Source organism: Phoenix dactylifera, chromosome 1 (assembly GCF_051530095.1).
Source record: "Phoenix dactylifera cultivar Ajwa chromosome 1, Ajwa_hap1_PhDact_Kaust_v1.1, whole genome shotgun sequence".
NCBI lineage: Eukaryota > Viridiplantae > Streptophyta > Magnoliopsida > Arecales > Arecaceae > Phoenix > Phoenix dactylifera.
The window spans coordinates 577,303-860,221 of NC_143190.1; the positions used below are offsets into that span (position 1 = coordinate 577,303).

The 282,919-nt window shown below is 38.4% G+C and overlaps 19 protein-coding genes, 1 long non-coding RNA gene, 4 other non-coding genes and 1 pseudogene across 42 annotated transcripts; 3 read left to right on the forward strand and 22 right to left on the reverse strand.

Annotated features, from left to right (window-relative positions):
• Nucleotides 1-4,575: 4,575 nt before the first annotated feature.
• On the reverse strand, nt 4,576-6,097 carry LOC148714989 (uncharacterized; annotated as a pseudogene).
• A 931-nt stretch (nt 6,098-7,028) lies between these two features.
• LOC103723037 (small ribosomal subunit protein uS13z/uS13y/uS13x-like) lies at nt 7,029-13,794 on the reverse strand. The gene is made up of 4 exons (XM_008813825.6): nt 13,658-13,794; nt 13,389-13,549; nt 12,716-12,904; nt 7,029-7,325 (listed from the first exon to the last, which is right to left on the reverse strand). Exons 1-4 carry the CDS (start codon nt 13,658-13,660, stop codon nt 7,220-7,222), a joined length of 459 nt encoding a protein of 152 aa, XP_008812047.1. The 5' UTR covers nt 13,661-13,794; the 3' UTR covers nt 7,029-7,219.
• A 5,299-nt stretch (nt 13,795-19,093) lies between these two features.
• LOC103699290 (cysteine synthase) lies at nt 19,094-25,092 on the reverse strand. Of its 5 annotated transcripts, none has more exons than XR_005506580.2 (12): nt 24,808-24,947; nt 24,494-24,547; nt 24,250-24,359; nt 24,106-24,163; nt 23,370-23,633; nt 23,152-23,289; nt 22,945-22,996; nt 21,648-21,727; nt 21,378-21,437; nt 21,122-21,202; nt 20,307-20,642; nt 19,094-19,528 (listed from the first exon to the last, which is right to left on the reverse strand). XR_005506580.2 is itself a non-coding variant. In XM_039114598.3 (11 exons), the coding sequence occupies exons 2-11, from the start codon at nt 24,533-24,535 to the stop codon at nt 19,436-19,438; spliced, it is 978 nt and encodes a 325-aa protein (XP_038970526.1). In that variant the 5' UTR covers nt 24,536-24,604; nt 24,808-25,092; the 3' UTR covers nt 19,094-19,435. The 5 variants fall into 5 exon arrangements, 2 of the variants coding, with proteins under 2 accessions (XP_038970526.1, XP_038970525.1); XR_015975239.1 differs by having other exon boundaries at nt 20,249-20,642; XR_015975244.1 differs by having other exon boundaries at nt 20,249-20,642; nt 24,494-24,604; nt 24,808-24,910.
• A 1,744-nt stretch (nt 25,093-26,836) lies between these two features.
• Nucleotides 26,837-33,451, reverse strand: LOC103712118 (cysteine synthase). The gene is made up of 11 exons (XM_008798536.5): nt 33,331-33,451; nt 32,749-32,802; nt 32,549-32,658; nt 32,405-32,462; nt 31,717-31,980; nt 31,499-31,636; nt 31,293-31,344; nt 28,655-28,734; nt 28,367-28,426; nt 28,115-28,195; nt 26,837-27,090 (listed from the first exon to the last, which is right to left on the reverse strand). The coding sequence occupies exons 2-11, from the start codon at nt 32,788-32,790 to the stop codon at nt 26,992-26,994; spliced, it is 984 nt and encodes a 327-aa protein (XP_008796758.4). The 5' UTR covers nt 32,791-32,802; nt 33,331-33,451; the 3' UTR covers nt 26,837-26,991.
• Nucleotides 33,452-39,542: 6,091 nt separating this feature from the next.
• Nucleotides 39,543-45,039, reverse strand: LOC103712119 (putative aldo-keto reductase 1). The gene is made up of 7 exons (XM_008798538.6): nt 44,784-45,039; nt 44,494-44,661; nt 44,180-44,383; nt 43,882-44,054; nt 42,240-42,336; nt 41,952-42,105; nt 39,543-39,896 (listed from the first exon to the last, which is right to left on the reverse strand). The coding sequence occupies exons 1-7, from the start codon at nt 44,841-44,843 to the stop codon at nt 39,703-39,705; spliced, it is 1,050 nt and encodes a 349-aa protein (XP_008796760.3). The 5' UTR covers nt 44,844-45,039; the 3' UTR covers nt 39,543-39,702.
• A 4,128-nt stretch (nt 45,040-49,167) lies between these two features.
• On the reverse strand, nt 49,168-80,397 carry LOC103712121 (uncharacterized). Of its 4 annotated transcripts, none has more exons than XM_008798539.6 (10): nt 80,041-80,397; nt 77,409-79,912; nt 77,077-77,206; nt 76,686-76,774; nt 73,534-73,772; nt 69,774-69,860; nt 69,198-69,297; nt 58,301-60,709; nt 49,700-49,948; nt 49,168-49,615 (listed from the first exon to the last, which is right to left on the reverse strand). In XM_008798539.6, the coding sequence occupies exons 2-8, from the start codon at nt 79,788-79,790 to the stop codon at nt 58,721-58,723; spliced, it is 5,016 nt and encodes a 1,671-aa protein (XP_008796761.4). In that variant the 5' UTR covers nt 79,791-79,912; nt 80,041-80,397; the 3' UTR covers nt 49,168-49,615; nt 49,700-49,948; nt 58,301-58,720. The 4 variants fall into 4 exon arrangements, with proteins under 4 accessions (XP_008796761.4, XP_008796763.4, XP_088571927.2 ...); XM_008798541.6 differs by having other exon boundaries at nt 49,168-49,607; nt 80,041-80,382; XM_088715801.2 differs by having other exon boundaries at nt 49,168-49,607; nt 49,700-49,952; nt 80,041-80,382.
• Nucleotides 80,398-80,774: 377 nt separating this feature from the next.
• FDC1 (2Fe-2S ferredoxin-like superfamily protein) lies at nt 80,775-100,662 on the reverse strand. 2 transcript variants are annotated; one of them, XM_088715859.2, is made up of 2 exons: nt 99,951-100,662; nt 80,775-80,791 (listed from the first exon to the last, which is right to left on the reverse strand). In XM_088715859.2, the coding sequence occupies exon 1, from the start codon at nt 100,400-100,402 to the stop codon at nt 99,965-99,967; it is 438 nt and encodes a 145-aa protein (XP_088571985.2). In that variant the 5' UTR covers nt 100,403-100,662; the 3' UTR covers nt 80,775-80,791; nt 99,951-99,964. The 2 variants fall into 2 exon arrangements, with proteins under 2 accessions (XP_088571985.2, XP_008796768.4); XM_008798546.6 differs by lacking the exon at nt 80,775-80,791 and adding an exon at nt 99,641-99,856 and having other exon boundaries at nt 99,951-100,661.
• On the forward strand, nt 83,595-87,944 carry LOC103712122 (FRIGIDA-like protein 4a). Its single transcript, XM_008798545.6, has 3 exons — nt 83,595-84,740; nt 86,582-86,757; nt 87,096-87,944. The coding sequence occupies exons 1-3, from the start codon at nt 83,657-83,659 to the stop codon at nt 87,636-87,638; spliced, it is 1,803 nt and encodes a 600-aa protein (XP_008796767.4). The 5' UTR covers nt 83,595-83,656; the 3' UTR covers nt 87,639-87,944.
• Nucleotides 100,663-101,062: 400 nt separating the features above from the next.
• Nucleotides 101,063-102,452, reverse strand: LOC103712124 (late embryogenesis abundant protein 31-like). 2 transcript variants are annotated; one of them, XM_026806580.4, is made up of 2 exons: nt 101,948-102,452; nt 101,063-101,873 (listed from the first exon to the last, which is right to left on the reverse strand). In XM_026806580.4, the coding sequence occupies exons 1-2, from the start codon at nt 102,037-102,039 to the stop codon at nt 101,360-101,362; spliced, it is 606 nt and encodes a 201-aa protein (XP_026662381.2). In that variant the 5' UTR covers nt 102,040-102,452; the 3' UTR covers nt 101,063-101,359. The 2 variants fall into 2 exon arrangements, with proteins under 2 accessions (XP_026662381.2, XP_008796769.5); XM_008798547.6 differs by having other exon boundaries at nt 101,063-101,794; nt 101,948-102,144.
• Nucleotides 102,453-106,392: 3,940 nt separating this feature from the next.
• LOC103712125 (Lactoylglutathione lyase / glyoxalase I family protein) lies at nt 106,393-110,062 on the reverse strand. 2 transcript variants are annotated; one of them, XM_008798548.6, is made up of 4 exons: nt 109,833-110,048; nt 109,491-109,742; nt 109,304-109,379; nt 106,393-106,825 (listed from the first exon to the last, which is right to left on the reverse strand). In XM_008798548.6, the coding sequence occupies exons 1-4, from the start codon at nt 109,914-109,916 to the stop codon at nt 106,788-106,790; spliced, it is 450 nt and encodes a 149-aa protein (XP_008796770.3). In that variant the 5' UTR covers nt 109,917-110,048; the 3' UTR covers nt 106,393-106,787. The 2 variants fall into 2 exon arrangements, with proteins under 2 accessions (XP_008796770.3, XP_088571969.2); XM_088715843.2 differs by having other exon boundaries at nt 106,733-109,110; nt 109,833-110,062.
• Nucleotides 110,063-114,151: 4,089 nt separating this feature from the next.
• On the reverse strand, nt 114,152-119,419 carry LOC103712126 (ARF guanine-nucleotide exchange factor GNOM-like). Its single transcript, XM_008798549.6, has 2 exons — nt 118,176-119,419; nt 114,152-118,078 (listed from the first exon to the last, which is right to left on the reverse strand). Exons 1-2 carry the CDS (start codon nt 118,926-118,928, stop codon nt 114,476-114,478), a joined length of 4,356 nt encoding a protein of 1,451 aa, XP_008796771.4. The 5' UTR covers nt 118,929-119,419; the 3' UTR covers nt 114,152-114,475.
• A 3,398-nt stretch (nt 119,420-122,817) lies between these two features.
• Nucleotides 122,818-132,333, reverse strand: LOC103712127 (ARM repeat superfamily protein). Of its 3 annotated transcripts, none has more exons than XM_008798550.6 (6): nt 131,969-132,298; nt 131,811-131,877; nt 125,268-125,375; nt 125,087-125,185; nt 123,816-123,941; nt 122,818-123,210 (listed from the first exon to the last, which is right to left on the reverse strand). In XM_008798550.6, the coding sequence occupies exons 1-6, from the start codon at nt 132,167-132,169 to the stop codon at nt 123,047-123,049; spliced, it is 765 nt and encodes a 254-aa protein (XP_008796772.5). In that variant the 5' UTR covers nt 132,170-132,298; the 3' UTR covers nt 122,818-123,046. The 3 variants fall into 3 exon arrangements, with proteins under 3 accessions (XP_008796772.5, XP_026662397.4, XP_088571952.2); XM_026806596.4 differs by lacking the exon at nt 122,818-123,210 and adding an exon at nt 123,266-123,548 and having other exon boundaries at nt 131,969-132,314; XM_088715826.2 differs by lacking the exons at nt 122,818-123,210; nt 123,816-123,941 and adding an exon at nt 123,959-124,302 and having other exon boundaries at nt 131,969-132,333.
• A 130-nt stretch (nt 132,334-132,463) lies between these two features.
• On the reverse strand, nt 132,464-134,033 carry LOC103712129 (uncharacterized). The gene has a single exon (XM_008798552.6). The coding sequence runs from the start codon at nt 133,602-133,604 to the stop codon at nt 133,233-133,235; it is 372 nt and encodes a 123-aa protein (XP_008796774.1). The 5' UTR covers nt 133,605-134,033; the 3' UTR covers nt 132,464-133,232.
• An 11,945-nt stretch (nt 134,034-145,978) lies between these two features.
• LOC103712130 (Major facilitator superfamily protein) lies at nt 145,979-171,549 on the reverse strand. Of its 4 annotated transcripts, XM_088715869.2 has the most exons (10): nt 164,230-164,342; nt 163,769-163,872; nt 157,510-157,772; nt 157,125-157,189; nt 156,873-157,035; nt 156,225-156,373; nt 155,887-156,138; nt 147,846-148,014; nt 147,672-147,764; nt 145,979-146,638 (listed from the first exon to the last, which is right to left on the reverse strand). In XM_088715869.2, the coding sequence occupies exons 2-10, from the start codon at nt 163,776-163,778 to the stop codon at nt 146,345-146,347; spliced, it is 1,458 nt and encodes a 485-aa protein (XP_088571995.2). In that variant the 5' UTR covers nt 163,779-163,872; nt 164,230-164,342; the 3' UTR covers nt 145,979-146,344. The 4 variants fall into 4 exon arrangements, with proteins under 4 accessions (XP_088571995.2, XP_038970522.3, XP_008796775.5 ...); XM_039114594.3 differs by lacking the exons at nt 163,769-163,872; nt 164,230-164,342 and adding an exon at nt 171,331-171,549; XM_008798553.6 differs by lacking the exon at nt 163,769-163,872 and having other exon boundaries at nt 164,230-164,638.
• A 5,586-nt stretch (nt 171,550-177,135) lies between these two features.
• On the forward strand, nt 177,136-184,988 carry LOC103712131 (uncharacterized). Its single transcript, XM_008798556.6, has 7 exons — nt 177,136-177,748; nt 178,465-178,612; nt 179,272-179,463; nt 182,299-182,427; nt 183,383-183,552; nt 183,783-183,913; nt 184,653-184,988. Exons 1-7 carry the CDS (start codon nt 177,529-177,531, stop codon nt 184,731-184,733), a joined length of 1,071 nt encoding a protein of 356 aa, XP_008796778.1. The 5' UTR covers nt 177,136-177,528; the 3' UTR covers nt 184,734-184,988.
• Nucleotides 184,989-185,675: 687 nt separating this feature from the next.
• Nucleotides 185,676-198,430, reverse strand: LOC103712132 (WPP domain-associated protein-like). Of its 2 annotated transcripts, none has more exons than XM_008798557.6 (6): nt 198,171-198,430; nt 194,761-197,093; nt 193,032-193,158; nt 191,593-191,694; nt 186,426-186,504; nt 185,676-186,224 (listed from the first exon to the last, which is right to left on the reverse strand). In XM_008798557.6, exons 1-5 carry the CDS (start codon nt 198,186-198,188, stop codon nt 186,451-186,453), a joined length of 2,634 nt encoding a protein of 877 aa, XP_008796779.3. In that variant the 5' UTR covers nt 198,189-198,430; the 3' UTR covers nt 185,676-186,224; nt 186,426-186,450. The 2 variants fall into 2 exon arrangements, with proteins under 2 accessions (XP_008796779.3, XP_088572000.1); XM_088715874.2 differs by having other exon boundaries at nt 194,761-197,089; nt 198,171-198,243.
• A 2,095-nt stretch (nt 198,431-200,525) lies between these two features.
• Nucleotides 200,526-202,647, forward strand: LOC120104115 (uncharacterized). The gene is made up of 3 exons (XR_005506592.3): nt 200,526-200,664; nt 201,287-201,355; nt 202,414-202,647. It is a non-coding gene; the product is annotated as an uncharacterized LOC120104115 (long non-coding RNA).
• A 5,654-nt stretch (nt 202,648-208,301) lies between these two features.
• LOC103712133 (uncharacterized) lies at nt 208,302-225,565 on the reverse strand. Of its 3 annotated transcripts, XM_008798559.6 has the most exons (10): nt 224,331-225,565; nt 220,368-220,497; nt 219,742-220,229; nt 219,557-219,637; nt 219,261-219,359; nt 216,970-217,083; nt 216,770-216,853; nt 215,923-216,065; nt 211,874-211,945; nt 208,302-209,380 (listed from the first exon to the last, which is right to left on the reverse strand). In XM_008798559.6, the coding sequence occupies exons 1-10, from the start codon at nt 224,649-224,651 to the stop codon at nt 209,335-209,337; spliced, it is 1,578 nt and encodes a 525-aa protein (XP_008796781.2). In that variant the 5' UTR covers nt 224,652-225,565; the 3' UTR covers nt 208,302-209,334. The 3 variants fall into 3 exon arrangements, with proteins under 3 accessions (XP_008796781.2, XP_008796780.2, XP_008796784.2); XM_008798558.6 differs by lacking the exon at nt 215,923-216,065 and having other exon boundaries at nt 224,331-225,562; XM_008798562.6 differs by lacking the exons at nt 208,302-209,380; nt 211,874-211,945 and having other exon boundaries at nt 216,040-216,416; nt 224,331-225,562.
• Nucleotides 225,566-229,293: 3,728 nt separating this feature from the next.
• On the reverse strand, nt 229,294-234,878 carry LOC103711376 (ferredoxin--NADP reductase, root isozyme, chloroplastic). Its single transcript, XM_039114593.3, has 6 exons — nt 234,678-234,878; nt 234,483-234,539; nt 232,043-232,381; nt 230,981-231,200; nt 230,036-230,276; nt 229,294-229,953 (listed from the first exon to the last, which is right to left on the reverse strand). Exons 1-6 carry the CDS (start codon nt 234,699-234,701, stop codon nt 229,695-229,697), a joined length of 1,140 nt encoding a protein of 379 aa, XP_038970521.3. The 5' UTR covers nt 234,702-234,878; the 3' UTR covers nt 229,294-229,694.
• Nucleotides 234,879-236,866: 1,988 nt separating this feature from the next.
• On the reverse strand, nt 236,867-240,935 carry LOC103712136 (RNA methyltransferase family protein). Its single transcript, XM_008798564.5, has 3 exons — nt 240,189-240,935; nt 238,784-239,029; nt 236,867-237,225 (listed from the first exon to the last, which is right to left on the reverse strand). Exons 1-3 carry the CDS (start codon nt 240,867-240,869, stop codon nt 237,094-237,096), a joined length of 1,059 nt encoding a protein of 352 aa, XP_008796786.3. The 5' UTR covers nt 240,870-240,935; the 3' UTR covers nt 236,867-237,093.
• An 8,345-nt stretch (nt 240,936-249,280) lies between these two features.
• Nucleotides 249,281-249,422, reverse strand: LOC113461960 (small nucleolar RNA F1/F2/snoR5a). The gene has a single exon (XR_003384212.3). It is a non-coding gene; the product is annotated as a small nucleolar RNA F1/F2/snoR5a (small nucleolar RNA).
• Nucleotides 249,423-249,480: 58 nt separating this feature from the next.
• LOC113462052 (small nucleolar RNA Z196/R39/R59 family) lies at nt 249,481-249,565 on the reverse strand. The gene has a single exon (XR_003384284.4). It is a non-coding gene; the product is annotated as a small nucleolar RNA Z196/R39/R59 family (small nucleolar RNA).
• A 247-nt stretch (nt 249,566-249,812) lies between these two features.
• Nucleotides 249,813-249,902, reverse strand: LOC113462051 (small nucleolar RNA Z195/SNORD33/SNORD32 family). Its single transcript, XR_003384283.4, has one exon. It is a non-coding gene; the product is annotated as a small nucleolar RNA Z195/SNORD33/SNORD32 family (small nucleolar RNA).
• Nucleotides 249,903-249,997: 95 nt separating this feature from the next.
• LOC113462053 (small nucleolar RNA U31b) lies at nt 249,998-250,085 on the reverse strand. Its single transcript, XR_003384285.4, has one exon. It is a non-coding gene; the product is annotated as a small nucleolar RNA U31b (small nucleolar RNA).
• A 594-nt stretch (nt 250,086-250,679) lies between these two features.
• Nucleotides 250,680-279,846, reverse strand: LOC103703647 (uncharacterized). Its single transcript, XM_008786569.5, has 9 exons — nt 279,503-279,846; nt 278,785-278,856; nt 275,428-275,517; nt 271,457-271,499; nt 260,188-260,294; nt 256,777-256,872; nt 251,814-252,004; nt 251,641-251,710; nt 250,680-251,031 (listed from the first exon to the last, which is right to left on the reverse strand). Exons 1-9 carry the CDS (start codon nt 279,671-279,673, stop codon nt 250,924-250,926), a joined length of 948 nt encoding a protein of 315 aa, XP_008784791.4. The 5' UTR covers nt 279,674-279,846; the 3' UTR covers nt 250,680-250,923.
• Nucleotides 279,847-282,919: the final 3,073 nt, after the last annotated feature.

A 282,919-nucleotide genomic window follows, 5' to 3' on the forward strand; every position in this document is an offset into this window, starting at 1 on the left:
TATAGATATAGATAATGACTACCTAATATACATCAAATATTTGATTCTACTTGTAATTCTCTTTAATCTTATATAATAGTCATAAATTTTAAAAGAAATAACGGACTATATTAATATGTTTTTCATTAATTAGTGATATCTTTGATAAGCGGTCACAAACTTTCACCATCCAAATTATTTCTATATTAATATCCATATACTTTCACCATCTGATATGCATTCATATCCATTTACAAGAAAACTAGATATAAATTCTATTTGATTAATATGTATATATGATTGATTTTTGCATAATTAAAACAAATACACATGAATATAATAGCATCCAATCCGTATCTGATCTATTTTTAGCCTTGAGTATAGAGGTGTTGTCGTTGAGGCAACCCCCGGTTCACATAGTTGACAAAGACGCATTTGAAGCTCGTTTTAAGTTTACAATTTATTTTAACGCTCAACTGCTAAACAAGCCAAAATTAAAAGCTCAAAATTAGTAAAAGCTCAAGCTTTATCCCTGCCGAAGTTATATTTATTAGAGAAAAAGAAAATCAAACCCGTACACTTATAGTCAAGCTCTCCTTCAGCTCATCAAATATTCTTCCATATCTAACAAGACAAGATTATATAACTTAAAGCTTGACTAGGCTCAACTTGTTTCTAGCTCCAATCCAAATAAAAAAATTTGTATGAAAGTGGTTAATTACTTACTTGCAGTGAATTACTATACAAACACAAATTTAAAAATCTATTGTTCTACTAAATTGCACACTATATGAACCAAATGAGTTAGAGGGAAATTTTGTGAAAAAAAAGTAGAGGAAAAAATAAGTGAAATCCAAATCCTCAACAAGTAATATCCCTATTTAGCCAATCATTCCATTTGGTTTAGGTAACTAGTAAATAAGCAACCTCAAGCTTAGACATGTATTGGGTACTACCTAACTTCCTTGTAGCCATTGCAAAAGCACATCATTATTTATGGCATAGGCATGCTAGATTATTCCAAAACTTTGATATTTTGAAGGACATTGATGTGGTCCAACAAGGCATCACGCAGTAGGATAATATAAATAGAATGGAACAATATCGCACTTTTTCAATAAATCATTATGACTACATAGATTGCATGCATATAAAATAGATGCATATCTGCAAAGATGGTAAAATAATACAGACAATATATGAAGAAGAAGAGCACAGGTATCTGTAAGAATTGGACAGAGTACCCACATTTGGTAAGCCCTCCAACAATTACCTAGAAGTCACTTCTTTGTCTTAATCTCTCTCTTGTTCCTTCTCTCCCTACCTCTTTTATCTAGGAAGCACACTACATTTACCAGCACTTCTCTTGGACACTCTCCAACCATGGCATTCACCTATTGTAGTGTCTGTTATTTCTACTCCACCTTCCACCCCCTCTCCTATGTATGATAAGAGGGGCCGCTGCCACCCTAGGGTAGCAATTTTAGGATACTTGTGCCGCCAGCCTGGTTTCTAGGAATGTCGTGGCCCATTAGGATGGAATCCTAGTGCTAGTGGCCAACCAACGATAAACCCTTGGAGTTGGTCACCACCTAGAAAACCCTAATTCTAGCTGACCATCCCTAGGGTTTGTAGAGCCAGTCAACCACCCAAGGTTAGCCCTAGGAGTCAGCTATTCCAGTAAACTATGATACATGGATAAGTTTCAGTCTTGGTTCAAAATATGAGCTCAATTGGATTATTACGTCAACCTACATGAACCAATCTCTAGATCTTGTTCTCCTGCTCAAAAGGAATTAAGCTCAAGATTGGTGAGACTCAAGAGGGATCATAGAAGGTCAAGATTGATAGACAAGTGTGGGAATCCAAGATCAACTTGGATATCTAATCTACCATAGGTTATCTTACTGAATAGGTGCGTTACATTCATAACGAAGCAAGGTTGGACCAAACTTCCTATATGTAAAGATATCTAAGCACTCCAAGCCCTAGCAGACAGAGAAGTCCTCCTTTATGCATAGCAATTATTTTGGTATTAGTCCCTCCACTTTTCTTTACCTTCCATTGTCCATTGGAAAAAGTCATTGCACCATCAAACCCATGCCAACCAATCTAATAGCCCGTCAAAACCTTGAATTACATTTAGACATTATAAAAATCTAATGCATGCTAAAAGCAGCTTTGAATATCATTTTATTATATCTAAAATAAATAATAATTATACATGACTCGCTTGGTACCATGACTCACTTCTCTAATGTGTCCTTGTTCTGATATGAATAAACTGTTATACATGGATTCGTTGTTGGAACAATTCTTATTCTCACTTGTGACAGGGAACAATAAATTTCTATCAAAGTCAAAGTCGAAGGTATCATTGTCGGTACAAGGATTTGGCCATATACTTAGCTGTTGACCATTCAGCATAAAACATACGGACTATACTAGTACAGAGACAACTACTCTTATTACTATGAGAAAATAGTCATTGTGATCTGGTATCAGACACCATACATAATGGCAGATATATCAGTGCGACGACCAACCTTACCTTTTTAGTTGCGAACCAATTTTAGATATCCAAAATGATCCAATTATTCTTGTAAAAATTACTCTCAGTCCACTTAGTCATTCTACAGAGGTGATACTTATAGCCTCTTTTTATGCTCTGAGGCCAACAACATGCGACATGACTCAATTTTGTTTGTGACTGTGTGTACATATAAAGAAGAGAGGGCCATGATCTCTCAACTTCTGTTATATGAAATATGCAAGTAATTTTCAAAGTGAATACATACACTTGATTTCTTGTAAAGAAATGACCATATTCATGGGACGACTGGCTAGCAGGAAACAGTACATGGGATAGACAAGGGACAACGATGTCCCACCTTTTTATTAATTTGGTCCCGGAGCAATGTCCCACTTGTAACGGACATGTCTCAAAACTCCTCGGTGGCAAGTGGAGGGAGAAGATGGGTCTTGGAATTGTTCTCGCCCCAAGTGCTTGGGACAAGTGGCCTTGCTTGTTGCCAACTCCTGCACCACCATTAGCCATTAGGCCGAAGAGGGCGAAAGAGAATTCCACCTCGCATCACTTTGCATATGCTGCTACCCCTGCTGATTAACAGTAGCCTGTTTGTGGTCCCATGAATGCCCTTCTTTACGTTGCTATGGAAGAAGGCATCACAATGCACCTGTTCTGATCTCATCACACCAAAGCAACATGCATGTCTGGCATCAAAAGTTCTTTAACAGTTATTGATGTTAAATCTGGATGAGCAGAACTTTGGAAAAATTTAGTGTCAGTAATATAGCTGATAGCATTACCCCAATGGGTGATGTTTGTACTCAGTCCCCTACAATAATACCAAATTGAATCAGAAAGACAAATAATATACTTCTAAATTAATAATATACTATACATGAAGTAAACTACATACTCAAGCATGAGCAACTTCAAATTTCTTCTTTGTACATTTTGAGTTTTGAATATGAGTATTCTCTAAAAGACCAATAGCAACCAATTTTCCAATAACATCAGCAAAACATAGAGAAAAATAGTATTCATAAGTAAAACCAAATAATTAATAGCTAAAAAGATTACAAGACCAGTTATTTTTTGTACCACTGAGATAGATATGATTATTGACTCATTCGCTAATTCATCATAATTTATAAAGTAGAATTTGTGCGGAGGTGGAGATATCCTATATTCTGGTATCTTTTTCAATTTTGCGGTCAACAAGAAAATAATCTTCTTAGCATTCTTTATTGGGTGATACATTCCATTGGTGTGTGCAACTTTCAAATTAGTAATGAAATATATCTACCCTTCTTCAATAAGCATACAAATTTTTTGCACAATGTTTTTCGTGATTACAGCATGCATGTGATTATCCTATCAAATCAACATATCCAAAAATATGGTATTAATAATTATCACACCCAAATTTTAAGAATATAAAAAATGAAAAAAAAATCTGAAATTAGAAAGCAGAAAGGTACCTCTTCATTAATAAATGACATATCCAAACTTATAAGCTCATTATTGTTCTTTATATTAATTGAATCCTACATTCTGTCAATTCTAACTTCGATATTCTAGTCATCTACTTCACCTGTTAATTCATTTAGTAAATTGCACTGCATCTTTGAGTTGATTAAGAACTTATAATTAATATGCATTAAAGTGTAACAAAAAACAATTAGACTAATCACAAAATCGAAATAAAAAAAATTGACATGTAATATAAAGAATAGAGCATAAAATATCAACCCGTATAAGGTAATTTCTTTTATGTTTGATTGTAATTTACTACGAATCTCATACATTAATGGTAGCAGGCAGATTAAAAAAAAACTCTTTAGATAATATTCCTCATGGAACAATAATCATTAGAATACTCACCATTATCAATCAACACTTTTATCACTCTACACAATGCAACATATAGCTGTTTGTAACTCAATACAGGTCTTGGCAAACATATCCTAACTTGCTTTAGTGATTGACCTTGACTCTTATTAATAGTCATAGAGAAACACACAGCAAGAGGAAACTGTCTATATTTTAATATGAAAGGTCATTTGGATTCAGTTAGAGATAGGACCACTCTTGGAATAAACACATGATCACTAACTAATATTACTTCCACTGATAATTTCAGCTTCCATAACTTTAGAAGACAATCTTGTAATTACCAATCTATTACCATTACAAAGGCTAGGCACTTTGATTCAAATTCTCAATAATATTACAGGAATTTCTACCTTTAACTTCAGCTCATGATTTCAAAATCCAGAAAATTTCAGAGTATGAAGAAACTCCGTAGGATACAAAAGATCTTATTCTGCACAATTAGATGATGTTTTGCAAATTAAATTTGCATTAGGTAAACTTCCTCTGCAGATATTGAAGAAGCTATCCTCTCGTTTATTGCAACAATAATTTTATTAGTGGGTGCAAATATAGCCCTCTCTTTCAATATTCTCTGTCCAGCAATTTTGAACTTGAATCAGAACAAATACTATAGATTATATCATTACTTGCATCATTTTGTGGTACGACAGACCAAATCTGGTGGAAATTCAACCAAATACTCTCCATCTCCTTCACCAACATCATCATTTCCAAATTTTAGCATCCAGCCACTGAATTAAAAAATATCTCAAGTACTCGTGATAGAAGCTTCACCGTTCATCAATTTCATATTAGTTTGTAGTTTAAATATATGACAATGATCCCGCAGATATGATCTATTAATAGAAGCTTGAACAATATGTTCTCTTTGACTCTTAGAAACAACAAGCAAATTTTGTCTAAAATCTCCGCCAAGAAGGACTACCTTTCCTCCAAAAGGTTTATAAGCATTCTTAGGATCTACATGGTGCAATATGTCCCTTAAACTTCTCCTCCATAGCTTCGAAACAGTACTTATGAGCCATTGAGGTTTCATCCCAAATAATAATACTTGCATTTACCATTAACTCTGTAGCATGACTACTGTATTTAATCTCACAAACTGAACTCACTAAAAGCTATAGGAATACAAAATCTTGAATGTGCAGTCCTCCCACCAAGTAGCAGTAAAGCAGCGATACCAGGAGATAAAACAGCTGACGTAATTTTTCTCTAGTTCCAACTACAGCTAGACTAATCCTATAAAGGTAGGTTTTTCCAATGCCACCATATCCATAAATAAAAAACAAACCACCACTATTAGCTGAAATTGCCCCCAAGACAGTTTCGTAGCTAGTCCCTGGGATTCGATTTCCTTGAGTAGAAACTGTTCGTGTCAGCAAGAGGAACAAATCCTTTATCTCAAGAAGTTCTTGCCACCCTGAAAGTTGCTAGGTTTTAAGAGGTCTCTTTGCAAATAATCATAAAGGGAATATCGAGTGGTATGTTTTCACTTGAGCTCCCTCTCTCTTAATGATTCATGAGTCTGGAATTAAATGCTATGGTTGAATTGTATCTGTAACATATGCAGTTAAATAATTAAGAAAATAATAATTTGGAATGTATATGTTTGTGTGCATGTTTGTATGTATATGTACACACATATATGCATATACGTATATATTGAATTAGATTGCTTGAGGACTAACAATTCATGTTTTCAAGTTTTAGGACCATACAAAACATTGGAATAAAAGTGTGTCAGGCAGCCAATCCAATCACAGGCTCAAGTGGGTCCCTTCAAAGCTGGGCCGGAAAGAAGCTGGCCACCGGTAATCATAGCAGAGTGGACAAATTTCCTTGGAGCCCCAAATGAGAGTACCCAGAGACGAGGGGGTGGCTCAGAGACCACCCTCTATTTTGTTTTTTTTTGGGCAGGGGTAGCTCAGAGACAATCCCAAGCTATGTTTTTGTATCAAGTGGAAAAGGAGGAATCATTTTTGTATCAAGTGGAAAAGGAGGAATCAATAATAAAGGAGTTGGAATGGCAACATCCATCCAAGTTAATTTTAACACAACCTATATGGGGGATATCCAGCGAAAAGAAGTCAAGTGGTGGAAGAGAGTACCTGACAAGAAGCTATGAAGTTGATCATTCCACGAGCTGACTTCTAAATGTCCCGGAGTAAATAAGAGAGTATACTGGCGGAGAGATAAAACAGGGGATGGATGGATGGTGAAGCAGCTCGGCCATCACTTGCAGGCAAAGCCTTCATTACGATTCCAATTCCTGTTTCCTTCAATGAACAAATCTACAGTTGGATTAATTACAGTTCGCATCTCAGAGTGACATGGTGCCGAACCAAGAAGCAGTAACATTAATAAGCTTGCCTTCCCTGAAGCTAAAGAATAAACTTCCCAGCAGCAGATACTCATGATCCAAATACCAAGATCTCCCTGTCGCTTCGCACAAGGCGACAACACGGGAATGATGTTCCACATCCAAAACAATATAACAGGAAGTGACAGAAACATATAAAAAAGAAGTCATCACAAACGATACCCAAATGTTCCACATCCAAAAGATCACAGACCAAAACAAAAGTTGACCAACTCACACCTCGTCCAGAAAAAAAAGTTCATCAAATTGTCATCATCACCGCAAGCACACTGATAATATTTTATTTATCAAAACTGTTATCTAAGAATATATCTAAAATATATCCATAAGTAGTTCACATCCAAGTAAAATGAGAGAAAAAAAAACACTACCAGACATCAAGGTTCAAAATTAAAACAATAAGAACATGTCTAAAAAGCAGATATAGAAGGCTATGCTCATCGCTTCTTTGACACACCAACAGTCTTTCCCCTTCTGCCAGTAGTCTTTGTGTGCTGACCACGGACACGAAGACCCCAATAGTGCCTCAAACCACGGTGGTTCCTGCAGCAGAAAAAATTGTGCATAAACATCTTGTACACAGGCATGAATTCTTGAAAAGAACTCGATTCTTTTTTTTTAAATTTCTTTTAAGTCGACTGGTTCAAGTAGAGTCTCATAAATGCATCCTATGAGATGAAAGCAATAACTAAAGACGACCAAATATCAAACAATGATTGAATGACCATTGACTTCTTCAGTTCATTTTACTACAACAATTTGAGATACAAAAGTCTCTTAGCTTCCAGTGAGAGATCAAAGACTTCAACAGAAACAAGAAGCGGGGGTGCAAACGTATCCTATTTCTGAATATCAGATGCCCTGCAGTACCTAGCCGATGGCTGATTACATGCCTATGATATTGCTTCCACATTGATGTGCCAACAGAGTCCGTGAAAACAGAAAACAACGATGCTCACAAGTGCTCCTATCATTTGCAATTCAAAGTTCAGAAAGTACTCAACGAAACTCAGAGAAGGGTCAACTCTTCGAGGGTAGCAAGACCAACCAACTCAGCTGCCTAGCTTGTCCAGAAATATACACAGGTTGAGCGTCAGCGGGATCAAATACAGCTCTACATGTCAATACTATTGACATATATTTGGTAATAGCCACTTCAACATCATACTACCACTCTGTCCACCACCGGCCACCACATGATATCATTCCCTCAAATGTTCTCATTCCACACCTTAGAACCCCTGACCTCCTTGGCAATTTACTTAGGAGCTTTAACAACAGGCCTTGCCATCAAGAACAAATTGAGTCCAGACTACTTAACATACTCAGTCCTCTGTTGATAATGCACCTACTAACAGTTGTAAGAATAAAATACTGTATATACATGCGTACATACATATATATGCATATATATGTATATATATTATTTTGTAATAGCAAACATTACTTTTGTTTTACCTTGGCCAATTGCAGCAAAGACATGTTTGGATAGTTATATCTTACAAAATACCTTAATTCCATGAGTCAAGAACTTCTCGTAGATGTTACTTGCTTCCATAGTATTGTGGCAAACTCTCACTTCTGAGCCATGCATTTCACTCATCCAACTCTAAAGTCCACACCAGATTGTATATTTCTACATGGCATCACAAGGGCAACAAACACCAGATTTCATATTTCTAGGTAGCAACATGAGGGGATACCACCACTAGATAATCCATCTGGTCTAGTAACCTCCTTGTGCAGTCAACAATGAATGACAACAAGGAAGATTCCACCACAACTTTTTGCCCACTAATTTAGCCAAAACAGCCTTCCACACGTGATATATTGTTAAACCCCACTTAGCAACAACAAAAAAACCAAAACCAAAAAAAAGAAAAGAAAAATCAGTTGATTCTATCATTCCAATAATATATAGGCACGCATTTCCTCTCTCTCTCTGGAAAATTCCTAAAGGGAAGTTAAACAAATGGCTCAAACTGTTAATCTTATAATTGTTTCCAATAAAACAGAAAAACCTCTGAATCTGGAACACCCTGCTCACCAAACATATGCAAAATATCACTTCTAACTTGGGTTTTTTTCTGGTCCACACTAAATGGCCAAGCCCACACAATGGATTAGACGTAACATGTCAACCCATGACATCGTTAGCATATACACGAGAGAGAGAGAGAGAGAGACCAAAATCAGCAAGGGAAAAAGAAACCATGATTTTAAATTTCACACGGAAACAAAATGATCTAGCTGGAAGTTAGGTAAAAATCAACCCCTGTTCAAATGAAAATAATCAGATCAAAAGAAAGCATCGGAGCAACTTTGCAGTGTATATTAGTGGCTGGTCTCATTTTTTTGGCCATTTTCTCTTTTTTTCCTTCCTTTTAAGTCAAGAGAGAGGAAGTTTGCTAAAGAGAGTTATATCATTTCATGAAAAAATTTCTCAAGTCTTAAATTTGATCTTGCAATTTTCAAGTAGGATCTTCAAGCATTTGAGTGTTGATTTCCAATAATTTTGGGGAAAATCTCATTCATTGTTAATAATATGACTAAAATTGAAATACAAATTTCTATTAAAATAAGAAAATTGGAAAAATCACATCACTGTTAATAATATGACTAAAATTGAAATACAGATTTCTACTAAAATAAGAAAATAAAAATTTCACTATTTCATGATTTTCGTTAGTATTTTATGCAGGCTGCAGGTTCTGTGCATCCAGCATATTTCAAGCAAAACCATGTTGAGCTCTAAATGGTGGCTAATGTTTATTAGCACGTTATAGTTCTATAAATTTCAACATTCTTCTAATTTTTAGAGATCAACCATGTGTCTTCATCATATTCTCATACAGTCTTCAATCAAATATTAATTCATTGAAAAATTGTTAAAAATCACATCCGATGTTATCTGGCTTAGAAAACTGACTACCACACAGGAAGAAAGCAAGCAAGATTAGCACAAAAAATGGAGAATATTGCGTTAAATATCAGAAAAGGTGACATGAGCCCACATGGATGAAATCTGTGAGGAAAAATAGAAACGATTGCACTATTACTAGAGGTATTCTTAATGGTAAACTAGAAACCCATACTAGATAATGACTTAATTATCAAGATGACCAATACAAATCCCATAACCAAGTTTCCAAACCCTGACAAGACCAATATCATGTTACTACCTTACTGCATAGGCAATTGTTCTCTCTTCCAATTAATTACATTCGAATGCAACTTCAGGGATTCCTCATAATCAAGAACATTTAAAACATCACGAACGAAGCAAGAAACATTTTATATCAATGTCAACTTGTAACTCAACTATGTTGGGAGATTTTATGAATACTTGTAGGATTTGCTTGGATGTGCCATCAAATCAAGATGATTTGTAAAAGAAATTATTTTTCTTGTAAATAACAAAGTTTTTAAATTGTATTTAGGAGTATCCAAGAGACTTATTATCTCTTAAAATTTGAATTAAAAACTTCTACAATATTATATTTCAAATGCTTCACATCATTAGTTTCTACAGGTTCAGGTCAAGGTTCTTTCTAATAATTAAATTTATGAATATTTCAGAAAGACATGTATGTGATTTAGGAGAAACTGTAGACATATACCTAGAATAACTAAGATTAAGAATAGATTAGTCTGCAAAAGGCTTTTTTTTAAACCAAAAGAAAAAGAGAAAGAACTCACAGATCCATCATCAATTAACCCCTCAACCAAAATCCAGGCCAAAACCGTAAAGTGAATATTTCCTTATTACAAAAGTAAGATAGACATTCTTAAGAAAAAAGGGATCCATGACAAAGGTAACATCACAGACTAATGTACAACAATAACCAACAATCTTACTGCATAGGCAATTGTAGTCTCTTAATTAATTACATTCACATGCAACTTCCAGGATTCCTCATACTTGAGAACAATTAAAACATAATGAACAAAGCAAGAAACATTTTATATCAACAATGTCAATTTGCAACTCAACTATGTTGGGAGATTTTGTGAATACTTGTAGGATTTGCTTTGATGTACCATGGTTGGCGGAACCATCATGAACCATTTGGCTCGAGGCATTCTGAGCCGTACCAGGGGCGCACCAGGATGATTCCATTATCGAAACCAAGACCCCGTTGCCGGAGGCGGAGAAGGAAAAGGAAGAAAAGAGAGCGGAGGGAGAAGAAGGAAGAGAGAGGCCAGCCGGGGAGTCTCCGCATGGATAAGGCAGAGGGCGAGGAGAAGCAGAGGCGGGGCTCCGCCTTCGGTCTCCTATTTCGTTCGAAACAGAGGCCCGGGGCCCATTTTATTTTTGCGGATTTTAAGTTGAAGTAAATGAAATAGGTAATGGGTTTGCCAACTTCAATTTTAAATCGGCAAAAATAAAAGGAGCCCCCTCTGGGCCCCTGCTTCGAACGAAACAAGAGACCGAAGGCGGAGCCCCGCCTCCGCATCTCCCTAGTCTCTACCTCCACGCGGAGGCTCCCCGGCCTCTGCAGGAGGCGGATCCCTGGCCTCCGCCGGCCAGCCTCGGTCGGCCTCTCTCTTCCTCTCCCTCCCACCCCCGCTCTCTTTTTCTCTTTTCTTCTCTCATGTTCTCCCTCTCTCCTGCCTTTGCATCTCCCTAGTCTCTACCTCCACGCGGAGGCTCCCCGGCCTCTGCCGGCTAGGCGGAGGAGGCGGATCTTCGGCCTCCGCCGGCCAGCCTCGGTTAGCCTCTCTCTTCCTCTCCCTCCCTCCCCCGCTCTCTTTCTCTCTTTTCTTCTCTCATGTTCTCCCTCTCTCCCGCCTCCATTGTGTTGGTACTAGGCCGACAAGGCATGGCGCGGGGCCGTACCGACCCATGACTCCGGGCAACCGGTACGGAGCCTAGAACTGGCACAGCAAATGTTAGGATGTATCATAAAATCAAGATGACTCGTAAAAAATTCATTTTCTTGTAAAGAACAAAGTTTTTTTTAAGATATATTTAGAAGTATCCATGAGACTTAAATATCTTTATAATGTTGAATTTAAAACTTCTATACTGTTATATTTCAAATGTTTAGCATTATTACTTTCTACAGTTTCATGTCAAGGTTCTTCCTAATAATTAAATTTATGAAGATTTCAGAAAGACAGGTAAGCGATTTCGGAGAAACTATAGACATAGACCTAGGGTAACAAAGATTAAGTATAGATTAGTCTGCAACAAGCTTTTCTTTATTAATGAAAAGAAAGCAAGAAAAGAACTCACAGATGCACCATCAATCAACTCCTCAACCAAAATCAAGGCCAAAACCTTGAAATGAATGTTTCCCTTATCACAAAAGTTAAATATGTATTTTTAAGAAAAAAGGGATCCATAATGAAGGTAACATCACATACCGATGAACAACAACAACCACCAACTTACGTTTTTTTTTTTTTTTGTGATAAACCAACAACATAAGTTTATTGGGCTACCTTATACCAACAAGAAAAACGAGAGATGATACCTATGCAAGTATATATGTAAAAAGGAACGTTACCAGAATTTATTCGTGCGTGATTAGATAAATTTCAAGCACAGATCTGGGACTGCTAAGTGAACAAAAAGGTCTCAATGGGGATCAAATAACAGCTAACAGCTAAAGATTCAAACAACACATACTGAAAAACATGCAAGGAGAAATAATACATGAAATGGAAGAAACAGAACAAACACTATATAAAGAGTGCCTGCAAGCCACAACTTCTGAGACGAGAATGCAACACCTGAACTTAAATTTTTCACACCTAACCAATTCCAAAAAATCCAACCATTTCTCAAGACTTGTTGCCAAAGCATAGAAACAGATACCACAGAAGCTACATATATTATAAGGATTTATAACATCAACGTGCCCAGAAACTGAAAAATGAATTATAAGCAACAGCAACACATAAAATAAGTTGTCTGACTTATAAACCTTATCTTTTTCAGTCGCTCCAAATCATCCCTCAGCTTCATGTCCAAAGCATTGGAGACAACCTGCGAGTACCGACCATCCTTGTAGTCCTTCTTCCTGTTCAAGAACCAATCTGGGATCTTGAACTGGCGAGGGTTCGCAACAACCGTCATGAGGTTCTCAAGCTCAGCCGCTGAGAGCTCCCCAGCCCTACAAAAAACAGAACAACAAGAAGAAAATTACAACGCATATGTGTAAAATAAATACAAAAGAACAAAAGGTAAACCAGGATTCGGTAACGTAGCTGCATTCAGGATATTGCTTGTCAAGAAAGAAGCGGGAAAAAAAGAACATTTTTCTTACAGAAAATTACAAAACCGGGGTCCCCAAATAAGCACCCAAGACAACCAAAAAAGATTAAAGCAAGAACTTCGGGAATAAAAGAAGAATCAATAACGTATACGAAACATCAGGGAGCCAGAAAAGTATTTCGATAAAGCAGATGAGGAGGAAAAATACTGCAATCTGACCAAGAGACAGATTTCCATTTCCAAAACATGACAGCAATAGCATTTTCATTGAAAAAGAAAAAGGAAAAAGAAAGAAAAAAAAAGAAGCCGACGGATCGGTTGGACTTCAACCAAACCCTACAGATATCGTAAGATCACGCGCTGAGAAGAAGAGAGATGTTTACCTCTTGTTCATGTCGACGTCGGCCTTCTTGCAGACGATGTTGGCGAATCGGCGGCCGATACCCTTGATGGAGGTGAGGGCGATCGTGATCTTGTGTTTTCCATCCACGTTCGTGTTCAGAACACGAAGGATGTGCTGGAAATCCTCGTTCGCAATCAGCGACTGCGCCAAAAGACAAGAAACAAACGATCAATCGACCCAAAATCGATCCAAAGAATCTCGAGACATTGGAGGAACTATGATGATCTCTTCGGGACAAGAAAGACCGACCATGGCGACGGCTACGGCGATGGCGACGGCGACGGCGACGGCGCGGGCGGCGGCGAGGGTTTCCTTTCAATTTCTCTCTCTCTCTCTCCCTCTCTCTCTCTCACCACGCGCGCGGGCCGGTGTATAAACCCTAGCGCGGTGTAGGATTCTGCGTTTGGACGGCTGAGATTCCTCTGATGGTTTAGGGCGTGGTGAAGCGAACGGTTTTACTGGGGAGCCCACTTTATGGCTGAAAGTTTTCTTGGGCCGGGGCAGCCCATAACGGCATGAGCCAACTTTCCCTTGCCAGAGTACATCTGGCAATCTACTTTCTAAGCGATAAATGAAGTGTGACATATTATTATTCTACAAACTAAGTGTGAAATACATTTTCTTGCACAAACTGAGGCAAAGCAAAGAAAAAGGAGGAGAATTTTGTTTTGAACCAAAAGGAGCTATGTCGCCACCAAGATGGTAGTACGGTTGGAACGGAGCTAAGATTCTATCGGAGTGGCCCAGGTTCAAAACGTGCGGACGTCGATTAAATGTGGAGATCGGATGCCCCCGTCGGGTCTGTCCGGTGGAGTCGCCATCTGGTCTACCGGTACTGAGGTAGCGCTGGGGTGACATACTCATACGTAGGGCAACCTACGGATCGGAGAGAGTGTGAGTAAGGATGGTCATCCCGTCTACCCGCATCGAACATTTTCTAGTGAAAAAGAGGTCCAGTGAGGACTGCTAAGCGGGCGGAGTTTTCACCTCCCCCTTTTATTTTTTAAAAAAAATAAAGGAGCTATGTCATATGAAGGAAGAAAGCATGCATGATTGGACATTATCATTTATTCTAAAAGGAAAGTGGAAAAGACGGGGGCTTCTCAAACTCTCTTGTGCAAGCTGCAAACTTTTCAATAATATCAGTGGATTTACTGTTGATAGCATGATATTCTCCATGCGGCTAATTGCTTTTCCGATTCATCTTATGAAAGCTTTGGTTCTTCTGAAAGTTCCTCAACCATCTGAAAACTGATGACTCAAATCTTTTTCCAAAGTATGAATTTCTCCATGAACTTCATTACATCTTGAAGAAGTTGCTTTCTTGGTTTCCAACGATAAATTAATCTACACATGCCATATGAGAATAGAGTTCTTCTCTTGCCTCTTTCTACAGGGGCCTACGCTACTAAGTCCAGAAGGCTTCCATCTCCTTTTTTTTTTTTGTTTCTTTTTTAACTTATTTCAGCTAATCCAAAGACATCCTCCAATTGTTTCTTCAAGTCAGAAACATTAATAACAACGGAAGATAAGACATGATAGAAGTTAATAGTATCATCCTTACGAGCTCTATATTCTCGATGACTAAAGGAGATAAATTTAGAAATGACCCTTTGAATAAAGAAAAGAAGCAACTTTTTCGCAGCTTGGAAATACATTGTCATTAGGAACATCCTATGGTAGTGCACTGAATAAAGAAAACCCTGTGGTCCTTCAAGAATCCCTTCATGTATTATTTTTGTGATACGTATGAGACTTGATGATTACCAGAATGTAGGTACTAGAGAATAGTTAGCGCTAGGTACTAAAACTATTAGAGAAGTGAAACTAGATGTGGATATGTGTTGGCGCTAGAGATGGATAATTACCAAATCGATTATAATATCATGTACAAATGGTGGGATGTAATTAGAAAGAAAGACCTTTTGGCCAATTAGACACCCATTGTTATCTTTATCTTTATCTTTACTTTATTCTTGCATTTACCTTTAATCTGTTTTAGTTATCATAGTTTATTCATAGACTTTAAAGTAGAATCATAGCCATAGGTATAACCTACCTCCACCTCTTTTAGATAGGTAGTGTTATAGTAGTGAAGATTTTTAAGGTTCAAGATATTAAGATTGCAATATCAAACCCTCGCCTTCTTTTTGCTTTTGACATTGGTGACACACTCGTGCATTTACTCTAACCTGCTAGGAATGCATGCCCTAGTCTTCCCACCTAATGAAGGATCCAGTGGCGAACATGTCTTCTCTAGTATGTCCATTGAGATCGTTCAGGTAGCTGTCTTCATGCCATCGAGAAACATCACGACTACCAGGGAGTCCACTACACCATGTCGATGCGCTTTAAAGTTCTCAAGCCATATTATCTAGACAAGTTCCTCTGGCCCTGCATGGAGTTGAAGTCTTTTGTGACCAAACTACTCTACTTTTTCTAGAAAGCCTAGCTTTAAAAGTCATGTTCCACAAGTGGAGATGATCCATCCATCTGATGATTTCTTGTAGGATATGGTCATGCAGCTCAAGTTTTACATGGATGGGAGCTAGCATGACCCATTGGAGGCATTTGCCTATTAAGTGGCTACCATATTGCCACTTGTGAAACAACATAAGATATCTTTCGATTTGGTAACAGCACGAGTCAAAAAGCTTATTTCTATTATCGAAGGTCGATATTATGCATCATAGCACGCTTTGATGCACATTATGGTGTACTTGGCCGATCATAACCTTGGAGAGGGCAATTGAGCCCATCAAGTTTTATAATATGAAAATGTCCAAGATCCTTAGAAAGCCTAACTTTGGCATTCCAGCATACCAAAAGCACAAGACCAAAGACTATCTTATGGAGTCCTCAGGATTTATAGACCCAAATGAGGAAGAAATTATCCTGCAAATGAATATAGGACCATGCCTGACCGAATGAGTCTGTACTTTGGTCAATATTAGATGAACATTCAAACCTAGGGTTTCTTGCCATTTTGATTTGAAAATATCTATTGGCGGAAATGTTAGTGGAACCACATCGACATGAGCCTTTACTGTAATAATTGGTCATTCCCTAATTGTAATAGATAGGGGGTGATGCTACTATCACTTTATGGTATTATCTACTTCTATTGCAAGGAACAATCCTACCAATGGATGCCACCAAGTCCTTTCTAGCTGATACACACACCAAGTTCAAATGTTGGGAGGCAACATTGAGAGGATGTTTTTGGGAAAGGTTTTATGTGGTTTGGAATTCGATCATTCAGATTATCGAGAATCTTCACATTGACTATGAATGAAGTGCATCCTTGTGATATCCATGGAAGGATGGGAATAGGAGTCTCGAGTTCGGTTGAGAAGCGGAGTCATAAATAAAGCAATGTTATTGATAACAATAAAGTAAACGATAGTGATTAGCTACTAAAAATGATCCAGTCATATATTGTTTTCGGCCAAAAGGTTGATACATCAATTAATACTTAAGTCGGAGATTACAAGATGAGGGCACTCACAAGTTTTTAGCTATGTCCTTGATGTGCTCCCACTTATGTTGTAACTTTTCGACCATCTCATTAGCCTCGCTCATCCTAGAGAGAAGTTCAAAAAGATGAGAGATGTAGTTACCAAGCTGGGCTCGTGTTTCGTCTAGAGCCTTAAACTTCGCTTTGTTATTTCTCTCTTGCTTAGCTCGAGTCATCTCTAGAGCTTTCAATTTGTCATGAGCTTTGGTTAGCCGAGTCTTCAAAAAAGTAATCAAGTACTTGGTCGACCAAATCTCATCCTAGAGGTTGTCGTAGGTATTCTAGCTTGGTTTGAGTAAATCTTCGAGAATGACTACTACAAACTAGAGCACCTCTTTCTATGAGGTTTCTTGGTCAACCTCCTCGATAACTAAGGCTATTGCTTGGTGGGTCCAGGTGAAGCAAGAAAGCCAAGTCCTCAAGTTGGTCAAGTTTACTATTTAACCAATGGGTGGATCAGAGGCTACAACACAGTGTCAACAACTTTGAGGGTTGGCTAGGTCATTAAGATCAAGATCGATGACACTCCATATTGCTCTCCTAGCCTTAAGAACTTTGGCTAGAGGATTGGATGGGATGGAGATGTTGACCGAGAAGGGTATGGCTAAGTGTGCAACTAGCCTAGCTTTTATTTGGGCAAGTGAGCTGATGATAGAGCGACCACGACACTACTAGCCTGCAGGTTGGATGACTCGTTAGATTGAGACTATAGGTAACATGGAAGACAAAAGTTAATTTCTTACCATAACCTCCTGGCTAGTGGCCAAAGAGCTTGAGAACAAGAACTTGGAAGTTGACTCTAGAATGATCTGTATGAGGAATGGACACTAATGGAGGCTCTAATGTGTCTACCTGGTCAGCCTCGGCTACCATTTTCTGACCCTATAGGGATGATTGAGGCTCTGACTAGGGTCCTCGAGTGACCCAATTTGTGCTAGCTAGTCGGGTGAATGGACTGGGTCTTGTGTTGGTTGGTCGAGCAAATCAACTAGAACCTTGGGTAGATATGCTAGTTTCTCTTGAAGTCCAAGAAGTTCTTGGTGGGATTCGACTAGTAGATGGGTGTCAACATTGGCAAAATCACTAGCTCTAGGCAAGGGTTTGTTTGACCCCACATTGTCCTACTAAATCACTAAGGAGTTGGAGGGTGCTTTTCCACTGAAGCTACCAATTCACCTCCATCTAGGGGCCGATGTGCTAGTTGGCCTAGGTTTGCTAACCATAGCCTTCTTCTGTTTTGGGGCTAATGGATCAACAAAGTGAGAAGGTTAAGTTAGTAAAAAAATGATATGAAGCAAATCACAATGAACTCGCCCTTGTAGCAGCAATCTATAGAGACCGCTCTCGCGAAAGCCCGCAATGCCAGTCTGGGCAATAATACCTAGTTAGGATAACTGAGTCATTCATTGTGGACCCAATGAGAACTACTGAATCAACAAACTTGAATCCAGCCATTGGCTTATCGAGCTGATGTCTAGCCAACCATGTATTTTGCCTCAAATTTTGCTCTCAAATTAAGGTCAGTCTTTCTTCCCCACTCCTCATTAACATATCTTTGAGACTCAACATATCTACTATTATATATATATATATATATATATATATATATATATATATATATATATATATATCAAAATATTAGGTCAAAACTATTTGTGTACATAGTAGATGAAACTATGAAATAGCCTACGTATCTACAAAATGTTGACCATATTTATATTTTAAAACTAATGCTCATGCAACATGGCTAGTTTATCAAAATGCCCTCAAAGTGGATGAAGTGATATATAAAGTCAAAGAATTTGCTCAAACATGTGACTATTTTGAGAGAGAGTAATTAACCAATGGTTGTAATCAAAAGAACACAGGGCAAGCAAATTGTTGTCATTTGCTATCTATGGGTAAATCAGTCATAATTTATGTCTATAGATAAATTAGTGAAAATTTATGTCTAGTTATGTATCACAAAAATGAAATATCCAGGGATATCAACATGGGGAACATAAGCACGAAGATTTGAATGAAAAGTCAATATTTTATGGAATCCCTTGGATGGTTAAGATTCTACAATTGCGGATGGGATGAATTTATTGGATTTTGTCAAAATATTAATTCATATGTTTAACTTAAAAGCACTAAAAATTCACCCATTATTCAGATTCCAATCATTTATAAAAAACTCTAGCTTAGATTCATCAAGATCATTGCATATGACAAATAATAGTTAGTAATGATAGATTTTACTGGCAAATTTATGCACTTCTTGTGCCCTTACAATTGAAATACTATAGCCAATTAACCAAGGCAGGTAAAGCAAGTGCCTTATTGCGTACCAACAAAGTCAAGGAAATTACAGTAAATCCTTAACTTCAATGTCCGAGACTCAGTCTTGAATTCATCCACTTATACTTTTATTCTGGTATAACCACCCATGCAAGAACCTTCTGTAAAATCACTCTCATAAAATTATCGAGATGGAAATTCCACAATGATGACAGAAAAAATCATCCTCAGGGTTCAAAGACCATGCTCTCAGTTTCTTTCTTTATAGATTGGAAGAGGGATGTCGAAAGATAACGCTCACCAAAGCTTGGGAAAACAACCTGCACTCATAAAGAGAATATTGATCAGTAGCTGGCTTTTTTTGTTTGTTGAGAAAAAATCATGAGCTGGCTATAACATGGATCATACACTAAGCAATCATGAAGTCATTTTAGAAAGGGTCAGCAACAGAACTACAATCTTATGTTCTACAATTACTACTGATCAAGAAATTGCATTTACAAGCCTAGCTATTGGTTGATCCAACAGTTGCAGATACAAGCTTCCAGCTGAACCATAGAAGCATTTGGAAGAAAATGGTGATCAGTTAATACAATACCGAGGCTGCACTTAACATATCACGTTCTGGACCCTATGTTAAAGTTTGTACCTCTCTTGCATCTTGTACATACAGTACACAAGAAGATGGCAGAACTACTGCTGATGAACTTTTTACAAAATCTAAATGGTAAAGACTTTCTAGATAAATGTCGAAGGTAAATATTGTAGACTATGCAAGCAATGCCAAGCTCTAAAGATCCATACATGCAAGCCTGTGATGAACCATGGACATTATCAACAAGTTGATGGATGATTAACTCTGATGAACATAAAACTACCAAAGTAGACAAGAAGGAATGGTGTTGCTACTGGAAACAGTTACAGAAATCATATATGTAATGAATGAACATATTATATAACATCACCAATTCAATCACTGCAACATCAGAAAGATTTCAACAAAATCTGATCTAAATAAATAGAGGGGATCACAATATTACCAAGGGATTATCGAACAAGAGGATGAGTAAGGCTTTATTGAGGAGCAGGCTTATGCACCTTGGACTTCTTGGATAGCCGAGACTTTCCGGTCAGGCCTATGGATGGATCCTTTTAGATCTACGGGCCGGCCGTTCACATGAGCATAGGGAATCTATACTCGAGCGTTCGACTTGGCCCCTGACAGGATAGGTGAGGAATCACTCTTGATCTGATCTATTGGGGCCTACAACTTCGCCGAGCCGACTAGCATCCCTTTCCACTGCGCATTTTTCAAACAAAGAGACGACTATAGGATCGAATTCGCTTTCCGTGGTGAACTGGTCGTCCCATACCTTCTTCGTGTCTCATGTGTGTGGAACCAGGTCTTTTTCCGCCGGTTGTCTGCATACATACCTGCGTGTGGAATTTTGAGAGGTTTGCAAGACAGGCTAAGAATGGACAGGTGGTTTTGGGGGAATCTAGAGAGCTGAATTAGAACGGGGAGAAGCTATATCCCCATCTCGTAGTCCTACCCCTATGGCACCTAAAGTTAGCTAGGCTCTTTGATAGAATAATGGGGATATATGGATACATTTGAATGATTTGGGTGTTGCAAACTGGTCACCAAAGCATCACCATACCGCTAAGTATTCAAGCAGCATTTTTCAGGTACCTAAACTCCTAAAATTTTATCTATATTTTTTAAGAAAGACAAAATGGTGATGCTGGCTCTTAATTATATTTTGCTTAATAGTCAGTGAGAACAGAACCAGTATTCCATGTTATAGTGACAAATTTATTTGTTTAACTATTAGGTTTTACCATGAAATTCTCAAGGAATACTGATAGCATAGGAAAAGAAAACAGTAGAAATCAGAAAGTTAAGAGCTTACAACTATAAGTTTCCCCTCATTTTCTGGTCTCTGTGCAATCCTAATAGCAGCAGCTGCAGCAGCTCCAGATGATATTCCACCCTGCAATGAGTATACCTCTTACTGTAAGCAGCAGAAGAATCAAAAGAGGGTTAAATAGGTGAAAAGCATATAGACTGCAGAACCCTTGCAGCTAAATATGAGGACTGAAAAGAGAATCCAGGATAACATGAACTATAATAGAAAAATTAAACTATAATAGTATTGACAAACTTACCAACAGCCCTTCTTTCAAGGCTAGAAGCTTTGCTGTTTCAATCGCTTCATCACTTGAGACCTGGACATTCACATCATCACAGAAAAATTACAGTGATTCACGCTAAAAATTTGAGAATAACAAAAAACAGTTGATAGATGACATCGCTTCACAAAGATAATTACAAGCAGAAACAGAAGTTATAACTAGTTACCAACATGCTGACCAGCCAATCAAGTATCAAAGAATACAACCATTCAACCCAAAAACTAGGTGGTCTTTAAGGCTTACTTGGATAACTTCATCAATGAGATTGACATCCAAAACACCAGGAATAAAGCCAGCTCCTATACCCTGGATTTTATGGGGACCTGGTCATTTAAAAAGAAGAGAAGTAGAAATCTTGTCAGATCCATGTTATAATTGTCAAAAGAAGAAATACTAAAGATGACTCTAAAATTTATGAGAATCATGCTCTTTGTATGCTGGAGCAATAACTTCCTCCTATTATTACATCTTGAAACAGAAGATAATGAACGTGCATTTGTCATGACACAGGAACCAAATGATTATGGGAGCATCAGAGACATAACAATAGCAATTAAGAGAAGCAAATTCACCAACAAATTGTCTATTGTGTTCATATACCAGCCAGAACAATTCAAGCCTCCTAATCATGCCAACAACCATGAATCACAACAGTACTAACCAAGGTCCGCCGTACCGGTACCGGTCGGCGTACCGGTGGCCGGCCGGACCGGTACGGTACCGGTCCGGTCCGGTCCGTACCGGCCGGTACCGGTGGTTTCAAAAACCACAGCGCGCGGCGCTGTGGTTCTTAAAAAAAAAAAAAAAAATCGTACCGGTGCGAACCGGCCGGTTCGCACCGGTACGGGCTCCGAACCGGCCGGTACGGGCCCAAACCGGCCGTACCGGCCGGTTCGGATAAAAAACCGGAAAATACCGGTTTTTTATCCGTTCCGGTACCGGTCTAGGACCGGACCGGTACGTACCGGCCCGTACCGGCCGGTACGGGCCGGTACGGCATTCCATGGTACTAACTACTAAGGCAAATAATCAGAAACATCTGATGCTACAACTTTTAGACAAATATAGGTCCCCTGCCAAGCAATATGTCTCTTTTTGTGATAAAGGGTTATATGAGCTTAGCAAATCAAATTCATCAAGAAATTAGTTTCTGAATTGAGGTGGAAAGGCTACCAATAAGCATAACCAATAAGCCTACCCAATTAGGTTTAGCCAACCATAAGGTAAATTTTTTTAAGAAAAATAAAAATAGGAAAAATAGTTTTTGATTCCTTTTCTTATTTTATACAACATAGTTAAAGGACAGCCCAATACACAAGGCTCCTCCAATTGCGGGGTATGGGGAAGGTCAAACGTCACCTATCATGCTGGGCACGTGCAATATCCAAGTTCCTCAATAAATGATATATTTGCAATATGTCTATGCAAAATTACAGCAAAAGTACAGATGCAAGCAACTGATCCAATATTTGCTTCATATGCTACAATAGAAATTAATGGAGCCAAAAGTACAAAAGTGAACTAAGATGCATCGACTCACCAGGTTTTCCTCCAGATAAAACTGCACTTTCAACTGGTTCCACACCATATAGCTAAATCAAAAGAAAAGAGATGCCATGCAACAAGGAAATTAGTAGATGTTAAAATTCTAGAACATAAAATGTGCCGCACCAAAAGTATACTCCATCGAGAGCTGCAATATGGAACTAGTTGGTGACATAGATCACCCAAATGGTGATGAACTGACCTTGATGTCTGGATTTTGCTCTTTAAGGTATCTTCCTGATCCAGTAAGCGTACCCCCTGTACCAATACCAGACACAAGGGCATCAATTTTGCCCCCAGTTCCTTTCCAGATCTCTGGTCCAGTTGTCTCATAATGAATCTACAAGCAGAAGGTAAAGTATATAGATGCCTTCTTTTGAAAGGTAAATTTTGTAAGACCATTTCTATTCTCTACGTTACCTTTGGGTTAGCAGGATTTTCAAACTGCTGAAGGATGTAAGAGTTGGGTGTCTTTGCAGCCAACTCTTCTGCCTTCTGAACAGCACCTTTCATGCCCAAAGTTGGATCCGTGAGGACCAATTCGGCACCAAAAGCTTTGAGAATGATCCTTCTCTCAAGACTCATGGAGGCTGGCATTGTAAGTATGAGCCTATAACCCTTTGCAGCTGCAATGAAGGCCAACCCTATGCCGGTATTACCACTAGTAGGTTCGATCAGGACACTCTACAAACGTTGCACAACAAAAGGAACACATCAGCCAAGTCAATCATTGCATTAATCTTTCCAGTTTCTGTTCTTTGCAGCAGCAGGCACCTCAATATTTTCAGAGCATAATTCCTTTGTACTCTGGATATAGATCGATCATTTAGTACACACAGATAAATTGATTATACTAAATCACTAGTTATTTTTTTACACAGCATGTAAAAAATTAATCACAGCATGTAGATCAAGATTTCTGCATTAGTTCTGATTTTAAGGTCAAGAATCTAAAAGGAGGGTGTGTTTGTTATGTATCCAGTTACATGAATCATGAATATATATCAGTGATGACCTTTTAACTAGTGAATATATATCAGTGATGACCTTTTAACTAGTGATGACCTTTTAATTACACTCTAAATCGTAACCAGCTAGTTTTCGCTTTTCTTGGTTTTGTTGAAGTTAAACAGAATAATTTGATCAAATTGCTAACCTTTCCTGGCGAGATAAGTCCTTGCTCCTCTGCATCGGTAATCATGCTATATCCAATCCTGTCCACCAAAAAAAATACATGAGCACAAAAAAACCTCAAATCATCTGTGCCGAATGGATGAAGGAAATGATGAACGGCAATCACCTGTCTTTGACGCTGGAGCAGGGTTCCATCATCTCTAACTTAGCAGCAATACGCGCCACGCAGCCGGTCGTAACATTGTTTAGGTACACCAACGGGGTCTTACCAATCAACTAGTTCATTAAATCAATAACCATTTGGTAAACCAGGTGCGAAAAAACGCCAGGACCAAACACTAGACGAATAAGAACAAATGCAGCGGAAGAGGAAGAAGAAGAAGAAGAAGGACATGAATTAGAAAGCTTACTTCGGTGACGTCCTTGGCGATAGTGGGACTAACTTCGCCCATCGTTCAGAGCAGCTGCAACAGGGCAAAAATAGAAACACAATATAGCAAACCCTCAACTCTTCTTACAATCTACAAATAAGAAGAAAAGAAACCAATGGAACTTCAAGAAGCCAAAATTTACGAAACAAACTTCAAAAACTCGGGATGTAATTTTGGAAACTTTTTTTTCTTTTCACTTTAAATGTTAATTCTTCAATTACAAGGACAGATGGTGAAATCAATGGAAAAAGATGCCGGAAAATTAGATGGAAAGTAAGATATCAAGCGAATACCGAGAATCCAGGAACCAGTAGCGACGAGAATGAAAGCGGAGGAGGAGGCCAAAGCAGAGAAAAGCGGCCTCTGGAAATCCCAAGGGCCGGATTTTATTTCCAAGGATCTCACTTCAATTCGGGGTCCAATTCTCTTACCCACAAGAGAAACGTGTCACGCTAGGATTGGGTAACGTTATTGGGCCTCACAACATCATGCTTTATTCGTAACGGAATCAGTAGAAGCCGATCCTACGGTTTTTTAATTGGTAACTAAAAAAATCTAAAAATGGAAAAAAAGCGTGTCCAACGCCATGCGGATAGGACAGATACGTAACGAAAGCTGGCTCAGCTCAGCAGCTGTGTCGCTTCAAACACCAATGACCTAGATTTTTGATGACGCGTCAATATCGCATCATATGTACCGTGTATGGTGGGAGGATAAGATGACGGTGGGTCCCACCACCTATGCTGCCGGAGAAGAGCTCGAAAGACTGTTTGCTGTTCGGGGGCTAAAATGTTTCTAATTGATTTAAAGATACGCCTTCTTTTACTAGGTGCACTAACCAGGTGCCTAGCATTTCATTTCTCCGCTTTTGTAATTAGAGACACGGGAGCCAATCTAGCGGAGCTGGGAGTGACCTTAGACCCCGCAAGGAGTTGGACTTTGGGCCCCTGAGCGTGCATTGAATCTGGACGCCTCGCCCTTTCGCGGATGGAATTTCTCTGTTTTTTCCTCGATATTTTTTTTTCTGACAGGGATTTAAATCGTCTGGCCTGGCGGCTGGCGAGGAGCTTCCGCTTTCAGGCTTGGATGTTGTGGCTGTCGATAGGAATGCTAAGAGATTTTTATATAACATTAATATTTTTTTGAATATATTTTTTAATTGAAAGCATAGAATTAATAATATTGCTTATTGGACTACATCTAGCTATACGATGAAGAGTGAGAAAAAAGAGTAGAAATGAGAAACTTTTCTTCTTCCTTCAAACTACCAAAGCAAGGAAGTAGAAACTTTGGAGCCATCTGCTATTATAACAGTAAATAATGGTTTCTACGCTGATCCAAGATACCGGCATCAACAGAACTTTGGCATAGATATAGTAATAAGGCCTCTCTCTCTCTCTCTCTCTTACTCTCTCCTTGGAGAAATTGATTTCCTCTTAAGCTTCCAAGTCTTGGCTGTTGACCGATGATGTAGCTTGCGTACATTGTTAACCGAATACGCCAACATGATGGAGAAATGAAGTGTTTTATGCGCTTGTCCCATGCTGAGCCGCCTACCATTGACTTTTAAGAAAGAAGTAGATATTGTCGAATCTTGCTGATGTGTGATCTTTCCTGTATATCATCTTTTCTATCATTGGCTTTGTAAAAATTACTCTTAGCCTACTATGAGTTTAAGAATGATCTGAGAAATTAACTCCAACCACCACCATATTTCTGTTTTAAAACCAATGTTCATGCTACATGACTAGTTTATCAAAATGCCCTTAAAGTGGATGAGACGCATAAAGCCAAAGAATTTGCTTAAACATATGCCTGCTTTAAGAGAGAGTAATCAATCGATGGTTGTAATCAGAAGAGCACAGGGCAGGCATAATGTTCTCATTTGCTATCTTTGGATAAATTAATGATAATTTATGCCTAGTTATGTATCTGAAAAACTAAATATTCAGGGATATCAATGTGGGTAAAATAAGCAAGAAGATTTAAATGAAAAGTCGATATTTTATGGAATTCCTTGGAGGTTTAAGATTCTACAATTGTTGATGGGATAAATTTATTGGATTTTGTCAAAATATTGACTCATATGTTTAATTTAAAAGAAGCACTAAAGATTCACCCATTATTCAGATTCCAATCATTTATTAAAAACTCTAGCTTAGATGCATCAAGCTCATTGCATATGCCAAATAATAGTAAGTAATGATAGATTTTACTGGCAAATTTATGCACTTCTAGTGCCCTTACAATTGAAATACTATGGCCAATTAACCAAGGCAGGTAAAGCAAGTGCCTTATTGCGTACCAACAAAGTCAAGGAAATTGCAGTAAATCCTTCATTTCATTGTCTGAGGCCCGGTCTTGAATTCGTCCGCTCATACTTTTATTCTGGTACAACCATCCATGCAAGAACCTTTCGTAAAATCACTCTCATGAAATTATTGAGATGGAAATTCCACAATGATGACAGCAAAAGATCACCGTCGGGGTTCAAAATCCATGCTCTCAGCTTCTTTCTTTATCGATTGGAAGAGGGGTGTCGAAAGATAACGCTCACCAAAGCTTGGGAAAACAACCTGCACTCATAAAGAGAATATTGATCAGTAGCTGGCTTTTTTTGTTTCTTCTTTTTAAAAAATCATTAGCTGGCTATAATATGGATCATACAGAAAGCAATTGTGAAGTCATGTTAGAAAGGCGGTCAGCAACAGAACTATATGTTCTACAATTACTTGTAATCGGGAAATCGCATTTACAAGCCCAGCTATTGGTTGATCCAAGAGTTGCAGGTACAAGCTTCCAGCTGAACCATGGAAGCATTTGGAAGAAAATAGTGATCAGTTTATACAATGCCCAGGCTGCAGTACTTACTATATCATGTTCTGGACCCTATGTTAAGTTTTCACCTCTCTTGCGTCTCGTACATACACTACACAAGAAGACAGCAGAACTGCTGCTGGTAAACTTTATATAAATCTAAATGATAAAGACTTTTTAGATAAATGTCGGAGGTAAATACTGCAAACTATGCAAGCAATGCCAAGTTCTAAAGATCCATACATGCATGATTGTGATGAAGATATTATCAGCAAGTTGATGGATGATTAAAATCTCTGAGGAGTATAAAACTACAAAAGTAGACAGGAAGTAATGATGTCGCCGCTGAAAACAGTTAAGGAAATCAAATATGTAACGATTGAGCAGGTTACGTGACACCACCTATTCAATCACCGCAACATGATTCAAACAAGAGTTCTTCTAAATACAAGGAGGGCATGAAAATATTACATGATACATGGCTACCTTTAAATGTGTTCGAAACTGGTCGCCCAAGCACCACAATAGTGCTAAGCTTTCAAGCAGCATTTTGTGTGTCTGAACTCGTAAAATTTTATCTATATTTTTTAAGAAAGACAAAATGGTGCTGCTGGCTCCTAAATGTATTTTGCTTAATAGTCAGTGAGAACAGAACCAATATTCCATGTCATAGCGACAAATTTATTTGCTTAACTATTAGGTTCTAGTCTCCAACGAAATTCTCAAGGAATACTGATAGGATAAGAAAAGAAAACAGAAGAAATCAGAAAGTTAAGAGCTTACAACTATGAGTTTCCCCTCATTTTCTGGTCTCTGTGCAATCTTAATAGCAGCAGCTGCAGCAGCTCCAGATGATATTCCAACCTGCAATGAGTATGCCTCTTACTGTAAGCAGCAGAAGAATCAATAAGGGGTTAAATACATGAAAAGCATAGATTGCAGAACCCTCATTGTGGATAAGAGGACTGAAAAGAGAAGCTGGGATAATATAAATATAATAGAAACATTAAACTATAATAGGATTGACAAACCTACCAACAACCCTTCTTTCAAGGCTAGAAGCTTTGCCGTTTCAATAGCTTCATCACTTGAGACCTGGGCAATCACAACATCACAGAAAAAACTAAGGTGATTCATGCTAAAAATTTGAGAATAACAAGAAACAGTTGATAGACGACACCATCTATCACTTCACTAAGATAATTACAAGAAGAAATGAAAAGTATAACTAGTTAGCAAATGCTAACCAGCCTATCAAGTATCAAAGAATACAATGTATAGAAACTCCGTTCAAATCAAAACTAGGTGGCCTTTAAGGCTCACTTGGATAACTTCATCAATGAGATTGACATCCAAAACACCAGGAATAAATCCAGCTCCTATACCCTGGATTTTATGTGGACCTGGTCATTTTAAAAGAAGAGGAGAAGAAATTTTGTCAGATTCATGTTATAATTGTAAAAAATAAGAAACCGTTAACTTAAAATGGCTTAAAATTTATGAGAATCATGCTTTCTAAACATTAGAACAATATGTTCCTCTTGTTTATACATCTTCAAACAGAAGATAATTGAGTGCATTTGTCATGACAGAGGAACCGAACATGGGAGTATTAGAAACATAACAATAGAAAGTAAGAGAAGCAAGTTCACCAACAAATTGTCTACTATGTTAATATAGCAGCCAGAACAATTCAGATCTCCTAAGCGTGCCAACAACGATGAATCACAGCAGCACCAAAGCATGTAATCAAAAACATCTGATGCTACAAGTTTTAGACCAACATAGGTCCCCTAGCAAGCAATCTCTCTCTTTTTGTGATAGAGGGATACATTATCTCAGCAAATCAAATCCATCAAGAAACTAGTTTCAGAGTTGAGGTGGGAAGGCTACTAAGAAGCCCTACCCAGTTAGGTTTAGCCAATAGTAGGGTAAAAAAGTTTTAAGACAAATAAAACAGGAAAAAAATCTTTGAACCTCTCAAGAACCCGTACTGTACCGTGCCGACATAGTGCTAGTGTAGCACCAATACGGGGTCCTGTACCGAGACGGCGAACCTTGTTTTCAATAATGAATTTACTCACCATAATAATGTTGAAAGAGATCCTTTTTTATAGAGATTGGTCAAGGATGTAAATAGCGAAATAACTTTGCAAAATATCATTTTTCTTGTATCTCTCAACAAATAATTTTGAAAAACACATAGGGCCTATTTGGTTAGGGGTAATCTGGCATGAAAAATAAATCCCTTGTAAATGTACTCTCCCCAGGTGGTGTCCTCCTCTTTCCAGCAACAACATTCTCTCTCCTTGGTCAAGTCCAAAGACAACATCTTCAATAATTCCTGCAAAAGCATTTCACAAACTAATAAGCAACAACAGCATCCTTGTCATCCCCCATCAGTGATGTCTTGTCTCTCTCTTAGGAGTGTTATTGTCTACCTCAGCTACCTTAACATAGAGAATAGTAAAGGAAGATGCATGGGGCAAAGGAGGATCAGGTGCTTTAAGGACTGATGTGGCCCAAATCTGATTAGCCAACCATGGGCCAACATATGGCATCAAAAGAAACCTATTTTAGTTGGACTTGAGTTCGAAGGAGGGCTGATCCAGATAAGAAAAGCCAAGAGTCAGTTTTCTACTGGATTTTGAACTCTAAAGTCCAAATCTGGTAGGACAAAGACTATTCATCTATAAAGAGGGGCTCCATACACCAAGTACGCATATAAACATATACCACATACTCTACTATACTCCCCATTCTTTTACAGGTCTTGTCCTTCTGCTGTGCCTTAGAGCCCTTTCCTCTAACTTAAGCACTGGGGGGCCTCCGACCAGATCAACTCCGACAACCATTGAGCTCTTCTTATTTTCCTGGGTGTATGTCATCAACTGTAGAACATTACCTCTCCTTCCCATGTGGATCTACCAATGACCTTCCACCTTTCAAATCAGGTATTCGCAGCAATAGGTTGGATTTTGATTTATTTTCTTATTTTATATAATCTAGTTAAAGAATGCCCACTACACAAGGCTCCCAGCATTTTGGGAGTTCGGGAGGGGCAGACGTACGTAGCCTTACCCCTACATGCGAACAAACTAGTTTCAGGTTTCGAACCTGGGACCTTCAGGTCATAATGAGGCAACCTTACCTTTCACCAAGGCTCACCCTCTATTTTATATTATGTAGTTACTAATAGGAAAATAAATTATCTGATCTGCACAATTCAAATAGACCACTCAAATCAGCATTAGGGAGTTAGAGAATTTTCTTTTAAAAAACATAAACATTTTAATATGATCTACCCATCAATGTTTTACATGTGATGGGTCAAATAATTTGTCCCAGTTGACCTCTCAGGCTTTAAAATGGCTAAACCTAAGAGACAATATAAACCAACACCAAGAGAAATATTGGTGATACTTCAAAAATGCTGAACACGGAAATGTATTTCCTTTTTTGTCTTTTACATAGTCTTAGTTCTACAAAATTTAATATCTTCATTACCCAAGTATCAGAGACTTTCTTATATACAAATGTCAACTATTTTCTTTTGTCAGTTTATTTTTTAACCTATTCAAGAATTCAAGTAAAAGATTTTAGAATTAGGCCAAAAGAGATGTTCAGGGACTGAAATGATCAAGGATAACAGTATCAAATTTACCTACTTTGTCCTTTCTATTACTTTCTCCAAGATTACGTTACAAACAAAAAATATGCAGTCACAAAAAAATAAAAGAGGTATGCACAAGAACAGTAAAAGTGGGGAATCTTGCAGAAATCAAGCCTTTCGAATGTGTTCCAAATGTCAAGGTGGGCACGTGCACCATCCAAGTTCCCCGAAAAATTATATACTTGCAATGTGTCTATGCAAGAGACTGGTCCAATATTTGCTTCATATGCTACAACATAAATTAATGCAGCCCAAAGTACAAAAGAAAACCAAGATGCATCAGCTCACCAGGTTTTCCTCCAGATAAAACTGCACTTTCAGCTGGTTCCACACCATATAGCTAAATCAAAGGAAAAGACATGCCATGCAACAAGGAGTTAGTAGATGGTAAAATTCTAGAACATAAAATGTGCGGCACCAAAAATATACTTCACCAAGAGCTGCAATATGGAACTAGTTGGTAACATAGATCACCCAAATGGTGAAGAACTTACCCTGACTTCAGGATTTTGCTCTTTAAGGTATCTTCCTGATCCAGTAATCGTACCCCCTGTACCAATACCAGACACAAGGGCATCAATTTTGCCCCCAGTTCCCTTCCAGATCTCCGGTCCAGTTGTCTCATAATGAATCTACAAGCACAAAGTGAAGTATATAGATGCCTCCTTTTGAAAGGTAAATTTTGTAAGATCGTTTCTATTCTCTACATTACCTTTGGGTTAGTAGGATTTTCAAACTGCTGAAGGATGTATGAATTGGGAGTCTTTGCAGCCAACTCTTCTGCCTTCTGAACAGCACCTTTGATGCCCAAAGTTGGATCCGTGAGGACCAATTCGGCACCAAAAGCTTTGAGAACCATCCTTCTCTCAAGGCTCATAGAGGCCGGCATTGTAAGTATGAGCCTATAACCCTTTGCAGCTGCCATGAAGGCCAACGCTATGCCGGTATTACCACTAGTAGGTTCAATCAGGATGCTCTACAAATGTTGCACAACAAAAGGAACACATCAGCCAACTCAATCATTGCATTAATCTTTCCAGTTTCTGTTCTTTGCAGCAGCAGGCACCTCAATATTTTCAGAGCATAATTCCTTTGTACTCTGGATATAGATCAATTATTTAAAACCAAATGCATAGATAAACTAATTATTCTAAATCACTAGTTAACGAACAATGCTTGAACAATCACTGCATGTAGATCAATATTTATGCATTAGTTGTGATTTTAAGGCCAAGAATCTAAAAAGTAGGGTGTGTTTGTTACGTATCCAGTTACATGAATTATGAATATATATCAGTGATGACCTTTTAACTAGCGAATATCCACAAAGATTGAATTACACTCTAAATCGTAAGTCGTAACCAGCTAGTTAAACAGAATAATTTGATCAAATTGCTAACCTTTCCTGGCGAGATAAGTCCTTTCTCCTCTGCATCGGTAATCATGCTATATCCAATCCTGTCCACCAAAAAAATTACATGAGCACAAAAAAACCTCAAATCATCTGTGCCGAATGGATGAAGGAAATGATGAACGGCAATCACCTGTCTTTGACGCTGGAGCAGGGTTCCATCATCTCTAACTTAGCAGCAATACGCGCCACGCAGCCGGTCGTAACATTGTTTAGGTACACCAACGGGGTGTTACCAATCAACTAGTTCATTAAACCAATAACCATTTGGTAAACTAAGTGCGAATAAATGCTAGGAAGAATAACTACATGAATAAGAATTAGAAAGCTTACTTCAGCGACGTCCTTGGCGATTGCAGGACCTACTTCTCCCATCGTTCAGAGCAACTGCAGCAGGGGGAAAAATGAATACAAAATATAACAAACCCTCAATTCTCCTTGCAATCTAGAAATAAGAAGGAACTAATTTGGTCATGAAAAAAATAATAGTTTGTTGGAACACATAACACATGAAATCAAACCCATGCTTTCTGCAAACAAACGGTATTATGTATATAGAAAAACCAGAACAATGCTAGATGTTAAACAGATCAAAAAAATTGAACTTCCTTAAAGAACGACAATTCTAATCATCAGAACATATAATTGGAAATACAGCTACAAATTGAAAAAAAAATAAATCAAGTATATAAAAAAAAATTGTGTAAGAGGGAGGGGAAAAAAAACACGCATCAGAAACCTTGAGAATGCATGGGGGAAAGTTTCGCTAATAAAAACGCCTCCGATCGTCAAAAGATTTACAAAATAAACTTGAAGAAGTCGAGATGTAACGCTGGACGAACCCCCCCTTTAACGTTATTTCTTCAGTTAAAGGAAAAAAGATGCCAGAGAGAAAGAAAGAAGCCAAGCGAATACCGAGAATCCAACAACCAGCAGCAATGGTAATGCAGGCGGAGGAAGAGGAGGAGGTAGCAATGAAAAAACCTCGGCGTCTTGAAGCCAGAACTGATCGGGCCTCACAAAGATTATGCTATATTTACAGCGGAGGAAGAAGCCAAGCCTCAGATACGTAGCCAAAACTGGCTCAGCTCAGCAGCTGTGCTAACTCAAACACCAAGCACCTAGATTTTTGATGACGCGTCAATATCGCTTTATATGTATGGTAGGAACATGAGACTGACGGTGGGTCCCACCACCTATGCTGCCGGAGAAGAGGTCGAAAGACTGTTTGGTGTTTGGGAGATGATAGGACGGCGTTAGGAGCAGGGGCTAAAATGTTTCTATTGATTTGAAGATACGCCCTTTTTTTTTAGCTAGGTCCAAATTTGTAATTAGAGAGACGGGAGTAAATCTAGCGGAGCCGGGAGTGACCTTAGACCCGCGAGGGTTTGGACTTTGGGCTGTGGAACGTGCATTGAATCTGGACGCAAGGGTTTGGACTTGGGGCTCTAGGACGTGCATTCAATGTCGACGCAAGGACTGGACTTTGGACTCTCGAACGTGCATTGAATCTAGACGTCTTCACGAAATTTTCCTTTTTTTCCATTTTTTTTAATCTTGCATGAATTTATATCGTCTAGCCTAGCAGCTGGCGACGATGGGAACGGAAATTATATGGGGTGGGCAACCGAGAAATCAATATCAAACGGGCTTCCTAATATGAAACTGGCTTCCTATTTTTCTGCGTTGCCTCTGGTGCCCATCTTAAAAAAAAAAAAAAAAATCAAAATTCGAAAATTCCTGCTACTAACAGATTAGCTAGTCTCATGATTAAAATAATAAAAAAAAGAAAGTCACACGTCACATTATCTTTTTTCTATCTTTCCAAAACAAGCTTTTTACCGATACATACTACATGATCGGATAATACACACCAAACAAATTAGTCATCCAGCAAGCTAATACATACGTTTAGATAAATCGATACATAGTTTTTAGAACATAGTATTCACCGGTGCACAGTATATGAATAAGTAATACATATTTAACAAATTAGTCATTTAGCAATCCGATATATACCTTCAAGTAAATTGATATATAGTTTCTAAAATATAATGTTCACCAGTATTTACTACATAGCTGGCTAGTATACACTCGTTGATTTTTTGATACATACTGCAAGCTTCTTTGATATACACTAGTAGTAATCAAGTATATACTTTTAGGTAAATCGGTATGCAGTTTTCATAGCATACTTTTTACTACTACATTCGATATGGTTAGATGATACACACCAAGCAAATTAGACATCTAGCAAGTTAATATATATACCTGTAGATAAATCAATACATACTTTTCAGAATATGATGTTCATCAGTATCAGTACACAATTTTATAATTTTGTATAATACAAGAAAATGTATACATATTCTTTCAAAGATCTTGAAAAAAAAGAAGGATTTGGAGGAGGAGAAAGAGATTCAAGAGAAAAAGGAAGACCTCATAGATGGGAGAGACGGCTTGGTTAAAAAAAGGATAGATTGAGAGACTTGATAAGCAAAAAATAAGATGCAAATGGTCTCTCTTGGCACGTGCATTTTTTTTTATTTTTTTTGTTTTATGTTACAGGACTAACTCGCTTCATTAGTAGGAGTTCTCTCCTTATTTAACTCTTGGATTTCCTCTTTAAGACAAGTGCTAGGAGAAACGTGGTAAATTAGGAGTCCGACCCTATATGACATACTATAATGCCTACCTTATATGATTTTTGTTCACGGTGATGTATGGTGGTCGATTAAAATAGTTGAATGCATTTATGGGTTGAAAAATATCATTTTCTGTTTTTTTTCCATTTAATGATGCAAAGAGGTCTTAATTTATATTACTGGAATTTATCCGATCGCGCCCAGCCAAATATAGCCCATACTAACATACATCAGAATTTATTTTAGTTGTTTTAATTTGATCTAAACTGTTGTTCACAATAAGCTTCTAATAAGGTGATGGGATATATTTGTGATGATTACATAAAGACTAAAATCTCTACTACAAGATCTCCAAGCTTTTGCTAGTACGAATTCCAAGTCTAGACTATTCTTTATTCCTAGTGATCCTATTTGTCTAAAAAAAATAAAAAAAAGATATAACTACACAGCCCGGTAAGTAAACATTATATTACCTTACTAGATTAAGCATAAGTTTTTGCAAGAATCAATACATTATATAGAGAAAATAATAATTATTGCAGGATAGAATATTTCATAATACCACATGATAAAACAAGTTGTAAAACCAATCATGCACGCATAAATCATCAATATTTCATATACATGGTTCCATAAATAAAATCATAAATCATTTACCATTTAACCATGCCATAGATCAAATTACTTCTCTTAGACTAAATGCTAAGGTCACTATGATATCCCTAAAAGGGTTGTAATTGATAAAATACCAACTACTATTATCCATTGGCAGGGTCATATGCCAACTACTATTATTCGCTGATAAATCATATACCAACTACTATTATCTACTGGTAGGATCATGTATCAACTACTATTACCCACTAACAAGATCGTATGGAACTAACTTCATATGTCGATCTACCCTACTTTTAGGGGCCATACATAGCAATCTAAGTGCCTTTTGCTATAGTTCTTAAATTATATTTTCTGAATTTATATGTTATTAAAGCATATTTTCTTAAATTGTAATTTCTCAAAATATATGCTCTTAAATCATACATAAATAAATAGGTTGAAAAGAATTAAATTATATTATTAAGTTCATAATCCTTAAATCCTTAATAGTAAAAATAACAGTCATGGAATCATTATTTCATGATAAATCATAAATTCTATAATATCATATGCGCATTCCTTAATTTTAAAAAAAATATAATATCATCAATATTTAATATTATTTTTATATTGTTTATAAATCATAAGCATGAAAATATATGAAAATCTGAAAACTAATAAAGAGTACCATGATTACTTACCTCTTTTATCTTAGACACTCAAAGGACGATTGGCCAAATGACGGTGTTTGACAGCTTTGGATTGGTCAAGTCTAAACAACTTGATCAATAAATCATGAAGCATGGACTTGATCAAAGCTGAGATCGTTCGATAGAATTCATCAATGGCCAATAAGGTCGGGATGATCGGTATGATAAGTTACTCTAGCAGTAGGACCCAACATTTATTGATCAAGTCCATGCTTCATCTATTGATCTAAGGGAAAGGATCACTAGCCGGCCCCGACATGCTAAAGATCGTGATGACCATCATTGGGGAGCTAAGATCGTTGTCACCGGTTATCGAAAAGTCACCCAACCCTCGTGTGGAAAAGGATCACTGCAAACCCCCCTTTTCCTCCATAGATTTCCCATGGAACCTCCCGATCATCCGCAAATTGACGGTTGAGACGATGATCCAGGCCGATGGCTGCCGATTGAGAACGAAATGGTGGTCCACTGGCGGAGATTAAACAGGGGAGAGGGTCGCCAGAGCCCTCCATTTTTGCCTTCGCTCATGTTCGGAAGAAAGTTGGAAGGAGAAAGAGGGAACGAATTTCAAGTTTTGGGTTTCGACCCAAAATATGAAATCTGATTAGTTCAATAAAAAAAGAGGAAAATTTGCATTTGAGTTCCTGAAGAAGTATTTTGATCCCTGTCATAAAAGTTATTACACAAAGGTCCTTGGATAATTATTTTATCCCTATAATGAAGTTTTCTTACATAGTGGTTCTCTGATAATTATGTTATGGTCTCTATCATATAGTTTTATTGCATAAAAATCTTTAAATATGCCATTGTAAATTTTCTGCTACTCTCATATTTGGATTGAATAATAATGTGTTGTTTAATTTGTTTACGTGCAAATAAAATATTGTAGGCATGATATCATGATCTTAATGATTAATTATTTATATATTCATGCTATGATTTGTATGCAAAGTTGATTGATACTATTTATAAAGGATGAAAAATTTTATTTTGATTGCTCGGTGTGATCGCAAAATTGACCTCGAGCATGAAAAACTAGAAATTATCTATAATATATAGTTTTGGATAAATATAATTAATCTAATAAAGTTTTAAAAATATCATAACTGCGTCTAAGCTATTGAAATATTGAGTCGTTTCTAAAGGAGCATCTTCATCTTCGAGACAACTGAGATGGTAGGAGTGTGCATTAGATCAAGTGGCACTTTCATACCCAAATTGTAGTATTTGCTTGCACCCAATGTGCATGTCTTGTTAGGTTCAACAGTGATGATGATAAATCATTAATCGGATTAGCCACTAGCATGTTATAACACTCGCCTAAAGGAGAGACATAATGATGCACCTAGTTGCATGCCAAAGTTATATGCAAAAATTTAAATTACTTTGGATAAAGTTTAATTGTTATTTAGTATCATTAATCGATGATAATATGAGCATGTATTATTTGCAGTATTAATTCTCACAATCATTGATAGCAGCATAGGAAACTTTTCTTTCTTAATGGATCAAATTTCTTGGAATGGAATAACGCCACATTAGAATGTGTTGACTTTTACCTAGCATTCCGAGTGGATGAACCTTCACCACTTGCGGATGAAAGTACACCAAAATAGTAGATTTTTTTGGAGAAGCATTGCGATTGTCGCAGCTTGCTCCTAATGAAATCCAATATGTCTAGGCACATTAAAGGATCCATCTCTTCATGTGAGAAGGCACACAATTTTTGGATGCTGTGGAGCAGCAATTTATAAGCTCTGATAAGGCTAAAGCCCGCACCCTAATGACGAGATTAGTCTTCATGAGATATACAGGCAAAATTGATATATAGAATGCATTATGGAGATGAGAGATATTGCAGCGCAGTTAAATAATATTAAGGTTTCCATATCTGATGTATTCTTAATCCACTTTATTCTCAATTCTTTTCTATTTGAGTACGATCTCTTTATGGTCTCCTATGATCCACATAATAAGGATTAGACAGTTAATGAACTACTAATCAAAGATGTGCAAGAGGAGGAGAGATTGAGAGAGGAGAAGATAGAGAATGTGAACTTTGCTTTACATCAGGTTAGTAGAAGTGCAGGTAAACAAAAAGGTACACCCAAATAAAATAGAAAAAAACATTAGTTATGGTATCAGGTGAAGCCAGCAATAAAGTTAGTAAATGCTTCTTCTGCAGAAAGAACGAACATCTAAAGAAAAACTGCATAAAGCATGAATAATGGCTGCAAAAGAAAGATACCCTTTACTCTTATATGTGTTTTGAATCCAATTTAATAAATATTTCAAATTCTAAATGATGGATTGACTCTGGTGCATCTGTGCACATTGCCAACAGCTTGCATGGCTTCCTATCAAGGTCTTCAACTGAAAGTGAATGATCCATTGTCCCCGAAAATCAAGCACATTCACATGTCAAAGTAGTTGGATGCTACAGGATTGTCTTGAATTCTGGATTTGTCTTAGATTTAAATAGGACCTTTTATGTTCCTTTTTTCAGAAATTTAGTTTTTGTTCTTGCTTGGGATAAAATTGATTTTCATGTTTTTTCTAAAAACTTTAGATTTGATTTAATAAAGAATTCTATAATTGTTGGTTTTGGTTTGCTATGTAATGATTTTTACAAACTTCTTTTAGAAACTACCTCTAACCTCTATCATTTCGACACTGCCTTCATCTATTGTCACCACTGCATCCACCATTGTTGTCACCACCACTATTATTACCGTTATCACCACTAATAACACCACTACCATCATTATTGCCACTATCAACATCATCACCATCAATGTTGCAAACGTAGTATCACCTTTTAGCACTATCAACCGTCCCACCACCACCATCACTAGCACCATCAAATATTAGAAGCAAGATTGATTTTTAAGTTTTTTGTGTTTATAAAATAAAATAAGCAACCATACCAAAAATATCGATACTTTGCATAAATAAAAGTAATTTTTATTTTTATTTGCATTTATCGTACAGTCAAATCTTTATCATTGACATCGTTGGACCGATGGTCTAGGACACCCACTTACCACTTAATATGCAGTTTGAGGATCCTCAGACGAGATTTAGGATTGCAGATCTCTTGAAACCCCAACATCATATGCATTTAAAACCTACCTCACTATTGAAAGACTTATGCTGCTCCTGACCGAATAATAAATTATTCTAAGAGGCAAATTTCCATCTAATTTTACTGAAGTTCGAAATCACAGATCATGGAATTGTTATCAAGTTGCTCCTATGTTTGGCACCATTACATCAGTCTTTCAGGTCACAATATTCATCGACAACAGTTCAGAAGCCTGAATTGCAAGAACATGTTAAGAAGATAAATTATCAGCTTTTGTAGGAGTGTTTGCTAACTGCCACACATATGACAAGAAAGCTCCAGCAGTTCTAGGACCTGCGACTTCGTTGGCCGGCAAAGCAGTGGAAATTTCTTTCAAGTCCTCTTTGGTAAGTTTGACTTTTAGAGAGCCAATGTTGTCATCCAAGTTCTTGATCTTGGTAGTGCCTGCAGAAATGTATGATGAAGACAACTAATATTATTGACCACCTTTTTTTGGGGGGTTAAGCAAGAAAATTTTCAAGCATTTCTTCAAAAGAAACTTAGAAAAGGACATTGTTAAAAAAAATGCATCCAAAATTCCCTATTGTCTCATCACTTATTTAAGTTGTAGTATATGTTTCTAGAGCCTCTATAGTGGGATAATAGGCACATGCATGGATTCTCCTTACTTTGGAGGTTTTCATGGATAATAATTAGGATTAACAATTTATGGAAGTCATGGTTATTGCCTGTTGTTGGGCTCAGGATAGAGATAAATATAGCCATCGATAGTGTTCTAAAGCTACTTAATTAAGTACTCAAGAAATTTGATCTCAAATTTGAAGAAAGGCAAACTTGACATTAAGATGATGGTAGCCATTGGAGGTCACCTGAAAAAAATTCAGCCAACAGCTTTGAGTAGGCAACAGATCAAGGCTGCCCTTCAACTTCACAATCAGGAGTATTTCCCTTTGGATTAGAGTTTCTTGGATATGCTGGTTGTTTTAAGACTTCCACTTTGAACTTTTGGAAGCATACCTTCTAAGAAAACTCATTTTAACAAGTTCTCTGAAATCACTATTATTACTATTACCGTTACTGTCACCATTATGGTGATTATGATTATGATTATGATTATGAGTATTATTCCAATTATTATTATTATGATGACGATGATGATAATCATCATCATCTACTGGATTGGAAGCAACTGAACGACACATGCACTAAATGACAATAGAATAGTGGAAAATCTGGATAGCTTGTTTCCTTTCAATTATGTGACGTTGCTTCTTTTGGTGTCATGGATTGTGGATGCAGTCCTGCTGGTGGTGACCCTGCTAATTTTTATAGTTTGTTTTTCTTTTGTCTATATATTTTCTCTATCTAATTCTTATCAAATCGTAGTAAGTCTTGACGTTGAAGTCATAACATGTGACATGAGAAACAGTGCCACAAAACTAGCTACAGTTGAGCGTTCAGATATATCCTTGGAGAATCATGAAAAAACAGAGGAAGCCTGGGGGACAACTTGGATGGATGTCTAAAAGAAGGATTTGGAAACAAGTAGTGGAGAAGAATCCATAAAGCCAAACCGCAAATTGATAAATTAATTATTTAGTTTGTTACTCTTATAGTTTCTCTTCTCTGAGGCTGAAGACATCTATGATGCTCCTTTAGGTGAAAAGGCAGTGGATGAAGTGGTAGTTTTATAATTTGTATCTTTGAATCTCAGCAAAAAGAGCTCCAATAGTGTGTTGGCCAAGTAGGCCACTCAACCATGTTCACTCTCGATGGGTGATTGACTTAGACTCCGTTTCTTACGTGGAGCACGGGAGTTCGATTTCAGTAGGGTTCTTTACTATCTGGAATTTGAGTTCCTATTGTGACAGGACTTCTGATCAAGATCTGCTGCTGTCTGGGGTCATGCTCACGATCGAGCTGCTGCAATGCTCTCTGCTGCACGACCCCTTTTCCAACATAATATACACTCCTTTTTCTTCCCAAATTTGATCATTTTTCAACAGAATTGTGATAAAAGTTATTACAAATACTCCAAGGTACATTTTAGTGCAGTTAGAATTCAAGAACCATTTACTTTGTCCCAAGCATTTTCTCTTTCCAGTACTCTACTGATTTTTCAAATATATGCAATGCTATGTCAAAAAAAAAAAAAAAAAAAAAAGAACTATTTAGGGACCAAAAATACCATTATTTACTTAATTTCAGAAATATAATCTACCACTATAAATGATAAATATGCTTTTGTGTGCATTATTTTGGACTTGTCATTGCTACGTGCTTCCAACAAATGCCAGAATCTTACAAATTTGAAAAGTAATTTAAAATTCTAATATTGTCAGAAAGGAGATTCCATGGAACCTATTGAATATATAGGCTGGTACCAACAGATAATAACTAGCTCAAGAAGGTACGTCATGTCCTCCTTGAATCGATAGATAACATCTTTCTTTATACATTATAAGATTGACTTTAGATTACAAAGAACAGAAAGAATACCTGGGATAGGAACAACATCATTCCCTTGATGCAGAAGCCAAGCTAGAGCTAGGTTAGCAGTGCTACAATGATGCTTTGCAGCCAAGTTTGCCAAGCGTGCATATAGAATCTTGTTCTTCTCTAAGTTATCTCCTGAGAACCTTGGATGGTAAGCCTAATAAAAAATATTGATAAGTAATGGGCTAAGCAAGCCCCTCCTCCTATAGAAGGATCTGACTTCAAGCATAAAAGCATACTGAGATAACAGTAACACTAATTCAAGAAAAGAAAGTCTAATCAAAATCATACCAATAGACTTTCAGCAGGCAAGCTTTCTACACTCGCTTTCCCAGCAAAAAAACCAATGCCAAGAGGGCTATATGTAACTATTCCAATGCCAAGGTTCCTGGTTGTCAAAAAGTGCCAGACGTGTTTATATCTCATAATCTGCCAAATTACCAGAACAAGATTCATGCTGTACAATAATTTCATATAGTTTAAAATCGTTAAACATGGGCATTCAGGAATCAAATAGATAACACATAAATGAGGAGAATGAAGTAAACTAACTAATAACCTGCCAAAATGACCATATATTCTTTCCAGAAATACACTTTAATAAATCTAACAGTATTCCAGCTTGCATGTGTGAGGCGTACAAATGTTAACCATAAGCCCTACTCCTCCATCCGTAATCTACCATGTCACCAAATTTAAAATTTAAAGTTACTCAATTCTACCACTACCACCATTATTTTCCATCATCCACCTACTTCATTTAATGCCTTCCTTTTATCATGAAACCATGACACCTCCACAAACCCACATTGTAGCTGCATATGTCAACCTTGTAGATAGCAAGAGAAATAGAGCTAGAGAATAGGCTCCATGTCTTCATGTTGATGCATGTATTGTTATAAGGTTGCCTTTGTAATCATCTAAGTCTCTTACAAGTATTGAAAAATCTTTTCTTGCCCCAGAGAGTTCTGGTTGTCCTTCTTCTATATCTAATGTGCGGTCAAGAGCTAGCCCGAACCTAGTGCTGCACTTATCGAGAAGAGGATTTTTTGGCTTGCAGTGTCCACTCCTCTCCACATGATATCAAATCCATAAGGGTGGTCATTAGTGCATTATAAGACTCCTTTTGTGAATAGAAGCAATCGGTTCTCTAGTAATTGATTTAAGCAGGTATTTTGGTAAGTTTGCTGTTCAAATTTTAAATAACTCTAGCTAAAAATATGAAGGACATGCATACAATCTTATCTTGTTGAAGAAGATCTGCAGGAGTTTCTTGGTGTACTTGGTCTGTAAAGACATGTGAGAATATGGGGGCTCTGAATATAAATAGAGAATGGCAATTTCAGGCCAGTGTCAGCTTGAGAAGGGGAATTTTGGGTATGCGAGATTCACATTTCTCCACAGGACAATCCTTGCGATTTGAAACAACCAATGCTGGTCTTGAGTATCATTTCTTGCCATAATTTCGATCGTAAGCACAATTAAATGGAAATGCCTAAAGTTGGAGTCTTGCAACATATAAAAGTCTTCTTGATACTCGACCCAAAAGCTTCCTTTCCTTCTAGTTGTTAAAACGATGCTGCGCTAACCATGAACCACTAGGAGAGCAAATCTTACAAAGATACTTAAAAAAATTATATAATGTAGATGGGTAGCAACAGAAACTAGCAACCTTTTACATATTGTTCTGTTTTGCAGCTTTATCAGGTGATCATAGACTACAGAATGGAGCAATGCATTCCAGTAATCGGTTAATTCTACGTTTCCTGTGATATGATGATTTTGCATTATGCCAATGAGTTAGTGTTATATCAGATCAGTGCAGTAACCAAAACTTCAAATAACAAAGCTAAACAATGTTGCTGCAAAACTAATACGCATATCGAAAAGAAGAAACAAAAACAAAAGCTCAAGAGCAGAATCCAAACTGGACCTGCAGAGCGGGACGATTTCCTCCTCGATATCGCGGGTCCAGAGAGACCACTCCATCTGAACAGCAGTGATAGGATGCACAGCATGGGCACGCCGAATGGTGTCCGGGCTGGCCTCCGACAGCCCGACGTACTTCACTTTTCCCTCTTCCACCAACTTCTTTAGCTCCCCCATCTATCAAGCAGCCCCCACAAGAAAATTGGTTCAATTTTTTTCATCATCATCATCATCCCCCCCTCCAAAAAAGAAAGGGGCAATCTCATGCAGAAAAGACACAAGATTTCAGAGCCGGTGCTTACAGTATCTTCAATGGGAACGGACGGATCGACCCGGTGCTGATAGTAGAGATCGATGTACTCCACGCCCAAGCGCAGGAGGCTCGCCTCACAGCATGCGCGCACATAATCCGGCGCTCCCTTGATCTCGAGAACATCATTCTCATACTTGGCGATGCCAAATTTTGTGGCTAACTGGATCTTTTCTCGAGGTAATTGCTTCAATGCCTGCAAGCATTCAAGATTTCCAGCTCTAATTCCAAAACCCAAAATCTAGTTCCTTCATCGGAGATAGAAATAGAGAGAGGCAGGAAAAAAAAAAGAAGAAAAGCTCAGACCTTTCCGACCAATATCTCGTTGCTACCACCTCCGTAAACGTCGGCGGTGTCGAAAAAGGTGATCCCTTTGTTGAAGGCATCCTGGACGATGGAGATCCCGGACTCGTCGGTCACCGGCGCGTTGAAGATTCCGGTAAGACCGCAGCACCCGAAACCCAACCTGGATACCTGAAAAAGGACGGAAAGCTAACAACTTTTTTCCGAAGAACTGTCCAAAAGAAGAAGAGAGAAGAGAACATCGCAGTAGTAGCAGCATGGGATGGGAGATTAGAGAAAGAAAAAGAGCTGACCTCTAGTCCCTGGGATCCCAACTTCACTGTGGGAAATTTGGTTTGGGTCCCCTTCTCCATGGCTTTCCACACGGTGAATCTGTGACTGTGGGATACTTTCGAGTTGAACTTGGAAGAAAAGTTTGCCGAAAAGACAAAAGTCAGCGCTTCCTCTCGGGTGGTGGTGGATTTTCCAGCGATGGAGTACCGCAGTATCTAACGAGTCCAAGAAGTAAGCAGCGAGTTCGTTGAAGAGTCGAAAGCAACTTAACGAGTCGACCCAGTCTTCTAACGAGTCGGCTTCCTAAGTATCAAAAACGAAAGATAAAGTGCTGTAAAAATAAAAACAAGTTTAAGATAATTCACAATGTTTACGGGTCAACTCTTAAAAATTTAGATATCATATATTTTGTGTTTTATAAATTAAAATTTTTAGAGAGGATTCTCAAAGTTTTCATGAGAGGACAGTTGTGGCAAACAAAGATAACATGAACAAAAAAATTTTGGGCACCGATTATAACAAATCTAATAATTTTATGATGTTGCTTCTACTTTAGGTCATCATCCAAAAATCTCAAGAGATTAACAATTCAGGTTCTCTCATAGACGGTCTTATTTAGTGATATGAGTGTAATAGGTCAACATTTGCCCTAATTTACCGTACATAGAGAAACCCCCAGACACAAAAGTAATTGAATTAGTTGATATATATGTACTATAATCTAAGGTTCAGATTAAAGTGTATTGAGAAGGAAGTGGAGCTGAAGTATGGCGATCAACTTCATAGTGATTTTGTATATAATGAAGATGATCTAGTGATTAGTTAGTTTTGAGAGAAATAGTAACAAATAGAGCTGGATGATCAAAGATCGCCTTTTCAACAGATTATTTTCATAGCTGAATGCAGAGTATTAGGTAGAGCGATACGTGCTATGATCACAACCAGACAAGCAACCTTACAAGTTAGGAAGGGGTTGATCATTATTGTAAGGCTCTTTGTCTAAAACTATGTCATGGAATTTATTATATTGGGTTCGACACGACCAAACAGCTGTGGCCAAAAGGTTTTCTCCTCCATCATTGCTCTCTTGCTCACAAATCAATGCGTGACTTCACGTGGTGTTTGGAGTGGCTCCTCTCCGGTTGGAAACACTAGATGCAAAAATCTTTGTGCCCGGGGCTCCTTCCCTCTGAAAACACTTTCTAAATGCTGTCCGCTACCGCCTCGGTGAGAGAGAATAATAAATTTAAAGAAGATGATTTAAATGACATTTGATAAGCTCTAGTTGTTTCTCTCCAACAGTGTTTACAACTCGACAAAAATCTTTTATAGGAGGGTGTTAGTTCTCAATAATTTAGTGAAGAAGAAGAGACTTCTTAAACCATCCATTTCCTAAGCACTTTCCCAGTTAGCTTGGATGGAAATCGGGCATCACACTTCTTCTTCCACCAGTTCAGTTCTTTGTAGTAGAACGGCTTTTTTTCTTTTTTTTTTCTGAAAGAGATCGAACGTGCCAGCACAAAATTCAGAATAAATTTATTTTAAAAAAGAATTGGAAGGAAAAAAACAAATTTATTTTGAAAAAAATAAAGATTGAAATAAGACATTCAACCCATAAAGAAGTCTAAAAGTTTCTCCATTATGCCTCTCTTCCTCATCTCAAAAATTTTGATATATCTCTCTTCACCATTGCAAACAAAAATACCAACATCTTCCGCTAAAAGACAAAAATATTAATACCCCATTCAAACTAAAAAAATAAACTCAAATATATTTAGTTTAAGGCTCGATCTAACTTAACATGTATCTGAATCCTCAAATTATTAAAATTAATGGCTAACTAATAAAAATCCTAATGAGATTAGGACTTCGGCAATGATTCTCATCAATTTCCTTACTAAAACTATAGAACTTTCAAGTCATTCAGCCATGGGCAGTTAAAGATGTTCTCAACCCCAAACTATTCTAAGCTGAGGAGATTGAGTAAGCACCTTTTAGTAGCAAGTTCTCCATGAGACCGTTGTGTATGTGCCAGACAATGGCAGGCATACCTCATGAGGATATGTCATTTTGGAGGCGATTATTTTAGAATATGTCATTAATTTCTCTAATTTTACAGTAACTCAGCGATGTGGAGCGATCTAGTACTGCAGCATAGGTAGAAATGCCATGAGGCTAATTTGTCTTGGCATTGTTTTAATAGAAAATCCTATTTGCAGCAGAACCAAAACAATGCCTAAAATGAGTGGTAGGTGTCGTGAACTGTTGGTTGTTAGCTCATAGCTGGAGATATTCTTATTTATAAATAATTCTTTTTTGATTTTTTATTTTTAATCAACTTTACTGGCCTACCCTTGTCTTTGGAACAAATGTTACATCATGACATTGATAATGATGTGTGAGCAGAGGGGAGTATGAAGAGGAAGACATCATGCCATCAGAATATAACAATTGCACAAAAGTACAACTTCAGCCATGATTAACAGTTGGATGAGATACAGCTGAAACTGGTCAATCTCAGCATAACTAGGCCAAAATTGATTGCCGAAACTTACTGAGTTTTAGGTGAAACCAACTGATATAAGTCAAGTTTCTCATCCTTTTGGGGCCATTAGCTCATTGGTTCATATTGATTGGTTAACTAGTGTCAATTTGGTCATGTGTTTCGTTTTCTTTCCTTTTCAAAGTTAAAAAAAAGACAAAATGAAAAATTCAACATCAACAATTTTTCCTAGAAAATAAAACATAAACTTTAGGAATTTCAAAGATTGAAGCACTTTGACAGTAGCTTGCTTGTTTTTTTTTTATTATTTTACCTTTTTTGATGTAAACTTGGACCAAAACCATTAAGATTTATGAAATCGAAACTCATTAGGCTCAACCAAGTCCAAACCAAATCCATATTAGGGATGTGAGTTGATCAAAGATAAATTGATGAATGTATATATCCTGACCATTATCAAGAGCACAATTCTCACACTTGATTAAATCACCGACTCGTGAATCTGCCGAACCATTGCAACTCACAAATAATGTTATCTGGATTTAGTAGGATTTAATGAATTCTATACATATGCATGCTGCCTTTTCCTATTTATACCTTTCAAATGTATTATGGTATCTTTCTAAATTAAGAATTACAAGCATTATTGTGCTTACAATGTATGGCATGGGGTTTAGCTTTCATCGATTGGAATGCATGTTATCAAAAGAAAACATGATGCATTTCCCAATGAAAATTTTCCATCTATAAATTAGTAAATTAATTAAAAAGCATTGTATCCATGAAAGGCAAAAATCATGATCACGAACATACATAGAATTTTAAACATGGTAAAGTTATAAGGAGGTGAATTGCTATCATTGATCAGGATTGAATTATTTAAAGTTTTAAACATTTATCAGATGACCAAAAGATAGCGAAACTTATGAAAGATAGAGACATCAAAAGCTTTCAAAAGGATGCAAGCAATATAATTAATCTTTTGATAAGTTGTGAAAAATGGCGGATTGCACGCGTGACAGACTTACGAGTAGCTAATGTGCAAGTCCTTTTTTGTCTTTAGCTTGCAAGACAATTTCAAATCCTTTCTTTTTTTTTTCAGAAAGAGGAGAAGATGGTATCCTTCATGCTAAGAGTAGGATTCAAGCTTTTCTTTTTTCCCTGAAGAGTGGTGGAAGTGCCACCTTCTTGAGACAAACTCAGAACCTCTCCTAGCAGAAGCACTGAGGAGAGAGGGTGCCAACTTCAATTTTCAATGTGGAAAGAAGCAACAAACATCCTTATAAAATAACCGATGTCAAAATTTCCCAATTTATGAATTCCTATCATGCAAAACCTCATAAAAAAGGGATCGTAACATAGCTGGCCTTTGAGTATTCAAAGGACAAACTTCCATTTATTTGGAATCTCCATGATTCTATTGAAAGAGTCCCATGACCTAAAAAATGGAAAATCACAGTAATTCATAAAATACCAAACAAATCTTAACAATTTCATAAGACATATTACATCTAGCATATGCTAGTCTTTTTTGAATGCGTAAAATCTTTGGTAGTAGCCATGTGCACCTGCAAATGCACTCTGACTACTAGAAACAAATATTTATAGAAGAATTGATGCTTTGAGCTGTTGTTCTTAAATTCTGGTATTTCTACATATTTTTTTTGTGCATCAAATGTGGAGCTTTACCTGTTTCTTATACTTGCTTATTTTAGCTTGATAGTAGGAGTTTCTTTAAATTTTTATTTTTAAGGACCTATATTTAGTCTCTGGCATTAACTATTTGAGGATTATCCAATGAACATTTAACTAGCTCATAGATAATGTTCAGGCAAAGTGCTTACTGGAACTTCAGCAATTGATTGCAATAGTTGGGGATCTAACATGCTTACATGTCCTCGTAGTCCAAGCTCAGATCTGAATAGAACTTTATCAAAAGATTCACATGTACAGGTACTCTGACCATTTGGTACAAGGATGTTCTGACAATATAATTGCAGGCCGTGGAGACTGATATAAGAAACACAAAGTCGCAAATTAATTTATGTACAAGTAGAAAATGAGTAAGGAATTTCTTCATAAAACAGCATTTCATCCTCTGCAAAATTACAAGCACGATTTTCTGAATTGAGCAGCCATATTAATTCCTGCAAAACTGACTGCCTCGTACCAAACTGGGCAAGTTAACCATTATAGGTAGCTAGTCAACAGTGTGTGTCAGATCAAGTCATCCTTGTGCCGTAATACTGGCTACACTTACTAAGAATTGTCCCAAAATCTGTACAGCCGCTAGAGTTTGTGCTGGAGATCTCTAGCTTTTATCAGTGCCTCTCTCAAATCCCTGCATATCTGGATAGTGTTTAAATGAGATTGATAAGGCCATCTAATTAATTGATGAAATAAATGTGAAAATGGTATATCACTTGACCATACCTTTAGATAAAAAGAATTAACTTTTCTCACTCTACAGGAATTACAAGTTTGAATGCTCGAGTAGATAGGCAAATCTGAGATGATATTGCCATTGGGAACAAGAGATGCAACTTATCCATATCGCAAAGAAGAACTAATAATTAGAAATTCTGCAGCCTCTGTCAAACAATGATCCACTGCAATCTACTATCCAAATGCCTGGCAGCTAAGCATAAGAACACAGAGCTCCATCTGCAGCAAATCACCAATCTATCTGACCACAAATCATTATACTGGTTAAGATTATGAATTGAATAAAGAAGCTAAAATTGCATAGCAAAAGGAAAACGCTAGAAGAGATAACTGGAAAAAGCAAATATAGAAATCCATGGTAGTAAAGTATCAAGCAAGTTCGGGTACAATTATTGATATTTATAAGGGCCAGAGATGAAAACAAGCAGAGTTGACATATCCAAAAAGTTTCCTAATATCCACAACCATTGGACATGGCAACATACAAAAATCTAGGCACAGGGACACAGGACATATATGTATGATATTATATATTATATATATGGGGTGTGTCTATGTATATAACATGCTTGGTTCTTTTGATGCTTAACCCAGAAAAAAGAGAAATATTTAGAATCGTAGATGCTATTTAACAATAAATTAATGGAATAGCCATGAGGTTGCAACTTTTCTAATTTATTTTGGAGAATCATTTAAGATGTGCAAAGCTACTTAAAATGATAATTAACAACAATAACTTTATATTCAAAATATAATAACATTTCACTTGACATGTTCATATAATTACAATAACTTTGTATTAAAAATATAATGATGCATTGCTTAACATGTCCGTATAATTTTGATAACTTCATATTAGAAGTACAAGGACACTTTGCTTGAAGTGTCCAGTATTTAAAACTAGGAGTCCCCAACATGACATTTTTTAAGTGCCAAGTTTCAAGACACGTTTTTCTAACATCAACAAGAGACTTCAAAATGGAGTATCCAATCGTGTCATATTGTGTCCTGCCATGACCAAGTGCCTAGATGTGTCGACGCTTCTAGACTACTTAAAAGTGGAGTGTCCAGGTAACATAGATGAAAGCACCATGCCTTGGTGTATAATCTCCAATTAAGGCTAGAGTATTTGACTGAAACCCATTTATCCAACTTAAGTCATACCAGAGCTACCTGAACCAACTAATTGGATACATGAGTCAAAGTAAGAAAGTAGCAAAACTTACCTACTGGCAAGTTGTTTCCAATTTGTTTGAGAGCAAATTGGCCAATTAAATCAGAATCCTATATAAATTGAATCTATTAATATCTAAAAACATGTTATACAAGTGAAGCTAGAACGATTTTAAAGATTTGGTCCCAAATACTTCCTAATGAAAAATCAATGATATATCTCTCAAAATAAAAATCCAAACTATCGATCATGATCTATATCTAAATTGGCTAGAAACTAAAAATTCTCCTACTATAAGGTCTTTTACTCATGCATCCAATGGATTCAAAATAGGCAATTTTTCAATATCATATTATGTTTTAATTTGATTTGTAGTCTAGAGTATCCAAATCAACAAAATTTTAACTCGTAAATGTTTCAAATTATGTTGATCAAGATCAACAAGTCAATAATATATTTTTGCTCTCTAGCTATATTGTCACCATTCATTTTGTGCACTGTTGAAACATAGGTAAAAGACTTGCAAAAAAAATGAGAATAAATTTCTAGGCGATTTAGAAATTGCAGATCAACATGTGGATTTTCACAAGGAAGCACTTGATTCCAAAAGCTTAAGAAGTATTCTAGCTTCATTTCTATGTTACATTATTTATATTATCTTTCTTTTAGATAATTACACAGAAACACCTAACCCTAGCCAAAAATCGATCTCCGCCATTAGGGCTGAAAGTGGATTGGTTAATATCTGCTTGAATTCATTTTCGTATTCGAATGTATTTGAATACGGATAGAAATTTGAGCATCCGACTAGTATTCATATCCATATCCATATATATCAAAAAAAAATAGATATTGGATATGAATAGATAACTACCCGGCCTGTATCCAAATATTCAATTCTATTTGCAACCCTATTTAATTTTATACAGCATGCATGGACTCTTAAGAAAAATAAATGACCACATTAACATGCTTTTAACTTGATTTATTGTTTAGTAATATCTTTGATTCTATGGTCATAAAGTTTAATTATCTGACTTATATTAGTATTTATATCCATATTTCCAGTATCTGATTTGTATCCGTATTCATTTAAAATAAATATAGATATAAATTTATGCATCCAACTAACAAAATAAATATGGATCGGGTATCCATATTTGTATTTGTTAAATAAAATAAATATGGATATGGATATACTAATGCCGATCTGGTTTTAGCCTTATGAATACCATCTTACCACTTTTGTCCCCACTTCTTTCTTTCCTCTTCCCTATCTCCACATTCTACCTTTTCTCTCACCCTCCCATCCTTATCTTCACCAACACCTCAACCTGGCCTCATCACCAGTCTTGGTCCCATCTTGTGGTAACCATGTGATGCTTGACATTACCACCTCATCAACGATGACCTCAGATCAGTCAAAGCCCGAACATCCTACCTTGCAGTTATTCAGCGCCCCCATTTCCTCATGTATCATCTCTGCATCTCCTGTGGTCCTGCCCCCATGGCATTACATTGTTGTGGCCAGCTATGACTTCTTTATCTCATACACCTCCTCTTCTTCCTATTCTTCCTACTTTCATTTGTCAACTAGTCAGGTTTGAGTTAGCCCAGTTGATCACATAGTGGCTCATGTTTGGGTTAGCCCAGTTGATTACATAGTGGTTCAGGTCATCTGGTTTAGGTCATGTTGGCCTTGATACTAGAAGATGAGTAAAGGGTAGCATGATTCACACCTAATCTAATTGATGCACTTCCAGCCCTATTTTAATTTTGTCATTCATCCTAACAAGCAAATTCGATGAAATGAGACACCATTGGGACTAATTCAAGTATGTGCTTGCATAAGTTGGTCTTTGTCATGTGCAATACATGGTTTCGTCCAAGTCCACCAGATGTATTTATCAATGTTTAAAAGGTTTCTGTAGTTTGTAAGCAGGTAGGGGACCACATAGTACTCAAGCATAAGAGACTACAGAGGAACCTAAATGGCATGTTTGAAAAATAGGGAAAAAAATGTAAAATCATACAGTAACTAGAATGCCATACATAAATCAAAAAGTAAAGAAAAGTAAGGAACATAAGTGAAACACTTCTAGATAACCTATATTAGTGTATTATCATCTATCACCTAAAAGAACATGCATGATAACTCAAATTAATTTAACAAGGAACTTCGCAAAATGACAAACAACCAACCAAAAATAAACAAAATTATAGCTATATAGGTGTTGGGACACCAATAAGAAAGATCTATGATGGTTCTAAACCCGACTATCTCATCAACTAACACCTTAACTTGACCTGATTAACGTCTGATAATTTAACAGTCCAAATTCAGCCAGCTAGACCTGTGAAGGTCTAGATAGGTAGCTTGGGGGGAGGGGGGAGGGGGGAGGGGGGGGGGGGGGGGGTGGCTCCATGAGTTGCCTTTTAAAGAATTCTATTTCAGAAAACAGAGAAATGTTCAGCTTATGGTTATCATAGGAGGATTGGCTTTTCAGATAGTTATATGTAAAACATTTAATAAATGCAAGTAGAAATGGGCAACTCGCTTGTATGGCTTTCATAGTAAATATATGCTTGACTTTCAGTGTTTCAAGTAGTTGAATGTTCATTAGGAGTTCTTGGCCTTGCAGTATATAGCTATAATGATTTGTGCTGCTTGGATGTTAATATCTATTTTTAGGTCATAGTTTATCTTGGAACCGAACCATGGATGACCAATGTAGAAATCTAAGCAAATAAAGATGACTAGAGAGGTCCTTAAAGGAGGTGTCATGCTTAATAACAAAAAGGTTTCATTTTTTTGGCTAGAACAGATAAGTTGACCAAGCCAGAATTGACCATCCGTTTCAGGTTTTAGCTAGTTTTAATAATGTTACCTAGACACTCCATTTTTAAGGTTTGTGGAAGTGTCAGCACTTTGGACACTTGAACATGGTAGGACATGAAATTATCCAGCTAACATCCACTTTGAAGTGTCATGCTGCGAACATTTGGCACAATGGACATACCATACGATCAGTATGCTATCGTACACATCCTATATCGAGACCCCCTTTTGTCACTTTTTATTATGGTGCCACCCAAAACCAGACAGTGTCGGTTGGTACGATATGATACACACCTAGGTTTGGGGCGGAATGGTTCAATGTGGGGCCTATACCTACCCAATTGAAGTTTTCATAATGGTTCTGACCCTGTATGGTATGGTACACCCCGAACTGGGCGGTTCAGAGTAGTATGGCAAACATTGGCTAGATATTTCAAGGAAATGCTGTTATATTTTTAATTTAAAGTTATCACAATTATGAACACTTTAAACGAAATGTTATTATATCTTTAGTCTAAAGTTATCACAGTTAGTTATTAATTTAAGTATTTTAACACATCTTAGATTACCTTAAATGAACCTAACAAATAAATTAAAACTTCTTCCCTTTTCAATCTATTTTTCGTATGAGCATAAAAATGATGGTTTACATTACATAGATGTGCGCCTTTGTACACATATATATGCCATCTCCCAACCCCAAATTTTTGGAGGCTCTTGTTTACGGCACTCGAGAACACTCGGACACTTGGCACCTGTGCAAACTTTTGAGGTTAACACTAGTTTCCTTTAGTTTCGATGGTATCAACTAGTTACTATTAAATTAGACCCAAATTGGTTATACATGGTAAACAAAGTGATCATTTGGTTAGTGTCATTTGGGATCATTTTTTGATTGCTTCATTATTTCAAGTATATATGGGTCTGCTATGTCAATTCTAGGTTGTTTTTTAACCTTTTTGAGTTAAAAGAAGGTGTTTTGACTCATATCATAACACCTTAAGTAATTTTAAAGCTTTCCAAGGGTAAACATCATCTACCATGTATTATTTGCAAGTACAACTAAATAAGTGGATGTTTATCCACCTAAATATTAGACAAGTAGCAAAGGAAGAAAAATTCTTCAAAATTTCTTTGTGATTACTTTAATATATTTTATCGGCAAAGAAACACCGGAAATTAAAACAAGAAAGTTAAGAAAACGATGATATTTAAAATTTATTAATTTTATTCAAAAGTCTAAGTATGAGAAAAGAATGAATTTCCTTAATACTGAACTGGAGAAGATGAATTACCAAGAGGTACCCTTGATTCATGTAGAGTAAATCATGGCCCTCAAGAAAAATCCTCAAAAGGCTAAACATAGACCTAATGTACGCCATACCATACTGCACAAGATGGTATAGGACATACAGTACCATACCAGTACGTGATACAGAGGGTGTACCGACACTTGGTACATTGAATCGGCCTCCATACTAATTGTACCGACACAGTAACAAGGTGGCACCGGTACGAGGTCTAATACCAAGACAACATACCTTGCATGGACCTTTTTGCAATTTTTAACAGCACTGGAAATAGTTGAGCTTTTAATTCCAACAAAATTTGAGAGACCCGCAACCCCCCCCCCCCCCCCCCCAAAAACAACCACAAGGAGACTTTGGAATTTTTGAGGAAAGAGAAACTACTTTTGAAGGAGTATATTTTGAGCCACCTCCGAGGAGATTTACAAGATTATGAGTTTTGGTATGTGAATTTGAGCTTGAATCTCATAATCAGTTGGATGAGATACAGCTGAAACTGATCAATCTCAGCAGAACTAGCCAAAACTGATTGCCAAAACTTACCATTAAAACTGAGTTTCAGCTGAAACCAACTGATATAAGTCAAATTTCTCATCATTTTGGGGCCATTAGCTCATTGTTCATATTGATTGGTTAACTAGTGTCAATTTGGCCATGTGTTTCTTTTTCTTTCCTTTTCAAAGTTAAAAGAAGACAAAATGAAAAATTCAACATCAACAATTTTTCCTAGAAAATAAAACATAAACTTTAGGAATTTCAAAGATTGAAGCCCTTTGATAGTGGCTTGCTTGTTTTTTTTTACTATTTTACCTTTTCTGATGTAAAATTGAACCAAAACCATTGAGATTTATGAAATTGAAACTCAATAGGCTCAACCAAGACCAAACCGAACCCCAATTAGGGATGTGACTTGATCGAAGATAAATTGATGAATACACATATCCCGACCATTATCAAGAGCACAATTCTCATACTTGATTAAATCACCGACATGTGAATCTGCCAAACCATTGTAACTCACAAATAATAGGCCAATCCATAACGTTATGTGGATTTAATAGGATTTAATGAATTCTATACATATTCATGCCATCTTTTCCTACTTATACCTTTCAAATGTATTATGGTTTCTTTCCAAATTAAGAATTACAAGCATTATTGTGCTTACAATGTATGGCATGGGGTTTAGCTTTCATCGATTGAAATGCATGTTATCAAAAGAAAACATGATGCATTTCCCAATGCAAATCGTCCATCGATAAATTAGTAAATTAATTAAAAAGCATTCTATCCATGAAAGGAAAAAATCTTGATAACGAACATCTATAGAATTTAACATGGTAAAGTTATGGAGGTGAATTGCTATCATTGATCAGGATTGAATTATTCAAAGTTTTAAACATTTATCAGATGACCAAAAGACAGCTAAACTTATGAAGGATAGAGACATCAAAAACTTTCCAAATGATGCAAGCAATATAATTAATCTTTTGATAAATTGTGAAAAATGGTGGATTGCATGAGTGACAGACTTACGAGTCTAATGTGCAAGTCCTTTTTTGTCTTTTATTTGTGAGACAAAATTTCAAATCTTTTCTATTTTTTAAGAAAAAGGAGAAGATGATATCCTTCATGCTAAGAATAAGATTCAAACTTTTCTTTTTTCCCTGAATAGTGGTGGAAGTGCCACCTTCTTGAGACAAACTCACCTCTCCTAGCACAAGCACTAAGGAGAGAGGGTGCCAACTTCAATTTTCAATGTGGAAAGAAGCAACAAACATCCTTATAAAATAAACGATGTCAAAATTTTCCAATTTAAGAATTTCTATCATGAAAAACTTCATAAAAAAGGGATCGTAATATAGCTCAACTTTAAGTATTCAAAGGACAAATTCCCATTTATTTGGAATCTCCATAATTCTATTGAAAGAGTCCCATACCCTTAAAAATGGAAAATAATAGTAATTTATAAAATACCAAAAAATCTTAACAATTTCATAAGACATATTACATCTAGCATATGCTAGTCTTTTTTGAATGCCTAAAATCTTTGGTACCAGCCATGTGCACTTGCATATGCACTCTGACTACTAGAAACAAATATTTATAGAAGAATTGATGCTTTGAGCTGTTGCTCTTAATTTCTGGTATTTCTACATATTTTTTTTGTGCATCAAATGTGGAATTTTACCTGTTTCTACGACTTGCTTATTTTATCTTAATAGTAGGACTGCAAAGCACCTTCAAAGTAGGTGCCCTAAAAGTAAACAAAGTACTGACCTATTGAACCATACAGCTCAGCATGGGGAGTACAGTACAGAACCAGTAGGGTACTGAGACTTGGCACACCCCCCATACTGAGTGTTTTTGCAGAGGTATGTCCTGTACAGATACTTGGTACCGGTGGTACCAATTGCTCATTGGTAGGAGGTTTGGTATCAAGACTATTAACCTCGGCACCAACTTGTTGAAGTTATGCGGCTCCAAGAAAATGTGCCTTCAAGAGACGCATTATTGGTAAGCAATCTAATGGCCGTTAGATTGTCACCTTCCATTTTCACTTCCCAATGCATCCTTCAGCCATGTTGTTAAAGGCATGCCTAAGATGTAAGATGCAGCAAAGCGCCAGCTCAGCAACTTGCCTTAGTCAAAGTGAGGCATGTTCAAGTAGGCAACCAAAAGGTGCCCAAGCCACAAATCTTGCTGAAGTTGTAAGGCCCTCAAATGATGCACTTTCAAGAGATGCACCATCGGATAAGAATCTGCTGATACAGGGGCCTTTGGATGTTGAGAGGCCAATAAGTTCTTGTCCAAAACAAGAGGCTCTTTAGCCTGGAGAAGAAAAGAAGCAGCAGAAGGAAAGGAGAACAAGAGAGCAATACAGTTATGACATATTTTATCTATCACATAGGGTTGTCTACAATCAATTATTTACATGTCTGTAACAAGACAACACATATGGTACAACTAAAGTGAATGATGACATGGTCGGTGTAGTTTGTGAGATCATGGGAGGACCAAATACTAGGATTCAGTGGTATAATTTAAAATGAGAACTTTTACTCAGCTCAGTGTTCTTAATTCAAGCCATTGTGGATACTTTATACTAGAATAATGGGAAGAAATTGATAGACATACAACAGAAAAAACAAGGATTTTCATATGTACTTAACTTTCAAGTAATCCACTCCAATTAAGATTGCAACTAGCAATGCATAAATTAATTATAATCATTTGTCAACTGATAACCATGAAAGTTAGTGCCTTACCAAAAAAATGTTTAACTCCCTATGCAAAAGAAGCACAAGAAGCTCATCTGAAGATGTCTCAGGAGTGATGGTAAATAAATTCTAACAGAAACTTGATCATTACTGAGATAGATAATGCTATCAGTCACCATAAAATGCTGTATCTTCAATGAGCCATCCATTCTTAGAGTACACAATTACTGTAGAGTTTCATTTCTAACTGCTAAATAAAGTCAATGAAAGATGGCATAAACTGTTGCTATCTAATTATCACCTAGAATAATCACAGCCTGAAACGAGACAATTTCCCTGCTTGGGGTCCATTAACCACCTCATAGATCTCATACTCAAAGGTATCAAGCCCACTGGCAAACAGTCACATCCCATGCAATTACATAGATGAGAGTCAAAATTCTAATATTATCCTGTAAAATGCTCATATCAGCATCCATTATTGGAGTCGGAGCCATTGTCTAACTTTGTCAGCACCTCCGAAGCACAGTGAACGGAACCTAGGCCACCAGAAAGAAAAGTACTGACAGGAGCTACCTCATCTTTTAGAATACTAATATCATTTGCAGCTTCATAACAAACTCGATCAGGTTCAAATGGAACATCAACAGCAGGCTCACTTGACCTTGTTAAATTAGGCTGAAAAATATGAATGCTAGCATCTGGTGTCAAAGAACAAGCCACATCAGTATACTGGGATTTACCCAGTACCTCAGAATTCATATTTCCACAAGATAAGATGTTTGGTTCACAAGCAGCACCCTTAATTTCACCAACTCTGACCGACATCTCATGCTGAGCAGAATTTTCACCCAAACCACAAGGACTTTGTTCAAACAAACCAGAGTTTCTTTCATGGAAGTTTTTCAGCATATCCCCACCTTTAGAAGGAACACACTCAGAAACAGAAGATAAATGCAAGGTTTTGAGGGAGTCATGATTTTCATGATGAGGCTTACCAGTGGCAACATAATGAGACAAATTATGACATCCAATTGTTTTGTCAAGCAACTTAGAATCATGCGGAGCAAATCTCTCATCAGAAACTTGAACACTATTGTCATTAGTAGGACAGATACTGACTATATCAAAATCATGAGTTAAGCTAATCCCAGGAGAAGTAAGACTTTCTTTTCCGTCAGCAATATTCAAAAGTCTACCGGCATTCACTATAGCATAAGGCTCAGAATCCTCAACATTTGCATAGGTTTCACCTTCAACAGCTGCAAATTCAGTTTTCACCTCATGAATTTCAGGCACTGCATCCGCATTAATAGCATGAATATCAGGCTGTGCAGAAATTAGAAGAGATTCTTTTGCCACAGTAACTATGGTTCCATCAAAATCTCCAGGTTTAGAGCATCCAGAGCTTTCATCAAAAGCTACCAAGTTTCGTTCGGAAGTAGGAACTGGATCATCAACACCATGATTTCCATCCAAAATAAGCTCACTAGATTCTTGAAAGCTACTCGCTACTGAAAATGAAGATTTAGATTTGCCAGTCTCCTCAGGTCTGCAGTGATGAGTATGATCTGAGCTACACCTCATGGAGCAGACTGGAAGTTGTAGATTATTCCCTGTACATTCTTGCAGTGTAGGAGCAACAATTTCCGCAGATGTGAAATGAGCCTCAACATTATGTTGCAACTGATTACCATCTATGTCAGGAATAGTAGGTTCAGTATTCTCTCCAGCTTCTTGCAAGGTGCATAAAGTACTGTATGGAGACATGCATTTTGCTTCAGTATTTTGTAATAAAGAATCATTAATGTCATGCAGCTTCGCTACCATACCAGCATTTACAATCTTGACTTCATGATTATCATCCATGGTAACCTTACAAGATAAAGCAGTGTCCGGTTCAATTGAAAAATTTTCTTGAGATTGAGCTTCAGCCACAGGATCATCTTGATAGAAAGAATCGTGATGAACATGCAAGTCTACAACATCTGTGGTCTCTGAAGATTTATATTTTGGAGTTTGAACTTCAGATCCATGAGCATCGGAAGATACAGGTAGCACCTCAGAAGCAGAGTCAACACAACCACCACAATCAGGGGAGCTAGTTCCTACATCTTTCACTTGATGTTCATGATGGTCACCATTAGAACCACGGAAGTTGGTCTTAGGAATAGAGAGTGCAGGAGATTCATTTGCCACCTCAAGCATCTGATGCTGCTTTATATCAGATTCAACCTTGTCAGCGACACAAGCAGTTCTATGTTGTTCATCTGAATGTTTTTTAAACAATGGCTTCTGTAGCAGACCAGTACCAGGGAAAACCAACATATTTATGGACTTAGCTTCTCTCTCTTGCGGAATTTCAAGAGGCTTAAAGCCAAAAACTGTAGTCCAGGTGTCTTTCATTTCAGATATAGCAGGTATTACCAGTTTTTCAACATTGAGAGAGCAAAGAGCCTGAAAATAAGATAAAAAAAATATTTCCACAAGAAAAGAAAATTTATGAAGAATCAGAGATATAACCAAAGAGTATGAAGTATAACTAATTTCATAGCAACACGTCTCATCTGAAGGGGGTGGGGAATATATCTAAAAAAATTACAAATTGACTATAAGAACTGTAGAAATAGCCAAAATCATATATGATTTTAAAGCCCCATAACGAAGATCCTTGAAGGCATCCTACATCATCACAGTACTGCAAGGACAGAATCAGACTTCAGGAAATGCCTGAGATGATAAATTGAAAATAAGATTGTAGAAAAAGCACAAATTTTGAAATCCTGCAAGTATGTTAGTCTATTAGGATATAGTCATGTATATCTGAATTCAACAACTTTATCAAATAAACATAAGGAATCAATTACCCATCTTAGGTATAAGTCACTGCATGGATTAGAGACCATTTGGTAACTAAAACATACATGCTCGTTTGCATTTTCAGAAGCCCTGTCAATTCCCTAACACGGCCACATGTTGAGAATTGATTCTACTTTTTCCTACAATTCACACCCACGACTCAAAAAAGCTGATCTTAGCAGTGCCCTTCTACTTGCAATTTGCAAGCCCCGGTCCAACACAATAATAATCAGCAGACTCAGGAAAGATAAGCAATCGTGACCTTAAGTTCTAAACAAATAACAAACACTGAAAGTTGAGTTTCAGAGGACGGAAAAAGGATCAACCTTACAAACATTGAGTGCAAAACATGTGTCATACTTAATATAACAATGGAGATACATAAGGAACAGAATTTTTGATTAGCAAAAAGAAGATAAGAATTCAATATTGAATCATTGAACAGAAGAGTTGCATTTAGCCCCTCAAACTCTTGATGGAGATAGTAGTTGAAAAGATGGAGTCAAAAATGAACTTCTAAAAGAAAATAAGAAAAAAAAAGAGATATTATTCAGTAACCTTCCAAACCCATAACATAACCATACATAGGGGTCTTCACAAAAAGATACCTTGTTGAACTGCATATTTAACTAAAGTATATAGAAAATCATTCTGATCACCCTATTGCCTTATTGAATAAATTATAGGCCCTTCAAAGTCGATTCTACAGATACCCTTGACTGCTCAAGCAATGATCTTGCAGATATCCTCTTGTAAATCTTGAATATGTTGAGTGAAGTCATCAACTAGGGTGCTAACAATGTGATATTATAGGTTAAAATACTAGCTTGAAATGTTGATTTTACTAGAAGCAAGACCAAAGTCTTGAAGGGTTACTCTGGTTTGATCATACTTTTTAAATGATAAGCGCCACAAAAAATGAAATTTGTCCCTAAATTGGCCATAAACTCTCAAAAGTAGCTTGGGACAATTATGTCTCCGTGCAACAAGATACAATGGAATAGAGTTCCATGATAAGACAATAACACTTGCAAGAAATAAGCAGTCATATAAAATGTGTTAAAGCGTGCTATGAAGCAATTTAAAAGCTGGACCCTGTACCGGGACCATACTAATACGATATAGCAGACCCCCACACCAGCACATCGTACACTTCTGGTGTTGGCACGACACTCGCACCATGTTTTAAGTCTAGATACCATATTGATATGAAGTTTTTCTATACCTTCCGGTATTGCTGGAACTTAAAACCTTGCTATGAAGAGTGTCATGTTGGATAAACATTTATACGACAATAAGAATAGAATCATATCCAACTCTTCGTTGATAATTCAACAAAATTTGACAAGAAAATCCAACGGGCAAACTTTTCCATGGTCGTTCTGATTTTGGCAAGGACTATACAAACTTGGAGTTTAATTTGTTTTATCCAACAACATCCACAACAAGGTACACCGTACCGATACCGGTAGGTGTACCAGTCGCCTACCGGACCGGTATGGTTCCCGTTCGAACTGGTTTAAACCGGTACCGAACCGGCCAGTTCTTCCATGCGGAAGTGCGTACGGACTCTCGCGCACGGGCAGACGTGGGTGCAAACTCTCGCGCACGAGCGGACGCGCGCGAGGACTTTAAATGCCAAGAGTGGCACTAAATGCCACTCTATGGCATTAAATACACCGAGCGAGCCTGTTGTTAACCAAGCGTTTCGCGCGGGCGTGGTTCAGAGCGCAGGAAACCGCATGTGGGCATGGTTCCGAGCGCGTGAAACCGCGCACAACGCGGTTCCCAGCTCGCGCCCATGCGAGCGCAGTTCCCAGCGCATGGGCGAGCGTACTGGTGCAAATCGGTCTAGTTCGCACCAATATCGGGCTTGTACTGCTTGGTTTTGGCCCTTTTGGGGCCGGAACCGTTTTCCACAGCTGCACCGGACCAGTCCGATACAGGCTGAACCGGCCGATACGGGCCAGTTCAGCATACCATGATCCACAACAAAGTCCAAACTTTCTAAAAACTACACTGCAAGCTCAACAAATTCTATAATTTGCATTAGTCCTCTTTTAAAGTGACCAACTACACATCTTGCTAGTGAGTCCTTAGTAGAGAGCTCCGGCAAATAAGTTTCTATCACAAAGGCAATCTCCTCAAATTTGTTCTGGACATGCCACTTGCATAGTAGAAAAAGGAAGAAGGGGTGATTTGCTCGATGCAATTGCATTTCAAAAATTAACGTGCAAATAGAAGTAAATTGAATTGAAAAATCCTTCCCTTGGTACGAAAATTCTCTCAAAATATTTTATTAATATGTTAAAAAGCTACCCCTTACAATACATTAGATGCATATTTATAGGACATGGTCTTCTAACCCTAATTCAGGCATTAAACGTAATACAGAATCATACTCGAAATAGGACTCAACAATAAGAAAACATGCTAGAGTTATTCTATTACACATATGGAAACTTGGTTAACATTCAATATTGTCCCTAATGGAAAGTTCATAAAAAAATCCGGCCAAAAACTCTAAATCCCGTGAGCAAGTTTGGCATGATCTAGCAAGTCATCTGGTTGTACCCAATGTTGCATCAATTACCCTGAGTTGGAGAGAATTTGCTCTCAAATTCAATTCTTCATCAAATGTATCACCATGGTATGGCATGAGGAGCTGGACATTAAAAACATCATAGGTGCGAATATGACTCGGTAGCTTCAAGTGGTAGACATTATCGCTAATCTTCTCTATAATCTCACAAGGTCCAACCTTACGAGGAGTAAGTTTTCCCTGCTCTCTAGTTGGTAGGCGGTCCCTAGTAATGATAGCCCACACATAGTCACCAACCTCGAATATCACCCATCGCTATGCTCATCAACATGCTCCTTGTAACTCCTATTAATTCTTCAATCTTCTCATACACCTGGGCTTGTATATCTTGAAGCTTTTGCACCATATCTTCAGCTCATATGCTAGTTCATCCTAGTTGTGGGATTGGCACGACGTCCAAAGCACATCTTAAGTTCCAACCATACACAATCTGAAAAGGACTGAAATTTGTCAATTTATTGATGAATCTAATGAATGCAAATTTTGCTTGGGTAAGTGTCTAATACCTCAGATTCTTACAAATCAAAATTCATAGTGTGTTGCCCAAACTCTTGTTCACCACCTCAGTCTGCCCATCTATCTACACTGATAAATGAAAGAGTTATTCCTAGTCTCTGCCATAAGCTCCTCCAAAAATACCAACTTGGGGTCTCGGTCTGAGGTGATTAAAATCGGAACTCCATGTACCCATACCACCTCTTGAAAGAATACTTATGTAATGACAGATGCATCCATTGTCTTCCTATATGCAATGAAACAGACCATCTTGAAAAACAATCCACCACCACAAAGACTGACTTAAAGCCACGTTGACTCCTTGGGAGCCCCAATACAAAGTCTATGCTGATGTAGGTCCATGGTGCATCTAGCATTGGCAATGGCATGTATAATCCAGCATTTGTTGTTGTCCCTTTAGACACCAGGCACAGATGGCATCGCTCAGACATATCTCTTTACAACCCTCCTTAGCTTAGGCCAATAATATTGTATGGACACAAGCTAATATGTCTTGTCACGAACGCCGTGGCCCTCTCTATGCAGCTCTTGTAGGATTTTATGCCTCAATGAACAATTCAGATTTTCGGAACACATAGGCAAGTCCCTTTAAAAAAGAAGCCCTCTTGTAACTAAAAGTCATCCTGCTGTTAAGCTTGCACTTCATTGAGAATGCCAGCAAAGTATGGATTGGTAGCCAATATATCTTTGAAAATATCAAAACCTACTATAGTAGCACACATGGTGGTAAACAAACAAGTACAGCAGCTCAAAGCATCAATTACCTGGTTTTGTGCATGTGATTTGTGCCGAAGCATGAACATAAGCTCCTACAAATAATGTGACCACTTAGCATGACGTAAACTAAGCTTGTCTGGGCCATAGAGATATTTGAGACCCTTATGGTCAGAATATAAAATGAACTCCTAATACAAAAGATAGTGCCAGTAATGCCTGAGTGTCTGCACCATAGCATAAAACTCGATATTGTAAATGGATAATTAAGCACGAATCTACTCAACTTCTGGCTGAAATAAATGATTGGCCTCCCCTTCTGGCTCAAGATTGCCCCAATAACCACGTTGGAGGCATCACAATCCACTTTGAAGACTTGCTCAAAATCTAGTAAAGCCAATATCGGAGCATTGATACCCTCACCTTAATCTCCATGAAGCTCTATGTAGCATCAGGGGTGAACACAAATTGACCCGCCTTCTTAATGCAATCCATATATGGAGCCATAATTATGCTGAATTGCAAATGAATATGCAGAAGAAGGAAGACAACCCATGGAAACTCAAATTGACCCGCCTTCTTCTAGCCAATCAACAATAGCCTACACCTTGGACTAGTCCAGAATAACACCATCTCCAAATATAACATATCCCAAAAATAATACTTTATTAACCATAATGATGTAGTACTTCACAATGTTATATAACTTCTCTTTGCGAAATGTCTGTAGCAAGGTCTGCCATATCAGTACCGGTCGGCGTACTGGTGGCGGCCTGGACCGGTACGGTACCAGTCCGGCCGGTCCAGTCCCGTACCACTTTCGAATTCCACGCTGATCCAACATTGATTCACGCTAATCTCATACCGGTTCCATACCAGTCCGTACCGGTTTTCCAACGATAAGCTACCGATATCGGATTTCATGCTGATTCGGTACCGATCCCAAGCTGAATTGGTCCGTACTGGCCCGTACCGGCCAGTACGGACCGGTTTGGTAAACCTTGGTCCGTAGTATCTCACGCAAGTGGTACATATGCTCCTTTGCACTTCGACTACATATGAGTATATCATCAAAATAAACAACTGCACGCCTTCCACTGTATGGTTTCAACACCTTGTTCATGACCCTGATGAGTGTACTAGGTGCAGTTGATACCCCTCACATGTTTTGAAGGTTGTTTTCCGCTCATCCCCTAGCCTTATCCTTGATACCCGCTCTTTAGATCTACCTTTGAAAACACCTTACCTCTAGATAGCCGATCTAACATATCGTCTAACCTTGGATTTGGGAAGCGATACTTACCTATTATTTTGTTTATGGCCCCGCTATCTACACATATGCGCCAAGTTCCATCCCTCTTAGGAGTTAGGAGGGCTGGACTCATGGTCTGTTGAACTGGCCCGTACCGGCCGGTTCAGCACGTACCGCACCGATACCGACCCCCACCGGTGCGGTACAACCGCATAAAATGGTTCGGGGCCGAAACCGAGCGGAGAAGAAGAAAGAAGAGAAAGAGGAGAAGAAGAAAGAAGAGGAAGAAAGAAGAGGAAGAGAAAGAGGAGAAGAAGAGGAGGAGAAGAAGATGGTTCGACGTACCTCAAGCCGACCCCCTTTCGAGCACACCGACACGCGCGCGGCCCTCCCAACAGTTCCTTCCTTGCTCGCGGGAGAAGGGGGGAAAGAGAGGAAAAGAGAGAAGAGAGGGAAAGAAAGGAGAGGAGAGAGCTCGGGAAGGAGGAAGAAGAAGGGAAGAAAAAAAAAAGAAAAGAAAAAAAATCTTTCCATGCGCGGGGCAGCGCGCCCGCGCCGGCGCAAGCAGGAAATCGCTCGTGCCCGCGTGCGATTCCACATGCAGGGGACCTCTCTCCCGCGCGGTTCCCCACGCCCACGCACAGGGCAGCGAGCCCACAGCATCGCGCACGAGCGCGAGCCCACGCGGCCTCAAAAATAATGCCACAGAGTGGCATTTACTAAAACGCGTCTGCGCACGCACGTCAGGCATTTTTTTTTCATTCCGGTTCGGCATCAGGTCCATCTGGTACCAAACCGGTACCGGAGCCCACTAGTTCAATCGGCTCGACAGACACTGGCTGGATTGCACTAGGGCTCATTCTCCCGTATATACCCTCTCTCTAGAAACTCATTCACTTGCCTGGACAACTCCGCATGCTCTATAGGGCTCATTTGATAGTAGACTTGATTTGAGAGACTAGCTCCAAGAACCAAGTCAATGTTGTGTTGGATATCTCGAAGTGGGATATAACCTAGATGGCAACTCCTTCAGAAAGATATCAGCAAACTCCTGAATAAAGGGTTGAGCTATCTCTGGAACACCACTATTTTCTATGGGTTCCTTTCCCGATAAAACCATGACCATGCTAGACTCTAAAGCAACCTCAGTAAATTGTGCTTGAGAAAGAAAACTGCTACCCCCCTGGGTTGTGGCTTAGATATCACTTCCTTGGATGGTACAAAAACAATTTTGGTCCCATTAATGACAAATGAGTAAGTGTTCTTCCTTCCGTCATGCATTACACCTTTGTCATACTGCCAAGGACGTCCCAGTAGAAGATGACAAGCATCCATCGCCACAACATCACACCAAGCTCGATCTTTATACTTGTTGCCAATAAAGAATGATACCAAATACCTCTTTGACACGACAACCTCACTACCTTGCTTTAACCAGACTAGCTAATACAGATGCTGATGCTTTTCTTTGTTCATCTGCAACTTGGTAACATCCTCTTCTGATACTAGATTATCACAACTACCACTATCAACAACCATCTTGCATACCTTTTTCCTAATTGTGTACGTAGTGTGAAAGATGTTATCCTGCAGCCAATCATCCTCTGTCTCATATTGTGGTGCAAGGTAAGTTTATCAAACGACCAAAGATTCCCTGACATCTCCAAGTGCAATCTCCTCTAGTTCATCCCCATAGTCATCAAAAGTAGGCATGGCTTCATGACTTGTAGGTTCCTCTTCCTCATCTTCAACAATCAATAATTGCTTCCCTTCTCGCCCCTTTGCCTTCTTACAATCTGTAGCTCTATGGCCTAGTTCTCCACACTAGAAGCATCATGTCCGACCTCGTGCATTTTGAATTGGCTACAGAATTTGATTCTGAGTTGTATTTGATGTTGTGGTACCTTAGGAATAGTAGAACTACCTCTTGTAAAATCTCATTCAGTTGCTTTAGCCATCCTGCGACATCGATACTTTTCGGTTTCTTTGTAACTTCTACTACTGAGCATACTGATGTACCGAGTTGTATGGAGGCGTACCAAGGTGTGTATCAATCCGTACCAAAATGTACCGACCTGTATCGAAGCGTACCGAGATAAAAATTGAGAAAATTGGTTGGAAGCTATTTTGGTATAGGGTGCGTATCGTACCGTACCAACCAACTAGTAACGTACCGATACGGAACTAGATACCGAGATTACGAACCTTGGCAATGCTGCTGCAAATGATCTAGCATGCGAAGTAGGGTCTCTGAACGTATCCAAATCCAAATTGTATTTTGGATCCTATTCTGCACGGCCACGGCATAACCCATACAGATATCCTTTGTCTGAGGTGTCATATACAAGTGGCTACTGCCCTCCACAGCGTCAGCCAGATTTTGTTGCGTCGATCTTCCCTCGGATGGGATGGTCGGCCCAGTATCCAATCTCTGATTGGTATCAAGGTGGCTAGCCAAAAGGCTCAGATTATGGATGGAGGGGTGGGCATATTATCCGAATGGATTCAAACTCCAGGCACGGACTATGATCAGGAATCTAATATCTATGAGCGACATAGATGCTCCATGTGGATACTAAATGTTGCACGAATTATGTACTTCAAATCAATTTGACATTTATTTTTTCAAATATAGTACTCATTAATTCTTTATATCAATTATCTTAGAATTACATTCACTAATCAATCATACGGTCAATCGACACCAACATGACATAAAAAAATATCAAAATAGACTTGAAATTATAATTCAAACAACCACAATATCTCAAATATTGCCCCAAAACCAAAAAATATTGAAAAAAAAAAAAAAATTGAGTAAAACCTTGTTGTGGATAGCCTCAAAAGGTAGAAAAATACCCAACTGCTATAGTGCTGATAACTATTATCAATTTAGTGGCACGCAAAAGGAAAAACAAGAGAGCGCCTTGACCAAAATGAAAACAAAATATATTGGCTACACTACTCTTCTTTGAAATGGTAGTAAAATCAAGGTTACATACCGATTCAATTCCATTTATAAGTCGACGACACATCCCTTGGCGCCTATACATATCTCTTGTCCCGATAAAAGGCATTTCTGCCAGCCTGGTTCCATGAATTCTATTTTAACACAGAAAATAAAAGAAATAGAAATTCAGATAATGAATGAAAAAAATGATAATTTAAACTGAATGTTTAAAGAAATAGCACATTTAGGGAATAGCTTCAAACATAATGACTATAGGAGAATTCACACGAAGGTAAAGATCCAAGTCCTTAGTTAAGCAAACCCATCTTTCATTAAGGCCCACTGAATGAATTCTGCAATGAGGAGTAAAAACTCCCCCCTAAATGGCCTCAAAATTTTATTTCAGAACCAGATGAGACACAATGGGAAAAGCTTATTATTTGCACCAATACTTCACTTCTGAAAACAAACTGTACTAAAGAATTTTAAGCATGAAACCATCTGAACAATCTTTTTACTTCATGTGTAAATGATTACAATCCCAGAAGATCTAAAATCCATCTTCATGTATTCTGCTGTCAATATATCTTCACCACAAAAGAAACATAAATACAAAAAAATCACCAACCTGATAGATGCTACAGAGATTATTTCATCCCCTCGCTCCAAAATAAAAGTATAGAAGCCACTATAGTTCAGCCGATTGAAATTTGACCTACAGAAGCAAGTGATTGAGGGTGTCACAATAGCTTGATAGTATAGAATTGTGAAAGAAATATGGCACCAGCAAAGAGCAATTTCTGATGACTCCAGAGAGTGAATAAAGTGATTAACTACAGGGTGAGAAAGCAAAATTAGTTATTATGTGGTTATATATTTAACGATTACTAATTAATATGAAGAGGGAAAAAATCATTTTACAATCAAATAAAATACATGGTGTTTCATGTTTTGCAGCTCTATTTCAGTCTGTCAGGGTCCAGTCCTATTCGCCTTGTACTTTGTGGTTTCACGAAAAACTTTGAATCCATACTAGCATTACTAAATAATTAACAAACCAAAGTGAAATACGAAAATTCCGCATGCTGTCTCTGTGGAAAGTAGCTGTCTCAGCCCTCAAAGTTAGTTTAGTTTCTCTTTATTTTATTTCTATTTTAATAATCAGATATCTTCCTAACTAATTTTGCAGAAGACTGCATCTGATTATACAATTAGTTAGTCATGTAGCTGTACGTGATGATGTGATTAAGGAGAAGAGTTTCTTCCTCAAGACCAAAAGGAGGGAATAGCCCTAAAAGTAAAGTATAGCTTGCTATGTTTTGCTCTGACTTTGGTCTTAAAAGTCTTATGTACAGTTTCATTGCTCGAGAAAGTTATTTGCAATTTCTACATGATGACGAGGTGAAAAAAAAATTAAATCTCCTAATGGATTATATGATGATATTATTATTATTGGACAAGATTCAAAAGCTCATTTTTTCGACAAAATGAGTTTCATTTTTGAGTTTCAACAGATTTAGTTGAAAATCATATAAACTATTTTTATTAATTTTGTTGTGGCAGTCAAAAGAAATAACCTTTTAAAAAAAATAAATGTCAATATCTTCAGACTGTAGTATACCATTTTCCATTTGATGGAAAACTAAGAAATCACAATTTAAATGATTATTAATATAGCCAAATTTATGTCAAAAAAATTACAAAAACTATTTGGAACCTCAAGAGCAGTGCTTCCAAATCTTCTCAAAACTTGTAAAATAAGTGCAATCTAGAGGAAGCACTTCAGAAATATAAAAGGCAAAGATACAGCAAAAAATAGCATAAATAATTCATGTATACAATTAAATCCTCAATCAGAAAAAAAAAAATCACTCTCATGACTTAATTTCAGCCAAAGCTCCTAAATCATAACCTCTTTAAGATCTGGTATAGTCAAATTCAAACCATATTAGTTTCGTTTCAAATTTCTGGTGAAACTTGAAATGTTGCATCAGAGACTCTATAAGTTAAACTAAACAATGTTTACATGATGGCCACCGACTCAGTATTGATGACCTAAAACCTTAAGATGATAGCACTCACACATGGTACGCCGTACCATACTGAATTGGATAATACAGGGTGTATCATAGCATACCGGTTCAATACTAATACATAGTATGGAGGGTGTACCGACACTCGATATGCCGAATCGGCCCCGTACCGTACCATACCGATACAGTGATGGCATGGCACAAGTACAGAGCCCGGTACCAAGATGGCATACCTTGCATGCTTAGGGCTGATAGCAAGGAGTGGGCAGGTGCTATTCGGGCAGATTCAACTTCGAGCTAGGCTTTGCTGACTTGAAAGTCCAGGTGGAAGTAGGAATGTTGAACCAACCCAAATCGAACTAACGCCGACCTACAACAGTCCGACCGTGTACATCAGTTCGGGTTACAAATCAGCCCGAATCCAATGCTTTGAATCTGATTCTTTTTCTTCATTGAGACATCTGCGCCACTTCGAGAGCCTTCAAGAGATCTCTCCAGCTCTCTCCACTCTCACCAACACACAATCCCTCCTTCATTGCGTCTGACTCACCGTCAGCAATTGTCCCTCATCTAGGGTCTCATCTTGACGTCGATCCATGCACGATTGCTCCCAGACCTCATCCTCATCGACAATGTCTCCACTCTCACCTCCACCCCACTCCCCGCAACATTAAACCATCCTCTCTCTCTCTAAAGTGAGCGGAGGCCTCCCCCTTGTCTCCCTTTTCTCCTTCCTCCTCCCTTCCCTCTCCCTTGCCTGGGGTTTCATCTTGACATCAATCAGCACATGATTGCTCCCCAATTGTTCCCCGACCTCATCCTCGTCGACAACATAATCACCCGTCTCCACCCTGCTCCCCGATGGCATCAAAGCATTCTCTCTTTCAGGTGAGCGGAGGCCCCTCTCTCCCTCTCTCCCCTCCCCCTCCTCTCTCTCTCCCCCCTTCCTCTCCTTCTCTCCCGCCTCTCCCTCCCTCGCTCTCGTCCTACTACTCCCTCTACATGTTTCGCGGTGCTCTGGCACGGTAAGGTACGGACTCGTACCATACCATACCGGTAGCCAACCAGTATAGGTCACAGCACCAATTTGGCAAAACCTAGATAATAGGCTACGTTTTTTTCATAGTCTATGGATTAATTTACAAGAAGTTAATTTCTCAAAACTTTTTTAGTTATATTATAAGCTGTTTTGTAATTAGAAACTAAACATTTTAACAACAAATACACTACAAAACCTGTTCCATCTATTCTTTTTCAAAATTACGAGCCATTAGGTCAACATCTAAAGGCTCAAAACACTCACTACATAAAGTTATATATATTTATTATAAAAAATACTATTATATATATACTCTCCTCTATGACCAAACAAGTTAAGGAGTTCTGACTAGAACTTAACCTGACCTACAGGTCAGTGTTGGCTGACCTATACCATGAGTCGAGTCCAGGTTGGATCATCTAGTAAATGGGTCCAGGACAAGATTGCCACCCCTAACTATAAGTAATACCTTAGATGCCTTTAGTGATGGAAAATAAAAATTTTAACATCTCAAGAAAGAAATTGTAAAGAACATGGATTCAAAAATCGCCAAAATAGGATGGTACCATCTGTACCCTACTATTTCAACACAAAATCAGCACTAGTATGGATGTTGGGACACCAAAACATCCATACTCGTACAGAGCAGCCATATTAGTTTGTACCAATACATAACAATGGTATCATACCAACTGTACCAATCGATTCCAACAGTTTTTCATTCTTTTTGATGTTGTCGGTTTTGGCATATATGTCAAAACTGTAAGATACCGAAAATGTTTCATTCTGATTGAAAAATGGTACAAATTTCTGTACTAGTATATAAAACCTTGTTAAAGATACAAATATCCTGGAATAGTCAGGAAATGGAAGATGGCAAGTCTTCAGCAACCATATGATAAACAAGGCACAGAACCAAGCTATAGTACAAATTACAAATCCTGCAAAATATAAAAATAGAACATATGATAATAAAGCTGGTCGTGGGCCGGACTTGGGCACACAAAAGGTCAAATTTTGAATAGGCCCAGCCCGAAGCCCGATTAAAAATGGATAGAGTTTAGGCCCGAGACCTAGCCCATGATCAGCTCTATATGATAAGCATATTGTACAGAAATTGCTTGAAGCAAGAAAAGTAAAGCTACAATATGCTACTTTGACATCTTGGGGAGACAATAATCTTAAAGGTATTGAAAGACTAAAAGTAATGTTTAAAGAATATGGAGTAATCGAGTTCAGTAACAAAAAGATATAACATATATACTGAATTGTTTATGTCAAATATTTGCTTTTCTAAGAGTGCAACCAATACTTACCCACAATTATAAACAACATTATGAATAAGATTGATGCTGCTTCGCTGATCTATGATGGGTATGAAGCACTCATCCATGACTGCAAGAGCAACAGCAATCTTGGAGTTGCATTCAGCCCATTGGGACGGCACGAACTGAGATTCAGGAGTATCCTCGTCAAAACGATGAATAATACTCCATGAAAATCCTGCTTCCAAATCATTCTTGACCCCCAGAATCTTGTGCAATTGTTTATACACCTGTAGCAGTAAAGAGAGGTGTATCAGAGTGACCCTTATATTGCATAAGGCAGTTTCACGGTAGAGAAGAATGGTTCCACTAAAGTTCAATAGAAGCAGAATATGGGTCCCTGTTGCAAAATTACAAGAATAAACATAGCCAACAAAATGCAGGTTACCAAATGCCAGAATGAAACTAGTTTTTTCTTTTATATCCAATTGTTGTTCTTAGGTATATCAAACCAATTTGGACAAGGCATTTGACAATGAAATTTTTCCAGTTAAAGATGGCACGTTGATATCACATAACAAAGAGGAAAGCCCGTGCATTTTTTTTCAAATTTGGGAGTTGGAATAATCAACTGACAGAGGATCAACTGAAAAGATGGATCCAGATGTTGGAATGATAATAAGAAAACAAGCATCAAAGCATTTTAGGTATCTCAATAAAATCCTCGAACATGGATTGTAACCTATAAAATAGTTAGCTTTGTAAACATGGTTGTGATCCCATCAACCAATGAAATGTTTGTGTTACTCTTTATTGCGATCAAATTTTCTTTTATTTATGTCAATTATTCTGCAAGTATGATGCATGTAATTAATAGTCTAATTCAAGAGGAAAAACAATAGCAGATGATTGTGATCCAATCATGTTTGCTGGGTATGACCAAGGTCTGAAATACCATTATACAAAGGCACATGGTTACAGCACAGTATAGTATGTACTGCAGTACAACCCCGTAACTACTCATGCTTTACCCAGGGTTTGAAATATCTTTGTATGATAGAGTATTGTACATCCTCAAATATGCCTCGATACATCTTAGATAGGGGAAGTCTTGTACCGTAATGGTCACTTTTCAAATCTTGTGTTTGAATGATTCAAGTGAAAGGAGTATTTGGTGAATGCCAGTGATCCCATCATCCAATGAAAAGTTGTTATTTGATTTGTTGCAATCAGATTACTTTATTGTTTAAATTGATTAATACAACTTCCATTTTTTTAAGTTTATCTCTAAAACAATATCTGAAGGGCGAGAGAACTAATAGGGGTGTATAACTACTGATGAGAATGGTGTGTTTACTAGAGAGGTTACCATTTTAATGCAATAGCTTCAACCAAGGTTCTCATCTTACAAATAGTAGACAGGAGTATTTTACACAGGTTGTGACAAATTACAATATCTCTTTTTACTTGAGTCACAAGAGATCTTCAAGTTCATCGATGACAAAACTAATACGTATGCACATGCAATGCACATTAAACGAAAAGGCTAAAAGGCTTATTTAAAATAATCAGTAAAGAAACATTTAAGTTTTATTTTGGAACTCTAATATTTTCTTTAATTTTATGTAACATTTAATGACTTACGAAGACCAGGCTGCTCATAAAGTGAGTGGTGAAATTACTTGCACAGAATGGAAAGATTCTAAAATTATTATCGTTAGTTCGTTACTGTATGGTGATTACACCGTAGCTTCTATATGCAAACAATTTATCAAGCTTTTGAGGTGCATCCACAAATAAATGGTAAATAAGATTTTTAGCACGAACCAACACCAAAAACCACAAGTCTGCATATATGGAAACAAGGAGAAATAATTTGCACAATAAGCGCCTTTAACAAACATGTTAATTCAAGATTTCCATACAAGTCCTATATTGTGCATATGAAAAGCTAATATGGTTTGAGGTGGTCCACATGGGTTAGGGCAATTAGCATGTACTAAAAATTTATTAAGAATTAAGTGGTTTTCATGCCCATACTCAAGCATATGTTTCCTACAAACCCAAAGCACATTTAATAATAAATTTAAGATAACAACTTGTTTACACCACACCCTAACCTATAGCGGGAGCCCAAAGGCTGGTTAGATAGCGGCTACGTAGCAGCACCAAGAGCTGAGTAATAATAATAAGAGGCTCTAACCATCGTAAAGCACGAGTATTAAGGTCTGATTCAACAAGACAAAAGTAGAGGACAATAATCAGAGTCAAGAGTGTTTGATAGGACTACTTACAACACATTTCAATCAATGATATAAAGAGAGTATCAGAAATCTCATCCTACCATAATTTAACCCATAGCCTCAAAAACCGATCTACACAGCTTCATATGCACAATAGCCTCCCTAGCTGCTTTGCATAAGGTTTAGGCAGCCTGTACACACCCAAATGGCCCACATAAGCCTAAACCACATATGCGAATTCTCTCCTCCTCATCCACCTTCTCTACAGTTTTTATCATTTTTTTGATTTTTTACTGACTTATTTCTAGTTTTCAAATGTCCATTAATATAAATTCATTTAAATTTAAAAACAAGCCACATGGGCATCTGCCTAAGCAGCATTTTTCTCAGGTACAATCTGCTATCTTGGGCATCTAAACATTTGCTGCTTTTAGAAAGCTTGACTTCAACAAATCTATGATGACACTTGGTGATTATTGTCAGATTTTTCCAAATTATTTGCAATACCAAAAGCTTAGCTCCATTCTATGAAGGAAATAATGCAGCATCCATTTTGTAAAGAAGCTCCTCTGATCTTTCATAACTCATAAAATCCAGCAAGTATTATGTTTCAGTTATGTGCAAGATGTTGGAGGAAAGCAAACCATCACTGAGTTAGGCCAGAAAACAATCCTGACTTGTATATAAACAAACAACTAACATAATAATTACTTGACGCTGCATACCGAAGAATGAGTACTTGGAAATGGATGCTATAGAATTTCAAGTTATGCAGGAGCTAGCAGCCCTAGGTTAGTACACAAGTATATAGAATATCTAAAATAGTTCCATAATTCTGCTAGAGACGTTCAAGATTTGCTACAAGAGATTTAAAGAATTAATGGAAGAATATAATTGCCATAATATGAACCTAATAGACTGGGATAATAAACATCAGTAGCATAAAATTATCAGGCATACCTTTCTGCAGCTCACCCCACAAAATGAAGTTTCAGAATAATTGGAACCAACAGAGATAGCGTCTGCCTCAGGAATACAATGTTGATGATCTACAAAATATACCGATAAAATTTAATCATATTTTGCACTTTATCAAGCAAGGTTCGCCATCTCGGTACCAGGCCTATACCGTACCATTCTATTATAGTGTCAGCACGCGGTCTGGTATGATACAGCTCGGTATATCGAGTGTTGGTATGATACGGTACAGCATGCTGGTTTGGTACCGGCATGATATGGTACATCCAGTATGGTACAGTACCGATTGGAATGGCAAATCTTGCTATCAAGGTTTAAAAAATAGAAAAATTATAAAGAACATGCAATTGAGAATATGATCAAGAATGCTCACATTTTTTTCCACATTGCACACACAAGAGTAATGGAAAGGGAGGTAAATCACTTTCTTGAACAGCAGGAGAAACTAACCCACAAAACCTGCATGAACAGTTTGTACAGTGCCAATCTCCAGCAGGTAGCATCTACAAAAAGAATGTTTAGGAACTCAATGAAAACAAATAGACTACTCCAAACAAGACAAGGATGAGAGTGATGCTGTAGGAAATATGAAAAAGAAAATAAAAGGTACACAAATTTAGGTAACCTTCTTTTTCCCACTCCTCTCAATTTCTTTTGATATCATAAACAGTTATGCCAATGTATAGAGTGCTTATTTTCCTGTACCTCAATGCCCAAGCAGTCCAGGTGGAAAGTTGAAGGGCAACCATCACAACAGATCAAGTCACCACCATCTCCACAGATGCCACAGGTATCATCATTTGGATCATCATCATTAATATCTACATTGTAGTATCCCTGCCTTTCAGATTCATCCTGTTTTTCCCATGCATTTAGTTGACACTGCAACAGTGAAAGTCCGGAGTCCTCCACATATACATTTTGGTATGGTTGATGCAGTTTGCTACCAGCATGAAGCTCAAACTTCGATACAGTAAGAATTTTACTACAGCAACTGCAACGAATGCCCTCTCTAGTGATCCATCCCTGCAGCTTTGCTCGTGTTTTCTTCTTGTTCATGTACTTCACTTTTCCATTTTCAGGCACCACTCCCAAATCTATCATCCATGAGAGAACCGTCCGTTTCCAGGCATATGGAACATAATCATCAATCTCAACCTCTGCGTCTTGGTTAGCACCACGAGCCAACAGAGCACACCCTCTCTGTTTATTTCTTCCTGTTTGAAGATGTTTATGAGCTGTGGAGACACCGATGCATGAAGTGCAGTTTGACTTTTTTCTCCCTTTAATTCCTGCAATTTTATCTTGTAAAGGTCTATTGAGGTCACTCATCTTAGATGTTTCCTTTGTCTTTCTGTTTCTGCTGTCTCCAAGCCTGTTTTCAGATTCTTCAAGCCTCGGCTTATGTCCTCTCTTGTTCACCACCTTCCTCCTCAGCATGCTCAGTTCCTTCACTGTTATGGCAGGAGACTGAAAACTTGTCCCTTCAAAGTTGGGATTGCTCGCAGAATGCAAATTAGATGACTTTTCAATTAAATCCTTGCACTCATCATCACATGCACAATTTAATTGATCCTGAAACACCTCATAAGCCTTTGTAATTGACCAATATCCAGTCCCTTGGGGAGATACATAAACGGCATCTTCATATTTTCTATTTCTTCTGGGCCTTAGGTCGATCCTCCAACCAGCATTCAAAAGCATCTTCCTTATCTGATCTCTAATCTTCTGCTTAGCAGTATTACGACCCACACTTGCTTCACTGATACTCTGCTTGGTTGGAAGAGGGGTCTTTAAACTAGAGCTACTCTCCCCTTTAACCACATGGTCTGTCTTGCTATTTGACCCATCCAAATTCTCTGATTCTCCTTGCAGAGATACAATTTTTCGCTCGGACTTTGGCTTATGGAGTTTGTTTTTCTCATATGAAGGAATTTTTTCCTTGTTCAACTGAATTTTACCTATTGCATTGGTGGAAGTTGATTTGTCAAGAACTTTTTTTTCTCCAGAAGGGGAAGATTGCGTGGATATATCTGTAGAACTTGATTCTCTTTGTGGGGATAAAATTTGTTGCTCTGATTTAGGCTCACGAACTTTATCTTTCTCTGATGAAGAAACTTTTCCCTTGTGCAACTGCTTTTTGCTTGGCATATCTGTGGAACTTGATTTTTTCAGAACTTTTCTGTCTGCAGAAAGGGAAGATTGCATAGACATATCCAGTTTAGCAATGCTGGGAGAACCTAGAGACTTTGATCTTTCTTCACCACCCCTTTGGTTATGGACTTTCTCAAGCCCAGACACCTTCTTGTTACTTGGTAAAAACCTCAGAACACCTCCTTTGCCTTGAATCCTGACACCTTTCTGGAGCGAGATACCACCCACCAGTCTCTTGTCAGCGGCTGCAGTACCACTTTTATGTTTTGACGTCCGATGAGTTTGACAACCCAGACGTTCCTTCCACCTGATATTTTCGGCTTCTGACTTGCTAATCTTGCCCCTCTCAATAAGATTAGAGAGCATCTGTTTTTGTTTCATGTTATCGCACTCCATACCAGCAGGAACAGTTGGTTTAGAGCCTGGAGACCGACAAATGCAGATCTCTCCTCTTTCATTACCACGTTTCGAAGAATCAATTTTCAACTTTTTGTCACCCATTACCTCAATTTTATCTCTTCCACATTTCAAAGAATCCATTTTGATTTTTTGCAGCGGGATTTCAGCATCAGGTGCTTCTCTCCTCTTTCTCTTTAAAGCTAAATCGGTAATTCTTTTCTTACCAGCGACCACTTCTTCCCTTTGCTTCTCAGCATCGGACCTCATACCCTTCTTTCTATGTACGAAAATCTCGTCTTTCTGATTCATCCGCACCATATCTTTCTTCTTTCCAACACTGAAGCCGTCTACATTCTGATCACCTCCGTGATCAATCTTCCGGCGAGGACAGATCAGAAACTCATCCGACTCCGAATCACTTAGTATCAGCCTCCTCTTCTTCTTCTCCTTCCTGATAACCTTGGGTCCGCATGCAGCGTCCGAAGGCCCTCCCCCCTTCTTCCCAATGCCCCTCTCTTTCTCCTCGCAAGACATCCCAATTCAACTCAACCTAATCTCAATACGCAGATGAAAACAATCACTCGAAAACCAAATCCAAGCGAGAAAACCGATCGAAACGAGAAATCAAGAAGCCCGTACGGCCGCCTCCATCCATCCTGCCCCCAATCGATCAATCAATTCAAAACCAAAGGGAAAAAAAATATCGGAAGCAATAGAACAGATCAAAAAATCTAATAGAAGCCCGAAATCGAAACAAAAATCAAGAAGAAACAAATCGCCGTACCTCGAATTCCAGCAGATTTCGAGAGGATACAATAGATCCAAAACGAGGAAAGGGGAGAACAGAGAGAGGAAATCAAGACCCGGGAGGGGAGAGAGAGAGAGAGAGACGAGGAAACGGGGATTTGGGGGCTCTTTGGGGAGGTTTTAAACACTCGGTTTGGAACATTGAAGTTGGGCTTGGAGCCTCTCCTGCCTCCGGGCCGGGGCTGGGGTTTTTTTCGTGCATAAAAGTGTTTTGGCCCCTGGTGTCTCGCGTCTCTTCGGTTTCTTTCTTTCCCTCCAAGTTCCGCGCTTCGGCGTGGCCGGAGGATGGACCTGGAGCCCCCGTTTCACCAGCGGCTCCAACCAGAAATTTCTCAGGAAAAGTAACAAAAACAGTTGAAGGGACATGATGGATGGCTCTGATATCCCATGTCGACTATCTTGATGCTTTGGCAAAGATTTTCCCTTTTAATTTTACATATTCGACTGGAATTTTGAGTTTTTAAATCGCAATTCTAGCCATTAGTAACCTATCATTGATACAGTCTTTCTAAGCAAAAAATATATGACACGTAATTTTTGATTATTGAGACCTAGAGCCGGCAAGCAGACTGCGTTGGGTCAGATACTGATTGGATCAATATACATGAGATCAAAAATTTATTAACATGATTCCGATCTTTAACACCATTCCAATCCATCTATCAAAAAAATTAAAAATACAAATTCAAAAACCCGATTTTTTCGGTAAATAGGTAATCCAGCCCGGCCTGCAAAAGCCATTATTAAACCAATCATATCAAATTAAACTGATTTAACATATTAAATAGATTTTACTAAATTAAATAAATTTAGAACGGATTAAACAAGATGAATTAAATAAGCTAAATAAATTTTTAAAAAAATAAAAAAAATCATAAACAGATTAATCAAGTCTACCAATTATCAAACAAGTCAAAGTAGATTAAATGAGTCAAAGATCAACCCCAGAACCCAAACCGTTTTAATAAGTGGGTCTAAATAGATCGACTCATTTATGATCTTAACCTATTTATGTAAATCCAAACTTGCTCAAAATGGGTCAGTTGCAAGTCGGGTCATAAATTGTCATCCTGATTAAGACAAACAGTCTCTTCTGTATAAAGAACTAAGTTTTTTTAAATTTTTATCATTCAGTTGATCACCATATACTTAAGGATGATTATAGCTTTTAAATTTTTGTTATTAAGTGGCAAGTGTTTTAAAGAAAAACAGAAAGGAATGAATAAGTTCATCTAAGTAATATGTTATATAAAAAATTACAGCATCTCTTCGCGAGAAATACCATGGTGATCACCTTGGCAATAAGTCGGTTGTCCTCCCTCGATTCGAGAGTATACCTATTATAGCCAGCATCTTTGCATCTATGGCTATCTACATAATAATTTAGGTACCCCCCTTTAGATGAGATATTCGATCTTGTCTTTCTATTGTCTACATTCCTCGGTATCGTGGTTGTAGTTATCATAAAACTGGCAATACTTGTTTCGATTCCTTTCACTAGGGCTGCTTCTCATTTTTCTAAGCTAGTGCATGAAGTCCTTGATTTCCATCAAGATCTTTTGAGGAGGGCGTATCTCTCAGATCCCTACGGGATGTATCCTAATAGCTTATCAAGTCGCTTCTTGGCTTTCAACTCTAATTTTTGTTGAACCTCTGCTCATCTCATCCCTTGTGCTTCTTCTCAGTTCGATCTTTATTCACTTCCTTCTGAGCTACCATAGTCTCTTCAACATTAATATATTTTTCAACTCGAGCTAAGAGCTTGGACAGGTCTTTGGATAGCCTCTTTGTAAGAGAGAACCTGAAGTGCGAGTTCTTCAGATTGTTATCTATTGTACCCATAGCTACAGTCTGGCCTAGGTCACATATTTTTAAGTTTTTTATGTTGAAATGGTCAATATATTGCGGGGTGACTCTTTCAGTCTCTACTTAACAACCAATAGACTTGTCGAGGTTTTCTTGTGTCCTATGTTGCTAATGAAATGGTTGACGAACTACTGTAGCTGAGCTAGGTTGGAGGCTCGAGCACCATGACTGAGTTGCCCTTGTTAGAGTAGCAAGGAAAGATGGATACATGATCTCATCTAAAGTGCCGTGCAACAACATAAGAGCCTTAAAGCTTTTTAGATGGTCCACAGATCCGAGGTGCCATCATATTATTCTAGTTGCGACATCTTGAATTTTGGAGGTAGAGGTTCCTTCATGCTTTCTTTGATGAAGGGCAGCTTGGTGGTGAGCTCTAGCTCATCCAAGTTCTGTATTCCTTTCACCTTCATATTTCCATCATGGCTCTGATCTTTCTATCCATCTTTTCAATCTTCTTATCCAGGTTAGTCTCCCTCACCAAAGCCCTCTCATGCCCAAGGCTCGAGCTCACTTCTAAATAGGTTGGAGCTCGGTTGCCTTGATGAATCTCATCAGTGCTCTTTCAGTCTCTATGTTGGCTAGTCAGGTGGCTTCTACATGTTAGGTTGAGGATTGGTCTCTTTTAAGTAGTAGGTCCCATACATAGATTGTCAAGACCTGCACCTGCTGCACGAGCAGATACCTAGTAGGTGCGACTATTGGTGTTTATTGATTAGGTTGAGGATTTAGGCCGCACTATGAGCCATACGATTCAGGCTTGTCATCCGATTGAGCTTATCTATTGCCTTTTGTATTGTTTTCTCTTCTTGACTTCATCTTTTCATCATTTTCCTACAAACAACACTAATATGTTACCACTAAAATCCAATATGTTTGATGAAAGGACATTGACGGATTCATGCTCAAAGAGGAAGATCTGTCTGTGCCTATCGTCCTGCACACAGGAAGAGAGGAAGAGCTCAAAAGTCGTCGGAGTTGATTTGGCTGAGATTCCTCTGATGTTTAATTCAAATAGACCAAAATCGAGTGGAGAACTATCTCTAAGTTTTTTTTATCTGGATCAGCTCAGGAATACGAGTCTAACTGAAGTTGGTCCTGCTATGCCATATATCAACCTATGATTGGTTGATTGGTTGGTTTGATTTTGGCCACGTGATATACCATAGCAAAGGGTTGTGGTATTTTGCTTAGAAGGAAATAGGTATCTGATTGCAATCAAATTAGATAAACCTCATTTTATGCTAAATATACAAATGATTGCATTTGGTTACGGTCCTTACTCATTGGTGGTGAACTTACTCACGTGTCAAAGGGCATGATGATCATTTAATTGAAGTTAAGGTATAAGTTTTTCATTATTAAGAAACTATTCTGGTTTCGAGATCAATTTTAAAAATGGCTGTCTTCGCTTCTTGCAAAACAGTAAGTGATCAAAGGAAATATGGATAGATAAATAGGCAATGCATTCATAATATAGATAAATAGGCGCGGGAAAGGTTTCAACTTTACGGCAAAGTGGGAAGTGCGGCATCTCTGGGTAAGATGGAGACGTCAGCTAGTATGCTTTCAATGCTATTGGCCCACGCCACCGGTGGTGACCACATCGGGGTCCATTGCGTCCCTTCTCGTCCTTAACTGTAATTAATAACCGATCACCCTTAGCCTACTCCCCCTTAAGCTTTACATTGGGGCAATCGCCACGCGTCAACACCCCATTCGTCAAGGTTATGACCGTACGTCCCGTGGCCATCGCCTCGCACACCCGCTTCTTTTTCTTCTCTTTTGCCACCGGCGTATGCTTTTCCTTCCTTTCCCCTTTCTCCTCGAGGGCTAGGGTTAGGGTTAGGGTCTCTCCATCCCCTCCCCTTCCTGCCTCGCAGAGAGAAGATATCGAGATCGAGAGAGATCGAGAGATGGGTTCGGCGGCGGCCGCCATCTCGAGCTCTCTGGTGCAGGAGAGCTTCGAGGAGCTGGAGAGGCAGCGGGAGCTGATCACGAGCTGCACTCTTCTGTGGAAGGAGCTCTCCGACCACTTCTCCTCCATGGAGCGCGACCTCCAGCTCAGGTCCGAGTCTCTCCGAACCAAGCGCCAGTCCCTCGACCTCTCCACCCAGAGCTCCCTCGCCTCCCTCCACCGCCGCGAGCTCTCCATCGACGGCGCCGTCGACCTCGCCCTCGCCAAGGTCCAGGAGCGCTGCGACGCAGCTCTCCTCGCGCTCTCCTCCCCCGCTTCCCCCGTCGACAACAACAACGACACCAACGATCTCCCCGGCAAGCTCAGATCTTTCTGCACCAGGATGGACTCCGACGCCGTCTGGGACCTCGTCGTCTCCAAGCGGAAGGAGGTCGAGCTTCTCCGCTCTGAGCTCCCCCTGGCCCTCGCCGACTGCATCGATCCCGCCAAATTCGTCATGAACGCCATCTCCAAGGTCTTCCCCGTCGATCGCCGGCCACCGGCGGCGGCGGCGAAGTCCCCCAACGATCTCGGCTGGGCCTGCGTGCTGATCCTGGAATCCCTGGTCCCCGTCCTGGCGGATCCCGAGCTGGGGACGGCCCGCCCGCTGGTGACGCGCAGCGTGAGGGAACGGGCGAGGGAGATGGCCAACGCGTGGAAGGAGGGTTTGGAGCAGCGCGGGGGGATCGAGAGCGCCAAGCCGCCGGACGCGCATACGTTCCTCCAGCACGTGGTGACCTTCGGGATCGTGGAGAAGGAGGACAGGGAGTTCTACCGGAGGCTCGTGGCCAGTTTCGCATGGCGGAGGCAGATGCCCAAGCTCGCACTCTCCTTGGGTCTTGAGGATAGTATGGCTGGTATGCTTTCCTTTCTTTCCGTATTTTTCCCCCCGGCGACTTATTCCTGATTCAAAGATTTATCCCTTCAAAACAAAAAAGAAATTTCTCTGTCTATTGGTGCTGCTTCCCAGGGTTACGAGGATTAGCCGTTGAATCATATAATGGAATCGTTCTTCTTGTCTCGTTTGTAGATTGCGTGAGGATTATAGATTGCGCTTTGTGAAGGAAAAAAATGAAACACTTTTTTGACCCTACTAATGTTGTTAAAAAAAGTTATGGTTCTTATAAAATCTATGCCTCTTGCTCCAGGGAGGGATGCTGTGAATTGAGACTTAAGCTTAGTGATGTTTAAACTAGAGGTTCTCGTTAATATCTTCGCAGGACTCATCTGGCTGACTTAACAATAAGGAGTTTATGAATTGAAAAACTCCTTATTGGGGGGGGGGGGGGGGGGAGGGGGGTGTTAAGTCAGTCATCATTGGGATAATTTGGCTTAGAATTTGATGGGGAATAAAGTCTCTCTCAACAATCTTGATCTTATCGTCTTCATGCCCATCTTCTTTTATGAACACCTCTGATCGCATATGTGATGCAATAAGAAAGTCTGAACAGGAGAAATGTTGAAGAGGATGTTACATGTCTGGTATTGCATCTTCTTGCCTTCGAAAGCAAGGAGGAGCAAGGTTTCTCAACAATCTTCAGATTATTACACTTTATGCATATAAAGTAACTAAAAAATTAGTGTGAACAAGCATGTGGTGAGTGGTACAAGTTGGCTTGGCAGTCTTTGGTCACGGTACTCATGCCATACTCTAGGGCCTTTTGATCTTGTAGATTCCATTTAGCTTCTTTTGTGTCATATTCTGTTTTGGTAAGAACTGGTGGGGCCCGTGGATGTTTCAACAGCATACAAGTTCCTCCGCGTGTTTATTGACCATCTCAAGATTGTCTTTTGGTTGCGAATGTTATATCATGGATGCCTTTACGTTATCGTAGACAATATATTTGGGAACTTTTATATGATAATCTCAGGCATATATGACAGCAGCAGGATGCTTGAGCAGTATGTTTTGCATTTATAACATTTTGAAAATAATTTTGGCTCTTATGCTTGAGTGTGTGGTGGTAATGCCTATGGATGTATTATGCTGCTCTGTGTGTGCAGATTCGTTAGCTTCCAGTCTCTATTAATCATCAAATGCTTCAAAATTATCTCAGAAATTCAATTTGCCCAGAGTTTCCCAGTAAATTGCTATCTATTCTTCCAGTAAGAGTTTCCCATTAATACATGTTTTTATGAGGTTTTGCCCACTGCTGTTTAGATAAAATTAATGCTTGGGGGTTGTGCTGGGCTGTTCGGATATGGTGGCTTGGATACATTGTAATCTATTTGATAATCCCGTAATTATAACAAGCCTTGTCTCACTCAAGGTTACCATGCGGATCTGATCTTGCATCATATATTATGATTGTTGGACTAAGGGCCTGTATTGCCAGTGTTGCTGGCTTAGTTTCCTGATTCTGAGACTGCTAATGCTGATGGATGGAAGCATTTTTGAGCTTTTAAACATATTACTAGATTTTCAGTTTTGTATGAAAACATACGGTTCTAATTGCTTTATTCCTGTTACTACCATATATATTTGATAAAATGTGTAATCATTTGGTATGAGCTGCATTTTCTGTATCATTGGTCTTTACTATTAGAGTTCTTTTTGGTCTTGAATATTCAATTGAGTGGGTGGCAGTAAAACAAGATGTTTTGCAAAGATCAGTTCTTCTGCCTTTTCATTTTGGGAGAACATTGTTATGTTTGTTCAGATAATTAAGTTCAAAATTCATTGTGCTTTAATCTGCAGATATAATTGTGGAACTAATTAGTAAGGGTCAGCAGCTTGATGCAATAAATTTTTCCTATGAGGCTGGTCTTCAGGACAAGTTCCCTCCTGTACCATTACTGAAATCCTTTCTGAAAGATTCCAAGAAGGCTACATCTTCATGTTCAGAGGACCGCAACAACTCTGGCCAAGCTGTGGTATTATGTCTACTCATTTCTAGATTTGCTTTGTTGTGTATATTTAGAATTAAAGAATTCCCAATTAGATCTTCAGTCTCCTAGTTAGGTGTGCTTTTAAATGTTTTCCTATTGTGTTGAATTATTCTTTTCAGCTGCATAATTCATTTTTTTTCAGGTTGAGAGATTTTATTGCATATCTGACTTATCAAATGTTCCCATCATTTGGCTAGCAGTAGTCTAATCAGGACATTGGATTGCCGAATCTAGTTAAATGGTGCTTTATTCAGATTGCATGACTCATATATTGTTCTCCATAGTTGTACGAAGTTAGAGAACCTCATTTGTCTCTATTGCAGAACAATGGCAGCCGCAAGGAACAGTCAGCTCTTCGGTCGGTTATGAAATGCATCGAGGACCACAAACTTGAAGCTGAGTTCCCCTTGGAAGGTCTCCAGAAACGACTCGAAAATTTAGAGAAGGCTAAGGTGGAGAAGAAAAGGCCATCTGGAGGTGGTCCTGCCAACAAGCGCACACGAGCCAACAATGGGGGACCAATGCCTCCAGCCAAGGCTGGTCGTCTAACAAACAATGCTTATGTGTCTTCTTTTCCTGCTACGACGACATTTGTGCGATCACCATCAGCCCATGCTGCATATCCGGCTGCTGCCCCTCCCTATCCTTATGATAGGCCAGCAGGACATGGGGTCTATGGCAGCCGAAGCCCGCCAGCTATTAGGGACCCATACGCATATCCAACTGAGGAAGTAGCCGCTGCTGCTCTTGGTGCCTCTTACCCATCAGCTCCGATGAGTTATCCTGCCTATTGTGGTTACAACAATGGTTTGGCAGGTTACAGCAATGGATTAACGCCGGGGTATCAGCAGGCTTATTATCGGTAGGAATGGTGGCGGCAAGGCTTTGATTAGTATCTGGTCAATGATAATCACTAATTGTCTTGCTTGATGGCCTATTTTGTAGTGACTAACTACAAAGGTAGGGCTGTATGTGCTTATTAGATGGCTTGGTCTTTAGTTCTTGTTTAGGTCTCTTGTATCCTGTATTGCCTTAATGCATGTAAATGTTTATGGATGACAATCAGAGATGTTTAAATCCTTAATGACTGAACACTGGATGTATTAAGTTGTTAGAACTATTGCAGGACTGGCTCTGGTATCATATAATCAAATTTCAGTTTCATCTATAAATGATTATGGCCATCTAATTAAACAGTCTTTGCATACCATATTTGCCACCTCAGTGACCTAGCTTCTTGTTGCATTTTATACTTTCCGAGATTCCCATGGCTAACTTGGTATTTTCCCATGTGTGTCTCTTCATTAACATCTCTTTATATCATGTTTGTCTTTCAGGTGACAAGTCATGTGGCTGGTAGGTCATCTAGGAAAAATCCAGTTCATAGCTTGCTTCTCTCTTTATTCTTTGGTACAATCCAGTTATGTAGATCCTGAGAATTATGTTTTTAACTCTTTGCTTGAAAAAGCAAATATGACTTCGCTAATATTCTTCAGTGCGACTTATTTTTTGCACGGGGAAGTTGAAAATCAGTATTTTAGAATGCTTGCAAGCATGCTTTATATGTTTTCAGTGCCCTATCAAAAGGTGGAGAGTCACTTTTGTGCATGCCGATCAATCATTTGCTCAAGGCCATGTTCAGTTTTGTTTTGCCGTCTTCTGCCGCTTGTTTTCCATGATTGCTCATGTTCTTGTGATGGTGATTGTTGGGTCATTGGGATTATAACTGCAATATAATTTGCCAATGCCAACTGGACATTAGAAGAGATCTGTGATAGTGAATTGTTCTGTATTTTTTTTTTTTTTAAGAAAGACTTTGGTAGAAAGATGACACATGATAATGATATATATATATATATATATATATATATATATATATATATGTATGTATATATATATATATATGTATGTATGTATTTGTTGTTGGGAAAGGATGAGACATTTGAATAGGTACTCCCCATTGTTCATTGTGATTAACAATACATCAAAGCGAACATTTGGAGGCCTACTGCTTAAGGGAAAATTGTTTGAAGTCGTCTATGTACGTGACAGAAACCGTTCCATGAATGCAATATGGTGAATTCAGCATCTCTCAAGTTTAACTGGGATTGAGCAACCCTGAGTTACGAGATGTCATCATGTAGTTTAATTGGGATTGCTCATGCAGTAAGAAGGAAGAAGAAGCTGTCCGGATATTGTTACGCGATGTCATCATGTAGTTTTGATTGCGTCATATAGTTATAACAGTTGCAATAAATTGTAGCGAAGTGTATTGTAAAATCAAATAAGATCATCAAATTGGGTGCTTTCATGGCGCCTCCTCAGATGGAAGTGCAACCATCAATGCCTTTTCTAAATTAACTACCACCCAATATCATCAGTTGATCATGTCAAGCTTTGAATATTTATTCCACTTCTTTTGCGAACCCTACCGAATGCTTTCTAATACACTCATTCCAGGATCATTGATTCGGGCCATCTAAGCGTTTTGCGTCCTCCTTATCTTTCCTTTTAGTCCTTGGTTAGCGTTTCACAACTCCAACCTATTAACGTGTCCAATGGCTCTACCACTCATATCACGCATATTCGCACGTGTAACCTGACAAACAATCTCAGCTTGAGTGATGTGCTCCATGTCCTATGTTTTAATTACAATCTTCTTTTAGTTATCCAGCATGCAAGTGCTCTTGATTGCATTGCTTTTTTTCTTTCCCACCCAATATTTTATATTTTTCAGGACTTGACCTGGGAGCAGTTAAGTATAACTGATGAGGTCAGAAATGGGCTCTGCCAACAATCTAGTCGTACTCTTTATTTACTTGCAACAAAGATCAATCTCATAGAATTGCGGCACCAAAGACTTGCACATTCCTCAGTTTTTTCGAACTTCAAGTATTTTGTCTTCCTTTTCTGATATTTCAGTTCGTTATGACTTATTTTGTGTCCTATGTGTTAACTAGCAAAACATTCCAAAGCTTCTTTTTCACTTTAGTTCAAATAAATATGATACTCCTTTTGGTTTGTTATGTTGTCATATTTGGAGAAAGTGTGGTAGTCCCACCCAAATTTCTTTGTATAGTTGATAACTATTCTCACTAGGCTAATATTTTTGATGAAACATAAATCAGATATCTTTTCTTATCTCAAATATTTTTTGAAAATGTTTTAGACTCAGTTATAATGTCAACTGAAAATTATTTGATCTGATAGTGGAGCAGAGCTCTTGTCAAGTAATACCCAAGTATTGTTTCCAGAGTATCGCACCTTGCACCAAAGTACATGCATCCATACACCTTAATAGAATGAGAGACCGGAACATAAATGTAGACACCTTCTCAAGGTTGCTTGGGCCTTATGATTCCAAGCTCATTTATTTACTAATTTTTGGTATGACTATACTATCATTTTAGCGTATCTTATAAATAAGTTACTTACACTTGACTTATGTGGCAAAACTCCTCATGAATTACTCATGAACTCTACATCTTCTTAAGATCATTTGCATATTTTTAGATGCTTATGTTGTACTAAGAACACCAATACTTCTCTCACCAATTTTGACTCCCCATCATCGATATGTCTCCATTGGTTGCCCTTAAGGACACTAAGGATATGGAGTCTATGATTTGGAAACACCTGAAATTTTTACAAGCCCTGATGTAATTTTCATAAAAATGATTTTCGTTTTGCCATAATACCTAACAAGGACTATGAAAATCATAACCTCGTGCCTTTATTCCATTGCCAATAATGGCATCTTTGACATACACATTACACTTCAAGTAACATTGTTCAAGAATAGCCTTTTACTACATCTCCATCTCCTCTAAAAGATACTTCCTTATACTAGATATTGATGAACGATCATTGGAACTAACGGTACAATTTGTTCAACCAATTGCAGCCACCAACCCTCTCCTCCTACATGTCACTCCACGTATCCCACCAAGAAACCATCTTATCTGAAAGTATGTTTGTACCTTCATTGTTCATAGCCCTTCTCCTGAATCAACTGATTTGTCATTGCAATGTTCAAGTGCTCCTCTAGTTGATAAGCCGTATCCCGAATCTCAATATATTTCTGATTCCAAATATTCTTTATCCCATTGTAGTTCTTTTCACTAATATTACTATGATGTCAAACCTAGTATTTATATTGATGGCATCAAGAACAAACATTGGAGAGATGATGTGGCTGCTGAGCTACATGCTCTTAAACTAGATGACACCTAAAACATTGTGCCATTTCCACCCGGCCCAAGTGATGCAAACAGGTATATAAATTCAAAAAACAAGATGATGACATCATTTACAGATACAAGGCTCGTCTCGTGGCCAAAGCGTTCATACAATTCAAAGGCCTTGTTTGTCATGAGAAATTTGCACTTAATGCCAAATTATTTATGATCCACTACCTTCTTTCTATGCTTCTAGAAAGATATGGCAACTTACCACTAACTCAATGCAAACAATGCCTTCATCCATGGACATATCCATGGAAAAGTCTCTATGAAATTCCCTCTTGGGCTTGAAGGTAAAGGGGAGACACATTCCCATAAGCTACAAAAGTTACCTTGTAGTCTTAAGCAGGCTTCTCATAATTGGTTTGAGAGGCTTGCTCAAGCTATTCACCAAGCTAGATTTTTCCTATCATATGCTGATTACTCCCCTCTTTACCTCAAATAAGGGTGGCATGCTCACAATAGTCTTTTTTACATGCATGACATCATTAATTGTTCTAGGGAATAATGCCTCTACCATTTCTTCCCTTAGGCTTTTCTACATTCTTAATTTCACATCAAGAATCCTGGCTCATTCAAGTTTTTCCTAGGCATTGATATTGCTCAATCTTATAATTGCATTCTGCTTACTATGTGTCCATATCAATGGAACGGGTGACTAATTATTTCGATGAATCACTTCTTCGGACAGAAGAAGATTCTGTAAACACTTACTCGAAATATCACTTATACTTATCTTATCTTTTCTTAGGACCGATCCGCTCGCTATACACTATAATTATTGCTATAACTGCTTTACTTTAAGAAATAAATTAATTTTATATTAAGAAATAATTAGTTTTTTTTATAATCATAGTTTATAATTTTAAATTATCATTATTTTTTACCAAATTAATAATCGGACCAGATAATTGAAAGATAGTTAAAGTGAAAGGAAAGAATCTGCTCTTAGGAATCATTAAATTGTGTAAATGATTGTCCTGATGTCTCATGGAAATTTGTCTTACTCATATAAAGTACACTCTTTCTTTTTGATACTTGGTTTCTTGGTTCCAAACCAACAACATTTCTAATTGAGCAGCACTACCTCTTAGCCATCGACACCAGATAGTTATTTTGTGATCCTGGTCTATATCGTTGACATGTTGGATGGCTGATCTATCTTACTATTATTTGCAATGCACCAGTCTCGTGTTTCACATCTTGTTGTCGCTAATTAGGTTCTATAATACTTCAAGGCTCTACTGTTTGAAGCAATCTTACTACCTTCAAATTTCAATTAACAACTTTTTGCCTATATAGATTCAGATTGGACTAGGTGTTTCATGACTAGGCATTCAACAACTGGTTATATTAGTTTTCTTGGCAACAGTCACATCTCATAGTGTACTAAGAAAAACCAAACATTGCGTCTTGCTCTTTTGACAAAGCAAAGTAGCTTTCCATGGCTAACGCCACATAAGAAATTGTATGGTTATGATGCTTGCTATTAGAACTTAGATTGGTCACCCACAGCTGAAACAACTCCATTTTGACAACCAGGCAACCTTACGCATCGTAGCCAACAAAGTATATCCTGAGAGGACCAAATATATCGAGTTGCATTAGATTGCCATGTTACTCGAGAGAAATCACCAACTGGTATCATCACGACTTCCTTCGCTCCATTTTAGCATCAACTCACAGATATCTTAACTAAGGTGTTCAATTTCACATGATAATATGCAAGCTAGGTGTTCCTACTTTGCACAAGCTGGCTTGAGAGGGAATATTAGGCGACATGTTGAGCATATACTTTCTTATCTCTTCAGTCATTGAGATTCATTTCCATAGTTGTATGATTTTTACAATTATGGGATTCCTTTTTCACTACCTTATTATCATCCTAGTCAAGCACATTCGCTCTTATCACTCCAAAACCATTAGGATCCATGCCCATATTTATGCATTGTACAATCATGGATAATCATTAGGATCTATTTCTATATTATGCTCTCTACAAATATGGACAATTACTAGGATTTGATTCTATATTTGTGCACTCTACAACAATGGATAATCATTAGAATCCATGTCCATATTATTGTGCTCTCTATAAAAGCGGACAATCATTAGGATACATTCCATATTTATGCTCTTTGCATTTATCAGATCCTTTATTGCTGACTTCCTTTCATGGATTTGTTTCTTAGTTACCCTAGAAATTACAAGAATTTGTATCATATGAGATAATATATATATCCAAGGAATAAGGTACACAAGATCATCATTCTTCCCAACCAATTTTCTCATCTCCCTCCTGTGGAGCTCTGGTTTATGTCCTCTCCTCTCTCTCTTATCGATATCAACTGCTATATTGTGTCAGTTCGTTGCCAAAGAAGCTGCCTTCAATCTAGAGTTTGATTTTTCTGCTGGTTTAGGTTCGTTCAAGCATGTTTTCAATATTAGTTCTCAAAAGCTTTTATTTGGTCTACATCTACCTGTATCTTTTCTTTTTTTCTGTGCTAATCCAAGCCAAACCCTGCTCCATTAGTTTTGTCATAGCCTATGAGAAATAAGGTAAAGCTAAAGTTTGATTTGGAGAAGAGCTGGCTGCTCATTTCACTGGCTTGATGGGACATTCAAAAATGGTGTGGCACAAAGAGCTGGCCGATGGAGTCCATCCAGCCCCACCTATCACCGGCTTCCACATCGTCCAGGTAAACCTAGTGGTGGTTTTAGGGGAGAGGCTTAAGCATGGCATAAAAATATTCTACATTCCCATCACTAATTCAATGGTTTGCCCATCATCATGTGGTGTAGTGATAAATTTGCTTGCTGCAACTTGCATGGCCATGAGGCTCAGAGTTCGATCCCAAGTGCTCATTACAAGGCAGAGGTAATGCTTTCCTCCTCTTACATTACATCATCTCTTCTTCTTAATTTATTGCAGTATATATTCTCTCTACTTTGGCTGGAGAAAATAAAAAACACATAGATGGTATAGGATGACGATCTTTAAAAATATGTTCTTCTGATAGCAGGTCTGGAGACGCTTATCGTTCTCTTCTCAGTCCAATGCCAAGACACTCCCCAGATGGCAAATGGAGAAACCTATGGGGGAGCAACATGGACCTGGAATTCTTGGTACTCCTCCTCTCTCCCATCTCATAGGCTCATTCATTACTTAGCTTCTTATTATAATGGTTTTAAGAATCAGCAATGGCAATAATATGTTGCTGATGGCATTAGGTTGGAGGGCAAAGGTGGTAGCCTTGTCTCTGGACGTACATTTCTTTCCTATGCAAAGGGTTCCAAAGAGATCAGAACCTTCAACCATACCAGGGAGGATGCAACTTCGCATGGAACCAATCTAGGAGAGCACCTGCACTACAACCATTTTCCCGACACCGAACTGTGAACCTAAACAACCTTCAGAAGAAGTAACAAAGCTTGTAGATCGGTAGAATACCGATCCATACCAGGGAGGACACAACTTCGCATGGAACCAATCTAGGAGAGCACCTGCACTACAAGTCTACAACCATTTTCCCGACATCGAACTGTGAACCAGAACAACCTTCAGAAGAAGTAACAAAGCTTGTAGATCGGTAGAATACCGATCTCTCATTGGGACTCAATATGTATTCTTACATCGAAATATATGTGGATATGTTATCCTATACAATTGGAATCTGTGTTCCTATTTCAAATGTGTGGATTTATTTTCTTATAATTTACTATACTTTTTCCATGTCTAATTGCATTCTAGACATCTCAACAATGAAACACCTCTCCAGTCTTTTACAAAATATTCAGCTGCTCCATTAAATCCTTGATCCTGTTGGATAAAATCCCTCTGAGACAATCATCTATTATTGTGCCCCTTCTCATGGATCCTAAAGCACACTAAGGGCTCGTTTGGTTCGCAGGAAAAGGAGGGGGGAAAGTGTGGTCAACGGAAAGGTAATAAAATGCCTCTTGTTTGGTTGGAGTTTTCAAAGGAGAGAGATGGGAAAGTTGTATTCCCATGGGAATATGATTCCCACATTTTATGGGAAAGTCTTTCCCATGAGAAACATGGGAAAGTTACTTTCCCATGAGGTGGGAATCACTCCTTTTTTATTTTTTTTCCAAAAAGACCCTTCAGCATTAAAAAAGCATTAAAGAGGCATTAAAGACCTAATTTTTATTAAGGGCATAATAGGAATTATACATAACTTTCCTAGGAAAGTGGATGGTCAACCAAACATAAGCACTTTGGAAATTTGTCACTTTCCCATGGTTAACCAAACATGCCAAAAGTACTTTCCTAGGTATCCTTTTCCTAGGAATTTGATTCCCAGGAACCATATTCCTAGGAGGGAAAATACTTCCCGCGAACCAAACGAGCCCTAAGATAAGTGAGGGAGGCTTTGCTAGTGGGACTGGGAGAGAGAATCAGTGCAAGGCCACTACCTTAATAGAGGACAAACTTTATGAAGCCAATGTATACCCTCTATAGCCTCACAGAGACGATGCCCAAGCGCATCTATTGTTGTGAATATATTTCGAGCACTTAGAAATATCCAATCTTCTCCGAGGCAAACTCTCCGACTGCTTGAATAATTTCTCTAAAATACTCATGAACTCTTTTCTAACTCTAAATTTGACATATCATATATTCCTTATTCTATTTAATAATCACGAAGTGAAAAAATCAAATATTAATCCATATAATGTTTACAAAAATATGCAAATAACTTTTAGGCATTTCTTATTCTTTTTTTTTTTATTCCAACTTTTCTAGCCATAAAGAGCTGGTGGCGACCCCAAACACACCCCAGATCCCAGTTGAGGCCCTCTCTAGAGGTGTTGACATTATCATACCATCTCCATCGAAGTAGGTTTTTTATGTTTGCAGATGGATAACTAGGTTTGCTGGTCATTGCACGACTTTGATTGCTGGTCTACCTCATCGAGCATTGATCAATCAATAAGTTCGGTCTGTCAAGAGACAGGTTTCAGCCGTCCCTCAGTAACAGGACTTCCCAACTTCAGACTTTGTTCTTTGCTGAAATATTCATTTTCTTTTCTTTTAGATTTAACGTTCAGTGATAATATCCAAATCTACGACGAGGGATAGGTAAATGCATTATTTATCTATATTTTAGAGATCAGGGTTAGTTCGCTTGCTGTGTATCTAGAAAAAAGAGATTCATTCTTTTTGGGCACCTTAACTACATGCATTAAATTGAATGCAATATAGCTGATCTTATTGCTTCATTATTCTCGGTTATTTTCAAACTTCATAGTAGTCTGAAGAACCTTATCAGGTTTACGAACTATAGTCCATAATAGAGTAATTAACTTACCTCTTTATATAATGATTTTATAAATATGGAAACAATGGAGACTGGGAAAGATTGGTTTCCACATCATAATACAATGTGTTCGCAGCCTAAGCTGTAGTGCTACATTCTTCACATTCATTTTGTGCTCAACAATGATTTCCAAACTGTAAAAAATCTCTACTGCTTGACCAAGTGTATGTCTTTTGATTTCCTGAAAACATTTTGAGATATGACGAGCTAGAAATTGGCAATTAAGGTTTATGAAATTGAAGAAGCCTAAGAAACAAGAACATGGAAAACGATGGGGCAGTGCATGATATCCAGCAGCATGTAGAACAATACTGCAATATTGTCACCTGCATGCCATCAAACATGAGGAAACTGCTCTAACGTGGCTTATTGTCCCATCTCAGGATGATCAAAGTAACTGCATGCCTCAGATTTCTTTTAGAAAACCTATGTCTAAAATGGTTGTTCACTTGAAGGGTCAAGAACAAGGAATCAACATCAGAACACAAGCTCTCCATAGAAAGTGGGCAGTGGTTTTCAACCAAATACTGTTTCTCTCGAAAAAGAATGTCTTTCATAAATCTACATAAAGGAGGGTGATCAAAGATTGCCCTATTACGATCTCGAGGTCACATGTCCAAAATACAGAAACAGCCTCACCGGACATGGAGGCTGCGTACATCTGACCCTTCCCGGACCCCACAATAGTGGGAGGGGGTCTTGTTCATTGGGCTGTCCTGTTTATATACATTTACATAAAGAGTTTCAATTATCTTCCTAAGAAATAGGAGTTTATCTGTCTCACATAAATGAAATCAGGCCATTTGTACTGCATAGCCTCCATTCATCTTCACCCTTGATGGTAGTCTATCCAATGTTCCTTTTTATATTATCATTTTGTTCAGAATCATAATGTTTCTTGAATGAAACAGCAATATTGCAATTAGATATAACATTCATAGCACAAGTTTAAGACTGTTTCTTTCCATGCAAATGTGGTTTACCCTTCACTCTTTCATAAGGTCAAGCACCTGTACTCTCTAGTTTTTTGATAATTTGTTGGCTTGCAAAAGAATATAAGACTTAATGTCCATGGCATGCACTTGAAAAAGAAGAAATTTTTTTTGTTTCCTCATGTTTTTCCCTATAGAATCCCAGCAAAAGCAGCACCAGTTGCATGCTAGAATCTTTTAGATGTTAATAGTAAAATTATTTCTAATTTGGTTAACAGCCATATTTTTTTTTTTTTTTTTTTTGGGGGGGGGGGGGGGGGGGGATTTCTCTTATGTTTTCAACACCTTAATGAATCCAGATGATCATCAGTAATCACCCTTGCACAAAGATAAGGAGGAAAATCAAAGAGAAGAATACAGGAGCTTAGGTAGGTTAATATTATAGATGAGATAAAGAGGACTGCTCAGCTTAATTCAGTCCTCTGTTCACAATGGTTGTCCAGCCACCAATATGGAAAAATAGTAGGAAAATGCACCCCCAACAACTGGCTTCTCAGATGCATGTTGTGTTAGGCCTGATTGACTTTGATTACAGTTCTGTAAATTAATTTGGCAGTGACTCAACCAATAATATCCTGCATATCTTGTGGATCTTCTTTAGCATCCTAGCTTTTATTGCATCTCATGGAATCTTCACAATTTTCTAAATCTAGGTACCCCAACAGAAAAAGAAAAAAATGACGAATCCTAGATCTAACCTGATAAATATTGTCTTCAAATAACCATGTGAAAAGGGATCTACTGAGAACATTTGGCAGATGAAACTAAGATTGACAAGAGAGTTTGGAGGTCACATGGTGTGATGAGCCTTCCACATCCAAAAACAAAGACCAACGTTAATACATTTGGTCCGGTCCTGAAACACAAGATTGTTTACCATGCATGTTAAAGGTAGACCTTGGGACATGCAATACAAGTTGGTTTATTCGAGGAACACTAAATGGTAGGCTCTGATCCCACTTATCAAGATCATACAAGGAAGATGTCATAAAAAGGTTTCCTATTCTAATTCACATTCTTCAGTATTTATTTATTAAAGAGTGAATGTGGAGGCATTATTATTAAAGATGGGTGTACCTAGAAAAATGGGCTAAGAGTGGGACTCTCATACAACACCCAAATCTAATATTTCAAAAAGGAAACCGAAGCGACAGAATAGGAGAAGTCTATCGGGAAATGAAGTGAGCAGATACGATTTTTCTTGTATCATAGTACTTGCCAACAAATGGCTCAAAGCCTCACAAACATAATATGCCGTACCAGCCCAAATCGGGCAGTATGAGGCGTATTGTACTATACCGATTTGGTATCGGTATTTGGTATGGATGGCTTACTAATACTTGGTATGCCAAAAAAATTTGTATCGTATAGTATTGCACCAACACTGTGCTAGTGTGGCACCGGTACCGAGATGGTAAACCTTGCTCACAAGCTTCATGAAACAAACAATTGAAAGGACTTGGAACTATAATACTAGGGAATCGATTGAAACAAGGGCCATCTTGTGCTAACTCCAACAGATTTTTGTACTTCAATAGAACTGGACCACCAATAGACTATCTTAAATAAGCTTGTCCTTGATCTATCATCATATTTTTCCTTCAAGTAGATTGAAATGCTAATTCCCAGTAGTGTCCTTTCTGAATACCTCCATTTCATCTATCATAGCCTTCTCCTTTTACAATCAGGAGTGGGAAGTGCTTTACAACTGATAACAGAATAGACATATGAAAATGCAAGCCATCAAATATGGAAAGAGAAATGATAAGCAAACACAAATAGCAGAGCAATTCCTAGTTTTATTGTTTTGTTTTTTATTGCAGAATCTTGTTGTTTCTCACTTTCAAAATTGGACGTGTTTTAGTTCTGCTGAAGTAGTTAAGATTTATTTTTCCATGCGGCCAGCATTTTTAAACATTGTTGTGGCGACAAGATGAATGTGAATTATTTGAGATCATAAAACCTTCAGTCTGTGTGTAGGTTGTAGACTTCATGATTTCACCATAAAATGATGCACAATTGACATAAACACTGCACAACAATGAATCTACAGCCTTCTGCGCTCGCTTACACTTGTATACTTAAAAATTGAAATGTACACGAACCACGACTCTAATAGTAAGCACACCATCTGTTTCTTCATCTTTCAATGTCCAAATCTAGCACACATATAGCCACCATGTTTCTTCCATATAGTGTAATTTTCGAACAAATATACTTCATCAAAAACAAAAAAAAAGAGAACAAGTTGCAATCAAGATAAACTCACTTCATATATCTTTGAAAGTATATCTGGGAAAAAACTTTGTGAACATTCAATTATTTCACTAAGATTGGAGTCCTGTTTCATCACATTCCATATCCACTGTTCATACATACTGTCTTAAGACAAGATAAACAACCTAGCTTCCAAATACAAATCTACAAGCACAGCACATATATTTGCTAATTAACTTCACTAATTAACCTTCAACTTGGAAGAGCACCAAAATTCTATCCAATTACAGCCCTAATTAGCACAAATTAAGTAGAACAGATAGGTCAAGAAAAGAAACTAGCTCCGAAGAATAGAATAGAATAGAATAGAAGAGAGAGGGGCTCACTGGTTGGAGCAGGGTCAGTCGTTGGCGGTGGCGAGCTGGAGGGAGAGGAGCTCGTCCTCGGGGATGGTGCGGATGTGGCAGTCGGAGCGGGGGTAGGAGGCGCAGAGGAGGGCGTAGCCGCGCTCTACCACGTCGTCGCTCAGCATCCCCTCGCTCTGGTCCACCTCGCCGGCCAGCAGCCGCGCGGGGCACGTCATGCACACGCCCAGCTTGCAGTCGTGCGGCACCGACAACCCCTCCTCCAGCGCCCGCCCCAGGATCGTCTCCTCCGGCCCCACCTCGATCGTCCTCGCCGTTCCCTCGTGCTCGATCGTCACCTTGTACGTTGCCGCCGCCGCCGCCCGACGGCGGAGGGGGAGGGCTTGGTGGTTCTTCTGGTGGCGTGGGCTGGGTTGGAGGAGGAAGGGCTTGGTGGTGGAGGAGAAGTTGAGGAGGCTCGTCGCCGTGGCCATTCCTTTTTTTTTTTGCCCTTTTTTCTCCTCCTGGTCTTGCTAAATAGCCTTTTTCTAAGAACTCGGAAGGGCCGGAGAGAGCTGGGATTGGGCTTGTTTCTGGCCTGTGGAAGGAGGGATTGCGTTGGAGTGATCTTTTTTTTTTTGCCACCTTCTTCCTCTTTCTCGTTTTGGGGTTTTGGGGGAGTGGATGGTGTTTGTGGCCTGCGAAGGATAAGGTGGGGCCGAGTGGAAGGTGTTCGGATCCATTGGATCCTGCAAGAACTGAAATTATAATGACCGAGTTTTTTAACCTATTAATTATATTAATATTTTTTTATCCAGATATAAAAGTTTAGATTTGGTTAGGATGTAAATCAAATTTTTAAGGAAAATTTGATAATGGAAATTGTTATAAATGATATAGTTATAAAGGATGCTAAAGGAATCTATTGTCCAAAGCACTAGGAATAGTTATACCTAGATTCTCTTGAATTCACTCATTCAAATGAGTTTGTTTTTAAAACAAAACACATAAAAATTCAATTATTAATACTTTTTTTCATATTATATAAATGAAAATCCATAGTTTAAAAATATGTAAAACCTATTAATGTTCTTAAATATTTGAAATAAAAAAGATAATAAAGATTTAATGAATTATACTTTGATGCACAGCACTTTTGATTTGGAACTCTTGCTGTTATGCCCCACCATATATTCACATTACTAGAAATATAAAAAGCAGCAAGAATAAAGCACGCCAGCTAACTGAAGTACAGTTTTGAGCTACGAAAACATCTTTCTCTATTTATTGCTACTTCCCAACTTCACTTTCTTGCTCCAGCTCGCTGCATCTCAAGCAAAGCATGTACATATCTCCATGCAAAGGCCTTCTTAAGATAAGCATATTTGTGGTACTAAAACGCACTAAAAGCATTGCTTGCTGATAAAGAAGAAGAGACTTGAACAGCCCCTCTATGCCTTTCTGTTCTCATTGAGCCTCGATGCTGCCACCACCGACGCCGCCACGCCCCCCTCCGACGCTCCTTGACCCCGGTTCCGCTGTTCCGCCGCCGCCACCTTCCGTGAGTCTTCCGGGGTGACCACCTTGTCCCTCCGAATCTTCGACGTCGCATCCCTTAGGACGTCACGGAGACTGACTTCTTGCTCGCCGCGGGCGTTGGAGGCCGCCGCTGCCTGCGCCTCCGAGCCCACGCCCCCCGGCGTCACGCCTCCAAGCCCCGTTGCCCGGACCTCGGCTGCCTGGATCGCCGCCGCGTCGGCGCGGTCCACCTTTTTCTCTCCGTCCGTCAATACCTCTGCTTCCAGTGCCTCCCCCATCGTCACCGGTTCACCCTCCGGCGGTGCCCCTCCAGCAGCCGGCGCCGGAACTGCGAACTGCGCCACAACCTGAAGCGTGGAGTTGGAAGGGGTAACTGGTCCCCCATCATTGTAACAATTGATAGAAAAAATGCAAGCCTCGAACGAGCTACACCTCCATCAGTGTATGTTTTTACCTTCCAATAACAGCAAAAGAAAAGGTGCAGCCATGTTCATACGTACCTGGCCGCCGGTGGAAGCCGTGACAAGGCGTTTCCCGGGGAGGTCGGTCTCGGCGACGACGAGCCCGGGGTCGTCACGTTTGAGGAGGGCATCACGCTCGCTGCGAGCCACGGGGTCTCCGGAGACGGGGAGCACGGGCTCGGCCTGCCCCCTTTGAGATTGCCGCTGGCTCATGTCCTTTGGGCTGGTGGGACGAAAGCGCTTTTGCGGTGCAAGTAATAAATAAAGATAGAGATGCCGGGTTACGCGGTGCGGGGTATCCATGCAGCTGAGTGGATGGATGTTGTCTCGACGCGTTGCAAACTTGGAGAGCAGATGGAGAGTCGAGAGGCCGACTCGTGGCTTGATCATGTGGGCAAACGTGGTCAAATCTTGGGTCTTTATTTTTTTTTTATTTTTTTTTTTTTTGGGATATGCTGGCCCCTCGGCCCTCACTGCCTTTAAAAGGCTCAGAACAATCACAATACCAAACACGATTTAATGCCTGCGATAAGAACAGACCCATCAAATATGCGCCGACCCCCAACTGCAATCAGCCAGGAGTCCTGGTCTCTGATCACAAACCCACGCTACATCTGCTGCTGCCCTCTGATACACTGCCATAAAAGTTCATTTTAAAGAAATCAAAGGGTGGGGGATCCCAAGATACCATCAGTACCATCGCATACCTAGGCGCTGCAAGAGCCAAAGAGGAACCCCTGATGTCCCTATCATCTTTAGGTGAGATCTCCACTGCAACGCTCACCAGTTCGGCTGCATGTGCAAAAGCTCTATCAACCACTGATCATGGGTAGAATTTTCTGCCCTCGAAGATCCCCGCATTCCTATCTAGCCAGATATGGTATGCCACATATGCTCATACAACTCTCCTCTCTACCATCCCAGATCTCCAAGCTGAGTCCCTCAACTGAGTCAAAAATATCTTCGTAAAAGTAAAGGTCTGTCGGTGAGTCAAGGCAAGCCCCCAAACCTGAAGCGCCTGTGGACATGTAAACAGTACGTGGCTGATGGTCTCCTCCTTCCTCGGGCATCCCTCACAATCGATTGGTATTTTCTTGAGGAAGAGGAGGAGGTGGAGCTAGCAAATTTTTTGTCGCGACAAATATTGCCAACAATTAATCATTCAATCATAATTATAATACAAAATCTTGGTAAATTTATCAATATAAATTGATCATTACTTTTTATTGTATTGCATATTATATAATTTTTTTTTATTGCAGCCATGGTTATGATGAAATGTGAATCTACTAAATTTAGCCTAATATCAAATTAGACGTGATATGCCCCAAAATAGCCTAGCTAATGGGGAGTAACACATGGCATAGCAGGAACCAGTTTCAATTGGACCCTAATTCATAAGCTGATGCAGATAGGAAAAGCTCACATAGCTTTCCTGCCCAACAATTACGGACTCCAGAGCTCAATCCCAGCAGAACATGCACTCTTCATCTATAAAAGAAGGTTTTAAGATAACGCATGACAAAAATATATACTCTCTCTATTTGTTTGATCTCCGCCTTCCTCTATCGTTCCTTAGAGCGCAGTCTAACTTTAAGTATCAGAAAGCCCGATTGGATTAGCTCCGGCCATCTTTAAGTTCTGTTTCTTTTCGTGTGCAAGACAACAGTCATTGCCCAAATCTTCTTTCCTTCCGAGCATAGATCCGTTAGCAGCCTCGTGTCCATCAAATCGGATTTTAGGGCAATGGATTAGCAATTTCTAAAGAAAAGAAAAGAAAAAAAACAATTTCTAAAGAAAAGAAAAGAAAAAAAACAATTTCTAAAGAAAAGAAAAGAAAAAAAAAGGTGATGCTACATTTTGACAGCTTTTTATCATTTTTTTTTGCTTTATTTGATGATGATACGAAACTAATAATCATTACAAAAGCGAGAAAAAGTTGTTGCTCAAAAGGAGGATAAAAGGGACCAATTCTTACAAAAGTGTAAGCAATTTCTAGAGCTGCAAATGGGTCAAGCCATAACTTAACTTCGCCCCAATCCAATTAAATCTCACATGATCTGTGCTGTAGACCTGTGGCTTAGGTCAAGGTCAAAGCTATACCAAGCTAAAATCTGGGTTGGATTTTAATCTTATATTTTTCCATCCAACCAACCCAACCCAATCTATATATCGTCTAGGACTAATTTCGATAAAGAAAATATGTATAACCCAACCAGAACCTGATCGGACAAAAAAATCTAAAATATATAAACCTCCTTCTCCTTCACTTTGTATATCTTTTCTAATTTATTGAAAAAACTCTCATTTAAACTAATTCCTTTTTTTTTTTCATCTCAACTATTGCATATCCTCTTATCTATTTTTACTTAATTACATTTAAACATTCGTATTTCATTATTTGATTTGGTAGATTTATTTATAATGTCCTCAAGTGTGCATATACATACACACGCGCACGCGCGCGCGCACACACATATATATACGTACATACATACATATATCAATGTACATATATGCTCAAATTTGTAGTTTGTAAATTTTGGAATGATCAATGTATGAAATAAAAAAATTTAAAATAAAAATTCAAGTGTAAATTTGCACTTTTTTGTTTTATTTAAAACGTTTGATGATTTTATATTTTATTATCAATTGCTATATGTGGCTATAAAAGAATAGCTAGATACTTGAATCCGAATATTTCGAGTTGTGTCTGGATCACACTTGACCTTGACCTTTGGGTCTAAAATTCTTTCCATAGACTTGATCTAATCCTACTCCATCAGCTAATGGGTTGGATTTGAATCTAAAATCATGCCTCCAATATGAAATTGGTATTAGGGCGACACATGCCTCGGTCCAACCTTACACGTTTGCAACCCTATCAATTTCCAAATCTGAGAATGTAGGAACTTCTTGTAATTTCCTCAAGAGAAGTCCTTGATAACATGGTTGGGCAAACTTTTCATCAATTTCAGTGAACAAATAAATTTAGAGCTACACTCTTGCTCAATATATGTACTAATAAATATACAATCAATCCTACACTGATCCACTTGCATGGTTGTGATTTGACTTACCTCTATTGATGCTTCACAAAGATTTAAAAGATCCTAGTAACTTTATATACACCATTGAATCTCAGAAAACAGTGCAATGTTGAGGCATGAGTTACCATCATGCTGATTAGTTATGTCGTACATTATAAAGTTTAATATATCTACAATGTCATTTAAAAAGATCCAACCACTATAAACCATGTTTAGATGTGTCAAGGTCTTCTCATGAACTCAAAAATATAATGGTCATTTATTTTGTCTTAGTCTTACTTGCTATAACTTCTAAAGGTGGCCATATCTATAATGTCCTTAAGGTAGCAAAATTTCTTATCAGCTAAGTTCCAACCATGGCGAAAGGCATAACAATATGGACATCTTTTTGGAGAAAGGCTCATTGAAATAGAAATGTCTAAAAATGCGAACTACTTGCACATGAAGAGAAACACTTATAAAGGTTTGCTATTCCCTGCTAGTGCAACTTAGGGCTCGTTTGGTTCGCGGAAAGCATTTTCCCTCCTAAAAATATGATTCCTGTAAAACAAATTCCCAGAAAGAGGATGTCTAGAAAAGTACTTTTGGCATGTTTGATTGACCATAGAAAAGTGACAAATTTCCAAAGTGCTTATGTTTGGATGGCCATCCACTTTCCTAAGAAAGTTATGTATAATTCCTATTATGCCTTTAATAAAAATTAGGTCTTTAATGCCTCTTTAATATTTCTTTAATGCTGAAGGATCTTTTTGGAAAAAAGTAAAAATAAAGTGATTTCCGCCTCATGGGAAAGTAACCTTCCCATGTTTCTCATTGGAAAAAACTTTTCCATAAAATATGGGAATATGAATGATATTTCCATGGGAATACAACTTTCCCGTCTCTCTCCTTTGAAAACTCCAACCAAACAAGAGGCATTCTCATTACTTTTCCGTTGATCACACTTTCCCCCCTCTTTTCCCGCGAACCAAACGAGCCCTTAGGTAGAAAGGAAGAAAGCGAACATGCCCATCTGAAAGAGCTAGAATAAGTAACCTACCATATCTTATAATAAAAAAAGGTTTAGTATATATTCAAAAGACTTGACCAAAAGAAGATCCCTTTGCCTCATGGCAGCAGCATGAAAAAAAAAAAACCGTTTTGCTCAAATAATCCTCAAAATTTTTCAGAAATAGATAACATCAATATTTCGTAGCAACTTTTTTTGTAGTAAATCTCCAGTTCCCAATTTCTTACCTACTGCCTTCTTAACACTCTAATCAACCATCACAACCCTTTTTTTTCAAATATGTGCTCGGCTCTTCTTCCATTAAAACTGTGTAGTTGTCTGAGATCGGAACAACCAAATAAGACTTCATGCGGGAAACTAATACAACATTTTTAAGACATTCATCCGTAGAAATGCTTCAATTTGGAAAACAAAAGGCAACTTGATAATAAAAAAAATGGACCAAGAGCACTAAACATTGGGTCCACTTTCTTAATTTACTTGATTTATTTTATAAACACTCACTTACCAAAGGCCTTCACCAATCTGTTTTGCTTGTTTCTCTTGTCTACAGTAATTTTCAGATTTGCAGCTTATTCTATGGCAGAGATTGTGAAAGGGCTATATTTGATACCTTTTGAGTGGATCCTAGTTGTCTGGAGGACCTAACATGAACCCTCTGTTTCCTACTCAGCACATCTGTGCTGAGGAAAACATGTAATTGTAAAACAAAATGTGCATAAATCAGGAAAACATGGTATTTGTTTACTTGTTGAGGACTGCAAGTACAAAACAAGATAGATTCCTCATTATTTGTATAAGTTCTGCTCCAATTGTACATTTAAGAGGCTTCCCGACTTTGTACTTCCAAGCCATTACCTACACACAATCAAAAATTGACATCAATTTTGCAAACGAAATGATATCTTATTTAGTACATGCATCATCACATGCTTTAGTGAAGCAGTAAACTGAAATTAATTACAAGGTTATATGAGCTACAGTGTTTTGAGAAATATCAGCAAAATCTTTGCAAGTATATCCATGATTGCATGAGGTAAAGTAACACCAACTACCAAGATAGGTCAATTTCACTTGACTGACTTCTTGGTCTTCATGACATTTTATCAGTATCGGCACTCATTCATCAGGGGTTAGCTCATGTTAGACAAGCGTAGAACATTGCAAAACTTTATCAGATATTATTTAAGGTGTAAAGAGGCTCCCTATAGACGGGCGGAGGTCGTTTACAATCATACGCGCAAGTCAAACAATTGCAACTTCTGATTCAGTGATATATAAGATTTTAGGTAGGATGCTAATAGTGCCTGCTCCTGACTACCTAAGTAGATCAATTTACCACTCCACCATGTGTTCAGTTCGAAGTACTCAAACTAAAAGATGCCCTACTTCAAGATAAGTATGCTTAAGCAAGAACCTTATACGTAATCAGCTCTCCAGATGTCGTCTATGTTGTATGTTAAGGGCTTTTCGCAGTTCTTATTTTACATTTCGTTATTAAATTTACTTCATCTATTGAAATTAGCCCAAGTTGCAGATACAATTATACCCATTCATGAGGTGATTATCTGTAGTGAGGATAGATCTTTGGTCCAGATTACAGGGCATATTTAAGTGGGGTACGGTTAAAGTCTAATCTAATAAGGGGTGAGCAGCTCTAGAGGCAATCATACTGCATCTATGACCATCTGAAGTAAAACAAAGGATTAATCCTTTTTGTCCAAAATCCAGGATTTTTTGATGAAATGAGCAAGAGTTCTCAGTTGATTTTTAAGAGTTATCTATGAAAATAAACCCTCACATCCAGTCATTGAGCTTTGCACATATGACTACTTTACAGCCCTCTCTCTTATCAATATTTCCAAACTTCAGAATCCCTATTCATCAGCGGGATTAAGAATTTTACTTCATTTATGTTTTTGAGTTCTTCAAGAAGTGAACAGAATCCTCAGTGTCATCACTAGCTCGGATTTTACAAATGAATTAACAGACTGGATTTTTTGAAAGAGAAATTGTCGCTTTGGTGAAAACCAATACTCTTCGTATAATTAAGAGCCAGCATGGATGTCTCCCCACCACCTGTGAAGCCAATATAAAGTTGGGTTGGGATTCAGGATTTTTTGGTAATGTTATTAGGCATGAAAAAGGCATGGCCATGCCCATCATGTGTGAGTGGGATACGTTAGGAACCAAAGTTGGGTGCCATGAGAGCATGTCCATTGCCCAGTTCAAATGGATTTGAGTAGGATCTATTACTCATTCTGCTCTCTTCACCCAGCCTAAACCCTTTTTATTCCTTCTCTTTATTTTCTTTCAAGATAAGGATGGGGGTTGTTCATAAATCCATTTCCAAAGAGATGAAATGAATACAATACAAGAGGGTCAAGAAAAACAAAAAGTTTCAATAACCCCTCTCTATCTTCATATCTTCTCCTCCTCTTCTCCCTATCTTTTTTCATTTTTTCTCCTTTTACTACTTCGACTTCCTGCATTCTTTTTCTCCATCTTTCTTACTCCAAACCTTCTCCCATTTCCTTGTTCTCTTCATCTACTTTCCAACCATTAATAGGAATACATATAATACTTAAAGTTTAACACCACAAGAAGATGTAGCAACAGCATAATAAATAGAACATTTCCAATTGGGGCATAACTTCTGGAACTTTGCAACTGCATATGGCAGATAAATATAGCAACAAGACCTGTATTTGAGTTTTTTTTGTTGGCCATAGGACTTTCTCAAATGATGCTGAAAGTTTTGATTTTTTCTAGTTTTGTACAAGAGACTTGAATCGAAGAAAAATTATACAGATTACATATGAAGACATCAATTTGAGAAAATATATAAGCATTCAACAGATTATGCACAATTACATATTTCGTCATATTACCATGATGATGCTATAAAACTGATAAAACTCTATGCTGGTTCTTACAACTGTGTGTTTATAATGAAAAAAAGCTTTCGTCAGATATCATGAATGGCATCTCTTTCTATGGCTCTGTCTTGTGTTCTCCACTAATTCATCAGTTCTACCACCCTTGAAAAGGTGCAATCAAATTAAGCTGTTAGCTGTTACGTGAAGTTGGGACTCTACAGACATCTACCACCTTATCTCTTAAATCAGATCAGAGAGACCACACTGAAAAGGAAAATAGTTTGTATTATATTCTCCAAATCCAATCGAAGATTAGATTAGTTCCTCGAAAACTAATTGTCGATCAAAAACAGGACGAAATCCTCACTAAGTCAAATCCAAAACAAATCGAACGAGTTGTGAAGAGCAGATATAAGGTGCAAAACGGGAAGAAGAAAAAGGAAAAGAAAGAGTTTACCATCTGGATCGAAGAAGAAGACCTGCCTCGTCTTACCATCGGGTTGGGTCGCCTCAAACGTCTCAATCCCTTTTTCCTATAAAAAATTTTCAAAAAAGAAAAAGCAAAGAAAGCGAAAAGAATTAACTAACAAAGAATTCAGGATCCATAAAGCAGAGGAGAGGAGGGACTGGAAGACTGGACTCGCCTTGAGGGTTCGGACCAAAGAGTCGAAATTGGAGACGGAGAAGGCAAGGTGATGGCCCCGGGAGAGAGCACGGGGATCGGCGACGGGGGACGGAGGGGACGATGAGCTGCTGCCGTAGGGGCTCACCGGGAGCTTAGACTGGGGATTCCTCTCGATGAGATGGAGGGCAAAGGAGGAGTTGAAGGGGATACGGAGCCATATCACCTCGAATTCCACGAATTTGGGGGCTTCGATCCTCTCGAACCCCAGCACCTAAAAGAAGAAGGGAAAAGATCTTCAGCGGTAATCCATTAGCTGGGGAAGGAAAAAGAAGAAGGATTTTTCCCCTTTGCCTCCGTCTACCTCCTGATAGAAATCGGCGAGACGCTTCAAGTCCGAGGTTTCCCTGGCGATGTGGCTAAGCTGGACACCCTCGGCAGCCCCCATGATGGCGGCGAGCGAGACGGCGAGGAGAAGGCCGGATTTTTATAGGATCGATGCCGGCGGGGACAGAGAGGTTACTTCGTGGGGGATGCCCATGGACACACGCGTCGCCTTTCTTTCGCTCGGATTGCTGCCACGTCATCATCTACCCCAGAAGGCAAGTTGCGAAACAGGTGACCGTACAAAAAAAGGAAGAAAAATCTTCTTCCCCTTCAATCGGATCAGAAAGATTAAAATATAAAAAAAATCTTCGAGCATCTTTTAGATCGGTCATTATGGCGAGCTTTGAGCGGTCAATTTACGGCTATATAGTGAGTCCTTATTAGTCTATTTTGCCAGTCGATTCCGAGATGTTTCAGGATTAAAAATTTATAGAATGGCCTGAGTTAGAATTTGCCCTCAAGTTAATCCTCGGTCCCAATTATAGTACTAGCGAGAAATTTGGACAAAGGTAGAGATGAAGGTGCAAATTTGTGTGCCATCCTTTTCTTTCATCTCCGACGAGCCAGGGGTGTGAATTATCATTCAGCTTTGAACATCAAAATAGGCAAACAAATCAGCACCACTTTCCTGCCAGCCATACAAATTAATGTGTGTCATTTTTGTAAAAAATAACCATAGGCAAAAAACAGAGCGTAGCAAAAACAAACACTTCCTTGAGTCAACCCATGAAGATCATAAATCAACCCCTAAAGAAGTTGAATCGATCCTAGAATGGTCGTAGATGGAATACAGATAGCAATAAAAACCAGCCCTTTCACGAGTTGAACCTACTGGATCATGAGTCGACCCCAAGCGAACTAGAGTCAACGCCAAAAATAGATGGCTCGACCCCACAAAAATAAGCACTTTTTTGGGTCGACCCCTAAAGAAGAATAATCAACCTCCGGAAATCACGAGTCAACCCTTGAAAAAGTGGAGTTAATCCCAGAATGACCGCAGACAAAATACAGATAGTGATGAAAACCGACCATTTTATAAGTCGCCCCTAGTGGATCTTTAATCAACCCCAAGCAAACTTGAGTCGCCACCAAAGATAAACGAGTCGTCCCCATATTGACCATGGCGGAAGGCAGGGCACAACAAAAACAAGTACTTTCTTGAATCGATTCATGAAGAAGAATAGTCAACTCTTAAAGATTACGAATCGACCCTTGAAAAGTCGTAGATAGAATATAAATAGCAATAAAAACCAGCTCTTTCATGAGTCGACCATAGCAAATTATGAGTCAACCCTAAGCAAACTCGAGTCGACCCCAAAGATAGATGAGTTGACCCATAATGACCACAGACGAAAGGCAGAACATAGTAAAAACAAGCACTTTCTCGAGTCGGCCCTAGAAGATCGCGGGTCGACCCCTCAAGAAGTCAAGTCGACCCTAGAATGGCCGCATATGGAATACAGATAGCAATAAAAACTAGCCCTTTTATGGGTCGAGCCTAGTGGATTATGAGTCGATCTAAAGCAAACTCGAGTTGACCCCAAAGATAGACGAATCGACCCCACAACGACTACATGCGAAAGGTAGAGCGTTGCAAAAACAAGCACTTTCTTAAGTCGACCCCTAAAGAAGAATAGTCGACCCCTAAAGATCATGTATCGACTCCTGAAGAAGTCGATTCGACCCTAGAATGGCTGCAAACAGTATAAAGATAGCAATAAAAACCAACCCTTTCACAAGTTGACCCTCGTGGATCATAAGTTGACCCTAGTGGATCATGAGTTGACCCCAAACAAACTCAAGTCGAACCCAAAGATAGATGAGTTAACTCCATAATGACCATGGGCGAAAGCCAGAGCATAGCAAATATGAACACTTTATCGAGTCAACCCTTGAAGAAGAATAGTCGACCCTTGAAGATGATGAGTGGACCCTTAAAGAAGTCTAGCCGACCCTATATTGGCTATAGACAGAATATAGATAGCAATGAAAGCCATCTCTTTCATGAGTCGTAGTGGATCCCGAGCCGACCCTAAGCAAACTCTAATCAATCCCAAAGATAAAAGAGTTGACCTCATAATGATCCCAGGCTAAAAACAGAGCGCAACAAGTGATTTGCTGACTTCACTTAAAAATTACAAAATAAAAAAAAGAGGCCGATCCCTGTTTCGAACGAAACAGAAAATCCGACCTGTTTTTCGGTCGTGGAGTCCGGAGAAGCATCCTCCATGCGGATCGCTGGCCTCCACCTCCCTCTCTCTTCCTTCCTCTCCCTCTCTCCTTCGCTCGCTCTCTCTTTTCCTCTCTTTCCTCCTTCTCTTCCTCCGACAACGGATTTCATTTTGGTTACCGGAACAGTCCTGGTCCGCCGCCGAAACGGCTTGTTATGACCGAACCCGCCCGATTCAGAACGGTTCTCTTGGCCTTACTTTCATTTCTTTTTCTTATAGTTTTGTTTTATACTCTTAAATTTTTCTTATTATGTAACTGACTGACTTAGCCTCCAAAATGTACCAAAAAAAAAAAAAAAAAAAAGGGGATGAGCCATCCTATGTACACAAGTTTTTGATATGAAGCCAATGGATCTTCTTGTTTGAACCATCCCACGAAACTACCCCAAAGAAGATCTAGGTCGGGTGCCTAACCCAATCCAAATAACCTGATCTAAATAAAAATTAATTGAGCAGGTTCGGATACCCGTAAAGTTTATCGTTTGTTGGTGGAACAGGTTTGAAATTTTTGTGTAATTTTTTAATCGAGTTTGGAATGGATTCGGATAATAGAATTTTAAATAGTTTCAGATATGGATAGAACAAATTTTGCAGGTATTCGTTGTCATTCCTAATTATTTTCTTTCTTTCTTTCTTTTATTTTTTTTATTTCTTATTTTTTTTTGCTTTTACTATGATATCTTGCATGTTCTATAATGCTGAAAAAATAAATGATGATGATCACTGCACTATGAATTAAGTACCACAATAAATTTCTGTCCAATAGTATGCATATAAATCTTGATAGGATTCACATCATAAGATTGGCAACTATCAACTAAACAGCTGCCAATATGATAGACTTCCTCCTCCAAACAAAATTTGGCAATAAAACTGGCAGCACAAGCAGAGTTAATCTTAACATATCATTACCCAATAGATCTAATCTTAACACAAACACACAAAAAAAAGCATGGCATGCTGAACTTGCCACTTGCAAAAGGAGACAAGTTATTCACAATAAAATATGGCTTGCTCTTGATCTTTTACTCTCATGCACTGGTATTATCATCCAAATCTACTCTTTCAGAACAAGGTTTCCAAATCCTGAGATATCAGTTGTCTTGATTAGTGGCCGAGACAAGATGAACAGAGACCTCCGTTTTTCTTGACCAATATGATAAGCAGGGAAATTTGGAGGGAATCAAGTTTTTCCGAGATCTCGGCTGATGTTTTGGCACCATAATATCACCATCTCAGCCAATACATGTAAATCCAAGATTATCAACTATAGTGAAATATTAATTTTGAGATCTTATTAGTTACAAAAACCTCTTTAAAGAAATAAAACATAATAAAAAATATTGGTCTATATGAATATTATCGCATTGGTCAATATTTCAGATTTTATCGGTTTATATCGATTGAGATAATAGGGCTAAGATTTTCATATATACCATACTAGAGGGTGCCCAATACCAATAGAAACCGAGATCTTGGCCAAGATGAAAACAGAAACATGGTAACTCAAGGTCAAACTAGCTGCAATGTTTTGAAAGACTGTAGGCACCAAAAAAGCAGACCAGCCTGCATAGCACCTAGGTGCTAGACAGGTACATAGGTGGGCATGTAAAGCTCATGGCAGCTCAACAAATAATAACATTAATAAGAACAACAACAATAACAATATAATAGCAATAACAACAACAACAACGACGACAATAATAATAACAATAACAAAGACAATAATAACAACAACAACAATAACAATAACAACCTATCAATAATAACAACAATAACAAAAATAACAATAATAATAAGAACACAACTAATATACAATAAAAAAAATATAAGAAGATATAAGTTAATACGAAGTATAGACTTGGCAATATCCAATACTAATTAAATAAATTGATTTGGTCTTCCATGCTCATATATGATGCAAAAAGTTAAGGCCAGTGCCTAGGCAGGTCATGTAAGCAGCCATGGCTGCCATGTGCAAAACACAGTCTATTTGTCTAGCTTGCTTTGACAAACCACAAATTTATCTATATTCTAAATTCATCTAGAACCTCCAACAAAGAAATTTAGAACATCCACTGTTCCAATGAATACTTGCAAATACTCACATAAAAACATTACAAGAAACAACTAAGTCTCAGATGTCAGAGCCACATTAGGATCCAACATCATGCTTTCATGGACAGAAAAGCAATGATACCCGTTATAAACAAGATAAGCATAGCTGAGGATCAAAAAAATTACAAGAAACCACACAAAAAATTGTATATATGATACCTGCAGGTTACTCACCAATCTATTTCCTCTTTAATTTGCAGCAGTGACCACTAAATTTTGCTTCATAGAAGATTTTCATAAGTTTTACAAACCAAACTCATCAAACAAGATCTTACCCTCCAGACTGATCTGCTGGTGCCTCAGCCAGAGGCCCAGAACTACTGCCATTAGGTTCTATAGGAGTACCAGATTCCTTTGGCTTAGCATGCACCACCTGCTCTAATTCCTGTCCTGCGAACACTTGTGACTGCAAAGATGGAGCAATGTTGCTTACATGAAGCCATGTTAACTCCCACAAACTATCTCCACCTATTGTGCTCCTCTTTGCGAGGATCCCACGCGCCTTCATCACAAGCAGCATGTTTTTAAGGAGCTCCGGAATCAATTCTTGCAGCTTCTCACTCTGCTTGCCTCTCACCTTAACCTTCACGTATTTCTCCATCCGGCTAAGAACTCCCAGCCACAGCTTGCAGAAGCTGCTCAGTACACAGAGTTCTTGTAATAGCTGCAAAAAGACCTTGGAAAGTAACTTCATGGCATGCAAAAGGGTTCCCTCCATGTTCCGGTAATCTTTATGTGAATGATTTTGAGAAATCTCCAGCAAGTCATCCAGCATTGTGACTATAACAGGATCGAAAGCCTGTGTCCAAGATGACGGTGAGAGGGACATTCCTTCTGCTCCTACCAGGGATCTCTGCAATGACAACAGGGCATGATTCCTCACTTCCTCTCTCTGATCCAGGCATACTTTCCTCAGTGCTTGCAACAACCTGAGCCACATCTCCCTGATTCCTTCTGATATCTTCTCAGCTTCTTCGCCCACTTCCCTAGTCTCACGAGACCAGCGAGCTAAAGAATTCAGGGATTCTGCCATCAGATCCAATGCACGGACAGATCTATCTGTTAGTCCAACCCGAGAATCCGCAAACTGTCTTGAGGCTTCTACACACAGAATATAATTGGCTGGTGAAAGGTGAGCCCCTTCAGACATGATAAACACCAATGCCTCAAACCCTACTTCTGAAGCCTCTGGATGGCGAGCTGTGATGGAAAGCAAGGATGTGATAGTCCGCCAACCCATCTGAGATTTTATATGAATAGCATTTGCCTTAACCAGGCGTGTAACTTCTTGTGTGATGTTCTCACAATAAGCATCTGCTACACGGGCATCGAGCTTCAAAACCAACTGCAGCGACCTCAAGAGCTCATCGGCCAGGTTCTCTTTGTAGGGCAGTAACCTCTGGCAAATGCGGAGTAGTCCAAAAACTGCCTTCTCCAAAAGTGCACATGGCATCACAGTAGACTGAACTATACTGGCGATGTGCTCATAAACACCCTGCCAGAGAAGCACAATTCTGTCTCGGTTGTTCAGTGTAATGGCAATTAGCAGCTCCAAGCAAAAAACTGCTGTGTCTTCATCATCAGGTGAGCTGGTTACCTTCTGAGGCCGACCAGCTGCCCAAATTAGTGCCCTGGCAAGATGCAAAAGTGAATCAGCCTGTAGGAACTTGCTCTCTGTGAATATACCGTCTATATGGCAATTCTGGATTGTTTGAAGAGTTCTTTGGTGAGCAGCAAGTTGCTGTTCTGTTGGCTGTGATCTTGGCTCTTCTGTGTCAAGAGATAAGAGCTGGCTAAACCTTCCCATTAACCCTGAAGATCTACGAGGGGTACCCATAGCTGGAACATGAGACGTGGAAAGAGAGCTGGGAGGAGGCTTCCCATGAATTGGATCCAAAGGCAGTTCCGAATCATCAGCTGCATCACAAGCAACACGAGCAGGAAGAAGGCCAAGCTTGTGCAGCCTTAAGATGCAGTCCAGTATATTTCTCCAGCCAGTGCGTATATGGTCACCATACCTATTAGCTATGTTGAAAACTGTCTCCGTCGCCAACCTAGCTTTTGTGTCATCACCAAAGGCCATAACCGGTTCCTCAACCAAAGATGTGTTCAAAAGGGTTGTAAATTTGCAGAGGGACACAACTAGATCATCCAATACATCTTCAAGATGATGGAAGGCAGATATCTTTGCAACAGCCAGGAACCCATCTACGCATGTTAGAAAAACTTCTTCATGTTCTGCATAATCAAACACCACTGACATTGCAGCAATGGTAGGGCCCGACATGATGGTAAACATGTCATGATCAAGGTATGGCCGGGAATCACAGACAATGTATGGAGATGTTTTCTTCGACTTCCTCATCAGGTCAATCCAACGGCTGGGAGACATCTCAATAAAATTAATGCCTTGCTCGGGGATGGTTCTTATCTCATTCCTGCATATTGAATGGTAGAGCTCTGACAAGAATTCTCTTGGGAGGTCATGCCCACCATTTATGTGGCGGTTGTTCCGAATGAAGTCCTCTTCAGTCATCTTCTTCTTCACCTGCACATTGTGCTGATCCGTGTTTAGCAATATAAGCGAGTATGACAGCAAGAGGGCAGCATCCTTGTTGGCAAGAATCTGTGGTGACTGTTCAAAGTATCTCTCGGAGAAAGCCTCGAGAACTCTCTGTATCTTCTGTGACTCGCCTGGCAGCAGGAAGGTCTCCAGAAAGAGCCTCAAAGCAGTATCTAGATTCATGTCCTCGAAATCAAAGGTCCCAGCAAATTCATGAAGCACCTGAACACAAAACTCGTCATGGTTACCTAAGAAGTCCCCGACAAGGTTCTTATCCAAGCCTGCAGTGTATCTGAAAAAGCATGCCACACTCCGGGGGTCGAGCTTTTCTGGTAAGAGATGGGTTCCTTGCAGAAATTCCAACCCCTTCTTTGGGTCCCTGTTGAAGTGATCAGCACCAATCATCAGCCTTCTCTTGATATACTTCCTGCACCGAACAAACTTAACCCAATGGTCAGGATCAGAATAATTCTCACACTTGATCGTCCAAAATGGAGTATATTCCTCAAGCTCCATCGGTTCTTCTGAATGTGGAGGTGCATTACCTCTTCTATCGGCCATTCCCTGAATCACTGCAATCAGACCATCCAAGGCAAGAACATGCATCGAAGACAATGGGCAGTTCACTGGAAATGCACTCTTCGAAAGAAGGTTGGCAAGGTCTTCAAACATGTTGCCGCAGGTTACATCGCAGTCCAAGTTAGCATACATCTCTGTCATAAAAGTCTTCTGCCGGCAGAAGTCCACAAGAGCCTCCATGGCAACCTCCTGCTGATGGTAGCTAGCCCCGTACCGGCTCTGCGCAAGCCTCAAGATCACGCATGAGAAGAATGCCTCGAGCTGCAATTTCAGCTCTCTTCGCAGGTGTTGGTAAAGATTCAGAACAATGCTACAGACCATCGATAGAATAAGCGGGCTCATTGATAGACCAAACTGCATCAGATTCCAGAACAGCTCGTCTTGTATCAACGCCAGCAGTTTTGGGTGCTTTTGTATTGAAGGCCCTCCCAGTTCAATGGCTGAATTGATCAACCCAAGTGCAAAAAGTGGCACATCCTCGTCAAAAGCAATAGTATTCGACCTAGGACTTAACCCAATTTGCTCAACAATGTTCAAAAGAGAACACAAGAAGTGAAAGATCTCTACCATGCAAGGAATTCCATATGGCTCCACCATGATTCGCTCACCATTCGTCACCTCCACCCCCCCTACAAAATTATCATCTCCAGAGCCAGTCACAGACCCGGCGCTTCCATTTCCATTCTCCACTTGCTTGATCCCAACGGCCCGATCCTTGCCGACCCCATCAATCTACAGAACAAACAAAACCCTCAACTTGATACTGTCAGATATTAGCTAAAGAAGAAAAGAGCCAGCAAATAGAGGGCTTCTTTCTCAGAGTTGGTACCTCTGCGCCATCTCCGACATCAGGCAAGTGCGAGAAGATGCACCGGATGAGCTCATGCATTGTGTGGCGGGAGAACCTCTGCAGCAGCTCCCCCTTGGTACCAGCCTGGTGGACGACCCGGAAGCACGTGTTCACGATCGTGCACACATGCTGGTTGCTGAGCAGGGCCGACGCCCGGCTCCTCATGCACGCGAGCAGCACCTGCAGGATCTTCATCAGCACGGCCTCCTCCGAGGCAGGGTCGGTCACCTCGAACCGGCAGCTCGTGACGGCATCGACAACGGCGTGCACGGCGGCATCGGCACCGGGAGCTCCCGGGTCGAGCACCTCGAGGGTGAGGATCTTGTGGGCGGAGGAAAGGGCAACGCCGGTGATGGGGGCGCCGGTCTCGTCGGAGCGGATCACGTCGAGGAAGGGGCGGAGGTAGGCCGAGGGGTCGACGGCGCTCCAGGGGCGGCGGGCGTCCCCCCAGGAGAAGACCTGCCGGCGGAGGGACTTGAGGGACTGGACGAGGGAGTGCTCGAGATGGTGGTCGTCGGCGGCGGACGCGTAGCGGCTGCCCCACCGGACATTGCGGCGCATCACGGCGAGGACGGCGCTCACCTCCGAGTTGATCATGCATGCAAGGGCGGCATGGCGGCCGCCGCCGGCGGCGGCCGCACGCGACGCGGCGTTGGCGGCATCGGGGGACTCTGCCGCGGGTTCCTCCTCGATGGGGTTGATGGCGGAATTCCGAAGGCGAGGGCGGCCCATTTCGGGGGATCAGGATCTGGAAAAGCTTAGGGCTGGTTGGGCAGAGCCAGAATCTGGATGCCCAGAGGTCAATTGGGTTCCTAGGAAGGCATCAGGGTTTCTAGGGTCTTATGAGTCTCGATCTAAGGATTGTTGCAATGGGAGATTAAGAGAGAAGACGGGATGCTGGGAATTGGAAAGATCGGATCTTTGCGGACGGATAGAATGGTAGATCTGAACCCCCGAGAGAGAAAGAGTGGTACCTAATGGAGGAGGAGGAGATGGAGAGGAGACGGCATCAGAGATCTGGCCGCGTGCTGGCGAGCTCGGTTTGCGGCTTTGCGTGATCTCCCTCCCTTGCTGCTGCTGCTGCTGCTGCTTCCAAGTAATTAGATTTGTTCGTTCTTGCTTTCCGGTTCTTGGTGTCAGAGTTCTTGGGAGAGGTGTTAACTTGGGACTGGTCAACCCAATGCCCGAACCAAATTGGCCTCCGTATTTTCCGGCTTGGTTGAGTCAGTTATATCTCAGGTCCGGGTCAGCCGATTGAACCCAACTGGCGGGGCAACGCCCACTGTATTCAGTTTTCTTCCAAAAAAAAGAAAAGAAAAGAAAAGAAAAGATTTGTAGATGCTGACTTGACCTACATAAAAACCGGATTGAATTCAGTCTAGAACTTGGGCAACCTGCCCAATGGAATTTTCACTTGGTCTTTCTTTATCCCCTTTTCTTTTTTCCGAAGATTTACAAATTATATATATTCTAGGGTACCTTTGCTTAGTATTTTTTTTACCCATTTTGAACAATAAGATGGTATCGCACTATAATTTTACTTTTCAAAATATACTTTTCTTAGTTTAGAAGTTATGTTTTGAGCTAATTACTTATTTATAGTTACAATCTCAACAAGCAAATGATGTTAAGAGACCACTCGTACGTTGAGATTGACAAGATTTGCTTAACCCCAATTAGAACAAATGAAAGGCTACATCGTTATACCTAGCTATATTCTAGAGTATCTCATATTCGATCCAGAGTCCACCTTTGCTTAGTATTTTATATCCATTTTGAACAATAAGATGGTATCGCACTATAATTTTGCTTTTCAAAATATACTTTTCTTAGTTTAGAAGTTATGTTTTTAGCTAATTACGTACTTATTGTTGCCATCTCAACAAGCAAATGATATTAAGAGACCACATACGTTGAGATTGGCAAAATTTGCTTAACCATAATTAGAGCAATTGAAAGGCTTCATCGTTATACCTAGCTTATCTTATTTTCTTGATTGGAAAACTGGATCACCTCAATTATATGTGCTACAAATCAGCATTAATCGTGAGATAAAACAAAATGGTATATGATCCTTCCATAACATGAAATCACTTTCCTTCAAGAGCTATTAAGAGACAACCCTATCAGAGCATTTGGGCAAAACACTCACTTCTAGCTTACCAACCATTCTACACCAACTTCCTCGATGTTGATATATTGCTTATCACAGATGATCCACTTCACCATTAACAATAAAAAGTGGATAGTCTACTTTGATGGGCAAGCAACAAGCATGATAGTGTTGCAGTCGCAATTCTTATCTCTCCCAAGAGTGATTTGATATTTGTTTGGATTTCAACTATGCACACAATAGAGTATGAAGTTTGTATTCTAGCAATAGAAATGATACAAAGATCAGGAGCAAAGGAGAAATTGAAGTGGTTGGTGATTTTATATTAATCATTCAGCAGATCAATGGAAATATTGGACAATGAATAAAATTCTTGTCCTTTAGCACCACAACATACAGGATTAAGTTCTTAGTTCTTTGACTTGCTAAATATAAAGAAAATATTGCATATTAGAAGATTTTATTATCAAATCCATGAAATGTGCATTGGTTGAAAAATGAGTAGTTTTGGTTATAACATATACTTTGCCCAACATACTTAGGCTGAGTCTAAAATGTACTGATTTCATGCAGAGATGTTTCAATGGCATCAAATATGCCCACTTCTTTCAGGTATCCTTGCAAATGGGTCTCAACTTGTCAAGCCACTGCTTCCACATTGATTGACGGTTTACCCACCATTGAAAGAGGACCATTGTTGTCCATTTAGCATGATGGTAGAAGTTGGCTTTTATTTATAATAAGAGAGGAAGCAAGAAAAGATACATTTCTAGCGCTCCTTAAAGAAGCCAATTTTTTCCATTAGATGGGATCTTTAGCGCAATTCAAAATCACCAATTTTACAACACTGTCTTCTACAAGTCACAAATGCATTGGTTAAGAAATAATCGAGGTCGAAGATTATAAAGGAAAAAAGAAAGAAAATTAAATAAATGAACAATATGTTGCAACTAGGGAAAATTAAAAAGATGATGAGAACGGGGTAAGCCATATGAATGAAGTGACAGCCTTTATATTTTTCTGCATGTTAAAAGATATGTTATTTGCGAAAAGTTTTATTCTTAGTTAGCACATGTAAGTAGGGCAGAAAAGGATCAGATATGAATCAGAATCAATTTGATCATATACTTTTCTATTTTTCTTTGACAAATACGAATACAAACATAGATTCTAATTGGATGATGAAATTTGTTTGTTGCAAATTGATTTGGATATGAATGGAATATTGACATATATTGATATCGATATATATTATATAGCCAAATTTTATGGGTAAAATGTAATTCTAGTTCATATTTTTAACTGATTTTATGTATATGCGGCTCTCAAACTTTTTCCTATTTTTTAAAACAAATAAATGATTATATGAAAAGTAATTAAGATAAAACTCCATCCACTCAACCATCTAACTCTTTAGTGAATCATAATAAGTTAGGATTAGAAACCTGATTATTAAAATCAAGTATGACATTATATGGAAAGTAGAATAAACCAAAAATACTTTAGTTTTTACATACTTAGGAGTTTATGGGAGTTATAAAATCAAATATTTCGATACGAATCGATTATTGGTATATCTATATCTATATCAACTTTTCTTTGATGGATACAAATATAGATACGGATCAATCGGATACCATAAGTTATATCCATACTAGATAGGTTTAGATAGAAAACATAATCAACAGATAATATCCTATCCATTTTCTTGTACAAATGGAGGTCAATCTATGAGAGCACTACAATGCAAGTCTTCAATCCCTGCTTTCCACTTTTTTGAGTCATGGCAAAAGCTCTCTTCTAAGTAGTTCATCCTCTAGTTAATGCCTTGACAAAAAAGGAGCAAAGGGAGGTGGATTAGCAAGAGGAGAAAAGTTATGTGGGAGATTTCATTTACAATAATTTTTATTCTTCACTATCACATGCTAGTAAAGGCTTTTTCTGATCTACAGGAGCACTAGGAAAAGATTTTTCCAATTCCACCATTTTCCAACTTTTTCAATCCTACACAAGCTTTCCATTCTAAGTAGTTCATCCTCTTATTAATGATTTGACAGAGACACAAGGAGAGGTGGAATAGCAAGATGTTCGAATATGTATGGGCGATGCCACTTTAAATAACTTTCATTCTTAATTACTATATGCTAGTAATGTTCTTTCTTTTATTTTTTCATTCACAAGTTACAGGAAGGAAAGTTTTTAATTCCATTTTCCACCTTTTCACATCATAGCAGAAGCTGTCTAACCTGAATAATTCATCCTCTAATTAGTGCTTTTACAGGAGGTTTAGCAAGAGGTGGAAATATGGCTATAATTCCCACAGAATGTTTGCCTCCCAAAATATTAATAGACCAAGACTTTGAGATCCAGTTTACAACAATTTTGATGCATGCATCCCCTAATGCTTTCATTTCTTTCAGTCACTTCTTGTATGATATGTTGTCCAAGATCATAACTTAACCAGCCTTCCCAAATAAGAATAAGAGAATATGATGAGAACAAGAAAACTACAAAGTCCAAGAGAAAAATCAATTTCAACAAAGGACATTCTGATGAAGCCCTCATAATCCATGTAAAGCATGCACACAGCCTCGTAAAGTAACAATTAACTTCAGACACATTTTAGGGTTCTCCAAGACTAGATAGCAAGAAAAATGGCCAATGAGTTACTTCCGTACCATGTAAAAAAGGTTATGCATCAGGACTAAAATGAGAAAACTTGAAACTGATGCATCAATCAATTGCCTTTTCCCTCTAATGCAATGGCAGCATGTTGTAGTTCTTGAAACCTCCTAAGTAGGTTGGACTTGTACATTTCAACCTCAGCATACTCCGAGGAATTTGGTATGGCACTAACAGTAGTGATTGCACCTGCTTGGTGCAGAGCCTCAGCAGCTTGATCTGCAGTTTTCCAGGGGAAAATAGATGAACATAACTTCAGGGTTAAAACAAATGATTTTAAATTCCTTAAACAGATGCAATAAATTGTCATGGAACCAAATGCTTCATGGTTTGCTTTTCTCAGGATAAGATTGCAGATTAAGAAGATCAAGATTAATCTATCCAAAATCGCATGACAAGTTCAGCATGTCTTCATTACATCAGACCAACAAGTTCAGCATGTCTTCATTACATCAAACACGGCTCTTCTATAAAGCACAGCTATTGCTTCCCTGTTGCATGCAGACCTCTACATGTCTTTCCAGTCCAAAGAGGAATAACCAAATCTGCTAACACGTCTTCTAGCAAGATAAGTATTAGTTGTAGCAATAGGCAAACTAAATATGCACCATTAACTTCAATTATGTGATCAGGTAAAGGAAAGGTAGGGCACCCATTGATGCAAATTACATGAAGGAAAACTTTGTTTAAGAGAATACTCTATACAACACGGTGCAATGGTGTTGGCATAAATGCTAGGAAATAAGTAAATTCTAATTTTCAATTTATGTTGGCACCATAGACTAAAGTGGGCAAAATCTGCATGACAGTTTTGGAAAACTCACCAGAGTGAGAAAGAGCAACAAGAGCTTTCAGGGCTTGCTTGCGTGTTTTGTCATCTTTTGCAGCCTCAAGCATATTCAGAAGTTCTTGAGCTCCACCCATTTCTACTACTTTCATAATCCTTTCTTCTACATATGGTATAGAAGAATATGAGAATTTCAGACCAGAAATCCTAAGATTAAACGTTTAAACTTTGATCAAAATCTATAATTCATCATGTTACTTCGAGTGAAAAAATACAATGAACTCCTCAAAAAGAAACAAACTGAAAAGAGGTAAAGAGAAAAGAAACTGGATATGCCCATGGGAAACAATTCATCAAGAGAGACACGTCCCTGGTATTTCCTTATAATAATTACAAGCCAATAGGTACAGTCCACTTAGAAGGCAAGTGGAATCTTCTTTCCACTCACAATTCCCCTGCAAATAGCAAGAATCATGCATGACAGGAAGGTATACCTTCTATTTGCGGTAATTTTCTTTTCCAACCTAGAGAAAACAAGCAGTACTATCAGATTAGTTTGCCCTGAATCTTTGTTAGAGCATTTTCTAATTTTTTGACCCCTGCACAATCTCTCATCAATGAACAGACATAATGCTGAATTTGTTTTCTTTAAACCAATTAGAAAATAGAAAAACAAAAAAGAGGAAAGCCAAACCCATAACAATCGGGGCAAGCAAGAAGAATTTTTTAAAATGTTAACGGCAGGAAAGCAAATGATAAATAGTGAGTTTCTGTTCTCAAACATCCTTAACATTAATCTTTATTTAAGTTAATAAAAACATATCACTACCTCAAGGACAAAATATAAACTAAAGGCTTCTCATAAGACTTTGACCAAAAACATTTAAACAGCTGAAGCAGAAGTGTGATTGCATGTTGTAGCAAGTAAATGACGGATGGATTGCTTAAAGTTTCCATATGCATAGAATTTAAACTGTACCATCCTACCAATAGTAAAATACACCATGAGAAACACACCATCATGGAAATGAAAATAATTATAGCAGGAAATAGAAACTATTACACAATCCATGTTAGGTAATTAATTCAATTTTCATGACAAAGCAAAACTACTTCATCTCCAATAGCTCAAAAACTTGTCATAAGATAATTTTGTAGGACTACAATGAGGTCCTGGGATATGAAAAAAACCAAAACACTAATACATGTACATGAAAGGCAATCACCATAAAAGCAGACCTTGATATCTGCAAGAGATGTGCAACTACATTTAATTAAGCTAAAGGTCGCGGGAATTTGACAAAATACCATCAACTGCAAAACGAGCCAGTCTGGATGCTCCCATTCTTTTAAACAAGGGATCCTTGACATGCAAAAGTGAGATGGACTGTTGCAGCAGATTATCCCCTGTATTTTTATCATTTTAGGTGGTAAAAATTCAGGATTAAGAAAAATGAGATAAATATATCAGTAACGATGCATCCTTTACCCATGTAAGGAAAGAACTGGTAAGCAACAACTGATGCAGTTCCCATGAAGATGAGTTTCAATAACCAACCCACTTTCCTCTCGGCATCTTCCTCAAGCGAAATATCGTCTATAAAGTAGATCAATCCAGTCAGTTATGCACCAGGACTTGCTCATTCATCTTCAAGTAATTAACAGTTTAAAGAACAAACATGTGTCAATAATGCAAATTAAAAAACAAAGTAGCTAACAAGATTACCCAACAGAAACATACTAGATATGACTCATCTTTCATGCTCACAAATTTTAATGAACTTCCTCATACCATGATCAACTTTAGTGCTTAAAAAAATTTGTCAAGGAAAAAGGAAACGATGCCATGGCACATGCCTAGTTTGTATTTTCATGGTCTGTTTAATTTCTGTATATTCAGATTTTGGATTTTTAATTGCAAAAAGATTCATTTTCACTTTAATACCAAAGAGCATCAGTAAAAAGATAATACCATGTTTGCCAAACAGTAAATGAGAAAGAATGCGATGGGCCCTGACCTCCATGGATAAGATGGTTCCTGCTGTATGTTCTTTTAACATTGTCCTTGTTGTGTCAATATAGACAATAACTTTTGTTTCAGGATTACTGGAAAACAGTCCATGCGACCTTCCAGAACAATAAAAATTTACTACAGATTCAGCCAAGTGATCTAGGCAATGCATTGGCTCTCAAGGAAGCTTGGCTGCAAAATTCTCACAGCCAAAAGAAATTTCCATAAGTCAATTTTTTCCCTCTTCACAACTAGAAACCATGACAATCTGACATGTTACTGGAAAGTTCATGTTGGAAAGGGGTGTTATTAACACTTGAGATGCCTTTGAAGGGTGAACTATAAGAACCCACATATTCCAAGAGAACCATCAAGTCCCAATAAGTATATGTCTTTATTCACCAATTTGAGCACCACACAAGAGGACCAAATGTTAACTAACACAAACCAAGGAAAGAAGACAAGCAATTGCACTAAGAACCCTGAACCTCTTTGAAGTCTTTTTGATGAATCATTTTCATTTCTATCTGTTCTTCCATTTGTCCCAAGAGTATGCCAGAATACCTCCATATTTACCCGTAATGTAGAGATTAGATTACTTATAAAGGTGAGTACTGGATCTCAATTTTAAGTATTCTTCTAAAAATCAAGGGTCACCCCTTGTTCCAACTTCAGCCAGAAGGGGCACTATAGCTAAACCAATCAGAATTCAAATATTTGAGCCACAACAGGCACTATATGATTCTTACTCTTCTCATATTCTCATCCCCTTCTTCTTCTAATTCACCAAATGAGTTATCTTTATTTCTTGCATTTCTTTTTTTAAAAGAAAACTCTTTCAAAATCTTTCACATTTTAACCAAGTGTTTTCCAAGGCATATTCCTAGTAACAACACCATCTAACTTCTTTAATGGTCAGCGATAATTTATGCCATGTTGTATCATGCAACTCTTACTCCAAACATTCCCCAAATAGGGCAAAAGCTGGTGCTCCATCCATCTTATCTGTCTCATTACAGATGAAGCTATAATATGCTGGTAAGATCCTTTCTCTCTGCAAATTCTGTAAGCGTTCTGAACATGGTCATGGGTTCCCAGTTTCACTGTGGGTCGACTGGTTCCATACATTTTTTCCTTCCCAAATCCTAAACCAACACCATATATGTTTCTCCTTGTAAAATCTCAAATCAACCAGTATCTTTCCAAACCATCGAGATCTATCTTCTTGGATTTGGAGGCTCCACCTCATGTCAAATTTAGAAGAACTAGAAAATAAAAGAAAGGAAGGTGATCTTGCTGGTTGGGCTGTCGAAAACCACAAGATGGAGAGGAGGAAGAGGAGAAGTTGGATATGGTTGCTCCACCTCAAAACCCACCATATTTGGTCACTTAATCATCCGATCCCACCAGATTTGTTGGTGATGCCCTTTGCTCCCACAAATCGAGCTACAATGGCTCTACTCCTGCCTAATTTGGTTGGTGTCCACTAGCTATTATGTTGTGGCCAGGGAGTTTGGGGATTGATCAAGAGGTGAAAAATTTAGGACCAAAAGGCCCATGATGATTGGCTTCTTCTCCCCCTCCGGTGATGTGCAAATAATTATGATAGGTAGAAGTGGTCAAAGAGATCGCAATTTGTGAAACTTCTTTCTGTGGCTATCTTTCTTTTCCCCTCTCTTACGTATTCCACCCTTAATAGATTGATATTGGTTTGACTAGATGATTCAAGTAATTGAACCGCTTGAATTACTGGGTTTTATGAAATTTACAGGTTTGTGGTTAACCCAACCAGTAATTAATGTTAAGTGGAAGGTCAAGAGAGTCAACCTGATAGACCTACCTGGGTTTTAAAAAACCATAGGAAAGAACTCCATATTTTATTTTCTTTCATGTAATGAATAGGCATGATAACCTATGATTACACCATTCATTACCTATCAAAAGTATGTTTCCTTAAGCCAGAGTTAAGTGCCCCTTGACTCCTCTTCCAACTTTAGCCTGCTTGGACCCCACTTCCATGTATTTCACTAAACTGGAAAAAAAAGACAAACTTTCTGTTGGACTTTAGATTGTACAATTAAATCCCATCGTGTCCATAACTCTTGCTTTCATCCAATTTCCAACACACTGAGACTTTTCTCTATGCTTGTATAAGTGCCTGCTCTAAAATTTGAGTTATTTTGACCAAGGATCGTCAGTCTCAAACTGGACCAATCAGTTACCGTGACGATTCGGTCAGTTGATGCAGGTTCCGAGCTGAACTATTTTTTTATAAAAACCCCTCCTAGCTCGCGATCCTCTCCCTCTCTCTTGATTCTTCTCTCCCGATCTTCCTCTCCTCTCTTCCCTCTCTCTTGATGCTCTTCAACGATGATGCAATGACGACAGCTTTGCAATGACAAAACCGGTTAGGATTAGGGTTCCACAATGACAACAACAACATGGCTAGTGTTAGGATTTCATCGTGGCTACCAACAAGGTATGCCTCTCTCCCTCCCTCTTCTCCCTCTCTCTCCTTCTATTTCTAGTACACTTGGCTTGGCATAGTACGAACAGATATTGTACTGAATTAGTCTTTGATCGATATGACCCCATATTGATTTAGTGAACCTTGATTTTAACACTGGTTCTCTTGTCCTCTTTATCACCAAAAATTTTTGGCACCAAGCTGTCCTGCTGCCAAACTTTCCTACTAAAGTAAATGCCCAACATTAACAAGAAAATATGTCCAAATGCTCCATTATCTCTATGAAACTCTTTGTTGTTCCCTATTTGGCTATCCTCTCTCTCTTGGCCAACCATCATTGCCAAATTTTCCTCAATGGAAGTGACTGGTGTCTGGGCATCCACAGCTCCAAAATCTATTCTACCCAATCGCTAGCATGGGATCTAGATGTTTCTCTTTGGACTACTCCCTCTCCTTATCACCACCCCTGAAGCAATTATTCTAACATTTTTAAAAATTCTATTATACTTCTTATGATAAAGATTTGTTGTCATATGAATACACATGTAAACACAATTGCAAATTATGTATTTTTCTGTATTATTTCTAAAATAATTTTGTTCAACCAATACATTATTCTCTATTGCAACTTATTATATTTAAATAATGCTTGTAGAAAACTAGGATAGCCATGGTTTTAATATTGAAGTTAAATCCAACTAACTTGAGAATTTTGAATTTGTGCAAACTAGGAGTACGTTGGAATTATATCAAATATGAAAGATGAGTCAAAACAATGAAAGCTGAACATTATAAAATTGGTAGAAAATTAGAAAAAATGATGGATTCTTTTACAAAACATTATGAAACATTCATTGTCTGGAATTTTCTGAATACAATTTCAGGTTTTCTTATTTTATTTTGCATTGTGCATAGGTGCTCTTTGCTTGTTTTTTAATTCCACCAATTTCTCCATGTCTCAATATTGTTCTCCTATGATGATTTGGCATAGGCCACCTCACCAAAAGAATTAGATTTATATGCTGATATATCATTGTTAACATTTAAAATATAACAGATTTGTATCAAATCTACACTTTTGTAAGAATACCAACAATTAGAGGTATTATTGTAGTTGTATACAAAGATAAAATATAGTTACAAGGATACTGAGACACACTTCCTTATTTCAATTTCTTTAAGGGTGTGTTTGGTTCATGATCGGAATCGAAATCGAAATCAATTGGAATAGGAATAGGAATGACCATATTCCCCAATGTATTTGGTTTGTGACTGAAATCAGAATCAGAATTGGAATAAGATTTGAATACTACGGGAGAGCCGGGATTGGATTTTGGAGGATTAGGTATTCCCATTGCCTCTTGGAATCGAAATGGGAATCAGACTCCCCCCATCCAAATGGCCAGAATAGGAGTCATTTATTCCCATTCCCATTCCAGAGTCTAACTTTCCTCAACCAAACATGCCCTAAGATGTCTTAATAGAGCTTCTACTATATAATATTATTTCACACCCCCCACCCCAACAAAAAAAGAAAAGAATAATTGTACATTAATCTATAATGGTACCCTTCCCCCCCAAGATGAATATCCTATCTTTACACGTGATCGAATTTCCTACTTTTCCTATGTTATGGGCTAGCTAGGTTAAATTAAGGCTAACGGATCATAACTTGTCCTTTTCCTTTTATCTGTCTTCGTGTTAGCTGATTACAAGGCAAGCAAGCGAAGGTTTCACATGCCTACTCCCTCTTCCTTTCAGAACATTCATATGTAATAAGAACGTTTGATTGAAGAGCTACCATTACCTTCAAATCCTTTTAACTTGACTCTTTGAATATAAATTTCATTAATCATATAGAGTATATGAACCTGCCATAATGCTTCCTCTTAGCGAGTTCCATCTAAGAGATGGTCCATAAGACCTTGCTGTTCCCCATTCCAAGTAATACCCATCAAACTCACATTATATTCCTTAAAAAGGTGGAGAAATTGGCCATAATGGCAGCATTTTATGACTAAATAGTGTCTTTTTCCTTTCAACTTTTATAACATGAAATGAGTCAAGTAGGTTAACTAAGTTAGTCCTTCAATATCTTCCCCACCAATGCTCCATATTGATATCAGCTATTGCATCAAGATATGTATGGTCTATAGAAGATCTAAATCTTCACTTCTTCACTTAGATGGTCTATAAAAGTAGGACTTGAGGCAAAATTTATTAGAAGACAAAGAATGAGTTGCTTCCACAAAGTTGTTCAGTTGTTATAGAACAACGATAATGGCTGAAACTTACTGTTTTGGGTCTATTTCCATCTTCAATCGTTCATCTAGTCATCATTAGTTATCCTCTTTGATTACTAGAATAAGAATCCTAAAGTTTGCAAGGAGACTTGGTAGGCTATTCCATATTGTAGCATAAATAGCTTATTTCTTCTTTGCCAAAAGATGAGAAAAATATAAAATTATTTGTCATCTTAATCGAACCAATTGTGTTCTCTTTACCACTAAAGTTCCTCCGATCAAGTTGAGTAATCATTCCAAAAGAAAGCAAGTTCATAAGAATAATTTCGATAAACAAAAGCTAATCAAGACTTTTGACAAATTTTGTCAAAATTAGATAAAAAACCCACAACCTTGATGCCTCACAAACCTGACAGCAGCGTTGATCTGAAGCAAAGTGGGATTATAATGGTATTATAGTGGTAACATCTATCATCCAGAGCATGCATGTCAAGTCTTCATCAACATTTTAACTCAGACTTTACAATGCAAGAAGCTCCAAGCATCCAGCAACATGATGAGAACTTGAAGCAAATCAAAAGCACACTTTCAGAATGCAATAAAGAAATTATCCAGCCTCGGAGTGAACGGGCTTGTAAAACAATAAGACCGCTTAAGTTCCTCCAAGAACAAAAAAACAATGTGAATGTTGGTAAAGGTATAACTTTAGAAAAAAATTAAAAAAACAAAGACATCCAGGTAAACCAGATGGTTTAACCTGGGGAATAATTATTTTATCCAAAGTCCCAGAAAGCAACAAAATGAAGTCTTGTTGCTTAAGCAATAGAATTCTAATACGGGAGGAACATATTATTCATGTACTTGGGCGAAAGACATTGGAAACAATATCAAATTGATTAGGGGAATCAATTTGGAAGTGAATGTGAGGGAGGGTGATCTACATCTTTTCTTTTTGCTTGTTTTTCATGTATAGTAGTGAGGAAGCAACATCAGTCAATGGATGATCTTTGTTACATGACACTTTTAGGTTCCACTTGCGTACCATCTTCACCCAAAGAAGCTAGTTTTTACCACTACAATCTCGTCGTTGCCTTCAAGACAGCACAAGAAACGATTTCCATTGACAATTACAGTAGTAAAAAATAACCGAAACTATTCGCTGCGCCACTTCTTAACAATAACATATCAAAATTCAAACGAGTACGCAAATTTGCAACACTAGCAATCATATGAAAAACGTCGCAGTATTGGGGCGAGTCATTCAGCGTCCAATTCAAATAGCAATTAAAGAACAAGAACAAATATAATTACCTCTTTCATTGATCGAAGAGAAGCGCCGCGATAAAGCAGTTCTGACATCGCTTATCCCTGTCAGTAACTGTGGCAAAACATCAAACACTCAGGAAACTAAAATTATTATTAAACAAACTGGAGGTATCTTCCGCTAGGGTTTTGAATCAAAGGCTTACGGGCTTCCTGTTGTGCAATTGAAGAATAGAGGATCCAAGGACGTCGGAGCGGCACCGCGAGATCCCGGCAGAAGCCGGAGGACGGTAGGGGCGGGGCGGCGGCGCCTCGGGAACGGCGGTGCTGGCCTCCGGAGGCCGGGAGATTAAGCCCGTCCGCCCCAAAGAGGGGAGACCTCGGAGCGAGTGCGAAAGCCTGCGCATGCCCCCGTGCTGACGGACGAGTGACGGCACGGCGCTGAGTCCTCCCCGTCCATTTGTTGCGCAGGGCTGCAAATGGTGGGTCAGGAAGTCGAAATTTTTGGGTCCTTGGTTCAGGTAGACTTCGGTTAGGAAAACATAATCCATTTGGGAAGTTTATCATGTGTGAGTAAGACTGCAAATCGGACGAATTGACTCGTAATCTTGATCCAACCTGGTTTATTTAGACCCGATCCGACTCGATTTAAAGAATCCATAGAGCCGGGTCGGATTCTAAAATTGAACATGTTCTATTTTTCGGATTAGGTCTGAATTTACTAAATTGTGACCCGATCTGATCCATTTAATTTTTGGAGGTAGGTTTTCTATCCTATGATCCGGTCCGACCCAAATTCAGTACACTATTAGGGCTCCCGCAAGGGTGCTTAAGCATCTCTAACCCTATATTTTTCTAATCTTTTCTTGCATTTGAGGGTGGAAAGAATGGAAGAGACTATTTTTATATACTATTTTTGTAAATGGGAACACTGTTCAAAGAGTAACCAACAAGCCTGACCCCATCATACCAATGCCATATGCTTTTATAAGGCCACAAGCAAAGAGGCAACCACCAGCAAACTTAACCCAATTCAACCTTTTTATATGATTTGAGGATTTGTGAGGATTTTTGCCATTATTGCGCCCACGAAAAGCTTGGGCTTTGGATTGAGTCTCATAAATCTGTGCAATCTAGGACACAAGTAAGGTTGGTCAAGCACTTAGAAACTCGTGCAATTTCCACAAGAATAAAAGAACATATAAATTCGGAAACAGACTAATGATTTAGCTCCGATGGATAATAAATCTTCATCAGATCAGATCAATACGAGTAAGGAACACATGAGGAGAGTCATTCAAAACCCACAAGACCTGCAATATCTCTAAGTAGGAAGCCAGATCCATTGAGATCAATTCCAATATACAGAGACACAAGAAGCAGAGAAGAAAGTAGAAGAAGAGCTAAGATTAGATGAACTAAGCACCACAACAAACTGATATCAATTCAATCTTAGAACTCTCTCTCAAATCAGATGATGGAGACTGAAGTGTCATCCCCAACTTGTAATGTGCTCGCCGACCTGCCAAACTTCCTCGAAGAAACTCCCGAGCCAGATTTCGACATGTCACCAGACCTCCTCCTAAGCATTTGCCTCATTCCATCAGCTACTCGGACTGCAGGATTGGATTTGAATTTCCTACAGAAGGACATATGTGCCTTCACAGCCTCCTGAACCCCACAAACCTTCCTCCTGCTCCTGCTCACTTCATCTCTCACTGCCTCCGAGCATAGCCCGCACAACCATACGCCATCGAAATTGGCCTTCACACCACTTATGTAATCCTGGGTGCAGTCCTCTCGCAGCCCGCAGCACTCGCACGTCGCAGACTCGACTTCCATGCTCGATATTGATGCCTACGCCGGGGAAACTTGAGATCATGCGATGTATGGTGTTGCAGTGGAAAAGGTGGCAGCAGCAGCGAAGGCCTAACGGGAGTTATGAGTGTGTTTTTGATGGCAAGGAGGCTGCTATAACTGGTGCTGCAGAGGAGATGGCAGTAGTAGCTGTGAAGGCTTAAATGGAATGGAGTGTGTTTTTGCAGGCATGGGAGAATGGTGGGCTTGGGGAGCGAAGGCTTGATTGGAGTTTTTATGGTTGGAGGGTAGGGGAGGATATTTATTAAGAGAAATCGCCCGCAGTTTTCTCCGGGTTCTAAGGGAAGGATGTGAGACAAGGTTAGTTGGGGCATCTCATGGTTGGCCTTATACTTAAATTTAGAATTTGGATGATATATGGTACATTGGAGGGGGTCAGACTTGGAGAATTGGATTCTCTCTGCTGCATAAATATCACTTGTTTTGTTGTCCCTTCAAGCAAAATCACTTGTTTTATTGTCACTTCTAGTAGTTATTTTATACTGTTTGTGGTCTCCCCTGCGATTTTTGACATGGTCCTCGTTTGGCTTCATTGTTGTGGATTAAAGACCGACTTCCTCATTAAGGTTGCTTTACTGAATGCTGTAATGAAATGGTGTTAAAAGTGTGTGTCAAACCAAGGACTACTTTTCCTCAGGGTAGTTAAAATTATGATTGGAGTTTGAATTTTGTAAGAACGCTGGAAAGTTTTTGCTTTCGAGGCAACTGAATAGGTGAAGGTGCTCCACACCGAAATGGAAGGCGATGGTTTCTATCATGGTGATTAGTGAGCAACCAGACATAACTTCAGAACAGGGCTTTCAGCTGATTTTGAATGAACGGTAGGTCTGCGATTTGCACTATGAACATGCATGCATCACTAAAAACTAATGATATAATTAGAAAACTCAATCACCACTTCCATGCGATTTGCTCCCTTAAATGCGGTCAACCATTTAATTAGGTTTAGGGTGGCATTAGTCTAAGTTGTAATAACATTAGTTTCAAAGCTTTATTTTCTGATTCTATTGATTCCAGCAGAAATAAGGAATAGGTTCTCAAACAAAATTTGGTAAAATGTGTATATGATTCTAAATTCTTTTTCTCTAGGTTCTCTTTTGTTTAAATTAGACCTTGTAGCTCCGACTATAGTTGTTCAGATGTTAGGTCCTTTTATTCATATTAAATAAAAATATGTGCCTTAATCTTTCCACTCAGTAAATTTTTCATTATATGATAAATTTCCTATGCACTATTTTCTCTTTTTAGAGGAATGCTTTGCATTATTTTCAATCAATTAACATAAGATGAACTTAGCTTAATCATGATATTTGTAAACTAATCTTTAGTAAACGATACTTTATCAGGAACCTCTATTTGCTCAGTTTGAGGTTTGCCCTCTCTATTATTTGTTCTAAAACTAGTGTTTCCCTATCAAATATTTCTAGATTTTAGGTACTATTGCATTTGATACATGGCCTGCTTTCATCGGTTAAAGTCACCCCATTCTATGCTGAACTTGGAGTAACCTTTTCTAATATAAGAGACCTTGTGTTCAGTGCTTTCTGGTTTAATGAATAGAACACAGTTACAACAAAGTTACAGTAATGAGATCCTTTCTGTGAACAGATCTCAGGTAATCATGCATGTAGAGACACAGACCACCAACCGGTCCATAATAAATTTCAATAGCTAAAGAAGATGACCTAATTATTATGTTTTGGTCAGTAGTTACCCTTGGACCCTACGGTCTAAATTCTTTAATGGGCATTGATTCCTTTAATGATGCAGGTAGGTTTGGCAACCAAACTCAGGTTTTTAACTTAGTTTTATAAATTTTGATCGGTGCAAGAACACCGAAGCATGCGCATTCTAGTCTCAAGGTTTCGGTCATGGTAGGCATCTGTCTCCTGTTGAAATCAAAAGCAGTTGACTTCTCAAAAAGACCTCAAAAGAAGTAGATGGATGCTTGTTACTTTATACATAACCTGAATGAGATAACATCTTTGTCATACCTGAACTAATGCAATGGAAAACTTGCTCCTATAACTGATCGAAGTATATCCGTCTTAAAGCTCATCGAGAAGCTAACATGTCTTGATCAGAACAGACGGGAAGAACCTGTGGTTGTGAAATATGAGCTACACTTAAAAAGAACCGGAAATGTCTTGTTGGAAGACAAAATCCAAGGCTCTTTCCTACATAGATTTCCAAATTAACCTTGAAGATCTGATCATTGTTTCCTGCATTAATTGGCAGGTCCAAAAGCCGGCAATTTTCTATTTGAAGGAAGCTTCATCTCCCGATGATAAGCCATGGAAAAGTTCAGAGCCCATGACCAGCATCCTATCTCAATCTTGGCTTAATGATTTCATCATAAATCTGGCTCTATATCCATTGTCCATGGCATAATGATTGCTCACATTGGTGTTTGTTTGAACCTGCTAATCATTATACATGATATGGTTAGATGTTAATGTTGGTCAGTGATTTTCCAAACACATCCCCCCACATGCACCTCCACATGCTCTTGCTAGTCAGTGATTCTTTAATATTCCCCCCAGCATGCACCTCCACATGCTCTTGCCCTACAAAACATGGAAATGCACCCAACTCAATCAAGTCTCTCATTTCTCACTCCAATCATTTGCCTACTTCCACTAGCCAATAGTCCAAGGCTCTAATTCAATGGGTATCCATTCTCTATCTACCTACCTATCTACCTATCCATGTATACCTTTTATATCTTGCCACCTTAGGATGGAAGCTTGATGGTGTCCATCTATTTCATTTGAGTAACATGAACCCAGTACTATCGCTTCATGCCTTTTTTCGGATCGATGAACTAAGATAAACTCTAGAAAATGTGGCGTCTAGATAATGCATTGATTAAATTTATTACGCTAAGAAAAAATGGAAGTTTTATGTGCATGTGCATATGAGAGAGAGAGGGGGGGGAGAGAGAGAGGTGGAACATAATCTATATGTATAAACACGACTAAGTCTGTTGAGCCATTTGATTCACTAAAAGTTGCATTTACCATATATTGATTAATTTTGAATTGAGGTGTTATATGTCGCTAACTTAAATTACCATATGAAAGACAAAACATATTTTTGTTATTGTTGTTGTTGTATTTTTCCCTTCTATTTTTCATTTTTATTTTATTTTCAGAATAGAAGGGGTTAATCTCTAGCTTCTGCTCTATATATATGCCATCCCTCAGGGGTTGACACCAGCCGGAATCAAACCCAATAGAAATGGGTGATACTATCAGAGCAAACCAGCCATAAGTTTTTCTTTCCTTTTATAAGCCACCAATTTGGCTGATGAGAATGACCCTTGATAGTGCAAAGATTTTGAAAAATCTCTAGTTGATACAATGTTGATATGATGAATTCGATGAATACAGCAACACTAAAAGTTATGTTCACATCTAAAAATATAATGAAGCTGCCGTAGACATTCATGCCAAAATAGTATAATAAATAAGTAAAAGCAATACATACATCAAACAAAATGTTTCTGGTAGACCATGTACTAGATGCCTTCTTCATCAACTTGGATAAGTCCTTCATATTGAATGCAATTAATTGTGGTAATCCCTAATTGCTTAATTATGGCATTCACCAAGTGTTCTCCTTAAAATTTCTAGAGATAAAAAGAAAACCCAAACTAGCTCGTTAAAGTAATCTTTTTGCTCCTACCTTCAATTAGTCTATAGCATGCCACATGATCACATAACATGCCAAACTCATTTCTAAGCAAAATGCTGCTGAAATTTAGTTGAATTTGAATTCAAAAAAGCTTCGTAAGAAGTAGTCAACTTTCCTCCTCAAAAAAGGTGATGCATGTCATCAATAACCAAAGGAAGTTCAATATACTATTGCAGCATATGATGGACAATGGAAAGATGGAAAGATGGAAAGATGGAAAGATGGAAAGAGACAAACTAGGAGGATAGATGTAACTATTATTAGGCAACCTAGTCAAGCATGTATGCACTCATTTCTCTACAATCATTAAGATCCATTTCCATATTTGTGCTTTCAAATATTTTTTGAAAATGATTCAAACTTAGTTCCAATATCAGGTCAAGATCATTCGAACTAACAATGAAGCTGATTTCTTATCAAATGATACTCAAGCATTGTTTCAAGAGCATGACATCTTGCACTAACATACCTGCATTGATACACCTTAACAAAATAGGAGAGCTACATGTAAGCATAGATATCTCCTCAAGATGGCTCGTCCTTTATGATTCCAAGCTCACTTACCCATCAAGTTTTAGGACATATGTATTCTCACCTATAGTCTATCTTATAAATAAGATGCTTATATGTATCTTATCTGGCAAAACTCTCCATGTGTTGCTTCTACAGTCTCCACCTTCTTATGATTAGTTGCATATTTTTGGGTGCTTATGTTGTGTTAAGAACATTGCTACTTCTCTCACAAATTTGACCCCGAATTTTATTGATGTAGCTTCGATGGTTACCCTTAAGAACAGCAAGGATATCAAGTATGTGACCGGGAAACACATAAAATATTTACAAGTTATGATGTAATTTTTCATGAAAATGATTTTTTCCTTGCCACATGTCTAATAAGGATCATGAAAAGCACATCATTATGCTTTTTTTCCATTGATAATAATGATATCTTTGACACACATATTACATCTTTTAATAATATTGTTCAATAATAGACATCCACTTCATCTCCACCTCTTCCAAGAGTTACTTTCTCAATAGTAACATACCACCATCCCCATCCAACTTAGAACTAGCCGTACAATTTGTTCAACCAACTACACCCACATAACCTACTCCACCTACACGTCACTCAACGTGTCTAACATAGAATCTTATTAACCGAAAAATTATATTCATACCTCCATTATTCAGAGCCTATTTATTGTGTCAAACAATCCATCACCACAATGTTCAAGTGCTCCTTCACCTGATATATAAGCCCTATCCCATCTCTTAAGATATTTGCAATTCAAATTTTTTTTTAACTCGTCATGCATTTCTTAGTACTATTCTCTCTCATGCTAAACCTCGTACTTGCAGCAAGGTTGTTAAGCACAAACTGAATGACATGATTACTAAACTGCATGCTCTTAAACTGAATGACACCTATGTCGTTATACCTCATTCACTCAATAAGCACCCCATCAGGTACCAATGGGTGTACAAAATAAAATATTACTCTCATGGCACCATTGACAGATACAAGGTTCATCTCATAGTCAAGGGTTCACACAACTCAAAGGCCTTAATTGTCATGAAACATTTACACCCATTGCCAAATTGGTCACACTACATTGCCTTCTATTGTAGGTTCTACAAAGAAATAACAACTCTACCAACTTAATATCAAAAACACTTTCCTCCATAGAAATCTCCAAGAGGATGTCTACTTGAAATTACTTCCTACCCTCGCATATAAAGGGGAGATTCATATTTCTAAGCTACAAAAATACTCTATGGCCCTAAGCAACCATTTAGCAATTGGTTCAAGAAGTTTGTTCAACCTCTTCACCAAAAAGAATTTCAACAGTCCTATGGTGATTACTCCCTCTTTACCTCCAATATCGTTGACACGTTCACAATACTTCTAGTTTATTTGGATGATATTATTGCTACAAGATATTATGCATCCACCATTAGGCTTTTTTATAGTCTAAGTTTCCTATCAAGGATCTTAGCCCATTGAGATTTTTCTAAGCATTGATGGTATTTTTCTTACTTAAAGTAAATAAACCCTTGGCATTCTTTTTGAGATTGGGTTTTTTGGCTCCACGCTAGCAATATTTCTAATTGAGCAGTAGTGTCATCCAGGTGACAACACTAAACAATTATTATCCTAGCCTATATCATCAGTCGTTGGATGGCCGTTCTATCTCATGATCGCTCACTAGATATTTCCATGATGCAATCTACATCTTAACTCAATTTATGCACTAACCTCGTAGTGCATATCTTGATGCTGCTCATTGAATCTTGGGATACTTAAAGGTTTCACTATTTCAAGGGATCTTACTATCTTCAAATTTTAATTTATTACTTTTTGCCTATATAAATTTAGATCGGGCTAGCTATCCAATAACTAGGTGTTCAACAATTGGTTATATTACCTTTCTTGGCCCTAGTCGTATCTCGTGGCTAAGAATTAAAGCACTATCTCTTGCTATCATATGTGAACTTGTATGGTTATGATACTTACTGTTGGATCATGGTATTTCTTATCCACAATCAATACCACAATATTGTGACAATCAAGCAGCTTAAACGACCATATTGTTTGAGAGAAATTACAAAAGGTATCATCATCACTTCCTTTGTTCCATCTCAACATCAACTTGCAAATATCCTCATTAAGGTGCTTGGTAGAAAACATGAAGATGTGTGCTAGCTGAGTGTTTCTGCTTTGCACATGCCAACTTGAGTGGGGTATTAGGGATCCTAAAGCATGTGCACTCTCATCTCTCCACAATCAGTGGGATCCATTTTTATACTTGAGCTCTCTATATTTATAGGATTATTTTTCTATATTTTTATTAGACAACTTAGTCAAGTATGTGCACTCTTATTTCTCACGATCATTAGACCTATTTTCATGCATGTACTCTCTACAATCATAGGATTCTTTTCTCATATCTTTATTAGGTAAGTAGTTGAGCATGTGTTCTCTCATCTCTCCACAATCATTGGGATCCATTTTCATACTCGTATTAGACAACCTAGTCAAGCACGGGTGTGCTTATTTCATACAATCACTGAACCTGTTTCCATGTATATACTCTCTACAATCATGGGATTCTTTTCTCATATCTTTATTAGGAAATTAGTCAAGCATGTGTTCTCTCATCAATCCACAATCATTGGGATCCATTTCCATTCTCAAGTTGTATGCAATCATGAAAATTTTTTTGCATGACATTCTTGCAATTTCATTGTTGACTTTTATTATTGTATACACCTTTAGCCTAAGCTCATAGAATTTATATTTTTAGTTGTCCCAAAATTTCTAGGATTTGTATTATATTAAATTGTATATATTCAAAGTAACACAATAGAGAAGATCAAGTAATTCTTCCCTATCAATTTTTCTAACTACTAATCCAGTACTATAGTGTAGATATTTTAGACTAATCAATCATTATGCGGGATAGTTACAGGTTTTCAAGAGTAGAATCTCATGCAATATTTCATAAGTTTGCCCAATGACATGGAAACTTTATATCATCTTGCCATATTGTTCTCTCATAACATCACTCACTATTCATCATTCTTAGCAACCTCAGTCCAGTAAGATTCATTGAAACACTTGTTTCTCGTTCATCATTAGAGCTAGTTTTTCCATTGGAGATTCATAGACCATTAGGATTTTAAAATTTTTTTGAGGGAATTAATAGAAGAAGGCATATTTTTACCGGATCCAAAACCAGAGTTATTTTCCATGAAGCTTCTAATGGGAATATAGTGTTCTACAGAACTTTGGATATTTGGGCTTTATTGAGTTGAGGAGTCCGCTTATCCTAAGATGTCTTTTGTTATTTCTAAGATTCAGAAACTTTGAAGTTGACTCTCGTGGGGTTGTAGGCCCACAATTCGATGAAGGAGTTCTTGGAGGTTGTCTCTGGCCTCCCTCACTTTCGACATCGGGGCGGAGCACATGGCGGTGGTGATGCTAGTAAAGACAACACTGGAATCCGGGCAGTCGCATAAGGAGGCTAGGTGTAGTAAGGTGGGGGTGTTCGGGGTGACAAGGCTACCAATGGGGATGTGGGTGCGAAACCAGGAGGTAAAGGCCCAAGGTGGGGAGGATTGTGCTTGCCGCTTCCCGACTTCCTGGAACCTTTATGCCATCAAGGCTCAAGGTCTAGCCGGGGGCATTATTGTTTTGTGGCGAACGGGCGACATAGCTATTGATGTGTTCCATAATTGCTCCTAGCAAGCTATGATGGTGATCACTGAACCTAGGGGAACTCCTTGGTTTCTGTCAACCATGTATGCTAACACAGAGTATAGGGAGTGGCAGATCCTCTGGAGTGACGTGTCCAACCTAATCAGGAAGGGGCTTCATTTGCTGGTTGCTGGTGACTTCAATTGTATTCTGGGTTCTCATGAGAAGAGAGGAGGTAAACCCTTCTTGGATAAAATTGAGACCGGGGAGTTTCGGGACTTCATCGAGGCAAGTAGATTGGTGGACCCCAGCTTCATCGAACCCAGGTTCACTTGGTGCAACAATCGTCTTGGGTGTGCTAGGGTTTGGAAAATGATTGATAGAGCCTTTATCATGGCCTTTTGGAACTAGTAGTTCCCTAACCCCCAAATGCACCACTTCCTCGCATAGCATCTAACAACTGTCCTGTTTTGATTTGCATTGATACTAGTAAAGCCTGTCGGACCCCTTCCAATTTAAGAGAGTTTGGACTACATACCCATGTTCATTGGATATTGTGCGAGATGTTTGGGCACAACTAGTCTGGGGTGATGCCATGTATAGGGTCATCTGCAAGCTGAAACTCATAAAGTGGAGGCTTCAAAATTAGAACTGATTGGAGGTGGGTGATATCTTTAGGAGAATTGAGGGCGTTGAGGCTTCCATCATCGACCCGTAATCGAAGGAGGTCCAGAATGGGGGGTTGTCCCCAGAGGAGTTGGCTAAGCTCTGGAGATGCTTCATAGAGCACCACTCCCTACTTAGGCAATAGAGGATCTTCTATCACCAGAAGTTGAGGATTCAATGGGTAAATGAGGGGAACAGAAAGACCAGATTTTTTCATGAATCCACGATCATCAAAAGGAGGAATAACATCTTGAGGCTGTGGGATGGCAACAGCCAGTTGACTGACAGTGTTGAGACCATGACATGAGATTTTTCAATTCTTTAGCTCAAGATGGACAACTAGATTGGGGGGGGGGGGGGGGGGGTTTATCTCTCCAGCTGATGAGAGGGTCATCGACAATGAGCCCGCCATCCTCGCTAGCTCAGTATTAGAGGATGAGATTCGGGAGGCCTTTTGCTCCATGGTAAAAGACAAGGCCCCTGGCCTTGATGGGTTTCTTTTATTTTTCCGAAGGTATTAGGCGATCATTCACCATGAGGTGGTTGATGCCATACAATAATTTATCATAATTGTAGAGATGCTTGATTCCTGAAGGAAGACTTTCATAACCCTCATTTCGAAGAGGCAGGATACTAGGAAGCCCAGCCATTACAGGCCGATCAATCTCTGCACCACTTTGTACAAGGTATTGCCTGGGTCTTGGTGACTACAGTGAAGCATGTCCTCCCTCGGGTCATCATCCTAGAGCAGGGGGCTTTTGTGGGTGGCTGGAGCATCATCAATAATGTGTTGATCACTCAAGAATTTATGCATGACCTTCAGAAGGCCTCGTGTCACCGTAGTCTCATGGTCGTCAAGCTAGATATGGAAAGGGCCTACAACTGTATGAGCTGGAATTTCTTAGTGCATGCTTTGGAGAGCATTGGACTCTATGGTGTGTGGATTCTTAGCTATGTGCGGGCTCCTTTCTATGCTATCCTAGTCAACAACACACTGACGAACTACTTCACTTTTGTGGGTGGCCTGCACCAAGGCTACCCCCTATCTATGTACTTATTTATTATCTGTACATATGTGCTATCACGAGCCTTTCGAGCTACCATTATCAGCCAGGGCTTGGAGATTTTTGTGTCGGCCATGGGGGCCCAACCGATGTCCCACCTCTTGTTTGTTCATAATTGTTTGCTACTTGCATGGGCCACCAGAAGGAATGCAGTGATCCTATGGAGGGTCTTGGAGAAATATTGTTCAGCCTCGAGCCAGCTGGTGAATTTGTGTATGTTTGTTGTATACTTTAGCCTGAAGGTCAAGCCGCAGCTGAAGGCCACTGTGAGAGACTACTTGAGGATCAAGGAACATATTAGGATTTGGCAGTACTTGCGTGTTCCGATCTCTGGGAGGGGACTGCGAAGAGCTGACTATAGTGTACTGGAGCGAAGGGTTTAGGTGCAGTTGGAGGGTTGACAGTCTAGAGCTCTTTCATCATGGGCAAGGTCGCCCTGGTGAGATCTATGCTTAGTTCTATTTCGATTTATCTTATGGTTAATACTGTTCTTCCAAAATCCTCCTTATTGAAGGTTAAACAGATGTTTCAAAATTTCCTCTAGGGAAAATGGCAGGACTAATAGAGTGCACCTGATTTCCTAGAGGGCGATGTGTCTACCCCTATGGGAAGGAGGTCTGGAGTTCATTCCGTGCTAAGAGGGAGGCATTGATGGCCAGCTATGCTACAAGATATATGCTAGAGCCGGAGAGCCTGTGGCACTCTATTATATGGGCCACGTATAGCCCATGGATGTCTCCTATGATGTTGCGTATTGGTCTGAATAGCTCCTTCATCTGAAAGGAGATTTGTGGGCATAACACGACGGCCATGGCCAATGTCAAATGGTCTATTGGTGATGGACAGGTCGTGAGGGTTATGGGTGATGCATAGTTATCTAATTTGCCTCTACCTTAGTAGCCTACAATGGTTAACACTAAGGTTAGTGCTGACGTGCGAGTTTGTGAGCTGTTTACCCCGGGGAAGAGGAAGTGGAACAATACCCTCATCACCCAGCTCTTTGGTGGCGGACTAGCAGAGAGGATCACCGCTGCTCCAATCCCCAAGGTCAACTCTTTAGATAGAATGGTTTGGCAAACGACTTGCAGTTTAAAAGTGAAGGCTGGTGATCTCTATCAGATGTTCGGAGCTAAGAACGAGTAGAGGCGAAACTGTGCTTGGGTCTAGTGGTTGGGGGCCCACACTAGGGTCGCCTTATTCCTCGGTAATGTGGCGTGGGTCACTTTCCTACCATGAGTGTGCTAAGTAGAGGAGGAATTTGTCTCCCGCCAACATATGATGTATGCCATGTTGAGGAGTTGGTGTCTCACATCCTTTTCCAGTGCTATTACTTTTCCAGTGCTATTACTTTTCCAGTGCTATTAGACAGTGTGGGTGTGGGGGCTTCTTGATGGCTCCCATGTTTTGTTTCGATCGGCAGCACCCATTGAGACCTTCCTCTCCTACTTGAGGGACTGTTCCAGGAGAGCCCCTATTAGAGGGTTGGGCATCAGGATTGCTCACTTGGCATATCGCATCTGGCAGGCCAGAAATGATCGTGTTTTCGAGGGAAGTAGTCAGCTGCCTAGATTCACAACAAGAGGGCCTTTGTTCAGACGACAGAAGTTATTTACTCACCCTCCGTCAGAGAGCCCTTGATTGCTCGGAATAGTTGGGACTCCTTTTCAGCTCCTATAGCGGCCAAGATGATCTCCATCTATTGGGAGCCCCCATCCTCGAGCTTCCTCAAAATTAACTTCGATCGTAACATGTCTGATGGCGGCAGCAGGCGTGGTGCCAAATTTGTTATTAGAGGCCTCGATTCGCATCTCATTACTGCGCCGTGGGGAGGAGGGGGGATCTTATCTATGTGTGGACCTCATCCACCTAGAGGACAACTCGACCACTGCCATTAATCAGATCTGGGGATAGACCCTAGTGGCACATAGACACCCTCTTCTTCTGGACATCTCTGCTAGGGAATACACCAACCTCTGGACGAGCTATATGTACCATGAGGCAAATAGAGCTACGGACTAGGTTGCCTCCTTCATAGTCGACCACTCTGGCAAGGTGTGAGATGCTGTGGATGGTCCGTTCCAAGACATTTTGTATGCTGACTCTTTTGAATGCACTGATTCTAGACATTTGTGATTCATCTGTCCTAGCAAAAAAAGTAAAGATGCAGGAACTTTTGGGTGCTAAGATTTGGCGTGGTTAGATTGGGTCATTTTAGTTTTGTTGGAGAAAGAAGAGAATTAAAAATTGGGAGACTTTGCTGCTGTGTAGTGTTGTATCTGGAAAGGAAGAAATCCAGGAATTTTTAGATTTGAAGCTCAAAACAGAGGTTTTGCTGATTGAAGACATATCAAGATGTGGGAATTTTTGGGCATCACATGTTCCTCGCAAACTGTTTAGACAGACTGAGTTCATGCTGTTGTGTTCCTAATTGTATTTTTGCTCTGTCATTTTCCTATCTGTAATTTCATAATCCCAATGAAATTGGTTTATTCCATATTTTTTCTTTAAAAAAAATAAAAAAAATTCTGATCACCTCATGTACTTCAGCCAATTAACCTTTAAGTAGAGAAACATAAAATTTCTTATAATATGACCACAACTTTCCCCTTTTTCACTAAATATACTACTGTGTAGTGAATCAACGAATATAAAATGCGAATGCTCTAAATCCCTAACATCAAATGTAATTTCTGCAGAGTATCTGAGAATTACGAAGGCCTCCAAAAATGCAAATTTGTCATTTCTTTTTGTCCAAGTAAAGTCAAACTGCTACAAAATGAGGTCAATTTTTATTTTCTACACATAAATCGCTTAATCAGACTCTGCCTATTTTGCCGCAGCCTTTCTGAAACTATCCAGCAAGCATCATTATGATACATGAGTTAGCAGCTGCATGAACCTGATCACCGATGTAGCCACCGATTGAACTGCCATTGGTCTAAACCAAAAACTAAAATGAGGTGTGATCTTTCAAATCGATGATCAGCTCCAAGAAATTTAACCACAGCGTGGTAATTGAAATGGCAGGCATTCATACCAAACTTGAATGATTTAAAACATAGGCAACAAAAACAGCTTCAGTTCATTTTTGTCTGTCCAATATCTGCATTCTTGGCATCTGGATTTTCCTCTGGAAGTAGGCCAAGGAGAGGCAGAGGCAGCAAGGAGCTGAGATTGCATATAACGATCAAGAGTGCTAGGTTGCCAAAGCTGTCTTTGGTGACCCCAAGAAGTTGAGTGAGGCCAGCACCCAAAAGGCCACCAGCAACGCTGCCTCCATTTGAAATCGACATCAGGGTAGCAAACAAAGTGGCTTCCATGCCAGATGGACATAATTTTGCAGCTAATACCAAAACAGGCATGAACGAAGCCTGCAAAATGGTTCAGATTTCTTGATCATCATGATGCGGCACTATGAAACACTGCTAGTAGTTGAAAAGTTAGCGAAAATGATAACTAGAAAAAGCATAAATAAAGACCAGATCAAAAGTTCTATCATCAACTAATGCATTATCTGGAGCTACAATGTCAGCAGACAGATGGAAGGCATGTCCATTTGCTTTCCCTAGAAAATTCATGTCATTTCATCATACAAGCACTGACTTTTTACAAACTTATATAAGCTTTTTCCTAAGTTCCTCCACTTTTCAAGAACAGCTCCAGTTGTCTCATGTCATATATTAAGATCTTTTGAACGTCAACCTGGCAGTATGTGTTTGACTTGTGCTTGAATTATACAGATTTAACTTATTCCATAAATGATTACTGCATTCTCTACACAAACCATTCAGTCTTATTGAGCCATGACATATATGTGATGATTAGATCCTTTGACAAAGCATCTTAAAACTTCCAACCTACATATTTTGGTAACCAATGAAACATGTTCAAAGTATTTAATCATAAAATTATAGAGAACAGTTCAAAAGCTAAAATTCACATATATGATTTATATATATTTATGTATAGTTTCATATTGCCAGTAAAAAGCAGTGAAGCCAACATATAGCAAGGTGTGCTGGGTTACATCTGCAACTTAAGAATATTATACTGCACCTATGACCCCTTAATTTGCGGCATACAATTTGAATGAGAGTAAGAAGTATCACAAACCACAAGAAACCAGCACATATGACTTTTTTGCCTCGGTGCACCAAGTTTAAGCTTCTGCTAGGCTTTTAGAGCTTTGGCACAAATTATATTTGTGGAAGCTATCTTTCTTATGAAACTTAATTATTTTGGTGCGAGTTAAAAGGTGAAAGCAAAATTCAAATCTAGCGTAAGTTTAATACTGTTTTCCTCTGATGACAAAATAAACAACTGGTGTCTCAGAAATTATACATATACACTGGATCAATACTTATCCGCATACAAAGATTTATAGTTTAAGTAAAATATAGTCACCTGACTGAGGACTGTTATAATCAGTGAGTCCCCAATAGAAAACCATTCATCGCTTATGCCGAACTCTCGATTTAGTCCAGTGACAAGAAATACCTAAAACAATAGATCCACATAAAATTTGTAATAGATATCCGAACTTCTTGGTCTTTCATGTCAAAAATTACAATTTCTCACCTGGGTCATCCCAAGGGTTGAACCTATGATAGTCGTCAGGAGAAAAATTTTTCTCAAGGGAACATTCTTTAGAAATGCATTATATAGGGCAACACCCACTAAAGATGCCACACTAGTCACAAGTTTGACGCGCCCTAGAAATTCTGGACTGAATCCAAGTTTGTTTGTGCTGAAACTCAAATAGATAGAAATATTTTTAAAATGCTTGTAGAAGAATACATATTGAAAAGATAATATCTAGGCGGTAGGATGACAACAAATTAATACAAGCATGGCAAAGAAAATGGACAGAGACAAAGCAAGATAACATTGCTCAACTGTAACAAACAGATAACTAGCTAAAAAGTAGTATTATTTTTCTAAGTGAACAAAATTAATAAAGAAAAGTGGATATTTAAACTAGATTTTAGATTAAAAAAAAATGAAAATCTGCCTGTTGATTGGAGCTACCAAATGTAATCTCAACTGACACAAATTACCCTAAAAGATCATTAAGCATCTAATAATGCCCTTAGGCCACGTCACAGGCTTGAAGCAAAGTATGACACTGATCACAAAACATGGTGTTTACCAAGCTAAAAGCCTGTGAAATTTCCATCTCAAGCTCATTGTTTATTAGCAAATTCTCTTAATGCAAGCATCAGTATGGAGATATCCATGTTCATCATAGAAATTTGAGACTTGGAAAGGAGATAATTTGCCAAGAAAAGGAAGTTAAGACAGGTTTCTGATGGATATCCAGCTTGTTGTGGAAATTGTAGCAAGCAGAACTTTAGATTTATATCACATAGCTATCAACTAGCATGAAATTGTTAAAATACATTTTTAAAAAACAGTGATTGCCAAGCTGGACAGAATTCTGACAGGAAGTGAAAAGGCCTCCTAGATTCAAGTGTGCACCGAGTCCAAATTCTTAAATAAAATATTGCAATTTGAAGGACAATAAGGAGATCATTTAAAAAGACAGAAAAGCTAAGATAGTTGAACAACATTATTTCAATGGTACATTAAAAAGAACGGATTTTGGATCTAGGATTGTTCTAATTTCTAAGAATATTTTGTCTGACAGGTTCTGTTTCCAAATTACCCTTGATGCCATGTCATTTAGTTCCTCACATGTCAATGATACATCTTCAAGAATATAAATTTTTATGCATGTGTCCTCTCTCTTTCCCAAAACACAAAATAAACTTTCCACCCCATATCTCAATGAATCAAATCAAATATAACCAAGGACATTCATATAATAAAAATGTTTAATAAGAAAACGTACCACAAATGGTCTGGATTCAAAATTCATCTATCAACACATCTCTCCACATAGCCCAATCAGCTGGAAAACTAATTAATTTCTAGCCCAAAAAACTCTAAATGTTTCTCATTCAAAATACATCTAATGCTTATCTTCCACAAGCATAGCAAACTGTGCTTTGCAAATGATATATTATTTTTTAACTTGATACACTTTCTTAACAATTTTAAAATCTCCCCCAATAAAATTGGACTCTATGGCTGTGTTCGGTTGCGGAAGAAGTTAACCCAGTGCAAATGGGTTAACTTACTCCTAACCATCTGTCCTGGAATAAACTACTCCACATTACAGGGTAGAATAGCTTAAATCAGGTTAGGCGGAAAAATAGCTTTACAAACTTTTCAAAATATCCATTCTGCCCTCAGAATAATCCTCTTCAGCATTTGATGGCTTACAATGTTGAGTCACATCCTTTTGGTATGAGGTAAAAAATGGTATACCCACTCTTTCTTTCATGTGTACTTTTTTCCTGGTACTCTCACTGGCCTTTTTAAAGAAGAAGAAATGTAATTAAAATACAAATAACCATTGTTCCGATGTTAGTGGTGAATTCCTTGCCCTAGGTTCCCTCAAACTGATATCATTTTAATTACATTTCTTATTAAATTGCTTAGTTTAATAGTCTTTACAAATTCTCTTTTTCAAATATTTTTAAAGAAAAACAACTGTACCCCAATCTCTGTGGATCGATACCCGTAATCACTATCCTACCAGATACGTGCTATTGCGTGGTCTTTAAAGTTGACTATCAGGCGAGCAGGAGGGCACACTGAAGTATTTAGGGGTTTCGATCGCCGAGCGCCGCCTACGACGTAGTGACTATTTTGACATTGAACAGAGGGTCAGACAAAGATTGGAGGGTTGGCAGGTGGAGACTCTTTCTATGATGGGCAGAGTGACACTGGTGCGTTCAGTTCTCAGTTCTATGTCGATATACTTGCCGTCGAATACTATTGTGCCAGTGGCGGTGTTGAGAGCCATGGAGCAGCTGCTTCGGAATTTCATCTGGGGTAGGCGACAGGGTAGAGATGGTTTGCATCTGATGGCGTAGGAGGTGATATGCCAGCCGATCAAGGCAAAAGGACTAGGGATGCACTCGCTATTGGCACAATGGGAGATCCTAGTAGCGAGGCATGCCATAAGGAATATTCTAGAGCCAGACAATTTATGGAGTGCCTTCCTGAGGGGCAAGTATGGTATATGTTCGGCAGTGGGCGATTTTCGAATGGGAGCCACAGCTCCATCTGGAAGGAGATTTGTACCTGCGCTCATGTGGTCATGCCAGTGATCAGATGGGCGATTGGTGATGGGCGGTCGATCGATGTTCTTCGAGATACCTGGATGACCGACGATGGTGGACTCGGCGAGACTGTCTGGGTGTAGAGTCAGTGATTTGATTAGTCCAGAAGGGCGTAGGTGGAACGAGGCGCTGTTCGGGAGGTATTTGGAGAGCAGTTGGTTGAGAGAATACTGACCATTCCGATTCCAGGAGAGGAGTCGAGAGATAGGCTGTTGTGGGCTTCGACGGGGAGGGCGAGGGTGAGCACTGGAGACCTACAGGCGCTGATGGGCAGAGAGGCTACCTAACAGATTGAGGGTAGGTGGATTTGGAGGATGCGAGTGTACTCCCGAGTGGCTCTGTTTATATGAAAGGTGGCTTAGGAGTGTCTACCGATCCGAAATATATTGGCTAGTAGGGGAGTCAGGGTTTTCCCGATGTGAGAGGAGTGCACGGACCTAGAGGAGACTATCAGCCATGCGCTGCTTGGATGTCCTCAAGCTGTGCAGGCCTGGCAGCGAGCGCCCTTTTCCTTACCACGGGATGTGGAGTAAGCGGAGGATCTTCTGGACCACTTGAGGCAACTGGCAAGCTCACCGGCACCATGGAGAGAGGCATCACATGTGTTTATATGGCGTACCACATCTGGCTGGACCGGAATGCCCGCATCTTTGAGGATAGGAGGACCTTTTTGAGGGCCATGGTGGACAGGGCCATTCGTCAGGCGACTGAGATCATCACCACTACCCGGGCATCACCTCCAGGGTTGGCTAGGGACATCTAGGGTTTCCACTTCGCTGCCACAGTGCCCCGAGTGACCTTCGTCTCTTGGGAACCCCCACCCTCTGGCCACTTTAAAGTAAACTTTGACGATAGCGCCTTGGTAGAAGGAGACAGAGGAGGGACTGAATTTGTGATCCGGAATCACAATTACAGACTAGTCGCGGCAAGCGGGCGACACACTTATGACATGACAGCTATTGGAGCTGAGCTCAGGGCTGCATGGGAGGTCACCAATGCGAGGAGGATCCTAGAGGCGGACTGTTTCATCCTGGAGGAAGACTCTACTACGGTGATTGAGTGGATTCGGGATGTCGAGCGCCAGAGAGACGACCACCCTATACTCAAGGACATCTTGAGGTTGGTAGCGGGATGCTGCTCATTCCAGGTTGCCCATGTGTTTTGGAAAACGAACAAGGCTGCAAACTGGGTCGCCTTCTTTGCTGCTCACCATTCAGAGAAGGTTCTATGGACTGAGCTAGATTTTGTTTCTTTTTTTTTATGTCACCTTCTTTCTTTTGATGTTGAGGGTAGTGTTTATGCCAAGCTAACATGAACTACCGTTGTACCAAAAAAAAAAAAAAAAAAAAAAAGAAACGTCAACCAAATTGAAGTCCATGTAAGTAGTTTATGAAAAGAAGAGAATCTGGACTCCATCATTGCATATCTTATCTAAGGCGGAGGAAATGCTAGTAAAATGAAATCAGGAACTTAAGACCCACTTCTAATTCTAAGGCCTAAAGATAGATGAAATGGATGCAAGAAGCATTAAAAGCACTTTCATGGCAATAGATGATCGCTTCCTGCAATTTAAGGGCATCAAAGGATATTGTTCGCTTTCTATTTTCAACCAAGGGTTAGCAAGAGCAGGCGATCCATCAGCCAAATGGAGCTAATGGATTCACACACAAGCCTTGCATACAAAATTGGAGCGCCCAAGCATGACAAAGTTTATGCTAACAAGATTGCCTATGTACTTTCTGTTTATGACAATCAACTGAAGAAAGAAATAAAATGTTAATTTAGCTACATAAATGGCCACATAGTGCTAAGTGTACTGCCTTTTCAACCTATTTATGCAGCATGCAATCAAGGGACCGCATCTGGATATGTGGCCTCATATGCAGTCTTATGCACCACACTTTAAAATGCTGTCCTTAGTCATAGGGTTTTGCATCATGTTGCATCTGTTATTACATTGCACTAATTCAAATATGACTTATCTCCATACGTTTGTCAACTGTCCACTTGTAATTGTACCAACAATTTTTCTATCTTAAAGATCAAACTAATGCACCCTTCAATTCAATGGACCACTAGAATTCCCATCCTAAGCACATTCTACCAGTTTACTGTTTAATAAAATTGATGATGTTTAATGGAGATGTAGGCGGAATGCTTCACATGGAATCATGTTGGAGCAAATATAAACTCGAAAGCCCATACGCTATTTTACAACTATCTTCTCACAATAACCTCCACTCATTGGTTCACCATGATTTGATACCTCCTACTCGTCATTTTCCTCTCCATCTTCTAGAACTCCATCTTATTCCCTACCATGCTTTCTTTCCTTTTTATTTTGGTTTTTTTCTCCTTTCTCAAAAAATTTATAATCCTCACACAAGCAAGATCAAGACCTAGACTACTTGTTGGTTTGGCAAATAAAATCAGATTCAAGTTAATAGTAGGAAGCATTCTTCTTAATTCTAAATTTGCCTCAAAAGTTTCTAATTTTAATGTGATTAGCACTTTATTTGATTTTAATGGATTGCTTGAATAAGGCTAGAAGCTAGCTATATGCAAAGTCTGGTAGGTTTAGCAGGGTCAAACACTTTACTTTGTACAAGCAAATTAGTGAGCTAAGGAACTATCGTCAATCATAACCAAGATTTTGTCTCTCTATCAGCACTATTTGAAGAGTATTAAGCAAGGTATGTCGTACCGGTACCGGTTGCCTACCGGACTGGTACGGTTCTGGTTTGCATCGGTACGATTCCAGTTCGCACCGGTGGGACCGGTACCAAATCGGCAGCGCGCTCGCAGAAAAAATTCTACAAAGCGCGTAGCACGGGCCCACGCGTGCCTGCCACATTAAATGCCACGTAGGCGCGCGCTGTGCGGGGAACCGCGCCCGGGCACGGTTCCCCACTCAGGCCCATGTGGGCGCTCTACCCAGCACCCACGCAGGCACGCTGCCCAGCGTAGGGAACCGCGCCTGCACGCTGGGAACTGCGCGCAGGCGCGCTGCCCCGCACTCGCATATCGGTGCGAACCGGACCAGTCAAGGATCGGACCGGACCGGTTAAGGACCGAACCGGTCTGGTACGGGCTGAACCAGCCGGTATGGGCCGGTTCAGCATACCATGATATTAAGAGTATTTCCAATATTCTGCCCACCTTTTAAATTGGTTTTTAAAAACAGCCACCTTGACAGCTCACCTAGGCGGGGGCACCTAGATACCCACTTTGGCATTTTGCATCATGTTTGAGTATGGATGATTAGAACAACTTATGAATTACTATTGGATGCTGCCAAGTTTATGCTTCCCACTATCCTAGTATGACTTATTTTCTGCACATGCCAGATCATGAATTAATAACTACATCCAATCTCCAAAAAAGTGATATATTATACTTCATTTGTTGAATTATAATTTTTTCTCTCAGTTGCCTCTTTTCTTATTAGTATTTTGAACCTTTTTAGTTTTGGGTTGCCCTGACCTTGGGGAATAGGTGCTAGGCAGCTACCTAGCCAGCTGTCTACTGACTGTAATATTTAAAAGCATTGGTTTCTATTACATTTTGCTTTCCAAGTACCAAGTATCTCAATCAGAACCAGATTATCACCAGTGCAAATGAGACTTGGAAAATCATGAGTATAAGGTACTGAATTTCCACAAGTATGCTACAATTGCAGGAAATCTTTTTTCTGTAAATTTGTGTGAGTTTTTTGAGACAATAGCTCCAAGCTTGATTCTTACAAAAATCACATTGTTCATCTCACTCTCCATCTACTGAGCCTATGATATATACACACCTACACTAAAATAGGCTTCACCACTAAGACTTAAGAGACACTTATGTTTATGGCTTTCATCTACGACTCAAATCAGGTTCCATTATATCCCCAATTTTGTAAGGATACCAGAAACCTACTCCTAGGGAAATTCTTTAATCCTTGCATCATTTTCTGATTTGTTCTTTGAGGCTCACTTTTAAACTGCAAGCCTTCTTGCTTGTTCTGTGACTTGAGGATACACATTGCTTTAGGAAACACATAATCATTAATATGTACTACAACTTCTCCTAGAAAGGCATACAGTCTATTATGCTGACATACTCATGTATTCCTTCAATAATTACATAATCTATATAGGAATCATGTAGATTGGGATTATATATACAAACACTCATAGGCACTATTTGGATGCTGCTTATGTGATGGTTACATCTGTTAGCAGTTTAACCAGCCAAACAAGAGCCCAAAATGGCATGTTCAAGTTAATCAGTCAACATGCCAAAAAGCAGCCGAACCGGGTTAAGTTTATATCACTGGGGAGGGTAAAATAAAGTTGACCTCTGGCATTCTCTCTTGTCTCTCTCTCTCTTTACTCTTTCACTTTTTTCCACAACTTATCCTACCAACCCTTACAATGTCAACCAAACAGAAAATAATTCTTACTCATGGTTGTCTGATAAGGGAGTGAATGCCAATGGTTAAATAATTTTACCCACTATTCAGCATCCAAATGCAGCCCTAGTGTATTATCTTGATCATCACATCTTCTAAGTTTAAATGTCTGGTTTTATGCCTCATAAACATAGTGCATGCACTCAAAGATTATCAGACATTGCACCTTTTCAATATGATGCAACATAAGTAGGAATTAGCTATAATTCCACCAAGATTAAAATTGAGAAGACCTTTTGAGATGGGGGGAGGATTTGTTTGATGCCATGCTTATAGTATCAACTGTTTAAGTACTGTGACTGATCATTCTATGAATTGCACATTATCAATTCTGTAGAGGTTCCTTGGAAATTTCACAAGAAAAAACAACTTCTGGGCCGTAATCTATAATGTATATAAAAATGACTAGTGAAATCAAGGCATGTTCATTTTTAATTTCATCTGTCATTTTTATGCTGAGAATATCCTCCTAATTATCTCAAAAATGCATTAATTACCCCCACTAACTTGCTCACTGTTAACTACCACATAAGCTCTCTCCACCTTTCCCTATTAGATTGGACCTGTTTCAATAAAAAACCAAATGGATAGGACTCCATCCCTTGCTCTCTCTTCTCTCCCCCCTCAAGCATGCATTGCACGTGCCCAATTGCTAGTATATCAAAAATATGTAAGCACAAGAAAGCATGTCGAGACATTTTGGCGGAACATGTGTACAAGTTTTGAAATTTTATTTTTTTTAGATTAAAACACAAGAAAGATAATGTCAACCCACAAAACACTGAACTGACAATTTTTTAATACGAGTACAATTTCAACCAGAGTTTATGATTATTAGTGAGGCAAAATTTCAGGTGGCATTACTCAAACAAATCTCATTAAGTAATATGTTTTATTCTGCCATCATAATGTTGGGAGCATATAATTATTGAGTTCTCTGCAATTAAAAAAAGTAAGGGCTGGGTAGGAAGCATACGTAAAGAAGAACATGGCGGAGTCGGACTGTGGTGTTGCTTGCCACAGGAATATGAATAAGGTAGGCAGAAGGATATCTCGCTGCCTGACAGCAGCCAACAACTGCATAATATTTTGCTTAGAATTTTCAATGAAGTTTGAACCAGAAATTAAAGGATTATGTCCCCAGGAAGAAGGCACGCGCTGTTCCTTTACAAGAACAGCAACTGCTGATGTCATCAGAGGAAGAAAGGCCGTAACACCAAAAACAAATCTGCAATTCAAAGAAAAGATGATGACAAGTTATAATGTACCTTGGTTAAGAAGCTATGGCATAATAACCTCAGTCTTGTTACAAACCTTACACCGTAGGCATCAACTAAAGAACCACTAAAGTAAGCACTCACAATCCCCCCAACGGCTGAAGATCCCCAACATAAAGATTGAAGAGATCCTGATGTGCTCTGTGATTCACCACGTGCCCTTTCAACAACCATAGAATCTACAACCTGCAAAAACATATGTCCAGTTTTTCCAAATATCGTAATTATGTGTAATACCAAAGAGATGAAACAAATGCATCAGACATGCAGGGTTCTGATGACTAACTATAGAAAACTTCTAGCACAGGTAGAAATATCATTGCAGCACAACTAATTGAAGCACATGTTAAAATTCAAGAATGATAATAAAAAATTTGTGGCACTGATCGGGCAATAGTAATAATGTCACAACTCAGAAGTTAACATTAGTAGCAAAAAAATCATGACTAGTAACTGAAAAGGTTAGCATTTGAGTGAACTGTTATAAACTCAGACTTCAATAAGCACAAGCATGTTGGTTCGTGAGCTAATTATTACAAATGATCACATGAAGACGCTACATAGACAATCACATGAAACCATGAAAAAAAACTGATGGTTCAGAACAAGGAGGTATTCATTCAAAAGAATATGAAATAAATATAATAAATAACATTCAACAATTTAAATAAATAATCATACTTACAACATCTGAAAAGGCAACCGAAAGAGATCCGAGAAGAATACAGAGTGCTACACCATATTTGCTGTCAACAAAAGAGGCCATCAAGCACCACGAAAATGCTCCAAGAAGCCCAGACAAAATAAGATATGACCTTCTTCGATAGCCAAAAAGTGGGATGGAGTCACTGCCATCAGGAGAAATATTTAGACAACCACACGCAGAGAAATGATTCAGATATTCTAGGAAAAGATGGATATAAAAGTTTATATGAACCTGATAAAACCATAAAGAGGCTTGATCAACCATGGCAAGGAAGAGACACCAGATATAATTGCTGTCTAAACCAAAAGAGAAACAATACATCAACCTCCATTTGAAGAATCATACCTCAGAATTTATAGGTTTTCCTAAGTTACTTGCCAAAAAAAGTTAATTTTTTAAGAATTATTTTTTAGCAAGACTAACGCCACACCAGTTTTCCAAAAAAAAAAAAAAAAAGAATCTTTGAAAGAAAAAAGCAACTGGAACATGAACTGCTCCAAAAGTTAAAAATAAAAAGAAAAAGAGTAAAACACCATAGCAACCAGAAAAGAAACATCTTATTGAATTCTGGCTTATTGCAAATAAATATGACATCAAGAAAACAAAAATGGTGTACCTCAGCTGGATCAAGATGGAGATCATCTTTCAGATAAAAGTTTACAGCAAGCCTTGACAGTCCCAAAACTCCTTGCACAAAATATACAATAGCAACTGCAAAGTTGCCGGGGGACATCTCCACTCCAAAACACTTTAAAGTGCCAATCTTAGACTTCCTCATCTGTGGAACATTTGTATTGGATGGGTATGTCTCACCCTCAAAATCTCTACTTGATGCATCTCCTTTAGAAGAACTCTGATAATTCCTTGATGTTGAACCACCTGCACCAAGCATCTTGATTATAGAAAAAACCACAAAGATGTAAAGCCTTCAATAAAGCTACAAAACAAGCCAATACCTCTTTCCTAATCAAACCTTCATGGAAGTTCCAAAATTAGTCAACAACCATACAACATTTGCTGAGATTGGAGAGAGGGAAAGAGAGAGCATACAACAAATGTTGAGACAAGAGAGAGTGGGAGGGAGAGAGAGAGATAAAAGGAGAGAAAGAGATGTCTGGAGCCTGCTTATAAGGTAATCATAATAACATTATCTCTGAGACTGATATCTAACATCCCCAGACAATTTATCAAGCATGGAGCACATTATTGCAAGTTTGAAACACAAACTGTAAACCGTGATTGCCTAAACCACAGCAAGATAACTGATCATGGCAATCTTGTCATAAAAATCACTTACCATAACTGAATGAAAATTAGGTGTAAAGCACTAAAATGTGGTTTGCGTAAGGTGACTTTTCCAAGAAAACTATTGGATCTCAACTCCAGTCACCTCAGGAGCTAGGGCATTACATGCCTAGCTTGCCTGAAGTCACTTGATAAATAGCCGATCATTTTGCTAATAATACATATCTGGACAAGGTCAGCAGAACAAAATACTTTTCTCTCAGTTTGACGAAGGAAAAAAAGGCCAAGATCACAATCTATTCCCATCAAGTGAACCTTGATAAACATTGACTTGCCTGAGTACAGGTGAACTTTCAAGTTGCTCACCATTGTGACATTTGCAAAGATAACACAGTTGGCTAAGCAACTTAAGATAGTAAAAGATGACTTCAAAATCTTCCTAGGCAGGTCAACCCAGAATACTAGAATCACTTTTCACTCTTTGATCAATCATCAACCTGTCTTACTGCTGCTTGCCTAGAAGTGCCTATTCTTAGTGGTATCAAACTCTCATAAAAAGGGTAAAATTGTACCCGCAATTATTTTCCTTAGTCTTGAATACTTGTCAAAGTAACATATATTTATAATAGAAAGCATGTACGATTAAAAAAAAATATTATCACAATATTTTAAAAAAATATATAATATTACGATTGTAAACATTAGTATTTTAGAATATTAATACATTAAATATTAATTAATTATTATAATTATATATTTTATCTCATAAAATGATTCTGACACTGATAATAACATATAATTCTATGAACTATATGTGATTAAAAATATATAATAAGATTTATCTTGAAAATAAAATATTAATAAAACATATTATGATAATCCTAATATAATAATTTTATTTTAATTTTACCTGACCATGATAATAATTATTCTCTTATTGATACTGATAATACTATTATAGTATGCTTGTACAAAAAAATATAGTACTCAATTATCATAATTTTATAATATAATAATTATTTATTTTATATTATTTACCACATATTAATAATATTACACATTCGTGTTGTGTCAATATGAACATTATATAATGTTGATATATTAGATACTAATAGTTATCATCAAATATCATAATTATTTATATTAGTACTATTAAAGTATTACAATATTCTATTGCACTAGGCATTTTGATATTATAGATTATATGTTATAGTATAACAATATATTAAGCTATTACTAGAATGTAATCTAGTCACCATATAATATTTATGCAAAATAGAAATATGTTATAATTATTATAATAGGATAATTAATATAATATTAACTATATATCATATTATTTATCATATATGAGTAATACTATAACATATTATATGTTATTATTTAAGAAATATTGTATAACATTCATAAATTAACCCATGATAATTGTCATAATAATATTTATGCATGTAGTTTATAATTATATTTATCTATAATTATGAGTATAGAAATATTATATGATATATTTTTATAAATATATTATAATATAATAATACATTAACAATATGATAACTATAATATTATTGTACTTTTTAATGTAATGACATATAAATAACATACATAAAAATACTAATTATAATACATTTTATTATTATGATAATTATAGAATATATTTATGCAAAATTGAATATGCTAGAAGGTTTGCTTCATTCATCCAAATAACCTAGACTTGTGATCCAAACATAGGCCCAGAGTTAGTTGTTTATGATGTCTCCTGGAAAAGGATATCTTGGGAATGGCAAAAACATTGCTCCATTTGAAACAACCAAACATGGCATCAGGAAAATCAATATGAGAATAGATCATTTTGCTTGAACCAAAGCTCGTCGTCTCGGTACTGAACTCCGTACCGGTGCCACATTAGCACAGTGTCGGTACAATATGGTACAAAATTTTTTTGGTATACCAAGTATCGGTATGCTACCCATACCGGTTACCGGTACCAAACTGGTACGGTACACCCCGTGCCACCCGGTTTGGGCCAATATGGCATACTAGCTTGAACTATATAACATGCTAATAAAAGCATCCAAAAAATGAACCCACTTTGACAATAAAGTCAACCCAAAAAAATTATGTTACAGTCACAAGATTCAAGTCATAGATCAAGATACGCCGTCTCAGTACTGAACCCTATACTGGTACCTTCTTACTACAGTGTTGGTACACCTAGAATAGAGACCGGTCCAACGTACCAAGTGTTGGTTTGCCCTCCGTATCACATACTGATTCAATACTAGTATTATATGGTATGGTCAGTATGCACCAATACAGATCGGTAATGCAAATCTTGTCATGAATTGAATTTGGTGGAAGGGTCACCAAGTGCATTATAACAGCAAGGAATTAGAGATTTAACAGATAGACCAAAAACAAACTGCTCCAATTTTTGCCCTACTTTTGGATCATTGTAGAAATTCTGTATTGCAAGGTTCTCCATCTTCAGCTATCAAATGATCAGTGATTATCAAAGATCCTTTCCTCAATGGAGTTAATTGCAAGACATCGATGGTGGATGAAAAAATTAGTAGCAAGATAATTTATGATTAGAGAGAACATGAGAAACTTTGAACCGCTTCACAAGAAAGAAGCCAGATAGTATGAAGAAAGGTAATTGAATTAATGATTGTCCCAAATAGAAGCATGGGAACCCTAAAATAGTAGATTGCAACAAAATGAAGTTGTCTACAACCCCAATTGAGATCTGCTTTTCAAACTATGGGTTGTTACAAATGGAGTATGAAGTATGAACTGCCTCAATCAAGATAATCACCATTACTTGAGTGGCAGTATCTTCCACAATTTCTGCACGAACTACACCAAAGTGCATGTTGCTGAAAACAGAAATTACTGTGGGAACATGGTAGTCAAAGAATGAGAAACACATTTTAAAAGTATATACAATTTACAAACATGACATATAGTGCCCTTTTCATCTTCACAACCGATGGCAAGAAGCAACATTTACAATCTTACGTCCAAGTGAGAAGCAAAGTTGGTCACGTGCAGAAGGTAATGAAGTTGTCTTGAACAAGTATCATTCCAGATGAGTATATCAAAAATAAGGGAATGGAAAGTCACCATTTAGATTTATAGTCATGACATGAGTAAAACAGAATTTTCCATCCCAATGTTCCATTAAAATTACTACTTCAAACAAAGATATGCAAGAAATGCTACACGAATCCTTGAAGTAAATAAAAAAATAACCATGACTTAGCATCATATCAATCACAAAATTATGAAAGACACACTTAAATGATGATAGTTTCTAATTGCAAAAGAAATGCAAATATTGGCAAGAGTCATTAAGAATCAAGTTCCCAAGTCTTGAAAGCAATGATGCAATAGAGACCACTAAAACCAACTTCCATTAAAGATGATACTGATCAAATGCAAGCCTGGAATCTTATAAACTTGAGGAATATATAATACAACTAGGGGAGAATGATGCATAAGCCATTTGGACATCAATCATGTCCAACATGGAAGTTAATTGGGCTTCTATTTGGCCTCTGCTTGATGTGTTGCTAACTGGTTACTTTGTTACAATTATCAAGGACAAGATATAGTCAGATCATGCATAAGTAGTTGAATGCATTTTTTTTAAATCTATGGAACAAGTTTTTCACAGTGTACCTCCTTGGACTACCAATGTAACTGCAAATAGTAATGAACAACAAAAAATTATTTCAAGGAAATTTTGATCATTTTTTCTTCCAGCATATATTATTGTGCTTTCTGCAAGTGTCTCTCCATCAAAACAAGCATACAGAAGTTTAGTTAGGTACTTGGGTCAGATATTTCATAACAAGTACAGTGTTAATTAGCATCATGCCTCCTCTATTTGAAGATTATATCATTATATGGCCTCTTCCTGAACTAAATCAGACTCCATGTTTTGTGCTACTTCAGTCAATTGGTTGTGAAAGATTACACCACTGCACTGAATAGTAACAATAAAAGATCATGCTATTGCCAAAGCCTAGTGGTGGTAAATTGGGAAAAAGAAAAAAAGGCCAAATTCCACAATTCTCGTTTTTGGAAGCAAGATGGTGTATTGGAGAGGGGGTTCTCTTTACATATCTTCAAAGGGCTCCAAAAATTTAAAAAAAAAAAAACATAATCTTAAACTACGAACAACAATAAACAATAGCTCTTAGGCACATTAAATTTTTTCATGACAGACCTTGTAATCCATCCCAAAACTTCCACAACCAGCCTTACTCAACTAAGCCTTAATCCCAAACTAGTTAGGGTCAGCAACTTCCTCAATTAGCCTTATTGTCAAATGTCAATAAAACCCTTTACTAACTGTTGTTTCAAGTGCATAGGATGTTTGCTGGTTGCCATGGTCACACCCAACCAAACATGAGTCAAGGTGAGCCCTCTCCAGTTGTGCTGATTCTGGAATTATACTTCTGGACCCTTTTTAACTAGATCAGGCCCCATTAACAGTTCTACTACTACTAACCTCAATATGCTGGTTTTTAGGTCAATTTTCATGTTTGATAATTGATACCAATGATGGAACACAATAGTATGCTAATTCCCAACAAGCACCATACGAGTCAAATTATCAACACATAATGGCCCCTATTGCTGTCCTATATGACTAAAGGAACTCGTATTACAAGTATTGAAGACTAATCTGTCGAGCGATACAATCTTATCTTTATAACATAACATTCACTGGTCTCTTCTGAACAACAAATCACCCATTGGCTTACCTTCTTTGGTTCATATATTATGTCCTGTAGACCTCCAATCACTTAACAGAACCTATCTACTCACTTTGAAAATAGGGTCAGCTTAATCCCTTCAAGCCTAGAAAGGTCATTTTCTAGTGTGTTGCTCCTCCTTCCTTAGGTGTTCAGCGTCCCTTGTTAAATACACGCTGAAATGACCCTTTACTAGTAATGAATTTCCACTTCTTGCTTTTAAGTTTTCCATGTCCTTCTTAAAGATTAAAGTAAATTCATGCATAATCGCAAGTGTCTGATGTTGCACTCTTTGCTGATTGACTTTTGCACTATTTCTTATTCCACACATCAACATGTTTTGTTTACTGCTTTCCTGCATATATCCATCATATTTGTTCCTCCAAATCAGCATGCGTGACTAGGGTCCAGTTTTAAGAGATGCAAGGCAGCCCAGCTACTGGACAAGTGTTACATCTCTCACACTAATCAGAATCAGCTGAGCTAAGGATAGCAGTGGAAGAGAGAAGAGAACAAGATGGCTCCCAGACTCCCAGTATCCTCAATAGCTAGTATCTGGTGGAATCCATTGCCTTCTTATCATCTCTGCCACTTTTCCCTTCCTCCACCTCCTTCAATTCCATACACAACATTTGGGCATCCATACAATGCTTAACTCATGAAGTTTATTATCCATCATATCCAAGAACATGTCTACTTCCTTTCTTGTCTTATTCTTCTATGAGCATCTTAAATTCATCCCAGAGAGATCAATTTATCCAGTCTCTTGGATTGACATTTGGACTCTCAGCTACAGCTTGACCTAGCCTATGATTCCATCATAATGTCCCTCGTTCCGACTCCAATCATCAAATTCAATGATGCTTTTACCTGTTTGCATTGCCTCCAGACCTTACAAAGTATCCGACCATCCACATCAGCAGCTCCAGCCTCTACCGCTCCAGCATCCATAGAACCCGAAACCGTCTCCATACCTGCATCATAGCTTAAAATGCCTGTTCTGAGACTCATCAAAATGAACTTGGTGATTGTCAGGTCCTCTGGAACTGCTCTTAAATACAAAAACAAAACTTTTTTTATGGACAATCGATTGAACTTAACTACAACAAAGATTTCACAATCCTATTCTTTATTGTGCGCGAAAAGCTAATATCCAGATTTGAGTGTGAATTAATTTAGTTCTGATACTAGAGAAATCTATGGAAGAAGCTTGTCTAGATTGCGAGTGGCTCAGAACACAATAAGGAGAGAGAAATTGCATTATTCTTCAAACTTGTCTTAAACTCTCCCAGTATGCTTCAATTCAAGCTTGTATTATTCTTCAAACTCACCGGTTCTGTAATCGGAGTAGGACATCTCGATCTCGTGGCCGTCGGAATCCAGAGACCCGAGAGCGGCCTCCTCATCGTAGGCCTCCCCGCTGCTGTCCTTCCGCCTGAGCGGCAGCGAGGAGGTGGAGGAGGATGCCATGCCGTCCCTCTCCGCCCCGCCGCGTCGGCCTCTGCGGCGGGTGCGGGCGGGGCTGCGCCTGGAGGCTCCGGCGCGGCAGGCGGGGATCCAGCGGCGGGCGGCGGGGAAGGGCCGTGGTGGCCCGGAGGCGGCCGAGGGGAAAGGAGGAGGACGAGGGAAAGAAGTGGTGGGTGAAGAGGAAGAACGAAAAAGAAGCGATGTCACGGGATTTAATAAAGCGGAAGAGGCCATAACGAATTCGCCTATTGGGGTTCATGCAAAGGGCGTTTGTTATTGATCCTACTCCTACCGGTGGGCAATATCACAATCTCGAGAAAAACAAAAAATCTAAAAATAATTCTATCATTAAAAAAAATCTAAAAATAAAAATATTAAATACATCATGTTGCCGAAGCAGCACCCCAAGTGAGGAAGGGGGAAGGATTAATTGGATATTCTTTTATAAAAAAAAATAACTTAGAAGAGGTAATCTCCTATGTGTTATGCAGGTGAAATGCAGTGAAAGAGTGAGCAGAGCAATGAATAATAATACAAAATATAAACCAATAGAACAGCGGCCAAAAATAAAGAGAAGAGAGCACAAAGAGAATACACGAAAATTTTTTATAGTGATTTAAAGCAACTCGCCGCCTACATCTACTTTTTAAGACTCTCCTTGAAAATTTCACTATATAATTCTTAAATTACACAATCAGCTAACTTTTCAAGTTTGGTTGAACCTTTATATGAGAGTTTCCACCAAAAAAACTCTTAAACAATACTAGCTAATTCCACAGGCATTAGCTCTCGGGTCTCGCAACTTACAACCAAGTTAAAAATTTTATAACACGAAAATCCTCTCAGAGGTTAGTTATAGCAAGTAAAACCCTCAATAATTGTTTCTTTGTTGAAGAAGAGTGAAAATCCACAGTTATTGCTCGTCTCTCTTCTTGACATTTTGTACTCTTGAAGTTGTCTAAACTTTTCAAGTATTTTCGTGCTTTGTGTTTTTTTTTCATGTATGTTTTATGTTGTATTAAAATCGAGAGAGCTTCATATTTAAACTAGAGACCTGGTGTCATTATTTGTAGCCGTTAGAGGCCTCTATCAGCTCATTAATAACCTTGTTGAGGTGTACAAATGGCCATATATAGCTATTATACCATTTAGTTCACAGGGAAGGAGGCCTCCTTCCAATGAAGAGACAAGAGATAGCTCCTAACTATCAAAAGTTTTTGAGTTTGAATTTTTAAATCACTAGGGACGACACCTATGAAGATGATTCCTGACAACCTAGAGACGACTCTTGGTGACCCAGAGATGGCTCTTGACTTCTGCTAGAGCCGCTCCTCTAAGCATGAGATGACTTCTTGATTACTCAAATAACTCCTAATCGGTTGCAGTAAGCTTAGTTTTGCGGCGTCGACTTCTGACCTTTTGGAGATGACTTCTCAAAATATGGTGGGTCTGCTATTCAAACTAGGAACTACTCCTAATCTGTTTGCTCTTTCCATAGAGATGACTCCTTGAATGTACTAATCATCTTTTGAACTCTGGAGATGACTTTTTTATGGTGCAGTCATCTCCTATAGCATGGAGATGACTCCTAACATGCTAGTGATGACTCTTGGATGATACAGTTCAACCCTAGTCCACTGGAGATGACTCCTGAAGTAGCGAAGTTGACTCCTCACTGATCTACTCAACCCTTAGTTCTAGGAGACGATTCATTTCTTTTCAATACAATTCTTAGATCGGGAGACAGCTCCTCTTAAACTGGAGACGACTCTTGTTCTGTGAAGCTTCCCTTTCTTATAGAGGAAACTCCATTCTAGAAGATGGCTCCTCACAATTATAAGTTGTTACTTTTCTCTTTCTTTTTCTAAGTCAAGTTTAACCAAGTTAGTGACTCTTTGCAGCCGGGAGATGACTTTTGACATGCTGGAGACAACTCTTGGGTGATCCAATTTCGCTCTAATCCCCTGAGGATGACTCTTGAAGCGATGAAGATGACTCCTCCTTGATCTACTCAACCTTAGTTCCAGAAGATGACTCATATCTTCTTCATATAGTTCTCAAATCTAGGAGACGGCCCCTCCTAAATTAAAGACAACTCCTATCCCTGTGAAGCTTCTCTTTTTTATAGAGGGATTAAGCCCTCCATTTTAGGAGATGGCTCCTCGCAGTTATAACTTGTAACTTTTCTCTTTCATCTCCTAAGATAGGTTTAACTAAGTTAATAATTCTCAAGTATTTTGTTATCTTCAAAATAAATCCTTTGGGAGCAACAGTCTCTTTCTTTTTGATGATGACACAATCTTGAGCATATATAATGAAAATATAATCTGCGTTAGTCTATTTCATTGCATCAGAGCTTTTATTTGGGTGTGTCAGAGCATGTAATGAAATATATCAAAGCATAAAATTTTGTCAAAGCACAAAACTTTGTCAATGAGAGCATTAACATTTTGTTAAGTATTAAAACATTGATCAAGTATAGATCATTATTTTAGAGCATAAGTCTATATGTATCAGAACATTTAAAGTTTCAAGTATTAGAGCAGTTTCAAGTATTAGATTTTAGATTCTTATATGTACACATACTTAAAGTTTCATATTTTGTGATACATATACTCTAGTAAGTCTTGTCTCCCTCTTAAAGCTTTAGATTTTATAATTCTCCCTCCTTTTAACATTTCTCTTTTTTTTGATATTTTTAAGATGTTTCTCCCCCCTTTTAATATTTTTCATATGCATATACTCTAATAAGGTCTCTCCCATTTTGTCAACACCAAAAAGATGAGACAAAATATTAGATAAAATATTATATAAGCCACTTACCGGAACAAAATACTGAGAAATATAGAGAAGGAACTTTCATTTATACAAAAAAAGTTTACAAGATCATGCAGAACAGAGACATTCACATTTAAAGATTGGGTCCTCATCTCTCATATGAACTAGAACTGCTGTCCCCCTTACCCTTAGTGGATCCTTTATAGCGGGTCATAAGGGTCTATAGGATAGTCTAGAGGAGCGTTGCTAAGGGGCCCTAGGTCTAAGATTCATAGATTCATACATAGAAGCTCTAGGAGGTTGAGGTGCAACAGGGGTAGATTAGTTCAGCTAGTTTACAACTCAATTTAGACAATAGGCTACCTTACTGGAGGATACAAGGAGAGTGTCTCTAATCTTCTGATTTTGCTCCTTGAGATGATCAATTCTCATCTTCATTCCATTGTCCAGCTTCTTGGCAGCTGCTTTGAGTTCCGTGACCTCTGATTTTAAAGTACTCACCTTTAAATGCAGAGTGTCCACCTTTGTGTTGATTACACTAAACTGGAAGCTGATATTACTCATCATCTTCACCAAGATATTGTTGTGCGACACAATCTCTCCTCCTGAGTGGCTACACTCATCCTTGGATCATTTAGAACTCTTTCAGTCACATCATCATACAGTTAGTCTATCACTTCTTTCAGTACCTCCGGTAGAAAACTCTTAATGAATCTGTTGAAATTCTCAAACATTATAGGAGTTTCTGATATTGGTGATCCTTCTCTAGTGACCCTTTCATAAATTCTCTCGAAGACCTCAGCATCTACTATAAAATTTCCTTCGAGCTTTGTCCTTTCTTCATAAAATTGCTCCAGCACCGAAGTTAAAGATTTTGAAGCGGCGGATGTCTTTCTTCATGAATCTATTTTAGCACTTTAGCTGAAGGACCTTCTATGGGGGCTTCTTCTCTTTGATAGTCAACTTTAAAGACTACGCAATAGCACGTGTCTAGTAGGATAGTGATTACGGGTATCGATCCACAGGGATTGGGGTATAGTTGTTTTCTTAAAAATAAAAATATTTAAAAGGATGAATTTGTGAAGACTATTAAACTAAGCAATTTAATTAAAAAAAATGTAATTAAAATGATATCAGTTTGGGAGAACCTAGGGCATGGAATTCACCACTAACATTAGAATAAGGATTAATTATATTTTAATTTATTCTTGGATAAACATGCAAATTGGCTACAAGCCTAATAAGCATTTCAATAGAAATTCACAAAAGTAATTTAGGCATAATCCATCTTTAGTTAGCATGAAATGTCTACCCTAATCTAAGGTGGCAGCACATCGCATCTTCCTTAAGCATGGACTATCTTATATTTACCTAGTGATCATGAAGAACAATTGTATAAACGTCATATTTAAAATCATAGAAATTAAATATGAGATGAAATAAAATATTCATTAGAAGCAAAATAAGGTTTATACAACTCCAAGAATAGAAATCAAAATATAAAACCCTTGGCCCTTTATTAGGGCTGCATCCGGCCCTAGTGAGAAGATCAACCCTGCATGGAGTTGGAGACGGCAGCAGCAGCACAGCAGCGGGCTCCCATCTCTCCCTCTTGCGATTCCCTTGAGAACGGCTCCTTCTTAACTCTCAGGGGAAGTTATTCCCAAAATAACCAAGAAATCTTCTCTCTCTTTCCTTTCTCTCATTTTTTTTATTCTCTCATGGGATTCGGCTCACTCCCTCCCCTGTTTCCTCTTCTTCCCGTGGGAAGTCACCGTGAGAAGAACTGTGGAATCAAAGCCCCCGCTTGCTGATCCTTCGATGGGGAAGAAGGAGGAATGCCCTTTCTCATCAGAAATCCTTCCTTTATATAGGCAGCCATCTCTTTCTCCTCCTCAAAGATAAGGATGCATGGATTGAACTGATCTAGTCGTTGGAACAGGAAGCCGTTGGATTAGCTCGGTGAAGTGATCCGAAAATGTTGGAGATCTGATTCGGGTCCTTGGAGAAAATCTACTTGCTGTTCTGGAACTTGGAGAGCACACAGAAGAAGCCGATGTTGCTGTTCCACGGTTGCATGGGATAAGCTTGTGATCGATGGAGTTAACGATGGGAAGATTCGGTCCTCTGTTCCGCTGCAGCAGGGGAGGATGCAAACGGTTCCTGAGTTCGGTGGGAACAAGAGATTTGGATAAAGAAGATCTTGGAAGAGAGCTCCTTCGATGCTTGGGGAGAGGATTCTGTTTCCGAAACAGGGGAGGATGCAGTTGAAGCTTGGGATCAGTGGATACGGCTGAACTTGGATGAATATGGATCACAACGAAATGAGAGCTCGATTCGGTTGGCAGTTTAGATGAAGTTTCCGTGAAGCTTGGGAACGGCTGGCCATGCGTGAAACAGGGGAGAAGATCACATACGGGTCTGTTCCTTGGGATAAGGGTGCTCTGTTATGCATTTGGTTCGGATTTGTGGATGAGAAGAAGTCAGAAGAAGATGGAATGCTCATCCGGAAGATGCTGGGTGCTGTTCACGGCTTAGATGAGGTGCCGGAAGAATCGGGAGGATGAAGCTGCCGTCGTACTCTGTTCGTAGAGGTTTGGATTTGTTCTTTGGACTGCCGAAGATGTGGGCGCTTGGAGTTGGGATCTCGGGAAGATGAAGCTGGACGTTGGGAGATGTTCATCCGTGGAGGGAATCTAGCTGGAGAAGCTTCGGAGAAGGAATTTGAATGGGATGAAGCTGGGAGTTAATCCGGAAGGGGAGATGGGATAATGATGAAACAGGGGAAGCGGAACGGCTGGGAAGTTGAGTTCCTGGGATTCTTTTTGATATGGATGAAGGGAAGAAATGATTCGTGAGCTGGGAGTTTGGTTGGCGATGAAGACGGGATGCTACACGTAACAGGGGATGTTGATGGTTGTTGGGAACGGAACTGGGGGCTGATCCCTTGAATCGCGGATGATTAGGGAGGATATGGCTGGATCGATACAGACTTGGGTTCTGTTAGATGGGATGAAGGCGGGATGAGCTGGGGGATGGGATTTGAGTTTATCCCGTGAAGATGGAGGCTCTGATCCGTGAAGCTCGGGATGCTGTCATGGATCTGGATGGTCATCACGAATGAGATCAAGCTTGGGCGGACGGGATGTAGATGCTGGTGAGGTGAAGGAAGATTTGATCTGTGGTTGTGTTCCTTGTTCCAAAGGGGTACACGGCTTCGTTCTTTGCGGATGGAAGCTTCTGTTCTTCAGACATGGACGGGAGGACGTGGAACAGGGAATATTGGGAATGGCTGAAGACGCGTGGAAGATAAGTAAGATGAGAAAGATGCGGGAGGAGAGAACATGCACGAGATATAAAGCAGGGGAATTAATTCATAGATGAAGATGATATGGATGATGGAATGACTTGAATGGCTGATTTCAACCGAGATGAAGACTATTCTACGAATGTGATACGGGCTCAAATAGTGCAACGTGGGAGGTTTTAGGAAAGAAGGTTGAAATATAAACGAAAGGTTGAACTCGATTGGATGTGAAAGAAACAGATGAGTTAGACTGAATCGGAAATCTGAGAGGGTCCGATTCACGGGGTGCATGTGATTCAGGTTCAGTGATCATCCCAAATAAGTTAGACTCGACCTGCATAGATTAGATTCGATCAATAAAAATAATCAAACTTGAATTATTTCTAATTAAAATGCAATGATGAAGGTAACACAAATTTTTAGTTGAATTTACAAAATATATGAATTAAAATAATGATAAGTGCTATGAATAAGATATTAATTTATGCATTATTTAGCACTTATCACTCTTCTTCAACTTTGCCCCCGATAGTCTAACTTTAACCCATTCTCCATTTATGTTATTATAACTCATTTGGGATACGGACTTCTCATTGTAGGTATCGGGGCAAAGACGAAGAAGAAAGAGAACTCAACTTTGAATTTCTTCATTTATCTTATTATAACCCATGGTGAAGCTCCTTTGATGCTTCACCCTTTAGGTCAACTTTGAATTTCTTAAAAATCACTATTAGAACCATTCCATTTGGCAAGGCAGTGTTGGTCTTACTGATCACCTCCCTCATATGGTTCATCATGATGAGGGTTAGGTTAATAGGGTTTCCATTCACAACATTATGCATAACAAATAAATCTCTATCTAAAACTTGATCAAACTCACCACTTTCAAAAAGAATGTTCGAGAGATCATGTGATGTAGCAAATGCATCTCCGTTAGTTGAGAACTTGCTACAAACCCTGCTTCTAGTCTTTTTTGCTGGGGAGTTGACACCTTTTGGGGCCATCAAAGATCAAGCATTGAAGAGACAAGGTGTTCTAAGGTATATATGGAAGGAAATCCTTTGGCTTAGAGAGAAGAGGAAGAGACGAAGGTCGGCTTGGAGTGGCGGCTCCTAGGGTTTTAGGTCGAATTAATAGGAAAGGTTAGCTCATGACTATTTATACCCTAGGTCCAAGAGACGTCTCCTATGATACAAGAGTTAGCTCCTTTCATGAGTGCTGATGTAGGAGTCGTCTCTTGGCCTTTAGGAGTAGCTCCAGCTCCTTGAGCAATCTTCAAGAGATGTCTCCTCCTAGCGAGAAGTTAGCCCTACTTCTCCTGACTCAACCTCCAGAGCTTATTTGTTTGTAGGAGTCATCTCTTCCTTATTAGGAGCCAGCTCTTTTAGAACAGAAAGCATAGAGCTCTTTTTATGAGTCGGCTCCAATTGCTCAAGAGTCAACTCCTAAGCCACAAGCCTATTTTCTTAAGAATTTCTCTTATGCAAAAGGATCAAGCAAGCCAAATTCTCCTCTAATTTTGCAAAATCTATTCTCACTAATAGGTTTGGTGAAGATATCAGCTAATTGGATTTCAGAACAAATAAATCAAGTATTACATCACCTTTTTGCACATGATCTCTTATGAAATGGTGTCTTATCTCAATTCACCCTACATTATTTTAGCAAATTCTACGCAAAGAGACTCATTAGTAGCACCGAAGATAATGTCATCTATATAGATGTGAACAATAAATATGTCATTATATTTTCTTTTGATAAATAATGTAGTCTACTTTTCCTCTTGAAAAACTATTTTCTATTAAGAATTACTAATTAGCACCAAGCTCTAGGAGCTTGTTTTATAACATATAGGATTTTTGAGAGTTTAGAAACTTGATTTGAAAAATTAGGATTTTCAAAACTAGATGATTGTTTAACATAAATCTCTTTAGAAATAAAACCATTTAGACAAGCACTTTTCATATCCATTTGAAAAGTTTAAAATTCAAATTATAAGAAAATGCAAGCAACATTCTAATTGCTTCTAGGCTTGCAATAAAGGTACAAATCTCATCGAAGTTGATTTCTTTTTCTTGAATATACCCTTACGCAATAAGTCTAGCCTTATTTCTGATTACAACACCATATTCATCTAATTTATTTTGCTATACCCATTTGGTTCCTATGACAGGATGATCTCTAAGACTTAGGACTAAGGTCTATACTTTATTTCTTTCAAACTGATTTAGTTCTTCTTGCATTGCAATTGAGCAGTTTTCATCTTTTTCAACCTTTTCTATAGTCTTAGATTCTATCTGAGAAATAAATGCAAGATGATTACAAATATTACTTAAAGAACCTAGTTTTTATTCAATAAAATAGATAATCTATATTTAACTCCTTACGGTGATTATGATTATGCCTCCACTCCTTTGATAGGTTATTGGTAGCAAGAGGTGTCTCACCTTCACTTTCTTCTTTTTCATCACCTTTGGTAGGTTCCTTGATTGTTAGTTTTTCCGTTCCTTCTTCAAATGAACATGTTTTATCATCAAAAGAAACTATCTTCCTTAATGGAAGAGGTTTAATCTTAGCAAAAATATGTATAGATTCTTCTACCACTAGTGTTCTTTTGTTAAAAACTTTATAAGCCTTATTAGTAATTGAATAACCAATAAATATAGCTTCATCTAATTTGGCATCAAATTTACCAAGGTTATCTTTTCCATTATTAAAAACAAAACACTTACAATAAAAAAATATGAGAATAACTAATGTTTGGTTTTCTTCCTTTCCATAGTTCATAAGGTATTGTTTTAAGTATTTCCCTAATTGGAGCCCTATTCATTATGTAGCATGCTGTTTTTATAGCTTCATCCCAAATATATTTAAGGATGTTACTTTCACATAATGTGGTACGAGCCATATCTTCAAGTGTCCTACTTTTTTTCTTAATAGTACCATTTTATTGAATTAGATGTCGAAAGATTATGTTGAAAACCATTTTCAGTGCAAAATTTTTTAAAATCATGTTTTTCAAATTATTTTCCATGATCAATTCATATAAAAACAATTGATTTTTTTTTCATTTTGAATCTTTTTACAAAACTTAGAAAAAAACATAAAAAGCTTCATCTTTGTGAGCCAAAACCAAAACCCAAGAATCATCAACAATCACTAAGCTATAGTTCTTTCCACCTAAGCTAGTTGTCCTAGTTGGACCAAGGTGATCCATATGCAATAGTTCTAGTGGACTAGAAGTTGAAACCATATTTTTAGGCTTTTAAGAAACTCTAGAATCCTTGCCCATTTGACAAGCATCACAAACTTCATCTTTTTCAAAATTAATTTTTAATAAACCTATCATTTTTCACTAACTTGGAAGCCATGTCCATGCCTGCATAAGCAAGCCTCCTATACCATAGCCAACTCATTTCACTGTTTCTGGATCTCATTGCCATAAAATATTGAATGCTTTGATGAGAAAGGTCATCCAAGTCAACAATGTATGTATTTCCTTATCTATGGTGAAGAGAGAACTTATGAAAATTTGTATGGTGGTTTGGAGCAACTTGCCTCTTACATCCACCCCCTGGGACTCTATTTGTGAGTCCAAGTTTCTCGCTAATCCAAGGCTGGTCTACATAGGTTAGCCGGAAGTCCTGCAACCACGAGGGCTTTATGGTTCACTCAAGGATTTTATATAGAAAGTTATGGGAGAACCGAGGCCCAGCCTATTAAAATGTCTCCGTCGAGGTGCCTTCGCTCCATGAAACAATCATCGAAAACATCTCGACACCAATTGCTGGACGCCATTTTTTTGGTGTTTTCCTGCGCCCGTCACTATTAGAATAGAGGCAGGTAAAGAAGTCCATGCCACGAGCAGCATGGTATCGAACCGAGAAGAGGGAGCTTTCGTTTTCGCCATTGCTTGTTCGCATTTGTCGTTTAGAAATCCCTGCCTAGATTTCCCACAGGTGGCAGGCTTGTAGTCGCTCGCCAGGTGGAGACGAACGAAGAACAATTGTTAACTCTTGCAAGGTTCTTCGGACATCGGAGTACGGACACACAAAATACGGATTAGAAAAGACAACCCAATGGGCAAACACCTACTCTTTGCCAGAGAGATGAGCTCTGTTAACGTCGCGAAGGACTTTTTTTTCTTTTTCTTGGGGGTTCCCCGAACGAGCGAGTAGAGGAAAAAAGCCTGGTCAACTGAAAAATAGAAAAAGATACCTTATATTTGATTAAAATTTTTAAAAAAGAGAGATAAAAAAGTAGCTTTTCTATAATAATAAATTTTTTATATTTTATGAATATGAAAAATCTAAGCTGAAAATTAGAGAGATTTTTTTTTAAAAAAAATACTCCTAAGCTTTCTTTAGATAGAATAGTTGGACTTTTCAAAGGAAAAAAAATAGGAAAATAACTTTTCTCTAGGAATAAAATTTTCATATTTTATTAGCATAAAAAATCTAATTTTTATTAGCTGAAAATTTGAGATATTTTTCTTGAAAAAAATACTCTTAAGTTTTTTTTAAGGTAGAATGAATAAAATCTTCTCTTTAAGAATATCGATGGTAACCTAAAGGATCAAAGCTTTCAGGTTAGAATGTAACTTCTGATTATTTTAATACCACTTTGGGAGGGGGAAGGTCGCATGTACTTAAAAAAAAAGAAGAAAAAAGAATGAACCAAATTATCTACTGAAATAAGTAATTTTAGCCGTTCATGCACTATAACTTAAATTGTCATTTGGAATCCTAGGTGGGGCATCGGGTGCATCTTATTATTAAATGCAGCAGATGGTAACCGGATTATTAATAAACACCTTTCTCCCATCGGAAGAGGCTAAGAACAGAAGGGATGAAAAGGAGATGTGCAACATTTGTGGGCGTTTCATGAGGCAATTTTGGATGTTCCGGATGAACTGGACTTCATGTGAGACCAAGGTTTTCATCTCAACCAACATCTATGTTTTTCTTAATCTTCACCAGAAAAATACATTTCGAAATTAATTTAAGAAAATACTTGTCGATCTCGATTTCATCATCGGTCAGGATATCGATATCTTGGATTTAATATATCTGCTGAGATCTTGAAAAATCTTGCTTCTTTCCAAAATTCATCTAAGATGCATCAGGTTGAGAAAATCTGAGCTCTCGTTTCATCTTGATCTGGCTCATCAACAAAGCTGATTGATATCTCATACCGCTATAACCAAGCAATCCATGTCCACAGAGTCCTTTTTTCTTTCTTTCTATGAACCAAATAAATTAAGAAAATAAGAAAACTTTTGACTGCGTTGCTTCTGGGAGTTGGTTGTTTCCCAGCTATACCTCTTGAACCATCAGGTCAGGTCCAAGGGGCTAAACTAATCAGGATTTATTTTCAATGAGTCATGGGAAATGGATTGAGCGTATATTAGCAAATGGCAACATCTCAAAGGGAATGGAGCTTGAAACCACTGGCAACGGCTATGAATTGTTTTTTCTTTTTAAGAACTAGGTTAAGTGGAAGTCTTTAGTAAAATCAGAGTGAGGAAAGAAACGGGATCTCTTGTATCATGATAAAAGGATTCTATATCTTACCCAACTTACCCAGTTCGCACACTCAATGAAGACTCTAATGAATTTCTGCTATAAGGATGCATTTGGTTCGATAGAAATTGGAATCAAAATAAATTAAAATGAGAATTAGAATGGCCATGTTCTCGGGATTGGATTTTAGAGGATTGATGTCTCTACGTTCCCTCTTGAAATCGAAATGGAATAAGAACTTCCTTCAACCAAATAGCTGGAACGGAAGTCATTCATCCCCATTCCCATTTCCGAGCCTAACTTCTTCAAACCATATATACCCTAATAAGAATCATAATAAAATGATTCTGAGACTGTCAAATGGGCCCTAACGTTTGCAGCCTATATCGAGAGCTAGATCTCAATGGAGAAAATAATTTTCTATAAACCATGTCGTCTTCCCACATTTGAGGTCCCTAAGCGAGAAACTTTTATTTGGATTTTACAATGCAAATGAGAAGCAACAGTAACTGGTGTCACTAAGCTCTGTTGCACTCGCCAGGTGTATCACTAACAGCTGCCGAATTAAGCAAAATAACCACAAACCTCTCCGGTAGCTTAATTAATAAGACAGGCTTTTGGAGATGAAGCTACGTGTTTGGTATAAAATTCCACACTCAAAACTTAGAAGCTGCATGGCGTTTGTCAGATGCATGCATAATAAGATTTCGAATAATGGTTATTATTTTATCATTAGTTTGTGTTAACCCTTGTTATATTATGAAAATTACAATCGTAGCTTGACACTTTAATTTGTTGTTTAGATGAAATAATACTTTCAGAATTCATTGCTCTTGGAAAAATACTTTATTATAATTAACAGGACTCCTACGGTGCAATTCTTACCACCCTTCATAATAACTAACATTTGGCCAATTAATCAGGAGGAGTACATGAATTTTGTCAGGGTTTCATCCATCTCAATATAATATATTGTAGACCTAGTACACATGAATACATATACCGAGATACAAATAATATAATATAAACTAATCAATAAATATTTTTCAACCACTTCTTTCTAAATGAAATTTTAGTTTAATCAATGTTCTGATAAAATTGTTAAAATATTAGATTTACCATTTTTCCTAAAATTTTTTAGATTTGATTTTAAAATACCATTTGAGATCTTGAAAACTTTTGATTTCAGCGAAGCTTTTGAATCTTATCGTATTGCTCAAGATAAATCAAGATCTTTGCTCATGTTGGTATCGGTATAACATTCACCAACGTCCAGAAGACCAACGTTCGAAATCAGCCGCCAACTCGTGCGGGAAGCCGCCCTTCCACTCCCATGTCCCGGCAAAATTTAGTCTATAGATTGCAAAGGATAGTAATATAATATAATCCCTCGAGCAACCTTTTACTCCCAGCTTGCTTCTCTTTGGCTTTTTTGCCGTCCGAATCCAATCCTCTCTCTCCAATCCAAAGCTAAATTCGAACCCAAGAGGTCTTTTTAGCTCCTACTCCTTCTGACCAAAGGCGGTCGAAAGCAGAGAGTTTGGAGAGAGAGAGAGATGAAGAGATGCAGGAATGGGGAGACGTGGGACTTTGAGAGCGAGATGCCGGCGGTGAGCAGGAACGGCGGCGTCATCCTCGGCCTGGACGGCGGCACCACCTCCACCATTTGCGTCTGTATCCCCGCCGCCCTCCACTCCTCAGGCCGCCTCCCCGACCACCCCCTCCCCATCCTCGCCCGCGCCGTCGCAGGCTGCTCCAACCACAACTCCGTCGGAGGTCTTGCCATCTCTCTGAATCTCAACATTAAAGATGCCTCCTTTAATGGTTTTACTTGGATTCTAGATAGCCTTCATCTGGATACTCGTTTTTTAATTTTTCTAATCAGATAATTATTTATTATTCTGTTCATCGAAGTCATAATATTGAATGTTCTCTGTGTGTTTTAGTATCGATTTATCTATTGTTTCTTGATATGCAGATGATTGACTTCTTGTTGCATACTGTAAAATGTAAATTTCTTGTTGTATAAGTGATTAATGCGATGAGTGGTAGAATCCATATCTCGTTGTTGCAATTTGTTGGTACATATGTTCAAAAACTTTGGTTTTGTTATTTTGATTATCAGCGAAAACTGTATTTTGATGTTCAATTCTGTCTGATTTCTTGAGAAATGGGTGGTACGAGTTTGGCCTCTTGTTTTTGAGCGGACCTGATTTCCAAATAAGAGGCGCGTTCTTACAAGCTTCTATCGTTCAATATTTTTGGGGGAATGAATGCCTAGTCACAGATGTTTAGTTGCTTGATGGGCCAAAAACAGATATGATAAAGCTTATAGTTCTAACTTCTGTGTGATAGGTAGAATGAGATTGCTTGTTGCAAGTATTTTAAGCTGCTTGCTTATTAATTGTCATTGAGTGATGACATATTGTAACATTCTGAGGTTGATTTGTTGTTTTTTTCTGAGAGGTTTATTTTTTGTTTTGGATGCTCAGAAACTGCAGCCAGGGAGACAATAGAGAAGGTTATGGCTCAAGCCCTTTCAAAGGCGCACTCAAGTCGATCTGCTGTTCGGGCAGTTTGTTTAGCCATTTCTGGTGTAAACCATTCTACCGATCAGCAGAGGATACTGGACTGGCTCAGGTCTGTTCTGCTATTATAAGTTTGGATAATTGCAGAAACTCCTTCCTGAGACCCTTGTATGTAATATGTATTAAAGTTATCATGCTAGTGTACATTGCGTCAGGCTTAAGTTGTTTTTATGTCTAAACTTTTAGCTGCAATATTGGTTATCTGAGAAGATATATAGCTCGATTTTATCTTCAACAGTACTTCAATCGACATGCTAAACTGGTTTTCTTTTAAAGCATATGATGGACTGAAAAGCTGTGGTAGCCTGCCAATATGCTGCTAGCATCAGATTTGGATTTTTATACGAAGTTGATATAGCATCAGTTTGGGAGTTTTTTTTCCCCCTCTCTTTTCTCTATGTTTCCTTGATTCTTTTTGTGGGGAATTTGCATCAAACTTTTCAAATGAGCCTAAGCGTCTAGCACTTCATATTGGCTGTGGATATCTCTAGAACAAGAAGATGATAAAAATTCTACACTCTCTTCGAATCCAGTTATAAGTAGCTTGAAACTTTTAAACTTATAAAGCTTTTGTATTTTTTTTTTTTTTTGAATCTCTTCTAGTTGTATTGATTCTTTGGCCTTGTGTTGCTATAAGTCTATACCTTTGAAATGATAGCAGGGTTGGGCTTTATGCATTTCTGATTTTTTCCCTTCCATAATGTTCTCCAGAAATATATTTCCGAGCCATGTCGAGATTTTTGTAGAAAATGATGCCGTGGCAGCATTGGCAAGTGGAACAATGGGCAAGATCCATGGGTGTGTTCTAATTGCAGGTACAGGTACAATTGCTTATGGGTTCACTGAAGATGGAAGGGAAGCCCGAGCTGCAGGAGCAGGACCTGTCCTGGGTGATTGGGGGAGGTTAGTTTTTAATTTATTTGATGCTAAGACTGATGTCAAATATCGTGCTAGTTTGGTTCATACCTCTCAAGGGTGCACATAATGATCTTATATTATCATTTAAAGAAGATATGGCCTTGTTGAGATCTGTATATGGTGCAGAAGCTTCGATACTATAGTTAGTGCATAACTTACCATGTTGACGCATACTTTCTTTTAGTTTTTCGTAAATGTATATTTACTGAATTTAAAATAAATAATATTCTACAATTGAATATCAATGAACTTGATAATATTCTGAAACATTAATTAGGCCATGGTGTGAGGAAAAAAAAAGAAAGAAACCTAAACCCCGATGAACATGGCTTACAGAATGCAGTGGCTATAACATTCTAAGGTTATATGCAATCAATGTAGATCATCAGTTATAACATTGTTGATATTCGACAGACGTCATTAGCTTGGAGATCCTCAGAGATGCATTTGCTCAATTAGCATTTGTTTTGGTTTGGTGGCTATTGTTGTTATGAAAAGATGCAGTAGAAAAGGAATTGCTTAGAGAGAGGAATTTTATATCCTTGAAGTTAGGGTAGGTGATGGGCTACGGATTAAGTGAACACTAGAATGATAAAAGCAAATAAATGTGGTGAAGTTACATCATTGAAGGAAAGCAAAGGTCATTGGCTTCTCATCTTGTTTCTTCCTTCAAACAAGTTTGAAACACATAACCTGAAAAGTGGTGAGTCATGAGATTCATCTTTGATAAGCCTCTCCTGAAAACCCTTCTCCTGTTCTCCTCTAAGTTCGAGCTTCTTTCCCTTGTGCAGACTCTCCCTTAACTCTTTGTTATCTCATTTGGTGTTCAAGCCATCCTAAGGAATCCTATTTTCTCCGATTCAACTCTCTCTCTCTCTCTCTCTCTCTCTTTCTAAATATCTCATATCTGTCAGTTGGACCATATCATCAGAACTGTGGCCTACTATAAAAGCACGAGATTTGTTTCTGTCAAATTATTTATGTTCACAGGATTTCTCAACCTCACCCAAGAGCTTTCCTCAGTTCATATGACCTCATGTTCAAGATATATTCTCTTTCTGGTGCAAAGATTTTTATTTTCATAATGTCCAAGGAATGCATGGAGAACTTCATTCAATAGATCTACTCATGAACTAGTTGGCAGAGTCCTAACTTTCAAACTTTAACCTTCAGTTGCTGTTGTCTACAACTACTAGATTCTATCCCAAAGTGTGGGAGCCTCTAAAATACAATTACTTGAGATATGGTCTTTTATGGAAGCCTGATAAAACAGCTGTTAACTAAATGATAAGTCATTCTTACTCTGGACCTTTATACTTTGGCTGCCAGTTTTAATATGCATTAAGGGTTTGTGAACTAATCAAGACATTTCCAAAGTCTCACATTTAATAATCTATTCTGCTGTTTGACTTGTTTATACATAACTGAGTCAATAAATCATTTTAAACCTTTTACGATAGAAGCAGAATAAAAGCAGGAATTTATCCACAGATTTGCCTTGTTTGCTGTAGGTTGAATCTGAAGTAACTTACCCGTGTCACCTATTTGTTCAAGTTCAATCCACATTTCATGCTAGTAGTAACAATGAAGTACACAATCATGATGACCCATCATTTACCCTATACTGTTTAGCGAATTTTATATTAAACTTCATAAAATGTATACATAATATTGCTATTTAAAACTTAAATATAGTATAATCTGATTGTTTTTTCTTCGAGCAAAACGGTGGGGTTGCCACCACAAATGTCATAAATTAATGAAATAATATACAAGGCATCGAGGCCAGAGGCCAGAAAGAGGAAGGGACAGAGAAGCCCCTTAAACTAATTATGTATTTATAGTTTTATTTAATGAAGAGGAAATATGATTCAAGAAATTGAACCTTTAATTTCTTTTTGGGTAAATGGTCTACTAGAATGCTGACAACCTAGGGGAGTATCAGGCAATGGTTGTTATATGGATATTATTATTCCTAGGATGGTGCCTTAGACATGTTTTTAAACTAGTCTCATGATTCAGCTGCTTCAAGCTAATCCTTGTTTCTTCACAATAGATGCCACTTGCAATCTATTTTGATGATTTGTCAGGTTTGATTTATAAATTACTTAAATGTCATTACTAATCTTAAAAAACCATTTCTGATGGCGGATACTATTTTTGAAATATTGAATTTTCAATGAACTAACATTGTTTTTTGAGAAAATGCAATGAACTAGGATTATCTATATGTTTTGGATCTCCACATCCTGAAATTTAAATAGGCTACCCATAATAGCTGCTCCAACTTGTATTGAATCAATTCATTGAAATATTGCCTTTATTCCAAAAATCCAATGCATGACCAATAATAGTCTATAGTTTTAAGATTGTAGGCCATTATCATTTCACTATGCACTGCACTCTGCAGGATTTAGATTGTCGATAAGTAGCCTCATTTCTTTGCATTATCATTTAGTGGATATTCTTATGGAACCATGAGCCTCTCACAAAGAACTCAGTTCTCACGCTGATTTGTATACATGGAACAGCTCAACCATCAAGTCTCTTGGGCACTCAAGCATTGTATATCATTCAAAGAATTTTTATTGTTTTATCCAGATATTTATACATGAGATGGCCTAATTAGTAAGTCTGGATATTTGTGCATTCATGCATGCATTTGTGCATGCTCAAGCATAAACAAGCTATGATGCATTTGTTAACTGATTTTGGATGATCTCTGCCGTGGATGCACATTGGAATGCTTTTGTTTTTTCTCTGCTCATATCATATGACTTCCGAGGAAAATGTACATAACTGGATGTGTGCATTATGCAGTGGATATGGAATTGCTGCACAGGCATTGACAGCAGTGGTGAGGGCTCATGATGGTCGTGGCCCCCAAACATTGCTTACACATAACATTCTCAATGAGCTTGGTCTTTCTTCACCAGATGAACTTATTGGGTACTCCATCTCACTCACCTTTTCTTTTTTTTATATAAGCTTATAACTGACTGTCATATAGTTTTTGCATGTGGAATATTTTTAATGGTCAGCAGTGTTACTCAGTGACAGCTTAGAATGAACGTTCACCCTTATGTGTCTGTATGTACTGGAATAGGATTCTTACAAAGATAAAGAGACTGACAAATTAAGTTGTTTTAATCTGAAACTGAAGCTATTAAAAAACTCGTGTTGCAGGTTAAAAGATTGTCATTAGATGTATGACTGATACAGGCCATTAAAAAAGAATTAAAGATATGACTGGCTCAGTTAGAATTTCCTATGACGGCTTTTAAGACTGGTTTTTCAGAAAGGCTTTCTATTGGATTTTTCTTAGCATCCAACTCAATTTTGTTCCCAAAAGTATGCCTGGCACTGCCCTCAATCAACCCTATCTCTACAGAATTTACAGTTATTCTGCTGCATCAATGACCATGACTTCTTTGAACATGCACCCATGTAATACAGCATTTTTTTCTTCTCTTTCTGGTAGAACATACTGTAGTTTAGTAGTGGGAGAGACAATGAGGGTTGCGCTTCCCCAAGTCCCAATTTGTGCAGAGCATACAAACCATAACCTCATCAATGATGCAGGCAAATCTCTCTGAAACTACTGCACCCATGCACCAACAATGATTCATGTTTTAGTTGTGCCTTTGATAATTCCAGCATATTTAATCCACCAAGGGATGTGCATAATGTGCCTAAAATTTATGACCTCCTTTGAACAGGAGCAAGGAATAGACAAGTGCTTGTTTGGTATAACGAGTCTTGTAAAAGCAAGCCTTTCTGTTTAGCTCTATAGACTGTGTAATATAATGCAAATGCTATAGAAAGGTTTCATAGATGGATTAAGTTTAAAAGCTGAGGTTAGAAAAAATTGATTGTTTTTTGTATTGTTTCTTCACTGGAACAGGTGGACCTACACAGATTCATCATGGGCCCGTATTGCTCGACTTGTTCCGGTAGTGGTATCTTCAGCTGAAGCTGGTGATGAAGTTGCAAACAAAATCTTACATGATTCAGTCCTAGAGCTGGCAGCTAGTGTTGAAGCTGTTGTTCGAAGACTTAGATTGTGCGGCGAAGGTGCACTATTCTGAATTAATTGGACTACTATGTACTTATTTATGCTTCTTGACATCTCCTGTCTGCTGGTTTACCTATTTCCTTAGTTGAGTGGCTGGTTGTCATTCACAAAATGAGAAGAAAAAGATGCCTATTGCCGAAGTTTTTCTCAAAATGACGAAAAATTTTGGAGTTATTCTATATCAAGTTATACGAAACTTGCGTTGACTTACGGTGCTTTTTCATTGCAGATGGGAAAGATCCTTTCCCGCTTGTTATGGTCGGAGGAGTTCTTGAAGCAAACAAGGGATGGGATATAGGGAAGTCAGTGATTGATCGTATCACCAAGATTTGCCCAGGAGCACATCCAATTCGACCCAAGGTGCATAAATTTTATTTTATCCCTTGCTTTAGCAATTTGTTCACTGTCAGTTGGAAATTCTGTGCCTTTTGATAGCGATGGACATTTGTAAAGAATTAATGTTCTCAGTTACTGGTTGATTCAAGTGACACATATAAACCTCTCCCACCGGCCATCCTACTTCAGATTTTGTGATTTCTATTTTTACTTTATGCATGTCATCTTTCCACTTGATCTCCGTGCAATATTTCAACTATAGATAAGGGGGAATATGCATTGAATTTACCCGACATAGATAGATTACAGGAGTTGTTGATGACAAAAAAACATAACCATAATATGAAGTGGCGGATTTCCCATAATCAAAGATAGATAAAGATCATATCATTTAGATTGTGTTGCAGTTGTCTTGTAGACTTAGGAGGAAGATAAGCAGGCAGACATCTTCCAAATCCATGGTACTGCATTTTTATATTACTATCAATGCAGTGTAGAGATTCATATACAGTTTGGGATTTGAGTTAAAACAGATTATGCTTCCGAGGGCCATCGTCAAACTGGTGATGTGCCGTCTTTATTTATTTAGTTTGCAAATGTTTGTTGCACACCAAAGTACATAAAATGTGAAATTGTTAGCTTTGCTGGTCTGCTGCTTTAGAAATGCAGGCTATTATTACATGACTACAGAACATATGTTTACTTCAAATGGTTTCTTTATTTTTATCATTTTTTCTGATTGTTCTCACCTTCCCATCTCCAGGTGGAACCAGCTGTTGGGGCAGCACTGTTAGCTTGGAATTATGTCATAGGAGAATTAGGTGACCTGGTGGCTGACCATTAACCCATGGTCTCAACTTTCAGAGAAGTCTGATTGCTGTACAGTGATACTGGATTTACTTGAAGCCTGAAAGAACCATTAAAGGGATTTTTCTAAGCCATGTTTAGAAGATCAACCAGCATTTAGGTTTTTGGTGGTTGGATATTTTCTGAAGGATGAGGTGCAGTATACAAAGTTGGCAAGCTCATTGGTCTATTTATTCTTGGAGTGTAATAGATTTCAAATGCTGTTTAGAATGTAAAAAGAGTACCCAAAAAATGAGGAATGCAAAGCCTACCTGTTTGTTGGGCATTTGTTTGTAGGAATTCGCAGGGCTTTCAGTTGTCTAGTAATAGGAACTTGATTTAGGAATGCTTAGCCATTTGGGCTTCCTTCTAACCAGGCACTTGTCAAAAGGGGTTCGGTTTGGCTAGGATAAAACCCACTAATTTTTAAAGCATTTTGGTTGCACATAAGAGGAACCGAACTTATCAAATGAGACATATAGAAAACTAGTGTTGGTAATATATGCACATGAGATTTGAAGACAGCTTTTATAGTTTACAATAAGTTGCTGTGATATAACTATGTGGATATTAAATGATTAAATCAGGTGCTAATAGGTTTGATCTCTTTTTTTTGGGCATGAAAAGAATAAAATGAAATATCTCTGAAGGCTTTTTGTTTATGATTCACCAATCTGAGAGCTCAAATCTTTCCTGAAGGACTGATTCCATCACACTGCTGCTCCATAGATTTGCCCAAATTTTACAAGAATTGGAATTGGAATCAACACACTGCAATAGGTCCAATAGATGATATATTTTCCTATGGAACTTTCACCACCCATTCTTTTTTACATTGCTTCGTTACCACTGATCATCACAAAGAGGAAGAAATCATTATTTTAAAATTTGTCCTCCATCTGCAGGTTATAAATTTATATCATATTATGCGTTAATGGTCTAGCATCAACTAGATATCGTCAATCAATAGCTAAATGAGAACATCATACACGATAGGGCTTAGCCCGTGACCGTTACTGAATATTGTTTCCACATTCAGAAAGCTGCCTAATGGCTTACAAGCAATTTCCAAAAGCTATTTGTGTAAATAAATGAATAATTTACTGCAAAAGGAAAACACATACCGGCATTTACATCATACATAGTTTAGCTTGCATTGCATAATATCCATGATTCTTTGGTGACATGGAAAGCAACCGACAGCTCTTTTCTTTTTCTCCAGACTTCAGGTGCAGTTGGTCCACAAATGATTGTGAAGCCTATGCCAAACCCACTTGTAAGGGGCCTAAGCATCTGCCTGAGCATACAGTTATCAGTGCACTGAGAATAGATTAGGTTGGTTGTTGACAGGTCTGATCCCATGGAACAGCAATGACCACTTCCTTGAGTTATTTAACACACAAAAAAAGGGCTATCAACAGATGCCTACAAGAAAATGTACACTGCATCCTATGCTTGCTGGGAAATAATATATAGGACCTGGCCAAACCTGAAAGCAAAAGAATGAACAACAAAAGTTATCCTAAGACTAGCAGATTTTCATAAACTGATATATAAACTAGCTATCAAAGTATGCAACAGAGTCAATTTTGAGATCCATGTGTTTAATGTGCCATGGGCTACTGCAAGATGTTTTACAATCTCGCACTTTAGCACAAATACATGTTGACAAATCAAATTTCTAGCTTACCTGGCACAGCAATAGATCAACTATTCTAAATATCTTCTCCTTTTAATTCTCTTTGAACCAATTTTAAAATCTCCATCACCTGTCAGAATGTAAATGATAATACTGAATCATTGATGAATAGAAGGATTAGAATATTTCAATCTTCATGAAAAAATATCTATTATTTTGAAAATAAAAAAAAAATAACTTGCTCATAGTCAAGAAAACGTCAATTGTCAGTGAAAGCTAAATTTACAACCTGGAGTTTTATATACAATTTTGTTGATTGTTAATTGTGTCATACCACTTGCTCCGACGTCACACTCACTTGCTAGCATTAGATAATACTTAATATTTACCTCTAGCCTAGATTTAAGTACCATGTAGGTTCCCATTGTGGGCCAGTTTGAAAGACACGGATTATATCAGGTTGCAGAAAAGGCATCAATGTCTGTGATCTAGAAAGATTATAAAGAAAAAAATTATAGACTATTTTAGTACCACTATATTCAATAGTTAACAAATTTTAAGTATGTAAGTGATAGTTTATTGATGTGGAAGGAGATTCAAGAGCAAGCGTAAGGAAGCAACAATTGTAAAAAATGATAGAAAGGAAATTCCTAGGAAGCATTTAAATAAGAGAATATTTAAAAAAAAAAAGTGAAGTCGGCAATGGGTTTGCTGACTTCAACTTAAAAAACATAATAATAAAAGGGGCCCCCTTTGGGCCCCTATTTTGAACAAAACAAAGGACCAGAGGCGGAGGTTCCCCGGTCTCCGCCGGCCTGCCCCGGCAGGCCTTCTTCCTTCCTCTCCTTCTCCTTCCCCTCTCTGCTCTCTCTCTCTTCCTCTTTTTTCTTCTCCTTCTCCCCTTCTGGCGAGAGCGTCTCAGTTTCAATGCCGAAACTGTCCCGGTCCGCCGCCGGTACGATCCGGAATGCCCCAAACCAGGCGGTTCGAGATGGTTCCACAGACTTTGCTCTAAATGTTTCCAAACTACTGAAAAAAAAGCTTTGTTTTTCTCCTGTTTAAGCACCATCAATCACTGCTTTCATCATCGTCGAATGATAGATCATCTGTTGTGAAAGGCAGCCACCACCAAGGTTTTCCTCCTCCACTTTTCCATGATAGAAAAAGGAAGCCCTAAGTCTCCCTATTTCATCTTCCCTACTCTTTCTATGTTCTCTCTCTCTCTCTACTGTCTCTCTCTATTGTGACCGATGAACCCCAGTGGGCCCACTCTCCTATGATTAGGATCGATCCTATCTCAACACTCATCTCGAGGACCTAATTTCCATGAAAATATTTTCTAATTATTGGGTTGGATCCTATATGGGGGTGTTAGGACTTAGGATTTTAATAATCATGGCTGAATCTATAATAGAACTATAATTTTTGAATATTAGACTATAAGAAAGATTTTTAAAGTTAGTTGGATTTATTGTTTGACTATATTCACAAGGTAAGTAATATAACTCTTTTTCTAGATTTATCAAAAAATATAAAATAATTATATTTAATAAATTATGAGTCGAATTATTCATGATTTGATGCATAGAGTTTCATTATTGAATATGCCTTCTTCTAGTATATCGCATGATGCATAATCGAAAATATTGATTTTGTTATGGATTGTGCTGGATTGATTTCGATACCATATGGTTTTATGCATTTTTTAATTTAGAATATGAAATATGTTTTATGAAAAAGAACTTTGATTTGAGATGGTTTTGGACTCTCAGCCTGACTATACTAAATACCCCGCCAATGGGGCTAAACATTGGCACTTAATTAGTCATGAAGCATCTACACCACAAAAAGGATGGGATGCCCCAAGAAGATGTGTGACATAAGAACTCCGCCAATGGAGGTTAAACACAGGCAAAGGATCCCGTCATTGAGGGTTGAACATTAGCACATGATTATCCAAAAGAACTTTCACAACAAGAAGATAAGTGATACACCGCAAGAAGATCCACAGTATCACAAAAAACGTTCTGCCACAGGGATAATGTGGTCATAAATCATGGCTGAGAAGATAAACTTGATGTTTCACAAAAAAAACATGGATTCATGAATACAAACTTAAATTTTTTTTAAAAGATTAGATTCACATATATAATGTTTTGATAATGCTGCAAATCTAGATTTGGTTTTTGATTTGATGTGTTGCATATGCATATTTTCAGAATAATTATTATTTATCTTATTGCCTAATTTATCTTGTTAAAGTGTTCATTGCTTATTGAGCTATCTAGCTCATTATTCAATATCTTACTATTTTACATATTTAGAGAACTAGATTGGCATGGGGATTTGCTACGGAAAAGTGATTAGAAGCAGAGTTTTGACTTTTTTTATCTTAGTTTATTGTTTCTTGAAATTTGATGTAAGCCCTTTGGATATTGTTGGATTTTGTAAAATAATAAAGTTGGATTTTAGTTATTTAAATTTAAAGTTTAAACTTTAGTTATTTAAATTTATTCTGCATGATTTATAATATTATGATGGAATGCCTTGCATACATGTGGAAAGAGTTTTCTATAAGTATGCGGCAGTTGCCGCATCTCTAGCTCACGATCTTGAGTTGGGGGCATGACACTCACCCTCCTTTTTAATTCTATTTTTATAAAATAAAGAGGGTCCTCTAAACATGAACAAGAAGGGACTTAAACAATCATGTGTGGAGGCTAAACACTTATAGATTATTACATACAATATGGGAACAGAACTAGGCCCAAAATAATAAGGCTCATTAAATTAACACTTCAAAGTAAACATATTAACCTATGTCAGAAAGCATAAATATAAACTTATCAAACAAGATTTCATCACTCTTCAATGGATAAATTGTATTCTAGGTTTTTTATATATTCCTGCCTGCCCACCCACCCTCCCACTCCTCTCAAAATAAGATATTAAGATTTCCGCCCACCCTCCTCCTACTCGGTCTCAATCTGTAAAACACTATAAAATGTTTGCACGCACATATGCACATGCACACATGTATATATATATATATATATAGACACAGAATGCTGAGAAGCTACTACTCTTGCAGCTGGTCTAGGAAAAAATTGATATGGATGTATGTCTTATGTAGTCTATGCTCTACTCCCAACTCAGCACATGTGACTTGGTTAAGATGTCAGCCAACTGATAGGTACTTTTTACATCACTATCCTTTCACTATAAGCCACAATTTACCTTGATGTTGTTTGTACATTCGTAAAACAGAATTACTACAATGTAAACTGCAGTTCCAATATGAGAGAATATCTTGTTGGGACCATCAATCACAAAGCCTATCCCCAGGAACAATGTTCTCAACGGCATGAATTCAATTAATCCTTGACTCCTCCAGTGGATTTAGCAACTGCTTCATGTTCTTTAATTTTCCATGCCACTGCATCCCTTTCTATGAAAAATACAGTATCTAATGGAGAAGCTCCTAGATAAAGAAGATCCAGTCCAATCAAAATCTGAAAATCTATTTTAGCTTGGTTGCCCTACAGGCCTATGAACAACACCCTTTATAGGAGCACTTTATGAATAATTAGTTGGCTCTGCTTCAAGCTTTTCTTCACAGCTGACACTTGTCTTGGATTTGGCTACTTCAAAACCCAAGAAATGCATTATCATTTCAAATTATTGGTCCGGAAAAAGAACTGTCCATGGATGGATGGATCACTATTTACCTCAGCCAGACGCTTCCTTTTGCATCATAATTTTTCCCTTTGAAATATTTTAGTACAAAAAGCTTTAAGAACCACCAAGCAGTCATAAGGACGAGATAACCCCAAAAGCCCATTGTTATCTCAACAAGTATACAACCAACAAATTCTTGGTACACAACACTAGCTGTATAAATGTATTAAAAGCAAATAGTTTCATACACAGCCATATTAGCCACATTATCGACTTTACAAATTCTGAAATTCTAATCATAAATCAAGCAATAAAATTTTTGAAGGAAAAAAAAGGATCAGAGAAGATCATGTCTATATGGGATGGTCGTATTAACAGAACTACATAATTAACAAATTGATCAATCCACTCTTTTTCTACCATAGTAAACCTTCTCACTCAAGGTTTGCCGTCTCGGTATTGGATCCCGTACCGATGCTACACTAGCACAGTGTTACTACGGTATGGTATTGATACTTGGTACGCCACCCGTATCGGATACCGATATCAAACCGGTACGGTACGGTACGCCCCGTACCGCCCGGATCAGGCCGATATGGCGTACCATGTCCTCACTACATAAGAATATTCTTTTAGTCCTTTTCTAGTTTAAGGCTGCGAAGTTTGTAATGAACTAACATGCCTTCCTAAAGCATATAATAAGCATAATATCATGAGAATATGCAACATATAGATCATATCTCTTTATATAAGCTATCCATATGTAAATATTTTGCTACAACATGCATGCCATTATTAGTATGATAACCCTAAGGGCTTGTTTGGTTCGCGGAAAAAGAAGGGGGGAAAGTGTGGTCAACGGGAAAGTAATGAGATGCCTCTTGTTTGGTTGGAGTTTTCAAAGGAGAGAGATAGGAAAGTTGTATTCCCATGGGAATATGATTCCCACATTTTATGGAAAAGTCTTTCCCATGAGAAACATGGAAAAGTTATTTTCCCATGAGGCGGAAATCATTTTATTTTTATTTTTTCCCAAAAAGGATGCTGAAGAAGTATTAAAGAGGCATTAAAGACCTAATTTTATTAAGGGCATAATAGAAATTATACATAACTTTCTCAGGAAAGTGGATGGCCAACCAAACATAAGCATTTTGGAAATTTGTCACTTTCCCATGGTCAACCAAACATGCCAAAAGTACTTTTCTAGGAATCCTCTTCCTAGGAATTTATTTCCCAGAAATCATATTCCTAAGAGGAAAAATGCTTCCTGCGAACCAAACGAGCCCTAAAGGAAACCCAAAGTTGCAAACATCGTGTATAAGATAATATAGGTGTGTCACTCTAAAGTACTACTTGCATGCAATGTCAATGTTATTTACTGCTTGAAAGATTAAAAAATAGTAATAGAAAAATGGCTATCAAATTTTTTAGTCATACTCAAACGGCTGTTGAAAATCAATCATTCTTAACATGATTAAGTTGTAGAACATGCAAAAAAAATAATCAAAAGTAAAATAAAAATGAAAAAGAAAAATCTTACTCCAGGATAATGTTGTAACACTGGAGAGTAATGATCAAGTGCTACGTAAATCTTTCCCAGAAGACCCAGAAGAGCATCAACCTCATCTCCTAGAAGATCAACCTAAGTCCATATAAAATATCAATAAGCAACTTCTACAAGTGAGACAAATTATAAATCACAAAGGGTAAATTCCAAGTACAAATGTCACTAAGATGAGGCATGCCAAAGCTTAATAACTATTGGTGCTTTGACAATTTAAATGTGGCAAAAATCATGCAAATCTATAATTTTTCATGTTCTTTGCAAAATTACCACTTTACTAAGAGTAAGTTTGTTCATGCCTTGATATTTTAAGGATAAGTTCAAACTTACAGTGGAAACTCTAGCATGAGTGTTTGATTACTCACACCTTGAAGTTTCCTTTCTAGTTTCATTTATCACATTATCCCAAAAAATTCCAATTTCTTAAAATATGGAAGAAGGAAATGTAAGCATGATTTAAAAGTAAGAACCTGAAATGCTATTATTTGCAAAGCATGAAACAAGATGCCATTTAGTTCCTATTTCAGAAAGCTAAAGGGGAAATCCATAATCCAAAAGCATTAAAACTAAAATTAAAATTATATTTTATGTTTGTAATAGAAGATGAACTGCAATTTAAGATGTGAAGATATAAAAAACTCATATATAATTGTATGTATAATATGCCTTTAATCAATCTAATGGCTGATATCAAACTCCTAACCTCTAAATTAAGGGTTTAATTTGAGCTTAAAAACAAATTTGGCCCAATTTAAGAGTCTCAAATTAATCAAGATGCTTTTGGTAAGGCTGTTGTTCAGCTCGGCTTGAAATCAGGCATGATCAAGCTCGTCAAGATATTAAAAGAGTCGAACTTTACCCTGAATTTCAGGCTTGAAATTTTCTTCAAGCCATGCCTGATTAGAGGCAGGCTTGATCAAGCTTGGATCTTCTAAACAGCTAAAGAAAAGTCAAAATATAGGAGAACATGCAACATGCAATAAAAGATTTAAGTTCCAGTAGTCTAGAAGATTAGCATAACATAACTGGAAGTTGAAGATTTTCAAATAAAAAAGTAGCGGGGAGATGCATGTCTCCTGTGTTGAAAGTGAACAAGAAATTGAGCACAATTCTGTAACATTAACAAACCAAGTATATCACATAGATCATAATGTTGGTTTAGCATGAGACTGAGCACAAGCTTTAGATGGCAGTTGATTTGGTCCAAAAATTAGGGTGAATGCCAGAAGAAAAAAAAATCCCAGCCAGACATCCATATGAAGGCTTGCTAATTATGGTGATCTTATCATTAATGAGTTTTAAAAGTTAAAACAACATTTGTCATAGATGGATTTAAAAAAATAAATGTTAGCACAAGGCCAGGCCAAACTTGTAGGTATAATGACATAAATGGAAAGCAAATTTCATGCATATACCTCAGCTTCAGCCTTTTGGAGGTTAGAACATCTGATTTCGAGCATTTGTTTGTACCAGAATTCCTTTTTGTTTAGAAGGATAGCCTCTTTCACTAGTGGCTTGAACTGATGACTCAGCATATTTAACCTGTTAATAGAAGACGACATTACTTTCAAGTGTCAAGGAATTCAGTTCATGAGATGCAAACATCAAGATACAAATATTAATCAAAGTCACAGATTTCAACCCAAATGCAATTGTTGCCAGATATGAATTGTTATTAAATGAGAGTGAACTCCATGTGAATGCCTCACAGGTCACCGCAGCTTTTAGTTTCAAAGAGGCAGTGATAGTTAATAGACAGTGAAGTCTTAACATACCAAACTTTATTAATGACATTTATTTTTGAAAAGGCAGATAATTTTCTGGATGCCTTCTTATAATACAAGCAAATCTTATCAAACATTTACATTATAAGCTATCAGACTCTTTGTGGGGTCTTCCCAGCTCCTTACCAAAAAAAAATCACTCTTTTCTTAAACTAAGTAGTAAAGAATACAAATTCCATTCTTGATGTTAACTCCAATTCTTCAAAGGACTTTATAAGTAATTATCAAGTAACACCATATTCTTATTTCCTTTATTGTCTGTAACTCCCTATCAAACAACAATAGCAGCTAAAGACTGCCCATAACCATGTTATTCAAGTGCAATCCAGCATCCTCCCATCTCAATTCTGGAGCATCCAAGAGAGAGATTTTATCAATACATATAGAGAAAAGTGCAAGGAACTGAACAGATACCGTCATGTACATCACATATATGTTAAAATCTAGTTGCATATATGTTATTCATTTAGATTATTCTTGGTTCGGGCTAAGGATCGTTGTGCTAGTACCGAGGCCCGTACCAATCGCTCGGCGGCACAGTTTGGTACACCTCTGTGCTAGGCCCATACTAACATATCAGGGAGGGTAGAGGAGAGAGAGAACAGGATAGAGGAAAAGAGAGAGAGAGGCGGAGAGGGAGAAAGGAAGGGAGAGAGAGGGAAAGTGGCGAATGGCCGGAGGAGATTGGTAGAGGACCGTGGAGAACCGAGGAGGGGCAGGGAGGGGCAGAGGAAGGGCTCCGCCCTCCAGTTCTCCTCTTTTGTTCGAAATAGAGGTGCCCGTGGATGGCTCCTTTTTTATTTTGAAGAAGTTAATATAGTCAGCAACCCTCTTGCTAACTTTACTTAATTTTTTTAAAATAAAAAATATTTTTTTATTTAAAAAATTAAGTAAAGTCGACAAGGGGGTTGCCGACTTTATTTAACTTCTTCAAAGGACCCCCATTCTAGGACCTCTATTTCGAACAAAATAGGAAAAACCGAAGACGGAGCTTTTTGTCCACCCCTCCGCGCCCCTCCCTGGCTCTCCACCAGCCTTCTCCCTCCCTTCATCCCCCTCCCTCCCCCCCCCCTCCCTCCCTCTCTCTACCTCTCTTTCCTTCTCCCTCCCCCTCTCTCTCCGGTTTCTCGATGTGAAGGCCAGAACCATCCCAGTCCGCCTTCCGTATGGCTCGGTAGGCCCCAAACCAGATGGTTCGGGATGGTTCCACCAACGCTGGTTTGGGCTTAAAGTGGAATAAAAGACTTTAATTCATTTATTCTGGTTTAACCATCCAAATACTACTCTGTATTCATCTTAGATAAAACTATAAAGTTGCCAATCTAGAATAGTTGAGTGACAAGAAACACTAAATAAGCACCTAGACTTGGTCCTTTTGATTTTCTCTGCAGATCTGCTTTCAAAGCCTACAACTGCTTTTGATAACTCCATCGCAGTGACAACAATGTGATCCAACTGCTTTGCTTGGTCTCTGCCCTTCGTGTCAGATAATGATAATGACTTTTGCTTCTCCTCAATTATATGATGAAGCATGGCCTTCTGCTTTCCTTCTTCCTTGAAGGCATCTGTTGCACTCTTTAATTTTTCATTCAGTTTGTTTATGTCCAACTCGTACTGATGAATTTGCTGCAAAGCCTCATTGAGCCTACTCTGCATTGAATATGATTCCTTCTTGAAATCTGATATCAATATCTCTTGCTTGCACACCTGGTCTCTGAGCAAACTAAGTTCCTGGTGAGCTAGGTCAAACTGCTCCTTTTGCTGCGTCAGTGTGGATCCAATCTCTATTGCTAACTTTTCCTTTTCCTTCATCACTGATGATAGCGATGCCATCCTCTGCTTCAACTTCCGGTTCTCGTCAATTTCTAATCTTAATGCCTTATCTTTTTCCAAAAATTTTGTTTCAAGAGAAGCTTTTTCCTTATAATATTTTGATATAGTAGGATTTATGGCAGACATAGCATCCCAAGCAACTCCTTTAATTAAAACAGAATCAATCTCTTGCAGAGAAACAGTCTCAATCTTTATATCCTCCATGCTGCATTGATGCTCAGAAATCAACTCCCTTAAAATAACATTATACAGTTCATGTCTAATGCTAATTTCCATCTTTATGTCTTCCAGATCCCCTTTGAATTTCATAATTTGTTTCAGGCAGTTAGCCTCCACAGAAGAGTGAAGCGACATTTGGCTCGCTGCATCAGAGACCTGTGAAGATAGATGCTTGACCTCCTTTCTTTTATCCAAAAGCAAACCTCGTAGACTCTGGTTTTCTGAAAACAAGCAATCAATTCTTTCCTTCAAACGGCATAATTCGTCATGATCATCATGGAATGGAGGCAGCTTTTCTTTCTCCAAAAGAATCTCATTGAGTTTCAAAATGACTTCTGGAATTTTTTTCTTTAAAAGTTCAGAGTCCTTATCTTTTCTGAAAGGTGATGAACCCTTTTCCTTGAGGAATTCCCTTTTGAATCTGAACAACTCTTCCGTTTTCTCTTGCAAAGCTGATTCATGTTGTCTTCTCATCTTGGTTATTTCAGTTTTGAAGTAAGACACTAGTTCTTCCATTGTCATGTGCTTCAGTTGGGATAATTCAACAACCTCTAGCACGACTTTGCCAGAATCCTCAGATTTCTCCATCATAATAGTTCCGTTTTCCTCGGAATGAGATGGGAAACGATAATTTCCTAACACTTTTCCAGGAAAGTGTTCCTTTCCTTTTGCAACACTACATTCTTCAAAACTTTCATGGCTGTTTTCTGAGCTCCATAATGACTTCGAAATATCATCAAGTTCTTCACGCACAGTAGCAAGTTCCGCAACTTTCTCCTGCCAGCTCTTGATTAAGGTATTAATAAGTCCTCTTTGCTCATACAATTTTGTTTCAAACTCATCTTGTAGACCCCTGATATAATTCTGCATCATCAAATTACTTATTTCTTTCTGAAATTCATGCTCCCATTGCTGTTCCCACATTGAAGTCTTCATTAAGTAGAATATGTCATTAATCTGTTCATATCCAGATGCTAGCATTACTTTTAGACCATCAATTCGTCCATCTATTTCGAGCAATTTTTCATCAGCTTTTACCTTAGGAAGTATACCAAACATTCCTGAATCCATGTAGCCTACATCTATTCTACCATGACAGTTCGAGGCCTTTAAATCCTGAAGAACCTCCTGAAGCTTATGAAGCTGTTCTTCTGCCACAATCTTTATCCTGCCTAAATGTTTTGCATAATTCAAATCCGTACTTACATCTGAATAGCTCTGATTCAGCTCTGATTTTGTTTTCTCAATTTCAACCTTTATTGCAGAAGGTTTTGGCAGCATCACAACGGATGCTAACCTTTTACTTGGAGCTGCATCAGATTTACAAGATTGCAACATCTCATTCAAGGTTGCTATCTCTGCATCCTTCGAGGCAATTTTTTCTGCAGCTTCTTCAACCACGGCATTTACTATTCCTTTGATGACTGAATCACTCACCATTCTTGAAATGCTGAGACGGTCATTTATCTCATCCCAGTAAGAATCCAGATCATCAAGGAGAAACTTTTCATAAAAAGCCGAGTCATTTCCAACGTTCTCATTCCCTTTAAAACTTCTACTTGATGGCAAAGACCCATCAGCTGAAGTACCAAACCTTTCATCCAGGACATCAGAATTCTCCACCAGTAACTGCACTCCTGACTAAAAAAGTGCACAAGGACAACAATTTCATTTCAAGAAAAAAGAAAATAAATTAATTTTAATGCCAATACCAGAACAAAGGAAACTAAACAATCTACGAATCCCATTCAGAAATGGAACTACGTATGATTTTAATGCAAATTTCTCAAAAAATGAAACTAAACAGTTCATTAACGCTAGCAAATCTCATTAAATAAAGAAACATGTGTATCCCTTGAGCAGCAGAAAAAATAAAAGGAAAAAAATAGAAAAAAAGACCAAGAATAGCATAATCAGTGAATTGAAGGTAGAAAAGAAACCATCTTCACTATTTTAATCCAAATTTCACAGGCCTGAGCCCAATCTGTACGCAGAGAAGTACTTGACCTTCCATCTGTAACGTATCTATTAATTCCAAATTCCAAATTCCAAATTTAGAAAGTTCAGAGATCCTAAATCAACAACTGAAGGATAGAAGTACCAACTTGATGTCAGATAGACATCTACTAATTCCCAGTTCTAAAGGAAAAAGAACGATAGCTCTGATTATGAAACTAAGACAAAATCAAACTTCCAATTCAGATTACCAATCAAATCCAGAAAAGACAATTAACGAGCTAAGTCAAGTCAAGAGATCCTTAACCAAACCAGATAAAACATCCAGAAGGTACAACTATTCAAACTGAAAACCAATTACTCCGACAAATTTAAACAGTACACAGATCCTTAATCGCCCTCTATGATGAAAAGTTTACTTCAAAATGACAAATTTAGAAGTTCAGAGATCTCAAACAGTCCGTTAATTCCTACAGTAGCAGCTCAAAGCCACTACCAATGAATGTTTAGCAAAACTAGAATCATAAAATTCCATATTCCTATCTCCGTACCTCAGATAAATCTAAAAGACTAATTAAACCAAGAAAACGGTTTAGAAGACGAAAGTCAAATCGATGAATCCCTCTAGCCCACCAACTAAAACAGCCAAAGATGCCACTATTCCAACAAAATTAACTATTACCGTCAATAATTCAAGCAAGAAACAGCGAGAACTGATCGAGAAGCCAATAAGCAGTAAAAAAAAAGAAAAAAGAAACTCACGGATTCGATCCGGTCCATCGACGCAACGAAGACGAGGCCGTCCGGGGGAAGCTCTTCGAACTTCCCGCCACTGTTTCCCGCGAAGTCTCGTACAGTGGAGCGAGCCGAAGCTAAAAAGGGTGGATTTTTAGGTCTGGGAGTGAGATCTTTTTCTCCCTTTATCGGATTGTGTGGTATTTTTTTTATTATTTTTTTAGGGGTTGAGAGAATAGAGGAAAGGAAAACAAAAGAGTCGTCAGTCGGAAAAGAAGACAAAAGAAAAGTCGTCGGTAAGCGGAGACAGCCGCGGCAAGCAAAGTACAGCGTCCAAGACAGGATCTACGGACCGTCGAATAAGTAAACTATAATTATTAAACTTGGCATTTAGAGCCCAAGAAAATGGAGTTCAAAAATAGAAACAAGAATAAATGACTTCCACACCAATCATTATGTTAGAATTTTTTTATCAACAAAATCCAATTCCATTTTTTTCTAGCATTTAAATTCCATTCAATTTATTTAGAAATTTTAGTTCTTTAAAAATATTTTTATATTTAATTTTTTTAAAAAAATATTTAAAATTATTTTGATTCTTATTCTACGAAGCAAATGTATTTAGAAATATGACGGTTCAAATTCTAATTCTAATTCATTTTGATTCTGATATCGATTATCAACAAATATATTCTTGATTATTGTGAGTCATGCTAATTTTCTTGTATCACGCCTGCAGACATTTTTTGTGTGCATAAAATTGATTTTACATGACGTAGCTGATTAGTCGTAATTTCTAGATAATTATGGCTAGATTTTATTTATAAGGCGAGTTCATGAGGGGAGCTTGGTGCATTGTTAGATTACATGTGAGAGTAACCTCTCAATTGGAGCTCCAGTGCATTCTAATTTTTTGTGCGGCTGCGGATAATCGATCCATGTAGTAAGAGACATGTAGGCTATAAGTAAGGTTAGTATGGTTGCTGAATAACTATGCATAAATAAATTTGAATAAAATTTATTTTTCAAGTTCATCCATTCAGATAACTTTTTAATTATTAAAAAAAATAATAATGAAGGATACTTTTTGAATGTTAGAAAAACTAAAAATAATTTTTTTTTTGTATTTATTTAGGTTTAGCCTAGTTGAAACCATTCAAGATGGAGAAGTTAAAGTACATTGTGCTGTGTTGTCCTAGATTGTCAAAATTGTATGCTATTCTATGTATTTTTTTCAAATTAATTCTTTTAAACTTTGCTATGGATGGATATGATTCTCTAATGTCATTAAAATATTTTTATTATCAATATAAGTTAACCAATACATTCTCATCTCATAGAGTTGCATTTGCGTTGTGTCTTTTTTTTAAACCCGTTAGGGACCCTAAGCTATAGAGGTACTTAAGTTAAAGGTCTTTCAAGCCTAACTGTTTAATCTCTCGAGTTGCAACCCGTCCAAGAGACCGCGGCCATGAGGTCCGTGACAAGCATCAATTTTCCAGGGCCAGCCCAACCATTGGGCGACTAAGGCGGTCGCCTAAGGTACCGGCTCAAAGAGAGTCCACCACAGGAAAGATTTCAAAGACAAAATGAAAAGAAAAAAAAGTCTCCTTGTGCGTTTGCCTTAGGCTGACCCACTATAGGAAAGGCCTCAAAGACAAAACAACCTTAGGCCCCTAAATACATTGGGCTTGTAACACCCTGAAACAGGGTTAGGGTAGCTTAAGTAATTTTTTACTAGTTATTAAGCATTTTCATGATTTTAACCTAGTTTATTATGAGAATCCGAATGCACAGGAAAGGTGGGGGAATATCAAAAATTTTGTGATGCAAATTGGATGGAAATTTCCCAGGAAGTTTGATTCAAAATCAATTCAAAAAGGTCGGAATTTCAGCTGTTACAGAAAATTTTACGGTTCCACGGATTGAGAGTGCAATAACTCTGGATATAGTCCATGAATCTAAGTAAAATTTTAAACACATAATCTACATTGAGTGAGGGATTTACTATTGAAATTTCAGCTCAAACGGATTAGCCTACAGCCTGGAACAAAACAAGTTAGGTGAGTCCCTCGGAAGCCTGTCATTACAGAAAACTGCAGACATAGATTTGTCCAAAATTTCTGTAAAAAGTAGGAAGCATGACGTGGCCTGAAACCTAGTTTTTAAAACCCCTGGGAACCACTCTTTTGACACGTTAGGTATCTAGGAAGCCAACGTGTCGAGAGGGGGGGGGGGGGGGGGGGGGGTGTCTAGCATGTTTTCAGCAGGCAGCAACTTGTGCTGCTGCTGTTCAACCGTTAGGAGAAGTTTAGTTGTTGGTTGTAGGTGCCAGCCCAAGTCAGGCCAGGAAAAGCTCCAGGGAGGGAGAGAGGAAGCTAGGGAAGAGAGAGAGCTACTTGGGGAATCCAAAGAATTTGTGGAAGAAGGTTTAAAGTAAAGAGGAAGAGCAACTTGATGTTGGGCTGCAGAACAGAAATATAGAAATTCTGGTGCACCCAGGCTTCCCAGCGAATTTCAGGTGAGTTTTCCAAACTTTTTAGTGATTCTAATTGTAGTCCCACGTAGGAGGGTGATAAAGGAAGATTTTAGTTATTTTAGATGAATTTTTAGGTATGAAAAAGGATTTGAACTATGCTTCCGAAGTTGTTGAAAGCAGTCTGAAATTCTGCAGAATGAAGCGATGGGATTTCTTTGTGTTTTAGGTGATTAAATTGTTATTTAAAGCTGAAAGTTTGTAGGTTGTGTTAGGGATTTCCTAGTCCTAACACAGAGCCTAATAGGTGGAATTGATTGTTTAAGAACCTCCGGGAGTTAAGAGGTTTAATTGGCTCGAAAATAGAACAAACAAGCTGAAAACAGGGAAATTGAATTCTGATTTATTTTTGATGTTAAGTAGTTGTTTGGCAGCTGAAAATTTATAGATGATATAGAAGGTTTTCTAGTCCTAACCCAGGGTATCAAAGAGGGGGATAAAAGCTTGGAAACCTTTGAGAAATGAGAGGTTTTATTTGTCCTAAAACAAGACAAGCAAGGTAAAAATCAGAAAGTTGAGATGAGGGTGTTGGATTTCTTTTTGGAACATGCATAATCATGTTGCATCATATAGGTTATAATTTTGATCGACTCTTTTAATTGTTTAGGAGGAGAAGAGAGTCCCGGAAGTGTGCCGGGAGTATCAAGCACTAGGGTGGTGCATTAGCCATCACAAGGTGAGTGGTTTTCTTCTTAACTATGGTAGTTTATTTTGTAATTCCAGAGAAATGAATGATGTCTCCAAATTCAGAATGAATATGCTACAGAATGAAAATAAGAAGTATTAATTCTCATGATTAAATTGCTTTCTATCAGTGGATAAATGATCTGATTTGGAAAATATATGCTATGCTTGAAAATAGTTTAAATTCATGTTTGTTGATTCGTAAGTTTATGAACTTGTTTGGGAATGAATTAACCCAAAGTGACTGAACCACTTAAATCCCCTTATCACGGCCAAGAGAGTCATTTTAGTTTGACCCAAGCTATTCTGGAGTCGACCCCTGTACTCTAGAGTCGACTCCAACCCTGTTACAGTAACTAATATTTGCATTTTTACCTTAGATACATCACATCAGAGTTTATGATATGTGGCCAGTAGGGCAGAGATGGGACGCCGGGAGGGCGTAGCTATGATATGGGCCCAGTAGGGCAGAAATGGGACGCCGGGAGGGCGTAGTAATGATATGTGCTAGTGGGGCAGAGTTGGGACGCCGAGAGGGCGTAGTAGTAGCACCATGCATAGGACTGTCGGGCTACTCATGAGAATGGTGCCTCATGCGAGTGACCGGCAGTAGGGCTCGCGGGAGCCATGATTTTCAATATTTAAGCTATGTATACATATGACTGAGCAACAAATGTATTATTTTTAAGCATAATGATTTTAGAACCTATGTGAATGTTCTATGTATCAAATTCCTCAGGGAAGGAAAGTAGACTCTATGGTCCAGAAAAATGACTTGAGCAAGGTGATTTTATTAATGCTTTATTTTAAAGCAACAGCTTTATTTCCTGCTAGTTGTAGTACTATTGGCAAACAGCAGATTTCTTATGGGGTTGAAATCTAAGTGCTTTAAAATCAAATGCAAATATTTCATATGTGGCATAAACACGTTATATTTAATGTATGTAAATAAGTATCACAGCTGAAACCTCTTATTTTCTCATGGTTAATAGATTATCCACTCACTGGGACTTAGGTCTCATCCCTCTCTTTTTCTGTAAATTTTCGCAGATCGGCAGAGTCATAACATTATAAAGGTACTGCATTAGCATCATCCTAGAAGTTTGTCAAGAAGGTTGGCCATGCCCCCTCTGAGTGAAAGGAAAAACCTTTGTATTATGCACATAGGTGGGGTGTGAATGTAAAGTAACTTGAGACAGATGTAAAGTTTGTTATATTTTGAGCTATGTATAGTAGACTTTAAGTTATAAATGAAAGCTTGGGTTGCTTTTAGTTATGATTAAAGTGAGTTAAATTAATTAAACTGGCAGGTTTAGGATGTGCTAATTTTTATTGGTTGGTTGGTTGGATATAGTAATTGACAAGTTTTTAATAGTAACTTGTGAACCGCGGCACAAGCTGCTAATAGAAACTCTGCTCGGTACTGTACCCGACTAACCTACTATGGGAAGGGATCCCACAGGGCTGCTCCTGCATGTATCGGATATATTATGGTTTTTTCTTAAATTACTATGGATACATTTAATTTGAAATGCAGCAGGCACCAAAGAATTCTAATTTCTGAAGGAAAGCCTCCATGGCCTGAAGAGATAGGGCTTGATGATATTAATCATTTCCATTGATATTACAAAACCATTCTGCTTGCAGAGCATAATGGTGCTGACATACTGCTGGCCTTTCAAAAAATTGTGCAGGTGGCTGGAGTAGCCTTTATGCATGGTTTTTTACATAAATAAGCTGGCAAAGGTCAGCATCCTTGAGGGCAACGTGCATCCCGGCAATCAAATAGGCCAAATAGACAATGTTGTACCGCAATAGAATGGGTCTATAATGCAGAGCATGGTACCAAAAGTATATAGCTTCACCAGTTGGATTCGGAAGGAGCCCTAGGGCCAACGGTTGCGTCTACCCTTTGTTGCGAGACATCTGCACTATGAGGAGAGATGACGAGGCCTTTCAGGTCAAACATGTATTCCATGAAGCTAATAGGGCTGCGAATTGGGTAACCACTTATGTAGCCAGCCACTCCGATAGCATTCTGTGGGCTAGTGATGGGAAGTTGCCCTTAGCACTTCGAGGCATTCTGCTTTTTGACTTTATTGGATGCATCCGTACTCGTCAGATATGATTCACCTGCCTTAGCAAAAAAAAAAAAGAAATATAGTCTGACTCAAAACTGAATCGGATCCAAATTGTTTGGGTTGGGACCGGATTATATATGGACCCAACCCGACCCGAATGACCTATTGGGTTAAAAATTTTAGCTGTGGACCCAACCCAACTAGATCCGATCTTCTATTGGGTTGGATCTGGATCTAACATTAGGAACCAAACAAAGAACTAGGTTAGGTCAGGGTCACTCATGACGTAGTCCGACCCAACCCATTTGCACCTCTAATTCATATTATTATCTCAAAAGTATAATTCACACTTTCACCAATTAACATTATTTGTTTTAAATATTTATATTAACTATGAAAAATGAATATATTAAATTATGTAAATCAATTGCATAGAAAATTGCATAGTTATTGTTATTATTTTTTGGGGTTATATTCTTCCCTTTAATGAATGAACTAGATTGACCCAGCTTAAGTTGGTAATTCATTTTGATTGTGCGTCAACCATGATAGCGTACAAGAATATATTAATAAATATGTTAAAGGTGACCTTAATGGAAGTATATAATTCTTATAAGATAAATAATAATAAGAAGACAAAGAGATGGAAAATTTGTAAGATCAAATAGGAATGATAAAACAACATGTTTTACTTCGCACAACATTGATAAAATACTAACTAAAATAATTATAGTGTTTGACCTGAAATCCATTAAAAGAAATATCTGGATAATTGTATAGTCCACATTCAACCCTCAATAGTATATATGACATTGTAAGCCAATTTTTTCTCTAAGCTATGAATCAAATACGAATTAAGATATGTTAACTCAAATATGAGATGACTTGGCATATGATTAAAGCTAGCCTATACAACTTGAGCAAATGTGATGTGTGCTGTGCCTGAAAAATACTTGGACGTGTCAAGGATTGGCTAATATGCACCTAAAATTTCTAGATAACCTTCTCCTATAGGTAGTTTAGAAGATTATATAAAGAATGAGAAGGTAATTAGACTATTACAATCATGTCATTATATATATAGTTTTTTGATTAAAACAGTTATGTGAAGCCAATCAATTCCATCTTTTGCATTAAATTTGGGTTGTTTTCCACCGTTCTGCTAAAAAAAAAAAAATTCATTTCTGTGATCACCTAATCACACAATAACAGTATTTGGTCACCAAATTAGAACTTTTTCCCTTTTTTTTGATAATTATCTTTTTTGCAGTGGGACCCTTCTTGATGCATTTCCACAGCATAGGAGAATAATAATAATAATAATAAAGCAGGCCAAAAAACAAAAGCTGCAACAATCATGGCCATTGGGTACTATAGGCATGGCGCTGTAAAGGCGAACTGGTCCTACTTCAAAGTGGCTTTTTAGGTGGAAAGTTCTAACAGGCTGCGTTGGCTTGGCGTTTCTCAGGATTCCCACGACGAGGGAAGGTAGAAAAGTGAACCCAGTGGAATCAAATTGTTTCTTTGGAATTATGCATGCTGTGTCCTTTGACTCGAAGTTGGCGAGCAACAAAACATACCTCTCAAGAAGATATAATCATAATAATAGATAGTGATAGTAATGGTAATAATAATAATAATAATATCTTACAAATCTAGTAGCAGAACACTCACATACCTCTTAAAAAGAAATAATAATAATAGATTATTGTAGTAATGAAGATGATAATAATGTTTTGTGAATCTAGCAGAAGAATAGTATTTATTGTGAAAGTACATGCACATGCACGAGAGAGAGAGAGAGAGAGAGAGAGAGAGAGGAGCTAGGAATGGCAACTGATAGGCATCGTAAAATTTGCCTTATCCATACCTGAATCCATTTAAAATTCTACTACCCGAATCCATACAAATCCTATTAAAAATTTGTCCAAAAATTTGAAACATGTCCCATCAAATAATGGAAAATTTCTCGCATACCCAACATGCCAATAAATCTTTATTTGGATCTGTTTGGGTCCCTGACCCAAAATTACAAAAAAAATAAGGAAGGGAGAGTAGGGGGAATAAAGGAAAAGACCTTTACATAATGACTTAAATATCAATAATGTCAGGTAAAAATGGTATAAATAATTTGGCAAACAGTCAAAATATAAATAGATTTTGTAGCTTAGTGGAAAATGTAGATGCTAGATATTATTGGAACTTAGAGTTCAAGTCTCCTCACCTCTCTCTTTATATATATTTTTCTAAAATTTTATAGAAAATATATATTATATATAATCGAGTTCTAGTAGCGAGTCCTTGAGGATCATATTTCAAACCCATTCCAAACCCTAACGAGCTTTAATTTTATGTACCAAACCCTATAGGATTTTGCTAAATGAATCCTATTAAGGTTTGGGATAGGTTGAATGCCCCAAAAAATCTGTTTGGCTATCATCCCTAAAGGGAGCCCACTTCTAACTTGTGAAGTAGCTATAGTGAAAAGTTTACCTTCTTCAAGTTATTTTAGAGTTTTTTGATTCAACATTTATCTTTTGCTAAGTAATGACATCACTGCTGATATATAGCTGGCCAGGCAAAAGAAATTACTTATCTTTAAGGGCTCGTTTGGTTCGCAGGAAAACGAGGGGGGAAAGTGTGGTCAACGGGAAAGTAATGAAATGCCTCTTGTTTGGTTGGAGTTTTCAAAGGAGAGAGATGGGAAAGTGGTATTCCCATGGGAATATGATTCCCACATTTCATGGGAAAGTCTTTCCCATGAGAAACATGGGAAAGTTACTTTCCCATGAGGTGGGAATCACTTCTTTTTTATTTTTTCCCAAAAAGACCCTTCAGCATTAAAGAAGCATTAAAGAGGCATTAAAGACCTAATTTTTATTAAGGGCATAATAGGAATTATACATAACTTTCCTAGGAAAGTGGATGGTCAACCAAACATAAGCACTTTGGAAATTAGTCACTTTCCCATGGTTAACCAAACATGTCAAAAGTACTTTCCTAGGTATCCTCTTCCTAGGAATCTGATTCCCAGGAATCATATTCCTAGGAGGGAAAATACTTCCCGCGAACCAAACGAGCCCTAAGTGGTGTCGTTAGTTATAATGGGATTCACTGTAGCCGGTTGGTGCTCAGATTTTTATGGTCAGCCTCCTAGTTACTCCGCTTCCCTAATAGGTCAAAGAAGCTTCACTCTCCCTAGTTTTCCTCGATATATTTAAACATCAAAATTCTACCTAATCTTGTTATTATTATATGGAATGATATTTTGAATGTCAAATTTCATCTGCTCAATATATTTAGGATAAAATCTGAGTGAACTAGAGAGAATTTTGATAGGTAAGGTGGTCAGTTTTTTTCACATTGACCTGTCTTCATTTATACGAGACTTTGGATTAATACATCAATTAATAGGGCTAGTGTGTTAGGTGTCAACCTCCACGGTTCCTTTGGTAATGGCTTATGACTTAATGCTGAGTTAACTGCAGCTTTTTTGGTACAAGAATCAGCTCAAATTTATATACAAACAAAGAAGTAACAGTCTGAAAACAAGCAGCAACCTATCAAACTAACCCACTGAACGTAATTGAATATAGCAGTCTATCCATGCCTCTGATAGAGAATATTAAAAGCATCAGTAGTTGGTATATGCGCCAATTCTGACAGAATGAGCTCTCCATGGCTGAGAAGAAAGTCTCCCAATCTGCAACATGCTTGGCCTACAAATAGCAATGGATAGGTTTCAGATGGATAGCATCCTGTTGGAATGGGAGTCAAAAACCGTGGTTGCTTGGATAAATGGCAAGGAAGATTCTCTTCATCCGGCTTCAAGGAATTTCCACCGGAGATGCTCTACAATTTCATGGTTCTGTTGCATGCACGCATGCAGGTTCCAAGGGGAGCAAATCAGGTTGCTGATCATTTGGCGAATATGGCTGGTATCAACCAGATTGAAGTCTCATGAAACCAAGATTTTCCTCCCTCGCTGGCTTATCTAATGAGAGCCGAAGCACATCTTTCATTTGTCTGCAGTGCTTACACACTCTCCGCTAACCCCTAAAATAAGGGCTTATGGCTGTAGGCTTAGGGCTGACAAAGTTGGAAAGGGTGACTTCGATTAGAACTGGATCTTGAGAACTTGAAGAAGCCTGAGATTTAGTTTGGTCAAGCTTATCCCTGAAATTTAACTTGAAAACAGAGCCAGGTCTGTTAGGAGGAAAGGCAGTCCTCAAGGATCCTGAAATTTGGATGCAAATTTGCATGGATCATCTTTGTGAACAGTTGAATTAAGGGGCAATGTATTATCCTACTAAAGAAGTCTGCATCACTGCTCCTATAATTCCCAAGTGCCATAGATGCATTCCACTTTCCCAGTTTTATGAAAACAAGCTTCGAACACCAAGGAGCAAGGTTTTTCTCTCACGGGCTGCGACATCAATTTGCACCAGTATCAGACAGTAACCAAAACAGGGAATATAAGAGGCGGATACCAATACAGCACCAAGGAGCAAGGTTTTTAAGTAATATAAAAATCACTGAGAGAAAATTTAATCTTCATTTTACTACTTTCAAACTAAAATCAGTGTAGCTGTCAATCAAATGAAATAAATCAATCTCTGCTCGTCCTGGTATATGTTCTCCTTGGTACCAGTCGCCCACCAATATAACTTGGACATCAGCCCTTGGAAAATTTTGCTGAGGAGAAAATCAACCAGCCACTTTGGTTTTAAAACATATTCCCTTTGACAGGCTGGAGGCTATCTTTTTTCCTTGAATAATAAACGATAGATACAAGAATACAAGTTCTACGGGTCAGAGGGGTCTTGCGCCCGTTCACTGCAAACATGGATTATCACATGAGAATGCTACGAAGCTTCGCCTCATATAGAAAATAATTATTCTTTGTTCCTGTAATGTTAAACATACAAAGATCATTGTTTAGAGAAAGAGATGTCATAACACAAATGCTAAGAAAATATGAACAGGTGAGGAGAAACACTTGGAACTTCAATCACTAGTAGTTCTTTGCTAGCTTGCAAGAGGCCCTCCACTTGGCAGGCTTGAAATTTACATTGTGCTCACCAGGTCATCTAGCGTACAACATCTTTAGAAAACACTTTACCTCCACGGCATGCCTCTGATCTATATACGTGTAGTCCCTTTTTAGTATTTTTCTTTATTTCACCGCAAAAGATGGAGGATAGAGACCTCATGCACCCCATATTCTGCCAGTCCATCATCCAACAATGCATGGTTCTCACGCCTTTCTTCTGATGCATCAGATACAGCCATTCCCACATTTCAAGGCCTCAAAAGACACCAGAGATCAGAACTATTAAAGCAGAAGCCAGCATGCAGTGTGAAACATAAAAATGTTGGAATGGACACATTAAAGCACCAGTCACCACTATTCCTCCACAACTCTATGATGAGGGCATAAAATGGCTCCTCTGAATAAAAGCTCACGATCTCGGAGCTGTTAAACTGCTACCTCCTATTTTTCTTTTCCCCTCTCCCAAATGAAGAGAGCTACACGTCTGGAAGTGATGCTTTGATCTATTTACAGACACATGGTTCCTTTCGGTGTCATGTTTTTCTTCATTTCTTTTAAGGCCAGATATATATCTTCTCCAATGAAGATATAACCCGGTTTTTAAAGTCTTAATTTGCATTCATGGAGATCTCCGCCATTGTTTCAAACCTTTCTGATGGATCTTGAATGGGCTCCAGCTTTTTCTACGTTTGGGAGTCTCAGAAAAGACACCAGATGCCAAGGCCTGCTGAAGCCATAGCTCAAATTCATCATCCTCGGCAATCATCTCAGCATCCAAACCCCATGGATATCTGGAGGAGTTTGATCTCTGCCCTGACTTATCCAAACCAACCATATTTACATGAAAGCTTGGTCGATGAGTATTAGGCCTGCATGCCATTCCCTGCAAACAATACTTTTTTCTTCAGAAACAAAAGGGCAAAATAGATGTGGGCCTTTCCGGGAGAAAGATCATGCAACTATATTACCTGTTTTGGGAACTGAATATTATTAAAAATTAAAAAACAATAATCAGATGGCATCTATTATTTTGTTAAATATAAGCAGTTAAGATGTGGCATATAAAACTGTTTTAGAAAGATGATCAATGAAATGTCAAAATTCAAGAAGGTTAGTAAACCAGGGGAAAGAAGCATGAAAAGAATTACATAATTAATGTACTGCATTATATTCATAACTGTATTACATATTTGAATTTCCAATATTCATGAATGTAACCAAATATACAGAGCCAGTCCATATATCCATTGGCTTTGAGAATCCTAATAAGCCACCAATTTTTGTCAGTGGAAAACATAGCCAGTCCACATATCCATTGACTGAGAATCCTTATAAGCCTCTCATTTTTCCTAGTGGCCACATAAACAGTCAATCTAAGTTGCCTAATCACCTAAAAACTTCTGAGTTTTCTTATGCATCTTTCACAAAACCTCCCCAATTTTTCCATATATCTGGGATTTTTTTATAATTGGTCCTCCATCTGTTCTGTTATTAGAAGGCAAATACCTCTTTACCTGTCCATATGCTCATTTCCAACTTGTGGTTCCTCCAGATTCCAGACACCATCAAAATCCTTCTTCCTCCTATGAAAATGGATCCAGTGAACTTGGCTATCTCCCAGTGCTCACACCCTTCCTCTAAATGGAGGAGGTGCTAGGTTTGAAACCTCTGAGGGTTGACACAAAACATAAGTGATCCAACTGGGTTTTAAAAACAAAAAATAGAATTAGCACCTGAACCAATTTATATTTAAAACCAAACCTAATCAGCTCTATGAGTTCGTTCTAGTTTACTTGTAGGGCTGCTCTCTCTCTCTCTCTCTCTGTATGTCTCTCTCTCTCTCACACACACAATACTATGCATATCAATATTCAGCAGATGTGTTTCTCGTGAAAAAGAGAATATGCATAAAACCTCTAAGAATATCGCTATCAAGAGAGGGATTTGAATCATTTAACGATATATGTAAATCTAGTTTAACCATTCACAAATCATCAGCTATCCAAAGAATCATCTGCACTGCACAGGCCCAATGCTCGCCTTTTTAAATTTCAACTCCATCCAAGTAATATTTTCTCACTGTTATTTCAAACAACATCGAGTTTTCCACTAAAATTTATATTTCTAGATTTTCTTCCTCACATTTTTTAAGTCGAGCACATCTAAACCTTACGTGGATTACATGAATATACCCCTCAATAAAGATGTGATGCATGGAATACTGCTGGTATTGCAACTTCATGAATAAATAAATTTAGAAATGTTCTTTTCTTCATATCTCATGAGAAAAGTGTTACAAGCAACATGGTAATGGATATAGAAATGCGTTAGCTCTTAAATCAAGCAACATAGTAATGGATATAGAAATGCATTAGCTCTTAAACTCTACCACAAGCACTTCTTAAGAGGTGGACCTTGCAAATCAGTTTATAATGTGCTGAAAAAGGGAAGGAATTGATACTCTTCGTTACAGACCATTTGGCACATGCCCATAAAAGAATGGTATGTTAATCTGAAAATAACTTGTACACTGGATGCTAGAAACTAGCACTATATACTATTTTAAAGAACACTAGTTGATCTCACTGATAAGCAAGTTTTTCGTGGAGGGAGAAATACTCTGAAGGGGATTAAGTCCAAGCATTAGAAGGATTGTCAGTGTCAGGTTATACAAACTGTTAAATTGCAACATATTAAAACAGTGGAAGGTTAAACAATCTCCTGTTTAACAGGGTAATGGTTACCTGTGGAGACTTCTAAAGCTTGATGGTATGGAAACACACCATCATGATTTATGTGAGCTATCACCTAACCATTTATGGTCAGCCATTTTATCATACTAAATATGTTGTCAGATATCCCCTCCTAATAGTTATACTACTTATCTCTTTTTTGAATAGAACTTTTAGTAATATAATCCACTTTCAGTAAAAGTAAACATCACTACAACATGCACAACCCAATTGATGTGGAAGGAGATTAAATTGATACCAAATGGGAAAATTGAGTAAAATCACCTCCATAATGTGCTATATGTTTGCTTTAGTTTATAGTTCAGTTGAGGCTGGAATTCACATAAAAGTATTATATAATTTTTACAAGAATATCGAAGAAATAGTTTGTAAATAATATAGAAATCTTGGAATCCACCTCTGACCTCTACTACTATCAAATTGGGTCCACAGAGGTGAAAGTTTACTTCTGGTGCTAGAGATGTCTGTAACTTAATCAAAGAAAAAAAAAACAAAAATGCAAGTTCAAGGGGTTGTCGTGCAAGAGAAAATAATTTCTTTACAATAAAGAAATACATAAGGCTTATCACAAATATCAAAGGAAAAAAAATGTTGCAATCCTGTGATAGCTGCTAAAAACTGACCTGACAAATGGCCCACTCAGACACATCGAATATTTTGCTCTCAGCACATACGAAAGCCCGTGGTATTTCCACCTGGAAAGCAAGAAATTAACTTTTCAAATTAACAACAAATATTATCAGTTCAAAAGTGTTCTTAGTTAGGTGCTTGATATTTGTCATGCTGTGAAAGACACCTGAATGCTAGACAAGATACTGCAAATATATATTTCAATATGGCCTACAATTAACACCACAGAAAACCATTTACACCAATACTATTTAAAGATGGAACCAGTTGAAACCAGACTTAAATGGTAACCATAAGCAACAGCTGATAGATATTGAACTGTGCTGCTTCCTCTACAATGTCAAATACAATACAGACTCTCACGTAAATTAGCAACACAATTTTTCCACGTATTTTGACTGATCTGTAGACTTACTCTATAATCTGGTTGCTTTATTTCTAGTGACTCAAATCCAAAAAACTTTATAAACCTGTTTTAACTGACAAATAAGGTGATTATTCCTCAAACAGCATTTTACTATACATATTTGAACCAATTATCTCCAGATTTTTTTGACCTAAGACTAGGTGATATTAAAGCCAACCTTTTCCTCAGAAAAGATATGAAAGCAAGCTACCTTTAGTTAAAAATAAAAAAAGTTAATATTAAAATTCAAATTTTCTGAATAACAAATCATGATCCAATAAAATTTTAACCACTAGTAGAATTGTTCTAGGGTTTAATAGGATTTCTTAATTTAGTTCTGATGGAGTTTTCTTCACGCCAATAGTCAAGATTAATCTTAGAATTTCTTTCTCCAATGCAACTCCTGGCGGCAGTATATATACGTCCTTTGACTGAGAAATCCCAGACCCTCCACCTCCATCTATTATTCACAGGGGTGTGCTAGAAAACCGACCAAACTACAAAACTAACCCAAACCAAATATTTTGGTTCAGTTTGGATCAAGTTTGTCCACATTCAATTTGGTTTCGGTTTGGAATTTTCTAGAGCTGGAAAAATCGATTCTATTTCAGTTTAAGTTTTAAAAAAAACAACTTAAACCGAACTGACCTGCATATGTACCATTTAACTTGGAATAGGGAACTAGCTCGATATGCCAGTCACACCCAAACCAAGCTTTAGGTACCAAGCTCAATGATTAGTCTTGTGAGGATCTTTCTTTAAAAGGGAGAAAGTATCATGTAAGTAGTCAATGTGGGACTAAATAGAACCAACGCCGTTTAACCCCAACATTTGTGAGTCATCCGATCAAACATCAACAGCTAAAAATCCAACTTCCCTTTCCCTAAATGGAGCCAGCACCTTTAAGGCTTAAACCTTAGTGGTCGCTCTCGCCAATCCTCCCCAGTCAAAATCCAACTTCTCCTTCCCCTAGACCCATGCGACTGCCCCTTCCCCTCGACGATCGAAGACCTGCATCATCCTCGATCTCTCTATCTCCAGCTCCGACCTCTATAAGGATCGGGTCTCTAGCATCTAAAAAAAATAGTGTCGAGGTCCGCTGCACCGCCACCATCGCACCCCATGACCCTCGGCGCCTTCTGGCGTGTCCACAAGGACATCACCAATTACGCTGCCGCCCTCCTATGCAATGCCAGCGACGACAACAACACCATCTTCATGATGCTCGAGAACAACAATGTCATTCCCAGGCATCTTCACCACCAACGTCTCCCTCCACTTCTACTGTGGCACCCTCTCCCCCTCCCCCTGCCACCTTGCCGCCCACCCCTCCATCAAAGGCCTCTACCTCAAGCTAGCCGACCTCATCCTCTCCATCTCCAATCCCAACAACTATTGCCACTCTAGCTTTTGGCTTCGAATTGAGAAGTGGACAAAGGGTGGGGCTGGCCTCCAAGCCCCACCACCATCACGACCGCCGAATCCACTGCAACCAGTGAAGCCGCCGGACCTCTCTTCTCCCTCCTCCCTCTATCTTTCTCCCTCTCCTTCTCTCTTCCTCTTCCAACCTAATAAACCGAATCGAACCGAATTTTTAGGGTAAATTTGAACAGGTTTTCGTATTAGGTTGGTTTGGTTTCAGTTTCAGTTTTGGAAACCGATTTAAGTCGGTTCGGTTTCAGAAAATGCCCCTAAACCAAAACCCAAACCATGCACACCTCTACTTCTTCATTCTCCTTCCAATATCTTCTACAGGACAACCTTGCACTAGTTGCTATTAGGGCTGAAAGGCTTCTACATTAATGTTTTGGTAGACAATGGAAGCCTCAAGTACCATCTCCCCTCCCACCCTTGATAAAAATAAAAATGAAAAACAAATAAACCATCATCAACTTCATACCTACATGGTTCCTATATCTAAACTCAAAGTGATTTTTGTTTCTGTTCCTACATCCACAAGCACCTCTTAGAGTTTAGATGGGTCAAAATTAATTATAAGATAACATGTAAGTATTTTAGTATATATGAAACTAACTGATGTTTGAGCAGCATAATCTAAGGATTATAAACAAGCTATGGCAATAAATTAGGGGACTATGTTCAACAATATGAAAACTTCAGCCAAACCCACCAAAAGCTTGGATAAAACCATGAGAGAGAGAGAGAGAGAGAGAGAGAGAGAGCCTAACATCGAGCTATTCTAGCGTCCAGGTCATGGGTTAGCAGTAAGTAAATACTGTAATGGGAAAAAAATTTATCAGCACCATTACATATATAACATATATACCACAAAAATGATGGAATCTCATAACTTATTTTTGCATTTATCTCTTACTACAAATATACCCTGTAGGTAACTTGGGATGGCAACAGCAACAAAGGGAGTTGGAAACTTGAGATGCAAGTTTTTATTTTTTTCATAGGACTGAAAGTGAACCCCAATCCTCCAAGTTAAGCAGTAAAATAGTGAAATTGCTCAACCAGCCCTAGTCTTAAAACACTGCCTTCAACACGAACAGGATACTGTTCCCCCAGAGTTCGTAACATCCAGCAGAAACGCTTCTTTTGCATTTACAATCACAAAAGTGTTGAACCAAAAACAGTTCAATCATTTCAATTAAACTGAATATTTACACTATCTATACACTGAGGACACTATTAGCATAAATATTTTAGAAAACTTGTAAAATCTATTGTTAGAACTAGTAATCATATGCATAATGGTTTATTAAACAAGATAACTTTTGAGGAATGATTGATGATTAAATACCATAAAATTGATCATAAAAATCAAACTTTATTAACAGCTAATGCAGTTGTGAAGTGTAACATTAAGCATATCAAAGATCTAAATAGAAGTCCTCTACTGACCATCTCCAATCAAAATTAAGTCAATTCAAGCCATCTGCATAATCAACAAAACCTATTTTCTGGAATATTAAAAGTCATAGTTATGTAAAGGAATCAGTTGTATACAATGAGCAATAATTTCCCAAAAGGTTGCGCAATATACTAAGTAGTTCTCACAGTCAAATGTTCATTTTAATACATTGGTGGGTACTCAATATTGAAATACATGCCTTCAGCAATTTAATGTATAGGATATCGGCATCTGAAAATTTTATACAGCAATTTGATTTATAAGATGTGGGCATCTGAGGATTTTATGCTTGAGCATATCAAAAACTCAAAGATATGTCAATGGTAAGTGAACAATGTGATTCCCATTTCATATGCAATGCAAGACAAGAATGATTACTAAGTAGAGTATATTAAATTACTTCTTCAGAATTCTAGTTTTTTAAGGATTTAATCGAGTTAATATTATAAAAACCTAGGAGTTCTAGCATATGTTAGAAACCAAGAATCGATAAGGAGACCATAGAAATGTTATTTCACTATTTAGTAATTTCTGGATTGAGTGAAAATCTTATAGTAAAAACTTTTATGAAGCTTTTCTACTTATTTATGGCCAAAATGTTACTATAAAAAGGAGGAGGGAGGCTATGCTCAAAGATGCAAAAAAATATAGCTGCTTCAGCAGCATAACATTTAATTATCTGCAGAAAGACCCTAAATTTATCAAAAAAGGGCACTTTCTCGCTATGATTCTTCAAATGAGTTGTATATACATACGTCATGGACTCAATTTTCCTCTGTTTCTTCCCATATAGTATCTTGCTAAGAAATGGCCATTTCACTGACAGCAAAGAAGTGAATTTAAGTGTCCATTTCGACCCCAGAGAAGAGTGATAAGCCAATAGATGTAATTCTGATCTCTGCAAATAAAAGCACAAAATGTTCAAACAAAGGAACTTTTTATCTGGTGTACATTCAACATCTGTAGCAGATTCCCGGTTCCAATTCCCAGAAAAGGCCAGAGAAAATGCAAACATTTAATTCAGTTGTAAGGCAATACAGAAGCGGCTATATTAAGTTCACATGCTATTTTCGTATAGATAACCAGGTAGACTCAATGCGGATGGTTGAAGTCATGGAGAAGACAGGCGCTCCGGCTGCTACAAACGGGAAGAGTGTTCCTATCTTTTATGACTTCCACCATTAACATGTGGCAGATTTCAACATGGATGTAACGGCAGTTAGTACAGTGGCATGTCACCACGACAACACTGAGATAAGAGTAAAAAATCTATTAGTCTGAATACAGATCTTGAGTTGATACTGAATGATCATTTAACGTAATATGTATATTAGATATGCAGTGTATACTTTCTAAAGTTCAAGCACTAAAAAATCAGGTGAGTTCCAACCTCTCCTCTGTATATAGATTTATCCATCTTATTCATTTCTCACGGATAAACATCAAAATTTCTTTCTTTCTTAACTGGCAGATGACTTTTCAGATTGTTGATGCATTCACTGTCATACAAATGCTATTCAACTTGATGATCATAACAACATCAAGACAACTATCTAAATTTTAAAAAAATAAAGACTTCCACATGCTTTAACATGAGCATACCTTCTGAGGTGTTGAAGAGACTGAGGAGCACCCAATCTCTACCCATCCATCTCCATCTTTAGCTTGATGATACTGGGAGCAATCCTAATACCAGTAATTACTCTAATCAGGTGTCAAAGCTTACATGGTTTCGTCATCTATGTAGAAATAAAGGAAGTCAACACTCCAACATCAAAAAAAGGTTCTGATTAATCTCTGACCTGGCACCATCTTGCCCTGGCTTTACTTCTTTTGGTGCATATCCATATATGAAAATTGCCACACTTTGTGCACTCTATACGCCTGGATTCTTCAGAGCGATACTCCACCCCATCCTGTAATAGATGACATCAGGCGATTGGGCAAAGTTATTTGGGTCTCAGATTGGCAGCATGGAAAATTATAGCAGTGAAGAATCCTACACAAACTAACATAACAAATTAGAAGCCTACAGAACAATTTGCACACATCCACACACATGCAGACATACATAAATACATACATATGTACACACAGAAGCTTTCCACGCGACTCACTCAAAAAGCATGCATGCATTATGCGTGCATCCAGCTTAGAATGGTCACATATCTAACTAATCTATGTTTATGGAATCAGTTTACAGATTCTACTTCACCATAGGCTATCATTCAACAGCAAAATGCTCCAAATTAGAGTTGACAATCAAGAACAGAAATAAATGCAATGGACAATTGCGTATAAATCAATTTTTAAGACCCATCCTAGTCGGGCATGTTGACCTGGCCGACCAGTGACCTATAAGCCTAAAAGGATTGGATCAATCCTCAACCTGGGTTTCCTCAAAACTCTGGCAAGCCGCTGACACAGGCTATCGACCCACTCAACCTGCTAGTTCAACCCGGTTTTTGATTCGTCCAAGTTAATGGTCATGGGTGGTTGCGCATGCCCCAAGGACACTGTCCTTCGCAAAGGGGTCGAAGGGGCTGTAGATGGCCCAGAGCTAGTTGTAGGTGGGGTTTGGGCGGAGGAGGAAGCGGGTGGTGTTGGCGAAGGCAAATGCGAGAGTGGTGTCGTCGGCCATCATCATTGCCAAGGTGAGATCCCCATTAAGTCCTCCTACCTTTCCATGCAGCTTCTAGGGTTTTCAAGGGGGAAGGGTGAAATCAAAACACTTGAGTTTTGATTTGCCACAACGTGGTCATGGGGATGGAAAAGGATAGAGAGGGAGCGGGTACAGGTCACCATGTCGAGGTTACTGCACCACTAACTGCGGGCAGTGAGGCTGTGGAGGGAGCCCACCTTGAAAAGATGTCATCCAGGGGGAAGGGGCAATCAAGAGGGAGTGGAGTAGGTGCAAGATGGCTGGGTTGCTAGAGGAGTCTCACCACCACTGCCACTGGTGTTGGGTTCTTGATTCACAATGGTATCAAGAGAGAATGATGGGACGAAAGATGGGATCGGGGAGATAGAGAAAGACTTGAGGCAAAGAGGAAAGGAGGCTGATGTGGACTAGGATCAAATAAGATCCTAAAAAGTGGAAAGTATTTATTTATAGCACTAATGAGTTAATGGGTCGACACGAGAGGAGAAGGGTGATGGCATGGACTAGGGATCGGATAAGATTCTACAAAGTGGAAAGTATTTATTTATAGTACCATGAGTTAATGGGTCCACTAGTGATCGACCCCGGCTCCACCCATTAACCCATAGCCCGGACATCAAAATGACTTGATATTCGAGCTTAGTTTCAGAACATTGGCATAAAAAACCATTAGAAACTCAAGCATTAGTGCCATGCTCCAGTAAAACAACAGAAGAATCCTATAAAAAAGGAATATTCTCAAGAACACTCACAAAAAATTGATAGTAGATAGAGAAGTACATTGACCTCGAATATCAAGCATCGTCCATCTTTATTGGACACTGGAAGCTTCACAAAAAGAGGCATGAGACATTGAAGTTTACAAACATTTACAACTGACTTTCAATTGAAGCAAGGATTAAAGTATCATGTACTGTTGTCATGCTGGACGAGCACAAGATCGGCACATACCATGCCACAATGTACCAATGTTTGGCATGCACTTAACACCATGCCAAAGCAATGTCCCAGTAAGGCACAGGCATGGTCATGCTAATGCCCACTTAACGGCATGGACAAGATTTCAATTTATGATTGATGTCAACCCTCTAAAATTGGTGTTCACCCAATCAGAAAAGCAACTCGTGGCAAAAAGGAGGACAATCAGAAAGCCAAAAACACGACCTGGTGTGTGTGGAAAAATCTACCTACTTGACAGAGGTAAACAGGTTCAGTTTCTGCCTTATTTAACTTTGGATGCTTCACAAGAATAGCAAGTACTTCCCAGCAAGTAAGCGTAATATTTACTCATATTAAAAACTACACAACCTAAAGCATATGAGATTTCACTCTAATATTTGTGAATCATAATGGTGATTCAGTTTTTGATAACCATTAAATCTGGATTAACTTATCCGAATCATTTAAATTATATGCCATAATTATTTCTACCTGTTGAGAGGCACCACGAGATTTCTGACCCACTCTCCCAGATTCTTCCTTCCTCAATTCTTCATCATAACTTTTCTTCTTTGTCAAGTCTGAAAGAACCTGAAATATACATTTATGAGTTGCAGCAAAGACTCTCTGAAAGTTTTCTTAAGCTATGCAGGCACCTTTGAGATAAATAGAACATAATTAACTTCTAATGTTGAGACGCAGTTCTCTTTTTCCCTTAATCTCTCTTTAATTCATAAGGTGTTCCTAGTAAACCAAGAGAATAATCGTTTGCCTCGAGATTAACTTGCCTCATACGCGCATTGAAGCTTTTTGAATGTTTCACAAGCTAATGAGTTTCCCATATTTTTATCAGGATGGACAAGCAAGACCTGCATAAACAAAGTGTACACCAGCTAAGTTAAAATATCATGGGATGGATGAACAAACTTTGAAAAGAGTTACTCTTGGTTCTATGTATGTAAAAATTCACCACCTTCTTGTGGTATTCCTTCTTCAATATTTTAGGATCGATACTCTTGTTCCGAGGAAAGCCTAGAACTTCATAATGGTTTGCGCTATTCATTATTCTTTTCATCTCATCCAATGACATTGAATCAGCTTTGATGACCTTGCTAGAAGAAGCTTCTTTCTGAGTATTTAAAACTGTTGGCACAGTGGATGTTGTACATGATGATTTAACAGATGCTACATTTTCAGATTCATTAGTTGGAGGAGTATATTCAGCATCAGCAGAGAAGTCTTCCACAAAAGATTCTGAACTCTTCTGCTCTTCAAAGTGTGAGCCTTCATTGGTATCATCATATCCTTGAAGCAACTTATTCAGGAGATCGTTTGAAAGGAAAGAGAGATTTAGTGACAGAAAAACTCCAACCCAGCCAACACGAGCATTGACACAATAAACAGCATATGCAGTTGCTATGAGTATCAGAAACCGTGCATGATTCAGGGAAAACATATAGCCTGCATGATATAATCATTTTTCAATTGCTTGACATAAATAATCAACAAAAAAAAAAGAAAAGAAAATGGTATCACATTATGGAGTGTAAGATGCACTAAAATTGAATATGTAATATTTCATCAGTGCAGATTCCATACCTCCAGCTATAAATAGAATTCCTGTAATCCAAAAGTTGCCATATATCCACATAAACAAAATTCCAAACAGTCCAATGATAAAAAGTCCAGGGGTATGGCCTAAACAGCGAATGGCTGCCCCAGCAGCCCCCTGATACAATAAATTCATGTCAGTCATACATAGTTCATTGAATGGCCTTGTAAAAAGTTATATCTTTCACAAGCAAATGATAGACTGATTATATTAATTCTTGCTAGTAGGAAGACCATATTCACTAGGTTCGGCAATCTAAATATGGAACACTTTCTTCAGAAATTAATTATAAGCATGATGCAGGAAGTAAAGTTTGCTGATTTCAAAAAACACACAAGCACAATTTTTTTTTTTTTTTGAGGGAGTTAGAATCCTATAGTCCCATCCCTACCCTTTAGGTGAAGAGCTAGGTGAAGGAAGGCTATGGGATTTGGGAATTGAAGAAAAGATGGCAGCATATGGGACCATGCATCCCCTGCCTTCGCTGAAATTGGCTACATCAACATAAAAAATTCACTAGCATATTTTGCACACATCAGTGAATGTGCTATAAAGTAATAAAAACAAATTTCTAACATATTATAACATCTGAACATACAAACTTTATCTTGAAAACCATGACATATTGATCTTAGAAGCACTGTAGGAGAGAGTGACAAATCAAGAAAAGCCTGCCAAGCAATAAATTTGCATGAATGGATTTTCGTAATGACACAATCACAAATTAAAAATCATAAAGAAGATTAACAGCAAATATGGTTTACTTCTCCTTAGTTATTCCACTTTCAAGAAACAATAGATAAAGTCATAAAACTCTCTTACCAAATTACAAAGATCAGTGTCCTTTAACCTTTAATTTGCATTTGTCATGAAATTTTAACTTCTTTACTAAGGAATTTATTTTCATTTATGGGACAAAATCATATCCCTTCCATATAACCCTTGACTATCATATATCATGTGTATCATTTTACCCCTTACTGATAACAACATGGTACTCATGTAATCCACGGAGGCAGTAATAAAATAGTCCTTTTATAACCTCATTTCTATTATATGATATGAAAATCATTTCACCCCCTACTAATCACAAATGATATGTAATCCACTGAGCCAATAGGATAACCACTGTACCATTACTCATCATGTAACCCCATAAATCCACTTAAGCATTGCAAAAGGAGTCCTCTCTACTGGATGAAGAACAAAGTGTTTTTGTCTGCATCTAACTACATCCATGTTGCAAGGGAGAAGCCAGTCATTACAACCATCTGTGTTTACACATGAGAGAAGTTATCCTACATGACAACCTTTTTTTTATTTTTTTTTTTCCTGAAAATTGAGTGCTTTGATTACAAGAAAAGTGGGTGCTTTAACAATCTTGATATAAATAAGAATCCGTTACTCTTGTAGTTACTCTTGTCTGAATGATAAAATTATCAACCCTTATTCACTGTTCATGAATTGCTCATTCTATTTATCCCTCATCTTAGCACTATACTAATGATGATCTATAGGTGACTATATTGTTGCCTATGCACTTTGTTCCTGCATCTTAGCACTATGATGGTTTTATGCCACAAATAGTGGCAACTTTCCCTTGGCATGGTTATGTATGCATAAAAAACTTTAACTGGCATAATTGTTCCTTGATTATGCCCATTTCTCATATCTGTATAAAGGTATGCATAAGGCTCATTTCAAGCGTTATACCTGCTTTACTCCCGAACCAAACACTGACAAAGAGATTAACTCAAGTTCTTCCTTCCTCATTAAAATAGTCTTACATCAAAAATATAAAACCATAAACCTGCTCTAAAAATTCCTGCTAACCCTCAATAATATAATACCAGTGTTTTTAAAGGCAGTAACATATTCATGTGTTCATAGGATTGCCCAATTAGATGGAAGATGGATACCTAGGCAGATTGTAGTTTAAAATGAATGAGAATTCATAACTACACAAACAATACCTAGAAATATAGGAAACTAATCAAAAGAAACTATAGGAAAAAAGGATGGTAGAAAAAGGAAACAGTATTACATTTTTCAGAGGACATGACATGTTAGATAGTAAATGTCAGATGTAAAGGAGGTCCACCCTAGGGGCTTGGGCAAGCCATTGCAGCCGCCCAGGCATTCCAGGTAGCTGCTTTTCAAAAATAGTTTATTACGCTTTTGCAAAGGCCTCTCTCTTTAGAAGCAGTAGAAATATAAGAGACAAAAGGTGATTAACTATTCAATTAAAAATCTTATGATACAAGGGACAGCCAAAATGGAAATGATTTAAGAGACGACCACAAAAGAGATGAGCTAATAGATAAAAGGTCAGTGTTGAAGCATCATAGGCCATATCCGTTGATTTTAAAGGCATACAGACTTCAAATACTCACTAAAAACAAGAATCTTTAGCACACAATATCACTTCTTTACTGGTTCCAAATATACAAGTATGAAATATAAATTAGTTAAGTCAAAATTTGTAAAAACTTCAATTTGACAAAATAAACATCGTAAGATGAAGCTGATGAGCTATGTATTAGTTCCAAATATACAAATAAGAAATATAAATTAGTAAGTCAAAAAGTGTCAAAACATTTATTTGACAAAATACACATTATAGCATGAAGCTGATGAACCATGTATTCCTAGTCCTTCCCCCTTTTGGTTTTGAACAGCATCAACTATAAACTAGAAACAATTTGAAACAGCTAACTCCATATATGCATAAGGAACAAGATATTGCAGCAAGCAGAATCTTTCACCACCACTATCATGTTAAATATTCAATATAATCCCAAACCAGAATAACAGATGAACACTACAAACCTTTTTTAACAAAAAACCTAAAGTTGTCAACAGAACAGTCCAACTCAAAAACAAATATTTACAATTAATCAATTTCTTGTCAAACTCTGGTCCTTATGAAAAGTAGAGGTCAGGCACAAATTCCCCAAATGTGGAAATCACTTGACTATCAAGGGATTTAATGTATCATTAAAAGAAGCAAAAATGCCTTACACTTGTTTAAAACTCTACCCGTTTATTGAAATTTAATGGCTATTTCAACAAAGGAAGAGGCACCTTTACTGCTGAAAAAGTATAAGCAGTGTTTCTCAAGCTTATAGGTTTGATCATTATGCCCTCTCTCTCTCTCTCTTTTCTTTCTCCTACAGACCCCCCCCCCCTCCTCTCCTTAGTCAAGCATCCTACTGCATACTCTAGATCAGGTCCGATCAAGACCCTGGGAATGGGCTTTGTTTCATCACCTTGGACTCAGGCTGAAAAGCATATCTTCATATTTTTCACATGCTAATAGCAGGCAGGTAGGCACTATGTGCCTAGAAAGATAACAGATGATAAGTGCATTTAGGGAGGCCACTAGAAAGCAATTAAATAAATGAACTTACTTGGTCTCAAAAGCATCCATGTCACTGACTATTAAAAACTCAGATTTTCAACAAAACCATTAGAAATAGTGAAAATCTAGAATTCAATCTAAGAATGCATACGAAAATCTAGAATTCAATCTAAGAACGCATACGAAAATCTAGAATTCAATCTAAGAACACATAGGAGAGTGTACTATATTACTACTAAATTTCAGTAGCAGCATCGCTGTTTACAAAGTGCTCAGGAATAAAGCAAAGAAGCGCATCGAGGAACATGTATAATCAGAAAGAGAAGCTCAAAAACACCCAATGAATAAACATGTATCAGAAACATGATGATAGCATTATATAAAGCGGATTAAACTAGAAACCATGGTTGGTTGCCATTAAGTTCCAAAATTAAACATTTTGTCAACTGAACATATCATGGAGAAAACAACATATGCAAATATAGAAAACCAGCCTCATCTTATCTATCTGGATTAGACAAATAGGTAAAAAGAGAAGTAATACAAGAAATTGCAAGAGAAAAACGCAAGTCAAGATTAAGGAGCAAACCAGACTTAGAAGGGCATAAACAACGCAAGATGTCGAAGTCAAGCTAAGAAAACAACTCCACATTATGACAAATAGCGCTGCTGAACCCAAACTGATCAACGACCAAAAGCCTCTGACAACACAATCTTTCCACAGGACCAGCAGCATCAAAAAAAACTTCCCCACGTTTATGGACCAGCTGTATACCATCGGCCAGTGACGGTCGATCAGAAACACGAGCTTGTCCCTGGTGCAGCTGGCTGCAACCTGGGTGCCCACAAAAGCCTGCTTCTGACACTGAAACCACTTCCATCCTTGCTTAAACAGCCATATATCCCCCATTAGATATCCCTATACTACCATCACTAGGATTCTAAAATACCTCACACAATCATATTCCCATGAACAATTTCTAAACAAGGTCTTCACTGCTCCCGATGCCCCGATGCCTTCAACTACAAAACACCGGCATCAAACTACGTGTCAATTGAATGGGATTGCTGGAGGATCTCAAAAAATCCATTCTTTCCACGACAGGCAATCAAACTCTACCAGAAAAACACAAAATTTATCCCCAAAAAAAAAAAACCCAGCATTCTCCAAAGGATAGAAGCAGATCTTTTGCACTTTTCAACAAGAATAACTCTTCCCTGAGTTACGCCAATTAGTTACAACAGTTCGCAGAAAGCTCACCAAAATCCCCAGAACAATTATCACATCTTTTTCTCCCCCAAACAACAGCCTAACTCCTCCTTCAAAACCCCGGAATACCAAATCCGAGCCCAAGGTTGCAGCAAGGAACGAGGAAGCGATCTGGGGAAAAGGCAAGAAAATCCGATCCTCCTCCTCCTCCTCGGAAGCCCTGGAAAACAAAACCCTAAAATAATCCACGGTAATCTGATGGAACCCTAGCTGTTTCTTCTCCTTCCTTTTTCTTCTTTCCGCCACTGCTCGTGAAAAAGCGCGGGGAGAGAGAGAGAGAGAGAGACGGTGGCGGGTTAAAAGCAAAAGGAAGGGAGAACGGGAAAAGGGCACAGAGATCTAAAGCTTGGAGAGGATCCCATTAATCATTATGTACGCCAAGAGACGGGAGGAGAGAGGGGCGAGAGAGATTTGGTAAGGTGGGATTAATGGCTCTCTTTTTCCCTTGTTACCAGCGAGTGGTGAAAGCAATTAGGGAGGAGGCGGGGGAGCCGAGAGCCAGAGATGACGATGCGAAGGGTAGAGTCGTAGAGAGCTTAGTGGGGTCTTCCTTTTTCCGGTTACTGTTGATGCTTTTATTACAAGGGGGGACGAGGTGCCCTCGCCTTCGTTGTTCGATTGGATGAGGTTCATAAAAGGGGTCACGTGACAAGCCACGTGATGGTTTTAGAGTTTCTTAAGCATAAATACTTTAGGAATTTTATGTGTGGACCCCTTATGAAACTTTCGTACTGCAATGTGATATGTTAATAGTTATATTGACTCACTAGTAACTACTCTAGGAAATAGCTTCCATTTTCACTAGTTTCTTAAGTTTGAAGGAAAAGGTCATATGACGATTTCATTGGAAAGCAAATCATTTTCGGAGAGCAAATCAGTTTGCTGATTGTGTGACGTGCTGATTGATTTTAGTTGCTGCCAGAGATTCTAGATGACTAAGACTATGATAGCGATGTGCAAGCTTGAAAATTTTGAATATTTGAAAAAAAATATGATAATTCCAATATGGTATTGGTGAAAATAATCATTATGATCGCTAGTCATCATCAAGCAGAGGTCATCAATGATTGCAAACATGTAAATTTTACATACTAGGGTTAGATCAATTCCAAGTGACTTGGTTGGAAGTAAGAGAAGGAATTAAAATGAGAGAAAATTACTTACTAATGCATGTAAGTTCAAATCTCCTCAGGTAATGAGGCATTCGAAACCCTGATTAGTAGTCTATGCTATGGGTATGAATTAGATCAAAACTTGTTGAATACTATCCGGTTCAAAATATCGTTACAAAACATACCTCATGGTCTTGTAGATCCACATGTGAAGATCAAGGAAGAAAATTAATAAGTTAAAGTATGATGGAAACATTTGTTTTTGGAATACAAAGCCTATCTTAAATCTAGGCTTGAACCTACACTTGTAACTTCAATTTTAGCTACTTGTGAAAATGGGTAAGTTATATCAATATGATATTGACTTGGACAAAGATGAGCTATATCAATTGCCTTTTAAAGTTTAGTTAAATTAATATGCAAATTAAAAAAAATAAATATGTGGTTATCTTGCTCAAATTTAAATAATAGATTGAGTGTTTACTCTAAAGAGATGTTGAATGAGCTGAAATTCAACATTGACTCCACCTGATAGGCTAGCACTTCTGATCGTAATCAATTTTTTCTTTTTTTTGTATTGACCAACGCCCAACATCATGATATACCCAGAAAGGTCTATAATGTTTTTCTTGATCAACCTTGCGAATTAAATAAAGCTGCAGGCACCAATCAATTCATGGAACACCTGATCTATTTAAATCATTTGATGCCTATCATATGGTGTTATCTTATTTACAAGCTTCTATTAATCTGCAAGCTAAACCATGTCCCACCAAGGGACCTCTAAAAGAAGAGGATGGTGGTTGACTACTCCCCCTTTTTTCAATGTTAATGTCTGCAATAATCTCCTTCCTCCATTTTTTTTGGTGGGTGACCAGTTGACAGATGACAGCCCGGAGAAGGTTAAAGTTTGCAAGCAATCATCTTGCATGACTGTGATAGTTGCCATAATCTAACCTTTAGATATGAATATTAAGCCTCTATATTTTACTAGATCAAAGCATCCAAACAATCCCACTGTTGTAAGAGGAAGAGAATATGCCAAGAAAAAATATTAGTAATTTGGGAGGACCTACACGAAGAACCCAAAAGGATTAAAGAAGGAATTAATCAAGGTTCTAATTGGAATCAACAATGGTGCATAAAGGGGCCCATCCTAACAAATCCACTACGATGTGGAAATAAAGGAGAGAAGGAATCCGGAAGCTAGATATGCAATAATTCTTTGATCAGCCTAAGTTCAAAGTTGGACATCTATGTGGAAATGCATTGTCGGCAATGAAAATAACTAGACTCATTGTGCAATCCAAAGACCCACTTAGTTTAACTCAAGTTGTTTAATTGGACAAGCAACAAGAGAAATACTCAGATTTAGCTTAAATAATCTAATCATTTCATAAACCAATCAAGTCCAAAGTGTTGATCAAATAACCAGACTCAGCTATACTTAAAAAAAGAAGAAGAAGAAGAAGGAGAAGAAAGAAAGAAAAAAGTTTTAAAAGAAAAGAAGAGAGAGAGAGAGAGAGAGAGAGAGAGAGAGAGAGAGAGAGAGAGAGAGAGAGAGAGAGAGAGAGAGAGAGAGAGAGAGGAGGAGGAGAAGAAGAATGAAATAGAAGAAAAAAAAAAAGGAGGCTTATGAAGGTGAATAATATTCTAATCCAGTAGCTTGGGGTCCCACGAAGCACAACCAATAAAAATGTGGTCCAACCAAAACCCCACTCCTCATGTGATTGTTGATTTAACGGCATCAATTGATGAAAGCTCTCAATACCCAGCGAGGAAAGGGAGCATGCGGTGAAGTGCACACGTGATGCGCGTGCTAGCTAGCTATGATGCTGGCTGGATGACGGTGCAGCGATTGTGGAGCTAATCAATGTTCACCGTCCAAATGCTGAACCCATGGAAACAAGATATAATAGCAGTGAAACAGTAAAATTGCACTCTTTTGTTTTACAAAAAGAAAAAAAATTGCTGATTAAGCTACTTTCAGACATGGAATGGATCCCTTTTGTCCAGAAACAAAAATGGAGTTGCTAAGTGGGATACAAGTCCACATCTTTCGATCATGATCTCATCACCCATTGCTTGGACAAAACGAACCATATGATTAAGTTGGCCCTAATCACTACATTGCTTGATGTAGAACTAGGAACGAGTTAAGTAGATTAATTGGCAGACGGAGGTTATAAGAGAGCAGCTCAACAAGGGAAGTGTATTTCAGCATTATGTGATATAAAATAATCATGATGATGTGGCATGACTGAATTCGTCCGGCTCATAATTGAGATGGCAACCAGAATATACTCTATAACTCTTTAATACAATCAAGCCAAGTCAGTCAACTACGACTGACCTAAAGACCAGGCCATGCAGACCAAAAGCAACCAACCTCCAATATACTCTACAACCCCTTAATACAATCAAGCCAAGTCAAGTCAATTACAATTGATCTAAAGACCAGGCCATACAAACCAAAAGCAACCAACCTCCGAGGTCGCACATCGGACCAGATAGCCATTCAGCATGAGAATCTTGTGCACAACCACCCAAAATTTTAGCAGGCCGATGGGAGGTAAATGCCACTCCGGCGCGAGTCGCATACTGTAACAAGCTCCAAAGACTCGTCCGTCATTGTTAACTGTTACCTAATACAGTCAGCATCATAGTTGTCCAAGTACTCTAGTGCAAAAGAAAAGGGACTAGGATTCATTGCGGAAGGTTGCAGCAGAAAGACCTATATGTTCCAGGTGAATGCTGTGACAAGGGATTTGCCTGGAGACAAGAAAGGAATGTATTGACAAAGAAAAGGGCTGCTGATGAACTAATTTATTTGACAAAGTTGAGGCATGGCTCTGTGGTTATGGTTAGGAATCCTTTTGAGGTTTTCTGCTTCAGTTAATCATGTCTTATCTTCATCGTTGCGACAAAGCTGCTCCATTCTCGGACGACAAGGATGGATGGTTCCTGTGCTTTCCTCAAATATAGAATTCTGCAGAGGCAAGTAGGTTTGTGTTTGGTGTGGAGCTAGTTGCTGCGTTGATCATGTCAATGAACCTTAAGATGCTGCACATATGAAATCCACCTTAAAATAAAAAACAAAGAAGAGGTTAATGGGGTTAGTGCAGCTGCTCTAAGAATGATGTCAAACATACAACAGCACAATCTGCGAGTCCAGTAACATAAGAGTAAATTACTCCCAACTTCTTTCTCCATAGTCTCTAGAACTGAGGAACAAGAACACAAATCTCACAAATAAGAGGCAATCTCCTTTGCCAATACTAAAGATGTCTGGGGAACAGAGTTCTAAAATAAGAATGGCTAAAAGTCATAAATTGCTGATGGATTAAGTAGAGGTCCATTTGTCGCATCAAATGGAGTAACAATGCTGCAGTAAACTGCCCCAATAGCTCTCTATGCATCCTAACATATGCTACATGGGTTTTCTGCATCAGTGAATGAGCAGCAAGCAATAAATGCGACTGAAATCACATGACATCAGGGAAGATATGTCATCTAACTATGCTTGATCCGGCAGCCATGCCCTTATTTGTTTACCACCTTCCAGCCTTTTCTAGTAAACCTCAACATGCCATTGCTTTTTCTTCCTAAGCTGGGAGAGCTTCTCATCCCAGTTCTCCCCTCTCTGCACTGCAACTCTCTTTAGTGTGTCCTGGATCCCAGGCATCATCCCCTTCAGACCACAGAAGTAGATATGTGCACCTCGATCCAAAAGCTTGAAAATTTCATCACTGTACTCCTCAATCTTGTCCTGAACATACATCTTTCCCCCGCTCTTGTTTTTCTGTTCCCTGCTAAGGGCTTTGTCGTACCTGATTTTATTTCATGTGAGATGCAATTTGAGAATTAAGTAATTCAACACAAATGAAAACATTGAATGGAGAGATCTTAGACCTGAAGTTGTCAGGATAGTCATGAAGATAGCCGGTAAATTCATCATCATAGAGAAGGCTGTCAGTGTTTGCAACCCCAAGGAAAAGCCATGCTAGGCCACCAAATTTGTATGTTGGTACAGCTTCCATGAACATGCGCCGAAGGTACCCACGGTATGGAGCAACCCCAGTCCCTGTGGCTATCATGATATGAGTGGCATTTGGGTCATCCTCTGGTAGGAGCATCACTTTGCCTGAGGGACCTGCAAATACATGCTAAATTATGGCACATAACTAGAGAATCAAGAAAGAAGAACAGGTCCAAGGTTATATGTGATGCAAAACATTGAGAAAAAGCTGTTTAAACATTTGAGGAATAGTGATAGAATAACCGTTAACTCTGTGAATCATCATATCCTAAGCACTGTGAAAATCAGGCCAACTCCATTTTGACTCTTATCCTCTTTGAAAAAGTTAAAAAAATGTTCAACCATGGAGAAGCTTCGCCCATGAAATTTTTACTTCGCTCCTTTTCGGATAGCTATAAAATTAATCTACAGGCAAAAAACTAGTAATGACACAAAGTCATCACTTCAGGTTTTTCCATAGCCAGAGATTTAATAGCCAGCAGAACACTGGTCATTGAAACATAATATAAGGCAAACATCTGGATATTCACTTCATATATAGTAACATGCTCACATAGACATTTACCCCACAAAAGTATGTATATACATATGTAACAGTACATTATATATCCCTGCACGTTTTGTTGCCATCCCCAAACATGTGGAACAAAGGATTTATGATTAAGGTATGATTTTGCTTTTATTGTGAATGCACAGGGTTAAGTTTTAAAACACATGAGAGCTACCAATCTAGAATTCATGGAAGTATTTCACCTTGAATTGGCACATATGCATCTAAGTTTTTTCTTGGTTTTTCTTTTTCTGGATTTACATTGTACCTGTGAGCCGAATCTTGTCTCCTGGCTTTGAGTCACAGAGAAAATTACTGCAAACACCATTCTTTGAAGGGTCCTCTTTTCCTGTCTCAGGATCGTAGTAGACAGCACGGCGGACACATAAACTGGCTGTCTTTCCATCAAATGAATCTCCGTACCTTGTTGATGCAATCGAATAAAGTCGAACATTGTGAGGAGATCCAGGTTTCTTTGGGTTCTCACCCTGTACAATAGAAATGAATATTGATTTATAAACGTATAACTAGAGGATTAAAAAATCACAATGTCTTAAAAAGAACACGCAATATTCAAGAAAGAACTTAATGAAGGACCACAAGAATACTTTATATTGTGTATTATATTTCCGATTGCAGCGAAACATAGTTTTAAATGTGTTTTTCTTGCTGTTTTCTCACAATGTCTTACAAAGAATGCAATATTCAAGGGAGAACACATAATGAAGTACCAATAGAATGCTTTATATCATATATTATGTTTCTTATTGAAGTGAAATGTACTTTTACATGTGTTTTTCTTGCTGTTTTTTCAACAATAACCACCAATAGAACTTTTAGATACCCGGAAACCTGTTTAGCCTTGCCTAGCTTTTACTCTAATGATCAAATGGAGGGGCATAAACATGCGAACAAGCAAAATGCAGAAGATGCATCGATACAACTATTTTCTTCTTTCTTTAATTTCAAAGCAGTATGCAAATTATAGAAGCAGCTACCGAAGAAAAGCACAGATCATATTAAGCAAACGAAGAAGACATGAGATCATCACCAAAATCAAGATAATAAAGAGAACAAGAAAAGGGCACAAAGAGAGCACAAGGATTAGAAAAGGGCGCTGAGACAAATTAATAAATGCAAAAGTGACAATAGTAATGGCAGCAGTCAACTAGTATTGCAACCATAAAAGAAATGAGACAAACTAAAAAAGAAAAAACAGAGAAGTTTTGCATCACTTGACATATTGACAATGCGAATTTAAACTTCTCATCACAGGCATTATTTGCAAGAATATAGATTTCTAGAAATTGGACTCTAAAATAATACTCACAGGAGGAATGATCCCATAGCTTTGCCCTTCCCAGTAAGGGACGTTGCCTCCATGATCAATAACGATATGGCACGTCTCCCCAGGGGCTTTTGGGCCAACAAGTCTCTCAACTGAGACTATTGTTGCTGTGTAAGGTTCCTTGGGTTTGTACAGGTTGAGAGGTGGCCCTTGAGCATTCTCAAGCTCTAAAGGCTTAACTGCAACTTTACTTCTGCTGGCTTGTTGTATGGACATACATACGACCTTGAACTGGTGTTTTGATTGTACATTGTTGCTTCCTAAATCTAAAGATGTAAACGGCACCCACAGGTTATTGTGGAAGCTAAGATTATTGCGACCCTGAAATACAATAGAACAAGTGAGAACCACAGTGAGGCTGAGTCGCATAAAGCATTTTGAAAGCAGAACAGAAAACCAAAAGTATGTGTAAAGGCCTTAACAATCTTAACAACAAATGTTTCTACACATAAAATAAAACCAATATAATGCCTCTGTCTGCAAGTCATTTAGCACCAGGTCCACCAATGTACATGGAAAGAGGAAAAGATGTAAAAGTATATCCTTATGGATTAAAATGAAAGATCATAATATATAAGAGATCAAGCATATTTAAATAAAATGTTTCCTAGAATGATCAGCAAAACTAATATTTGAGCTCCACATGTTAGATACAGGTTCTGTTGGAAACTTAATTTGATTATAGAAGGGTCGTCTTTTATGATTGGCTCAAAACAATAGAATTTGTTCTCACTGAAATGAATCACTTCAAAGAAAAGAAAATTAAACATCTAAAGTAATTGCATCTAAGACAATCTGCAAACAGGCATGTAACTCTAAAGTCAAATTGTGGAAAATTATGATCCAAAGAATGGTACGTCATTGGATGGCTCAGAAGTAATTAAGCTGAAATCTGATAAAACATAGGAGCAATTAAAAACATAATGAGAGATACAATAGGTCTATGATTTAAGATTGATGAGGAATTTACCTTAGGATAATGCCAGGAAGTCCACATTAACCATAAGAAACAAGTCACTTAAATCCTTTTTGCCATTGATTTACACCCTCGGGCATTTTTTTCCTTTACATCCATCCTGGCATCTTCCATATTATCAACTAGGTCTAAAGCCCTATGGTTTCTTTTTCCTGATCCTAGACATATCAGGGCCCTCTTGTGATAAGGGAATTCTGTAGTCATCATGCAAATGTTGCACCCTGTCAATCAATCATTCACTAATGTATCCTCTTTGATGCAACAATCTTTGGCAGTAGACACTCTTATACTTCAGAATGCTCGTTTTATGCATGTTTAAAATTGGCCAATATCCTAACCAAACAAGGATTTCCCTATTGCTGCCTTTCAAGTTTGATATTACATCCTTAAGGCAAATGGTAATCACATTACACCCTCAAAAGCATTTCTTTTGTCCATCAACTCCACTCCATATCAAAAAAAATTGTCGTCAACTCCATTCTTTTATAGGATAAATCCAGACCTAAAGAATTTGCTCTGCCATTAATTTTAAATAAGGCCTCATTTTTACTAATATTTTCACTAAATTTGCATTCTATATGTTCTTTTTTTTTTAAAAAAAAGCTTCATTATTCAAACCTTTCTATTCCAATTTGAATATGAAAACAATCTCTATTCTTTCCTCATAATTAGAAGTAACTCACATGTAACATTTAAAAAGTTCCTCCTCCTAATTGTGACACATCATACTGCTCTACCTCGACAATCTAATTCCAGAATCATCAAAGTTCAGAGGAACAGAAGGGATCAGAAATAGAACTACGTAGAAACACAAGGCAAAATAAGAAAGCATTTAGTAGTTTCCTCTCCTTCAGAAGCTAAGGTGATAAACCACATAGGAAGCAAATATGCTCACTCCATTGGTATCATGATTGACTATCATATGGATAAAGCTAGATAAGTATGAGATAGAGAGAGAAAAAAAAAAGCTTCGCATGAAAGAATTCAAGAAAATCTGAAAATTCTCCAAATCAATACCAATTGTAGATTCATGAATAAAAGGTTTTATTATTTTCTTGTTGATAAATGCCCTATAGGAGAGAACAAAACACCCTTCCCAACTAGTATCCATAGAAGATCACAGCCACTGTTGCCTTATTTCCATCTGGATATCACTATTGAATCAATGTGCACAAAAAGGTCACAAGGTCACACTTTGCAATGCAATTGACTGTCTTTTATCTATAAACCACATGTCCAATCAAATAAGATAAATCTAAAATTGTGATGCGGAGCTGGCATCAAGTGGATTTCTACCATCATATTTCACCACGACAGAAGCCAAGCACGCATTAAACCCAAACAAAACCACTTTTTGATCCAATACTATGACATCACACGCATAAAAGAACAAGAAATCATAATAAAAAACCGATTACGATATCACGAAGCGTCAAAAAAAATTACCTTCAATCCGGATTTCCTCAGAGAAACATCGGTTCGAACCGGCACCGATAGGGAGACCTGCGAACGATCCCAACATCAGAGAGAGCTCTGGATAGATCAGAATGAAATAGAAACAAGAGAAAAATACCAAAACTTCAAAGAAAAAACCAAAAAATCGGAGGGATCAAAGCCGAGGTCGGAGTGGTATCTACTGACCTGAGCTCCTACAGCGTGCGCCATGATCTAATTTCTAGGGTTCCCCTCCTTCCCCAATCAAAGCTAGGATTTCTTTATAAGGCTTCGAATAATCGGCAGAGAGATCCCTTGGGGTGAGGAAGAGGCGAGAAGCCCCTTCAGCGATCGCAAGGCCTACTCTTAGGTCTCAAGCGCATTCCACGACTAATTCGTCTTACCCTTAGTATTTTATTCTTTCGAGTAGACTATTTTACCATTATAATTTACTGTATTTGCTGGGATATCGTTCGGGTAGAATAAGATCAGCCGTCCGCTAGGAACATCAACGGTCGAAAATAAGTATTGGAAAAGGTTAAAATGGTAAATTGATCGAATGGAGCTAATATTAATACTTGGTTTCTTTAGTTATACGTCCCTCCGAGACCATTAAAGGCCATTTACTTCTGTCACCCAAAAAAAAAAAAAGGGTTGGTAAGTGCGTTACGACCTCAGGAACTAGGGCACGCAACAGCAGGGCTCTTCCGCTAAGCGCATGCCACGTGGTACGGTAGTTCGTGTTAAAATCTGATTTGCTGAATTGTGAGAATGGAGTTTGAGATTTGTGCACGCTGATGTGTGAAGAGTCAAGGGGCGGCTAAGAGCGGAAACAAAGTAAACATCCAACAAATAAAAAAAAGGAAACGAAATAAACTGAAAAACGGGCAAGGCATTTCCATTCTTCTTTCTTTGACCACAGCAATGGTAGGAGACCAAGCGGGTGGAGTAAGGATTTAATGGTCATGCTATGACGTTTGCGATGCATCCATGGCAGAGCAGGCGTGTTACGTTATTTGAGACTACAGTAACAGTATCCATGACTAAGTTGCATGCTGCATGAAAATACCTGATATATACTACAAAATAGTTAAATGCTTCTTACATTATATTGGAGGAGGATTCTTTGGCACGATGGTTATCGAGTTCATCAAATATAGATACTAGCCTCCATATATTGATTCATGGCCGTTGGAGAATGAGAGCATTTTTACATTTGTTTGAGGTGATACATGTTTATATATAAACAAATAGTACTGCGAACTGGATGGTGACATATGTGGCCAATCATACTGTGACTATTTTATGAATTGCTGTGATAGATATTCCTCATGATTTTTCATATATTTTATTTTCTGATTCTCATAGATTTGTTTACTCTAGAATGGTTTAATAAGTTTTGATTTAATGAAAAAAAATGGTTATACTAAGAGATAAGTTTTGTTACCAAAAAAAAATGGTTATACTAATAACAAAGCTTGCTCTGCCTCACTCATCTCTATTCTGGATACTATCATTAAAATTAATCTTGAGAAAACTAGGGAGCGGTGGCTCCCAAGTGAAAAAAAATTGTACGCAAAGTTTGCAAAGGAAGAGCCATAAATTTTTCCGGTTGTCCAGGACACCTCCGAGAGAGCTGCATTCATATATTCCTGAGCCTAGCTAACTACTTTTGTAAGGATCAATCTAGGACTCCAAAAATCACTCTGGAAAATATAGTCATTTCTGGCCATTATTTGGACCCGAGATGTGACCTATGCAGTGACACCAAACAACTAGTGAGTCTGTTGAAGGGTTTGCTTGGGCTGTTAGATAATTTGTAGCTACAGCATGCTTCTTGGTCCTTTTGCAACTAATATCATTGATCTCTTGTTCTCTCGCTTCAAATGATGCTTTAGCCGTCGTCGGTCTCGTATCACGGACGGAGCCACCCTCTTGTAGTGTTTAGTGTGGCACATGTAATATATATAGTCATCATCATCATTGTAGTTGTTGTAGCTATTATCATTGTCACCGTTAAAATTGTTGTACTTGTTATTATCGTCGTCGTTGTGAAATTGGTACAAAACAGGGGTAGACGTGAAATTGGTACCAAACACTGGTAGGCATTGGATTATATCCTCGTCTCATCATTTTCTGTACATTAAATGTCCCAAAAAAATGGTATAGTTATTCTTAAAGAAAGGACTTATAGAGGGTGGATTCTGACTCAATGATAAGGTGACCTAAATATCATAGTTTTAAAATATAGAAACGGCCTTTCGACACAATGGTAAAACTATATATATCTAATTCTCCTCAGAACCCACAACAATAGAAGCCTCGTGCATTAGGACGCAATTTAAGAACAAAATAGACTCATTATATCACAAAAGGAAAGGAAAAGAAGAGAGACAGGTTCTGAAATATCAAATCCATTGATTATATGTTTAACCACTGCCCTTGAGAAGCTTGTTAGCAGGAGCAATATATGTATCCCATACTAATGTCTTCATAAATCCTATCAGACTTGAAAGCAAAAAGCCTACGAAGGATCTAGTTTATTGTACAAACTAGCACCTCCAAACTTTCTATAGCAGCCAGGGCTTGTGATGAATTGAAATATCTTCTACATGGCCGATATTCATCTGCGAACCCCGGTCACAAAACGTTTGATTCCTGCAAAGTCTAATACAGTCTCTACATTTTCAAAGAAATTCCCCCACATTGTGCTAATGAAATCTGCAATAAACTCAGATTGCTTATCACCATTTGTCTGCAACAGAAAGAGAAGTATCAGAATATTGCGCAAATTTTCCGCATTCATGGAGATAAGAGATCAGCAGCACTGAAGTTTAGTAGTTACACAAAGCAATGTGCCAAGAAAGGTAAATCCACCACAGCGGCATCAAAAGCATTCACCTGGCCCAATTTTTCTATAAAAGTATTCAGCAAGATATACATTACGAAACACTCAGTCTTGCCCAGCATAAAATGTTGGAATACCGCAGACAAATTAAGAATCAGAAATGGAGTTTGATGAGAATGTGATTATCCTATATCATGGAAGTGTGCCAGGACTGATTGGTTTTTCTGCACTGTTCTGCATGAAGATGTAACGGACTTCACATGGCTTTTTCATAATGTATGCTTGGATATATGAAAATCCAGGCCACTAATATCGATGAAAAACATGGTATAGGATGTGACAAGCTTCTGATGAAGCCCTTTTAATAATTGATCAGTGGAGTCTTGGAGAATATCCGAACAGCTAATTTTACTATGCTAATGAATGGCACCCCTTCCAAGTGGTTGTCTAATCTGGTGACTAGAGACAAATATTTCCACTGTTCAGTCTTATTTTATATGTTATTAAAATACAGGTTGATATGTGAGAGTTTCAGGATAAAGCACAAAGTTTCAGAAGGCTATAGAATGAGACATGAGTGCCAGCTTTAACGTATTCAATGTCTGCAAAACAAGTGCAAAATCTTTTTCAGAAATAAAAGCTCAAATGTTATGGCCAGTGCAGCATGTGTATCAGAACCCATCTGAGCAAAGACTGGACTTGAAGAAATCTGATCTGATTTTAATTTCCAATTATACCTTAAAAGGCTACTAAAGATGATAGAATAGCACAGGAATTACAGGAAGGATGAAAGATGTTCTCATTTAGGAATCCCCAGCAGGATAACACTTACAGGTGCATATCACAGACTGACTACTGTTCCCCTGATCAAAACCACAACCAAAGCAGTGTTCTTGTATCAAATAACTTGCTCAAAACTACCGAAGAGTACTATTCAGAGATTCACATGAAGGCAGGGAATCTTTATTTATACAGAAATGTGAGTGATGAGGCATACATCCTGTGGCCCGGAGCAAGATGACACAAGTGGTTGGGGGGTTGGCATCAAAGTCAAGGAGCATTTACCGCAGATGGCTATTTTACCAACAAAAAAGAAGAGCAAAGATCAAAGCAGGATAGCATGTCCACTTGTGGAAGCCAAATATTGGGCTACCACTGAACTGAGATATTGTATAAATATGCCATACTTTGGGTGCCAATATGAGTTGCACTTCATCAAAGACGAATGCAGTCATGTTGATTTTGTCATATATACAAGCCTTCATACTGCAGTTATGGACATCATTTTTAGCTCCCAGGGCCCCTCATACTAAAACTACAATATATTTGATAGATTCGACAAGTTGGACTAAATTACACAAACCCTAGTAATTAAGACCTACATATTATTAACCATAAAAAAAGAAAAGGAAGGATTTCTATGTTGCAGAAAAGATAACGAAATCAAAGTTGGAAGATGTATTACCTCGAAAGCAAAGAAACCGCCAGGCTTTAGTGCCGAAGCAGATCCTTCACAAAGATGAAGAAGGTAATCAGTGCCATCCTTGCCTCCATCTAGAGCCAGCCTTGGTTCGTGCCAGCCAACTTCAGCTTGTAGTCCAGATATATGACTGCTTGGTATATATGGAGGATTACTGACCAATCCTGCAAGCTTGCCTTTGACATCTTGAAGAGGTTCAAACCATGGTCCTTCTCTTATCTCAACTTTATCCTAAATGCAAACAAGAAAAATTCAGGCCCAAGGAGCAAATTATGAGATAATTTAAGAAAATGGAATCTTCAAGAAATATACGAATGCTTTCACTCAAAAGAAATATATGAATTCCCCTTATTTATGTAAGCCTCCAGTCTATGACCAAGGAAGTGGGTTGCAAGGTGCAGATGTCTACTTAACAGCACATTATATTTGAATGCCACAGTTAGTTGCAATTATTAGGTTATATGGTGGTATATATTATGGGTGGCTCCCTACATTCTGATGTGCAATACACATGCCCTGATTTCTGCTTTAATCCCAAGATCACACACCTATGGGCCTCACCAGTCATCACACATATTATTCATGGGTATTTGGAATTTTTCTTTCTTAAACTAAGGATTTATTTCTAGTACCTTTATCCCCAAATTTCCTAATGTTATATCTGATTGGGAGAAGAGCACAGAATGAAATTAAGGTTATAATTTCCCCTACGTTTCATGCATAAAAGGTTTGTTTAGAGTTTTTCAACATCTTGGGAATACATGTTTTTTTTCTCAGTTTTGGGGTAATTATTTGGCGATGAATGATACTGGAGCTAAAAGTAAGACATTGTTGGAGCCACTAACTTAGAAATATGACTACATCACTTATTAAAAAGAGCAAAATAAGTGGAGTGATGATGAAATAACCGCAAACCGTGCCACTATTGAACCATAGCTAAGCAGGAAACAGAAAACAGGGGGAATAGAGATCCGATCTATCTAGCATCCATGACAAACAGCAGAATAAGTGATCAGGTACTTCATTCTTTCATTAGTTACTTTTCCACCCAAAATATCAATCAATTCAGAACTAAATATTCAACGATTAGAACTATGCCAGCAGACATTTAAAGGTGATTTACTTCGCAATGACCCTCTCATCTAACATATTCATTCCAGTTCTACAGCAATTTAACTATGAAAGCTCCTTCCATTGCCCCGCAGGAAAGAAAAGCAGATTTTTTTTTTGGTAGTTTGTTCCCGTTATTTAGTTCTACAACAAGATAATAATCTTTACCATGATATTCATACAATTAGTCAATTGCAGAATGGAGAAAAAAGAAGTTTTTTTTTTTGGCATACTGAAAGCCCAAACAGAAAGCAGAAAACCACAACCCACAAACACTGACCTTTAAACCATACCTCTCCACATTAAACCTCGCCACCTCCACCGCATCCGGGCTCAAATCCGTTGCAAAAACCTTCCCTCTCACCCCCAAGAGCCGCCCAATCCCCACGGCAATGGCGCCACTCCCAGTCCCCATATCAGCCCACAATCCCTCCTGGAACCCCTCCACCTCCGCCACCATATCCACCAGCAACTCCGTCTCCGGCCTCGGTATCAACACTCCCTCCCTCACCACCAAAACCAAATCCCTCCAGTGCTCGCACCCGACCAAGTACTGGAACGGCCTCCTCTTCTCGATCCTCTCCCTCCATAGGCGGTAGAGCTCCTCCAGTCCGACCCTCAGGCGAACCTCGTCGCCGACCTCGGGCTCAGAGGTGGCGTCCTGGACCAGCCAGGAGAGCTCTCGGATGAGGTGATCGGCGTCGGGGCCACCGTCAGCGGCGGCGGCGATGCCGGGGGCGGCGGTGAGGGCAAGGGATTTGGCCCAGCGGCGGAAGGCATCGAGGTCGGAGCGGGCGGCGGAGTGGGCGAGGGGGCGGAGGAAGAGAGGGATTTCTTGGCGGGGTCTTGGCGGCAAGGAGGAGAGGGCCGAGGCCGGAGGAGAGCGGATTGGCCGGCGGTGGAGAGGGAGAGAAGGGGAGGGAAGGGCGGAGCGGATGGCGAACGGGAGTCTTAAAATCATCTCCCCTGTTTCTCCATCCGGGCATCAAAGTGGCGAGGAATGTGAAAGGGGTATAGCATTCTAAATCTTGGCAGCACCTCAAGATTTGTGCTAATGCTTCGGATCTTTGAAGTTTATACAGTATAGATGGCTAGGATTGATCTTCCGGTTGTGACATAGATCATCAAACCCCATGTATACTTGATAGAATCTTTCGCATCTTGCGAAAGGATTGCATGAACTGTGATAGCTATGAGTTAGTGTTGTTATTTTAAAAATATGAAAAGCCTAGGTTTTTTCTGAAAGATCAGCATACAACAAATTTGAGTTCGGTAGGATAACTTATAGTCTATAAAAAAAACTCCTCCCCGAGGAGACAACGTAGCTAGCAAACCAATTAGATACTTTGTTATCTACCCTATAGATATGCATCGCATGTTTAGGGACATTATCCAGCCTCTAGAATTGATGTCTAACTTTTTCCATGAGATGGCTGTCACCCTTGATCCAAGTCCTCCATGCACAAAAATAATTGATTGCTACCATGAGACCTTCCCATGCATTACATGTCATGCCTCAAACCCATCACTTAGGTCGACCACGTAACATAGCCACACACGCCCTAGGGCAGAGCCATAGAAAATATGCTAGGTCTAAAAAATTTATCACAACCTCAATATCCGTGAACAATAATAATCTTAATTCATAATAAACAATAAAACTGATCTAATTACCGAATTTAATCATCCCATCTGTAGCAGTGATGCTATATCTATTCGTCCCTTTTCCATATAATCTCATTCATAGCCAAGTAACTATAGTCAAATATTAAGCTACTTGTACTCCGCAACTCTGAAAAGAAAAAGAAAAAAAGGGTTGTGAGCTTTATAGCCCAGTAAGAATCTCAAACCGCTACACTATAAGTAATAAAAAAATAATCAATTAGCAAAATCAGAAAAAATGAATATCGTATCAATACTCGGAAAGCTCATACAAATAACATGCACATAAGTTCTCATTATCATCATTTTGAAAAAGTATACACACACACACACACACACACACACATATATATATATATATATATATATCTCAAATGTAACTAATTATTCAACAACAATTTCTTATATCATTTCATATGTTTCTTATTAACTTGATTTCATGCTTCTTATTGATTAATTTCCAACTTTGGACTAATCAAGATCATGACTCAGTCCAAGACTGACAAAATTATACGCGGTAAGCCCATTAAGGCTATCCCCATGAATTAGCCCATATGTGTTATTCCACACGTAAACTCATGGAGGCTATCCCCATGTATTAGCCTATGGGTGCTATACCATGCTTAAGCCCATTGAGAATATCCCATGCACAAACTCGTGGAGGCTATCCCTATGCGTTAGCCCATAGGCGCTATACCACGCTTAAATATGTGGAGGCTATTTTACGCATAAGTTTGTGTAGGCTATCTCACACATAAACTCGTAGAGGCTATCCCCATACGTTAGGCCATAGGTGCTATCCCATAACGAGGTTAGTTCAAACCATATCTTGTCTGCCACTTATTATTTTTGTCAAATCAGTTACCACTTATAAAATGAATTTCTCTCAAATTCAAAGTATCTTTGTTCACATAATCATGTTCTCAATATCTACTACGTATAATCATCAGACAAATATATTTGTACTGGAAACCTATTGTTGCAGGTATGCCGACCCGACAACAGCACAGTCCCAACCAACTGACGACAAAGAATGGCTCGCGTCCCCCACGAGGTATTGTCCGCTCTAGGACTCCGGCCCGCGCGTCCAGCGCTACGGGGGAAATTTTTTCCGGCCCGTGCGTCCAGCGCTGATGGGGGATACCCGCACGGTTTTGCCCTTCAAAAGGCGCCTCGTGAGGAAAGAGGTTTCCCCTCCTTATAAGGCATAGACCTTTTCCGCTGCCTAGTCGGTATGGGACTAAATTCAGGCCCTTTCCACAACATAGCCCCCTCAGCGAGAAGGTCCTGTGCCAGTTTTACCCGTGACAGCCCCCCAGGCCCAGGGAGAGTTTCTATGTGCGGGCGACCCTCCTTCTAGCGCCATCTGTTGCGGGCCTTCCGACCCGACAACAGCACAGTCCCAACCAACTGACGACAGAGAATGGCCTGCGTCTCCCACAAGGTATCGTCCGCTCTGGGACTCCGGCCTGCGCGTCCAGCGCTGCGGGAAGAATTTTTTCCGGCCCGCGCATCCAGCGCTGACGGGGGGATACCCGCACGGTTTTGCCCTTCAAAAGGCGCCTCGTGAGGAAAGAGGTTTTCCCTCCTTATAAGGCACAGACCTTTCCGCTGCCTAGTTAATATGGGACTAAATTCAGGCCCTTCCCACAACACCTATCATTACATGCCAAACCAAATACATCGATGTAAATCTCACAATGCAAATCCAACAATACAAACCAATCAGGACCCGGCTGGCATAATACACTGGTCTTTGAAGCTTGTTCTCTTCTCGGACCAGGACCGAGCTTACCGCAATCGGGGAGACGGCCAGGTACAAATAGAGGAGCTCACCATGCTGGGGTTTTGTGAGTAATGGAGAGGAAGCAAGGAGGTGCCTAAGCTCTTCAAAAGCTTCCTGACATTCCTCTAACCACAAGAAGTTCTTTGGTCGCTTGAGGATTGTGAAGAATGGGAGGCACCGCTCGGCCGACCTGGAAACAAATCTTCCTAGAGCCGTAACCCGCCCTGTGAGCCGCTGTACCTCTTTGACCGTCTTTGGTGGCACCATCTCTTGCAGTGCTCGGATCTTCTCGGAATTTGCTTCGATTCCACGCTGGGTAACTACGAAGCCAAGGAATTTGCCCGAGGTGACTCTGAATGCGCACTTAGCAGGGTTGAGCTTCATCCGATACTTTCTAAGCATGAAGAATGTCTCGTTGAGGTCAGCCACATAGTCCTCCGCTGTTCGGCTCTTTACCAGCATGTCGTCCACATAGACTTCCATGTTTCGGTCTATTTGGTTTTTAAAGATTTGGCTGACCAGCCTTTGAAATGTTGCTCCAGCATTTTTCAACCCGAAAGGCATCACTTTGTAGCAGTAAGTGCCCCTGTCGGTGATGAAGGTCGTCTTCTCCTCGTCTTTTGGCGCCATTCGGATTTGATTGTATCTGAGAAGGCGTCCATGCATGTCAGCAACTGGTGTCCCGAGGTGGAGTCTACGAGTTGGTCAATGCTGGAGAGTGGGAAGTTGTCCTTTGGGCAGGCTCTGTTCAAGTCGATGTAGTCCACGCACATGCGCCACTTCCCGTTAGCTTTCTTCACGAGGACCACGTTGGCAAGCCAGTCTGGATAGGAGACCTTCCGGATGAAGCCGGCCTCGAGAAATTTGTCCACTTCCTCGGTCGTCGCTCGTTGTCGTTCCGGGGTGGAGCCCCGTTTCTTCTGTCGCACAAGTCTGCAGGTCGGTTTCACCTAGAGCCGATGAATCATGACCTCAGGGTCTATTCCCGGCATGTCGGCGGGCGAACAGGCGAAGACGTCCATATTGGACCGAAGGAACTCGATCAGGCAATTTTTTTCAAGGGAGCTCAGGCCGGAGCCGACCTGCACGGTTAACTCTAGGCAATTTTCTGGTAACGAAATCTGGGTAAGAAGCTCACCAGGTTCTACCCATCCTTTTCGGAGGTCGTCTCGCACTTCCAAGGTTTCGATGGGCAGCATCTGACCTGGCGTTTGAGTTGGTGCTTTGGCCGGTAGCTCCTTCTGGCTTGGTACCTTAACTGGTTGCTTTGCTTGGTGAGTTGCCATGTAGCACCGCTTAGCTATTGCCTGGTCCCCACGAACTTCGCCTACTCTTTGGTCGGTGGGGAACCGCATAAGCAGGTGATAGGTCGAGACCACAGCTCGGAGGGCATTTAGCCCTGGTCGTCCAAGAATGGCGTTGTAGGCCGAAGATACGCGGACCACAAGAAAATCCGTCTTTACAGTACTTTCTCGGGGAGCGAGCCCGACGTGACAAGAAGGCCGACCTCGCCCTCGACCTAGACCGAATCCTCGGTAAATCCGACCAGATGGAGCATTCATTCTCCGAAGCTGGCTTTCCGTCATCCCCATTTTTTGATAGGCATCGTAGTACAAAATATGTGCCGAGCTTCCATTATCAACTAGGACGCGCTTTACATCAAATTTATTTACAATCATGGAGATGACCACAGCGTCATCATGAGGAGTCTCAACTCCTTCCAAGTCCTCGTCCGAGAATGAGATGGCTTCGGAGGTGCGCGGGCGCCTCAGAGGGGTCCTTCTCTCAATTAGTTCTTCAGCCGAGCTTCCTCCTCCAATGGTGTTGATGGTGCCGGCGATAGGCTCGTTGTCATTTAGATTTTCGGGCAGTGCAGCATTTTCCACTAGCCTCCTTTTCTTACGCCGGTTCCGCACGAACCGGTTGAGTACCCCGCGGCAGATAAACGCCTCGATCTCATCCCGGAGTTGGAAGCAATCCTCCGTGTCGTGGCCGTGGTCCTGGTGGAAACGACAATACTTCCTAGGATTGCGCCGAGCTCCGGTATCCCGCATCGAGGGTGGAGGTCGAAAATAGTCTCGACTTTCTATCTCCATTAGGACCTCTGCTCGGGGAACATTCAGGGGAGTGTAATTCTCGTACCTCCCCGAGGACATTCGTGGCCGCGGCGGAGATCTCGGTCGAGGCGAGGACCTTGGTCGAAGCTGTCCCCGCTGTCGAGGTGGGCTCCTCAGCCGAGGCAGGTTCTTATCTCGGCGGGGGGATCGATTTCTCGGACAGCCGTGCTCTTCACGGCACTTTTTCTGCTTCTTTGAGGCCTCTCGGTCGTGCCCCGCCTGGAGGCGATAGCCTCTTCGGCCTTCGCATACTTCCGAGCTCGGGCCAGCATTTCAGTGAAGTCAGCGGGGAAGCTCTTCTCAATGGAGAAGAGGAATCTGTAGGAGCGAGCCCCAGTCTTTAGTACCGACATGTCTATCGACTGGTCGAGCTCGCGGACCTCTCAGGTTGCGGTGGTAAAGCGGTCAAGGTATTCTCTGAGGGATTCCCCCTTCTTTTGCTTGACGTCTAGGAGGGAATCCGATATTCGCCGCTGGCGCCGGCTGGCAGCAAAGTTGGTGGCGAACTGCCTGCCGAGCTGCTCAAAAGAGGATACCGTGCTCGGTTTCAGTCCAGAGAACGAAAGCCAAGCCGTTCCCCGAAGAGTCGCTGGGAAGGCCTTGCAGAGCACAGCCTCCGAGGACCCTTGCAATGCCATGAGGGCTCAGTAACTTTCCAAATGATCGAGGGGGTCAGTAGTTCCGTTGTAGGGTTCCACTTGGGGCATTTTGAACCTCGGTGGGACCGGCTCATCCTCGATCTGGCGGGAGAAGGGGGACTTGGTGATAAACTCGAAATCGCTCTCGCGCCTTGCCTTCCTACTGTGAAGCGCTTCAATCTGGCGCTCAAGGTTCTTGACCTTCCTGTCGAGCTCCCCAACCTGGGGGATTGCCACAGTAGTCTGCTCTGATTCGTGACGGTCCGGAGCTGACTCAGCTTCCGAAAGCTGCGGCCTTCTGTCTATGCTCATCCCTGGCAATTCTCTCCAAGGAGACGCCCGGGCTGAGCCTTGACGACAGCATCGTTCTTCATTGTTGGCCCTCGAGGAGCCGTGGAGGTTTTGGCCCTGGGGAAGCGCTGGCTGGACCTAGGTCTGCGGAGGCGGCATAGGTGGGGCTTCCTCACGTTGCAGGCCTTGGACGGCTGCGGCCAAGGCTTGAACCTGCTGCACCAGGATATTAAACTGTTCCGGCTGAACTTGGGAAACTAGGTCAGCTGGAGATGGCGAGTTCTGGCAGAGTGTCCAAGACTTGGTGGAAGACGCTGGGAGGCATTGGAGGCCCTTTTGCTTCTCAACTTCATGGCCACAACTCGGGCCCTTTCTCTAGCGCCAACTGTTGCTGGAAATTGGACCCGGAGGACGCCGCCCGCCAACGGACCGTCACCCACCATCTTACGCCGGAGCTCCTCCTTCTCAGCCGACAGCGGCCCCCAAATCCAATTTCCAGCAGCAAATGCCATTTTATTTACTAGTGTATCTTTGTGTAGATTGTGATTAGCATTTGTATGCGGGTATGGATATATATGGCTGACCCAGTGTATGGCACCACTACATGCAACACCTGTTTGAAATTATTAGCATTCAAACAGGACTTGGACCAAACGTGCTAAAAAAATAAAAGGGAAGGCAGAGATAATTGAGCTGATCCATCTTGTCCATCAAATTAAAATACTTCTAATCATATTTATCGAAAGCTTCATTTAATTTATCCAAAGTGGCTGATTAGGAATTGCATGGCATAATGAACCTGAGGCTTCCACAACTACATCCGGTGTTGGATAAATGTTGGGGAAAGTCAATTTCAAGCATTTGGAATTCTAAAAAGAAATTTTGATAGATGTGACTGACATAAGGATGCCCAGAGGCCTGGTGATAGAATCTCCGGCGCCGAAAATGAGATTATAGAAAGAATAATAAAAAAAGGTAACTTCGATCAGAAGAACAATCTTTGCATAAAATAGTTCGAGGACCTGTAACATGTAATGGAGTGGATACGATCCATCACCCCATTCTCATTCGGCTGCTGCTTCTGCCCCGTCTAGCCTCCTCTTCTCCATGCCCTAAAGGCCCCCGCGTCTAAGGTTCTACGCGGATGCTGTCCGCATAGCACGATCTCCGCGGACCAAGACAGAATGGTAGGTTCTCTGCGGAAGCGTCCGCATAGACGGTTCTATGCGGACAACGCCAGCATAGTCCGCTAGAAACTTCAGTCCGCACAGTACCGTCTATGCGGCGTCAGTCCGCATAGAACCTTGCTAGGAGTCTCTATGCGACGGATACCGCAGAGAATGTACTATGAAGACGGATTCTCCGCACCTCTGCGGTCAGACACCGCATAGGAGTGTACTATGCGGACCGATTCCGCATAGCGGTCCCTATGCGGACCGAATGCGCATAGAATGTACTATGCGAACCGAAGGCCCATAGACGTTCCTATGCGGACCGATTCCGCATATGAGTCCCTATGCGGACTGATTCCGCATAGAATGTACTATGCGGACTGATTCCGCATAGAATGTACTATGCGGACGGATTCCGCATAGAAGTCCCCATGCGGTCCATTCCGTATAGACGTCACTATGCGGACAGATTCCGCATAGACGTCACTATGCGGAAAGATCCTGCAAAAAGGTCTATGCGTACTGGGTCCGCATAAAATGATCTATGCGGACTGATTCCGCATAGAATGTACTATGCGGACGGATTCCGCATAGAAGTCCCCATGCGGTCCATTCCGTATAGACGTCACTATGCGGACAGATTCCGCATAGACGTCACTATGCGGACAGATTCCGCATAGACGTCACTATGCGGAAAGATCCTGCAAAAAGGTCTATGCGTACTGGGTCCGCATAAAATGATCTATGCGGACAGATTTGACATGAAACGATATATGCGGACAGATTCCACGTAATAGGTTCTATGCGGGCAGATTCCACGTAAAAGGTTCTATGCGGCAACTTCCATATAAAAGGATGCAGACAGATTCAAGTACGCAAAGTAGGTTCTATGCGGATCAAAACCGCACAGAAAGTTTTACACTTAAATGAATCAAACCAGGATTAAGGATTAAGTAACCGCTATCCTAACAAAATGACCAAGAGATTGACACAAGCGAAAGCATCCAATTTTATTAATTGTGATAGAGTTTTTTAACGTCCCGCTCCCATTGTGAAACTATTAAAATGAACACTAATATTCAGAGAATAAAACTAATAATTAAGCTAGCTTAAAATTTGAATTAAAAATATATATCAATAATTAAATTAGTTTTAAAAGCAAATGTTGTAGCCCGTCAACGAAATTGGAAAAATAATTCAGAATAGGAACCCTCACATGCAGCTCAAAGTTCACCGATTTGGTCATGTGAACATAAAATCGTTCCTTATTTTGGTTCATTGATCCAAGTCCAGCAAAACAATTCAGTAATTGCATGTTATAATTCAACTCCCACGGAAGTATTCATACAACTGACGGATGTGGAGATAAATCATGAAAAAATCATCATGAAAAAGCACAGCATAAATGATCAGCATCAACACCACCCTCATGTACTTAGCTGTCCAAACAAATCAACCTCCACAAATGTCGAAATTAAATGAGATTCCTTTTTCAAAGTATCTCTAATTGCAAGTAACCAAAGGTAAATAATAATCATTTGCTAGATTGAGTGGACCAAATCTAGGGGAATAACCATCCTGCAACATTAACATTTAGGCCGATCATCAAAATTTACCTGCAAGAAAAGATTTTTTCTCAAAATTCTAACTGATTTTGGTTAATTTTCTTCAACACCTCAAACAGTTTTTAAAGGATTCGAACAGAAAAATGTAAGCAGGGTAAAAGTAACAGGAAGCTCATTGAAGAAGAGCAACCAGTGTCGCAAGACCTGTTCGTCTCCTTATCTGCCACTCTAACGAGAAGCACAGCCATCGATTAGACTGAGCATCAGATACCTCATGGCATTCATATTTTATCTATCGGACTAACAAATCAAAAATTAAAAAAAAAACATTAAAATGTTTATGCAATCTCAGCCGAAAGATGGTAATTAATTTGATGAATAATCATTGCAACTCAGCAATAAACAACAATTTCATCACAGATTGCACAACTCTCGACAAAAATCCTGGTAAACTTATTTGCAACATCTTAACAAAAGAACAAAGTCTGACTTTTTTAATCAAGTTCATTGAGAAAAAAATTGATACTAAAAAAAAGAAAAATCGAAATATCTGCATAAATCATTAGATTATATAAATCTAAAAGAATTTCAATATAAACCGACAGTAACCTGATCTAATTTCACCTTTAAAGGATCAATTGATAAAAAACCGGGATTGAATAAAATGATTACAGGGAGATCAGATGGTAGTGCATGTTTCTATATATATTCTTCATCTGAACTGCAGAAATATTTCTATGGATTAGAAATCATCATATCCCCCTTTAATATCACATCAAAAAACACGAAAAAAAAAATATCCCAAAAAAATCATGTACAAAGAACTAGAATTATAAAGAAAATGAGAAAATTGGTAAGGAATCAGATAAAAATGTCTATCACCATCATCCAGTCACAAGGTGAACGGATCATAAGACTGGGGCGACATTAGCATATCATCACGCTCCAAAGCCAGCATAGAGAGAGAGAGAGATTTATCTATAAACGATGGACCAAAAGGAATTGGAGAAAAGTTGTAGGCGGAGGAAGAAAAGAAGAGGCCGGGAGATCGAAGAGCGCTGTCTGAGAAGAGGACCTCTAAGGATGCCCAAAGGCCTGGTGATAGAATAGCCAGCGTTGAAAAGTGAGATTGTAGAAAGAAAAGAAAAGAAAAGAAAAGGTAACTTCTATCAGAAGAACAATTTTTGCATAAAATAGTTCGAGGACCTGTAGCATTTAATGGAGTCCGGAAGCTAATGCTTAGAGGACCTACAACAAACTTTGAAGTGTCTTACAAGAGTATTACAAAATAGATCTCTGGACACTATGAGAGAACAAAAAATATTTCATTCAGATGCAGTGAGTGAGTACACTTTATGAGAAAGGAAAAGAAAAGGGCAATATTAAGACATGATATACAATTTAAGCTTTCATATCCAATGATTATTTAAACACGGTAATCGAGTTAAGTTTGCCCCATCAAATACCCTAAGTTTCCTGGTGGATGAAAAAATAGTCGGTCTATGCGGACCAGGACCGCATAGCATAACAAAGTCGAAGATTATAACTTTAATCATGACATTCATTATATACACATTATACAAACACAAGTCCACTCACAGTACCCTCTATAAAGATTGTTGGTGCTTACGGAGTCTTTCAAATAACTTAATACGTTACAACATTGCTCTATAAATTGCATCTTCACATAAGCCTAAAACATACATGAAACAAGATATCTCGAACATAAAATGGTTATGACAGTCCGCACGCCTGAATACGAGAACAAAAAGCTCGACTGTTATCTAGTTTGCCATCATGTGATCAAGTCCTGCCTGGAGAGAGGCCACCAAGTTTCCTCCACTCACATTGTGTAGCAGCTGTTGAAGCCATCGGTGGGTAGCAGGGTCATCCTGAAATTTTAGATTATAATTAGAGATATGGACAACAGCATAGCCCAAAATGGGCGTGTCCAAACCTTCTTAAGTATGATGTTTTCTTTTTCAGAAACAAAGATGGTGATAAAATTGGAGAGTGATGAAATAGGTCGCCTTATCCTAAATGACAGAAGATCAGGTGAAATTAATGAGTTCATACGAAATTTATTCTGAAGGGCAAGAGTAATTAAAGGCAGCAAAGAGAGTGAACACATGGTCTCTACTCCAAATGATGATGGAGGTGCAAAGGCAGATTCTTTCTATTGTTGATACTGGAGTGTGTTTTCTATGCTCTGTGAGACTTCGGGTTATTAAATAATGATACAACATTGTCATGTCCAGTGAGATCCAAGAATAAATAAGAAACTTGAAGGGAACTTCCATCGATTCCAAAGCATCAGGATTAGCTGACAAAAGAAATTAAATTAACCTACTGAAATATATAAATGAAAAAGAATGAACTTCTGGCAGGATGATGAATGAGCAAGACCACTCTAAATAAAAGACTAGGATAATATTCACAATGCATGCTTGAAGAAAAAATTTTATGAGGGCATTTGAAACCAACAACATAGTGACACTCACCCGAAGGCAATTGTTAAAAGTTCCATCTTTTAACATCTCAGGGAGGCAAGTCTGCAAAGCTCCACATGCTCTGCATTAAAGGGAAGCAAGGTTGAGGATAACCGAACTAGCATAGAACAAATTAATAACATCATATATCACAAATAAATGCCACAATTATGTCATGAACAAACCTTGGATTGTCTGATAGCCTAAGGTAACATCGTATTATATGCTTCAACAACCTTGTCGAGGGTTGCTCAGCTAGTGACACAACCATATTTGCCAGAACACTACCTACAGCAAAGAAGCGCTCTGGAGTAGCACAAATATATCGAAGACCAACATCATCCAATAGAATTTTTTGAACAATAAAGGTGGCCACCTGAAAGTTCAAGATTTGATTAGTAACAGTAACAGTTGAAAACCTAAATTGTTGAGGAAAAGAATTTAGGCAGCAAGCAATGACCGCAGGAAATTTTGAGAAAAGGAACAGGAGCAAAAAATAACAACAGATCTTGAGATAGAGGCATGAAAGTTGCAGTCCAAAATGGAATAGACAAAATCAACAAAGCTACAATAATCCATAGAAATCATAATGACCAAAATTGACATAGTAAGTAGGAAATGAACCTTGTCCATTCACTTGAAGTACACATGAACCCTTGCTCACTAACAGGGTCATATCTAATAAAGCTTATTATTTCAGAGTCTCATAACTGCAACTTATTATACCTAGAATATCTTTACCCAACTACCACAGAATAAGTTGCAAACTGTGAATACCTAAGATAGTTTGAATTTCATATCTAAAGAAATGGGATAATTGATTGAAAATGAATATAATGTTTTTCAAGTTTGCAAATGCATCAGCTTCTCAAACACCTCAAATGCCTACGGATAGTACTAGTGGCATCAGAATCTAGAACAAGGTAAAGGAGATCCTCAACTTAAAAACTAGGAGTTAGTAATGTTTCCATTTACATTTGGATGCATATGTATGCATGTATATGCTCATGTAAAGATCATACTGACCTTCAACGAACATTAGAATTTAATTTTTCCTTTTTACAAAGAAGAGCAGACCAAGGATGAAACATGTAGATCTATGAATTTTTATCGTAGAGCCGTGATGAGGTATTCCCACAATAGAAGCATACTATTGGTTCATAATGGTAAGGTCTATACAGGTGCTGTGTAAAGGAAAACTAGATTATTCAAGCATTAAAAAATAAATCAGGTTTCCTAAATGTGCCTAGTACTACTTTGGGGTCAGGTTGACTGGTTATTATAAAGATCTGATCAATCTTTCCCTTAAGTTTCCAACCTAGAGTTATGCTGCACAGCTGAGCCCCTAAAGATGGGAAAGGGTATGTAAATGATAATAAGGTGATGAATCTTGGCAGTTTGTGTAGCAGCAAGCACATGAAATACTGTAGCAGATTTCCTAGATGGTTTAGCAAGTAAGAATGTATTTATGAAATTGGGAACTTGCATTTCTCACCAAATGGGAAAAAAGTTACAGTCAGTGAGCAAGGATGCTGTAGTGCCTATTAACAAAAACCACCAGAAATGAAGCAAAATGAAAGAACCGTACGGAAGATGAATGATGAAACACAGGAAAACAAACTCTTCTTAACTCAAGAAAAAACATAAAATCTCATAACACATCCTCTGATAATTTTAGATAACAGTCCCATATAGAAGAAAAAATAAAATAAAGAGTATAAGCTAAATTAATCTAACATTATTTTAATAGCCTTGGATCTAAAGTAGAATCCAAGCCCTCTATGTAATAGGATAACTAAAACACTAGCTTTTGAGTTAGATTGTGTTAAATATGAGAGGAAATACCTCTCTTATGGCAGTGCTACCTTTGGAGTTTGGATGAGAATAGAAGCACTGTGTGGTTCATTGACAGGTGTATGTTGTTGGGGATATGAAGGATGATTTATTCGGGTTTACCTTATCTAAGAGGCTAAACTCTTCTTGAATGATACCCACCATCAAATGGCTTGCAGAGAGAAATATATCACATTTCTCTCCCCCACCCCCCACCCCCCCCAAATAGTATATGGTTAGGATTTCTTCAATTGGATTCAATGGTTGAGGACCTGAGGTCATCTCCAAACAGAAACTTATTGGTGCTTTTATATATAGTATAGATATAGATATTAGAGTTGGACTACACACTTTACATTAACTCCGAAAAGGAATTGACGATTTTAAAATCAATGATACAACATTTAAATTGAAAATACAAACTGCTGGGCATGATATACACTACAAAAAAAAAAAACTAGAAACCAAAATTTATATATTTTGGTGATATCTAACCTATGCATCAAGTCAACACAAAAATGAACAATATCAATTGCACTAATGTGATGCATGATGGGGCAGCCCAGTGAGGTCTGGGGAGGGTTAGACACATGTAGCCTTACATCCATGCATGGAAAGGCCATTTCTATGTTTCAAGCCCATGAAAACCAAGTCAAAAGTGGAGCAACCTTACCATTATGCCAAGGCTCACCCTTTGATAAAACACATGACAGAGCATATAAATTAAAAATCCACTTTATGGATCATGATTTCATCTTAAAATATGGTTTGATTTAAATTCACTAGGTTTGATGATTAAATGATAGTAAAACATAGTATCATACTATTAAAACCGTCCAGACACTACTACTTGATAATTAAGTTAGAAACCACTAGAACACATAAATTTTGGCTTCCAGCTATTTTTCTTATAGTATAGATCATGCTCTCAACGGTTTGGATCTTGAATTTGAATGGCCAATCATTGATTTTGAATCGTTAACTTCTTTTTCAAGGAGTTAACATAAAGTGTATGGTATAGCTCTAGATATAGTCGATCAAGAAAAGATATAGATATTATATAAATTTAGGGCCGGACCAATTCAAAATTTGGCAAGCCTCAAGCCCAGCCTTATTTTTATTCAAGCCTAAAATATTTGGCTTGACCTGGCCCATCAGGCCAAATATCTCTACCCAGGCCTACAAAAAATGGAGTGGGCCAATATTGCTCAATTCCAATGCCAAGAAACAACTGCAATTATTAATGCCTTGAATAATGAGAGCACCACCTCTTCCCTTTTTAACACCAATGGCCAATCTTGTTAACATATTGGCATTACAAACTTAAGAGAGGCCACAGACTCGAGTTACGCTAAATCTTAATAGGAAGTGAGTCTCCAAGTCACGGATTTACAAAGCCAATGAGAAGAAGCAAAAGCTTGAGATGATGAGAGAGTTCTCTCATTACATGGAGGAGCAATCACTTTGTCTACAGACAGTCATCAACATGCATGCTCAAGATGCAATCATGATAAAGGATTTGAAGCACTGCTCCAAGAGGCACAAGCACTAAATCCCAAAAAGAGATTTAGTAGAGCAGAGGAAGCTCCAGGCAACAAGGAAGAGTTGGTTCTTGTCCACCAAGTGGAGGCAAATCTTGATCTGTTAAGCATGCATTGAGGTCCCTCCTCATTGCATAACTTGCAGATGTATCTTATTCTTCAACACCACATTTATCATTTAATTTGCTTATCTGCTTTTTTCTCTATTTATATTCTCTTATTTCTTGTGATCATTCTATCACATGTAATATCTACTTGTATGCCTCCAATTTTGGCTCATGAAGCTCAAACTCTAATGCATAATTCACCATTAGGGAAGATGATCTTGTGGGTGCCATTACAGTGGACATCTTGCACAACAAATGAACCTTCATACTTGGCTTGGTATCGAAGTTGTGTTTCATTCTTCAAGCTATTTTATAAGGCATATACAGTCAACAGAAAATAGCATTGTTTGAGAGAATGATGTTTAATGCACTTGTCGCAAGCTCATGCTATCTTGGCTTGCTTTAAGGTTTTGCAAGGCTTGAATATGTTTCTCCAACACATCAAGCTCATGGAACCACATTTTTCGGCCTGATCTTTAAGAATCCAACACTACATTCAGAGATGGATTTGAATTTCCAGGGTACAGCCACTTAACTACCAAAGATTAGCTTGTAGGAGGACAGATTGTCATCTCGAACAAATTTTCACAATTTTGAAGACTGACTTAGTTTTCAATATTTTCATCTAGATGCACAAAGCATCCCATTCAATTGTTAGCCGTTCAAACTTAAAAGTCTTGTGACAAACTTTGTGCTAGTTCATATCTTGACAAGCTACAATCTTAGATGGTGTTCGATTCTTGTTCTTCACAAACAACAACATCACAAAAATAAATAGTAATCTTTTTCTGAACATTCCATCATCATCAAAGATTCCCAAAACTTCAAGGTTTTCCACCTAGAATGCTTCCAAGCTTGGATCGCCTAAGCAGGTCACAATGTCCTTAGTCATGCAATTGCATCAAGAATCCTAGCAAGCACCAACATCATATACAATTGATTTATTGTTGTAGACAGTTAAACTAAGCTTGCCATTTTTGCTTCACCAATCATGTCCTTGCACTTGGTAGTTTGCAACCAAGAAACAAAACTTTGAGAGCAACAGCAACATAATCGGGATTCGGGTTTATCAAGACTCCATGCTTCAAAGGAGTACAAAAGAAGTTGAAGAAGTGTTAAGATAATCAAAATTTGCAATTATCTGTATAACAACACAAGAAACTTTGTTTAGAAGGAGATTGATAAATTTCAATTAAGATATCTCCATTGACTAAAAATCATGTAGATAGAAATATGAAAATTTTTTAAATCCTAACCAATAAGGTACTAAAACAATTAAACGAGATGAAGATAATACATTAGGAAAACAAAGTCATGCAACATCTTTTCCTGATCCCCAAAGCACAACTAGCCTAAATTGGAATTTCAGTGTTGTACTAAATACTAATACTAAATGGAAAACAAGGTTATAGAGAACAACCAAGAGGCCTAGATAATTACAAGACAATATATGGAGGCATTGAGATATGCTTATATTTATCAAGATAAGGTAAGAAAAATGAGCATAGAATGCAGTCAGTATGTTTTGAATCTCCTGCGGACAAGTAATAAGATAGTACCTAGAACCGGCGTGGCATTATTGGGACCGGCACTCTGCAGGATTGAATGAGAAACACACAATAACAAGTAATCATATTTGTGAAAAAGATCCAAGTTCGATAACTCACTGTTTTTGACAGTTCACTGCCCATCTCCATGGTGCGAAGACATAGGGGAATTATTTCCGTCTGAAGAAGAAAACTGATAACCTCGGTATCATCAACCTACAAAAAGTATGAACCATATATATGCTTGTGAATTGTTCTTTATATATCAAATGCCTAGCAGTAGACAGAGATGATCAGAGCCAATCAGCAATAGTACAAAGTGCTAACACTATCAGAAATTTAGCCAATATCAGGGTATATGAAGAAATAAGCAGATGATATATCACCATAAGCTAAAAATTACTTGAACACGCGAACTCACCATTAAAAGAAAAGTAAAAAAAAGGGGAAGACGGGATGAAAACTCAAATTTCCTTTGTTCACAACATGACATAGAAGTGCAAAATATTAGGAAATGGGGGTAAACATGAGGTGAATATTGCTAAATGGGTGTACAAGGAACTCATGCTTCATTATTTCCTCTGTTATTCATATGCCAGAACTTGTGCAAGATTTTATTGTATTGCTTGACATTCCTAACATTTTTTTGGCCAATAGACTTCTCATAATTCCGTAGATCCTCACTTCTTTTTGTTGCTTTGATTTCCAACTTATATTCTGTCACGCCCTAGATCTGGAGCATGACATGGTCGTGCTACCGAGGGGTACAACCCATGATAACACGAAGCCAAACATTTCATTTAAATTTCAAATCCATCTTAACTTCCAAATTCATCTCAAAAACAATATAATAAATAAAAGTTCAATTTCATCATCCCTTAAATGCAACTAATATTGGTTCAGAGCATCTACATCAAGCATAAATACCAACCCATAATCCTCAATATTTAGAAGATTACTAAGCTACAAATTCATAAACAACTAAGGACAAAAGTTCTGCTTATAATTCGCCAAGCTTTCTAGCACGAACTCCAAGCCTAGACCATCCTTCATCCTTACTGACTCTATTCGCCTGGAGAGAAATATATAAAAAAAAAACTAGAGATATATGAGCGATACTGCTCAGTAAATAAACCTTACACTATCTTACCGGATCAAGCATAAGTTTTTCCATGTCAATGCATTATTTAAGAAAAAATAACAAATATTACAAAATAAAATTTTCCATAGTACAATATATTAAAATAGGTCATAAAGCAAATCATACATAAACATATTATCCATCTTTCATAAACATAGTTCTAAGTTTATTTTGCAAATAAATTTGTAAATTATTCTTCATGTCATTTAACTCTATCATAGATAAAAAACATTGCTCACAGATATTCATGCTACGGTTACTTTATACCCGTGACAGGGCCATAATCGACTGCATGTCACACTCTGCCAACGATTATACCTACTGGCGAGGGCCGCATGCCAACAATTATACCAACTGGCGGGGCCATATGTCAACTATTATATTCGCTGGCAAGGGCCGTTACCAACTATTATATCCGCAGGCGAGGACCGTTATCAACTATTATACCCGCAGGCAAGGGTCGTACATAGCTATCCGAGTGCCTTTCAAATACTTATATCTTTTTCTTACAACATACACATAAATAGATAAAAACACTAATGGCATAATCAGATTCATATTTCATAACAAAGCTATTTTATTAAAATATTTATGAAACTATTTTTCATAATAAAGCAAGCGGATGAAACTGACCTTAAATAAAGCCCCTGAATTTCATAGCACACATGCAGATCTATAATTTTAAGAAAAATATGATATTTCCACAAGCGAATCTTATGCAAGAAAACATGATAAGTTGAAAAACAGTAAGAAGTGCATGATCAACTTACTTCGTTTGTCTTAGATTGTTAGACTTTGCTAGATGATCCGCTAGATCTATTTAAAATATTATAATTTCTAATTGATGATTTTTTTAAAATAATATGAGAAGACTTGATTGGACGTACGGTGATTTCGGGTAGGTCAGGTCTAGATGATTCGCTCAATGAATCAGACTCGATCAGAGCCAAGATTAATCAACAAGGTTCATCAATAGGGGTTTTGTGGACATTCAACAGAGCCGAGATGATCCATCTAGTAGGCAGCCCGGGCACCAAGACAGTTCAAAACCTCTTTTCAGGAGTCAACTCGGATTCATAAATCAGGTCGATAGAACCCGATATTGGGTTCCATAGATCTTTTAGAGAGAAAGGAAAGAGAGGAAAGAGAAAGAAGAGAGGCTCTCTTCTCCAAAATAAGGGAGTCGATCTCTCCCTCACTTCTCGGATTAGACGGTGGCAGCCACCAAAGCCGCCCAACCTGCAACAATGACGGCCACAGGCAGCCCTTCGATCGCGGCACCACCGGCGATGGTGGTCGGCCGAAGAAAAGGAGAAAAGAAATCATCATGCTCAACCCCTTAATCAACCTTTACCATGGTTGTTTTCCTCACCCACAACCGCAAGATCACAGGGGTCCTATACATCGGCGAAGCTCGACCAAACTCGGTGGCCGGCGACGGCGAACTCGAAGGGAGCCAAAACAAGGCACCCCTGTTTCAAAAGGTATTCTGGCGATTTGACAGCTCAAATCTAAGGGAACAAAAGCCAAAATACTAAGAAAAAAAGAGGAGATGGAGAACTGATACCTCAATCCAGTGAGGCTTTCTGACAGCTCCTTCCGGCGACGATCGAGGTGACTCAGAGAAGGATTGTCAACATCGACGACGATTCTTGAAAAAATTGAGGACGACTTTCAACGAAGAAGGCGTTAAATAGATGACTCCCTGGTGTTGGGATCGCCTTAGGACTCTTGGAGTCCGACAATACCGAAGGAGGACGAAGACTCCAATCAGAAGTCTTCTCCATCCATCACGTGCAGCAAGCACGCTCGGTCCTTAATGGGCCCCGGCCACCCTGGGCCGGCCCACAAGCCCATAGGCTAGGCTGCAGCACAACATTAGCTTGGGCCTAGCCTCTCCGGGCCGGCCCACAGGCCTAACATTTTTTTGGCCAATAGGCTTCTTATAATTCTGTAGATCCTCACTTCTTTTTGTTGCTTTGATTTCCAACTTATATTCATTCACCAATGTCACATAAAACAAGGTCTAAAAAGGAAAAAGCACTAACAGATTGATCGATGCTTTTAGGACTGTATTCAAATTTTCAATCTACAACTATCTAAATTGGCATGAGTTTGTTTGGTGACTGACTATTCTTTGCAAGCTCAAGCAGGATTAAGGACCATCATTTGATTGGCAATGCTAATTAAATCAATGAAAATTTTCAGCGCATGCCCTACACTTTAAGAAGAAAAGAAACCAAATATATATATATATATACACACACACACAAAAGTGAGATGCACATATAACAAAGGAACATGTCAAATAATGACTTCGCAAGTCAACAGCAAGAATGTATGCCCATTTGGCTTATTACAATAAGTGTATTGATAAAGTGTGTACGTACCTTCACAAGAGCACCAATAACTCCCAAGCTTGTAAGTCTTAAGTACTCGAATGGCCTTGTTTTACTTGTGGTATTTAAAAAAGGGTACAGATACAAAGGTATGTGAGCTGCAAAACAAGAAAATACAAAAATTATCATTAATATAATCTTAATACTGACATCAAGCAACAACAATCATTAAACAAAGATTAATAAACTCTTATTTTCCATCACTTAAACTCCTTTCAAGGTTTAAATGCAAATATAAGTTGGGAGAACACGCAGGATTTGACAAAAGACAATAGGTTCAAGAAGTTCGATAATGCCAATGAAAGTGATGCCGGGAGGTATTGAACTTGGGCTGAAAAATCAAAGGAAGAAGGGTATATCGTTGCAAGCAATTGTGGCAAGGTAGAAACCCCACCACAGCACATACGACACTAGGTGTTAGAACAGCAAATGGTAGTTGGAAGAGGAGCAGGGGTGCGTCAATCTCTTCCAAGACCAAAACCACCACCTTGGCCAGCCACTCCAAAGATACAGTTGTCACGACACTCACTCGCAAACCCTAGAAATCTACCAAAAAGGAGAAGAGAAAAAGGATATAGAGAAGGCAATAACAATTCTTATAAGAGAATTCTCACTAGCCAATAGCTTAAGTATCTCAAATATGATTACAATAGGAGCCCCAATAGGATATTTATAAGTAGTACAAAAGAAACCCATTTCTCTTACTTTTCGATATGGGATTCCAAATTCTATTCTAACTCGAAGAACCCTAACTACTACCTTTCCTAATAACATCAAAAGTTCTGTAAAAAAAGTTCACAAAAATCAAAACTCTCTAGAATTCACTAACATCAAATTTTCTTAACAAGACAAAGCTAGCTTGGGTTCCGAAACCCATGCGTACGAGACCTGTGACCCATGCGGCAAGCACGTGCACCCTCCAGGGGCTCACAACCCTTGCATTCTAATCTTGCATCCAAACTTGGGCTTTAAACCCACTCGCCTAGCAAGTAAACTATAGGCGCTCTGGCATTAGAAAGAGGAGCTAAAGCTCACAATGCAAGATATCCAGCAGCTACACTAATAAAGGAGGGAGGCTGCTGGGTAGTGGCTAGTTGGGGAACAAACGCAGTCACTAGAAAGATGAAATCACAAGCTCTGCCATTATTCATAGATGAAACCAAGGGTAGCTCTTAATCAAGCATCTTTGAGAAAAAATTGTGGACCTTGCATACATGTAGAGTAAGTGCACTAGATGATCTTCTTGATGACACAAACAAGCATAACATGCATGAATGAAGATATTCTGGAATTCAATCATAAGCAAATACAAAACACAGATATACACGCAAAATGTCATGAAGCTATTAATCTTACATATGGCAAAAATTCTAGCACCAACATTTCCCATTAATAAGGCATTCCTGTAAATCTAAGGGAATCTTTTATAGTGGCCGTCAAGGTTTGCAATACCGGTGCATGCAACCACGTACAGGGCATATAACATACCATACTAGTACGGAACCGATAATATGGGGGTGTATTGAGTATCAATACACCAAACTGATCCCGTAACGTACGTACCGACATTGTACCAACATGGTACCAGTACGAGATATGGTACCGAGATTGTAAATTCTAATAACCAAAAAGTATCAATCAAGGTCCGTCGAACCGGTAACGAGACCCATATCAGTTGGCCAACGGGTCGGTATAATACTAAACCGGTACCGTACCAACACAGTACGCTTAGGCATGTCGGTTCCATACCAGCACGCCCATTTTCTTTTGGAGTTTTTCAAGTTGATTTAATTGGTAATCAATCATTTTGAACTTTTTCAATGATTTTAAGTCTAATTTGATTTTTTTTTATGTTTTTTAATGTTTTTTAATGTTTTTATGATCCTGATTTAACCTAAATGATGCATCTTATTGTTTTAAAATGATACAAAACATAAAATAATTAGTAAGATGTCTGCATGCTACAAAAAGCAACATTAAATATTCTCAAATCAAGTAGTGAGATAAAAAATATAAAATAATACAATCAATTACATATATTTAAAGTACAACATACATACCGATATCTAAAATTTGTCGAACGGCGATACCTCTCATAGATATCCGGATTATTAGCATCAAGGAATGTCGTACCAGCCCGTACCGGCCGGTCCTTGATCGGTACCGAAAATAGATGAAAGCCGGTATTTCCCGGTTTTTTTGTGCGAATTGGCCGGTACGGAGCCTGCGCTGTGGTTTTAAGGAAGAAGTGGCCCACGGGCCACTTCTTTCAAACAAAAAAAAAAAAAGCTATGGCCTGTCGGCCACTTCTTCCTCGCTCGTTCGGTTATAAAAACGAGAGGCTCTGTCCAGACTCCAGAGTAACTAAAATCCAGGAGTGAGCCTCTGAAGAGTAATCAGAGACGGAAAGATTTGAGAGATAGCCCACAAATTGAGGAGGAGGTCCTGCCCAAAAAATCCAGCGGAGACTATTTAAGGTGCGGTTTTTTTGTCCTATGTTATTTCATTAATTTTGTTAACAAGTAACTTAAAAAAATAGTTTATAAATTACTTAAATAATAAGATAATGCAAAAATTTACTTTATTAGCTTAATTTTTTGATAAGTCGTACATTTATGATAGAAATGGAGCCATCAAGAAAAACGAACCCTGCAAAGCGTGATATTGGCTGGTCTTATGGGCGAAGACTTGGAAGTGAGGGGCAACGACACCAGTTTCAATGCAAGTTTTGCGACAAGATTTTCAAGGAAGGAGGGGTAACCAGGTTGAAGCAACACTTAGCCGAAAATTTCGGTGAGGTTGCTACGTGCCCAAATTGTCCTAACGAGATTCGTGTGCTGATGAGGCAGAATCTCGCTGAGGTCAAAGAAGCGAAGGAGATGGCTTCCAAGAAAAGGGCGGAGGTCGATCGCCGAGCGGCAGAGCCACCTTCCTATCACTCTAGGGAGCCAGAGGAAGTCGAGGATCTAGATGAGGAGGAGGCAGATATTCAGGCGGCCATGCATGCAAGCCTGGATGATCAGTGGCAGCAGGAGGAGGTGGCCAGGCATAGGGCTCGATTTGGGCCCTCTGCATACGAGTCGAGCAGCGATTCTGGAAGCACTAAACAAGATCCAGAGTTCTTGAGGACAACTTCAGTCAGGAAGGGCATCGGCAAAGAACGTGGCCGGATTGCATCTATGCTGGGTAGTTTTGATAGCCGAAAGAAATCATCTAGAGGAATTCCACAAGGAGCGACAATTCATAATGTAGATCCGCATGCTCTCCCCAGCAAAGATTCAAGGCAGGAGAGGATAGACACAATGTGGATGAAGGATAAGAAGAAAACTATGTGGCGAGTTATTGGATCCTGGTTTTACTTCAGCCACATCCCAGCGAATGTGGCAGACAATACATACTACAGGTCTTGCCGCCATACAAGCTGCCGGTCCCGGTGTAGTTCCTCCAGGCCCGAAGGACATATACGGTGAGCTTCTTGACAACAATAAGGAGAAGCTGGAGAATTTGATTGACTCCTACAAGAGCAAGTGGCCCATATATGGACTAACCATCATGTGCGATGGTTGGACCGGTCCGACCAAGCGGAGCATCATCAACTTCCTGACATACTGTGATGCTAAGACCTTCCACAAGTCAGTTGATGCTTCGGCTTATGTGCACAACACCTCGTACATGCTGAAACTTATGGAGGATGTGATTGATCTGGTAGGAGAGGAGAATGTCGTGCAGGTCGTCACTGATAATGGGCCGCAATATAAGGCTGACGGGCAGGTCTTGATGGAGCGGCGACCAAGGTACGCGGTACCGACTATACCGACGTACCGGTGGGCATCGGTACCGGTACGGTACCGAACCAAACCGAGCCGAACCGGTACTGTACCGATGGGGCTAAAAGCCAAAAAAAATTGGAGCCGGTACGGACTGATCGGTTCGGGCCGGTACCGGTTCGGTACGGGCCGGTACCAAGTCAGTATGGATCAGTACCGGTCGGTACGGCCGGTACAGTTTGGTACCGAAATATGTAGCTGTACCGTACCGGTAGGATCCAGTACCGATATGTACCGGACGGTACCGGCCCGTACCGACCGGTACGGCAGACCATGGCGACCACATATTTTCTGAACCCCATGTGCTGCACATTGTATCGATCTCATGTTGATGGACATTGGAAAGATCCGTAGGGTGCAACAAACGGTGGAGACAGCCCAACGCATTACCAGGTATATTTATAACCATAACTGGATCCTTTCAGTGATGAGAAAGTATGCAGGGGGAGAGATTCTGAGACTAGGAGTCACACGGTTTGCTACCAACTTCATCGCACTTGATAGCATACTCGAGAAGAGAGGAGCCCTATGTCAAATATTTGCCAGTTCCGAGTGGTATAATAGTAGATATTCTTATGCCGGCACTGAAGGGAGCAAGATAGAAGACTTGGTGACGAGACAGCCATTCTGGCAGCAGGATACTACAATAGTCAAGGCTATCAAAGCATTATATGAAGTGCTGCGAGCCGTAGATAGCAAGATCTACCCCCAGATGGAATTTTTGTATCACATGATGGTCAAGACAAAGGATCAGATTATGGAGGCAGATCCAGCACATAGCCGGTCGTACATCAACATCATGAAGCAACGGTGGGGAGCGCAAATGGGTACGGAATTACATCTAGCAGGTAAGCCAAGATATAATTATAGTGATAATTATAGTGATGGATGTAATTATATAATTATGCTAAGATAGTCTCGTATATGTGCAGCATACTACCTAAACCCCCGATTTCAGTACAGCATAGATGGAATTGGTATGGATGAAACACTTCTAGATGCTTTGCGTAATGTGATTTACAAGATGGAGCATGATCCAGAAAAAGCGGCCCTATGTCTTGAAGAGATAATTATGATTTAGTAATTACCAGCATGTGTAAGTATATCAGCATCTTCAATTATTAACATGGTTTTCTTATGCTTATTTTTCACAGAGCAAATTATTTAGAGAGGGCAGCTACAGTTTTGGCCAACGAGCGGCTGTCGTCAGCAAACACAATATGAATCCAGGTACGTGACACTAAAGCTAAACATTCACCTAGTGTTACTTAGTTACTATTATGGAACTATCATATATGTAATTTTCATAAATATTTTTGCAGCTGAATGGTGGGTGCATTTTTGTGGATCCGCGAGAAATCTAAAGCGGATAGCTATCCGGATCCTCTCCCAAACAGTCTCCTCTAGTGGATGTGAGCGCAATTGGTCCACCTTCGCCCTTATCCACAGCAAACAAAGAAACCGTTTGACGCAAAATCGCCTCAACGACCTTGTTTATGTGCATTACAATTTGCGGTTGAGGCTAAAGTGCATCCAGAAGGAAGTGGAGCTCAAGTATACAGATCAGATTTACGGGACCTTCACCACTGATGACGATGATCCACTACTCGGCTGGCTTGTAGGCCAGCAGCAGGAGCCCGAGCTTGACGAGCCAGGATCGCCTCCACGACCAGCTACCTTCATAGCCACCAAAGCTGGGGTCGATCCAGAGCAATGGGCTGAGTGCAATATTCCACGCACTCCTAGAGCTGATCAGCCGCAGGCACAGGGGAGCCAGACAGAGAGGGCCAGGAAAGGAAAACAAAGGATCCCAATGGAGAGTGTCGAGGAAGAGACTTGGACTAGCAGCGATGAAGGTTCTGGTGGTGATGGATCTTCTAGCCATGGAGGGAGCGGAGAACAGTATGGTACTCATGAGACACAGCCGGAGGGTGGTCTTTATTTCACCGGTGAATCCCAATTTACGGGTGCTACACAGGATACGGACCATAATCGACCACCTGATAGATTTCATGAGGATATCATTGGATATAGAAGACGGGCACCTCGAGGTCGTTCAGGAAGATAGGATACGACTGCAGATCCGACAACATACGGATACGGATTCTATTATCCACAGCCACAGCCTGACGAATATGGATATGGTGCATTGGATTTTGCTTCCGCCATATTTGGATGGGCCCCTACACAATCAGAGGACATCTCTCAAAGCCAGAGCGTGAGCGAGAGATCCGACATTTCTTATAACCTGGCGCGCATTCCTTCTGATTGGGTTGATTTGCCTCCTCCTGATTATACTTATGATTCGGATATCTACGAGAGCCATCGGCACTCGTCCCGATTTTAGATATCCTAGAGTACTTTAAATGTATGTAAATGATTGTATCTTAATTTGAAGATATTTTATGTGTATCATTTTATCATTTGGAACGGAAGGAAAACATAACATGCATCATCTATATTTCAAATTTCAACCCTAAATTTAAATATAAAAACATCAAAAATCATGAAAAAAGCAATAAAAAAACATCAATCTTCACTTAATTTAAGATCCAACAGAGACAACATTTAAAAAAAAATCAAAATGTTTGGCTCGCGGTACCGGCCGGTACCGTACCGGTCCGGCCGGCCACCGGTACGCCGACCGGTACCGGTACGGCGGACCTTGATTAGCATAGTTAGGAAGTACATCAGCCCGCCCCTCTAACTAGATGACGTTGTAGTCTTGTATGTTCATCCCATAAAGAACACGCTTCGAATTATAAGCACTCTCGAATCTCTCATTGAAGTTTTAGTTCTGAGAGATGTCCTCTAGACCTCTGACTAATAAACTGGCTAATAAAACGACTGTGAAGAGGCCCATCCAAATAAGTCGCAGCAAAATCCGACTCGTAAAATGCTTCGAATTGCGTAGAATAGTAGCCACCGAAAGATGCCTCAGACGCACCATATCTATATCCGTATCTATATTAGTTATAGGTTGTCTGTGGCTGTGAATAATAGGATCCAGTATACGACTCGAAATCTGATACGTCTATGGATCCTACACATACAAGATCATCTGCAGCTACATCATATCTTTCTGAATGATCCCAAGGAGCCCGTCTCCTATATGCAATCGGATCTTCGCCGGCTCTACTAGATCGTGCATCATGGTCTCTATCCTATGTATAGCATGTGTAAACTGGAACTCACCAGTGAATCGAAAACCACCCTGTGGTTGTCTTATAAATGGTGGTCTTATATCCTCCACTCTTTCTGGCCAGCATTTTCATAACCACCAGAACTGCTACTCCTAATCTCTGAATCTGAATGAACTGGCTCCTCCACATTCTCCATTGGGGCTGCACGTGCCTTTTGTTTTTCTTTTTTGGTATGCTAGGCAGCTATCTTCTTATCCTTCGTGCCACTTGCTGCATGCTTCCCTTTGTGTCCCTCTACCTGGCTATGTTGGAAGGATATATGTCGCCCTCCTAATCGAGTCAACCGGATAGCGTAATGGCCTCGTCTAAGCATCTCTCGATCACTGAGTGTCTCGAATAAAGAGTCATACGATGACCGATTCCCTTAGGGCTATGGCTGATGAGTTAAAAGGATGCATGGAATATTGCTTTCTGTTCATTGCTCTGCATCGACCCTAGCCTCGCTAACTACGAAACTGGCCAGTCGTGGAAGCGATCCTCGCTCATCAAGCACTGGCTCCTGCTGCTGGCCCACAAGCATCTGATCATAGAATCATCCTCATCATCGACAAAAGCACTATGGATCGAATTTATGTACTTTAGCTCCACTTTCTTCTGATTGCACTTCAGCATCAACCTTAGATTGTACTGAACATATACAAGATTGTTGAGGCGCTTCTGTGTCAAACAATTCTTCTGCTTGTTGTAGATTAAGGCGAGGTAGACTGGTTGCACTCATAGTCACTCGAAGAAACCGTCTGGAAGAAGATCAAAATAGCTAGCCGTTTAAGATTTTTCATAGACAAACCAAAATGAATCCACTATTCAGCTGCAAAAATATTGAAAAAATGCATATACGATACTATCATATTCATAACCATCTAACGTCAGATAAATGTCCACCTTATATGTAATATACTTGGATTTGTACTTTCTTACAACTGCTGCCGAGACTCCAAAGCTATCAATGCACTCTCTAAACATTTTGGTCTGCGAAAAAGAATCATGTTATAATATATTAATAATAAAAATACTAATTAACTGACACATGTTACTTAAGTTAACTTGCCTCTTTTAGATATAGGGTCGCGACTTCTAAATCAGACTCCATCTTATAAATCACATTACGCAGAGCGGCCAAAAGTTCGTCATCCATGTCAATTCTAGCTATGGTGTACTGAAACCAAAGGTTCAAGTAATATATTGCAGATAGAGTTCGTTATTGTCTAAGTAAAATTGTACAAATACAAGAGCAATCTAATTTTCAATATTTTTTCTTGCCTGCTAGATGCAAGTCTCTACTCGTCTGGTCGTCCCACCATCGCTCAATGACGTCAATGCACTCCTGGGCATACGTCGGATCTGCCTCCTTGATCTAAATCTTTGCCCACTCTATCATGTGATAAAAAAAAGCCCATCTAAGGTACCTCTCACTATCTACAGCCCGAAGCACTTCATACAATGGTCCGATAGTCTTCACTATTGTAGTGACCTGCTGCTAGGATGTCTGCCTCGTCACCAAGTCCTCAACAATGCTTCCTTCCGTGCCGGCCCTTGCATATCTACTTTTCTGCCATTCGAGACTGACAAACATCTGACGTAAGGTTGCTTTCTTCTCAAGAATGTTATTAAGTGCAATTTTTTATTTGATGGTTCTTGTATGAACCCCTATGTATATGGTTTTTTATCAAAATCTCCCCCTGCATACTTTCTCATCAGTGAAAGGACCCATGTATGGTTATAAATATATCTGGAGATGGTTTGGGCTATCTTCACTATCTGCACCCTATAAATTTTTGCAATGTCCATCAACATAAGGTCGATACAATGTGCAGCACTAGAGTCCAGAAAATGTAGCCGCTGCTCCATCAAGATCTTCCGGCGGTCTTATATTATTGTCCATTATCAGTGATGACCTGCATGACATTCTCCTCTCCTACCTGATCAATAACCTCCATCAATTTAAGAATGTACGTGGTGTCGTGCACCTGATCAAAAACATCAACCGACTTATGGAAGAAAATCTTCATATCACAATATGTCAAGCAGTTGATAATGCTCCACCTGATAGGATCGGTCCAACCATCACACATCGTCAGTCCATACATGGGTCACTCTTGTACGAGCCTGGAAGATCTACACTAAGACTAATAGCCTGTATGAAAAAAATGGCAAACCTATAATATGTATTGTGCGCCACATTTTCTAGAATGTAGATGAAGTAAAATCATAATCCAATAGCTCACCACATGTCCTTCTTTTTATCCTTCTTTAGCATTATGTCAACCCTTTGCTGCGAAAGGCATATGGATCTAAACCATGAATTGCTGCTCCCGGTAGAATCTCTCTAGATGACTTCTTTTTGCTACCAAAAGCCCCCAGCATAGATACAATACAGCCACGGCCTTTGCTGACGGCCTCCTTGACTGAGATCCTAAACTCTGGATCTGTCCTATTGCTCGCAGAACCGGAGTCCGACTCGTAGTATGATGCCTGGCCATCTCATCCTACCAACATTGATCATTCAGGCTCGCCTGTATAGCAGCCTGGATCTATGCCTCTCCATTATCTAGAGCAGATGCCTCCTCGAACTTTCTGAAGTGATAGAAAGATGGCTCTATCGCTCGATAGTCTACCTCCGCCGTCTTCTCGAAATCCTCTCCTTCGCTGCTCTAAAATCAATGAAGTACTTTTTTTCAGCTGCTACACCTTCTGAAGGCATTTTCAATACATAGATCCTCGGATAACCACCAGCTAAGTGCTGCTTCAATCTGGTTATCCGTTCTTTCTTGAACTTTGTGTTGCACCAGATGTACTTTCAATAGTGCCAACTGGAGAGCATTTACCTATGATCCCAACCAATATCATGCTCTGAATCCTTTCTTCTTGATAGTTTTATTTCTGCAGGTTTATCAAATACATCAATTTATCAATTATTTAAAAATAGCAAAATTTGGTTATGATGAAGATAACTTTTTTACCTCAAAAAATACATCTAATTTATCTAATATATAATACAAATATTTCATATCTTTTTATTTATCTATATTTTTTAATATTTTTAAATTTTAAAATATGTTTAAATATCATAAATTCAGAAAAATATACTTTTCACTTAAGAAATTACTTATGAATTATGTAATACGTAGTACTAATTTTTTATAATTTTTGGCGTTAATTATATATTTTTAATTATTTTTAAATTTAAAATTAATTTTTAAATATAAAGATTTCAAAAAAAATAATTTCAATTCAAATTTATGTAGAACCGAACAATAGATGCTACATATATTTTTCTAGGCCCGTGGGCATGCATCAAAGGCTACTTATTTTTTTTTCAAATTTAGGCTTATGACACTGTGCACGTGATCGCATCAAAACTTGAATAAATGGACACCAAATTTTGCTCAAAAGTAGCTTACATATCCCTAAATACACTTCTAATTTTACTTTTTTTTAATTTTTATTTTTTATTTTTTTAATCCAAAAATATTTTTTTAAGTTTTAAAAATTATATATAATCCAAAAATTAAAAATTTTATTTCATCGTGTAGATCATCCATAAATCTCCAACATATAATAAATTCAAGCACAAATCAAAAATTTTGGCATGATCTTTCTTATTTTGCAAATTTTCAGCTATTTTTTAAGAAAAAAATAGAAAAAATAAGATAGAAAAGAGGAAGCACAACTTATTTAGGCTTGGATCTTTCTTCAATCGCGTTGCATCAATGTGGTTTCGCAAATTAGAAGGAAGGAGTCGTTTAGCCGTCTTACAGCTAAACAAACTTCATAAAAAAACTGTTTGGACACTTATTTTAACAAAAGAAGCAGAGGGAGAAGAGGCTCGGTTTCGAACCGTCGGGTTCGCACCGAGTTCGAATGGAACTAGCCAGTTCCAAGCCGGTTGCGGCCGGTTCGGTCCGGTTCGAGCCTTTTCCAGCCGGTTCCGGTCGATTAGGGGCCGGAACTAATTCTAATAGAAGAACCGACCCGGTTTTCCACCGGGTCTGCTCAGTGCGAGCCGAACCGAGCAGTTCAGTCCAATTCGGTCTACCTTGGTATTAATAGTCATAGAACCATAGATAATTTCCTCCTAAAATTAAAAATACATATTATTATGCATAACAACTCATGAAGTGCCAAAAAAAACAGAAATTTTGCAATGATAAACAGCAAATGAGATACACCTCAACCACATTGAGCTGCTATAGGAGTGAATCATGACAAACTAGGAAAAGTATAGATTACCATTTAAGAAAAGAATCCTAGTATCTGGGTGTGATGCAACGCACTGCATGTAAACCAAAAAGAAATAGTTTCAAATATCTGACAACATAAAACAGCCATCAGTAGGTTATTATAGAAATTCCAAGGAGCAATTTCACAGCAATAAAAAAACAGAAATAATGCACAAGTCATTGTTTATTAAAATAAAGAGAGAGAAAGAACTAAATTAATTGATTAAGAAACTAACTCAACAAGAAGCAAGCAGCTGAATGCCAGTAGAAACCACACGGCCTTTTTCTTTTTTTGCGCACGTGTGCATGCACATATCTCAGCTGCAGAATAGAACAAGAAATTTACCAAGCTAAGCCTAAGGCCTGCAAACTGAAGAATGGCAAGGGCAAAAGTTGTCATCTTGCTATTCCAATTATCGTTATATTAATACAAAGAATGATCAGGGAAAAAATGTTAACATACCTAGCCGAGGCACTTTGACAGAGGTGAGATATTTTTTTGTGAACGTCAATTTAGGTGGCTTATTTTTTTATCACTATTAATCATTTTCAGAATCATAACATGCCATATGTGAACTTCAACCAGTAGGATAACGGACAAGAAATTTATGGACGGAAGAAACAGAAGAAAAGACCTAGGGAAAAATGTGGCCTCAAATAGATTTTTAACAGTGCATTTTCCTGTACTAGAGAGAAATGATGATGAGAATATGCAGCTATATGTCCGCTGAAAATTTGAATGTAGCTCAGCATGTCGAACCTTGCCTTCTCTTTTTTGTCTAAATATTTTCCAAGTTTTCCTAAATTGATGAAATCAGTAAGGCATCCTTCTCGTCAACCCACATTATAATTACAGGTTTCATAGAAGGACCATCTCCTGCATAGAGTACCATTGACCAGCTGTTCAATACCAATCATATGGGCTGAATTCAGCTTGCTACTCAGTCATAGAATACTTCCAAACTCGATGATCGGGCTTTCATCCATAGAGCTGATTCCAACAGAATGAAAAACGGCTGGTAGTCAAAATTGCAGTTATAGTTTCATTAAAAATAAATTATCATCTTAGAGTAACAAGAGAACTTCACCAGAAAACCTCTCTCAATGCCAGGAAAAGCTACTTCTGATAATTCTCACTGTGACTTTCAAGATTTAGCAATCAGTTTTCCCGATATTTACATCATCATCAACCCCAAACTAACTAAAATATGGAGTTATGATCAAAACGAATAGGCTTTGATGTGTAGTTTTGGGTTCCTTGACAGATATTACAAAAATTCTTTCGCGGCCTTATATATAGAATTTCACCCATTTAGAATTTAGTCTGAATATGGTATTAGTCTCATAATGTCCTCGTTTTGTGTTATTTAAGAACCAAAATCTTTATATCCCATCAGGAAACCAGCCTTCAAACAACCTATACTATTTTATAACTTCGTTTGCAAGTAATTAGCTATTACTTATACTAATTTCTTTCAGGATGCTACCTAACAGTAATAATTTCTACTTTCTAGTATATAGTTCTATTTGGAAATATATATATATATATATATATATATATATATATATATATATATATATATATTTGTTTTCTACCATCTAATTTCACAAATCTTTAGGGGCAGCAAACTAGACCCCATAGGTTTAAGGTTTTGTTCTTCTATCTTCATATTCCATTGCTAACAGAAAGAGTATCTCCAGCTGATAGTGCTCCAAACAAAATCTCCTTCAAATCCTAAGTATAAAGACTTGAGGTCAAGTCTTGTCAGATTCTAGGTTGAAACACCTTGTTAAATAGTAGGTTGTTCCCAACTTGTTATGTTACTAAATCTAGCAACAAATAGGGCAGAAATGGCATTGCAGTGGCAGATAAAATTATGTCACAAGATGCCGTCCTCAAACGACAAGCCCATCCCCAGATGTATAACCATGAAAAAACCAGTAGGCTAGGCTTCATACCCATTCTGAAAGTAAGTCAGACTCCTAAGCATATAAGAAGATATGTTAAAAAACTTCCAAATGTTGTCTAAGGATACCAAACATACACTTCTCAAAAAAAAATTTAAAAGTTTTAACATGATAAGATATTTGTTGCTCTTGTGTATTGTATCATAAACACTTTGTGTTTTCAGAGAACTCAAGATCCATGACCCTTTTTCTGCTCATCCATGTCTACCACTTCATTTTGTAGATGAACTTTAGTGCATATCATCAAGTCAAATAGTTAATTATGATCCTTCACAATTCCAAGCAAGGTCCGCAATCTTGGCACCGGGTACCATATCGGTATCTTATCGATTCAGTTCGGTATGGTACATTTCTATACTGAAATAGCTCTCTAACCATTTTTCTCAATTTTTATCTCGGTACAGTACGGGCCGGTACGCCTCGGGTCAGTACAAGCTGGTACGCCTCAAGCCGGTACAGAGTTTGTATTGACTTAAAGTTAAGTTTCGTACTCATTTTCTCATAATATGGTACGCCCCGTACTAGGCAATATGGGGCAGTACGGCAGACTATGGTTCCAGGCAAAGCAAAATGAGCATGTGGAATCTTAAGAATGTCAAGTGCTGCATCTAAAAAAAATTGTCATAATGAATACTAACCCTGCAAATTTTATCGGATGCCATCTTGAGCAGCATCGATTGGGCTGTTAATAACCCTGTGAATAGCAGTTGAAGACACATGCATTTTCTCCGGTTTAACAAAAGATTTAGTAGCCACCACTGATCTCATGACAGTTCCATATTGGTTAATGTTGTGCATGAACCGGCATGTCTTCACTGAATGGAACCAGAATCTAGAGCCAAGCATCTTTTTCTTTTTCTTTTTTTAAAGACGACTCCAAGTTGACACTTGTATAGAAAATCTCTAGAAATCTTTTCTCCATTATTTTAGACTCTATCAAAGTCCTGTTCATTTAGGTGCTTGTGCATTTTATCAGTCACTTCCTAAAGGAAAAAATCAGAACTTAGTAGATTAGTTCCTCACTCCAGCAAAACTAACATATTCATCTTGTAGAATACCAAATTGTTTGGCATGGATATAGGTAGAGGCCACAGGGAATTATTCTTGGTTAAATTGGATTTTATTCCCACAGTCCCTCTACTTGTTGCTTTCATTAATCCTTCTCGAGTTGATGCAGTTTTACTTCCTCTCAGTAATGCATTAGCGCAATATCAGATTCTTCCATATTCTTTTCTCAAGCTTGGTTGAATCTCAAAAGAAACATTCACTTTGCTTTCCCTTATTTAATATCTTGATTGCAACATTGATCTACAAATACAGAATCTGATGAAACATTTTATGGAACATCTTACTTTTACCATAAGGTTGCTAAATGTGATTAGCCTAAAAATTATCCCTTTTTCAGATATCTTAATTTGCAAAAATTGCTCCCATTTCTTGTTATGCTTCAGGAACAGTTATGTGTAGATCATATCATTTCCATATAGACAATGTGGTGCTTTTATTCATGTTGATGTGTACAATCAAGCATACTCCATCTAAGGTATTCCATACTGAGAATTGTTAATTACAACCATAACATTAACCACAGAAGTATAGATACAAACTGCACCTGCCAAATAAGGGTTAAGTGAATCTATCCAAAAATTGTGAGCATATTTATGAGTTTTCTAAATATATGATCAAATATTTATGGAGAACAAAAGTAATCACAGCGATCATAGGCTTAGAAGTGAAAATAATTTTTCATGCACTTGATCTTAGCCACTCATGCACTACCCACATCATTACATGTATTCCACAAGCCACATACTCTACACTATTTATATATATAAATACTCACCATAAAAAGCATTTCAAACCATCATGTAAACAAAAACTGTTAAAAGAATTGAGCAGAATGATATATGAAACATTTCAAATCATCATGTAAGCAGAAAATGTTACAGGAATTGAATAGAATGACCCTCCAAGGCTTTCTTTGATTAGAGTAGCAATAAGCGAACATCTAACCTGAAGAAGAGCAAGTGCATTGCAAACTCGGTTTGACGCTCCAGGTGACAGTGTTGGGGGCGAAAGAGCAGGATAAATTGAAACTATCTCCTGCAAATAATGAAAGCATACAGTAAGAACAAGTAACTCCATTTGCAATGAGATGTACTAACCAAATAAAATGTTGTACACACACACACACATAGCAGTGTTACTATTGCAGCAATTCTTCAATTATTAGTAATGTTTTAGACAAATCTTCACTGCATCTACCCTATGATATTAGCTAGCTGCAGAAATCTCCCTATGGTCCCAACGAAAGTTCTGGTTTGAAAGGTTCAAAAATAACCAGCTTTCTAGCTCAACTTCTTTTGCTTTCAACATCTAGTACACTAAATTCACTCTAAAATCAGATGTTATTAGATCAAGGATATCATGCAGCAACTGGAACACCTAGAAAGTAGGTCTAGTATTTCATGCAATGAGACAGAAGAGGGTAAAAATTACAGCTAGAGACAGAAGAAAAAGAAATGAAACATAGTGGAGAGAAGAAGATAGAAAAGTATGAGGAAAAGACACCAGAAAGATGTGAGAAAAAAATGGAAAAAAAAAAGAACGCTGCAGCATTAATAATTAGTGGATAAAAGCACTCAAATGTCCAACATCAGCAACATCACAGAGCAATACAACCAAAAAGTTGTACAATCTTGTCCACTGAAGCTATTACGGAACTAAATAAGCATGATTTCACTTTTCAAGTTGGTACATAAGGATCTTGCATGCTCAGAACTTATTAGGGTGGGAAATGGAACTGCTCTTATTAAAGAAAAAGAGGAATGAATCCATGTAATACAGCTCCAGATACGCAGAACATGATAAAGAGAAAATTACAAACAGACAGAATCAGAAAGAAATAAATATTGTAGAAAAGAAAGCTCCAACAAGAGAAACCCAGTAGAAGGTTCTCATGGACAAATGATAAAGCCCTACAAGCATTTTCTACTCAGCACTCCTCACTTTGTTTACTATTTTACCCTCTTTGGTAGTTTCTAATGCCTCCAGCTTCCTACGATGCAGGAATCGCAAATAATAATAACTTGGATTTATGATCTTAATTTATGAACAGAATCAATGCACTTACCTTACAATCTGAAGTTATCACTTGAATTAAAGAAAATAGGCTGGCTTTCTTTAAGGAATTGTCAGAAGATTTAAACGGGCAACATATAATGTGATTGACAATTGAGGCATGTGAGCATTTTGTTAGGTCAGGGCCCAGAGTATGTATACCATGTATTATTCTTCCAATTAAGGCACGTGAGCCAACAACTCATCTTTGCAAGATTGCCTCAAGCACATCTTTAACAATGTCAAAAGTATGCAAACATGATTGCGAAAGTTTAACGAACATAAAACTCATGTTCGCCATATATGTGGACATTATGGCATGCATTTTAACAAGAATTATCTATAGAACATGGGCATGAAAGTACTTTATTTTGCTGCCATGCACTAAGCATAATGCTTAGAGCTCTTTAAAAAGAATGGGTATTTAGGTCTATTTTCAGGCACATATGTGTGTATACACATGATGAGTATTGTTATATTTACAAATTGGCACCAAAGATTTAGGCTCTTTCATTTTGCAAGAGCACTAACAATGTTTTTAAAGCATGATTACATAAGAGGCCTTTAGCTGTGCAAAGTGTAAAAGGGTACAGAATACGGGACCGCTCCAAATCATTCAATCCTTTCTCATCTCCAAACAATCGAATGTTTAGTTTTTAATGCATTTTAATAGCATAAATGACATTAAATATATAGGTTTCATGTGACTTGAGTAACATAATGATATTTAAGAGAATACCCTTGAGGAAGAATAGCTAAATATTATGTGTCCAAAGCAGTATAATGATCATCAAAAATACTCCATCAACGATTTCAGATTTTATCCTAGTCTCCAAAGTTATTACGTTAAAGCCCTATAGAGTTTGCTTAATGAAGACCATCCTACAAAATAGAGATTTTCCACAATTAATAATCAATACGGTTAGTTGTATAAAATACGACAGATATAACTGAGCTTGTGTTCATGTACAAGGAGGTCGAGCATAAGCTTCTTTTAAAAATGAGTTGAATGTTGTAATTTAACAATCCCTATCTCTAAGAGCAAGACGGAAAGAAAAGCAGGAATTAGCAAAACTGGGGATTGTTATAGAACTAAGGTTAAAGTGATGTCTCATTATTGTTGAAGAGGAATAATTAAGGATTGATAGAGTCATACAGGTGATGATTTCACGCCATCTAGGATAAAGGTGGTCAGATGTTGTTACAAAGATATCATTACTTTAAACTGCCTCATTTTACCCTTCTCCTCCTTTAAGTATTGCATGCTGTGTTTAAAAATAATCATTTTCTAGTACTTTGTTAAAAAAAGCAAATTGTCTTTGAGCAAAAGAAAATAAACTAAACTCCTTCCTTTTGGAATATATGCTCGTAAAAGACAGACATCATTAACTTTTCATATTACCTTTTCAATCTATTCTGGCAACATCTATGCTTCCAAGTGAGTTGCCAAAAGAAATGAATTTTGAGAACCACAAATTCAGCTTCTTCACCATGAGATTAATTGAACATTACACTTCTTGATTTTATTCTGGGACTTACTAATACATTCTTCAAACAAGATGACTGTCAAGTAAACCTCATCATAATTTGACAATCAACTTCCATTGGAACAAGTAAAGAACGATGCTTCCTTTAGCACTAAGGTAAAAGTCATCACATCAATATGAACATATATATATACATAGTATACAGATACACATGTATATATACGTATATATACACATACATATAGATACACACACATGCACACCCCTATGAAGCTATCAAACAAAAAATTATTACCCTAGGTAATCACAGATTGAAGCTATCAAACAAAAAATTATCACCCTAGGTATCCAAAAAAATATTCCAGAAATGAGGCTAGAAGATTTTGTTCAGTGTTTGAAGCTAGTGAATCTAAACCCTAGGTATCCACAAAAATATTCCAGAAATGAGGCTAGAAGATTTTGTTCAGTGTTCGAAGCTAGTGAATCTAGGCCCATAGGTAACATATGATCGAGTTTTATCAAGATTCACCAAACACCTTACTTCTCAGACTCCTACTGATCTTCTATTCAGATTGTTTAACATTACCTTAGGCACAGGTCATAAACCAATAAACATTTATAAAGAAAATCTCCAATAAGTCATATCTTTGTAGTAAGAGAGGAGAAGATGAAGGAGGAACGAAAAGATATTAAAAAGGAAAATTTATACCCACAATAATCATCCCAAATAAAAAGCGCTACACAAGTCGCAATGGGCACATACCTGAAGCAGTGCCGCTATTGTGCCATAGGAATTCCACAACAGCGGTGCTAGATCTTGAAATATCTCTCTCTTCTGCGGTAAAAGGAAACCAAGTCGTGTGCTTTCAAAAAGGATCACAAAATGGTAATAGTTAAATAAAAACCAGTTGTTAAATATGAGATATTTCTTTACCAAAAAAGTAATATTATATTAGCAAGCAAAGCTTTTTTTCTACAGTAAGCAACATTTTCATGACAAATCATAGACTAGTGATCACAAGAAGAAACAACTTCTTCTCAAAGACCCCTAAATACGTAAAAGATAAGAGAAAAAGAGAGCCAGGAAGAGTTAGTGATAACAAAAAGAACCAACTTTTTCTCAAAAAATTAAAAAACAACCGAAGAAGAGAAGAAAAAACGGATAAATCAACATTATTAGGTCAGCGATCACCAAAGAATTTTTTTTGCTCAAAAAATGCTTATGTACATTAAAAATCACAGAAAAAAAAGAGAGGAAAGACGGGATGAATAGCCTAATTAGGTTCTTAAACACAAAAAGAAACGATTTTTTCTAAAAAAAAAAACTAGATAATAAGGGACAACAGAATCAGAGAAGGAAGGAGGGATGAAATAATCTTATCATGGATTAGTGATCAAAAGGCAAGAAAAAAAACATTTCTTTCCGAAAAGAATTAAGCATATAAAAGACGACAGAAGCAGAGAGGAAGAGGAAAAGTAACCTTAGAGAGATCGAGGAGGGCGTTCTCTCTCAGCTCGGGATCACAAAGATCCAGAACCAACTGCTCCGCAGAGGCCATTTTCCGATCCTTGGGGGCGGCGGCGGCCGGAGAGGAGGGGGTGGGTCCCCCGAGGGAAGGACTCGTAGAGAGGGAAGGGGACAGGTTCGCCATGCCGAAATGGAATCGAACCACCTTAGCTGTCCTTTAGAGCTCTTAAGTTAAACTTCTAATGGTTAGCCGCCCTTCATAGCTCTAGGCAACTTCTAAATAGAGCTAAGTGCCCAACCATTAGAAAGGCATAAACTAATTTGCGCAATTTTACGCGGTTTGAACAATATACATCTACCACCAAGATGGTAACATGGTTGGAATGAAGCTTTAGTTCTATCTGTGCGATCCAGATTCGAAATATACGGACGTTGATTAAATATAGGGACCGGATGCCTTCCACTTAGACATGCTCAGTGGGACCGCTATTTGGTCCAGGTGGCGGTGGGGTGACGTACTCACACGTGAGGTGGCCCATAGATTGAGAAGGGTATGAGTCAAATTTCTACCTGCATCGAACATTCTCTGGTGAAAGAGGGGCACAGTGAGGGCTGCTACGCGGGTGGGGTTTTCCCCTCCCCCTCTTTTTTTTCATAAAAAAAAAAACAATATACATTTGGTTAGTAGAGGATCTGGGACACTTGGGACATCCAGACCCACTCAGTTGTTGGAGTGACTCTGGATGATTTTTATCTCCTGGGAGTCCTTATCTCCAGCTTTTTCAATGTGAATTTTGATGGAAGTGTGCTTGAGGAGAAAAGTCGAGAAGGTATTGGCTTGGTGATTAACGTCATTGATTTCAAATTGATCATAACAGAAGACCCAACTATATGATATTTCTACTCCTAGAGCCGAACTCAGAGCTGCTTGAAAAGGAATCACTAATGCACGCATCAGATTAGGGGTTGAGCGCATCCATCTAGAAAGAGATTCTGCTAATGTAATCAGATGGATCTAGGGACATATGAGAGCAAGGGACCAGCACCTGCTGCTACAGGATATCAGAAATCTTTTGAGAGACTGTGTGGCCATCCAGGTTACTCATGCTTATCATAAGGCGAACAATACGGCTGATTAGGTCGCCTCTTTTGTTGCATAGCACTCCAATAATTGGCTTTGTAAAAACTACGAGTCTGCTCTACCCTTTTTTTATCATCTTTTTTTTTCTAATTTTCTTGAATGTGGTCATGCTAGAAAGATATGATGTTTCCAGTTTACCAAAAAATATATATATACATCAATATTATAGCATGCCAGTAGAGGTTTGTAGCTCGTTTGCTGGTAACTTAGGTCAAAAATTATATTTAGAGGGACATATTTTATTATTTAATAATAAGTGATAAAAATCTAAATATTTTAATATTTTAATTTTCAAATAGAATAACAAAACTTAAACGAAGATAATTCATTCATACTCTAACCACATGTCACTATCTATGTTTGTTGTTGATAAATAAAGAGATAGATATACCATAAATGATATTAAAAAAAATTCAAAACCCTTCCATACAAGCAGATGCTGCATGAAGTCACATCTATCTGCCCTTGTTCATGACATATAACATGAGAATCTCATTGTAAACATATGAGACCACCTTTCAAAACTTTTCGCATAAAAATATAACATCCCTTGTGCATGAGAATTTCTGTGATTTTTTTTTAGGATATTAGTCCTAACCAGGCACTAGAATAAATTGCAATCCTCAATCTTTATATATAAATATGGTGTAAAAATCTTAGAATCCAGACAATTGAGCCAGCTTTTAAAGATTTACACGTAAAAAGCATGATGACTTTTGGAATGAAAATTAATGCATCTCGTTTGTAAATATACAGTGCTCACCGAGTACAATGAGAAACCACAGCTGGCTATCCTTATTTATAATATATATTAAAGAAAGTTTTTAAAGTCCAAACATATAAAGCTGTACCAAGTTACCATGGTCTTTAGCAAGTATGCCTAGTGACTTGGATTGAATCCTATCTTCATAATGGTTTAGAGAGTTAGGGTATTGGGGGATGGCTACCCCTCATGTATAGACTATTACTATTTATCAAAAGAGAAAAATAATTAAGGAAACTTGATGCATCTCAAACATAGGAAGTAAGGCAGCTCTTGTATAAGCATCCCAATCCTTGATGGGTTCTAGAATAAATCATAACCATCAACCCTTGTAGCATTGAAAGAAAGAAAAACTTGTTCTATTGTAAAAAATTGACAATGATCCCACTTTCAACTAAAAGTTTTGAAAGATCAGTTACCTAAATGGCTATTTTTAAAAATATACATGTCAAAGCATAGCACTGCATGCATACTCACAATGTATAGCATTTGTCTATCTTTATGCTCCTAAATGATTAAAATATTATTTTAGATTTACAATTGCAATTTGACATACATGACTAGCCTTCAAAACCTTTGGGATAAGAAACATTGTCTCTCTTGCACATGAGAAAGACATCTGTTTTGTAAGTATCTTGGTTATTGAAAAGAAAATAGTGTTTCAATTTTAGAAAATTTATTATAAAATACAAGTAGCTAAGAAAAGTAATTATCCTACTTTCAATTAAGATCATAGATAAGTTGGTGACTAGTTGGTTATGTTTTCAAAAATATATGTTAAGGCATATTGTTACATGTGTACTAATATCATACAGTATCTTCATCATCTTTGTACTCTTTGATATTAAATTATAATTTTAATTGCTATTCAATTATCTTTATATTAAATAAATATGTAATACATATGAGCAACTCATCCACTAGCTTGGTGTGAACTCATGAGACTTAAATTTTTAGCTTTTTAAATAGTAAAAATCTTATGGAAATAAGGTTAGAGGGAGATTTCTTACAATTTCATTATCAAATAAAAGATTTTTTTCTGAGAGCATGAAAGGATTCAAATTTGAAAGTTTTCTTATTTTGAAATAGAAAAATAAGAGTTGAACTAATAATTAGCTCATATCATAACTATATTTTATTGCCTTCAAGATTGGACTCAACTTCCTAATATATAAATAAATACATCTACTACATTTGATGCAAAAAGAAAACTATAATGCAAACATAAACACTTGATTCAGGAGGATCAATGGATCCATTTGTGCACCAATGTGGTCACTTCAGGCAAGTCTAGATGGAGTTTTAGAGCACGATCATTCAAGACTTCATTGTAAACCAAAATTTTAATATTTCAAAGAATGTTTATTTTTAGCATGCCAAACACCAAATGAAACTCTTAGTGAGTATTATAAGGGATGACCACCCTCGAGGGGTTCATCGCACCTTGTAAACACATGGCTTCAATGATGTTTGGGTTATCGAATAAGCCAATCAACTTTTTTTTGGTAGCAAGTTGACTAAGTATA

Coding starts and splice junctions, on each gene's coding strand:
- LOC103723037 (XM_008813825.6), bottom strand. Junction 12,905..13,388: donor GACGTCGACATGAACAAGAG/GTAAACATCTCT, acceptor TGTTTTTTGTAG/GGCTGGGGAGCTCTCAGCGG. Junction 7,326..12,715: donor GAGCGACTGAAAAAGATAAG/GTTTATAAGTCA, acceptor TTTCTGCTGCAG/GAACCACCGTGGTTTGAGGC.
- LOC103699290 (XM_039114598.3), bottom strand. CDS start 24,535: ATGGGCGAAGTTAGTCCCACTATCGCCAAGGACGTCACCGAA. Junction 21,203..21,377: donor CCTTGAAAGAAGGGCTGTTG/GTAAGTTTGTCA, acceptor TACTCATTGCAG/GGTGGAATATCATCTGGAGC. Junction 19,529..21,121: donor ATGAGGGGAAACTTATAGTT/GTAAGCTCTTAA, acceptor TTATGAGTGCAG/GTTGTTTTCCCAAGCTTTGG.
- LOC103712118 (XM_008798536.5), bottom strand. CDS start 32,790: ATGGGAGAAGTAGGTCCTGCAATCGCCAAGGACGTCGCTGAA. Junction 28,427..28,654: donor TCATTGATGAAGTTATCCAA/GTGAGCCTTAAA, acceptor GTGATTGCCCAG/GTCTCAAGTGATGAAGCTAT. Junction 27,091..28,114: donor ATGAGGGGAAACTCATAGTT/GTAAGCTCTTAA, acceptor TTATGAGTGCAG/GTTGTTTTCCCAAGCTTTGG.
- LOC103712119 (XM_008798538.6), bottom strand. CDS start 44,843: ATGGAGAAGGGGACCCAAACCAAATTTCCCACAGTGAAGTTGGGATCC. Junction 44,662..44,783: donor TGGGATCCCAGGGACTAGAG/GTCAGCTCTTTT, acceptor GTCCTTTTTCAG/GTATCCAGGTTGGGTTTCGG. Junction 44,384..44,493: donor ACGAGATATTGGTCGGAAAG/GTCTGAGCTTTT, acceptor GAATGCTTGCAG/GCATTGAAGCAATTACCTCG.
- LOC103712121 (XM_008798539.6), bottom strand. CDS start 79,790: ATGTCTTGCGAGGAGAAAGAGAGGGGCATTGGGAAGAAGGGGGGAGGG. Junction 77,207..77,408: donor TGGACTGCTTGGGCATTGAG/GTACAGGAAAAT, acceptor TTCTTTTTGTAG/ATGCTACCTGCTGGAGATTG. Junction 69,298..69,773: donor ATCTCTGTAGCATCTATCAG/GTTGGTGATTTT, acceptor GTGTTAAAATAG/AATTCATGGAACCAGGCTGG.
- LOC103712122 (XM_008798545.6), top strand. CDS start 83,657: ATGACCGTACGTCCCGTGGCCATCGCCTCGCACACCCGCTTCTTTTTC. Junction 84,741..86,581: donor TCTTGAGGATAGTATGGCTG/GTATGCTTTCCT, acceptor TTTAATCTGCAG/ATATAATTGTGGAACTAATT. Junction 86,758..87,095: donor ACAACTCTGGCCAAGCTGTG/GTATTATGTCTA, acceptor TCTCTATTGCAG/AACAATGGCAGCCGCAAGGA.
- FDC1 (XM_088715859.2), bottom strand. CDS start 100,402: ATGGCCACGGCGACGAGCCTCCTCAACTTCTCCTCCACCACCAAGCCC.
- LOC103712124 (XM_008798547.6), bottom strand. CDS start 102,121: ATGAGCCAGCGGCAATCTCAAAGGGGGCAGGCCGAGCCCGTGCTCCCC. Junction 101,795..101,947: donor CGGCTTCCACCGGCGGCCAG/GTACGTATGAAC, acceptor TCCACGCTTCAG/GTTGTGGCGCAGTTCGCAGT.
- LOC103712125 (XM_008798548.6), bottom strand. CDS start 109,916: ATGGGGGCTGCCGAGGGTGTCCAGCTTAGCCACATCGCCAGGGAAACC. Junction 109,380..109,490: donor CTTTGGTCCGAACCCTCAAG/GCGAGTCCAGTC, acceptor AATTTTTTATAG/GAAAAAGGGATTGAGACGTT. Junction 106,826..109,303: donor CTTCTTCTTCGATCCAGATG/GTAAACTCTTTC, acceptor GATTGTGTGTAG/GTAATGGCTTGGAAGTACAA.
- LOC103712126 (XM_008798549.6), bottom strand. CDS start 118,928: ATGGGCCGCCCTCGCCTTCGGAATTCCGCCATCAACCCCATCGAGGAG. Junction 118,079..118,175: donor ATGTCGGAGATGGCGCAGAG/GTACCAACTCTG, acceptor TTTGTTCTGTAG/ATTGATGGGGTCGGCAAGGA.
- LOC103712127 (XM_026806596.4), bottom strand. CDS start 132,313: ATGGATTATGTTTTCCTAACCGAAGTCTACCTGAACCAAGGACCCAAA. Junction 131,878..131,968: donor AATTGCACAACAGGAAGCCC/GTAAGCCTTTGA, acceptor GTTTTGCCACAG/TTACTGACAGGGATAAGCGA. Junction 123,942..125,086: donor GGCTCGTTTTGCAGTTGATG/GTATTTTGTCAA, acceptor TACCATATGTAG/AAGAAAGGATTATGAAAGTA.
- LOC103712129 (XM_008798552.6), bottom strand. CDS start 133,604: ATGGAAGTCGAGTCTGCGACGTGCGAGTGCTGCGGGCTGCGAGAGGAC.
- LOC103712130 (XM_008798553.6), bottom strand. CDS start 164,599: ATGGCCTCTTCCGCTTTATTAAATCCCGTGACATCGCTTCTTTTTCGT. Junction 156,139..156,224: donor GTTGATGCCTACGGTGTAAG/GTTTGTAACAAG, acceptor TTTGAATTGCAG/ATTTGTTTTTGGTGTTACGG. Junction 146,639..147,671: donor TTATAACAGTCCTCAGTCAG/GTGACTATATTT, acceptor ACCATTTTGCAG/GCTTCGTTCATGCCTGTTTT.
- LOC103712131 (XM_008798556.6), top strand. CDS start 177,529: ATGAAGAGATGCAGGAATGGGGAGACGTGGGACTTTGAGAGCGAGATG. Junction 179,464..182,298: donor GTCCTGGGTGATTGGGGGAG/GTTAGTTTTTAA, acceptor TGCATTATGCAG/TGGATATGGAATTGCTGCAC. Junction 182,428..183,382: donor TCACCAGATGAACTTATTGG/GTACTCCATCTC, acceptor TCACTGGAACAG/GTGGACCTACACAGATTCAT.
- LOC103712132 (XM_008798557.6), bottom strand. Junction 193,159..194,760: donor ATCAAAAGGACCAAGTCTAG/GTGCTTATTTAG, acceptor TTCTATTAACAG/GTTAAATATGCTGAGTCATC. Junction 186,505..191,592: donor TGTTACAACATTATCCTGGA/GTAAGATTTTTC, acceptor ACATTCTGACAG/GTGATGGAGATTTTAAAATT.
- LOC103712133 (XM_008798558.6), bottom strand. CDS start 224,651: ATGGGGGATATATGGCTGTTTAAGCAAGGATGGAAGTGGTTTCAGTGT. Junction 216,854..216,969: donor CCAGGGCAAGATGGTGCCAG/GTCAGAGATTAA, acceptor TACTGGTATTAG/GATTGCTCCCAGTATCATCA. Junction 209,381..211,873: donor CTGAGTGGGCCATTTGTCAG/GTCAGTTTTTAG, acceptor TATTGTTTGCAG/GGAATGGCATGCAGGCCTAA.
- LOC103711376 (XM_039114593.3), bottom strand. CDS start 234,701: ATGGCGCACGCTGTAGGAGCTCAG. Junction 234,540..234,677: donor CGCACGCTGTAGGAGCTCAG/GTCAGTAGATAC, acceptor GATCGTTCGCAG/GTCTCCCTATCGGTGCCGGT. Junction 231,201..232,042: donor GCTATGGGATCATTCCTCCT/GTGAGTATTATT, acceptor TCTATTGTACAG/GGTGAGAACCCAAAGAAACC.
- LOC103712136 (XM_008798564.5), bottom strand. CDS start 240,869: ATGATTTTAAGACTCCCGTTCGCCATCCGCTCCGCCCTTCCCTCCCCT. Junction 239,030..240,188: donor TGGAGAGGTATGGTTTAAAG/GTCAGTGTTTGT, acceptor GTTTGCATTTAG/GATAAAGTTGAGATAAGAGA. Junction 237,226..238,783: donor GCGGTTTCTTTGCTTTCGAG/GTAATACATCTT, acceptor TTTCTGTTGCAG/ACAAATGGTGATAAGCAATC.
- LOC103703647 (XM_008786569.5), bottom strand. CDS start 279,673: ATGGCGAACCTGTCCCCTTCCCTCTCTACGAGTCCTTCCCTCGGGGGA. Junction 278,857..279,502: donor CCCTCCTCGATCTCTCTAAG/GTTACTTTTCCT, acceptor CTTTTACCGCAG/AAGAGAGAGATATTTCAAGA. Junction 252,005..256,776: donor GCAGTGAACTGTCAAAAACA/GTGAGTTATCGA, acceptor TTGAACTTTCAG/GTGGCCACCTTTATTGTTCA.